General features: G+C 50.3%; 6 protein-coding genes and 3 long non-coding RNA genes across 20 annotated transcripts; 5 read left to right on the top strand and 4 right to left on the bottom strand.

Annotated features, from left to right (window-relative positions):
• The first annotated feature begins 59218 nt into the window (after positions 1–59218).
• On the top strand, positions 59219–60740 carry LOC127593111 (uncharacterized). Its single transcript, XR_007960328.1, has 2 exons — positions 59219–59258; positions 60524–60740. It is a non-coding gene; the product is annotated as an uncharacterized LOC127593111 (long non-coding RNA).
• Positions 60741–61686: 946 nt separating this feature from the next.
• gpn1 (GPN-loop GTPase 1) lies at positions 61687–67807 on the top strand. Of its 5 annotated transcripts, none has more exons than XM_052054273.1 (14): positions 61689–61873; positions 62786–62879; positions 62962–63068; positions 63252–63289; positions 63389–63467; positions 63547–63641; positions 63715–63760; positions 64194–64340; positions 64402–64484; positions 64638–64677; positions 64773–64863; positions 65579–65689; positions 65899–66049; positions 67633–67807. In XM_052054273.1, the coding sequence occupies exons 1-14, from the start codon at positions 61739–61741 to the stop codon at positions 67790–67792; spliced, it is 1377 nt and encodes a 458-aa protein (XP_051910233.1). In that variant the 5' UTR covers positions 61689–61738; the 3' UTR covers positions 67793–67807. The 5 variants fall into 5 exon arrangements, with proteins under 5 accessions (XP_051910232.1, XP_051910233.1, XP_051910230.1 ...); XM_052054270.1 differs by lacking the exon at positions 67633–67807 and adding an exon at positions 66365–67212; XM_052054275.1 differs by lacking the exons at positions 65899–66049; positions 67633–67807 and adding an exon at positions 66365–66499 and having other exon boundaries at positions 61690–61873.
• A 12803-nt stretch (positions 67808–80610) lies between these two features.
• LOC127593112 (uncharacterized) lies at positions 80611–92529 on the top strand. Its single transcript, XR_007960329.1, has 2 exons — positions 80611–80653; positions 92421–92529. It is a non-coding gene; the product is annotated as an uncharacterized LOC127593112 (long non-coding RNA).
• Positions 92530–99606: 7077 nt separating this feature from the next.
• Positions 99607–102192, top strand: LOC127593095 (cystatin-B-like). The gene is made up of 3 exons (XM_052054325.1): positions 99607–99723; positions 99822–99923; positions 102048–102192. Exons 1-3 carry the CDS (start codon positions 99658–99660, stop codon positions 102174–102176), a joined length of 297 nt encoding a protein of 98 aa, XP_051910285.1. The 5' UTR covers positions 99607–99657; the 3' UTR covers positions 102177–102192.
• A 7434-nt stretch (positions 102193–109626) lies between these two features.
• LOC127593086 (galectin-4-like) lies at positions 109627–111703 on the bottom strand. Its single transcript, XM_052054311.1, has 5 exons — positions 111685–111703; positions 110756–111060; positions 110508–110593; positions 110260–110419; positions 109627–109930 (listed from the first exon to the last, which is right to left on the bottom strand). Exons 1-5 carry the CDS (start codon positions 111686–111688, stop codon positions 109781–109783), a joined length of 705 nt encoding a protein of 234 aa, XP_051910271.1. The 5' UTR covers positions 111689–111703; the 3' UTR covers positions 109627–109780.
• On the top strand, positions 109844–181207 carry LOC127593070 (brevican core protein-like). Of its 3 annotated transcripts, XM_052054285.1 has the most exons (9): positions 109844–109950; positions 134248–134418; positions 135262–135414; positions 135545–135654; positions 136578–136692; positions 136770–137113; positions 137217–137302; positions 137716–137875; positions 138104–138395. In XM_052054285.1, the coding sequence occupies exons 2-9, from the start codon at positions 134361–134363 to the stop codon at positions 138251–138253; spliced, it is 1176 nt and encodes a 391-aa protein (XP_051910245.1). In that variant the 5' UTR covers positions 109844–109950; positions 134248–134360; the 3' UTR covers positions 138254–138395. The 3 variants fall into 3 exon arrangements, with proteins under 3 accessions (XP_051910245.1, XP_051910246.1, XP_051910247.1); XM_052054286.1 differs by lacking the exons at positions 109844–109950; positions 138104–138395 and adding an exon at positions 181029–181207 and having other exon boundaries at positions 134247–134418; XM_052054287.1 differs by lacking the exon at positions 109844–109950 and having other exon boundaries at positions 134253–134418; positions 136770–137095.
• LOC127593080 (snaclec 1-like) lies at positions 170071–181115 on the bottom strand. Of its 4 annotated transcripts, none has more exons than XM_052054302.1 (8): positions 173886–174051; positions 172902–173054; positions 172662–172771; positions 171624–171738; positions 171203–171546; positions 171014–171099; positions 170441–170600; positions 170071–170213 (listed from the first exon to the last, which is right to left on the bottom strand). In XM_052054302.1, exons 1-6 carry the CDS (start codon positions 173941–173943, stop codon positions 171037–171039), a joined length of 843 nt encoding a protein of 280 aa, XP_051910262.1. In that variant the 5' UTR covers positions 173944–174051; the 3' UTR covers positions 170071–170213; positions 170441–170600; positions 171014–171036. The 4 variants fall into 4 exon arrangements, with proteins under 4 accessions (XP_051910262.1, XP_051910263.1, XP_051910264.1 ...); XM_052054303.1 differs by having other exon boundaries at positions 171221–171546; XM_052054304.1 differs by lacking the exons at positions 171014–171099; positions 171203–171546 and having other exon boundaries at positions 173886–174055.
• A 7075-nt stretch (positions 181208–188282) lies between the features above and the next one.
• On the bottom strand, positions 188283–190611 carry LOC127593098 (cystatin-B-like). Its single transcript, XM_052054327.1, has 3 exons — positions 190428–190611; positions 190235–190336; positions 188283–188489 (listed from the first exon to the last, which is right to left on the bottom strand). Exons 1-3 carry the CDS (start codon positions 190491–190493, stop codon positions 188361–188363), a joined length of 297 nt encoding a protein of 98 aa, XP_051910287.1. The 5' UTR covers positions 190494–190611; the 3' UTR covers positions 188283–188360.
• Positions 190612–200772: 10161 nt separating this feature from the next.
• Positions 200773–210632, bottom strand: LOC127593105 (uncharacterized). Of its 3 annotated transcripts, XR_007960320.1 has the most exons (5): positions 210539–210632; positions 208993–209055; positions 206920–207003; positions 203096–203137; positions 200778–200839 (listed from the first exon to the last, which is right to left on the bottom strand). It is a non-coding gene; the product is annotated as an uncharacterized LOC127593105 (long non-coding RNA). The 3 variants fall into 3 exon arrangements; XR_007960321.1 differs by lacking the exon at positions 203096–203137 and having other exon boundaries at positions 200773–200839; positions 210539–210625; XR_007960319.1 differs by lacking the exon at positions 208993–209055.
• Between the last annotated feature and the right edge of the window lie 76620 nt (positions 210633–287252).

Here is a 287252-nt window from a genome sequence, read left to right as displayed (position 1 = left end):
TGGCAGCTTTTTCCTGGCAGTAGGCTGAACTGGTTGCCAGCCAGGGCACATATTGACAAACAACCATCCGCTCTCACACTGTGAACCCGAACATTAAAATTTCTTTTAAAAATTGAGTAAACAATTCTCAAATTTTCACAAAAAGTAGTATTGTCTTAACTATGTCAAGTTGGTTGAACATGACATTTTATGAGTAGTTTGTCCTTTTAATTTTTAATTGACTTGAACAATACTACTGTCACGTTGTGCCCGAAGCGATAGACAGATCGCTTCGTGCACAACAAAAATAAGGAAGTGGATCCCCGAGATAGCAGACAGAAAACGAGATCTTGTCAAAGAACAAAAAGAGTCTTTAATACGAAACACAAAATACCCGACAGGAAGAATAACAAAAAGCGTTGGTCAAATAAGGACCAGGGTAAAAATAAGGTAACAACAGAAAACGCTCGCGGAAAACAAAAGCGAGGAAGATCTGAATAGACTATAGGAATAATTTACATACAATCAATAACTTGTACGACAAGACAATTGCCAGAAGGCTAGGAAGCAACGAGTAAAATTAATTTAGGGTTTTCTTTCGCGAAGGAACAATGGCGCGGCGTGGAATTCTCCGGCAGTGAGATGACTGCTGGAGTCTCTTAATAAAGGGGGGTAATCAGCCCGAAATTAAGGGCAGGTGTGCAGATGGCGGAGGAGAAAACCCGCCACCTGCTGGCGGACACGCGACGTGACAGTACCCCCCCCTCAATGGACGCCTCCCGGCGGACTACCCGGTTTGGACGGATGTGCAGCGTGGAAGTCGCGCAAAAGGGACGGATCAAGGATCCAGGAGCGAGGCACCCATTGCCGCTCCTCAGGCCCGGAGCCCTCCCAGTCGACCAGATACTGGAACCCCTTTCCCCTGCGCCGAGAGTCCAGGATGGCACGAACCGTGTACACCGGGTCACCGTCGATGACCCGCGGAGGGGGCGGCGGCGTGGGAGGAGGAGCCAAGTCACTGGAAGACACGGGTTTGAGTAGGGAGACGTGGAAGACGGGGTGAACCTTCATGGTGGGTGGCAGCCGGAGCCTGACTGCAGCTGGACCGATGACGGCCTCGACCTCGAATGGTCCAGTAAATCGGGGTCACAGTTTCGCAGACGTGCCGGCCAGGCGAAGATCCCTCGTTGCCAGCCACACCTTCTGTCCCACCACGTATGAAGGAGCCGGGCGCCGGCGACGATCCGCGATCCGCTGGTTCCTGGTCGCCGTGCGGGACAACGCAGCCCGGGCCTCCTTCCACACGCGATGGGCCCGCTTAAGGTGGTGCAGCACAGAGGGGACCTCCACCTGCCCCTCCTGGGACGGGAACAGCGGCGGCTGGTACCCGTAGGCGGCCATAAAGGGGGACCTACCAGTGGCAGAAGAGACGAGGGTGTTGTGCGCGTACTCCACCCAGGGTAAGTGGTCGACCCAGGATGAGGGACGGTGAAGGCACACACAGCGGAGGGCCGCCCCCAGATCCTGGTTGGCACGCTCGGCTTGTCCATTGGACTGGGGGTGGTACCCCGAGGTCAGACTGGCCGTGGCCCCGAGGGACCGGCAGAACCGCTTCCAGACGCGGGATACGAACTGGGGCCCCCGGTCCGAGACAATGTCCAGTGGAATACCGTGGAGACGAAAGACGTGCTTGATAAGGAGGTCGGCGGTCTCCAGCGCCGAGGGCAACCTGGACAGAGGCACAAAATGGGCAGCCTTGGAGAACCTGTCCACGATCGTGAGGACGACGGTCCTCCCACGGGATGGAGGTAGACCCGTCACGAAGTCCAGGGCGATGTGGGACCAAGGTCGAGACGGAACGGGCAACGGCTGGAGCAACCCCGCCGGGGGCCGGCGTGAGGACTTGCCGCAGGCGCAGGAGGTGCAGGCACTGACGAAGTCCGTCACGTCCCTCCGGAGCTCCGGCCACCAGAACCGCTGGGCAACGAGTTGTATAGTCCGGTTCACCCCAGGATGACATGCGACCTTAGACCCGTGTCCCCACTGCAAGACTTCTGACCGCAGCGACGGAGGCACAAACAGCCTCCCCGTGGGGGATTCTGCCGGAGCCTGAACCCCCTCCAGAGCAGCTTGGATCCGCTGCTCAATCTCCCACTGCAAAGCCCCCACGATGCACTGGGTCGGGAGAATGGCCTCCGGAGACCGGTCCTTCTCAGCGGGGTCGTGGAGACGGGAAAGGGCGTCAGGTTTGGTATTTTTGGACCCTGGGGAGTAGGTAAGGATAAAATTGAATCGGGTGAAGAACAGGGCCCACCGGGCCTGACGGGCGTTCAGTCGTTTTGCGGAGCGGAGGTACTCGAGATTCTTGTGGTCCGTATAAACTGTGAAGGGCTCCTTCGCCCCCTCGAGCCAGTGCTGCCATTCCTGTAAGGCGGCTACCACGGCCAGCAGTTCTCGATTACCCACGTCGTAATTCGACTCGGCAGCACTGAGTCGACGGGAGAAAAAGGCGCAGGGGTGCAGCCTCTGGTCGACCAGAGAACGCTGGGACAGCACCGCCCCCACCCCCGAATCCGAGGCGTCCACCTCCACGACAAACGGGAGATCAGGGACAGGATGTTGTAATACCGGGGGACTGGTAAACGCCGCCTTCAGGTCTTTGAATGCCGCGTCCGCGGCCGGGTCCCATCTAAAGGGGGCCTTAATAGATGTAAGTCGGGTCAAGGGGAGCGCCTTCTGGCTGTAACCGCGGATAAAACGTCGGTAGAAGTTTGCGAACCCCAAAAAGCGTTGTAATTCCTTACGCCTCGTCGGAACTGGCCAGTTAGTGACTGCCTGCGTCTTGCTGGGGTCTGCCCGTAACTTGCCCTGTTCGACAATGAAACCCAGGAAAGAGATGACGGGTACATGGAATTCGCATTTCTCTGCCTTGACGAAGAGCCGATTTTCTAGTAACCGTTGTCACACCAGCCTGACATGTTGCTGGTGTTCCTGCAACGACCGGGAGAAAATTAAAATGTCATCGAGATATACAAAACAAAAAATGTTCAACATGTCTCTTAACACATCGTTGATAAGATTTTGGAAGACGGCGGGGGCGTTTGTCAGCCCGAAAGGCATGACTAAATATTCGAAATGACCTAACGGGGTCTTAAAAGCCGTCTTCCATTCATCACCCTCCCGGATGCGGACCAAATGATATGCACTGCGTAAATCAAGTTTGGAGAAAATAGTGGCCGTTTGTAAAGGGGCGAAGGCGGAGTCCAATAATGGTAGTGGGTACTTGTTCTTAATCGTGATCTCATTAAGACCACGATAATCCACGCACGGTCGCAGGGTCTTGTCCTTTTTCCCCACAAAGAAAAACCCCGCACCTAATGGTGATCGCGAGGGTCTAATGAGACCTGCAGCGAGCGAGCTGTTTATATACTCCGTCAGCGCCTCGCGCTCGGGTTGGGACACCTGATACAGCCGTGAGGTCGGCAACGGAGCGCCCGGCTGCAGGTCTATGGCGCAATCGTAGGGACGGTGCGGGGGCAAAGCGCGTGCGCGATCCTCGCTAAAAACCTCACGAAGGTCCCGATAGCAATCTGGCACTCCGTCAAGGCAGATAGCTTCGGAGGGTTCGACACTGGTCCGTTCATGTTCCCCGATGGCCGATCGTAGACAGTGTTTATAACAATATTTACTCCAACTGTCTATTGCTGGGCGCTCCCAGGAAATTACGGGGTTGTGGGTCTTGAGCCAGGGCAACCCAAGAATGACCGGAGCGTTACGGGACCGCATTAAATAAAAACGGGGATGCTCGACATGGTTACCGGAGAGGCGGAGTTTCAGTGGTTCCGTTCTACACGTAACTACCGCCAGGGGGCGCCCATCGAGATCACAAACCCGCTTCTTATTAACCAACTCCTCAATACAACAACCCAACTCGGACGCGAGATCTGTGTCCATAAAATACTCATCTGCCCCCGAGTCTACCAGGGCTCTAACCCGCAGCGACCGGGATTCCCCAAATATCTCCCCCTCGAGTTCTAGTCTGTTGGGATTTCCCGGCCGGGGGTCGATACGCCTAGACTCGGGAGGTACTACGCGGGGTCGCGACTCACAGTACTTGGTGTAAGGGGAGAACGGCGACTCCGGACGGCCGAGAGCAGCGTGCGGACCTTGTTGGGCGCTGTCAGACATGGCCCGATCGCTGAGTCGACGCCTTCTCTCCTCCAAACCAACGTCTTTGCCACCGATCTGCATCGGTTCCTCCGCGGTATGCCGGGACGGGAACCGATCACCTCCACGTTCCCGGTCTCTCTCCCTCAGGCGGTTGTCCAATCGTAGGGAGAGATCGATCAACTCCGCCAGGTCGGAACTGTGGTCACGGGTCGCCAGTTCATCCTTGAGCTGGGGGTTTAATCCATGACGAAACAGCCCACACAGCGCTCGGTCTCCGTAGCCACTCTGGGCGGCCAATATCTGGAACTCGATCGAGTAATCCGCCACCGATCGCCTTCCCTGGTGGAGTTCGAGTAGCCGGCCCTCCGCCTCTCTGCCCCGCACGGGATGGTGGAACACCCGGCGGAACGCCGTAACGAATTCGTGGAGCGAAGACCGGAGGCTCGGCTTCGCGTCGCTCGTCACCATCGCCCATGACGCCGCCGGACCTGTCAATAAGCTCATGATATATGCCACTTTAGCGGCGTCATTAGCATAGACGGAAGGCTGTTGGTCGAACACGAGCGAGCATTGGTGGAGAAACTGTCCACACTGCCCGTGCTCACCCCCGTAACGTGGGGGGTGTGGAAGCGAGGGCTCCCTCATCATTGTGGGGAATGATGCGGGAGCCTCAGTGGTGGTAGGACGAACCACGGGGGGAGGTGTTCCCCGTGTCTCCACCTGTACCAAACGGGGTTCGAGATCATCGAACCGATGAGCCAGCATGGAAACCGCGCTGCTGAGTTCCGTAAGGGCTTGGCCCTGCGGACTCATCTGTTGCTCTTGTCGGTACAGAGCGGACAAGATCTTTTCCATGTCTGCGGGATCCATGGCGGCCGGAGAATTCTGTCACGTTGTGCCCGAAGCGGTAGACAGATCGCTTCGTGCACAACAAAAATAAGGAAGTGGATCCCCGAGATAGCAGACAGAAAACGAGATCTTGTCAAAGAACAAAAAGAGTCTTTAATACGAAACACAAAATACCCGACAGGAAGAATAACAAAAAGCGCTGGTCAAATAAGGACCAGGGTAAAAATAAGGTAACAACAGAAAACGCTCGCGGAAAACAAAAGCGAGGAAGATCTGAATAGACTATAGGAATAATTTACATACAATCAATAACTTGTACGACAAGACAATTGCCAGAAGGCTAGGAAGCAACGAGTAATATTAATTTAGGGTTTTCTTTCGCGAAGGAACAATGGCGCGGCGTGGAATTCTCCGGCAGTGAGATGACTGCCGGAGTCTCTTAATAAAGGGGGGTAATCAGCCCGAAATTACGGGCAGGTGTGCAGATGGCGGAGGAGAAAACCCGCCACCTGCTGGCGGACACGCGACGTGACAACTACTTATTTTCACGACCATTCGCCGCACCGTATGGTTGGGCACAGTCTCATTAATGGGTGCTATTTCTGTATTTTACACATAGACAAAACGCACTGTATTATTGGCCGCAGTTTTAAAGTGGTAAAACATACGCCAGCTTAAACATACGGTATGCATGCGCGCACGCTAAAAACACGTTAGCTTGAAGCATACGGTAGCATGCCAAGACATACAGATACAAGCTAAAAACACGTTTTTAAGCAACGGAAGCAAAACTGAGTTCCGTTGTATTTTATTTAGCCATCGTACAATGTACTCACGTTTTTCGATCAATCATCACCCAGAAATCCATCAAAGTCATCATGATCTGTATCAGAATCGAACAATTGTGCAAGTACCGATAATCCATCAAACACGCCGTGTTCCCTCTCGTTGTCAGAGTCACTCTCATTTCCATGTGGCTCCACAGAAATGTGCCGGCTTTGCCAAAAACTTGAACAACAGTGCAAGCAGACACGTTCGTCCAAGCAGCCACAATCCATTCGCAAATTGTGGCGTAACTCGCCCAGCGCTGCCTCTCACTCTTTGTAAAGTTGTGTTTGCCATCGATCATTCATTGTTCCCATGCCGTTCGCAACTTTACTTTGAACGCCCGGTCGCAACTTTACTTTGAACACCCCATTGATGCCGATGTCCAGCGGTTGCAGCCACAATCCATTCGCAAATTGTGGCGTAACTCGCCCAGCGCTGCCTCTCACTCTTTGTAAAGTTGTGTTTGCCATCGATCATTCATTGTTCCCATGCCTTTCGCAACTTTACTTTGAACGCCCGGTCGCAATTTTACTTTGAACAACCGATTGATGCCGATGTCCAGCTGTTGGAGTTCTTTAGTCAAGCCTCCGGGAATAACGGCAAGCTCAGAGTTCATTTGCTTGACTTGGTTTTTCACCGCTGCTTTGAGATGGGCACACATGCCAAAAGCATAACCGATGGCTTGAAGTTTGAACTGAGCTTCGTAGGCGTGTCTCTTTGTAGAATTTATTTCCGGGGGTTCTTAGAAACCAAAACCGAAGTTGTTTTGCAACAATGCACATTGTCACACTCTATACAGGTGTTGGGCGTCCCTTTAGCGTCCACTTACATGCCCACCCTTCACTCATTGGCGGACTTCTCCCCCGTATGTTTGTCCTCTCTCACATCTACCTTCTCTCTCTCTCTCGCTCTCGCTCTCTCTCTCTCCATATATGTACATATACACGCCCACCCTTCACTGATTGGTCGACTTCTTTGCCGCTTGCCTGTCCACAGTCACTTCCGCGTTTTCTCTATATAAACAGCGTGTCGGCTCTCAGTCAGATTTTGGAATTCAGCGCGTACACAAGACGCTCTGCATCAAAATGCGTCCTGTCCATTTTGGAGAAAATTTAAGACTTTTAATGGCGCCTTATAGTCGTGAAAATACAGTAGTTTTGGGCTCTGCATTTCCTAAAAACATAAATACACTTTACCTTCAGAAATTTAAGTTATTTAACTCATTGAATACCACCCCTTTTCACTGGAGCAACCCCCTCAATCCCTCACATTTGACTGAATTTTGACTGATTTGCAAGGCCCACAGAATTTTCTGTTCTTCGGCTATATGTACATGCAACCTGTCAAAAGAAAGGCGAGACTCCCTTCTTTCATCAGAAAAAAAAGTTTGTTTCTATCTTTCTTCGTTCGTTGGCAATCAGCATTAGAAAATTGCTAAGTTTTATGGAAAAGGCCGATTTTTTCCAGAAACCAAGAGAAAACATGCTTTTGGTAAAAGCATGCATTTCAAGCATTATTTCAAGTTTGACACTATTTTTTGCTTTTGTGACAGCTCAAATACCTCAATAATGTGTTCTTCCTACAAAACTACATTGCAAAAAATCTTTTTATAGCAAAATAATTTATTTGCACATAACAAAACTATTGAATTGTAGATGAAAGTTCAAAATTGAACAATGAACTAAAGTGCAAATTGAACAATGAATAAAAGTGCAAATTGAACAATGAATGAAAGTGAATGAAGTTTTCAGTTAGTATGTGTGTGTGCATGCGTGTCCTCCACCCTACAAATTACATATATTTTTTTTGTGTGTGATAAACAATGAAACATTTTCTCTGATGCAAAGGCACACAACAAGTCTTACACCACATGGTTGTCTCGCTGCGTATCCCTTGGCGCATGCAAACCCGCCACCTTCTTTGAGGCCTCAATTTTGTGGTGGTGGGCGGCAAATATTCAAGCTTGTGCTTTTGTAATTTTCTGAGCCAAATCGGTGGGTCCGTCCTGTAGGGGCCTCGACGACTTTTTCTTACAGCCTGAATATCAAAATCTTGGCCTTCAACTGGTGGCTGTGAGGTCCAATTGTCTGCAGCTGCCATCATAACATCACTTCCCGTATTGACTACTGCAACTCACTTCTCTTCGGTGTCCATCAAAAATTCATCCATAAACTTCAACTTGTTCATAATTCAGCAGCCTGGATCATCACGAGAACCCCCTCCTTCCAACATATCACCCCCATCCTCCGACAGCTCCACTGGCTTCCTGTCAAACTTAGAATCAACTTCAAATTACTTCTCTATACATTCAAAGCCATCCATAACCTTGCACCCCCCTATCTGTCAGATCTTCAAATCTCCATTCCCTCTCGCTCACTCAGGTCCTCATCCCCCCTCCACCTTTTTCTACCCTCTGCCTGTCTCAGTACAATGGGGTGCAGAGCCTTCAGTCGCTCTGCCCCCAAACTCTGGAACTCACTTCCTCCCAACATTCGTAATATTGACTCTCTTTCCATATTCAAAACACAGATCAAAACCCACCTATTCAGACTTGCCTACCCGCCTTAAATCTTTCTTTCTTTAATTATTATTTTTTCTGTGTTTTACTATTGCTCTTGGTTGTACAGTGTCCTTGAGTGTTATGAAAGGCGCTTACAAATGTGATGTATTAAGATAAGATAAGATATGGTTTATTTGTCCTACACTGGGGAAATTTACAACCTCCAGCAGCAAGAATGTAGGTAGAAAGAAGACAGAAGAAAAAAAAACAACAAACACCGTTCAATTAAGTGCAATATAAACACAAAATGGATAAATCACAGTTCTATTTACAATTGTCTTTCACGTCATTTAATTATTCTTATTCTTATTCTTATTGTTGTTATTTTTATTCAGCAGCCTGATAGCAGTCGGTAGGAACGAGCGTCGCTATCTCTCCTTCTTGCAGCGCGGGTGTCATTATTATCATTGTTATTATAAAATCCAAAATAGAGAGCCCCTTACCTGGGTGTATGGCTTTGAAAATAAAAGCATTGAACAAACTCAACTGAAATAAATAAGTAATAAACTTTTTGGGCCAGTTCAGGGACCTCCGCATGAAGGGGTAGTAGGCAATGTTTTGATCTAAGCGGTCCACCCCGTTCGTGCGTGAATTGTAAACCACAACACACTCCGGCTTCATCATGCTGATTTTATTTCCTCTCCCCTTTCTTCCACACTTCTACCTCCTGCATGGTGTGCTTGTGGCAGTAGGTCACCATTTTCAGAGTTTTTTTATCCTGCCATATAAGCACCATCACGTTGCCATTATGGCATGCAAGTGTTCCCCCTGGCCCAAAGTTGCTCTTTGTGGCTTCCTGTATCATTTGAGCTTCTCCTTTGTGCTTTCTGAGTGTTCCACACACATGAGTTTTTGCTTCTAGCAGCTGGGTGCACAAGGTCACAGAATTGTAAAAATTGTCCATGTAGAGGGCATACCCTTGTCCAATGAGGCGGTCCAGAAGGCTGAAGACAATATTTTTTACTGTACAAGTTTCCCCTTTGTACGGCTGCAAATTGAAACAGTATCCCGTTTCAGAATCACACAATACATAAGCCATATTATACTGGCTTTTGTGGGATATAAACCCAAAAGGAAAGCCACCCCCGCCATATCATCATACCTTCATCTACGCAGATGTCTTTATTTGGCTCGTACAAGGTCTTAAACTTGTCCAGAAGGTAATGCAGTACCTGTTTGACCCTGTACATTCAATCATGTTCATCAAATGATGTGTCGGTGTTAAAATGGAGGAACCTCAAAATGTTTTGATACCTATTCCTTCCCATTGTTTGACCAAAAATTGGATTTGTGTGTCAATGGTGCATTGACCAGTACATTGATAGAGTTGGGGTTTTTTTTCACAAAACCTGTCACAAAACTTAGTCCATGGAATTTTTTTAGTTAATCAACAGAAACGGATCTCCACCGCAATTTCTTGCAATGAAGACGACCCCTCGGGTTTAAATCAAAAAACTTATCTGTGAAGCGATTGGTGGCATCCGAGATATGCTGGAGGAGCTCATCTGTTATGAACAGCTGGAGGAAGTCAACTGGCTCTTCAGACTCCAGTTGTGCAGCAACATCCAAAGGCCCACGGGTCGCCGTGAAGGGGATATTTTTTTTGGCTTCCATCCAGTTGGCCGCCACATTGACTCATCCCCACCACGTCCAGTTGCACAAACTATAAATTATAAGAGATAAGAAAACCTTTATTAGTCTCGCAATGGCGAAATTCCCGATTCACAGCAACAAAGTTATGAAAGGAAGAAGTAGAACAACAAAATATAGGAGCTACTGGAAAGGCAGCCAGTCTCACGGCACCATTTTTAAGTCAAAATAACAAAAATAACACAACACAACACAACAACATAGGACACAGACAGTTGTGCAATCTTCACCACTTTTCTGCATACACTTTGTTGTGTGAAGCAGTTATAGATGAAAGAGGAGAGGATCAAAGTGTCCTTTCGCCAGTGGATCAGAGACGTCATGCTGAAAATGTGCACACGTCTGCTACAAGCTAAGTTTTGAAAGCAAACACGAAGCTGTAGCGTCCATTGACGAAAAGAGATCAGTTCACTTCTCCTGTCCCACGTAATCCGCTTCAAACTCCAAGCCGCGACTCCCAGTTCCACATCCGCATCGGCGCTCTGCACTAACGCTCCTTTCTTCTCATCGTCGGCTCCTCAAGCCTTACATCCATCCAGCTGCAGACCGTTCAACAACACCGATCTCTCCGCTAAACAAAGTGGGGCTGTGAAAAATGCTGCCCATAACAGGCGCAAGACACAAGCGCCAAGGGAATGTCCAGAAAAACAGTCAAATGGCGCCGACATTCCTCCCAGGCAAAAACAGTGCTGGTATACCCATGCTGCCGAGAAGTCAAGTCAAGTCAACAGTATTTATAGAGCACTTTCAAACAGCCATCGCTGCATACAAAGTGCTGTACATGGAGCAATTTAACATGAACAATAAACAGTAAGACAAATCGGTAATAAAGGCGGTAGAAAGCACCAAACAGTAAAACCAAGAACAAATCTAAGTCATGCTGAGAAGGCGCAACCACCAAACACAGAGTTTCTTCCTTGATGAATGTCGTGATTTCAAGACAGAGAGAGGCTCGCATTACATGGCAGAACTGTGTTTCCTACAGGAGACTTGAAGAAGCCTACCGGGTGGCCAAGAGTGAAGCACGGAGAAAGATCCGGAGGATCCAAAATCAATGGTGGGTCAACTTTGCCCACCAAATGCAGAGTTTCGGTGACCGTCACGATACCAGATCCTTCTTCGATGCAACGAGAAAGATCATCGGTCCGGCTCACAGTTCTCCAATGGCTGTAAAGGCAAAGGACGGCACAATCCTGCAGGAAAAGGAGGCTACTCACCAGCGATGGAGGGAGCATTTCATGGAGCTCCTGAACCGTCCGACGTGCACAATAGACTCCCAGTGCAACAATGGATGACGGAGCTGCCGACCCTCCGGGAGATCTCCGGAGCGCTGAGGAGGATGAAGAAGAACAAAGCTGCTGGAGTCTACGACATCCCCGTAGAACTTTTACAAGCTGGGGGTGCACATCTCCTCACCCGCCTCCACACCTTCATCCTTCAATGCTGGGCCGAGGAGAAGGTGCCTGGGGAACTGAAGGACTCCGTCATCGTCACGATATTCAAGAAGGGCGACAAACTCGACTGTGGAAACTATTGTGGAATTTCCCTGCTGTCAACTGCTGGAAAACTCCTCTGTCGTATATTGGCCGACCGACTCACCTGTCTCGCTGAGCAGGTTCTTCCGGAGTCCCAGGTGGGCTTCCGTCCAGGAAGGGGAACCGCGGACATGGTGTTCTGCGCCAGACAGCTCCTGGAGAAGTGCCGGGAGCAGCGGAGGGAGTTCCACGCCATCTTTTCTGATCTGGCCAAAGCGTTTGATTCTGTGCCCCGAGCAGCACTCTGGAAAGTGCTGGAACGTCAAGGCTGCACCCCCAAATTCATATCCCTCATGCGGATGTTTCACGACGGCATGAAGGCTTGCGTCCTGACTCAGGGCGAAATGACTCCCCCATTCCCGGTTCGGACCGGAGTCAAACAGGGCTGCACGGTGGCGCCGACGTTGTTCAGCTTCTACATTGCCCTGCTCATCCACCACGTCACCCCTGTCCAGGAGCACGGAATCACTCTACGCTACCAAACTGAAGGGTCGCTCTTCAACCTCAGCTGTTTGAGGAGCAGGCGGGGGGCCATGGTCACGACCGTCAGCGAACTCCAGTACGCTGATGACAATGCTGCGGTCTCCAACTCTTCCAGGGGCCTCCAGCTCATCGCGGACGGCTTTGCCACGGCGTACAGAACCTTTGGCCTCTCCGTCAACACCAAAAAGACAAAGACCCTCCGCCTGAATCATCGTCCACCCCAAATCACCATCGACGACGAACCCATCGAGCAGGTCTCGGCGTTCCCTTACCTGGGCAGCATTATCCAGGAGGAGGCCTCACGGAGGACCTCACTTACCGTATCCAGGCATCCTACACAGCCTTTGGACGCCTCGGTCGCCTGGTCTTCTGGAATCACGCCATTTCCACCAACACGAAGATCATGGTGTACAAGTCTGTCGTCCTCCTGACCCTTCTCTATGACACGTAATGTTGGACCCTCTGTTGGACCAGCATCAAGAGGCTTGAGAGGTTCCACCAAGGATGACTCCGATCTCTCCTCAATGATTCCTGGGAGGAGAAAGTGACCAATAATGAGATCCTCACCCGGGCTGGCCTCAGCATCGAGGCCATGATCACACTGGCCCAACTGCGGTGGGCCGGCCACGTGCAGCGGATGAGCGACGACCGTCTCCCGAAGCAGCTCCTCTACGCGGAGTTGCTGGAGGGCACCCGTCCCCGCGGTGGCCCGAAAAGACGATTTAAAGACCAGCTAAAGGGTCATCTTCAGCGGTGCCGGATTCCCCCGGCACAGTGGGCTGACCTGGCCGCGGATCGAGCGGCCTGGCGTGGGGCTGTGCGGGGTGGAGTCCGGGTCCTCGAGACTCGACGCGTCGCTGCGGAGGAGGACTGGCGAGCGTGGAGGAAGGACAGGGCCCGGCAACCGCCCGGCCCCCCAACACACTTCTGTCAATCCTGCGGGCGGGGCTTCCGGGGAAGACTGGGCCTCCACAGTCATCGGAGACACAAGCACCAGGCGACGGCTCCTGGTGCTTGTGTCCTTGTCCTGGGGGGCCGCATTCCTCGATAACGAGAGCCTTCACAGACCGACCCATGCTGCCGAGTAGGCGCAACCGCCAACCACAGAGTTTCCTCCTTGATGAATGTCGTGGCCAAAAAATGCTGAAAAAAGTCCACATCAGGTCCACACGGTGTAACAACAAACACAAAGTGACAAAGCAAACCAAAACAAACAAACAAAAAAAAGCAAGGCTCATGAGAACACTTGCCGACGGCTGCCTACTCGGGCGCCATCTTGACTTCAAAGCTATAGAACCATAAAAAGTTGCAAATATATGTAGTATATTGCTGCAGAGTGAGGTACAATACACTTATTTACCTTTCCTTCCACCACCAAAACAAGGAGTCCTCGTCTTTTGTCTTCTGGTTGGACAATCTGTAATTTATAGAAGTGTGTACAATTACCGCACTTTTATATATTTATTTTTTTATTGTTGCTAGACACTTACATTTCACCATCGCTCACACATGCATACAAGCTCGCACACTGCTATTTACACCATTCATTCCACATTGTTCAGCATCCAATTTGAAATGAAATGGAATATGAATTGAACACGAGTGGTTTTAACATAGCTGACCAAATGTGTCCTGTATTTTTGTTTTCTTTTAAACCTAGAATGGCGACATGCAAGTCAGCACATTTACAGCGCATATTTTCATACACATCTACAAGACGCATCAACCGTACATAAATGATGGGTGCTACTGGCAACTTTATAGTATAGTGGGGAATGTAGCAGTGCATAAAACTGACTGATGAGAGCATAAGAACTTTTGAATGGGAACTTGCAAGCTAGTCAGCACTTACCTTCTCGTTCCAGCGGCGTGGTGATTTGGTTATCTTTAGCAGTACTTTTCAGTGCATACAAAGCAATGCTCGGTGAGGAGGTTGCACCAAAGAGGTGTACCGTCATTCTGGACTCTTCCAAGGGTTCGTTCAACTTGCCGTCAGGCCACCAAAGAAATGGTTGGAAGTCTGCTTCGTTTTCTTCACCTGATAAAACATTGATTCAATATCGGCCATCATCACAACTAGTTCCTCACAAAATCTCAAAAGGAGACTAACTATGGTAATGGTCATTTCAGGGCCTTGTTGCAGTCTACTATTCAGAGACTGGTCTTGAAAGATGCGGCACAATCAAAGACCACTCGTAATTTTTTAGGGTGATACACCTCATGGTGTGGTATGTGTAATAATCTGTCATCGTCTCTGTTCAGCTGATCAGTTGGAGCTCCAATGGCATATCCCTTTTGAATGACGGTATCCATGCAGGCCTTGTGGTCTTCATAGAACCTTGGATCCTTTTTGAGTCATTAAAAGTCTTTGAAGAGTGAAGACGACAGTGGCTCAGCAACTTCCAGCGGACAACAAAGAAATGCTAGCCATTTTCCGCATCTTCTTCAGTAAGAAGATTGTTGACAAACGCATCCAGTCTAACCACATAACCAACATGGACGAGGTCCCGCTGACTTTCGACATCCCAGAGTTCAAAGGCAGTGTGTAGACTCTACATGCTGCCTTTGAACTACCAACTAAATTGAAATGAGTCCAAATTTCACTGCGTTTCCACTTTCAACCATGTTGTTTTTTCTCTGTCGCGCTAACGAGCTCTCTCTCGTCTCCCTGTCTCTCCTGTTGTGTGCTGCTGTGAATGTCTCTAAAGGGCCGTTCACACGGCACACATTTGCTCCGGTGCTGCACCGAGATATTTTGTTGCGGGATATTTTGCACCGCAGCAAATTGTGTGGAACGTTCACACGTACAAAGCCGCTGAGCGGTGCAGCCCCGACACTGCCCCGACACAGTGTCGGGGCTGCCCCACTTGCATTCACACGGCAGTTTCTGCAGCGGAGCAAACAAACGAGCTGTCGTGTTGGTTATTTTTAAAACGTACTGTATATACACAACTTGAGCGACTACTGGACTGGCACGTCCTTCTCCTTCTCGGTCTCCGTGCCTTCTGCTCGAGAGTGACCGCCCAAGAAAACGTAAATCAACGATGACTTCAATGACACTCAGAAAAGCAAACACTAATGCGCCAAACAGAAAATCAAGAGAGGAAATCACAAAATAAATTCTATGCGGGGCGGGGGGTTGTGAACAAACAACAAAGGAACAAACAAATCCGAGACAGTCCAGTCTCCTACAAAAGGAAAGATGTTACTAGCCAAGTCTTGTGTCGTTATGAAACAAACACATTATGGAAGTCCGACAGAGCACGAAAGCAACGCATACTCGCCATACGTACTCTTCACAATCATTTGCTCTGGAGCAAATTTAACCCAGTTGCGTTCACACGTGCAAATTTACACCGGTGCTGCTTCGCAAATGAGCATTTGCCCCGGAGCAAATATTTAACCCACCTCCCTGAGGTGGGTCAAATTTGGTCCGGTATAAGCTCTTTTCCGGGGCTACGCCGGAGCTAATTTACACGTGTGAACGCTCTACTGGGGCAGCCCCGGCGCAGCACCGGACCAAATCTTGCCGTGTGAACAGCCCTTATCTCCTCCCCCTTCTCTTCACTGTGGCGTGTGTGTGTGTGTGTGTGTGTGTGTGTGTGTGCGTGCGTGCGTGCGTGCGTGCGTGCGTGCGTGTGTGTGTGTGTGTGTGTGTGTGTGTGTGTGTGTGTGTGTGTGTGTGTGTGTGTGTGTGTGTAAAACCTCCCCTTACGGCTCCCAATGAGGAACTGGCTCCCATCGTTGAGGAGCCGGCTCCCATCGTTCACTTCAAAGAGCTGGCTCTAAGAGCCGGCTCGTTCGAGAACGACACATCACTAGTCAACAGATCAAATTGTCCATTGAGCACTCGCCAGCTCGCAACAGGTCCATTTCCAGTATAAACAAATTAAACATGGATAACTCGAACATACCAAAGCCAATGCCTTTAAAATATGCCTTAACGAATGTTTAACAAAGAGTAATGCATAAAATGTGCTTTACAATTGGATTACACAGTTTTACAGGGTTTACTGCTGAATAAAAATAAGAATCATAAAACAACAGCTGTTGTAACTGGCGCCAAGACTGAGTTGTTGGTTCTCATGACAACAAAAATACAATTTATTTTAGGCTTGTTGTTTTGCAAAAGTATTTCATATTTCAATGTGAACTTTCATATTTGTTTTTTCTTTAAATCCTCTGAATATGTTATTTGGAATATTTTGTTAAAAATCACTTCCGGGTCACGTGCCGTGGATAGCGAGGAATGAAAGAAAGATCGAGAAGACAACTGGAGAGAGAGAGAGAGTCAGAGACAGAACTACGATACCGTGTGGTCTACGTGAATTACTGTAACTTGACCTACTTTCGGTTTACCAAGGTGCACACGGTATGTCATTTTGTGTTTATTTATTTAATGTCCTGTTCAAGATATTGTAATTTTGATCGTTGTTTGAAATGTTTTTTAGTTTTCACGGTGTTCCACGATTAAACGTTTTGGACATCAGTACGAGGCGTCATCCTTGACAACATGGTATCATTCATTTAATCTAGAATAGTTTTGTGTTTAATAACTAACGCAGCCAGATATTTTTCACAACACGGGACTTTTCACTATAGCAAATTTGATTCCAGAGACATTTCATAGAAAGAAAAAAAAGGGACAGAAATTGCGATATTTATGATCAGTATGAATTTACATCAATTTCTTGCATGTGTTTTACTTTACTTCTTCAATCTTCCCTCATTATTACTTTTATCCTGTCTTCAAGCGTTAATGAAGAGCCTTGGTTTTCAAAGGTCCGTTTTGTAGCCATTTTATTCCAAGCAATCTGACGCTCGTACCATGTCTGAGACTACGAGTGATGACGTTTTTAACCATGTGCTAACAATAACAAATACTTCCTGTACTACTGCACATGTGTAAACTAGTGTGGTGGTGGTTGTTGCCGTTTCCTAGTTAAGCAGTAGGAGTATCTTTGGCAGGCTGAGGTTGGATTATTTTGCAGAAAGCTTGTTTTCGTGAACCTCATTGCGAGGCGAGGGTAGAGAAAAGGATTTCGCATTATGCAACAGGGGGGCTTTTCGTTGTAGAGGGAAGCAGAAAGGAGGAAATGGCTTTCATGCATCAAGATTTTTCCACACTAGGGGGTATTTTCGCAAATGTAGGTTTTATTGAAGAGGGAGTTTTACTATATGCAGGGATGGCAATTTTCCCCGGATTCGTGGAAATCCGCTAGTTTATTTCTTAAATTGATTATTTTTGTGAATTGTATAAATCCGTCGAATATTTTAGGGCGGGTCAGATACCTTATCGTCGAGTTTTCACGAGCTCTCCCGATCGGTCTTTCCATCTTCCGATGGCAAACAGACCTGCCATTGGACGTGTATGAAAGCTTCAACTAATCAGATCACTGGAAGCATTATTTGTTGCGGAAGTCTTAGTTCGATTGTATACGGCCCAGCGATTGGTTTAACGACAAGCGATTGGACCAAATTGCATGTAACATGATCTCGCAAATTCATTGTTCTGGGATTGTTTTGAACGGAAGTCTGAGATTTTTGATGAAAGATCAGGAGTCTTCAATCCTAGAAATTGACTCAAATGTCAAGAATAAATTCCGATGGGACTGGCTTGAGAGAAAAGTCACTGTCAAGGTGAAAATTTGTTCCAAGTTCGACGAAGTTACAGAAGCTCTTGGCCAATTTTTGAAGAAACCAGACGTAGTGGGCAAAGCTTATTGTTTGTATTGTAGTGATGTCATTAAGTATGGCTCCATAGATGCGTGGCACTGACAGATCATGCAACAAAAGTGAAAAAACATGCCGACAAAATCGCCATTCGACGGAGCAATTATTCTTTGGGATCGGCATTTTCCAAACACACTTTGTCAGCGGATACAACGAAAGACGTTACGCAATGGGGTACCTTGGCTGAACCAAGCAACGAATTGGCTCCACTGACCCCCTTGCCGATAGACAGGTGTATGTACTTTTTTATTCAAATATACGAGGATGATATTTGCAATTTTATTTGGGATGCATTTGTAGCAACAGCATGAAAACATTTCTTTCTTTTTACTTACGTTTTATATTCATATTGATAATTCACGTTTTGTCTTGGATACTAAAGCATGGTTATGCATAATAAATTGGTCCTGAGAGCTAAGGAATGTTGTTAAAATGTTGATGTTTTTCCTGCATTTGAATACATGATATCATCAAAATGATTAACTGTATGTTTCAGGAACACAAAGTGAGTGTGATTGTAATATTTAAATGTAGTATTTTGTGTGACTGTATCATGTGTAGATGCTTTCCAATTTGTTGCCTGCCTGCACTAACTTCTAACTTGTTGTTGGATTTATTATTGTTTAGTAATCATACATTCACGTATTATTCGGTTGATTCTCGTGTCGTCATTTTATGCTCGCAATGAAGAATGCTTCTGCCTGTCAGTATAGTTTGATTTTGCTTGCAAAGAAGAACGCTTATGCTTGCAATCATTAGTTGGCTTTGCCTGCAATGAAGAACGCTTATGCTTTCAATAAAGATTTATCCTTTATTATTTACTCACATCTATAATCATTATATGTTCTTCATTATGTGCTCACTTTTGCTTGCTGTACTGTGTGAGAAGTTAGGGTCGCAACCACCTTTCCGAGGACGTGGCTGGGAAGAGATAACTGTTAAGACTAAACAGCGATCAAGGCTGAACCGTGAATGGAGACATCAACACCAGCTGCAACGGGATGTTTATGTCTATTTGCACACATGTACGTAAATTGCACTCACATACACACACATAGTCAAACAAGTTCAGTGTGTGTTCAACAGCCCCCACCCTTTAGGTTGGACACACCTATGTAGTAGCTTTTCCCAATAAATGAGGAGGTGAAGGGGGAGATCGTTAGGGTTACGTGTGGAGAACTGAAACCGAACGCTTCTCCTCGTTCCCTCCTGGTACCAGAATCGAGTCTCCTGTCTCCTCCTTTTGGTTATTCTTGAGTGTCAATTTGGACCAACCTGACATTTTTGGGGGCTCGTCCGGGATCGCAACATACCTGACGCCTCCAGACGCTGAGTCGACGGCCAGGAAGACCGTGGCCACGGCAAAGACACCCTTTCTGGGACTGGGTTTCGGCTCCTCGTCTGGGGGCTGAGGGTTGAAGCGAATCCCAGAGGAGAGAGGACTACTCTTGGTAAGTAGGGCGGCGGTGTCCTGTACGTACTTAAACTCCGCATCGACACTCGAGGAGTGTTTGCGCGCCGGGTTTGTAAAGACGGAGGTCGGGGTCTTTAAACCTGTTTTCAATTGAAACACTCTCAGGGCAGGTGTTGTAGTTTGGTTCGAACGCTTGGTTCGAGACCCTGTGTGAGCCTGAGAGGGGTTTGTTGAGAAGGAACTCTTTCAACGGTGATTGAGTGTTTGCGCGCCGCAAAGCCCTGAGCCATACTAGTCCCTATCAGGCATACAGACCGTGCAAGTCTCTAAACTGATGAGGGCGACGGTGTCCTGCACGTGCTTAAACTCCGTGTGTAAATAATGTGTGTTAAACCCCGGGTATAAATAAGATAAGATATCCTTTATTCGTCCCACAGTGGGGACATTTATAATAATAATGTCTATATAGTGCGTTACCTCTGGTCAAGGTAATAGGATAAAACCAAATTAAATGCGCATAAATGTATGACTGTGTAACTGTGTGAGTGGAGGTTCGCTACCTCATCTGAACAGGACATTTGTTGTGGCAACTGTCTGAGGAAGCAGAGGCAAGAATTTCCCGCCACCTTGGTGGTAGAAGGTTGGAAATTACCTCAGTCGGAGAAATTGCCACCCTGTTCAAGGGAATAGTCAGCCTAGTTACCCTAGGTAAATCGCTGACTCTAAACAAAAAATTCTAAAATTCTCAAAGTTCCACCCCCTAATTCGCAAATGGGGGTTCATAATAGTAAGACCGTGGAGAGAGGTGATCCCAAAAAGAAGTTAACATGTAAGGACTGGAGATTCGTAGAGAGCCAATGTCCTTCGAAGATAAAACATTTAGATACGTGGATAGAAAAATACACCACCGTTATATCCGACTCTTCCGACATCTCCTCCTTTTCCACCATCCTCTCCACCCTCTTACAGAGGGGGCCATCCGATGGCCACCAGGGGAAAAGGAGATTTGGGAGTGGAATTTTCAAAAAATTGGAGTAGTGTTTTTTCCCCTGCTGCGACGAAGGTTGACTCATCCGGGAGTGAGGTACGAGACGCTTTTCCCATGATTGAAGTTGCAAATCCAGACATAAAAGATGAGTCGCCTGTCATTCTTGTTTATAGAACATGGACACAAGAAGATGTAAAAAAAGCCGTAGATGGCATTACATCACATAAAATTGACGTGGTACAATTTGTCCAGAAAATGGAGGATCTGCGAAAATCATATCATCTAAATGGAGCTGAGGAGCAACAAGTTTGGATGGCGGCTTGTTTGACAGTAAATTGATGGTGTATACTGTATCGATATTTGGATGGAGTGAAGTCTTCTCGCGGATGACAAAATTAAAAGTTTGGATGTGCTTAACTTGGTTGTGAGCGGTAGTAAGGTGAATATTTTGGTTTGTCTGTACGGTTGTGTCTGCGAATATGTGTTGGATTAGTCTTTGCGTGTGGGTGTGTAGATATGCGTGACTCTTGGCGCGACTCATGGAGTCTTGTTTGTTTTGTTTTCTGGCTTTTGCAGTGTAGAAGGTTTGTATGGCATCTATTATAATTACCGGTACTTGTAATTGAAACTTTTTTATTATAATTCCTAACACCACTTCAGCTTCATAATTTCAACCGGCGCTACATGAAGTATGTGTAAATCAGGTAAAGAAATAAAATGGTTGAGTATGGGTGTGGTGACACAGAGAGTTTTGGATACTTATAGTGGGTGACAGGCAAGTGAAAATATTGATGGTGAGACGTAAGGTGATGATGGAAGTTGAGTATGTTGAGAATAAAGAAAGGCATGGGCAGGTGAGGTTTGACACAGTGATGCTACGAATGAGGAGGTCACCGTGTGTTTAGGTTGAAAAGGGCCGGAAGGTCACGAGATGCTTAGATGGTTGTTTGTAAGTCGTAAACAGTGGACGTGTATGGGACGTTGTTAACTTTCTGGGAGGAGTTAGAATGTGTAAGTATACAGTGAAGGCCTTGATCTGGATGATTTGTGAATGTTAATGTCTGTGGGTTTCAGTTATCTTATTTGTTTTATAAATGCTTCTGTTATGCTGCTAATTGCCAGGATGTTCCGATTATGTTCCAATGTTTTTTTAGATTACGTTCATAAGATGCACATTTCTCTTGAAACCTGAGAAGAGCCATCACGGCTCCTGATGTGGGAGGAATGATGGTCTTGTCTCATGAATTTGGAAAATTCTGTTACAACTTTGCTATCCGTGGATTGTGTTGTGCCTTCCGTCATTATGAAATTTAATGACTAGAGTTGAAGCTATCGTCGAACATACAAATTCTTGTTGGTTTGAGTCATTAAAAAAAACCGTCAGATTTTACGACACATCTCATTTGTGCATACACAGGCTGGATTTCTAATTTCGTTTGTCACAAGAGCAAAATCTTCCAGCTTTACTCAGCACGTTTCAGGGTCACGTAAGAATAATTTACAATTGGCTTCGTTAACTTAGTATGACTGCACGTTTTAAGGTCAGTGGCATTTTTGAGTATCACGCACCCTAGGTGGTGTTTACCAAAGACAGTTGTGGCATAGATAAGCCTTTTGGCAGCAGTGTATGGTGTGAACTCTGCATGCTGGAAGAGTGCTAGAAAAAAAAAAACAAAGATAAAGGGATGAGCTGTTGCACACTAGCATGACGTTTTTTGTTGCATGGTTGGCATTTATTTTGTGTGTCTATGTTGTTATGTCGATCCCCTTTAACGCTGGAAAAATGCACAGTGCTTAACCGTGCTGCTTTGTTGTGGCTTCCTGATGGGTGTTTGTTTGTTTGTTTGTTTGTTTGTTTGTTTGTTGGAATGTGAACAGGTAATAGTGATTTGAGAGGTTGTAGGAGGATGTACAACAAACTCATCTCATCTTATCTCCCGTTTTTGTGTGTGTTGATTTGTTTCATATTAATATTGAGATGACCTGCATGACTGCCTGATTGGAAACTCTAAATTGTCCCTAGGTGTGAGCATGGGCTTGGGTGTTTGTGCTTGTGTCTGTGTGCCCTGTAATTGGTTGTCGACCGGTTCGGGTTGTCCCCCTCCTACTGCCCGGAGATGGCTGGAATAAGCTCCACTCACCCCCGCGAACCTCGTGAGGATAAAAGCGGATCGGACATTGAATGACTGAATGTATTGCTTCATATAGTGATGGGTCGTTTTTTTGGGTACATCTCGGTTTAACGGGCGAAGGGAGGAATCTAGATATAAACAAGCGCGTTTTGTGGGCTATATTTAGGTAGGTTTGTGCGACTTTCAGTTTGTGCACGAACTGTTTGAGCATATACGGGAGCCTATTTATGCGTCGCTTTTCAAAATTGGTGCCCCGTTACATTACGGCATCTCATCAGTTTATTGGCTTAAAACTGATTTGTATAGTTATTTTGCGGTTTGCTTTTGGACCTCTTTTTGGACACAGCGGGTGGGTCGCACATTTTCTGGTCAGCATGGTGGCCAACGGCCATCTTGATGTCCAAGTCGTCAGGGTCCATACTGTCGAGCGACTCAAGATTTGACGTGCGATGCCTGCAGCAGGAGCTCATTTGGCTTTTCTTTCTAATGCTTGACGGTCTTTTTGACGAGGACATGGAAAATTTATTTTTACTTTCTTTGTTAAGGTCGCGGTTGTTGTGAATGTGCCTTGTTAAGTGGAGTATGTTGTATAACACGTGAAGTATTGTTAATTCAGTGTGACGAATGTTGTTCGTTTTTGTATCATGTTGTGATAGTTACGCGGCTCATACGGCAGCGATTTCTTTTTTTTTAGGGGGGACTTGCTGACTAACAGCAACATGATAACGTTTTGGGTTCAGTTCACTTCTGTGGCAACAAATTGGGCAGTGAACCCAAACTTCTTTTTTGTGTCATGGATTATTTCACACATTGGCAGGGGGAATGGTGTCTCTGGTTCGGAAACATGATACAACCTATGGTTTTAACCAATGTTGGAATACGGTACATTTTGAACTACATCTCCATTTCAGATAATGTAGATGGTTTTCGTTGAATTAATGAGGGGGTTTGGTTGAGGCTTTTCCAAAATGGGTCGAAAATTGATAAAATGGAATGCATGTTTCACATTTTATTTGAGACACTATTGCTCCTGCCATCCACAATCTGCAGGATTGGTAGCAAGTCTGAAAGTATATGGTTAAAATTCGATTAAAGAAATTGAATTGAAATTGAATTGACTTATATGTTAATATTACGAGAATGGTGTTTTCTTCTTTGTTCGAAATATTGTTTGGGAGACTATATATATTATTGATAATTTCTACAAAATTGTGAACTAGGAAATTAAGCTGATTCGGTTGACAATATGTGAGAATGTTTAGAAAAAAATGAATTGAGATTGCTGTAGGACGATTGTGCTTTTCCATAGCAGGTTCCAGCGGACATGGCTCTGATTCGAAACATGAAAAACAAACATTGTGTTTCTTTGAAGTGTTGATGACCACACCGTTTGATGGACATTGTAAAAGGTCATCTCGACAGAAACATCCACTGAGGAAGGTGAGCGAAGTCCGGTGACGCGATGGGCACAGTATTTTAGTTACTGGGAACATCAAACGACCGGCGGAAGAAGTTTCAAGACACCTTTGCACTCATTTAGGGTGTGTTTCTGTCGACATGCTAGAATATCAGTGGTGGCATGTCATTTCCTGTTATATGATCACACTAACACATGATCGACTGTTCTCCTTTTTTATATGGTATTTGTGCTCTCCTTTAGCACATGTGAATGGGGGTGTATTTTTTTAATAAACTACATTTTGCGAATAGATCTAGACCAGGGGTGTCAAACTCATCTTTGAGGCCGCTTTGGGGTTACACCTTCCTTCGATGGGCCGGTACGACGGAGAAATTTGATTAAATGGTTATATTTTATTAATTGTACAACTCAACTCAACTGTGTTTATAGAGCGACTTGAATCAACCATGTATACAAAGATATGTACATGGAGTGGATATATCAGAAATACAATGATGAAATTATTTGCTAACAACTACACATGGATGAATTGTGCCAATTCTGAAGCCAGTCATATTTTGTTCGATTATTGTTTGGTTGAGTGTTTTAACAGGTAACAAAATTATCACAAAATCTCGACATTATTCATATAGAATTTGGGCATTTCGGTACAGATTTTAGCAGGGTTTATGGCAGTTGATGCGCGTCAATTGCTTTCACGGGCCACATAAGTACATGGGGTTTCGACTTTGACACCTGTGATCTAGATGATCTAGGGGAGGGAAATGAAGAAACACATTGCGGCACAAATTGTTGTATACTTTTTTGTTTTGGTGGCAAAAGTATTTTATTTATAATCGATCTAGTCGATCTCATTATGAAAATAAAAAATAAAAATTGAGAAGTGAACACACCATGAGTGGTAGAAAAGAGCACAACTTTTTTATTTGGGTTTGTTTTGGAGATTGAAGTGATTTGTGTACTGTGCTCCTGTGGTGATGTTGCTCGGCTGAAATTGAATTTATAACCGTTTTTTGATTTATTTCTAGTTCAAATGGTGCATTGATTTGGTCGTAATGGTTCAGATATGGATTTTAAATACATTTCTTAGGTGATTTTATGCGTTTACGATCTTTTCTTTGGTGGTAAAAGGAAAAAGGGAAACGACCCGACGGTGATGTAGTTATTCTCTGCAGAATGTTGAGCTATTTTTCATTCTTTTGTTATTTTATTTTTACTTTATGTTACTGCGGATACGGTGTGATGAAGTAGTGTACTTCTAATGATTTTGAAGGCAAGTTATGGTTATCGCAGGCGAGTGTTTTTCATTTTCTGGTGTCTGCGCATTGGTATCACTGCTTTTGCCAGTAACTGTGTTTCCATCAACAGCGGAGGATATACAGGGGGCTGCGTTATCGTCGATGACGGAGAGAAGCCTTCTCCGGTTCCGGCGTGACGCCTCCTAGAGGGATGGCGATCCCGCCTATATAGACGCAATTGGGGTTCCTCGTGGCGTGCCAGATGAGTATAAGTTGGTTAACCAGATTGCTGCCGGTTGGGAATCCATTTTCATTTGGGTTACCCCTAATAAGAATGTTGACAGGATCAACTACCTCCACTACAACGTCCAGAGGCTCGGAAATTTTACTGAAGAAGCCGTCTTGGCTATAAAAGAGCAATTGGCGGCCACCTCCCTGATGGCGTTTCAGAACCGCATCGCGGTTGATATGCTCTTGGCAGAGACCAATGGAGTATGTGCGATGTTTGGTGACCAGTGTTGTACGTTCATACCTAACAACACCGCGCCTGATGGCGCCCTCGCCAAAGCCATTGGAGGCCTCCGCACCCTGACTCGCCAAATAAGGGCCCATTCCGGCGTGAATACGTCCTTCTGGGCGGAGTGGTGGCATAAGGCCTTCGGAGAGTACAAGGATTTGGTGTTTTATGTACTAATCTCTTTTGCTCTTTTTGCAGCTGTCTTGACGTTGTGTGGATGCTGTTGCATTCCCTGTATCAGAGTGCTGCTTATCCGGCTTATTACTACGGCTGTCTCGCCCGCGACGTCTAAAGTGAATGAGATGTATCCTCTGTTGTTGTTTGATGGCAGTGATTCTGGTGTTGATTATGCCTCTTCGGATGATGACGTGATTTCGCTTCGGCATCAGGGGGTCATAGATGGTTTTTAGTCGTTTTGCTCCCTGCCCCTGGGTGTAACTATGTTTGCGTGTGCGGCATTGACTCCACTGAATAAAGACCGTCGGGAAGGTTCTGTGTGATGATACGTGCAAATGTAGGATGAACAGGGGGGAATGTTGGATTTATTATTGTTTAGTAATCATACATTCACGTATTATTCGGTTGATTCTCGTGTCGTCATTTTATGCTCGCAATGAAGAATGCTTCTGCCTGTCAGTATAGTTTGATTTTGCTTGCAAAGAAGAACGCTTATGCTTGCAATCATTAGTTGGCTTTGCCTGCAATGAAGAACGCTTATGCTTTCAATAAAGATTTATCCTTTATTATTTACTCACATCTATAATCATTATATGTTCTTCATTATGTGCTCACTTTTGCTTGCTGTACTGTGTGAGAAGTTAGGGTCGCAACCACCTTTCCGAGGACGTGGCTGGGAAGAGATAACTGTTAAGACTAAACAGCGATCAAGGCTGAACCGTGAATGGAGACATCAACACCAGCTGCAACGGGATGTTTATGTCTATTTGCACACATGTACGTAAATTGCACTCACATACACACACATAGTCAAACAAGTTCAGTGTGTGTTCAACAGCCCCCACCCTTTAGGTTGGACACACCTATGTAGTAGCTTTTCCCAATAAATGAGGAGGTGAAGGGGGAGATCGTTAGGGTTACGTGTGGAGAACTGAAACCGAACGCTTCTCCTCGTTCCCTCCTGGTACCAGAATCGAGTCTCCTGTCTCCTCCTTTTGGTTATTCTTGAGTGTCAATTTGGACCAACCTGACACTTGTGTAGAAAATCTTGGCGATTTCAAGTTACATCTGGTTATGGTCTTGCTTCATAACTCACTGTAAAAATATTAACAAATCACCCCCTGTTTTTTTGTCACAAACTAATATCTTACTAATCATTTACTACATTTATTGTGATTAATTCTTGTCATCAACCCTGTCTATGTATCGCTCTTTAATATGTTAATTGGTTCAGTGTAAATTAAATCAGAATCAGAATCAGAATCAGAATCATCTTTATTGGCCAAGTATGTAGAACACACAAGGAATTTGTCTCCGGTATATATATGTTTAATACTAGCATCAATAAATAAATACAGTATGTAAATAAATATACACATATATAAAAGAGGATCAGTTCTGTCACGTTGTGCCCGAAGCGATGGAATTATTGCTTCGTGCACAACAAAATAACTGAAAGGTGAATCCCTGAAATAGCAGACACAAAAGAGATTTTGTCAGAGAACAAAAGGAGTCTTTAATGACGAACACAAAATACCCGACAGAGAGAATAACAAAAAACGCTGGTCAAAATAAGGACCAGGGATAGAATAAAGAGAACAACAGAAAACGCTTGCGGAAAACAAATGGCAAGGAAGGTCTGATTAGACGATTATATAAATTTTGTACGTAATAGGAATAATGGCGCGTAATAACAGCCACAAAGCTAAGAGGCAACAAATAATCCAAATAGTAATTTGAGCGAGAGAATATTGGCGCGGCGTGGAATTCTCCGGCAGTGAGTAGACTGCCAGAGCGTTCAAATAAAGGCTGAGCAATTACTGCCAAATGGGTGACAGGTGTGTAAACGGCGGGCAGAAAGCCCGCCCCCTGCTGGCAAACACGGGACGTGACAAGTTCAACGAATGCAATTTTTAAAATCTTTTCTAAAAATCTTACTGCATATTGTATTTCATTTTCCAATTTCTAATATATTAATGAATACATAAAGATTTATTTAAATTCTGAATGTTCAATAATATGCATTAATGAATTCTGTTGCAAAGACATTTCTTTAATGGAGTTAAAAACAATTTCAGGCACTGGTTCTTGGAGTTCTTGCTGAGCACAGCCTTCCCTTGTCATTGGCGCCTGTTATTATCCATACTGCAAAGGAGCTAGTGAAAGACCCAAGAGCACTCAGTACTGTGAAACTTGAAAGGAAAACAGCATCCTACAAAATGACACATGGACTGGGAAAAACCTTTACAGATGAGACAAATTAGAACATGCGTAGTGTGCCATTTTCTCTTCATGTTGCTGAAAGCACCAGCAATGCTGCCAAGAGGATATTGGCCATTCTGGTCAGTTATCTATCCATGAAGCAGGGCGGTATTGTGGTTGAGCACCTGTAGTCAGTTGAGCTCTATAAAGTGGACACGATTAGTGTGTTTTCTGCTATTGAGAAGATATTCGATGACAACAATATACCTTGGGAAAACCTTGTTTCCTTACTCTCAGATTCCTGTTTTGTGATGAGAGGTGCCAAGAATGGATTGGAAGTGAAGATTAGGAAGGAAAATGCTCTTCAGATTCCGGACATCAATGGAGATTCATCATGTCCGTTATGCTTGTCTGAAGTTTTGTGAACCATTCGATGGCTGGGTTGAGAGTTTTGCAACAGATCTTCACAATTCAGATCTTATTTATATTCTTCTGAACATACTGTTTTGTTAAGCGCTTTGTTACAGCTGCCGCTGTTGTGAAAGCGCTATATATTTTTTGTATTATCAGCATGTATTGTATTGTATACTCAACATGGAGTGCTACAAAAATAAAAACAAAGTACAAAGACCCATCTCAAAACAAGGTCGTCAAAAAGTTCCAATCTCTGAATGTGTATATTTATATGGTTTTAACTATTTACAGTAAAACAACATAAGTACGCGTTGAATACCACACAACAAATTATAAATTAAAATTTGTAAAACAAAAAGAAAAAAAGCAGCATCCAGGTAAAGGTTTTAGCTTGTCTTTAGCGAAGATTGGCATGAAGAAAAACCAAGTGCCTCAGCTTTGAGGGGTTGATCCTCTTTCTCCTCTCTGTTAATATTTGCCCTGTTTTGGAGAAGATTCTCTCTGAGGGGACAGATGTTGCGACAACACACAGCCAACACAAAATGGATGAAAATCCCTTGCAATCATTTTACCCAGTTCCTCATCAATTGGGTTCTGTTTTGCTGGTTTTATAGCTTTTTGGATAAAGTGGCTCATGTTGTGACATCGCAGTAGCAGCAACAGTTGCAGACACACTAGCACCTTCATTAATAGCTGGTTCCCTTGCTTGTCTTTTCTCATCAAATTGTACTGATGGGTGGATATTTCTGATGTGCCTGTCCAGGTTATTTGTGGAGCTTGATCTATGGGATATTTTAACCTTGCACAGTCTACACGATGCCTTTGAACTATCAATTAAATTGAAATGAATCCATATTTCACTGCGTTTCCTATCCATTTTCTCACCTTTCCACTTTCCACCGTGTTGTTTTTTTTTTCACTAACTAGCTCTCTCGTCTCCTCGTCTGTATTGTTCGCGTGCTGCTCAGTGTGCTGCTGTGTGTGTCTCTTCTCTAACCCCTCCCCCTTCTCTAAACTGCAGCGCGCGTGTGTGTGTGCGTGCGTGTGTAACCCTCCCCTTCCGGCTCCCCAATGAGGAGCCGGCTCCCAATGAGGTGGGAGCAGGCTCCCATCGTTCACTTCAAAGAGCCGGCTCTGGGAGCCGGCTCGTTCGCGAACGACACATCACTAGTCTACCGAAACATCTGTGCAGAGTACGGACTGGAAACCCCAAGGTCAAAATGGGAAACACCTCCGAAGGTGGTGGAGAATGACAGAGCGAAGATCCTGTGGGACTTCCAAATCCAGACTGACAAGATGGTAATGGCAAACCAACCGGATATCGTGATCATAGATAAAGGGCAGAGGAAAGCCATTGTAGTGTCACGTCCCGTGTTTGCTAAGCCAGCAGGGGGCAGGCTTTTCCTGCCTACCGCCGACACACCTGTCACCCATTAGGGACTGATTACACGGGCTTTATCTTTGCGCTCGGGCAGTTGACTTACTGCCGGAGTATTCTACGCCGTGCCAATTCTCTCGCTTACTGTTCATATCCATTCGTTGCCGTGTAGCCTTGTGGCTGTGATTGCGCGTTGTTATATCTACTCGTATGAATTCCTATTGTTGCCAACTATATTCCTTGCCATTTTCTCGCAAGCGTTTTCTGTTACTTCTTTTTATTCCTGGTCCTGATTTTGACCAGCGTTTTCTGTTTGTTGCTCCCGGACGGGTATTTTGTGTTTTTGTATTAAAACTCATTTGTTCTCAGACCATCTTTTTCTTTTGTCTGCTATTTCGGGGATCCACCTCCTTATCTTGTTGTGCACGAAGCGATCATTTTATCGCTTCGGGCACAACGTGACAGAATACTCCGGCCACCATGGATCCCGCAGACTTAGAAAAAAAATTTTCCGCTCTGTCCCGCCGAGAGCAACAGTTGAGTCAGCAGGGCCAAGCCATTGCGGAGATCAGCAGCGCGGTTTCCATGCTGGCTCACAGGGGCGATGATTTCGAACCCCGTTTATTACGGTTGGAGGAACGGAGAATACCTTCCCCCGTAGTTCGTCCTGCCACCACTAAGGCACCCGCATCATTTCCTACTATGATGAGGGAGCCGTCGCTTCCACAACCCCCACGTTACGGGGGTGAGCACGGGCAGTGTGGGTACTTCCTCCACCAGTGCTCGCTCGTCTTTGACCAGCAACCTTCCCTCTATGCTACTGACGCCGCGAAGGTGGCATATATTATGAGCCTGTTGACGGGTCCGGCGGCGTCATGGGCGATGGCGACAAGCGACGCGAAGCCGAGCCTCCGGTCTTCATTCCACGGCTTCGCGGCGGCGTTTCGCCGGGTGTTCCACCATCCCGTGCGGGGCAGAGAGGCTGAGGGCCGGCTACTTGAACTCCACCAGGGGAGGCGATCGGTGGCGGACTACTCCATCGAGTTCCAGATTCTGGCCGCCCAGAGTGGCTACGGTGACCGGGCGCTGTGCGGACTGTTTCGTCATGGATTAAACACCGAGCTCAAGGATGAACTGGCGACTCGCGACCACAGCTCCAACCTGGAGGAGTTAATCGAGCTCTCCCTGCGATTGGACAACCGCCTGAGAGAGAGAAACCGGGAGTGGGGAGGTGATCGTTCTCCGTCCCGGTGTGCCACGTACTGCGGGGAGGAGCCGATGCAGCTGGGTGGCGAAAACGTTGGACCAGAGCAGAGAAGGCGCCGGTTCAACGATCGGGCTCGGTCTGACAGCAGTCAACGAGGGCTTCATGCTGCTCCCATTCCCCATCCTCGCCCTCCAAAAACTGTGAGTCCCGACCCCGCGCAGAGTCCCCCACGCCTCGGCGAACTGACTCCCGGCCGGGACACACCGGAACTGGAACTCGAGGGCGAGATATTTGAGGGGTCCCGGTCGCGGCGGGTTAGGGCTCTGATAGACTCGGGGGCTGATGGTTGTTTTATGGATACCGACTTCGCCGCTGACCTGGGTTGTAATGTCGAGAAGTTGGCCGATAAAAAGCGGGTTTGTGATCTCGATGGACGCCTCCTGGGGGTCGTAACGCAAAGAACAGAACCACTAAAACTAAAATTATCCGGTAACCATGTTGAGCATCTACAGTTCTATTGCAGTCTCGTAACGCTCCGGTTATTCTCGGCTTGCCCTGGCTCAGGGCTCACAACCCCGTAATTTCCTGGGAGCGTCCGGCAATAGAGAGTTGGAGCCGGAACTGTTATGAACGTTGTTTAGGATCAGCCGTAGGGCAGCACGAACGTGCCGGTGACGACATCCCCGAAACTATCTGCCTTGACGGAGTGCCAGACTGCTATCATGACTTGCGACAAGTGTTCAGCGAGGATCGCGCACGCTCCTTGCCCCCGCACCGACCCTACGATTGCGCCATAGACCTGCAGGCGGGCGCTCCGTTGCCAACCTCACGGCTGTATCAGGTGTCTAAACCCGAGCGCGAGGCACTGACGGAATACATCAACAGCTCGCTCGCTGCAGGTCTAATTAGACCATCGCGATCGCCGTTAGGTGCGGGGTTTTTCTTTGTTGAAAAAAAGGACAAATCCCTGCGACCGTGTGTGGATTATCGAGGTCTGAACGACATCACGGTAAAAAATAAGTATCCGCTACCATTGCTGGACTCCGCCTTCGCCCCTTTACAGTCAGCCACAATCTTTTCAAAATTAGATTTACGCAGTGCCTACCACCTGGTTCGCATCCGGGAAGGTGACGAGTGGAAGACTGCTTTTAAGACCCCGCTCGGCCATTTTGAATATCTGGTTATGCCCTTCGGGCTGACAAATGCTCCCGCCGTTTTACCAAATCTCATCAACGACGTGTTGAGAGACATGCTGAACATTTCCTGTTTCGTCTATCTTGACGATATTTTAATTTTTTCCCAATCAATTCAAGAACACAAGCGACACGTCAGACTGGTATTACAGCGTTTATTAGAGAACAGGCTCTTCGTCAAGGCAGAGAAGTGTGAATTCCATGTACCTGTCATCTCCTTTCTGGGGTTTATTATTGAGCAGGGCAAGCTGAGAGCAGACCCCACCAAGACGGAGGCAGTGACGAACTGGCCAACACCGACTAACCGGAAGGAGTTGCAGCGCTTCTTGGGGTTCGCTAACTTCTACCGTCGTTTTATTCGCGGCTACAGCCAAAAGGTACCGTATTTTCACGACTATTCGACGCATCGTACTAATGGCCGCAGTCTCAGTAATGCGTGACATTTCTGTATTTTACACATACACAGGACGCATCGTACGAATGGGCGCAGTTTTACAGTGGTAAAACATACGTCAGCTTAAACATACGGCATGCATGCGCGCACTCTAACACGTTAGCTTGAAGCATAAGGTTGCATGCTAAGACATACAGATAAGATAAAAACACGTTTTTAAAAAGGCAACAAAAGCAGAACTGAGTTTGGGTGTATTTTATTTAGCCATCGTACAATGTTCTCACGTTTTTCGATCAATCATCACCCAGAAATCCATCAAAGTCCTCATCCTCTGTATCAGAAGCAGAGGACTGCACATCTCAGTTGTCATTGAATGCATCACATGCTAGTGTGAGTTGCTACGCATTGCCGAGCGGAAAGAAGGAGTAGCAACAGCAAAGTCAACATTTCTCTCGTGTGAAGCTTTCCCACATTTGAAAGTAAAGAACAGAGCGAAACATGGTGGCAGCGCGTGTGTGTGTAGAAAGAATTGAACAATTATGCAAGTACCGTAATCCATCAAAAACGCCGCGTTCCCTCTCGTTGTTGCGTATTGTGGCGTAACTCGCCAAGCGCTGCCTCTCACTCTTTGTAAAGTTGTGTTTGCCACCGATCATCCATTGTTCCCATGCCGTTTGCAACTTTACTTTGAACGCCCGGTTGATGCCAATGTCCAGCGGTTGGAGTTCTTTAGTCAAGCCTCCGGGAATAACGGCAAGCTCAGAGTTCATTTGCTTGACTTTTTTTTCACCGCTGCTGTGAGATGGGGACGCATGCCAAAAGCATAACCGGTGGCTTTAAGTTTGAACTGAGCTTCTTAGGCGTGTCTTTTTGTCGAATTTATTTTCAGGGGTTCTTAGAAACCAAAACCGGAGTTGTTTTGCAACAATGCACATTGCCACACTCTATACAAGTGTTGGTACTGGCTTGAGGCGTCCACTTACACGCCCACCCTTCACCATTGGCGGACTAGCTTGTCTGTCCTCTCTCTCCCTCTCTCGCTCTCTCTCCCTCTCCATATATGTATATATACACGCCCACCCTTCCCTGATTGGCCGACTTCTTTCATGCTGGCCACCGTAACTTCCGCCTTTTCTCTATATAAACAGCGTGTCGGCTGTCAGTCAGATTTTGGAACTCGGCGCATATAAAGGACGCTCCGCACCATAAGGCGTCCTGTCCATTTTGGAGAAAATTTAAGACTTTTAATGGCGCCTTATAGTCGTGAAAATACGGTACTCCCGTTGACCCGTCTGACGTCCACAAAAGTCCCATTCAAATGGGATTCGGCTGCGGGGTCGGCGTTTTCTAGCTTAAAGGCCGCATTCACAAATCCCCCGGTATTGCAACATCCTAACCCGGACTTCCCGTTCGTCGTAGAGGTGGACGCCTCGGATTCGGGGGTCGGGGCTGTTCTGTCCCAGCGTTCCCCGGTCGACCAGAAATTGCACCCCTGCGCCTTTTTCTCTCGTCGACTCAGTACAGCCGAGTCCAACTATGACGTGGGCAATCGCGAACTGCTAGCTGTAATCGTCGCCCTACAGGAATGGCGCCACTGGCTCGAGGGGGCTAAGGAACCGTTCCCGGTCTACACCGACCACAAGAACCTGGAATATCTCCGCTCCGCTAAAAGACTCAACCCCCGTCAGGCCCGGTGGGCACTATTCTTAACCCGGTTTAACTTCATCCTCACATACTCTCCTGGCTCTAAGAACACCAAGCCCGATGCCCTTTCCCGTCTCCACGACCCCGTGGAGAGGGACCGGTCACCGGAGACCATTCTCCCGACCCGGTGCATCGTGGGGGCGTTGAGGTGGGAGATCGAACAGAAGATCCAGGAAGCCCTGGATGGTGTCCAGGTCCCGGCTGGATGCCCCACAGGGAAGTTGTTTGTACCCCCACCTCTGCGCTCGGAGGTGTTGCAATGGGGGCACGGGTCCAAGGTGGCCTGCCATCCTGGGGTGAACCGGACTGTGCATCTCGTCACCCAGCGGTTCTGGTGGCCGGAGCTTCGGAGGGATGTGGTGGACTATATCAATGCCTGCTCCGCCTGCGCCTGCGGCAAGGTCTCACATAGGCCTCCGGCAGGACTGCTCCAGCCATTGCCCATCCCTCCTTGACCTTGGTCACACATCGCCCTGGATTTCGTCACGGGCCTTCCTCCATCCCGTGGGCGGTCGGTCGTCCTCACCATCGTGGACCGGTTCTCTAAGGCGGCTCATTTTGTTCCGTTGTCTAAGTTGCCGTCTGCACTGGAGACCGCCGACCTCCTAGTTCAACACGTCTTCCGTCTCCATGGGATCCCGATGGACATCGTCTCGGACCGGGGGCCCCAGTTCGTGTCCCGTGTATGGAAGCGGTTCTGCCGATCCCTCGGGGCCACGGTCAGTCTGACCTCGGGATACCATCCCCAGTCCAACGGACAAGCCGAGCGTGCCAACCAGGATCTGGGGGCGGCCCTCCGCTGTGTATGCCTGCGCAGTCCCTCCTCCTGGGTCGACCACCTACCGTGGGTGGAGTACGCACACAACACCCTCGTCTCTTCAGCCACTGGTAGGTCCCCCTTCATGTCGGCCTACGGGTATCAACCGCCGCTGTTCCCGTCCCAGGAGGGACAGGTGGAGGTCCCGTCTGTGCAGCATCACCTCAAGCGAGCCCACCGCGTATGGAAAGAGGCCCGAGCTGCATTGTCCCGCACGGCGACCCGGAACCAGCAGATCGCGGACCGTCGTCGGCGCCCAGCACCTACTTACGTGGTGGGGCAGGAGGTGTGGCTGGCTACGAGGGATCTCCGCCTGGCCGGCACGTCCGCGAAACTGGGGCCCCGATTCACCGGACCGTTCGTGGTCGAGTCCATCGTCAGCCCCGTCACGGTCAGGCTCCGGCTGCCGCCCGCCATGAAGGTTCACCCCGTGTTCCACGTTTCCCTGCTCAAACCAGTGGTTTCCAGTCCCTTGGCTCCGCCTCCCACTCCGCCCCCCCCTCCGCGGGTCGTCGACGGTGACCCGGTGTACACGGTTCGTGCCATCCTGGACTCTCGGCGCAGGGGAAAGGGGTTCCAGTATCTGGTCGACTGGGAGGGCTACGGGCCTGAGGATCGGCAGTGGGTGCCCCGCTCCTGGATCCTTGATCCGTCCCTTCTGCGCGACTTCCACGCAGCTCATCCGACCAAGCCGGGTAGGCCGCCGGGAGGCGTCCGTTGAGGGGGTGGGGGGGGGGGGTACTGTCACGTCCCGTGTTTGCCAGCAGGGGGCAGGCTTTTCCTGCCTACCGCCGACACACCTGTCACCCATTAGGGACTGATTACACTGGCTTTATCTTTGCGCTCGGGCAGTTGACTTACTGCCGGAGTATTCTACGCCGTACCAATTCTCTCGCTTACTCGTATGAATTCCTATTGTTGCCAACTATTTTCCTTGCCATTTTCTCGCAAGCGTTTTCTGTTACTTCTTTTTATTCCTGGTCCTGATTTTGACCAGCGTTTTCTGTTTGTTGCTCCAGGACGGGTATTTTGTGTTTTTGTATTAAAACTCATTTGTTCTCAGACCATCTTTTTCTTTTGTCTGCTATTTCGGGGATCCACCTCCTTATCTTGTTGTGCACGAAGCGATCATTTTATCGCTTCGGGCACAACGTGACATGTAGTGGATGTAGCGGTCCCAAGTGATGGAAACATCAGGAAGAAGGAACATGAGAAACTCGAGAAATACCAATCAGAATCAGAATCAGAATCATAATCATCTTTATTGGCCAAGTATGTAGAACACACAAGGAATTTGTCTCCGGTATAACACGCTGCACTAGTATCATCGTAAACAACAAAATCATTGAACCATTTTAGAGTAACCACTAGTTTTGAAGTACCATTTTGTGGTGCAAGAAGAGTGACTGTCAGTGACTGTTTAAGGAGTTAATGGCTAGAGGGAAGAAGCTGTTTAAGTGTCTACTGGATTTGGCGCGCATGGATCTGTAGCATCTGCCTGAGGGGAGTGGCTGAAAAAGGTGGTGGGCAGGGTGCGGGGGATCCAGGAGGATTTTCCGTGCCCTTGTCTTGATTCTTGCACTGTGCAAGTCCTCAAGAGTGGGTAGGGCGGTGCCAACGATTTTTTCTGCCGTCCTAACTGTCCGTTGAAGTCGGGTTTTGTCCTTTTTTGTGGCGGCCCCAAACCAAACCGTAATGGAAGAGCACAGGATTGATTCGATGACTGCAGTGTAGAACTGTCGTAGCACCTCCTGTGGCAGGCCATGCTTCCTCAGCAGCCTCAGGAAGTACATCCGCTGCCGGGCCCTTTTCAGGATGGAGATGGTGTTGACTTCCCACTTCATGTCCTGGGAGACTGTGATTCCCAGGAACTTGAAGGTCTCGACGGTTGACACAGGGCAGTTGGATAGTGTGAGGGGCAACTGAGGAGAAGAATGTTTCCTGAAGTCCACGATCATCTCTACAGTTTTGAGCGTGTTCAGCCCGAGGTTGTGTCGGCCGCACCAAAGCTCCAGCTGCTCCACTTGTTGGCGGTACGCAGACTCGTCGCCGTCTTTGATGAGACCGATGACCGTGGTGTCGTCTGCGAACTTTATGAGTTTGACAGCTGGATCTGTTGAGGTGCAATCGTTTGTGTAGAGAGAGAAGAGCAGTGGCGAGAGGACACATCCCTGTGGGGCACCAGTGCTGGTAGTGCGTATTGATGATGTTGTTGCTCCCAGTCTCACCTGTTGTGTCCGTCCCGTCAGGAAGCTGAGGATCCACTGGCAGATCGTAGGGGACACACCGAGGTGGAGTAGTTTGGGGGTGAGGAGTTGCGGGATGATGGTGTACCAAGGACTCATAGAGGAGCTGGAGAGAGCCTGGAAGGTAAAGGTGACAGTCGTGCCTGGTGGTCGGAGCACTCGGGGCAGTGACCACCAAACTTGATGAGTGGTTGCAACAGATCCCGGGAACAACATCGGACATCTCAGTCCAGAAATGTGCAGTGCTGGGAACAGCAAGGATACTGCGCAGAACCCTCAAGCTTCCTGGCCTCTGGTAGAGGACCCGAGCTGAATGCGGGACGGACACCACCCGAGGGGTGAGAAGAGGATTTTTTATATATCAGTATAAAATAACAAACCTGATGCTGCCAGCATTTCCAATCCAAGTCTTGTTCTTTCAATGGCCATTTCTTTCGTTGACGAATCAAATTTAACATGTGGAATCTTTGGAAAAGTTTTCATGAGCTCTGCGGCAATCTGAAACACAAAGAGCTTTTCTTGTATTGTGGAAGTAACAAAATTGTTTGGAGTGAACAATTTAAAAACACAGATTATACAAGGCCCCTGCGTGAGCCGTCACCTTTACGTGGTGGAGGGGTTTGTGTGTCCCAATGATCCTAGGAGCTAAGTTGAGCTTTATGCAAACAGGTCCTAGGTGAGGGACCAGAGAAAGCACGGCTCACAAACCCCTTATAAAGAACAAACTAAATGGAACGCAGCTTCCCTTGCCCGGACGTGGGTCACCGGGGCCCCCCTCTGGAGCCAGCCCTGGTGGTGGGGCTCGGTGGCGAGCGCCTGGTGGCCAGGCCTGCACCCATGGGGCCCAGCCGGGCTCAGCCCGAAGAGGCAACGTGGGTCCTCCTTCTATGGGCTCACCACCCATGGGAGGGGCTAAAGGGGTCGGGTGGAGTGTGAGCTGGGCGGCAGCCAAAGGCGTGGACCCTGACGGTCCGATCCTTGGCTGCAGAAGCTAGCTCGAGGGACATGGAATGTCACCTCTCTTGCAGGGAAGGAGCCCGAGCTGGTGTGTGACGTAGAAAAGCTCAGACTGGATATAGTCAGACTTACCTCCACACATAGCCTGGGTTCTGGAATCAGTTCTCACCGGGTGGTGAGTTGCCTCCGATGGTGGGGGAAGATGCCGGTCTGACCTGGCAGACCCAAATGTATTGTTGTGAGGGTTTGTTGGGAGCATCTACCGGAATCCCCTGTCAGAAAGAGTTTCAACTCCCACCTCCGGCAGACCTTTTCCCATGTTCCGGAGGAAGCGGGGGACTTGAGTCCAAGTGGGCCATGTTCCATGCCTCTATTGTTGAGGCGGCCAATCTGAGTTGTGGCCGTAAGGTCGTGGCGGCAACCCCCATACTCACTGGTGGACACAAGCAGTAAGGGATGCCATCAAGCTGAAGAAGGAGTCCTATCGGGCTTTTATGGCCTGTGGGACCCCAGAGGCAGATGACGGGTATCGACTGGCCAAGTGTAATGCAGCTACGGTGGTCACCGAGGCAAAAACACGTGGGAAGAATTCGGTGAGGCCATGGCAGCCGACTTACGGACACCTTCGAGGAAATTCTGGTCCACCATTCGACGTCTCAGGAGGGGGAAACAGTGCACCACTAACACTGTGTACAGTGGGGTTGGGGCGCTGTTGACCTCGACTCGGGACGTTGTGAGCCGGTGGGCGGAGTACTTCGAAGACCTCCTCAACTCCATCAGCACGCCTTCCTTGGAGGAAACAGAGTCTGGGGACTCTAAGGTGGGCTCTCTTTGGTCAAAGTCTCCTCGGTGGCAAGGCCCCAGGAGGGAGCCTGCTGTGATGCGGACGTTGTATCGGTCTGTCGTGGTAAAGAAGGAGCTGAGCCACAGGGTGAAGCTCTCAATTTACCGGTCGATCTGGTTTCCAACCCTGATCTAAGGTCACGAGCTATGGGTCATGACCAAAAGAATGAGATCACGGATACAAGCGGCCAAAATGAGTTTTCTCCGCAGCTTTCCCTTAGAAATAAGTTGAGAAGCTCGGTCATCCGGGAGGGGCTCAGAGTCGCTTCTCCTCCACATCGAGAGGAGCCAGATGAGGTGGCTTGGGCATCTGATTCGGATGCCTCCTGAACGCCTCCCTGATGAGGTGCATGTCCCACTGGGGAATGATCCCGAAAACAGTAGAAAAAAGTGGGCTCCTATTAAGAGCGGCTCTCTGTTAGGAGCCGGCTCCCGTCGTTCACTCTAAAAGCCGGTTCGTTTGCTAACGACACATCACTAGCGGATACTCGACAGAGACTAGAAGGAGTTCTTTGAATTGTCATTACAAGAGTTTAGTACAGTACGTGTTGTAATGAGGCAACTTCTGTTTTTTTGCGAACCACGGTGTCTCATGGCCCAAACTATTCACGACCTCGAAAAAAAAAAGTCAGTGAGAGAGAAGCCCTACCCGACCCAAACCCAAAGCAATGTTTGACATTTTAAGGCTCGACCCGAATTTCGGGTCAGGTTTGGGCTCGGGCTGCCCGATCTTTCCCGATCTCTCCTTGGGACCAGTTCGCTGGCTCCCGGTCGATTCTGATCGACGTATGAGGCAACTCTGCCTTAAAATCAGAGGTAATTCGCCGATGAGCTTAACGCTTAGTGCCGTTGTTTGCGCGTGAGCGCTGACACAGTCATCTTTTGATTTGATTGATGATAGGTTGATGTCGTATGTTTTTGTACTTAACACCTTGTTTGAATGGCATCGCCACTGCCGAGGCGTTTTCGAGCTTGTCGTGTGAAAGCCCGGGAGCCGCATTGAATCAGCCAAAGACCCGCGGGTTGGCCACTTTATTGGACTATAATATACTCCAATAATTATTTATTTTATTGGATTATAATATAGTGCAAATAGTAATGAAGGGCGTCCTGAGTTGATGAAAAATTGTGTTTATCTGTAATTCAAGAAGAAATGTTGCTTAATTTTTTTCCAAATGTATTTTATTATTATTTATTTTCCACTAAAACGGCATTGTCGTTTGGTGTGCAGAAGTGTGGCTGCAGCGATCGAACAACAATGTCCTCTCAGACAGGGGTTCCCAACCACCGGTCCGCGGACCGGTACCAGTCAGCAGGGCATTTGGTACCGGCACCACGGAAAGAACTTGCCTTAATTCCGTTTTATTTATTTCGGAATTCGAAAGATGTTTTATTTTGAAAAATAACCAGATTCTCCCTTACATCCGTCTGTGTCACGCTTGACTCACATCAAGCCACACTTCTCGTCCCGTGACCGATTACGCTAAAAACAAAATGCTGGAGCTTTTACAAAGAACATTACAGATATGTTTTTGTTATTTATTAATATTATATATTATAATAGTATATTCATGTTTCGTCCCACCAGGACTCATCAGTGCAGCTTGGCTTTCCAAACATTATGGAAAACTGCAGGCGTGTTTTTTTTTGGGGGGGGGGCGATGGGGTGGCATTGAGCGTTATGAAGCACACAACCCAAACAGATCAATAATCCAAAGTTATGGTAGAGTTCATCGCTTGCATTTCATGTTTTTAAGAAAGTTCCCTTGGATCTGATAACTTCTGAGAGTTCATAACTCTAGCTCTGACTATCCGATGTCCACAAGTCTTGCTGTAAACACGAACATCTCGTACCCATCCACAAACAAAACAGTCATAGCTCTCCAAACTCTTGTAATTCTGAAAGTCCTTCAGTTTGAAAAAAGAGCTTGGTTTATAGATTAAATAGTTCACAGACCGTAGGGATCCTCTACAAAACCAAGGAAGTGCTAAATAAGAGAATTTTGTACACATTATACACTTCATTATTATTACCATATATGACCTACTGTGTGGAAATATGGGGAAATGCCTGCAAAACAAACACACTCCCTATTCTCAAACTACAAAAAAAGCAATTTGAATTATTAATAGATCAAAATATACGGAACCCACAAATCCACCATTTATCAAATTAAATACGATGAAATTTTATGACCTTGGTTGACTTTAAAATCGCCCAATTAATGTACAAAGCACACAATAACCTGCTCTGCCAAAACATTCAGAAGTTTTTCGAAATTCGAGAAAGCAACTATGAATTAAGAAGTACCAACTTATTCAAAAATCTCAAAACAAGAACAAACATCAAGCAAAGAAGTGTATCTAGCAAAGGTGTTAATCTGTGGAATAATCTCGAAACGGACCTAAAAATGAGTGAATCGCTTGCTGAGTTGTAAAACAAATTCAAAAAAATAGTACAAACAACCTATCAGAGTTAAAATGATAAATTCTAAACATTAAATATAATGATAAATCAGAACTAAGTTGATAAATAGAGAAAGGTATTGAAATATCCATTATGAATACAAGAGAAAATTGACACAAGAGTGCCAGGGTGAGGATGTATATAATCCCGATACAAACCAAAGGTTGTAAAAATATCACGGTTAAGGGTAAAGTATGAGTCTTAATGGAGACCTCTTTTACTTTTTCTTTTCTGATTGATATAAAAATGATTTAGTAGATATAAACACATAACGGGGTAGGACTAGATACGTTTTTTACTTCATCCTACTCCCTTGAACATAATAACTGTGTTGAATGAAGACTGATTTCTTTCTTTTTACTTTTTTATCTACATTATTTTCTGTCAAATTATTACTGTGTATGTTTTATGTTCAATAAACAAACAAACAAGATCTGGATAGGTAATTTCGGGAAAAAAATGGTAATCTTCACTCTATTCAGATTTATTAATCTGATAAGGATCCTTGCCAATAACAGCATTTTTTTCTAAATACCGGCTATGTGCTTGCTTATCCAATGTTTCAACACACTTCTCCATGTTGTGTGCATTCACAAATCACCAAATTAGTCAGTAAACAACTCTTTTGTTTCGAAGTCTGCGTAGTGAAAAATGCTTGTGCGATCAGCAAGCCCCCCAATATGGTACGGAATTGTGGGATACTGTTACTATTTTTAGCAAAAATACAATATAATACAATACATGCTGATTTAAGATAAGATATCCTTTATTTGTCCCACACTGGGGAAATTTACAGCTTCCAGCAGCAAGAATGTATTTATATATGTAGCAAGAATTTATATAGCGCTTTGACAACAGCGGCAGCTGTAACAAGGATGGAACCCTCTTGTAACGGAAACTTACTATCCTTTTGTCGCTACGTCAGCAGGGCATGTAGGTTTTTGACCCGTGCTTTTCTTCGACGTGCTTTTCCTTTCCGCGACGACGACAAGGAATACACGAGGCCGCCATCGTTGATCAAAAAAAAAAGCGCTTTATTTTCTTGCACACAAATTAAGTACGGTCAAAAAAAGGTGTTGCTCCATGCCCTACTGTCTTCCTAATGATGCTTACATAACTCTAGCCTCTTAAAACAGTGGAGCCCAGATACTTCGATGTTCTTAATAAATTTGTTCTAAATAAAATATCAAATATAAACCAAACTCCTTGCATCTATTAAATTCATTCATTCATTCATTCATCTTCCGAGCCGCTCGATCCTCACTAGGGTCGCGGGGGGTGCTGGAGCCTATCCCAGCCGTCCTCGGGCAGTAGGCGGGGGACACCCTGAATCGGTTGCCAGCCAATCGCAGGGCATCTATTAAATTCTAATTCTTCAAAAAGCTACATCTATAATTTAATCAAATTTTCCTTATGGCTCTAACACCTCTATTTATCTGTCTAAATTTGGTGAATTTAGAAATTTTTTTTTGAAATTATTTTTCTAAAAAAGATTATTTTTTAGAAAAATATTTTTGCTTACAGGTGTATTTGGTTTTAGTTTAGAGTGCAGCTCACGTTCACAGAGTGGTTGTTTTATGTTATTGCGTATTTTTAGAACGTATTAAGAAATCATATGGTATTTTTGCAGAGTTTTGCAATGACCAACTGTTGGATTTATTATTGTTTAGTAATCATACATTCACGTATTATTCGGTTGATTCTCGTGTCATCATTTTATGCTCGCAATGAAGAATGCTTCTGCCTGTCAGTATAGTTTGATTTTGCTTGCAAAGAAGAACGCTTATGCTTGCAATCATTAGTTGGCTTTGCCTGCAATGAAGAACGCTTATGCTTTCAATAAAGATTTATCCTTTATTATTTACTCACATCTATAATCATTATATGTTCTTCATTATGTGCTCACTTTTGCTTGCTGTACTGTGTGAGAAGTTAGGGTCGCAACCACCTTTCCGAGGACGTGGCTGGGAAGAGATAACTGTTAAGACTAAACAGCGAGCAAGGCTGAACCGTGAATGGAGACATCAACACCAGCTGCAACGGGATGTTTATGTCTATTTGCACACATGTACGTAAATTGCACTCACATACACACACATAGTCAAACAAGTTCAGTGTGTGTTCAACAGCCCCCACCCTTTAGGTTGGACACACCTATGTAGTAGCTTTTCCCAATAAATGAGGAGGTGAAGGGGGAGATCGTTAGGGTTCCGTGTGGAGAACTGAAACCGAACGCTTCTCCTCGTTCCCTCCTGGTACCAGAATCGAGTCTCCTGTCTCCTCCTTTTGGTTATTCTTGAGTGTCAATTTGGACCAACCTGACACCAACTCTGACCAGCAGAGGAAAGCGCTTGGCGTGCGTGGCCAAATAGGTCTCTCACATTCCAGAGCAAACAAGAATGATACACAATGTGAAAGCAGCTCTGAACAGCGAACTTTATGGATGTTTTGTCATTTTTTTTCTGTGCCAATAAAAAAATTAAATTAAAAAATGTTTAAAAAAAACAGTAAAAAGTTGCAAGACTTTCGGAGTTCAAAAACAAATTCAAGAGCGTAGTACAAGAAAATTGCACAAATCAGAATTAAGTTGATAACATTTGATATATTTATAAAACATAGAAATACATCAGAATTACATTGATAAATGAATTAAAAAATACTATCTGTTAGGATTTTGAGAAAATCGACATATAAAGGTTTTAGAATGAGTATGTATAAATAAATCTAAAGTTGTATCATTAGATCAGTATAGTACTCAAATGGGTAAAAGCACTTGGTGATATGTAAACTTTTTCCTTTCACTGTATTGAAATATGATTCATTCACATAGTATATAAGGTGTAGGACTGGATAGGTTTTTTACTTCTACCTACTCCTTTGAACAAAAATTTGTGATGATGACTATTTTCTTTTCCTTTTTGTATCTTGCTTGCTTTCACTTGCTGCTATTTTTTTGCAGTATTGTATATTTTATATGTTCAATAAATAATAAACAGACAAACAAACAAAGATCAAGAAAATAAAAACACTCACGTGAGGTGTGTCTGTGCAAAAAAAAGTGTATGGAGGCCTGGCATTTATCTTCAAAGTTTGTCTTTTGAGTTTTGTTGCTTTCACGTGCAGATGGTTTCAGTTTTGAGAGGCAGCAATTAAAAACACATTCACGGTAGCTGTTGCAGTCCACAACTCACACCCATGCGGTCCACACATCAGACTACAGCTGTACCTCCTCAACCTGGCTCGTCCCCTCTCGATGGCGATTGTGTGAGTAATGGCACCCTCATGCTGTGCCGTGGGTTGTCAGAATAGAAATGCACACACAGAGATCTTGTCTTTTTAAGATTTCCTGCTGATAAACACCCCTTTCAGAAAAAAATGGCGAAAGTTATAGTGACAAGCTTTAAAACGTGAGAATTGGACTGAGGAGGCAATGCTCGTCTATGCAGTGCTCACTTCATATCTGGTAAGTACTTGGGAGTTAGATCTACCATTTCAAATTATATTCTATGTTCTGTGCGCGCATATATCTTTCTCACTGCATATGTATCATTTAAATCATTAAATGTAATTTTTAAATTTTACAGGAAAAGCATCCCTAGAACATGGTAGTCCAGATGTGGTTCAATCTGTATTTTCGCTGAACAATGAAATGAGAAGAATCTGCAAGGCGTGTCTCCTCATCAGCACAATCATCCAGAAAGGTGAACCCGCTTGCGAGATGATGCTTATGTTTCTTCGTCAGGATGACCCCTACAACGCAATGAAAGGTGAAAGGTATCTTTCATTTAGATTTACGTTTACCGGAGATGCAACAGCACCAATGTTCCCTTAAAGCGCAATGGTCGCACTCTCTCTCTCTGTCTCTCTCACTCTCTCTCTTTCTGTCTCTCTCTCTCACCCCTCTTTCTCACACTCTCTCACTCTTTCTCTCTCTGCTCGCCATGCACGAACCAAATAAAAGAGACAGTATTCCAGAGAATCAACAGCATGATGTGACACACACAATGGGCGGGGCTGCAAAGATACGCAGCCAATCAGCTCACAGGATAAATCCACTCGTGCTGTCATTGGTCGACATCGCACCGGAAACCAATCGTGCACCTTAAGGCAGTGCCTGTTGCTTAATAGTACAGGCATGGACAAAACCTCTGGATTGTTTGGCATTTTTTTCTGAATACACTCAGAAATGTGCAATGGCACAATTTGTGCAAGTCTTTTTCACAAATACCCAAGGATAAAAAAATGACTACCATGGATAAAAATAAAGAGAGAAAAATCCACGACGAATATGTGATGCTGTTCATGTCACATTTTGAATTGTAATCTGAACTAATCTAGCTCTCTGAGTAACCTTCATTGTCATTATAAATCAGAATTCTATGGGTGTTTTTGTCTTCTTGTGTCTTGCAGATATCAGCAAAAATGCTTGTCCTGAGCGGCTGGATGCAGAGCCCTTTCACTTGAAAGAAGAAGAGGAGAGCAAAGAGGAAGGGCAGCAGGTCCGATACATTAAAAGAGAGGAGGAGCCAGATTACCCTTGCAGGAAAGATGGTGAGAACCCATCATCAAATGATGATGATGAGGATGAAGAGTCTGATAGTGATCTTACTTGTCACAGTGCTTTCAAAAGACATTTGAGAATCCACACTATTGAGAAGCCTTTTGCCTTCACAGTTTGTGGCCAAAGATTCTCTTGTAGAGAAAACTTTAAATTATCAAGAAAGAAAACACACTGGTGAGAAACCTTTTTCCTTCTTAGTTTGTGGCCAAAGATTCTCTGAGCAGGGAACCTTAAAAATACACACCAGAACACACACTGGCGAGAAACCCTATTCATGCTCAGTTTGTGGTAAAAGATTCTCCCAGAAGGGAAACTTAAAAGTACACACAAGAAACCACACTGGTGAGAAACATTTTGCCTGTTCAGATTGTGGCCAAAGATGCTCTCAGAAGGGTCTCTTAAAAAATCACACAAGAACCCACACTGGTGAGAAACCGTTTGCCTGTTCCGATTGTGGCCAAACATTCTCTGACAAGAGAACCTTAAAAATTCCCACCAGAACACACTGGTGAGAAACGTTTTGCCTGTTCATATTGTCGCCAAAGATTCTCTCAGAAGGGAAACTTTTTTTAAAAATCACACAAGAACCCACACTGGTGAGAAACCTTTTGCTTGTTCAGATTGTGGCAAAAGATTGCGACAGAGGACACACCTAAGCGGACACACAGGAACCCACAAAGGTGAGAAACATTTTTCCTGCTCAGATTGTGGCCAAATATTCTCATGGGAGTCTCAGATTAAGAATCACGAGAGTGATGACGAGATGAACAGTTATCAATGAAATTTTCCGCTCCCATCTAATCAGGCTTCATCAGGCAAATTGAATTTCATCGACCTTATTTTTATGCTGAAGTTTTCTTTTCCTTGAGTGCTTTGAAAAGTGTTTTTGTGGGGGGGTGTTGTAAACCACCACCATGGATAAAAATAATCAAAGAAAAAAATGTAATGCTGGTCATGTCACATTTTGAGTTAAAATCTGATCTAATCTAGCTCTCTGAGTAACATGGTTCGTACGGGTCCTTAAAGTTCTTAAAAATCAATAAAACAAGAAATTGTAAAATTATCTTCTTAATTGTCCATAATTTTCAGGGAAATCTTTTAAAATCTATAAAAATCCATTAAAATTAACCTGCGGTGTTCATTTCATTTGTGTATGTCATTTTCCCCCACCCTACCAATTCATAGTTTTGTTGGATCATTACCCACCCGTTACCCGCTCTGCTTTTTCTGCCATCTCTGATTAGTTCAGACAATGATCAAGTTATCACTTAAGGTCATTCTGGGAAACAATAATAGATTGATACCATCCTGGGGCAGTGAATGGATGTTTTTTTGGATGGTCAATTACCGTGTTTTCTGGAAAAATCTATTCATCGAATTTATCAATCTCAACAAGTGACAGACAAATATGTAGCGATGCCACTCGAGCGAAGCGCACCTCAGCAGTCGATAGTCCGCTGCTCTCTGCTGTGTGTGCGTCAGTATTAGAGGAATCTATGAGAGGAATATATGAGCAAATTTGTATCATGTTTAAAGTTTCATTTATTTGGGCACATCGAAGCGTTTCGGTGCATATCCAGCACCCCAAAATGCCTGCACACAAAGGCGCCGGCCATCTGGCCGGAGGGCTATTGAAGTCCAAAATTAGCACGTCAATACAGGTGGGCGACCACAGGGGAGAAGGCGAAACTCGGTCACAAAAGGGGAATGAATAATTCGGGAACAGCTGTTGAGCAACAAAAGACGAGTTGAGAACATCCGTCGCGCCCAGGCGACATTGGCCATCCGCAAAGTCTGCAACATGTTAATTCGATGTAGACCAGACAGCAAAGGCGCCAATGTACTGATGGTTCAAGTTTGAAAAACAGGTAACCAATCACTACCGAGGGCCGGACCGGGTGTGCGGCATGCAAATGTTTTTGGGCAGTGTTTTTCTTGTATTTTGCATATGTTACAATAAAATGTCGAACTCGCGGAGAGTCAGCTAAGCTTAGCTGTTGTTTCGGCTAGGCTAGCATTGTCGTAGATTAAAGCGTATTTGAGTATTTGATTTGTGACATTGGTTGCTTCCAAAAGACGTGCGTGTGCGTACATGTTCGCGCGGACGCACACACAGCAGAGAGCAGCGGACTTTCGACTGCTGAGGCGCGCTTCGATCGAGTGGCGTCGCTACAAATAATCCGGGACAATGCTATTTTCAAGTGGCGTGGCTGGAGAAGCCGGAGTTCCGTGTTTGGGTCAGAAAAATTGCTGGCGATTATACGTCGGCCTACTGCCGAGTGTGCAAAAGGGCATCTCCGTGTGAGGTAACACTTGTCATAGCCTCCTGGTCAAGCAAATGCATTGAGGCATACAGCAAAACAGAAGACAATACATACCCAAGAACATGCAAAAGAGATTGAGGAGAAAACTAAGTCATTGTGTGCTATTCTCTAATTTTCATATCAATGTCATATTTGTCATTCTAAAACATGTCTGATCATTGAATGTGATATGAGGGAAAATAATCGGGTTGGACCATTAAAAATTTTCTATGTGTGTTTTATTTGAGAATTAATTAAAGCTTTTTTTTTCATTTTCCGACCTATGATACAGGTAGCAAAATGAAAACTTGACAGACGGTATGTCAAATAAAGGGTTAAGTGATTGCCACTAAAAATAAATATGGGCCCTTCCTTTGGCAGCAATGATTTGAACACCAGCTTAGTTATAAGTGGCTTTCTGTTCAGCCCGTGTATTGCTGAGCAGTTAGGAAATCCACAGTGAATTCCCCACTGAATGGAGAAAAAGTCCTTAAAAAATTGCTAAATTGGTCCAAGTCATTAAAAGGTCCATAAATAAAAAGCAAGTGGAAGAGTGGGAACCCTGAGTAACCTTCATTGTAATTATAAACCAGAATTCCATGAGTGTTTTTGTCTTCTTGTGTCTTGCAGATATCAGCAAAGATGCTTTTCCTGAGCGGCTGGATGCAAAACCCTCTCACATTAAAGAGAAAGAAGGGAAAAAAGAGGAAGAACAGCAGGTCCTATACATTAAAAGAGAGGAGGTGCCAGATTACCTTTACATGAAAGATGGTGATAAGACATCATCAAATGTTGATGATAATGAGGATGAAGAGTCTGATGGTGATCTGACATGTCACACTGACAACAAACCCTGGAAATGTCAGTGTGGGAAGATGTTTACTTGTCAGAATGCTTTGAAAAGACATGTGAGAATCCACACTGGTGAGAAGCCTTTTGCCTGCTTAGTTTGTGGCCAAAGATTCTCTAGGAAGGGAAGCTTAAAAATACACACAAAAACACACACTGGTGAGAATAATAATAATAATACATCACATTTGTAAGCGCCTTTCACAACACCCAAGGACACTGTACAGCCAAAACCAATAGTAAAACACAGATAAAATAATAAATAAATAAAGAAAGATTGAAGGCGGGTAGGCAAGTCTGAATAGGTGGGCTTTGAGCTGGGTTTTGAATAAGGAAAGAGAGTCAATATTACGAATGTTGGGAGGAAGTGAGTTCCAGAGTTTGGGGGCAGAGCGACTGAAGGCTCTGCACCCCATTGTACTGAGACGGGCAGAGGGTAGAAAAAGGTGGAGGGAGGATGAGGACCTGAGTGAGCGAGAGGGAATGGAGATTTGAAGAAGATCTGACAGATAGTGGGGCACAAGGTTATGGATGGCTTTGAATGTATAGAGAAGTATTTTGAAGTTGATTCTAAGTTTGACAGGAAGCCAGTGGAGCTGTCGGAGGATGGGGGTGATATGATGGAAGGAGGGGGTTCTCGTGATGATCCGGGCTGCTGAATTCTGAACAAGTTGAAGTTTATGGAGGAATTTTTGATGGACACCGAAGAGGAGTGAGTTGCAGTAGTCAATACGGGAAGTGACGAGACTGTGAACAAGGATAGCGGTGGTGTGCGGAGTGAGTGAGGGACGGAGGCGGTTTATATTGCGAAGGTGGAAATGAGCGGACCGGGTAATGTTATTGATGTGGGAGTGAAAGGATAGTGAACTGTCAAGGATGACACCCAAACTCTTCACCTGGGGGGAAGGAGATATAGTGGCATTATCAATTGTGAGGGAGAAACTGTCGGCTTTGTTTAGAGGGGATTTGGTACCGACGAGTAGGAGTTCAGTTTTATTGCTGTTTAGCTTGAGGAAATTGTGGGTGAACCAAGATTTGATTTCTGAGAGACAGTGAGAGAGGGACGAGGGTGGGAGAGAAGCGTCGGGTTTGCTGGAGAGATAGAGCTGGGTGTCATCCGCAAAGCAGTGAAAGTTTAAGCCAAATTTGCGGAAAATGTTTCAGAGTGGAAGGAGGTAGACAATGAAGAGGAGCGGACCGAGGACAGAACCCTGGGGAACACCAGAAGAAACGGGGAGGGATTGTGAAGTAAAAGAATCAACTTGAATGAACTGAGAGCGGCCAGTGAGATATGAGTGGAACCAATGTAGAGGGGTGTTGGTGATGCCTATGGTAGAGAGTCTATTGAGGAGGATGGGGTGAGAGATTGTGTCGAAGGCTGCACTCAGGTCAAGGAGGATGAGGATGGAAATAAGGCCAGAGTCTGCTGCCATGAGAAGATCGTTTGTGATTTTTATGAGGGCTGTTTCAGTACTGTGACGAGGACGGAAGCCGGACTGGAATTGTTCATAAAGACTATTGTCGGTGAGGTGGGAGTGGAGCTGAGAGGCGACAGTTTTCTCCAGAATTTTCGAGATGAAGGGATGATGGGAAATGGGGCGTAGGTTATTGAAGTCATTGGGATCTGAACCAGGTTTTTTTTCAGGATTGGGGTGACAGCTGCAGTTTTGAAGAGCACAGGAACAATTCCAGTCGACAGAGAGGAATGGATAATGGCTGAGATGAAGGGAAGCCGAGAGGGTAGGCAGGATTTGACCAGAACTGTGGGGAGGGGATCAAGCTGACAGGAGGAAGTCTTGGATTTAATGATGAGGTCTGAAATTAATGAGAGATGGGGGAGTTCAAAAGAAGAGAACAGTTTGCAAGGGGTGAGAGGGTCAGATGAGGGGAAAGGTGCAGAGGAGCCCAGATGCTGGTGGATTCTGTTGATTTTTTCATTGAAAAAGAGGAGAAGTGCATTGCAGGTGTCACGAGAGTAAAAGTGAGGTGGTAGGGAGTCAGGAGGTTGAGTGATTCTGTTCCAAAGGGAAAAGAGAGTCTTAGTATTTCCAGCATTGGAGCAGATGAGTCCGGAGTAGTAATGTGATTTTGCTTGAGAGATGGAATCCTTGTAGAGGGAAAGCTGAGCTGCATAGTGTCACGTCACGTGCCCGCCAGCAGGTGGCGGGCTTTTCCCTCCGCCAACTGCACACCTGTCCGTAATTTCGGGCTGATTATCCTCCTTTATTAAGAGGCTCCAGCAGTCCACTCACTGCCGGAGAATTCCACGCCGTGCCATTTTTCTCTCGTGCTAATTCCTCTATTGATGATTACTCGTTGCCTCGTTGCCTTTTTGCCTTACGGCCATCTCTCTTGTTATTCGCGTTGCCTCTAAATTGTATACATCTATATTGCCTAATCAGTTCTCCCTCGCACTTTGTTTTTCAGCGAGCGTTTTCGGTTGTTTCCTTATTTCTTCCCTGGTCCTTATTTGACCAGCGTTTTTTGTTACTGTTTCCCTGTCGGGCTCTTTCTGTTCGTTATTAAAAACTTTTTGTGTTCATACAAGATCTTTTCGTGTCTGCTTTACCTGGGATCCACCTCGTTATTTTGTTGTGCACGAGGCGATCTTTCATCGCCTCGGGCACAACGTGACACATAGATGTCCTTGTGAGCAGTGAGGCCGGTTTTCCTATAAAGTCTCTCAAGCTGCCGGGTTTGGGATTTCAAGGAACGTAGATGAGGGGTGAACCAAAGGGCAGACCGAGTAAAAAGGACAGAGCGGGACTTGACAGGGGCGAGCGTATTGAGGATGCTGGTGAGACCACAGTTATATTGGAAAACCAAATCATCAGGAGTGGAGTCAATGTCCGGAGTCAGGGTGGTCAGCCATGCAGTGAGAGAGTCAATGTTAATGTCTTTATTAATTTTGTTAATTTCTCCATTGCGAGACTAATAAAGGTTTTCTTAATCTTACTTAATCTTTAATATTACGGTAAACAATGGTCCGGGGTGATTTGGCAGTTGAGAGCTGGAGTGTAATGTTGAATGAGATAAGGAAGTGGTCCGTTATTGGAAGTTCATCAGCAGTACAGTTGGAGGGGGAAATACCAGAGCAGCAGATCAGATCCAGGGTGTGACCTTTGATGTGTGTGGGAAAATCTACAAATTGATCAAAACCAAGACTGTTAATTGAAGAAGTGAAGTCAATGGTGAGAGGGAGAGCAGTGTTGTCCATATGTATATTAAAATCTCCCAGGATTATTAAATTTGGTGACAGAGAGGAGGGATGGGTGAGGACAGTAGACACTTCATTTAAAAAGTCGCGGTGGGGTATGGGGGAGCGGTACACTGTGGCAATAATCGTGGGGATGGGTCCGGATATTTGACAGGCAAGGCATTCAAAGGAGGAAAGTGGCGGGAGAGAAACCGAAAGTACTTTCCACTTCTCGCGGTATACTATCGCGAGACCTCCTCCGCGACCAGAATCGCGGGGCTTGGAAATGTAAACAAATCCCGGGGGAGTGGAATCGTTCAACTGTGAGAAGTCCCCGGGAGTTTGCCAGGTTTCATTCAAGCAGAGAATGTCAAGCTTACGGTCCGTGAGGATATCTTGAATGAGATTACCCTTCCCAGTAAGCGAACGGATGTTAAGTAGCCCGAAGTTGACGGCGGCAGTCTCGCTGCTGCGGGGGCCGTTAGCCGACCTAGCTAAGCCGGCTAACGCACGATGGTCGATGGATCGGCCGGCGTTTCTGGATGGCCGACGGGAGGAAGACCAGAAGGAGACGATGGTGTTGGATCGGTTGAGGCAGAAGCCCCGACGAGACCCACGATGAATATATTTCCGGGAAGGAAAGCGAACGATGTCCGGGAGCCGGTGTAGAGCAGGAGGAGGGCCCAGTCATTGGAAGCGGAGCCGAAGGAGCTCGGCCAACGAGTACTGGAGCAGACCCTTGACAGGTCGATGGAGGAGCGACAGGTTGACAGGTAGGACGCTGAGACCCCGTGACGAAACAGTCGAAGATAGTTGAGAGTGCGAGATGATGACTGTGAGATGATGATCGTGATTCCATGCGAAACAATAAAACAATCGAGCGTAAAAACACCGTAAAACACAAAAGTTTGTGGGAGAGCAGCGGCAGCCAAAACGCGCCAGCGTTCACTCTCAAGAGAAACCTCTTGCCTGCTTAGTTTGTGGCCAAAGATTCTCTAAGACGGGAACCTTAAGAATACATACCAGAATACACACTGGCAAGAAACCCTATTCATGCTCAGTTTGTGGTAATAGGTTCCCCAAGAAGGAAAGCTTAAAAGTACACACAAGAACCCACACTTGCGAGAAACTTTTGAGAATTTTTGGCCACAATCTGAACAGGCAAACTGTTCAGATTGTGGCCAAAAATTCTCTGACAAGAGAAACTGAAAAAGGCACACCGAACACACACTGGTGAGAAACATTTTGCCTGTTCAGATTGTGGCCAAAGATTCTCTCAGAAGGGAAGCCGAATTAACCACACAAGAATCCACAGTGGTGAGAAACCTTTTCCTGCTCAGTTTGTGGCCAAAAATCCTCTAACAAGAGAACCTTAAAAACACACCAGAACACACACTGGACAGAAATCTTTTTGAGGGACGGACACCACCCAAGGGGTGAGACGAGGATTTGTTTTTTGTTTTTTTAGATAATCCTCGTCTCACCCCTCGGTAGTGTTGTGTCCAAGGACCGGCAACCCGAGGCCAAGGCCAAGGACTTGAGAAATCTTCAGAGGCCAAGGCCAAGGACCAAGGACTTGCCTTTCGAGGCCAAGGACCAAGGACTGATTTTGAAACTGAGGCCTAGCCGAGGACATGTATAAAACAATGCTATCATACCACTTGGCAGGTTCTCATGATTTGCAACACCCCTCCAACATAACCCTTTGCACTCCCTAATGCTTGAATGAAGTGTTTTTATTCAAAGAGTAGAACAGTCAGGGTACATGTTATTTATACTGAGAAAAAAAATCACATGGTATACATTTATGAATGAATGTTTTAGTGCAGTCGTTTCTTAATATGAAGTAAATCAACACTTAAAAGGTAAAAGGTTCAGTGCCACGTCAACAGGCATGACTTTGCATAGAAGTCAATCACTGACTGCAGAAAAAGTGGTAATCTCTCAGTGATAATTTTACAGTTTACCGGCAGCGAGTCCCAGGGACTCGCTGATCAGAAAAGTACGAGTGCCATTATGGATTGACAGAGTCCCAAATTTCGAATTCTGAAAGGGTCTACTTATTCAATTGCCTATGATAATAACACAAAACAACATATACATACAATTATAAACAAATGCTGGAAAAATTTAAATAATTCAGGAGCAGGCCTGAGGATTTCGGAAATTCATGGTAACCGTTTTTCGGTTCTGTCGGATTACCCAATGGGAAACCACAATAACAAATGTGGGGTTCCGTAAACGTTCATCATGGGAACCCATTTTTCTATTTTGACTGATATTGATAATCAAGAATTCCGAAACTCAAAAGTATAATGTTTCACGGGTCAATGTTTGAAAACGATGCATTAACAATGAACATTACATCAGCAGCTGTGTACTCCAGGTTTATTCCAAAAAATAAATGGATCAAAAACTGGTGTACTCATGTGGCATCATCAGAGTAGTTTTTCTTACCAATCCCGGGACGGCCTCGTTCGAGCCCGCTCCAACCAAAGTAATGATTTTTCACAAGATTCAATCCTAGACAGGTCTCCACCGCGAATATCCGAGTTCGGGATCATCGTGGTATATCCATCCATTTCCAAACCGCTTGATCCTCACTAGGCTCGCGGGAGGTGCTGGAGCCTATCCTAGCCGTCTTCGGGCAGTAGGCGGGGGACACCCTGAATCAGTTGCCAGCCAATCGCAGGGCACACAGAGACGAACAAACAACCACGCTCACACTTACACCTAGTGACAATTTAGAGTGTTCAATCAGCCTGCCACGCATGTTTTTGGAATGTGGGAGGAAACCGGAGTACCCGGAGAAAACCCACGCAGGCCCAGGGAGAACATGCAAACTCCACACAGGGAGGCCGGAGCTGGAATCGAACCCAGTACCTCTGTACTGTGAAGCCGACATGCTAACCACTGGACTACCGGGTCGCCCTCCTTTCTTATTAAATATCGTAATTAGTAGACCTTGGTGAGGTTTTTTCGCCGCCATCTCAAACTTTCATCCGCGCGATTCCTCAGTTTGCGGACTAAAATAACAACCCCCATACGCACATAACGTCATTGGTTGCACCCCCTTCCCCCTAACACTGAAAACAAAACAAAACGAAAGTAAATTAGAATAAACACACTCACACACCACACCACATCACAAACGCACATACAGGCGCAGTGAAATCGCGTTGATCATACAGTCAACTCGTGTGCGGTGACTTTTATAGTTCAACTATATTTCGGTACCGTGAAAATGACGCCACGGAAACAACACGCTACCGGTAACGATTGTTACTGCGAAGTCCTCAGGCTTGCCGTAGTTTTTTTTTGTATGTTTGTTTGTTTTGACTGAGAAATTTCCTTGCGTCCCAAAAACGCACATTGTTTGGAACTGCGTGTCCCGTGGGAAAATTATGCGCCTAGGACGCGGGACGCAGAGGTAACGAGATGACTGAATCTCTAATCGAAGATCTACTTTTAAATCAACTAACCTCACGGGATCTACCCTTACCGACGTGCACACGCAAACACACACGCACACACACACACACACACACGCCATGATGAGAAACAGCCTGAAGCTGAGGCATGCGACTTCTGCAGCCTGTTAACTATCGTAGCTCACAAGTACCATTTTAAAGTGCTTCCCTGAACCCTCCTAGATTCCTATTCTTTGCTCGTGCATTCGGTGAATTGTACACGAAGCAAACTCTGAATGAGAAGAATGACGATAAAAGATAGCACGCAACAGGTCTTATCACAAGCTGCAATTGCAGACGGCTGAGCGCAAACAACTTCCGGTGACGTAATCAGGCGCCACGGTAAATTCAAGATTTACCTGCTTTATTTTATTTTTTTAATATTTATTTTGTGAAAATGAAACTGATAGGATGATTAGGGTGCAGCGTAAATGACACAAAAAATATATTACTAACATGTACAAAGACACACAAATGGTTGTTTGTTTGTTTGTTTTTCTCCTCGACACTCTTCAGATCTACTCGGGACCTGTGTTAGATCTACCGGTAGATAAGGATCTACCTAATGGGCACCCCTGATCTAAACATTCTCTGAGTACTACTATTATTACCACTACCACTAATACTAGATTAATTAATTTAATACGTTCAAGTTTAAATTAGTAATAAATAATTAAAACAACCATTATTTTAAACTATGTACTATCAAAATTTATTACTCCAAACATGAGAAAGCATTCAGCAAACATAACTGGAATCGAGCAAAAGGACTCCAAATCCCAACAGCCAAACACGGAAGTGAAGTGCCGACATTATTGACTCGAGCTGTAACGCAAATGACTTGGTTCAAACAAACATTCTTGTGCAACTGCATAAACGTGACGACTGTGTAAAAATAACTAAATAAAAGACACCACTGTTACAGAAAGGCTTTACACGCTATTTGAACTGTCGATCGCGAACAGAACGAACCTTAATTAAAATAACTGTGATGCCGCTCTTTATACGTTGCGCTAGCTGGTACATGTCAGTGGCTGATCCGTCCCTCTTAAAGCGCCAGGATAAAGCCATCATTATGGGTTTCCTTGAATGGCATTTATTTGATTCCTTCATTATTTTTGCGGTCCTAGGACAAGGGGTTTGAAGCTCTAAAACCCTCTTCGTGTCCGAGGACCTGCAATCTGAGGCCAAGACCAAGGGTTTGACTCCGAGGCCGAGGACCTAGGTTCGCCCTTCGGTCCTCGAGCCGGTTCTCGAGGCCAAGGACCAACTCGAGGAACACATCTCTGCTACTGAGTGGATGTCGAGGATTGAGCACATTGCATGTCGAATATCGGACGTGAACGCAACATGCTCGAACGCTTTGATGGCTGAAGGCAGCGGCATTGATGGCTGAAAGCAGCGGCGTGCTTGAACGCATTGATGGCTGAAGGCAGCGGCGGGGGCACCGCAGGAAGTCATTCGCGCGCATCGAGCTGCAACGTGGGCGCAAACGAGCAGAAAATGTGATGAGAGCGCTCTTTGTGCGGTTTACAGTGAGTCACTCGAAATCAGGTCAGACTCTGCGACACTCGTAACTTCCTGTGCCGAGCGCCCACTCTCGCTCCGTCGCTCCACTCGCAATGGCCGGCCACACGGATGGCACAGTGATTCCAGCCACGTTATGCCAGCCATGGGCGCCAACTGGTAAACGTGGGGCACGCGGCCTCGTCTCGGGCTCCGCGCGTGCGCACGCTCATCTCTTCTCCCGTCCGACGGCCCGTCGCCGTTACCGACGGCCGACCCGATTGACTTTGTCGCCCGACGTATTGGAAAAGGCAAGGGCGACGCTAGATATCCCCCCCCCCCCCCGTTCGGCCCACCTCACCCGGCGGAACGTCAACAGGAAGTTGGCCGCCGCGAGAAGCCCCAGTCAGCAGCTTTTGCTCCGGGAGCCACCATCCTTTCATCCCAAAGTGGAACCCGACGAGATCAAACGCTGACCTAGAAGCTTTCATGTGTGCTAAAGTGGGTCGGGCGTCACGCTTCGTCACGCCGGCCGGTCGGCCTGTGCAGTTTACAGAGGAAGATCAAAGATGACATTGGCGCCGGCCAATCGGGATATAGGCGCCAAGGAAAAAGGGGTTTTTGGCAAGGAACCACGTTGGTAGCCTTTGTTTGTACAGAAGCTTACTTTAGTTTTGCCCTGATGTCAAGTGCAGGAGATTTGGAACTTGGGAAAGTTGAGAAATGACCGGCCCCATCAAATGCACAAATTGACTTTTTTGAGCTTTTAGCCATGTCAAAATGCTAATTCTGTCATCGATGAGTTAAATCCCCTTTTTCTCGAGGGGTCGGGGGCGTGTGGGGGCCTCTCCCGTCCGACTTCGGGCAGTAGGTGGCCTACACCCTGAATCTGCAATGACCTTAGGCGTCGAGGTGTTAAAAAAATAAGAAAGAAAGAGGGTGCGCGAAAGCAGATGGCGCAAGTCAGCAGATGCGTCGGGTGGGCAACGTATGCAAGGAACCAACAGAAGAGACCGGAGGTGGCAAAGTTGGCCAAGGTGGAAGAGGGAAGCCAGCTCGAAGTCAGGTTCGTGCTTTGGATTGAAGGGAAGACAGTAATATACAGTTGTGAAGAAAGATGGACGGAGAAGAGGTGAAGGTGGTGATTACATTTGCAAAGGGACAAGACTTAAGTCGGGTAGGTTGTTGTCATACCTGTCAACTTTTCGGAGCGCCAAGCTGTATAAATTACCCCAAAAATCCTTATAAAGAGCAAAAAATCCATATAACATACTAAAGCATTTTATATGTCAAAATAAAACCCATGAAATGTTCAATGATATTTATTGTATTCCTGCGTTACTTTTTTCACCAACTCCAAATGCTGACACATCGGCTCGAAGTTACAGCATCCATTCATATTTACTTTGGATATGAAAGCATTCGAGTAGAGTAGCACCATTATGGGCAAAAGCAAACGGAACTACCTGTTAGGGGAAAAAATAAAATAAAACAAAAGGGACATTTTCAGAATCCGTATGATTTGTGCGATACGACCATATGCGTAAGATTCACCACAAAATCCGTATGAACTATGGCTAAACCGTATGAGTTAACAGGTATGTGTTGTGCCACTGGTTTAGTCGTCTGACTTGGTTCGCACTTTGTATCAATTGGCGGGAATGCGAATTGTTTGCCGACCGCCGCCATGAAATTCAATCGGAAGAAGTAGAAAAAGAAGGAGCAGAAGAAGTAGAATAGTGATGGGAATTCCGGCTCCTCTTTTGGCCCGTTGCCCTAAAAAGAGCCGGCTCATTCGGCTCCCAAATGACTCCTCAGTTTTTTTTTTTCATTTCATTCATCTTCCGAACCGCTTGATCCTCACTAGGGTCGCGGGGGGTGCTGGAGCCTATCCCAGCTGTCTCTGGGCAGTAGGCGGGGGACATCCTGAATCGGTTGACAGCCAATCACAGGGCACACAGAGACGAACAACCATCAACGCTCACACTCACACTCGCGAGCCGACCACTGAGAGAGATTCGCCTAGGTTCTAACTGCCTTCGTTTATTACAGAACTGATTTTGCGCAGTCCACCCGATTCTTCCTTCGTTCTGTCTTTTCGTCCCCGATGAGTAACCAACACCAGAGTCGGAGAACTTTAACAGAGCGAATACTGCGCTTTTACGGCAGCTCACTCTCATCTTTTTTATGCTGTTGCAATTGGTATCACACCTAGGTAAAGTTTAATCACCGTTGTTACAGTCATTCGGGTTTGTTTCAAGTGTCATTCTTCATATTAGGTTTGGGCATAACCTAATCGCCAGAGTAAAAAGATATCTATATAAAATTTTAGTTCGATGGAAGTTTATACGAAGGTCCTCAGACATCGATCTTCGGAGCCTCCGAGCCGTTCACACTTTTTATTCATAGGAGGGTGTAATAGTAGGGTTTTCAATTATCGGGAGAGAATAATGACGAGGACACCTATATTTTATATATATGTGTATATATGCAATCAACGGGTTTATTAATGCGACGCCCTTCTTTTTTCTCACACGACGCGGACCAGCCGGCCGATCGGATAAAATAGAAAGAACACCTCCAACCTTTTAATGCTGATTACAATTTTTATTCCAACTCACTCATAAATAAATGAAAGTAGTAATATATGTTCGAGATGAATTATAAAAGAGATAGAAAGTTAAAAGATATCAAAGAGATTTATATATAAAAAAGCGTAAATGAGAAAGATTCATAAAACAAAAGGGTACATAATTTTCACGCAATGACATTATCCCGTAAGCGCATTTCTGAAGCTATTCTCTTTTTTAATGTCTATCATCGGATCGCCTTCCGCAGATTGATCAGGTCCCGAAATGCTCCCGAGGTTTGACTTGCCTGTTTAATAATTGAATATTTCATCGCATATATTTTATTCTTTCTGGTTTTAGATTAATATTTTGGGGAGAACACTAGGTGTCTAGTGGTTCAGGTTTTTCTTACCAATCCCGGGACGGCCTCGTTCGAGCCCGCTCCAACCAAAGTAATGATTTTTCACAAGATTCAATCCTAGACAGGTCTCCACCGCGAATATCCGAGTTCGGGATCATCGTGGTATATCCATCCATTTCCAAACCGCTTGATCCTCACTAGGCTCACGGGAGGTGCTGGAGCCTATCCTAGCCGTCTTCGGGCAGTAGGCGGGGGACACCCTGAATCAGTTGCCAGCCAATTGCAGGGCACACAGAGACGAACAACCATCCACGCCCACACTCACACCTAGGGACAATTTCGAGTGTTCAATCAGCCTGCCATGCATGTTTTTGGAATGTGGGAGGAAACCGGAGCACCCGGAGAAAACCCACGCAGCCCCGGGGAGAACATGCAAACTCCACACAGGGAGGCCGGAGCTGTAATCGAACCCGGTACCTCTGCACTGTGAATCCGACGTGCTAACCACTGGACCGCCGGGCCGCCTACTCCACAGTTTTTTTTGTTGCTTAAATTAATTTACTACCAAAAATAACGTAATATTATACAATACAATACAATACAATACATGCTGATTTATATAGCGCTTTCACAACAGCAGCAGCTGTAACAAAGCGCTTAACAAAACAGTTAACATAAAGTAAAATAATAAACACAACACATAACATAAAACACGGACAGTCAGGCAGTTCTAACCACTTTTCCATCACACGCTTTGTTGTTTGAAGGAGTTTGAGATGAAAGAGGAGAGAATCAAAGTTTCCTTTAACCAGTGGATCAGAGACGTCATGCTCAAAATGTGCACACGTCAGCTACAAGCTAAGTTTCAAAGTCAACAAGAAGCTGTAGCATCCATTGACGAAAAAAAGAGATTGGTTCACTTCTCCTGTCCCATGGAAATCCATTTAAATTCCAAGCGGCGACTCACGGTTCCAAATACGCATCGGCGCTCTGCGCCAACGCTCCTCTCTCCTCATCCTCAACTTCAGCAGGCATCCATTCAGCCGCACCAACACCGACTGTCCAACAGCGCAGACATAGCCACTGAACAAAACGGGGTTGTGAAAAATGCTGCCCATTACAGGCGCAAAAAACACAAGCGCCCCAGGTCTGTCCAGCACCGACAGTCAATGGCGCCGACGCGTGTGTAACCCTCCCCTTCCTGTTCTACCACTTGACCAATCACGTGCGGCTTTAACCAAAGGGGGGAAAAACAGGGGGAAAAAAGTCGGCTCCTATTCGGACCGGCTCCCATTGAGGAGCCGGCTCCTATCGTTCACTTCAAAGAGCCGGCTCGAAGAACCGGCTCATTCGCGAACGACACATCACTAAAGTAGAAGAAGAAGGAGCAGAAGAAGAAGAAGAAGAAGAAGCGGAAGCGGAGAACAATGGCGGCGCCCGGTGCTACGCGCGGCGTCTTGTCGGATGTTCAGAAGAATCTCGCGGAGGAGAACAATAAGAGGAAAGCCGTGTGTTTGCTCGTGCTTGGCATGGCGGGATCCGGAAAGACCACCTTCGTTCAGGTAGCGCTCCAAAGAAATTGAGCAAATCGCGATGCTAACAGCCCAGCTCGTCAACGTCGTCCGTCCAACAAGGTCTATCGAACAACCGAACCCGCCGAATCTGCCTCGCTGCGACCAACCGGGACGCTGTCCGAATAAGAGCGCGGAACGTTTTTGATTCGATTTCTTTCTTGATTCATTTGGCGAAATGTCCACTTTGCAACGTGACGTCACAGCCCGTGAATAGCCCCGCCAAACCTTGGCGGGGCGGCTGCGAGAGCTTGCTCACGACACCCTTCTTTCTCACGTGAAAACTTTGCCGTCAGTGCCTTTTTAGTCCACACTTTGAATTCGATCCACGGAAGTCGTCATTGATCTTTTTCTTGTGCAAACGTTTTCTCGCGCGTCGGCTCGAACACGATTCAAAAGCCCAAGAAAGACAAAATGTTCGTTTTGGCCTCCCAAAAAATGTTGGGACACAAAATGCTTCACCAGTACTGCAAGTGAATTTTCTGATATTGTGAATATACAGCAGGGCCAGAGCGCTTGCAGCGCACGGCTCGCGGTGGCGCTGGTCAGGGCCACCGGCCAGAAGAAGCCCGCTACTCGGCGTGAAAATAGGTCTGGCCTTTTCAAATAGGTTGGCCCGTCCGACATCAACTGAAATAGCTTTTCTTATCGCTTTTGGATCCAGTGAAAAGAAGCGATCTTTGTTTTTCCAAATGCCGTCAGCGATGTATCGCACGTACGCATCGGCGCGTGTCATTTCAGTCTGAACGACAGCAAAACGGAAGGCGCGCTCGACGACACCTTTTCCAAGTTTACCCCAGGGGCGAACGACTTTGTCTTGGACTGTCGCTATGGCAATATTGCCGAGTGGCGGCCCGCGTCGGGTTCCTCGTTCAATGCTGCCCCGTCTGGCGGATTCCGCAGAGGCTGGCGGCTCATCTTCACGGCCTCCAAAGCCCTCCTTACGTCATCAACCTGGACCCCGCCGTCCGCGACGTTCCCTTCCCTGCCAATATCGGTAAGGCAGGGCTCGTCGCCTCCTTTGCCCACGCGCCGCTCTCCGCTCGCTCAGCGCCTCCATTTGACGTGGGTCCCGGCAGACATTCGAGACACGGTCAACTACAAAGAGGTGATGAAGCAGTACGGCCTGGGACCCAACGGCGCCATCGTCACCTCGCTCAACCTGTTTGCCACGCGCTTTGATCAGGTGACTTGCACTCCTTGGGCACCGCATTGGCCTTTTGCCGAGGGGAACGCCTTTTGGAGCCAAAGCCCCACCCACCATTCGTTCCCTTTAGAAGTTCTAAGATAAGATTTATTTGTCCCGCACTGGGGAAATTTGCTTGGAAAAAGTCAACTTGTGGGGGTTTTCTATGTGCCTGCGTTTTAGGTGATGCATTTCATCGAGAAGAAGCAGCATGATCACAGGTCAGTCAATTGATTGGACGAGGAAATGCAATGTTGACGGCGGGAGGCGTCTTTGACCTTTCTCGGCTTGAACTCGAGCCCTGCGGCACACCTCCGCAGGTACGTCCTGATCGACACGCCCGGCCAGATCGAAGTGTTCACGTGGTCGGCGTCCGGCAGTATCATCACGGAAGCTCTGGTGCGTCCGTCGCCGGCCGCCCTCGGGCCGCTCGCTTCCCATCCTCGCCGGCGCTTGACGTGCCCTTTGTGCCCGGCAGGCGTCGTCCTTCCCCTGCGTGGTGGTCTACGTCATGGACACGTCTCGCAGCGTCAGCCCCGTCACCTTCATGTCCAACATGCTGTATGCCTGCAGGTCGGGAAAGCCGCCGCCGCCTGGCCCGGCCGCCGCTCGGGACGTTCTCCGATGTCCGTCCTTGTCTTTGCAGCATCCTCTACAAGACCAAGCTCCCCTTCATCGTGCTCATGAACAAAGTGAGTCGCGTCCCGGATCCTCCTTGCTTCCAGAGCTTTTCGGCGGGGCCCTCGGACCGCGTCCGGCTGACGGCAAAGCTCGCCGTCGGGGTCGATGAGCCCCGAAGGCGGAGACGAGCCGCGCCGTGGCCTTGGGTCGCCAGATATTCCACCCGTGGCGTTTGTCGGTTCACTTTTTCAGATTTCAAAGCGGGCGTTTCACTCTGCGCCGATGGCGCAGGCGTCGGCCAGCCCGCCCGTCCTGAAAAGTGATGCCGGACAGCGCGTAGTCCTTTTGCGTTTCCCCATTTCTCGGTCTTCTCAGCATGAGTTGCAAGAAATCAGTCATGAGAAAGGCGCGGTCGGAAAGTGCTTTTCGCCACGGCGGGTGTGTCTTTTGCCGACAAAGAGCCCGTCGCAATGGCGTCCTGACCGAGGCGTGTGTTTCTTGCAGACGGACATCATCAGGGAAAGCTTCGCTGTGGAGTGGATGAAGGACTTTGAGGCTTTCCAGGACGCCCTGAACCAGGAGAGGTCCTACGCCAGCAACTTGACGCGCTCCATGAGTCTGGTCCTGGACCAGTTCTACTCCAACCTGAGGGTAAGCTGGCCGGGCCTCCTTCGGTGGCGTCGACCGGGCTGACTCGGCGCTCGTCGCGCAGGTGGTGGGCGCGTCGTCGGTGACGGGCAGCGGCTTGGACGAGCTGCTGGTGATGGTGCGGGAGGCGGCCGACGAGTACGAGCGGTGAGAATCTTCTCCTCCAAAGCCTGGATTTTGCACGCGCACGTGCGCTTGACCCGGGGAGGCTTTCCTCCGTGACTTGCGTTGGCTCCCTCGACTTCTCCTTCCTCTGAGAAGAATTTCACATTTGCGCGGCGGCGCGCTTTTGCCATTCAGGGATTATCGGCCGGAATACGAGCGACTCCGCAAGCAGCTGGTGAGTGTTACCGCGCCCTACCGTCCGCCCCGGAGGCAGCCGGCCGCCCGGCAAAGAATCCCGTCTGTGTTTCTCGCCCCTCCCCTGTCCGGCAGCTGGAGGTCCAAAGCGGAAAACGCCAAGAGCAGCTGGAGCGACTCGGCAGGGACCTCGGCGCCGTCCGCATGACAACCGAATCGGGCGCAGGTGGGGGCGTGCGACGCTTCGGTCAACGCTTCGGCCGCTTCTCTCGTCGTTTTTCTTTTGGAGAAAGAAAAAGTCACTTGCCAAAGTCACTTGCGCCTTCCCCGTTGAAAGCTCCGGGTCGGACATCCCCAGGCGGGGCCTCCCAACGGCGACTTTCACCCATGCTTCTGAGCGGATGATGCAAGCGAGCGCAACGGCTTTCCCAAACTTCAGTGGCGCCAAATGCTCCAACCGGTGGCATTCGGCTCCAACGCCATCACATCATCCCACCAAATCTCGTCGCGCTCAACGCGGAACGGGACGAGTGAAAAAGGGGGCTTTTGCTCACGCCTCGGAATGTTTGCGGAAGTGCGTGCAGGTGCCCGTGTGGGTGAAAGATGTCAACGGTGATCGCACTTGACATATTTGAGACGGCCGTTCGCCGTGCCGCTATTTTCGGTGAAAGCCAATCACTCGCGCTTTTTACCCAAGCGACACTCATCCGAGTTACTTTTCAGAGAGGAGGCGGAATATGGGCTCGTTGCGCGCTTGCTGGGAAAGAAAGGGAGGCCCGATTCCCTGAAACTCGGGCCGCAGCGTTCCAACGGCCGGGACGCGAGAACAGCAGCGTTCCTTTTGAGTCCGCTTCAATTCGAGCCTTCGCAGATGGCGGTGCGATTTGCTCGCGTGATTGTGGCCGACCCCCGCCGATGGCGCCGCTTGTTTTTTTTCCCAGAAACGGCCAGCACTGGCGGGCCCAGTGACCTCATCATGACTCGCGGCGCCCGCGACTCCGAAGACGACGACGACGAGGCGGCGAGCGACGCGGATGACGTGGACCACGGCAGTAAGATGGCAGCCGGCCTCTGTATGCACGTGCGGTCGTTCCGATCTCCGAGGCGGTGGGCGTGTCAGGCCGTGAGGGTGCGGTGCGCTTTGTTCCGCCACCTGCGGGGGGGACGTTTCACTTCCCCGTCCCAGGTCCGGTTCCTCCTCGTGGACCCTGAAGTGCCCCCCCACTCCCCCGCTCTCGGCAGAAAACGGCTTCACCGACAGTCCGTGCGGCACTCGTGGCCGGCTCGCTGCGACTGAAGCGCTCCTCGCTGTCAGAGTTTGAACCCCCGGCTTCCCACGGCCTTTTTCCAAACGTGCCCATTCCCGTCCCTTTTGGGCACACGCGCACGAGCGGGGGCTCGAGACAAAGAAGGTCAGTCCCCTTTTCAGAGAGGTAAAGAAAAGCGTCGTCCTCCGGCAAAGCGATATGGGCTAAATCTTGCAATGGGCGCAGGCAATCAAACGATCGGCGCGCGTCGACCCGCTTGTTGCCTTTCCGCGCCCATCTTATCATTTTCCACAGCCCGACGCCTCCGAGGGCCGCAACAAAAGCCCCCGTGACGAAACACTCGCAGATAGGTCGGCGGTCTGCAACTGTAGAGAGAGAGAGAGAGAGACGCCCCTTTCGCATTTCTTCTCATTCCAAGCTAGCTTGATAGCGGCCTCTTGTCTGTCTGTTTGTATTCAGGGGTGGAGGAGAGCAAAGAGGAGGAGGCCTTTGGAAATTTCCTGCGGGAGAGGAGGGAGGTGGTGGAGGTGCGAAAAAACAAGTGCCGCTTCCCCTCAGGCCCTTGACTCGGAGCGCAATCAAGATGTCCTCAAAGCCCTGCCCCCTGTCCTTGCACGTCGGACTCGGCGCCCGTTGCGGGCTCTACCCGTCGAGTCGGCTTTATTTTCTGTCGCTCTCCCGACACACGCTTGCGCGTCGGGCTCACCGAAGCCTCGAAACGGGGCCCAGAGCCGGCGGCGCCCCTTTTCCGCCCGGTACTCACCCGATTCGAATCGTCGACTCCCGACGATTCGAATCGGCCGGGAGCGACGGGCGACGACCCGCGCCCGAAACGGTCCGCAGCGCGCATCAACCGAATCGGCGGACGGAGGCCGGCGAGAGCTCGATGCCGGCGACGGACGAGGTTTTCCCGCACGCTTCCAACTACTCGGCGGCCCTTTGAGCCGTCGGCGTGCCGCTCGTCCTTGGGGACGCGTGACGTCTCGTCAATGGAGCCGCTCGTTGGGCCCCGCGGCTGCTTCTTCTCCCGGTGACTCCGCGGTCCAAAATAGGCGGACGTGTACGCCACGCGATGAGGACGTCCCTTTCATATGCACTCTACGTCTTGAATTCGGGATGCAAACGACAATCTCCTCTGTGACAAGGGAACCGTTGGGGCTATTTTCATGTGCTTTACAAAATGCAATTCCAAAAAAAACAAACATGACAGTGTCATCTTGAGGGCGGGGGTGGGGGGGCATAAGACAAACCTACGGTTGAAGCCATTTTGCATGAGAGACTTCAATAAAGAACAAGCAGTAACTCAACTGACTGACTGAAGGACTGGTTTTTTTTTTCTTTTTTAAATCCCATTTCGGAGCCACCCATTTCTCGAGGAAAACGCTTCTTGGTGCGTTAGCCCGGCTTATTCAAGATGGTTGCTTGCTCCTGTGTGCATGCCAAGCTATTGGCTGGCAACCGATGCCACATTGCCGCTTCTTTGCGGACGTCATCCGAGAGGCAGCCTCGCTTGCTGTGGTCTGAGTCGGGGCCGAGATGGAAGCCCACCGAACGCTGACGGGCAACCAATCAACTCGCTGGGTGGCGCGGCGGGTCACTCATTCGAGAAAGGACGCGGGTAAGTTCGCAGCTCTTTTGTCTTGGGGTGGGTGGCGCCGCGTGGGATGCTGACTGTCGCGAGCTTCTCTGAGGCTTGTTTGCTTGTTGAGTAAATTGAGAGAAAGAAGGTCAGTCCCATTTTCAGAAAGGAAAAAAAGCATCGTCTGCCAGCAAAGCGACATGTTCAAAGGAGCGGGAAGAAGTTGGATCGAGTGGTGGAATCGGATATCACTGGATCATTTTTCCCTAGATGACGGATGCATCCGCGTGCTCCACAGATGCAGGTAATCTCCGTCGTTCCTGTTTTTTTTTTTCAATGATCAATCATCAGGTCATCCTCGTCGTTACTCATGAGTGTCCATCATTCCGCATTCAGTCGAGTCTCCAGCAATTTGAAAACAATGTCTCGGATCCAGACATCGATCGAGACTCTTGATCGCTGCGGGAATATTTGAGGTTGAACAATGCGGAGATTGAAGGGAGCTGAAAATGTTTGCGTGCACCTTGTTCCCTTGCAGCTGTCATGACACAGTGATGCCGAACGCGCTGACAAGATGCACGATTGTGCATGATACGGAATTGAGGCAAGTTAGTGTGCAGACAGTAGATAATGAGGAGGAGCCTCAGCAGTGGTACACATTCGATGAGGTCCGTTGATTTGCAATCTCCTGCATAGCATTATTCTGCTGACAGAACCTGAGTGTACTTTTTGTTGAGGTTGTCAGCATCCCACAGGGTGCTTGGAGCTTTCACCACCCAGATAGAAGTCTATAGCAGGCTTGTGTTTCACCATCTTGGATGATGTCCTCCGATGGTTGAAGTGTACCATAATTGCATCTGTACGCACACACACACACATACACAGAAAAGGCACCTGCCGATGGCCGCCTCCTCTGGCGCTAACATGGACTTGAATGATCACTGAAAATTGCAAACTCCTCCATAATTCGGTGAGGCGTCGAATTTTGGCCAGACATTGCAAATTCCCGGAGGGGCTGAACATTGTTCTTGGTGGATGCGTTGCAGCTACGGGCCGATGGGAACGGGAAAAACACACCATGGTGGGAGAACGGAACAGTATCAACACAGTGTGTTGACACGCCTCATGAGGCCTCATGGACCCATCACTAGTGATGTCGAATGCGTTGACAAGATACAGGATTGTGTACGATACGCAATTGAAGCGAGTTAGTGTGCCGATAGTAGGTGATGAGATGCCCCTTCAGCCTTACCTTCGTGCACTTTTTGTTGATGTTGTTGGCATCCCGCAGGTGTTAGCACCTGACACCACCCAGGTTGACGTCTATAACAGAGTTGTGCCTCCCATCTTGGAAGATGTCCTCCGAGAGTTCAAGTGCACCATAATTGTGCCTACTTGGGCTCCAACTTGGAGTTGAATGATCACTGGAAATTGCAAACTCCGCCATAATTCGGTGATGCGTCGAATTGTGGCCGGACATTGCAAATTCCCGGAGGGGCTGAACATTGTTCTTGGTGGATGTGTTGCAGCTACGGGCCGATGGGAGCGGGAAAGACACACACCATGATGGGAGAACGGCGGGGTCAGGATGCGGGCCGCAACTGGGGCCAGGCAAGTTCGACGCGCCTCTCATTGGGTGATGGCCCCCCACAAACGTTTCCCGACCTCTTGGCTCTCGTAACGTTGGCAGGACTCTCAGGCAGGCATCATCCCCAGGTTCATCCACAACATTTTTGTGCACCTCGGTGGCCATCAATCGCCCATGACGCTGTGCGAGATATACCGCGGGGATACCGTGGATCTGCTCCTCGAAAAGGTCACGTTGTGTCAAAACCAGGACGGCAGGCTGGTCGGAGGCCTCTGGGAACTGAAGGTGCGCTCAGCAGACATGGCCTGGCGGATCCTCAGGCGCGGGCTCACCAGGAGGAAGACGGCCCGCACGACCATCAACGCCTGCTCAGAGGTAGGACGTGCGCACCGCCCCGTCTTTGATTCTGAAAGCTTTTGACTTGCGGCTCTCACTTGTCTTGAATTTGGATGTCCTTGTCGGAAAATCATTCTGCCGTGCGGTCGAAAGTTCAATGGTGATTGATCAATTGAAGAGGATGACATAAAAAAAAAAGCCTTAGCGGTTAGCGCGTCGGCTTCATCGTGCTTCACCGACGTAAAGGGTTCGATTGCGCCTCCGGCCTCCCCGTGTGGCATTTGCGGGTGAAATCGACATTCATCTCGATGCATTGGTCGGTAAAATCCGATTCAAGCGCCGTTTTATTCATGTTAAACGTCACCTATCTGCCCTTTCCGAGGCGCAATGAATGCACCATCGTTTTGCGTTTTGTGTTGAATACAGATGGTACCCGTGCGTCACATACAGTCCAGTACACTACTAGGGAAACAATATGGAAGTTCGCGCAAGCAGCAGCGAGGAAACTACTGTATTTAATGCTTCCGCAACATTCAGATCTTATGTTTGGAAATACTACGGCGTTGAAAAGAAAGACGGAAAGATTGATAAAAGCTCCGTAATTTGCAAATAATGTTGCACTACGAAGCCATACAACGACAGCACCACAAATATGCAGACCACTTTAAACGATGGCCCCACATCACCGACAAGTTTCCCGCCCCCTTCCCCGCCTCCCTTCCAGTTCCTCGTTGGACACTGGAGAAACTCTTGGCAAACCAGGTCAGGATCAGAAAAAAATTGCCTCTTATTTTGGGGGTCCCCTTGCAGCTCACTGTGACTGCACAAGGAAAAACTATATATGGATGACTCTTTTGGACATTTCATTTTGACACTCAGTGAAGGTGGTCTGTGTACGCTACAATACACACAGCAGCTTTGAGGCTGTGACTGCCACATTGTTTCAATTGTATTTTTTTTCTGTCCTATGGAGATTGATATTTCATATAAGACACTCAGTGTGTAGTCTGTTTGTGTTTACACTACAGCAACAGCTGTGAGTCTAAGGTGCCAAATTGTTTACATTTTCTTTGCACAAAACCCAATTGTGAAAGGGCTTAAATAAGTTGTTTTACACGTTCTACTGTTTCTAAGGAATAAAGTGGTCTACTTTTTGCAATACCATACTGAATTCCATCTTTTTTTAACCGTTTTTTCTTTGCGTATTTGCATCATGTTTAATTGCACAATATCACAACAAATTGCACTGTATCGTATCGGATCGCATTGATTTGAACTAAATATGTATCGCGTCGTATCACATCGTGAAGACGGTGAAACGTATCGCATCGTGTCGCCAGAAAATTCCATGTATTGTTTAAGTATCGCATCGCTGGTAGTGCATCGAGATGTGTATCGAATCGTCCTCAGTGCTGAGATTCACATCCCTAGTCAACACGCATGCCCGAATCCTCAGACTCCCATTTTTTTTTCCTCGAATTTGTCAATGCTTTGCTATGCTTGCTGCTTGTATTGTACCTTGTGGGTTTGTGTCGGGTGCAGGTGGACCTGGCAAGCAGCCAGACCTTCAGGCACGACCGGGAGGCGGATGAGCGGGCACAGTAGACGGTAAGAATCTATGCGTCCCTCGTGCCGCTGGGCCGCATCATCGCGGCTCTTGCGGAGAGAGAGACACAGGTGCAGCACGCACACGCCCGATGACAGACGTTGATGGTCGAGCTGACCTGGCTGTTGACCAAATTCCTGTAGGGACTCCATCCTGACGCGCGTCCTGCAAGACTCGCTGGGGGGGCGCACCAAGATCATCATCATCGCCACCGTCCCGCGACTCTTCAGTGACCTTGAGGTGCGTTTGTCCCACCGTGGTAAAAAAAAAAAAAATTGAGATGGAGATGACATGTACTTGGACTCCAGTTCTTTGAGTCCACCATGAGGCAAAGGAACCGTCCATCCAGACAATTTTTTTGGCCTTCAACTGCACATAATCGCTCATCTGGTTTCAAATGACATCGTTACACGGATGAGGACCTCGAGGATGCAGTCAAACCTCGGTCTCGACCAAACCGTTTTTTGACCAAAAATCTTTGGGAGTTTTTGGGGTTTCGGATTACGACTGAAATTCGGTTCTGGAACAAACTGAACGCACTTAAATGCATAATTTGACTGCTCTCGCCTTCCTTACACGAGGACTGTCGCTTGTGTCGCTTTCCAATGTGAGTAGACATGTTCAATACACATTTTTTATCTAAAAACAGCGTGTGTACTGATATCGTTAAATACTATGAGTATGTTAACGCAGGTCAACAGCAAGCCAAACTCATTTATTCATGAGCCAGGAAACTGAGCGTCTTGCTCCTTTATTACGGTCTTCTTGACGGCATACAGTGAACAACTGACATCAGCTCAATGAATTGTAGAGTGAAACTAAAATGAACATCCATTAATATCATCCATCCATCCATCTTCTACCGCTTATCCGGCGCCAGGTCGCGGGGGCAACAACTTTAGCAGGGAAGCCCAGACTTCCCTCTCCCTAGCTACTTCTTCCAGCTCTCCCCGGGGGATCCCGAGGCGTTCCCAGGCCAGCTGGGTGACATAGTCTCTCCAGCGTGTCCTGGGTCTTCCTCGGGGTCTCCTCCCGGTGGGACATGTCCGGAACACCTCACCAGGGAGGCGTTCAGGAGGCATCCGAATCAGATGCCCAAGCCACCTCATCTGGCTCCTCTCGATGTGGAGGAGAAGCGGCTCGACTCGGAGCCCCTCCCGGATGACCGAGCTTCTCACCTTATCTCTAAGGGAGAGCCCGGACACCCTGCGGAGAAAACTCATTTCGGCCGCTTGTATCCGGGATCTCGTTCTTTCGGTCACGACCCATAGCTCGTGACCATAGGTGAGGGTTGGGACGTAGATCGACCGGTAAATTGAGAGCTTCGCCCTTTGGCTCAGCTCCTTCTTCACCACGACAGACCGATACAACGTCCGCATCACAGCAGACGCTGCACCGATCCGCCTGTCGATCTCTCGCTCCCTCCTGCCCTCACTCGTGAACAAGACCCCAAGATACTTAAACTCCTCCACTTGGGGCAGGATCTCCCCCCCGACCCGGAGGGGGCACTCCACCCTTTTCCGACTGAGGACCATGGTTTCAGATTTGGAGGTGCTGATTTTCATCCCAACCGCTTCACACTCGGCTCCGAAACGCTCCAGTGAGAGTTGGAGAGCCCTGTTTGAAGGAGCCAACAGCACCACATCATCTGCAAAAAGCAGGGATGCAATACAGTGCACTCCGCTTAATAGAACACCGGTTAATAGAGTAATCCGCTTAATAGAGCAAAAGGCTCTGTAACAGATTTGCCTAATGCAATTTCCTATAAAGATACTCCGCTTAGTAGAACAGATCTCCGCTTAATAGAACAGGCCGTAAGCAATGAACATTGTAAACTAGTGGTTTTCGAAGTGTAGCTATCGCGATACTGTACCACTATCGCGAGAAAACGCGGTAGTTCTAGCCGTATACAGTAACAGGTAGCACGCGTCACTCCACACATAGACACACGCACGTCACAATGGCTTCAACTTCATTCAAGAGACGAGAGAGAGACGAAGTGTAGCTATCGCGATACTGTACCACTATCGCGAGAAAACGCGGTAGTTCTAGCCGTATACAGTAACAGGTAGCACGCGTCACTCCACACATAGACACACGCACGTCACAATGGCTTCAACTTCATTCAAGAGACGAGGGCTATCACCTGCGGATAAGAAGGACATACTCAGACGATACGATGCATTGCCGGATTCTCAGAAGGTACGCCCGCGGTTTCCAGGACTTCCCTCTTATCCAGCGCATTGAGAGGGAAGTCAACCGCAAAATTACGGACTCCTGTTTCCAGACAAAAGTAACGACATTTTTCTCGTGATTTGAGATGTTTGACTGAAGTTGATTAAAGTTGTTGTTTGATTAAAGATATGGACGTCTACAGTCGAAATATCTCTTCTAACTCGTCAGCAGGGGGTTTTCTGTGTGCATAACTTGGTCGTCGACGTGTCTGAAGGTGTACCTAATAAAGTGTCTCCGGTTAATAGAGACCCCGCTTAGTAGAACAGAAGCGCTTCGGCCCAATGGTGTTCTATTAAGCGGAGTGCACTGTACTGAGGCCACCAAAACGGACCCCCTCAACGCTTCGGCTGCGCCTAGAGATTCTGTCCATGAAGGTTATGAACAGAATCGGTGACAAAGGGCAGCCTTGGCGGAGTCCTACCCTCACTGGAAACGATTCCGACTTACTGCCGACAATGCGAACCAAACTCTGACATCGGTGGTAGTGACCGAACAGCCCGTATCAGGGGGTTCGGTACTCCATACCCACGAAGCACCCCCCACAGAACTCCCCAAGGGACACGGTCAAACGCCTTCTTCAAGTCCACAAAACACATGTAGACTGGTTGGGCGAATTCCCACATACCCTCGAGGACCCTGCTAAGGGTGTAGAGCTGGTCCACTGTTCCATGGCCGGGACGAAAACCACACTGCTCCTCCTCAATCTGAGGCTCGACTTCCTGACGGACCCTCCTCTCCAGCACCCCTGAATAGACCTTACCAGGGAGACTGAGGAGTGTGATCCCTCTGTAGTTGGAACACACCCTCCGGTCCCCCTTTTTAAAAAGAGAGACTACCACCCCGGTCTGCCAATCCAGAGGCACTCTCCCTGTTGACCACGCGATGTTGCAGAGGCACGAAAGTAAATTAGAATAAACACACTCGCACACCGCACCACATCACAAACACATATACAGGAGCAGTGAAATCGCGTTGATCACACAGTCAACTCGTGTGCGGTGACTTTTATAGTTCAACTATATTTCGGTGAAAATGACGCCATGGAAACAACACGCTTCCGGTAACGATTGTTACTGCGAAGTCCTCAGGCTTGCCATAGTTTTTTTTTGTTTGTTTGTTTGTTTGTTTTGACTGAGAAATTTCCTTGCGTCCCAAAAATGCACATTGTTTGGAACTGTGTGTCCCGTGGGAAAATTATGCGCCTCGGACGCGGGACGCGGAGGTAACGAGATGACTGAATCTCTAAACATTCTCTGAGTACTACTATTATTACCACTAATACTAGATTAATTAATTTAATACGTTCAAGTTCACAATAATAATAAATAATTAAATCGACCATGATTTTAAACTATGTACTATCAATATTTATTACTCCAAACATGAGAAAGCATTCAGCAAACATAACTGGAATCGAGCAAAAGGACTCCAAATCCCAACAGCCAAACACGGAAGTGAAGTGCCGACATTATTGACTTGAGCTGTAACGCAAATTACTTGGTTCAAACAAACATCCTAGTGCAACCGCACAAACGTGACAACTGTGCAAAAATAAATAAAAGACACCACTGTTACAGAAAGGCTTACACGCTATTTAAACTGCCGATCGCGAACGCAACAAACCGTGATTGAAACTAACTGTGATGCCACTCTTTAAACGTTGCGCTAACTGTCACCTGTCCGTGGCAGACCCTCCCCTTTTAATGCGACAGAGTTAATCCATCTATATGGGTTTCCTTCGATGGAATTTATTCGATTCTTTCGTGATTTTTGCGGTCCTTATGCAAGGGATTCGAGGCTCTAATCCCTCATTGTGTCCGAGGACCGGCAATAAGAGGCCAAGGCCAAGGACATGACTCCTGAGGCCAAGGACTAAGGACTTGACTACGAGGCTAAGGCCAAGGATCAAGGACCGCCCCTCGGTCCTCGAGCCGGTCCTCGAGGCCAAGGACCGCCTCGTGGAACACATCTCCGCCTCATAACCCTCTGGTTGTTCTACATAGAGCTCACAATCTATAGGTGCATGAAGATAAGCTGTCTTTACATCCATTTGGTGGAGTAGCAAATTTTCCTGAACCGCTTTTTGCATTAGTACCCTCACGCTTGTCATATTTGCTGTTGGAGAAAATGTTTCCTTAAAATCGATGCCATGTTTTTGACTGCAGCCCTTAGCAACGAAACGAGCCTTATATTTGTCTGTGGCATCCTCATTTCTCTTTAATGCATAAACCCACTGCACACTTTCCTCGGGATAGCTCTGTTAGGGTAAAAGTGTTGTTTTCATTCAATGACTCCATCTCTTCGTCCATAGCTTTGGTCCAATTGTCAGCGTTAAGTGAACTTTTTGTCTCTTTGAAAGACTGGTACGTCACACGTCAGTCTATAACAGTAGTCAATCCGATCCGATCCTGGGCAATCGGCCCCCGTCAGGGACTTGCCCCCCCTCCCGGGTCCCACACCCGGCACGAATCCCGTTGGTGTCTCGCAAGGTTCCCCGCCAACATTTCCTTCCCACACCTCCCGCAAACTACCCTTCTCCCTCCGCGCCCACCCTCCCCATTCGCCCTTCGCCCCCCCCGCCCTGCCTCCACGCGCCACGTCCGCTCCCTCCCTTGTCCCTCCTTCCCTCTCCACCTCATACTCTCTGCAGACTCTTTCACAACCTCTCACGTGTCTGGCATAGTTTGCTTTCGTCACCCACCTTTCACACCCTCCACACTGTCTCCTTTCTCCCTTCTCCTCATACGCTCCTCCCGTGCAACTCCTTTGGTGACTCATTTTATTACCTTTCGACGCAAACCTCCTTCCACACTTCTCGCACTCAAACTCCACCTGTTCCTCGTTCCTGCGGTGTATGCGTTTCTCGTGCACGGTTAGACCAGCTCTACTCCTGCACACCTTTCCGCACCCGTCATACCGACATACCAACCCATCATTCACCCTCCTCACATTCCTTTCCAGTCTTTCCTCGTTCCTTCCCACCTCATATCTGTGACCTTTCTGATTTTCCCATTTATACAGGTGATCCATTCGCTCGCTCACTCTCCGCTTCCATCCTTCCCTGTCACTCGTCAATCTTTCCACCTCCGTCCAGTCCATTCCTGCATTCCTCATCACTCTATTCCAGTACAACACCGTTTTCCTTTTGCGCCCTATCCTCTTCCCTCTTCCTTCCAGTTCCTCCCACCATCCCAATACCATAGCTTTTGTTAGTCTTTCATTTCCCCTACGCATCACATGTCCAATTCTCTGCAACACTCGCCTCTCGATTTTCCACTCGATGGATATTACTCCCAACATTTTCCTTACATCATACATATTCACTCCTCTTTCTTGCATTTGCCTCAGTGGTTCTCCGTTCCTATCACTCCACACATACCTGTAGCACCTATCCATCCACTTCTGTAGTTTCCCCACATCCTTCTTCAACGATGTTCTTACCTGACAGTCATACAGCAAGCTGCTCGCCACACACGCCTCTACTACTCTCCCTTGCCACCTCTTAGATAGTCGTGTCCCTTTCAACCACCCTTTCACACTCCCCCATAGCTTTCCTGCCCTCTTGATCCTGTTTCTCACATCTGCCTGAGTCCCAATCCAGCTTCCCAACACTCTAATCTCCTCCCCCTCTAACGTTCCAAACTCCAGCACCTCCTCCTTCTCCTCATTGTTCCTCTCTTCCCACTGGGCCATTACACTTTTCAGTCTCCTTACACTCTCATGTATCTCTCCTTTCGTTCCCACTATAGTAGTGTCGTCCCCAAACAAGGCGCTCGATACCCTCACTTCCTTTGTTTCCGAGCTCCCTCTCTCCGAGCCATGTTCACCTGCGAATGACCCTCCTGGTATGCACTTCCACACCACCATTTTTTCCTCCCTGTTATCTTGATTCCTCGCCGCTAGTGCCTGCCTCATCACCGCCTGATGGTAGATGTTAAAGAGGATCGGTGATGTAGAGCATCCTTCTCGCAGCCCTCTCGCTGGCATCCATCCTCCACTCACTCCCTCCCTTCCCCTCACCTTATACTCTGTCGTCTCATGCAGGTCCATAATGGTGTCCAGACATCTGCCTTTCAACCCATACTTTTCAAGCAACATCCATAGCGCTGGTTTGCTCACTCTCGGATACGCCTTTTTCAAATCTAACTGTCTTGCACATGGCCAGTCGTTGTCATTCATTTCCCTTACCCCTTCCTGGGTCACTCTCTTCTTACAATCTTCTACATCCTCCTGTATGCGTACCATCATTTGCGTTACATCTGCTATGGACCTCCCTTTCCTATAGCCCGCTTCGTTTTCGTCAAGGAGCTCCAGGTGTTCAGCCCACCAACTCAGTCGCTTCGCTAACATTCTCCCTAACACCCTGCTGCCCATACTCAGCAGGCACACTCCTCTGTAGTTGTTTCTGTCATTCCTGTCCCCCTTCTTATGTATCGCTACCATCAGTCCCACTTTTACACTTCCCTCCCACTGGTCCGCCCTCTGCTCAAACATCTGCCTCACTATCTTAATCACTCTTTTTCTCACTTCCTCACACGCGCTCCGTATATATCCTATTCTCACCCCATCTTCTCCCGGTGCTGACTCCCGTATCTCCCCCATAGCCTTCATGATTTCTTCCCTCTCAGGCACCTCATTCATGATCTCGTTTGCTTCGCTCGCTCTACTATCGTCCCAGAGATCTACTGCTCCTTGAACTGCCTCTTCTATCACTCTTGGTTCTTCCTCGTACCTCTCCCTCGACATGCTTTCAAAATGCTCCCTGAACTCCTCCGTTGTCACCGTCGTGCTCCGAGCTTCCGGTTTATCCCTTTTTCCCAACTTCCTCAGACATTTGTACATGTCGCCAATCTTTCCTCTAGAACATGCTTCCTGACAGTCCTCAATCACTCCTTCCCACCAGTCTCTTTCTAGCCTCCTCAGCAACTTCTTCAATTCCTTTCGCGTTTCCTTCACTTCCGCTTTTAGTCTGGTGAGTTCTTCCATCTCCCCCACTCCTCTCCCTCCTCCCCTCACTCTCAACCTTCTCCTCGCATTCAGTGTCTCCAATTTCTTATTCCTTCTGTCTACCCTCTCCCCTATCCTCTTCTTCATCTCTTCTATCTCCTCCTCTCTCCCTACCGTCCAAGGATTGGATATTTCTCTTCTCTCCCTTCCACATACCTCCACTGCTGTTTCCACCATTATGTTCGCCAACTCCATCCACCCACTCTCCTTTCCCCGTCCTTCCTTGTTCAACTCCTCCAATTTCTCTCTTGTCCTCTCCTCATATTCTCTTTTCTTCTCCTCCACTTTCAACACCTCCCACTTCGCTTGCACCGTTCTCCTTTGGGTCCTCTCTTCTGTCCTCCATCTCTTCCACTCCCCATTCACCTTCATACACACCGGTCTATGGTCTGACAATTCATACTCACTCATAGTCCACATCCTTTTCACAATGCGGTGTCTCTCATTCCCTTTCACCAGAAATCCATCCAACTCATACCATTTCCCGCTTGCCATGTGTCGCCACCTCCCCCTCCTTCTAAACCTCCTTTAGCTGTTAACATATGCCAGATCGTGCTCCTGACACCATTCTATTAAATCCCTTCCGGCTTCATTCATCCTCCCCAACCCATGCCCCCCACACACACTTCCTATCTTCACATTCGTTCCCACACTTGCATTGAAGTCTCCTCCAATTATCAGTCTTTCCCTCCCTCCCATTTCCCACCTGACTCCCCATATCTCGTCGGCATGTCTCCATCTCTCGTTCGTCCGTTCCCCAGCTCGGTTGGTAGACCGATACCAACCGGAGCCCTCCCAGCACCACCGCCACCACTCTCTCTCCCAGCCACTTCTGCTGTCCTTCCTCTATCCACGTCCTCAATGCCGTTCCCCTCAGCATCACTCCGGCTTTCCTCCCATGAACAAGCACTACCTGTTCATCCTCCTCACCCAACCACACCACCCCAGCTTCTTCTGCCTTTAGTTCCGTCATCAGCACCACTTCCCAGTTTTCTTTGTTGACTCTTTCTGCTACTCTCCTCAACCGCTTTCTAAATGTTTCTCTCACACTCAATCTCCTCACATTCCATGTGACTATCACTCGTTCACCGTTCTTGTCCCGAGCTTCAGTTCTGTTTCCCCCTTCCCGTCCCGCCCTTCCTCTCCTCCTCTCTCCCCTTCTTTCATTTCTCTCTCTTCTTTCTTCTTTCTTCTTTTTTGGTCTGTGGACCAGTCTTTGCTAGACGTACCAAGAACTAAACTGAGGCTCAGGGGGGATCGAGCCTTTTCTGTTGCTGGTCCATCTCTCTGGAATGACCTCCCACTGAACATTCGGCAAGCCTCCTCGCTGCCCATCTTTAAAGCCCTCCTCAAAACTCACTTGTATTCTTTGGCGTTTGACTCAGCATGACTTAGATTTGCTATTGGTTTTACTGCTTGGTGCTTTCTACCGCCTTATTACTTATTACTTATTACTGATTCGTCTTACTGTTTATTGTATATGTTAAATCGCTCCATGTACAGCACTTTGTATGCAGCGATGGCTGTTTGAAAGTGCTCTATAAATACTGTTGACTTGACTTGACTTGACTTCTTTTATTGTTTCTGCTCCTTGCTCCCCTCTTGCTTTCAGGGCCTGGATGGGGGTGAATCCCCACCAGTCTGTCTTTCACCCACCCTCCCACATGTCTTTGGTCCATCCTGCCTTGCTTGCGCTTCCTTCTTACCATCCCCAACTTGCCCCCTGGGGAACCTTTTTCCCACCTCGTCGCGCCACGTGCGGGTCCTAAAAGGGCCCTCGCCTGACTTTTATTTAAGGAGGGTTGTGGGGTGGCTACTCCCAGTTCCCTCCGTTCCGACGGGGCGAGCATCAGGTGTCTCTCCTTCCGGTAAGGTCCCTCCTCCTTCCCCGTCAGCTGGTAGGTATTCAGCCGCAGCAGGGGCTCGAGTCCCCCGGCGTTCCCCCTCGCGCCACGTGGAGGCATCCCACCATGCGAGGAACAATAGTCAATGTTAGTAAACACTTGGTCATCATCATCATCATCAGTCACATACTCATTTAGGTAACTAGGCTTCTTTTTGGCTCTAGTTGATTTTCTCACACTGTCTGCACTGCTCGGTTGTGTTACCATGTCAGATACTGGGCTGCCCATTTCTGCATCATCCTGCACTGTTTCCACTGTATATGGCTTTCTCTCTGCTCTACCAGAGTCCAAATGATCATCACTATCATCCTGACCTAAGCTCATTTGTGTCTGGATTTGTTGCTGTGTAGATGGCTTTGTCACACTGTTTTTGTACTTTTTCACTGTTTGGACAATAAAGATAATAAATAAAGATAACAAAATAAGCTGGACTATTTTTGTCATCGGCGGCTCGGTAGTCCAGTGGTTAGCACGTCGGCTTCACAGTGCAGAGGTACTGGGTTCGATTCCAACTCCCTGTGTGGAGTTTGCATGTTCTCCCCGGGCCTGCGTGGGTTTTCTCCGGGTGCTCCGGTTTCCTCCCACATTCCAAAAACATGCGTGGCAGGCTGATTGAACACTCTAAATTGTCCCTAGGTGTGAGTGTGAGTGTGAATGGTTGTTCGTTTCTGTGTGCCCTGCGATTGGCTGGGAACCGATTCAGGGTTGTTTTGTCATATCCAATGAAAACTCCCTTTTCACTAGAGTCAAGTTTCTTCCTGTCATGCACAGCACCGAACTTTTGCATTTGTGAAACATTTGGTCTCTTTCCAGTCAACATAAAGTAAGCAGTCTGCTTTGTACAATTATTAAAGCATCTGTTCCTGACCACTGCTGCTGTCTGCACTGCACAAGTCCACAAAGTTTTGGGTAGGTCACTTTCAAGTTACATGCATCTAGCCATGTCAAATAAAGTCCCCCAGTTTCTTTCTGCTGTACCGTTTTGGTGTGGTGAGTATGGTGCTGAGGTTTTGTGTCTAATGCCATGTTTACGTAGTTCTTGGTACTCTTTGGACATGAACCCAGAACCATTGTCAGATCTAATACATTTAACCTTCCGAGGGGGGCACTGTCTGCTAAAAAGCTTTCTGTGGCAGTCACTGTATCACTCTTGTGTTTGAGAAATTACACAAAACCTGTTCTTGAGAAGTCATCAGTAAACGACACCGCAAATCTGTGTCCATCTATAGAAATGGGATCTATAGATCCTGCCAGATGTGTTTGGCTTAGTGCATACAGGTCTGTTGCTCTTGCATCCGGCTCTCTATTTCTGGTTTGCACAAACTTCCCTTGAATACACACTTCACATGCTGATACAGGTATTTCACATTTCCCTTTGATTACCATACCATCAACCACTTTTGTCAACTTTTGCACATCACTATAATTGCAATGGCCGAGAATCTCGTGCCACGTTTGCAAATCAAAACAACCTTTGCACTTGTCAATACCCTCGTCTGCAGTAGATAGGTAGTAAAGATTGTTCTGCACATTCATAGGGAATACAGTACCATCACTCATTTTCACCATGTCCTTTCCTTCGTTGAAAATCACTGTTGCTCCACTTGCCGTCGCAGCCATCACAGAGAAAATGTCTTGTGGATATGAAGGGATGAACAGTGTATTTCTCAATGTCGCTGTATGTGTCCTTTGCTGTCGATGAGGATCACCTCTGCTTCTTCCCGCCGTTTCGCCATGCCTTGGCACTTGGTTCCGTCTGCGAGCTCAAATTAGTGTGTGTCAGCCTTGAAGGTCTCATTTAAGCTCTTGAACTTTGTCTCTCATCTGTGATGATGTGGGATGTAGGACCCGTGTCCACCATTAGGCCTTTCGTCTTCACACCATGTCCTGGAACGATGTCCGCTTCCCGGTCCTTGGTCAAGAAAGCATACAACTTGTTGCCGTCTCCCTCTGCAGCTTGTTTAGCTTGTTCACTGTTTGGTCGACGTCTGCAGTTTGCATCTCTGTGCGTTGGACTTTTGCAATAACTGCACAACTGTCTTCTTTGGCATGCTCTTGCTTTGTGCCCTTTTACACCGCACATTGAAGCACACCATATCCGTCATTTTGTTTTTGTCATCATGGCGTGTTATCTTTTACGTTCACGTTCATCACATTATCTGACACCTGAGCTAAGAGTTTTTCTGTGTCTTCATATGATCGCAGTCAAGTTTTAAAGTCGGCAAATTTGAGCTTTCCTTCACTCTGTGTCACATGCACTGCAAAAGGTTTGAAGGATTCTGGAAGTCCTTTCAAACACCATTGCTATGAGTAGATCATAACTCATGACTTCCTCTGCGTTTCTGAGCGCCGTGATGATAGTCTCTGCCCTAATCACAAAATCTGTTAGCCTCTTTATCAACGTCAGCAAACTGCAGATTTTCACTCAAAATAGTCTCTTTGAGCCCCTGCAGCCGCAAGTAGGCCAAGAATTTTGTTTCCCAGAGCTCATAATGTTTCTCATCTCTATTAAAAGTTAAACGTGACCATCTGCGTGAGCCGTGGCTTGGCTGCTGGATAGCTTCTACGGTAGCCTAGGGTAGCACCACGATGTAGCACTTTTAACAGCTAAAAGCTAAGCTACGCTAACCTCTTCGCCGAATTCGCAGTTTGTCGCTCTTCTCAGCGACTTCAAACTTTCTTCAGTTGTCCTTGGGTGTTTCCTGGGCCCATAGCCAGTTGTCAGCGGCTTTATGCGGCATACCCATGTGTCACCCCTAAAGGCGGCTGGATAAACGGAGGAAAAATCTGCCTGACACGTCTCGTGTTGTATTAGAATTACCGTATTTTCACGACTATAAGGCGCCATTAAAAGTCTTAAATTTTCTCCAAAATGGACAGGACGCCTTATGGTGCGGAGCGTCCTTTATATGCGCCGAGTTCCAAAATCTGACTGACAGCCGACACGCCGTTTATATAGAGAAAAGGCGGAAGTGACTGTGAAAGAAGTCGGCCAATCAGGGAAGGGTGGGCGTGTATATATACATATATGGAGAGGGAGAGAGAGAGAGAGAGAGAGGGAGAGAGAGGACAGACAAGCTAGTCCGCCAATGGTGAAGGGTGGGCGTGTACATGGACGCCCCAAGCCAGTACCAACACTTGTATAGCGTGTGGCAATGTGCATTGTTGCAAAACAACTCCGGTTTTGGTTTCTAAGAACCCCTGAAAATAAATTCGACAAAGAGACATGCCTACGAAGCTCAGTTAAAACTTAAAGCCACCGGTTATGCTTTTGGCATGCGTGACCATCTCACAGCAGCGGTGAAAAATCAAGTCAAGCAAATGAACTCTGAGCTTGCCGTTATTCCCGGAGGCTTGACTAAAGAACTCCAACCGCTGGACATTGGCATCAACCGGGCGTTCAAAGTAAAGTTGCGAACAGCATGGGAACAATGATCGATGGCAAACACAACTTTACAAAGAGTGAGAGGCAGCGCTGGGCGAGTTACGCCACAATACGCAACAACGAGAGGGAACGCGGCGTTTTTGATGGATTACGGTACTTGCACAATTGTTCAATTCTTTCTACACACACACGCGCTGCCACCATGTTTCGCTCTGTTCTTTACTTTCAAATGTGGGGAAGCTTCACACGAGAGAAATGTTGACTTTGCTGTTGCTACTCCTTCTTTCCGCTCGGCAATGCGTAGCAACTCACACTAGCATGTGATGCATTCAATGACAACTGAGATGTGCAGTCCTCTGCTTCTGATACAGAGGATGAGGACTTTGATGGATTTCTGGGTGATGATTGATCGAAAACGTGAGAACATTGTACGATGGCTAAATAAAATACACCCGAACTCACTTCTGCTTTCGTTGCCTTTTTAAAAACGTGTTTTTTATCTTATCTGTATGTCTTGGCATGCTACCGTATGCTTCAAGCTAACGTGTTAGAGTGCGCGCATGCATGCCGTATGTTTAAGCTGGCGTATGTTTTACCACTGTAAAACTGCGGCTATTCGTACGATGCGTCCTGTGTATGTGTAAAATACAGAAATGTCACGCATTAATGAGACTGCGGCCATTAGTACGATGCGTCGAATAGTCGTGAAAATACGGTAGTATAAATCAAGTACAACACACTAAGCATATGAAGAGGACAAAGCGGAAGTTGGAACAGATCCTTCAAAGTAAAACAGAAAACAATCGAGCATGTTTGTCTGTTCACACCAACATTAAAGCGTCTTCGCTGTTTTATCCAAATTATTTATTTGAACTGGCCAAGCTGAGCACGTTCTCTGAGTTTGAATGTATCTTCATAGGAATGAGTTGTGTGATCAAATTCATGGTCATTTAGGCTTCAGGAGGACATCCTGAATTAAATACTTGTTGAAAAGACTGCATAGGTCCTTTAGTTTAGGCGTGGCAATCAATTGGAATTTTTATTGCTTTAAATGCATTTTCAGGCCAAGCTGAGCACGTTTTCTCAGTTTGAATGTATCTTCATAGGAATGAGTTGTGTGATCGAGTTAATAGTGATTTAGGCTTCGGGAGTTCATCCTGAACTAAATTCATGTTGAAATGTGTGCATAGGTCCTTTGGTTTAGGCGTGACGCTCAATTTGTGTTTTCATTGCTTTAAATACATTTTCAGGCCGAGCTGAGCAGGTTTTCTGATTTTGAATGTATCTTCATAGGAATGAGTTGTGTGGTCAAATTAATCCTCATGTAGGCTACAGGAGGTCATCCTGAACTAAATTCATGTTTAAATGTGTTCATAAGTCCATTGGTTTAGGCGTGACACTCAATTGGAATTTTTATTGCTTTAAATGTATTTTCAGGCCGAGTTGAGCACTTTTTCTGTGTTTGATTGTATCTTCATAGGAATGAGTTGTGTGGTCAAATTAATGCTCATGTAGGCTTCAGGAGGTCATCCTGAACTAAATACATGTTGAAATGTGTGCATAAGTCCTTTGGTTTAGGCGTGGCACTCAATTTGAGTTTTTATTGCTTTAAATGCATTTTCAGGCCGAGTTGAGCACGTTTTCTGAGTTTGATTGTATCTTCATAGGAATGAGTCGTGTGGTCAAATTAATGCTCATTTAGGGTTCAGGAGGTCATCCTGAACTAAATTCATGTTGAAATGTGTTCATAAGTCCATTGGTTTAGGCGTGACACTCAATTTGAGTTTTTATTCCTTTTAATGTATTATCAGGCCGAGTTGAGCACGTTTTCTGTGTTTGATTGTATCTTCATAGGAATGAGTTGTGTGGTCAAATTAATGCTCAGTTCGGCTTCAGGACATCATCCTGAACTAAATTTGTGTTGAAATGTGTGCATAAGCCCTTTGGTTTAGCCGTGACACTCAATTTGAGTTTTTATTGCTTTAAATGCATTTTTAGGCCGAGTTGAGCAAGTTTTATGAGTTTGAATGTATCTTCATAGGAATGAGTTGTGTGGTCAAATTAATGCTCATTTAGGCTTAAGGAGGTCGTCCTGAACTAAATGCATGTTGAAATGTGTCCATAAGTCTTTTGGTTTAGGCGTGACACTCAATTTGAGTTTTTATTGCTTCAAATGCATTTTTAGGCCGAGTTGAGCACGTTTTATGAGTTTGAATGTATCTTCATAGGAATGAGTTGTGTGGTCAAATTAATGCTCAGTTAGGATTCAGGACGTCATCCTGAACTAAATTCGTGTTGAAATGTGTGCATAAGTCCTTTGGTTTAGGCGTGACACTCAATTCGAGTTTTTATTGCTTTTAATGTATGATCAGGCCGAGTTGAGCACGTTTTCTGAGTTTGATTGTATCTTCATAGGAATGAGTTGTGTGGTCAAATTAATGCTCAGTCAGGCTTCGGGACGTCATCCGGAACTAAATTCGTGTTGAAATGTGTGCATAAGTCCTTTGGTATAGGCGTGACACTCAATTTGAGTTTCTATTGCTTTCAATGCATTTTCAGGCCGAGTTGAGCACGTTTTCTGAGTTTGAATGTATCTTCATAGGAATGAGTTGTGTGGTCAAATTAATGCTCATTTAGGCTTGAGGAGGTCATCCTGAACTAAATGCATGTTGAAATGTGTGCATAAGTCCTTTGGTTTAGGCGTGACACTCAATTTGAGTTTTTATTGCTTTTAAGGTATTATCAGGCCGAGTTGAGCACATTTTCTAGGTTTGAATGTATCTTCATAGGAATGAGTTGTGTGGTCAAATTAATGCTCATTTAGGCTTCAGGAGGTCATCCTGAACTAAATGCATGTTGAAATGTGTGCATAAGTCCTTTGGTTTAGGCGTGACACTCAATTTGAGTTTTTATTGCTTTAAATGCATTTTCAGGCTGAGTTAAGCACATTTTCTGAGTTTGAATGTATCTTCATAGGAATGAGTGGTGTGGTCAAAATAATGCTCATTTAGGCTTCGGGACGTCAACCTGAACTAAGTACATGTTGAAATGTGTCCATAAGTCCTTTGGTTTAGGCGTGACACTCAATTTGAGTTTTTATTGCTTTAAATGCATTTTCAGGCTGAGTTGAGCACGTTTTCTGAGTTTGGATGTATCATCATAGGAATGAGTTGTGTGGTCAAATTAATGCTCATTTATGCTTAAGGAGGTCATCCTGAACTAAATTTGTGTTGAAATGTGTGCATAAGTCCTTTGGTTTAGCCGTGACACTCAATTTGAGTTTTTATTGCTTTAAATGCACTTTCAGGCCTAGTTGAGCACGTTTTTTGACTTTGAATGTATCTTCACAGGAATGAGTTGTGTGGTCAAATTAATGCTCATGTAGGCTTCAGGAGGTCATCCTGAACTAAATTCATGTTGAAATGTGTGCATAAGTCCTTTGGTTTAGGCGTAACACTCAATTTGAGTTTTTATTGCTTTAAATGCATTTTCAGGCTGAGTTAAGCACATTTTCTGACTTTGAATGTATCTTCATAGGAATGGGTGGTGTGGTCAAAATAATGCTCATTTAGGCTTCGGGACGTCAACCTGAACTAAATACATGTTGAAATGTGTCCATAAGTCCTTTGGTATAGGCGTAACACTCAATTTGAGTTTTTATTGCTTTAAATGCATTTTCAGGCTGAGTTAAGCACGTTTTCTGAGTTTGGATGTATCTTCACAGGAATGAGTTGTGTGGTCAAATTAATGCTCATGTAGGCTTCAGGAGGTCATCCTGAACTAAATTCATGTTGAAATGTGTGCATAAGTCCTTTGGTTTAGGCGTGACACTCAATTTGAGTTTTTATTGCTTTAAATGCATTTTCAGGCCGAGTTGAGCACGTTTTCTGAGTTTGATTGTATCTTCGTAGGAATAAGTCGTGTGGTCAAATTAATGCTCATTTAGGGTTCAGGAGGTCATCCTGAACTAAATTCATGTTGAAATGTGTTCATAAGTCCTTTGGTTTAGGCGTGACACTCAATTCGAGTTTTTATTGCTTTTAATGTATTATCAGGCCGAGTTGAGCACGTTTTCTGAGTTTGATTGTATCTTCACAGGAATGAGTTGTGTGGTCAAATTAATGCTCAGTCAGGCTTCAGGACGTCATCCGGAACTAAATTCGTGTTGAAATGTGTGCATAAGTCCTTTGGTTTAGGCGTGTCACTCAATTTGAGTTTTTATTGCTTTAAATGTATTTTCAGGCCGAGTTGAGCACGTTTTCTGAGTTTGAATGTATCTTCATAGGAATGAGTGGTGTGGTCAAATTAATGCTCATTTAGGCTTAAGGAGGTCATCCTGAACTAAATACATGTTGAAATGTGTGCATAAGTCCTTTGGTTAAGGCGTAACACTCAATTTGAGTTTTTATTGCTTTAAATGCATTTTCAGGCCGAGTTGAGGACGTTTTCTGAGTTTGAATGTATCTTCATAGAAATGAGTCGTGTTGTCAAATTAATGCTCATTTAGGCTTAAGGAGGTCATCCTGAACTAAATTCATGTTGAAATGTGTGCATAAGTCCTTTGGTTTAGGTGTGACACTTAATTTGAGTTTTTATTGTTTGAAATGCATTTTTAGGCCGAGTTGAGCACATTTTCTGAGTTTGAATGTATCTTCATAGGAATGAGTCGTGTTGTCAAATTAATGCTCATTTAGGCTTCAGGACGTCAACCTGAACTAAATACATGTTGAAATGTGTGTATAAGTCCTGTGGTTAAGGCGTAACACTCAATTTGAGTTTTTATTGCTTTAAATGCATTTTCAGGCCGAGTTGAGCACGTTTTCTGAGTTTGAATGTATCTTCATAGGAATGATAGTGTTGTCAAATTAATGCTCATTTAGGCTTCAGGAGGCCACTCTGAACTAAATTCATGTTGAAATGTGTGCATCAGGCTGAGATATGATCGTATTCTCCTAATGGGGGATTTTAATATCCATGTATGTTGTCCGGAAAAAACGCTAGCAAAAGACTTCTTAAGACTTATCGACTCTTTTAATTTTGTGCAGTATGTGACCAGCCCGACACACGAACAAGGACATATTTTAGACCTTGTCCTTGCTCATGGTATAACGGTGTCAAATCTGGAAGTCGTTGAAAATGGAATTTCTGATCACATGGCAGTTTTATTTGACGTAGTCTTATCGCATGCTGCTGTGAAATCTGGCGCTCCTAGTTGTCAACGCCGAATTTTTAACCCTCACACTGCTAGTCATTTCTCTGATGCCTTTAATAACCTTTGCGTACCCTCGTCTAACACAGAGGAACTCACCTCTTGGTTCGACTCGTCATGCCAGGCCATCCTGGATTTGGTGGCTCCTTCAAAAATTGTGCTGCCAAAGCCTAAACCCGAGCCATGGTTTAACGACATTACCCGCGCAGCTAGGCAGGAGTGTCGCAAAGCTGAACGCAAGTGGAAAAGAGACAAATTGCATGTCTCTTCTCAAATTTGGAAAGACAGCTGGCGTATCTACCAGCTCACAGTAAAAGAGGCCAAAAGAGAATATCTGTCGGACCTTATTCTAGCCAACCGTCACAACCCTCGTGCACTATTTAAAACGATAGATTCTGTACTCAAACCCCCTCTGCCTACTTGCTCGGATTCTTCAGCCGAGATGTGCAACAGATTCCTTCAGTTCTTTATTGATAAGGTCTCTACAGCTAGGATTCCGGTCCCAAATACCGCATCTGACCCCTCTGTCCATGTTCCATGTTCAGCTGTCCTAAATTCTTTTGATACTGTGTCCTTGGTGCTTTTGGAGGATGTAGTTTGCCAGACGAAGCCATCTGGCTCCCCTTGCGACTCTCTTCCTCCACGCTTCTTTCAGGAGGTTCTCCCGAGTGTTGGTGCATCGGTCTTGGATATCATCAACAGCAGCCTTTCTTCTGGTGTAGTTCCCCAACAGTTTAAACATGCTGTGGTCCAACCCTTGATCAAGAAACCTGGTCTTGATCCAGATGAGCTGTCAAGTTACAGACCCATTTCCAAACTGCCTTTCATTTCCAAAATTCTGGAAAAAGTGGTGCACATGCAGTTGAAACTTTTCTTGGATGAACATAACATCTTGGAGGTCTTCCAGTCAGGTTTCAAGACGATGCATAGCACGGAGTCAGCCCTGTTACGCGTTTCTAATGACATCCTCCTAGCAAATGACTCTGGAGACCACGTGTGTCTGGTTTTATTGGACTTAACTGCAGCATTTGATACAGTGGATCACAGTATTCTGCTGACTCGTTTGCAGCACTTGGTGGGCATTGGCGGGAGTGCTCTTGATTGGTTTAGGTCCTATCTAGCTGACAGGACCTTTTGTGTCAGCCTTGGCTGCTCTGAATCACGCACTGCTCCCCTGTCATGTGGTGTTCCACAGGGCTCAATTCTGGGGCCTCTGCTGTTCTCGCTGTATCTGCTCCCATTGGGTTCCGTCTTAAGGAAACATGGTATTCCTTTCCACTGCTATGCAGATGACTGCCAGATCTATGTCCCACTGAGCAAGAAAGACACCTTCTCATTAAGGCCACTCCTATCCTGTCTGGAAGAAATCAAAACCTGGATGGCACAAAATTTCTTGAAGTTCAATGAAAAGAAGACAGAGGTGATATTGTTTGGCCCCAGTGGACCTTGTACATTCCATCCTGTAGCCTTGGGCCCCCTATCTCCTTATCTGAAATCAACGGTCTCAAACTTGGGACTTAAACTGGACAGTGATTTCAAACTCGATCGGCAAATTGGTGTCGTTGTTAAATCCAGCTTCTTTCACCTTAGACAGCTGGCCAAAATAAAACCTTTCCTCTCACATGAACACTTTGAGACAGTAATTCATGCCTTTGTCACATCCCGGCTCGATTACTGCAACGCCCTGTACTTTGGAGTCAGCCAGTCCTCCATCAAGCGCCTTCAGCTGGTACAGAATGCCGCTGCTCGCCTCTTGACTGGTACTCGTAAGAGGGAGCATATAACTCCTACTTTGGCATCCCTTCACTGGCTCCCCATTCATTTTAGAATTATTTTTAAGATCCTCCTCTTTGTTTTCAAATCTCTGAATAATCTCGCGCCACCTTACCTCTCTGAGCTCATACGCCCCTACACCCCTGCCCGGCGCCTTAGGTCTGTGGACCAGTCTTTGCTCGACGTACCAAGAACTAAACTGAGGCTCAGAGGGGATCGAGCCTTTTCTGTTGCTGGTCCATCTCTCTGGAATGACCTCCCACTGAACATTCGGCAAGCCTCCTCGCTGCCCATCTTTAAAGCCCTCCTCAAAACTCACTTGTATTCTTTGGCGTTTGACTCAGCATGACTTAGATTTGCTATTGGTTTTACTGCTTGGTGCTTTCTACCGCCTTATTACTTATTACCTATTACTGATTCGTCTTACTGTTTATTGTATATGTTAAATCGCTCCATGTACAGCACTTTGTATGCAGCGATGGCTGTTTGAAAGTGCTCTATAAATACTGCTGACTTGACTTGACTTGACATAAGCCCTTTGGTTTAGGCGTGACACTCAATTTGAGTTTTTATTGTTTGAAATGCATTTTCAGGCCGAGTTGAGCACATTTTCTGAGTTTGAATGTATCTTCATAGTGTGAAATGTGTGCATAAGTCCTGTGTGCAGAGAGATTTTTTAAATACCGTATTTTCACGACTATAAGGCGCCATTAAAAGTCTTAAATTTTCTCCAAAATGGACAGGACGCCTTATGGTGCGGAGCGTCCTTTATATGCGCTGAGTTCCAAAATCTGACTGACAGCCGACACGCCGTTTATATAGAGAAAAGGCGGAAGTGACTGTGAAAGAAGTCGGCCAATCAGGGAAGGGTGGGCGTGTATATATACATATATGGAGAGGGAGAGAGAGAGAGAGAGAGGGAGAGAGAGGACAGACAAGCTAGTCCGCCAATGGTGAAGGGTGGGCGTGTACGTGGACGCCCCAAGCCAGTACCAACACTTGTATAGCGTGTGGCAATGTGCATTGTTGCAAAACAACTCCGGTTTTGGTTTCTAAGAACCCCTGAAAATAAATTCGACAAAGAGACATGCCTACGAAGCTCAGTTAAAACTTAAAGCCACCGGTTATGCTTTTGGTATGCGTGACCATCTCACAGCAGCGGTGAAAAATCAAGTCAAGCAAATGAACTCTGAGCTTGCCGTTATTCCCGGAGGCTTGACTAAAGAACTCCAACCGCTGGACATTGGCATCAACCGGGCGTTCAAAGTAAAGTTGCGAACAGCATGGGAACAATGATCGATGGCAAACACAACTTTACAAAGAGAGAGAGGCAGCCCTGGGCGAGTTACGCCACAATACGCAACAACGAGAGGGAACGCGGCGTTTTTGATGGATTACGGTACTTGCACAATTGTTCAATTCTTTCGACACACACACGCGCTGCCACCATGTTTCGCTCTGTTCTTTACTTTCAAATGTGGGAAAGCTTCACACGAGAGAAATTTTGACTTTGCTGTTGCTACTCCTTCTTTCCGCTCGGCAATGCTTAGCAACTCACACTAGCATGTGATGCATTCAATGACAACTGAGATGTGCAGTCCTCTGCTTCTGATACAGAGGATGAGGACTTTGATGGATTTCTGGGTGATGATTGATCGAAAACGTGAGAACATTGTACGATGGCTAAATAAAATACACCCGAACTCAGTTCTGCTTTCGTTGCCTTTTTAAAAACGTGTTTTTATCTTATCTGTATGTCTTGGCATGCTACCGTATGCTTCAAGCTAACGTGTTAGAGTGCGCGCATGCATGCCGTATGTTTAAGCTGGCGTATGTTTTACCACTGGCGGCCCGGTAGTCCAGTGGTTAACACGTGGGCTTCACAGTGCAGAGGTACCGGGTTCGATTCCAGCTCCGGCCTCCCTGTGTGGAGTTTGCATGTTCTCCCCGGGCCTGCGTGGGTTTTCTCCGGGTTCTCCGGTTTACTCCCACATTCCAAAAATATGCATGGCAGGCTGATTGAACACTCTAAATTGTCCCTAGGTGTGAGTGTGAGTGCGAATGGTTGTTCGTCTCTGTGTGCCCTGCGATTGGTTGGCAACCGATTCAGGGTGTCCCCCGCCTACTGCCCGGAGGCAGCTGGGATAGGCTCCAGCACCCCCCGCGACCCTAGTGAGGATCAAGCGGTTAGGAAGATGAATGAATGAATGAATGAATGTTTTACCACTGTAAAACTGCGGCTATTCGTACGATGCGTCCTGTGTATGTGTAAAATACAGAAATGTCACGCATTAATGAGACTGCAGCCATTAGTACGATGCGTCGAATAGTCGTGAAAATACGGTAACTGTATTGTTGCCCAGAACTGTAACACTTTTTGGCCAAATGGCTTCTTAGTTTTATAAATGTCATCTCTGTTTCAGGAAATTAGCCAAACCATTGGAGAAAAACTGTGTAAGAAGTATCACCAATTTTCCATATCAGAACATTTCATGCTTGTGCTGTATATTAGTGCAGTGAATACTTTTGCTCCAACAAACAACTGAAGAGAATTGTTAAGAATGTTTTTTTCTCAAACAAGTCTTGCCATACATAAGTCATGTGTTTTGACACTCAATCAATGAGGTTTTATTGACATTTGAAGTGACATTTTTTTCCCCTGACAGTTGACAGGGCACTTGTGTAGTGGGCCTGCAATGTTGATCTTGCGTATTGTGCATAGGGGTGACGGAATGTAGTTTTGAAGGCGTTGATTGATGCTTGTGAATAAGAGAACGCCTGACACAATGGATGGATTTTGGGTGTGTGTATGGCAAGGGTGGGGCTGAGGAAAAGGAAGGTGGGGAAGAGTGACGATTATGTGTTCACGTACAGTAAAGTTCACATACATATAGATTCGCTTAAACAAAATGAAATGTCAAGTATGTTTTTATGTCTCCACTACAGCAAAAATAGTCCCCACATTCGACATTACTAACGGCAAGTATTTTGTTTTTTTTTTTGAATTTGTTTGGATGGGGTCGGAGTAAAATCCAATGAGCATATCAAACGTCATTACATTACATTATGCCTCAGTGTTTGTTGGCGTGCCAGGGATACAAATAACGGAGAACAAAACATAGCCTGGGGATTCCGATTCCAAACGATTCTTGATGTCAATTCTTTTCAGGTTGTCCATTTATTATTATAGCAGCCTGCAGGAGAGACTAAAATAGCATTTGACACAGCCCGTGTCATTTGCGTGCTTTGCACTATGGTACTACACTGAGTGACAAGAGAGGAAGTTTCTTCTCTTCTCTCAGTTCCTTATTTCAAACAAATCTGTCTTGTCAGAGCAGTTATTGAATAAGTCCTGTGTTCCTCCATCACAGTTTGGTTTGGGGCCGCTACAAAAAAAGGTCAAAATCCGTCGGCATCGGACAGTTGGTACTGCGGAAAAAAAATCATTGGCACCGCCCTACCCACTCTTGAGGACTTGCCCACCGCAAGAACCAAGACAAGGACGTGGAAAATCCTATAGGACCCCGCACACCCTGCTACTCCCCTTAGGCAAGTGCTACTGATCCATACGCAGCAAAAACAGCAGACACTCAAACAGCTTCTTCCCTCTCAACGCGGACTAAACCCACACAGGAAGGCCGCAGCCTGGAATCGAACCCAAGACCTCAGTACTGTCAGACTGACCTGCTAACCAGTGAACCACCATGCATTATGTCACTGTAGAGGACTTCAAAGACTTCCGCAGCGCGAACATCAGCGCTTCCTTGATTTTAGCTACCAGTAGTCTCTTGAACCTCTTCAATCCACGACCTTGCGCCTCGATGCATATTTAAGAAAACCAAGATGATTATTCATATATCGGAACAATTTTAAAGTTGTGGTCAAAAGATCGCTGAGCAAGGAACAAGGAACGTTGCAAAAAGAAAAGAGATCTAATCTATTTTATTTTGGGTAGTAGTTTGGGTAGAAAGAAAAGGCAAGAAAATAACATGTTTTAATTTGATTTAACATGAGATCAGACGATGAAACATTCATTCAAAATTGAAATGAAAAACTAGAATTTGAACGAAATTATTCATTCTTAATTCAGATTTTTTTTTTAAACTGCATTTGAAAATTCCTTTTCTTTGCACAAAAGTCACTTATTGGGTCATCTTTTAAACAAGAGCTTGTATTAATAATAATAATAATAATAATAATAATAATACATTTTATTTGCGGGCGCTTTTCTAGAAGGACACCTTACAACAAGCAGTTAAAATCACAAATACATACATAAAAACAACATCAAATAAAATAACAAAAAACTACAACAAAAATAAATAAATAAAAATAATGGCTTTATGGTCCGAGTGAATAGGCTTGTCTTGTTTCCTGAAGTCCACGATCATCTCTACAGTCTTGAGCGTGAGCGGTTGTGTCGGCTGCACCAGAGCTCTAGCTGCTCCACTTGTTGGCGGTACGCAGACTCGTCGCCGTCTTTGATGAGAAACTTTATGAGTTTGACAGCTGGATTTGTTGAGGTGCAATCGTTTGTGTCGAGAGAGAAGAGCAGTGGAGAGAGGACACATCCCTGTGGGGCTCCAGTGCTGGTGGTGCGTATTGATGATGTAGTTGCTCCCAGTCTCACCTGTTGTGTCCGTCCCGTCAGGAATCTGAGGATCCACTGGCAGATCGTAGGGGACACACCGAGGTGGAGAGGTTTGGGGGTGAGGAGTTCCGGGATGATGGTGTTGAACGCAGAGCTGAAATCCACAAACAGAATCCTTACGTAGGTCCCTGGGCTGTCGAGGTGCTCGAGGATGTAGTGCAGACCTATGTTGACTGCGTCTTCCACAGACCTGTTTGCCCGGTAGGCAAACTGGAGAGGGTCCAGCAGGGGTCCAGTGACGTTCTTTGGGTGGTTCAGCACAAGGCGTTCAAAGGACTTCATGACCAAAGACGTCAGGGCGACAGGGCTATAGTCGTTCAGTTCCGATGTTGCCGATTTCTTGGGAACTGGGATGATGGTAGACTGTTTGAAGCAGGATGGGACCTCACACAGCTCCAGGGATCTGTTGAAGATTTGTGTGAAGACCGGAGCCAGCTGGTCAGCGCAGACTTTCAGGCAGGACGGGGACACTTTGTCGGGCCCTGCAGCTTTCTTGATCTTTTGCTGCTTGAAGAGCCATCTCACGTCCTGTTCGTGGATCTGTAGTGGAGAAAAAGAGGGGGGGGGGGTAGGTAGAGTGGTTTCTGGTAGAGGTGGGTGTGTGTGGGAAATGGGGGTGTCCTTTTCAAATCGGCAGAAAAACATGCAGGCAGTTGGTTAGGGAGGATGGTGGAAGTATGGTATTAGGTTTGGTAGAGAATTAGAGCTGGGTGTCATCCGCGTAGCAATGAAAGTGAATGTGATGTTTCCTGAAGATATTACCAAGGGGAAGAAGATATACTAGAAACAGCAAGGGGCCAAGGACAGAATGCTGAGGAACACTTGAAGTGAGGGGAAAGGGGTGAGATCTAAAACATTTGAGCTGGATAAACTGGGTGCGGTCAGAAAGATAGGAGCGGAAGCAGGAGAGGGGGATGCTGGTGATGCCAATGGAGGAGAGTCTGTCGAGGAGGATGGAGTGAGAGATGGTGTCAAAGGCTGCACTGAGGTCAAGCAGGAGGAGGATGGCGAGTGAACCGAAGTCAACAGAGAGAAGAAGGTCATTGCATATTTTGAGGAGGGCAGTTTCGGTACTATGGAGGGGACAGAAGCCAGATTGAAATTGTTCGTAGAGGTTATTGGAGGAAAAATGGGTGTGAAATTGAGCAGCTACTGTTTTTTTCTAGAAGTTTGGAGATGAATGGAAGGTTTGATATGGGATGAAAGTTGTTCAAGTCGGAGGGATCAGAGCCAGGTTTCTTCAGTATGGGAGTGACAGCAGCAGTTTTGAGATGGGAGGGTACAATGCCAGTAGAGAGGGAAGTTTGAATAATGTTAGTGATGAGAGGGGAGAGGGCCGGGATAGAAGCTTTGACTAAAACAGTAGGGAGAGGGTCAAGTTGACAAGTAGAGAATTTGGACTTCTGGATTAAGATGGGGATTTGGTGGACAGATGGGAATGTGAATGCAGAGAACAGGTGGGTAGGAACCGGGGAGAATGGAGAAGGAGGGTTGTGAGCAGATGAAGGGGTGAGTTGCTGGTGGATAAGTTGGATTTTGGATGTAAAAAATGAGTCAGAGTATTACAAAAATCAGTGGAATAGAGATGTGAGGGAAGAGTGTCAGCAGGTTTAGTGAGTTTAGAAATGAGTGAAAAGAGTGATCTGGGGTTGCCTTCATTGGAACTGATTAAACCAGAGTAGAAGATTGATTTGGCTTTAGATTTTGAGTCCTTGTAATGGAGGAAGTGGGTAGTGTACATTTCTTTATGAATAGCGAGTCCAGTTTTTCTATATAATCTTTCAAGTTGACGGCCTTTTGATTTGAGTTGTCTGAGGGTAGGGGTAAACAAGGGTGCTGTTTGGTTGAAGGAGACAGTTTGGGTTTTGAGTGGGGCCAGGGTATTGAGAATGTTATGGAGGTTTGTATTGTAGTGTGTCAAAAACTCATCTGTTGTAGAAAGACAATCAGTACTGGGGAGGTTGTTGATAAGTGATTCTAAATTGTCTGGGTTAATGTCCTTGATTTTACGTAAATGTATAATGCGTTGTGGGTTGGATTTGAAAAAGTACAGGTTAACATTGAATGAAAGCAATAGATGATCTGTGTATGGGAGGAAATCGGTTCTACAGTTTGTTGGTGATAATCCTATACAGCAGATCAAGTCCAGAATATGTCCTTTACTGTGTGTGGGGAAAGTTGACAAACTGTTGAAAACCAGAACTGTCCAGACAGGAGGTAAAGTCTTTGGTGAGTGAGTTATTGATATTGTCCATTGTGTATATTAAAATCTAAGAGAATTACATTTGGTGATAGTGTGTACAGATGAGTGAAGAGTGTAGTTGTCACGTTGTACCCGAAGCGACAGAATAATCGCTTCGTGTACAACAAAAATAACTGGAAGTGGATCCCCGAAAAAGCAGACACAGAAAGATGTTTGTCAGAGAACAAAGGAGTTTTAATATAAACACAAAAATACCCGTCCGGGTGAATAGCATAAGGCGCTGGTCAAAATAAGGACCAGGAAAACATATAAGGAGACAAGAGAAAACGCTTGCGGAAAAAATAGCAAGAGGAACTCACTCGAAAGAGGAATAATGACGCGCAATAACAGCCACAAGGCTAAGAGGCAATGAATAATTCGAATAGGAATGGGCGAGAGAATTTGGCACGGCGTGGAATACTCCGGCTGTGAGTCGACTGCCAGAGCGCCCAAATAAAGCATGTGTAATTAGTCACCAATGGGTGACAGGTGCGCAGGCGGCAGGCAGGAAGCCTGCCCGCTGCTGGCAAACACGGGACGTGACAGTAGTAATGTCAGTGATCAAATTCTTGTTTGGTTTTGGTGGATGGTAAATAGTGGCAATCAGTGTGGGAGTTGATACAGAGAGCTGTATAACTGTAGCTTCAAAAGATAAAAAAGCATGCACATTTACAGGTGCAAATTTCCAATCCTCGCGCAGAATCATTGCAAGGCCACCTCCCCTCCCAGTCGTGGGAGGCACAGCGTGATAAACAAAGCCCGTGGAGTAGCTTCATTAAGAGTACCATAGTCATTTGGCTGCTGCCAGGTCTCAGTCAGGCACAGAATGTCAAACTCACGGTCTGTCTGGAGGTCGTGGACAAACTGGCCCTTGCTCGTAAGGGAGCGGATGTTCAGTAGGCCGACGTTGACAGCAGTGCAGCTGCGAGCGACCGCGATGCTATCCGACCTCGGGACGCGTGTCAACACAGACGCATCCGCACGGCGTCCGGTGGGCGGCGAGCGGTGGACCAGAACTACCTGATGGAGCTGGAGTTGTCGTATTGATAGTTTCGGCACCTTCGCCGGGGCACGTAGAGGATGTCCGGGTGTTGGAGCAGAGCAGGCAGTGGTGGACCATGTGGATTAGAAGTGAGTTTGAGCTCAGTGGCTGCATGCTGGTGAAGTGCTTCCAATGGGTGGACGAACAGACAGGACGAACCAACAGAAAGCAAGCCACTCACAGCTGATCGACATAGCTGGACTGGAGTAATGAAGTCGGGAAGCAGCAACAGGTAGCGAGTAAGCTAGCCGCTAGCCGCAACTCGACGACAACTCAATATTCGATGACAGGTAATGACAGTTTACGGAGCCCCTAAGGGGACATGTAAGGAAAAAAAAAACTTTGCGAGATCTCGCCAAGAAAGATTGCGAGATCTCGCAATCTTTGCAAGGGAACACAATCTTTCTTTGCGAGATCTCGCATTACTTTGCGAGATCTCGCAAAGTCTGCTGCCAATAACAGCCACAAGGCTAAGAGGCTCTCTTTCTCAAGTGCATTGCAATAGTTTTATCATAAATGCGTTATATCCGATCAGTTGTTTTCATCTAATTGCATTAACAAGTTAATCATAAACAGATTACTTGAATGAACCCCACAAAATCTAATTATGTTTTAGTTTAAGTGATTATTCTCAATCAGGCACTGTTGCAATATTGAAAAAAAACCCTCACAGACAGATGTTTTGTGTGCACATGAATCCTCGAGAAATAAACCCTTTTTTTGAATGAATTGGGTGGAAAGCTTAAGGTTTCACCTGCCCATCAACACCGCCTGCTACTGATATTTTATTACAGATATTTACAAGTCACAACTTAGTACAAACACGTATCACGGGGAGGCGTGGGAGGTTTCAAGACTTCAAGTTTGAAGCCAACCAACGTAGCAAAGCCCCACCTTGGAACCTTTCACTGTTTTACAAAAGAGAGCCGTATAGACGAAAATATGTTCAAAAACAAACATGTTTCGTCGAGGTAAAACGAAACAAAGATAATGTTAAAACATAATTAATCCTAAAACGTAAAAGTTACGGAATCGGCAGGGTGAATAATGTAACGGTTTACTCATCGAAGGTATCATTTAAGTTGTACTGTGAATGGAACTGACCATTAGTCATCGTCACATGATAAAGCTGGAATTTTTAGCCGGAAAAACGCACAGTAATTTAGTCTTCTGACAGTGTTTGATAGACATCAAAATGATATGCAGAGGACTTACAGATGGCACAAATGCCGACGAAGATATTCAGAAAATCTGCAACGAAGTAAGTATTGAAATTTGACACTACACTTTTATTGTTGCCTGCTTTGAAAGTAAACGTTGCACACGAAAAACATGAAAACTAAACCCAATAATTTCCAGGTAAAGTCTCAAGCTGAGCAAAAAACGCGGAAAAAGTACGACGTCTTCGTCGCCAAGGTTTACAAATCACAGGTTGTCGCTGGGACCAACTACTTCATCAAGGTAAGCACAACATCACACATTTTATTCCGATTTTATTTGTATTATTTGGGTCTGAGCAGCAATCTGCCAGGTACCTATTGTTTATGTAGAACTCATTCATCTTCCATACCGCTTGATCCTCACGAGGGTCGCGGGGGGGGGGGGGGGGGGGTGCTGGAGCCCATCCCAGCTGCCTCCGGGCAGTAGGCGGGGGACACCCTGAATCGGTTGCCAGCCAATCGCAGGGCACACAGAGACGAACAACCATCCGTGCTCACACTCACACCTAGGGACAATTAGAACAATTTAGAGTGTTCAATCAGCCTGCCACGCATGTTTTTGGAATGTGGGAGGAAACCGGAGCACCCGGGGAAAACCCACGCAGGGCCGGGGAGAACATGCAAGCTCCACACAGGGAGGCCGGAGCTGGAATCGAACCCGGTACCTCTGCACTGTGAAGCCGACGTGCTAACCACTGGGCTACCGGGCCGCCTTATGTAGAACTGTTTTTCCAGTGAATTCCAGTGAAATTGGGAGGTTGTGCTAAATTTAAGCTTTTGTTAAATTGTTAATTATGATCATTTTATATTTAATCATTATATCCTTTTAAGTTAGTTACCTTAATTATACTCTGTTTAATACGTCCTGAAATATTCTTATGAAGAAAAGCAGGAAGGTGGGTCGTTACCGGAAGGGGGAGTGTTCTTCGAGAGTTAGGATTCAGCCGTTGAAAAAAAAAAAAAAAAGAAAGAGCTGTGTCCAAACGAAGCCGTCCTCTCATTTTTGCCCATTCTAAACATAGAGCAATCCATCTAAAACCTACGAACCCCTCAACTTACACTAAACATGAATACTAGCAGAATACAATAATTCATCCATTTCCGAACCGCTTTATCCTAACTAGGGGGTGGGGGGTGGGGGGTGGGGGGGTGGCTGGACCCTATCCCAGCCGTCTTTGGGCATCAGGTGGGCCACACACTGAACTGGTTTCCAGCCAATCGCAGGGCACACAAAGACGGACAACCATCCATGCTCACACTCACACCTAGGGACAATTAGAACAATTTAGAGTGTTCAATCAGCTTGCTTGCTGTGCATGTTTTTGGAATGTGGGAGGGAACTGGAGTACCCAGAGAAAACCCACACAGGCCCGGGAGAACATGCAAACCCCACACAGGAAGACCGGAGCTGGAAGTGAACGCACTGTGAGGTCTATGTGCTGAGGTCATATTCTAACAAAGTCCTTCTTGAGGTTTTAAGATAAGAAAACCTTTATTAGTCTCACAATGGAGAAAAATTCCTAATTCACAGCAGCAAAGTTATTAAAGGAAGAAGTAGAACAACAAAATATAGGAGCTGCTGGAAAGGCAGCCACTCTCGCGGTGCCATTTTGAAGTCAATATAACATAACACAACACATAGGACAGACAGTCGTGCAATCTTCACCACTTTTCTGCATACACTTTGTTGTCTGAAGCAGTGATAGATGAAAGAGGAGAGGATCAAAGTGTCCTTTCACCAGTGGATCAGAGACGTCATGCTGAAAATGTGCACACGTCTGCTCCAAGCTAATTTTTGAAAGCAAACACGAAGCTGTAGTGTCCATTGACGAAAAGAGATGAGTTCACTTCTCCTGTCCCACGTAATCCGCTTCAAACTCCAAGCCGTGACTCCCAGTTCCAAATCCGCATCGGCGCCCCGCGCTCACGCTCCTTTCTTCTCATCGTCAGCTCCTCAAGCTATATCCATCCAGCCGCAGACCGTTCAACAGCACCGATCTCTCCGCTGAACAAAGCGGAGCTTCAAACTTTGGGTGTTTGATCTAAACATCACACCCTCGAATACACGAAAATGTTTCATTTGATACAGCGCATTGCCATGGCAACAGTGTCTGACGAAATAAAAAGATTTTGATATTTTCATCATAACCATCTTCGGACGAATCAGGCAAACTTTGACGACGATCGGATAAATTATCTCGGAGGACCTTGTTCAGATATGACCTCTATGAAAGACCCCATTAATTACGGATTTCATTCCAAACAGGACATCTTCATTACGATGAACCGCATAATGTATTTTCACATATATATTTACAGTTTCTACATGTGTCAAACCGTTGCCGTTCTCATACTTTGGTCGTAGGTGCACGTGGGAGGAGATGACCACATCCACATGCGCGTCTTCAAAAGTCTGCCACACGCCGGGTCAGTGCTGAAGCTGGCTGACGTCCAAGAGGACAAGACACATGCCGATGCCATTGAGTTCTTTTGAATGACAAAGGCTGACATTATTTTAAAGCACTCATGTCCTGTAATTGCCATGAAAGAGAACTCGCATCAAGAAAAAGACTTTGGTTTACCACGATGAAATTCCACGTCGCGATTGTCTAATCATCAGCAGGAATGTCAAGCAAAGCTAACTGGTGAGTGAGTCTGCCTTCATTTGAGGAATCTGAATGACACTACGAGAGATAAATCTACGAGAGTTAATTTTGGTGGAAATATATGCTGCCGATGAGTTTTTGCTCATATTGTTGGTTTATTGTTCAGCAAGTTTATGCCATCTTTGAATGGTACTGTATCAGGCACACTTTCAAAGAATGGAGCATTTTAAAACTTTTTTCATAGAGAGTGCGCACCACGTTATAAGCCGCATAGAATAGGAGCTACAATACTGGCTGAGGTTAGGTTATGCATCCGCTAGATGGAGCTATGCTAAGGGGAATACCATAAATTACAGCATTATATATATAAAGAGCCTTCACAACCGCTGCATCTGGAACAAAGCCCTTTCCAGAACATTTCAAAAACTATGTCCAAGAGAGCACAGGTGTCAAACTCACGGCCGGGGGCTTAGATCAAGCCAACCAAGACAATTTTATGTGGTCCGTGAAAGCATGTGTGTGACACACTTTTGCAATGCAGCGTGAATAGCCCTATAGCCATTATCGTGAGCTGCTATGAGCATTACTTATTCATCAATGATTCAAAACATCTCACGTGTTTAGAATCATCTAATCTGCTTATCCTCACAAGGGTTGTGGGCGTTCTGGAGCCTCTCCCAGCTGTCTTCCGGCAGTAAGTTGGGTACACCCTCAACTGGTTTCCAGCCAATCGCAGGGCACACGTAGACATATAACCACCATTGACCCTCACACTCACACCTAAGGACAATTTAGAGTGTTCCGTTAACCCTCAATCATGTTTTTGGAATGTGGGAGGAAACCGGAGTACCCGAAGAAAACCCACGCAGGCACGAGGAGAACATGCAAACCCCACACAGCAAGGCCAGAGACTGAATCAAACCCAGCACCGCGGGACTGTGAGGCCGGCGTGCTAACATCACATCGAAGAGTAATTCCACCTGACCAGAGTGTATCTCTTCTCCTTGTGAAGGGACGGCATTAGCAGTCACCATGTCGCCACTTATGCTGATGGCCTGCGTGATCAGCTTCTTCGCGTCTTCTCTCATTGTCATCAGTAAGAACTGTTTTGTTTTGAACGAACTGGCTACCCGCGATGATAGCACCAACTTGCAGGAGCTCATCGATCTGGCCCTCGTCGTGGACAACCGCATGCGGGAGCGTGATAGGGAACGCATGGACGAACGAGGAACTACCCGTTTTCCACCCCGATGTGCGGGTCGTCGGCCAGCTGAACACGAGTCTTGGCGACCATCCGGACCCGAGCGTCATTCGTGTTCCGGCCCAGCCGACGCAGAGGAGGAGCCCATGCAGCTGGGAGGCGGCGCCTGGGACCAGCGGAAAGAGAGCGTGGGATTCGGGATCGGGCCTGCTTCTACTGCGGTCAACCTGGACACCGTGTTGCCAACTGTTCCATTACACCGGCGTACCCGTCCCGGCGCCCCGAAAACTGTGAGTTTGTACCCGGTATTGCGTCGCGGGAGTCGAGACGGGAGGAGTCCCGTACGGGACATCCGCAAAGACTCGAGTTGGACGGGACTCTCTATGGTCCTTTATGGGTCATTACTATTCGGGCCTTGGTGGACTTTGTTTTTTGTTGTTTTTTAGACCCCAACTTAGCTAAGGAACTGGGTTGCCCAGTTGAGGTCTTAAGAGAAACAAAGAGGGTTCACGATCTTGACGGGCGACTCTTGGCGGAAGTAAACGAAATCACCGGGCCGGTAAAACTAAAATTATCGGGCAATCACATCGAGTACCGAAGATTCTATCTCATGCGGTCTCGATCCATTCCCTTAGTTTTGGGGTTGCCGTGGCTGCGTGAACATAACCCTGTCATTTCCTGGGAATGTCCTGCGATCGAGAATCGGAGCTCATTTTGCTATACCCACTGTTTGCGTTCGGCGGCAGAAAATAGAGGGCCGACCCGTAGCGCGCCACCAGAAGTCATTTGTTTGGCTAATGTGCCGAGTATTTACCATGATATGCGCCAAGTATTTAGTAAAGACCGTGCCCAGTCCTTGCCGGCCCTATGACTACGCAGTCAACCTGATAAACAACGCCCCGCTCCCGACTTCCCGATTATATCAGGTCTCACAGCCGAAACAAGAGGCTCTGAGGGAATATATCGATAACTCACTCTCGGCTGGCCTCATTCGGCCGTCTAAATCTCCACTGGGGGCCCGGTTGTTCTTCATCGAAAAGAAAGACAAGTCGCTACGCCCCTGTGTTGTTTATCGGGGCCTTAACGAAATCACAATCAAGAACAAGTATCCACTTCCGTTGATAGATTCGGCATTCGCCCCCCTCCAATCTGCCACCATATTCTCCAAACTCGATTTACGAAGCGCTTCCCATCTGGTTCGAATTCGGGAGGGGTATGAATGGAAGACAGCATTCAAGACGCCTTTAGGGAACTTCGAATGCATTAATGATCACTGCAGGAATGGCGACATTGGCTCCGAAGAGCCATTCATGGTGTACACCGATCACAAGAACCTTGCCTTCATCCGCTCTGCCAAGAGACTAAACTCCCACCAAGCATGGTGGGCGCTTCTACTCACTCGGTTTAATTTCACACTCACCTACTGCCCTGGCTCAAAGAACATTCGTCCTGATGCACTCTCCTGTATCCATGATCCCGCGGAGAGGAGCAACGAACCCCAAAGCATTGTTCCGGACCATTGTATTGTGGGGGCACTGAGGTGGGCCATCGAATGTAGGGTGAAGGAGGCCCAGAACGGAATTCAAGTCCCGGCTGGTTGTCCGGCAGGGAGACTTTTTGTACCCCCACCTCTGCGCGCGGAGGTGTTACAGTGGGGGCATACGTCTAAGGTGGCATGCCATCCAGGGGTGAACCGGACCTTGGACCTCGTGTCGCAGCGGTTTTGGTGGCCGGAGCTACGCAACGATACACAGGACTATATCAAGGCCTGTTCCACCTGCGCGTGCAGTAAGGCGGCCCACCAACCACCGGCTGGGTTGCTGCAACCGCTGCCTGCTCCGTCTCGACCATGGTCCCACATTTCCCTGGATTTTGTTACCGGCCTGCCTCCTTCCCGGGGAAAATCATACTGACCATAGTTGACCGCTTCTCTAAATCTGTCCATTTTGTTACGTTGTCCAAGCTGCCCTCTGCCCAGGAAACCTTCTCGTGAGACACGTCTTCCGCCTTCCTGGGATTCCGGTGGACATTGTGTCGGACCGGGGTCCCCAATTCGTCTGCAGGGTATGGAAACGTTTCTGTCAGGCCATGGGGGCGACGGCGAGTCTGTCTTCTGCTTACCACCCGCAGTCCAATGGCCAAACGGAGGGCATGAACCAGGACTTGGAGGCAGCTCTGCGCTGCGTTTGCCTCCATCGGCCCTCGTCGGCTCACCTGCCTTGGGTGGAGTACGCCCACAACACCCTCGTCTCATCAGCTACGGGTCGGTCTCTTTTCATGGCGGCTTATGGTTACCAACCTCCTCTGTTTCCTTCCCAGGAGGGTCAGGTGGAACTCCCATCCATACAGCTCTATCTGCGATGGGCCCATCGCGTATGGAGGGAGACCAGAGCAGCGCCGTCACGCACTGCTCAGCGGAACCGGTAGTTCGCTGACCGCCGCCGATGCCCAGCACCCGGCTATCAGGTGGGGCAGAAGGTGTGGCTGGAGACCAAGGATCTGCGACTAGCCGGTACATCTCGCAAGTTGGGGCCTCGATTCACTGGACCGTTCGTGGTGGAATCGGTCCTCAGCCCCGTCTCCGCCAAGCTCCGACTGCCGCCCACTATGAAGGTCCACCCCGTCTTCCATGTTTCCCTGTTGAAGCCAGTGGCCACCAGTCCCCTGGCTCCTCTGCCCACATCTCCTCCTCCTTCACGAGCCGTCGACGGTGACCCGGTGTACACCGTGCAAGAAATTTAGGACTCTCGGCGCAGGGGTAAGGGGTTCCAGTATTTGGTCGACTGGGAGGGCTACGGCCCAGAGGATCGGCAGTGGATCCCCCGCTCCTGGATCTTAGACCCGTCCCTGCTCCGGTCTTTCCACGCAGCGCACCCGTCAAAGCCGGGTGGTCTACCAGGAGGCCTCCGTTGAGGGGGGGGGGGGGGGGTACTGTCACGTTTCGGTTTTGCGGTCTGGCCAGCAGGTGGTATGAGCAGACTTTCTGGCACACCTGCTGCCAATCTGTAATCTTTAGACTCAGTATTTAAGGACTCCTCCGCCATTCACCTGTTGTGGGAGTATTGTTCTATGGCATTGCTGTCTTCGCTGTTCTTTGACTTATTGGCTTTTGACCTCGTCAAAATTTCGCGTTATAGTTCTCGGTACCCATTTTTGAGAAAGTTATGTTTTGTTTTGATGATCTGGCTTTTGTACGTGTACTGGTGTTACATTGTTTTTCGTTCGTATTTTGCGGTCTTTATTTCTCTTCCTTGCTCTTTTGTGCAAGCACTTTTTGTTACTCGTTTGAATTTGCCTCCTGGTCCTTATTGTGGACCAGCGCTTTATGTTCTCGCCTTATTTTCGGTACGATTGAGACATTAAATTGTCTTTTTCCCTACAGAGACCTTGTTTTTGTATCCCCCCCAAACTCGGTTTATCCGAAACTTAACAATGGATGGCACGGCGGGGATGTCCAACACTCTGACCCAAGCGGTGACTGAGCTTAACCGCAAAATGGATGCAGTTTTGGAGCGTCACTGCAAGATGGAGAACAACTTGGAGAAGGTGAGATCCGCGCTCAGAAAAGAAATTGTGGATTTGGCTGATCGACGCCATTGAAGAGACACAGGCCACGGATTCAAGGCTGTCTGGAATTGTTGGCAGCCGTTCCCAAAACATCTGCTATCTGGACCTTTCCTCTGGAAGAATGTACGCATGGAAGCTAGTGCCCTACCATCACCCCCTCCCCTCCTTCTCGGCCATTGACTGATAAGCCAGGACTGTCTCCATGAGAAGACCTTGAAGAAGCAGCTGCGGCCTGACACGCGCACACACAACCAGACAATCACACGCGCATACACACCCTTGTCATCACCGCCTTCGTTATTCCTGATTTGCTTCTGCTGAGCGCTCGAATGGACTGGGCAGCTCGCCGGTCGGGCCGCGGCGCACTCCCCCGCACTCCCATCCATCCGCCCCTCATTACATGTTATATCTTGTGACTTGTAATTGTCATACGCTTGTTTACGTGATGGGGTCTTTTTTCTCATAGACTTTAATTATCCTCAGAAGTGGATAGCATGTTTTTTTCCCCCTCTCGCTCCATAGTGGTTTCCTTTCTGAACTAAGATCTCGGGGAGCTGTGCACACAGCGAGTACCGAAAGGCCCTTTGCACTGTATCCCATGTTCGTCATTGTTTTTCACGTTTCTTGTGCAGAGCATGCCTGTTAAGTCCTAATTGCCCCATGGGGATAAATAAAGTTTCTGAACCGAACTGAACTGATTTTTGAAACACGCTCAAATCAGTCACGAAAGCAATTATATATTGTTTGCTGTGCCGACTTCATTTCATCAGCTTTCTGTTGAAGGTGCTAAGGAAAATGGTTGATGTTTTTGGTGTGGCCAACAGCCCTCTCTCTCACAGAACTGATCCAGCTCTGCATTTAACAGCAGCCAAATTCAATCACCCCAGTGATAAAAAAAAAGATAAACTGACAAATTTTCAGTGCCCTGAGGATCATTAATGCAATGTCTTTAAAAATCAGCCAGAGAGCACTGAGTGGAAGAAACAAATGTTGCCTCTTAAAATAGAATGATCTTTATTCACTGAAGTGTTTTGAAGATAAATTGTTATTCTCATCATCACTAATGGCTTAACTGTATCTTCTTACACATTTTTTTTGGTCACGTCACCGGCCACCAGGGGCCCTCAGGCCGCAGTTTGGACACCACTGATATACCAAAATAAAAAGACTGCCAAGTCACCTCCCGCTGACACAAAGAGCCCGCTGCATGAAAAGCACCTGTTAAACCAGCGCTCAAAATGTGTCTGATGTGATGTGGCGGGCCAGATCTGGCCCCCGGGCCTTGACTTTGACACCCGTGGTGGACATGAACACCCATGAAACACACCGGGCTCACTCGAGCCCGCTATTTTATTTTGTTTTTATTTATTTTAAACAAAGCAGCTTATGACATTTTGGTTGTCTTGAAATGTAAAATCGAACAAGAGGGCAACCATTTTGAATTTACTGTACGTTAAAAGTTGGTGTCTCCTTGACGACAAAAGCTGCTGTCACTTGATCCACGCGATCAAATCGTCGAAAGATGTCTCGCATTTGATTTTATTCCAGGGATGAAGAAATCCATGAACCTATTTTTCATCGTAGTGGTATCGCCACCTACTGGCTAAAGCATATATGTTTTCTTCTTTGACATTTTTCCTCCAAGCAGGTTGACCATATTTAGCTCCTATTTACTCAGGAGTGTTTAGGCCCTGATGATGTTGCAAGGCAATTTTATCACGGCGCTGTTGCTGTGGTATTGTGGAGTGTGTCAAGAAAACACTACTTTTTAGGGTCTAAACATAACACAAAAAACGAGGGGAAACCCTTCAGCTGTGGCTACAGAACCAATGTTTGATTTGTAATTTTAAAAATAAAAAATGGCCTTAGATCGTCTTACCTGAATCTATGAACACCTGGTGGTATATGTAACAGCACAAGAGAAGGCACGTGCTAAAACATGGAGTCCACCTTTTTTTTATAGCGAGGCAACACATTGAAGTCACCCTAGAATTTGTTTTCATAATAATGAAAAGCAAAGCCTTTATTTTCCCCACCGCTCACGTTTGCCTGGTCTTAACATTCGTGATAACTTATAAAACATGGCACACATCTCATGCTTGCCATCATGATCATTGTATTTGTTAATGGTGGGGGTTTTGTCTTCAAAATGGCTCAGTGGCCTTCCCTGGAAAATATGAGTCAGCTATGAGCCAGTGTCACATTTTCAAAAACACATTTTGAAAAACAAAAAACAATTCTAAACTGTATTTAAGAGGTTTATTTGGCCATTTCCTTCAAATTGCCAGTACCCCAGAGTGGCTCAGGCAACAAAGGCCCCTCATTTCTTGTAGCTCCAGTACAGCGACCCCCACGCCTACACACGCGCACGCACACACACACACACACACACACACACACACACACACACACACACACACACACACACACACACACACACACACAAACACACACACACGCACGCACACACACACACAGACGCACACACACACACACACACACACACACACACACACACACACCACTCCGAGTAAATACCTGAAGAAAAAACAATTTTTCATCCAAGCAAATATTCTTCAGCGGCTTTATTAGTCATCACTGATCACAGAGATTGGCAGCACTGAGCAGTCATGTTAGAATCGACTCAACTGCTGTTCACATCACGGCGAGCAGACAGGAAGCGTCCGTCAGCTGGGGGCTTCCGATCTGGTCACGGCGGAGACGTCACATCAACCTGACGTCCCTCAGCAACACGTCATGCCACATTCTTAGTGCTGTGATGCTTTGCAGGTTTGCATCCCTGTAGATGAACTCCAGCTGGTGGGTGCCATCGACGGTCACGTGGAAGCGGTCGATGTCACACTGGATGATCATCTGAATGACATGCCAGTAAGGTGAGCTACGCAGCTTGCCAAGAATGCTTGAACCAGTCAATGACTTTTTCCTGTACATCTCAACATCTCAACACCCAAAAAATGGTGAGCTGCAGTTGACTAAGAACTCATGAACCAGTCACACATTTTTCCGAGACAAAAAAAACCCCAACTGGTTGTCTGTCCGCGTCTGTGCACACGAAGAGCAAGGTTGTCGTGGTTATTGAAAATGGACAAACTCTCAAAAACCAAAATTGAAGACCATCAGATCACCAGGAACCAGATAGTGCGGTCATGGAGATTTCGTAGAACGATGCAATGATTTCTGACCTCAAAATCCTGGCCGGGTTGGAAGGGGAAGGAGGCCACCTCTTTCTCCTCAACGCTTTTAGTACCATGCAGGTCAGAGCTCATCATAATCGTTTTCTCGTTGATGCGAAAGCCCAAGTGCAGCGCCGTGTCGTCGGCCATGGCCAGCTTGAAGATTAGCCTGCAATATTCATCCATTCGCTGTCTTCAAGCCGCATAAACATGCTGTCACGGTAAAATCGTTCTTTGTCGGGCGTGTGGCCACATACCTCTCAGCCATCGGTTTGGCTCGTCCTCTGACGGCGAGGTTACTGCCAACGCTGAGCAGCCCCAAAAGGTCGACTCTGAATCCGAGCTGCGTAAATACAATTTTCAAGGGTAACCAAAGGAAATGCAAATGATGTGGAATCGTTTAAGACGCTGAAACCCGGATGCTTGTACTCAGTCTGAGCAAAAGTCCGTCATTCGTGATATGAAACGCGTTCTTCAGAAGTCACGCCAGAAATCCCCCACTCACCGGATGAGGCGCCACAAGAAGTTTGCCCAAGCCTTTGATGTCATCAGGCACATGCGTCAGAGAAGGGTTTTCACTCCAGTTACCTGGTCCGGATGTTGGCAGCTGGGGAGGAGGACAAGTAGGAAGACTGGGACAAGTGGTCATGGGAGGAAGAGGAGGACAGGTCATAGGAGGAAGAGGGGGACACGTCGTCGGAGGGGCACAAGTCGCACAACGACACTTAGGACAACGACAAGGGGGACACGAAGGGCATGGACACTTGTCACAGGGACACACAGGACATGAAGGACAAAGGTAGCCCATGGCTACGGGGAAGGATTTTGGGTCAGTGCACACATTCAAAGACATGCATTGTGCGTTGAGCGTTCATGACTCAAGGAACTTTTTTTTGTTTGTTTGTTTTTTTTTAGTTGAACAGATGAATGGCAGGTAAACGCTGTCATGTGTGCAAAGTTTGGACAATTCATTGTTTTTTTTAAAATGTGATTTTCATGGTGGGACAGCAGTAAAATCAATTGAGCTTTCGTCTTGCTCAAGAAGCTTGATCACATTTTTTTAACAGTTTATCCTCAACTTTTGCCCTTCCCTTTTTTTTGGAGCTCATAGATACATATGTCCATGAGGACAGAAGCATCCTTTCCCGAATGAAGACAATTCAATGGCAGTTGACTTGATAAACATTCACCTTTGCAGCTTGTACCACCATTCCATGTTGAGAAATTATGGTGCAACTTAAAGTGAAGGCAATACTGAGGGCTTCACGCTTTTATCTGTAAATGTTGACTACATTTTGAATGTAACCAACAATTACTGTATATATGTAATGCACACTTGCGGTATGACACAATCAAAGTGCCTGTTAATACAAAAATCCACTCGGAAACATACTCTTCGCAGGTATTAAGCATTTTTTTTTCATCCACACTCACACATTACGGGAAACGCCAACAAGCTGATGAAACACGCCCACAGCAAAAGTGGTGACATGGCGAATGGTACCGCGATCCTTCTCGTCAGGTGGAATTACTCTTTGATGTGATGAAGCCAACAGGTTTGTCTGCAGAATTTAAGCGCAGCTCGCCACTTATGTACACACGGACGCACCCCCAACATCAGAAGTTGAAAGGAAAAGAGCTGAACTTTTAAGGTTGGTGATTGGCCATCGTAAAGTCGGGCACGGGCGGTGCTTCCGGGGGGCCGGCGGGGGCGCTAGCTTTACGAGGACACATTTCAAAGTTGTACACCGAAAACAAAGCGGTCGTTGTCATCATGAAATCGAAGGCAAGACTCCAGGAAAACATAACGTACTGGCTTCCGTGCTGTACTTTAGCTGGCAACATCAAGGCAGGCATTGCGCAACAAAACATTTCAACTTTATTTTGGACTTACCCCTTGCGAAGAGTCATGCCATTTTCTAGGTGATCCAAAAGACAAAGTTAACAAAACACATTGAACACGTCACTGCAACCCACCCCCGACCAATCGCGTACGGCTTGACACAGTTCGGGGACAAACTGAATGGAGATTAGATCCCACAAACGCCGACACAAAGCCCGTACAAAAAATATTTCTGAGCAAAAGCGCACTGGCAAAGTAGAAACAGTAATCGATGGTCCAAAAGAACCAGAAAAATAGTACATTAACAAAAATCATGTGTGTGTGTGTGTGTGTGTGTGTGTGTGTGTGTGTGTGTGTGTGTAGGTGTGTGTGTGTGTGTGTGTTTGTACGGCTATACTTGTGAGGACCACTGTGATTATAAGACCAACGTAGTGAGGACATTTTTGACAAGTGAGGACATTTAGGCCAGTCCTCACAAGTTTTTCATTCTAAAGGCCTCTAGAGGGTTTATATAGGCATCTCTCAAAGTTTCAGAGAGGTCCTCACAAATATACCAAAAATGATTTTTTGTGTGTATTTTCATTTAAATTCAATACACACACTTTTTACTCACTACCGCCACCTATTGATTTCTGAAATATTTTTGTTCCAACAAAACTGAAACTATAGAAAACAGTCTCATGGGCTTATTAGAAAGTAAAACAATGATGTATTTTTTATTATATCTAATATTTGTCTAAGTTTAACTTTTTTAACAAACATCCTGTTATGAAATAGAACTTGTTATGCAAACCCAAATCTGGAATATGGCCTCAGACCCACACGAAATTACACCTTAAATCAAACCACTAAATAAAAAACCTAAAATAATTTAGTGAAGTACACACTTATTCCATTTGTGACATATTGAGGTTTTAGTTGTCATTTCATAGCTCCACATTTGTAATTTGAAGTGCACATTTCTAACATTAAGCAAAGCTCTCTGAGTATTTTTACTGAGTAATGTTTTATATTCTATTGTATACTACTGATGGAACTATTATTTACTATTATATTTAGGGCATCAGTCTCATCTTTTCCATAAGGACACAAGGACAGAGGTGGCAGAATAAATGTGCACTCAATTGTATTAGTGTTACTTTTGAAAAATATGACATGTAAAAAAAAAGAGTCCTTGAATAAGAGTAAATATGTACGTAGTGGGGCAGCCCGGTAGTCCAGTGGTTACCACGTCGGCTTCACAGTGCAGAGGTACCGGGTTCGATTCCAGCTCCAGCCTCCCTGTGTGGAGTTTGCATGTTCTCCCGGGCGTGGGTTTTCTCCGGGTGCTCCGGTTCCCTCCCACATTCCAAAAACATGCGTAGCAGGCTGATTGAACTCTAAATTGTCCCTAGGTGTGAGTGTGAGTGCGAATGGTTGAACGTTTCTGTGTGCCCTGCGATTGGCTGGCAACCGATTCAGGGTGTCCCCCGCCTACTGCCCGAAGACAGCTGGGATAGGCTCCAGCACCCCCGCGACCCTAGTGAGGATCAAGCGGCTCGAAAGATGAATGAATGTACGTAGTGAAAGAATCACAAGTACTGAGTAATTGGTGAGGAACTTCTTATTTATATTTTCAAACTACCACATTAAATAGAAATAGGAAAGTGCAATTAAATTAAAAAAGTTAAAGCTGTAAGCATATTTACGCCCTCAGGCATGTCGGAGTTCTCATTGTAACATACATTCAGTCATTTTCCGATCCGTTTTATCCTCACAAGGGTCACGGGGGGTGCTGGAGCCTATCCCAGCCGTCTTCGGTCAGTAGAGAGGGGACACCCTGAACCGGTTGCCAGCCAATCGCAGGGCACACACAGACAAACAACCATCCGCGCTCACACTCACCACCGAGGGACAATTTGGATTGTTCAATTAGCCTGCCATGCATGTTTTTGGAATGTGGGATCTGGAGAGAACCCACACAGACCTGGGGAGAACATGCAAACTTCACACAGGGTGGCCGGAGCTGAAATTGAACCTGGTACCTCTGCGCTGTGAGGTCAACACGCGGACCACTAGTTCACCAGGCCGCTCCCCAGAAAATCCATCCATCCATCCATCATCTACCGCTTATCCGGGGCCGGGTCGCGGGGGCAACAGCTTTAGCAGGGAAGCCCAGACTTCTCTCTCCCTAGCTACTTCTTCCAGCTCTCTCCGGGGGATCCCGAGCCGTTCCCAGGCAAGCTGGGTGACATAGTCTCTCCAGCGTGTCCTGGGTCTTCCTCTGGGTCTCCTCCCGGTGGGACATGACCGGAACACCTCACCGGTGAGGCGCTCAAGAGGCATCCGAATCAGATGCCCAAGCCACCTCATCTGGCTCCTCTCGATGTGGAGGAGAAGCGGCTCGACTCTGAACCCCTCCCGGATGACTGAGCTTCTCACCTTATCTCTAAGGGAGAGCCCGGACACCCTCCGGAGAAAACTCATTTCGGCTGCTTGTATCCGGGATCTCGTTCTTTCGGTCACGACCCATAGCTCGTGACCATAGGTGAGGGTTGGGACGTAGATCGACCGGTAAATTGAGAGCTTCGCCCTTTGGCTCAGCTCCTTCTTCACCACGACAGACCGATACAACGTCCGCATCACAGCAGACGCTGCACCGATCCGCCTGTCGATCTCCCGCTCCCTCCTACCCCCACTCGTGAACAAGACCCCAAGATACTTGAACTCCTCCACTTGGGGTAAGATCTCTTCCCCGACCCGGAGGGGGCACTCCACCCTTTTCCGACTGAGGACCATGGTTTCAGATTTGGAGGTGCTGATTCTCATCCCAACCGCTTCACACTCGGCTGCGAAACGCTCCAGTGAGAGTTGGAGAGCCCCGTTTGAAGGAGCCAACAGCACCACATCATCTGCAAAAAGCAGGGATGCAATACTGAGGCCCCCAAAACTGACCCCCTCAACGCTTCGGCTGCGCCTAGAAATTCTGTCCATAAAGGTTATGAACAGAATCAGCGACAAACGGCAGCCTTGGCGGAGTCCTACCCCCACTGGAAACGATTCCGACTTACTGCTGGCAATGCGAACCAAACTCTGACATCGGTGGTATAGTGACCGAACAGCCCGTATCAGGGGGTTCGGTACCCCATACCCACGAAGCACCCCCAACAGAACTCCCCGAAGGACACGGTCAAACGCCTTCTCCAAGTCCACAAAACACATGTAGACTGGTTGGGCGAATTCCCACATACCCTCAAGGACCCTGCTAAGGGTGTAGAGCTGGTCCACTGTTCCACGGCCGGGACGAAAACCACACTGCTCCTCCTCAATTGGCGGCTCGACTTCCTGACGGACCCTCCTCTCCAGCACCCCTGAATAGACCTTACCAGGGAGACTGAGGAGTGTGATCCCTCTATAGTTGGAACACACCCTCCGGTCCCCCTTTTTAAAAAGAGGGACTACCACCCCGGTTTGCCAATCCAGAGGCACTCTCCCTGTTGACCACGCGATGTTGCAGAGGCGTGTCAACCAGGACAGCCCAACAACATCCAGAGCCTTGAGGAACTCCGGGCGGATCTCATCCACCCCTGGGGCCCTACCACCGAGGAGCTTTTTAACCACATCGGTGACTTCAACCACAGAGATAGGAGAGCCCACCTCAGAGTCCCCAGGCTCTGCTTCCTCCAAGGAAGGCGTGTTGGTGGAGTTGAGGAGGTCTTCGAAGTACTCTGCCCACCGGTTCACAACGTCCCGAGTCGAAGTCAGCAGCGCCCCATCCCCGCTGTACACAGTGTTAGTGGTGCACTGCTTCCCCCTCCTGAGACGTCGGATGGTTGACCAGAATTTCCTCGAAGCCGTCCGGAAGTCGGCTTCCATGGCCTCGTCGAACTCTTCCCACGCTCTGGTTTTTGCCTCGGCGACCACCGAAGCCGCGGTCCGCTTGGCCAGTCGATACCCGTCAGCTGCCTCTGGGGTCCCACAGGCCATAAAGTATCGATAGGACTCCTTCTTCAGCTTGACGGCATCCCTTACTGCTGGTGTCCACCAGCGAGTACGGGGGTTGCCGCCACGACAGGCACCAACCACCTTACGGCCACAACTCAGATTGGCCGCCTCAACAATAGAGGCACGGAACATGGGACTCGGACTCAATGTCCCCCGTCTCCCCCGGAACATGGGAAAAGCTCTGTCGGAGGTGGGAGTTGAAACTCCTGACAGGGGATTCCGCCAGACGCTCCCAACAAACCCTCACTATACGCTTGGGTCTGCCAGGACGGACCGGCATCTTCCCCCACCATCGGAGCCTACTCACCACCAGGTGGTGATCAGTTGACAGCTCCGCTCCTCTCTTCACCCGAGTGTCCAGAACATGCGGCCGCAAATCCGATGATACAACTACAAAGTCGATCATCGAACTGCGGCCTAGGGTGTCCTGGTGCCAAGTGCACATATGGACACCCTTATGCTTTAACAAGGTGTTCGTTATGGACAATCCGTGACGAGCACAGAAGTCCAATAACAAAACACCACTCGGGTTCTGATCGGGGGGGCCGTTCCTCCCAATCACGCCCCTCCAGGTATCACTGTCATTCCCCACGTGAGCATTGAAGTCCCCCAGCAGAACAAGGGAGTCCCCAGCAGGAGTACTCTCCAGCACACCCTCCAAGGACTCCAAAAAGGGTGGGTATGCTGAGCTGCTGTTTGGTGCATATGCACAAACAACAGTCAGGACCCGTCCAGCCACCCGAAGGCGGAGGGAGGCGACCCTCTCGTCTACCGGTGTGAACCCCAATGTACAGGCACTGAGCCGGGGGGCAATGAGTATGCCCACACCTGCTCTGCGCCTCTCACCGTGAGCAACTCCAGAGTGGAAGAGAGTCCAACCCCTCTCGAGAGAACTGGCACCAGAACCCAGGCTGTGTGTGGAGGCAAGTCCGACTATATCCAGTCGGAAATTCTCTGCCTCACACACCAGCTCGGGCTCCTTCCCTGCCAGAGAGGTGACATTCCATGTCCCAAGAGCTAGCTTCTGCAGCCGAGGATCGGACCGCCAGGGTCCCCGCCTTTGGCTGCCGCCCAGCTCACATTGCACCCGACCCATTTGGCCCCTCTCATTGGCGGTGAGCCCATGGGAAGGGGGACCTACGTTGCCTCTTCGGGCTGTGCCCGGCCGGGCCCCATGGGTGTAGGCCCGGCCACCAGGCGCCTGCCAACGAGCCCCACCTCCAGGCCTGGCTCCAGAAGGGGGCCCCGGTGACCCGCGTCCGGGCAAGGGAAACCTAGATCCATTTATTGTATTCATCATTGGGGTCTTTGAGCCGTGCTTTGTCTGGCCCCTCACCTCGAACCTGTTTGCCATGGGTGACCCTGCCAGGGGCATAAAGCCCCAGACAACTTAGCTTCTAGGATCATTGGGACACACAAACCCCTCCACCACGGTAAGGTGACGACTCACGGAGGGCCCCAGAAAATCCAGTTCATTTTATTCTGCTTTGGACATTGAAACTGGAAAATATGACTTGCATTCAATAAGTAAAGAATTCCAATTCCAAGAAACCAAGAAACGATTAAATTCCATATTAGAGTTTGGAATTATGTTGCTTTAAAAACAATTGTAAATTTTTAAGTCAGTTTAAATATACTGTGTGTGCGGTTGTGTTTGTGAACATGTATCTAATTTTATTTGCTGTAATTATTTTAGGAGTATGTGACATTGGTGATCCTCGTTACTCAAATACTGTATGTAGATGTTGCTCAAAATTTATCATGCTCTCCTTCACATCAGACCTCAAAGTTCACAAAGGCTGTGGGAACTTTGATAATTGACTTAATCATTGGCCAAGAAGAGGAGCGGCTGTTACCTGCTCCAAAACGAAGTTTTTGCAGCACCCCTCCCCCCAGACATGAGTTTGTTTACATTTCATTTAGCAGAGCTGCGCAGAAGCCAGCCACAACGCTTTGCAAGAAAAAAATGAGTTAGGTACTGTATTGCAGAAGTGTCCCCAGCATATCCAATTTATTTCATTCAGCTTTGGACATTGAAACTGGAAAATATGACTTGCATTCAATAAGTAAATAATTGTTTCATCTAAATTCCATATTAGAGTTTGGAATTATGTTGCTTTAAAAACAATTGTAAAATTGTAAGTCAGTTTAAATATACTGTGTGTGCGCGGAGTATGTGACATTGGTGAGCCTAGTTACTCAAATACTGTATGTAGATGTTGCTCAAAATTTATCATGCTCGCCTTCACAGCAGACCTCAAAGTTCAAAAAGGCTATGGCAATTTTGATAATTGACTTAGTCATTGGCCATGAAGAGGAGCGGCTGTTACCTGCTCCAAAACGAAGTTTTTGCTGCACCCCTCCCCCCAGACATGAGTTTGTTTACATTTCAATTAGCAGAGCTGCGCAGAAGCCAGCCACAACGCTTTGCAAGAAAAAATGAATTAGGTACTGTATTGCAGAAGTGTCCCCAGCATATCCAATTTGTTTCATTCTGCTTTGGACATTTCAACTGGATCATTATGATTTGCATCCAATAAGTAACAACAGTAAGTATTCTTTAGTAAGAAATCATGTTTGCGTTGCTCAATCAGTCTTGATAACAGAATTTCCTTATGTGGGACATGACTACGGTACACGTCCTTTATGAACATGCAAGTGTGTTAACAAAATACATGTGTAAGAACACAAGCAGTAAAATGCAAAAATATATGCTCCAACAACACAAATAACACAAAAACGGCAGTATACAGTACAGGTATATGAACAAAATACATTATAACAAGAGTAGTCACAAAATGAGGGCTCTTTGCTCCAAAATGAGACCTATAACAGCTGGTGGCTTTTCTTTCCAATCACTCACTATCTCGAACTTGACCTCCCCTCGATCACCACCCAAGACAGCGTTGCTCAGCTGATGTTGTGCAACAAATGTCTGAAGGCATCCACGGGACCCTTCAAAGTCCTCCATGCCCATAGCGCGATGGAACTCGCCTTCTCTCTGATTAGCGCTCCAGTTAGCGCAAATTGTTTTCAAATCTCTAAATGACCTTTTCAAATCTCTAAATTACCTCGTGCCACCTTACCTCGCTGACCTCATCTGGTCTGCGGACCAGACATTATTAGAAGGACCAAGAACTAAACTGAGGCTCAGAGGGGATGGAGCCTTTTCTGTTGCTGGTCCCTCTCTCTGGAATGACCTCCCACTGAACATTCGGCAAGCCTCCTCGCTGCCCATCTTCAAAACGCGCCTCAAAACTCACTTGTATTCTTTGGCATTTGACTCACCATGACTTAGATTTGTTCTTGGTTTTGCTGTTCGGTGCTTTCTACCGTATTTATTACAGACTGCGTTACTGTTTGTTGTATATGTTAAATTGCTCCATGTAAAGCACTTTGTATGCAGCGATGGCTGTTTGAAAGTGCTCTATAAATAATGTTGAGTTGAGTTAGCATGATAGCAGGTCAAGCATTCCAGGAAACGTTCATTTACTCTACAGTCCGTCGAGCCACAAGCAACTTGCTTTGAGCATCTAATCGGATGCATTCCATGTTCCCTTCCACAGTCATTACCATTCCTTTGTTTGGATGCAACGATCGACAGGACGTAAATGTAAATGAATGGAATAGAAAGTCGTTCACGATTCCAGTAAACTCATGCTAATAGAGAGATTCTGCTGTTTTTGTGCCAAAGAGAGTAAAAAGTGGTGCAGACAGTTATTCCGCGGTATCGAACGGAACTTGCTTGAGTTTGCTCCAATTCGAGCTTCCGTATGGCTTCCAGGTTCCAGGTATCGGAACGTTCGTCCGTTGTTATGAATCGATCACTAATGTAATATCCATCCATCCATATTCCACCGCTTATCCAAGGTCGGGTAACAGGGGCAGCAGCTTTAGCAGGGAAGCCCAGACTTCCCTCTCCCCAGCCACTTCTCCTAGCTCTTCCCGGGGATTCTGAAACGTTCCCAGGCCAGCTGAGTGACACAGTCTCTCCAGCGTGTCTTGGGTTGTCCCCGGGGCCTCCTGCCGGTGGGACATGCCCGGAACACCTTTAAAACTCATTTCGGCCGCTTGTATCTGGGATCTCATTCTTTCGGTCACGACTCATTGCTCATGACAGTAGATGAGGGTTGGAACGTAGATCAACCGGTAAATTGAGAGCTTCGCCCTTTGGCTCAGCTCCTTCTTCACCACGACTGACCGATACAAAGCGCGCAGAGCAAGCAGCAGCCGCTTCACCGCTGCGCCTGTCGATCTCTCATTCCCTCCTGCCCTCACTTGCAAACAAGACCCCAAAATACTTAAACTCCTCCACTTGGGACAAGATCTCCTCCCCGACCCGGAGAGAGAACTCCACCCTTTTCCGACTGATTTTCATCCCAACCACTTCATACTCAGCTGCGAAACGCTCAAGTGAGAGTTGAAGGGCCCTGCTTGAAAGAGCCAATAAGCAGAGATGTAATACTGAGGCCACCAAAATGGACCCCCATCAACACTTACACTGCGCCTAGAAATTGCCAATGTCCGTAAAGTTTATGAACAGAATCGATGACAAAGGGCAGCCTTGGCGGAGTCCAACCCTCACTGGAAACGATTCTGACTTACTGCCGGTAATGTGAACCAAATTCTGACATCTGTGGTGGAGGGACCAAAGTGCCCGCATCAGGGGATTCGGTACCTCATACTCCTGAAGCAATCATATAATGTAATATCGTACTCAAATGTGTAATGCATAGATTTTTATTCTGGGTGAGGGAATTTTCGTTTGACAGAAGTCCATAGATGGCAATACTTACTGTAATTATGTTTCATTGAACAATTATAATATTTAAGTCTGGTTTAAAAAATATGAACAGGTATATACATTTGTGTTATTACAGTTGCTGAAACATATAGATGTTGCTTGAAATTTATCATGCTCCCCTCAAAACAGACCGCAGAGTAAAATAAAAGTTAAAGGCTGAGCAATTTTAGTTTATCGTTGGCCATGAAGGGGGGAGGGGCTGTTCCCAGCTCCAAACCCTCGCAGTTGCACTGTTTGAACCTAGTTTATTCAGCTCCCCTCCCCCACACTAGTTTGAGCACGTGATCAATTAGGAGCGCGGTTCATACAGCAGCAACAAAGCTTTGCAAGAAGAGTTGAGTGTTGCAGTCGTGTCCCCAGAAAATCTAATTCGTTTTATTCTGCTTTGGACATCGAAACTGTATAATACGAATTGCATCCAATAAGTAAATAATAATGATGTTTCATCACAATTCCATATTAGCATTTGGGAATAATGTTGCTTTCAGAACAATTACAATATTTTAAGTCGTTTTTAAAATATGTGTGTGTGTGTATATACTGTATATATATACAGTATGTATATACACACGCATGTATATATGCTGTGCTCATTTTAGGAGTACATGACATTGGTGTAAACAAGAGTTCATAAAATATGTTGATATTGCTTGACATTTACTATGCCCCACTTCAAAACGGACCTCAGAGGAAAACTGAAGGAGTTTTGGTTATGAAGGGGCGGGGCTGTTTTCACACCCCAAAACGTCACAGTTACGTTGCAGGAAACGAGTTTCTACAGCTACCCTCCCCCACATCACGCTCGCTGACCATCAATTAGGAAACGCGCGCTTTGCTACCTGCACAAAAGGAAGGCGTTGAGAAGAGTGAGCGTACGAGTCAGCATCATCGAGAAAACCCCAGAAAGTGACAAATACTTCAGAATTAAAGCAGGTAAGACACTCAAGTTTTGAATATTTTCTTACAAGTTAGTTATTCTAAGTAATTCGGGCAGGCTCAAAGGTTCGTGTTATATCAGCATTAGAGTGAAACCAACTATATGAATAACTCTACTATGCTGTACCTAAGGAGTTGTCACCAAGATAGAAAGTTTCCTCTCAAACAATAAACTTTCAATAGGCCGTCAGACACACAATACAGCGCCACAGAATAGGCCGTTGGTGTGGTAAAATCAAGTTTTAACACCCCCCCCCCCCGCCGCCGCCGCCGCCGCCGCTGTCGTCGTCGTCGCCATTTTAGTTGAGCAGAAAATTAGTTGCAAATGACCCAGCGTCTTTCGCCGCCGCCGCCATCTTAGTTGAGCAGAGAATTAGTTGCAAATGGAACCAGTGTCTTTCCATATACAGAAAGTAACTGCAAAAAGACGATGTAAAATACCAAGCAATTTACAGATAACAAAGTGGGTTGAACGAAATATTATACTGTGAACCATTATCAACACAAAAGTTAAAATAAAATTATAAATAAATAAAAAATAATAATAAAGGTTAAATGTGTGGATCACAAAAACCTATGCATTTTGGGCTGAAAAACCCCCCACTTATATGAGGAGAGATGCATATTTTCTGTTTGTTAAGCTTTCTACTATTTTATGGGGACATTTTGATGATTTTTTTTGTGGCAACATACATTGTCACTGTCATCAACCTTTGCGATTTGTAACCACACTCGCTCATCGTTTATTGATCCCAAATATCCTTATTGGCAAAGCCGAATTAGTGGTGATTGAAACTTTTACTTTTCAAACGTCAAACCAGTTATTGGCCCAGGCTTATAAAAACACACTAGTGATGCATTCTTAGCATGAATCTTAACCTTATCATACTCATATCAACTTAGTGATTAGACGTTAATCGGCAAATTAGTGGATGAATGTTGATGTAATTCAAGGAGAAAAAAAATGCTCTGGCGTGCAGAGATTTAGTGAATATGCGTTCATTTTAGTCGCCACATACTAAGAGAAATTTCCTCTTCTGGGAATATAATAGGATGAACGTGGAAGGAATTCAAACAAATTTGATTAGAAAGTACACATGATGCGTTCAAAGAATTAATGTAAATATTGTAATTATATACAGAAATTGCATCTTAATAGGTGTATGAAAAGATTGACCTGGGTACAGCTCACGTGGAAAATTGTTCTCTCCGCACTCTGTGTCGGCCATCATTGTTATTGGATTGCCAAATACTTGGAAATAAGCCTCTCTTTGTGACGCAGATGATTCGCCAAATGTGTAGTGGCAACTAGTACAGTATTAAATTTACATTTATTAAGTTTTCATTTTCTGAAATATCGATTGCTGGTATTGGCAGCCTCCACGATAACCTTAAAATAATGCCGGTATCAGCCTGATACCATTATTTGGTTTCGGCACTTACCTATCTTTGCCAAGCACTGGAAATGAGTGATATAGACATTTTTAAAAATTATAATAAGTCGACTTTTAATTGATTACCCGGTCAGTTTCAAATGCTTTATTTGCCCATATTAAACAAAATAAGTTATTTCTATAAGGTATTTCTGTTTTGCCATGTTAATGTGTTCGATTAATATTTTATCCCACAGAACTATCTTGTCATGTAAGCCTGAATTATCAGTACTATTCTCTAACATCATTAATTGCAATGGTATTTTCTGATTTTTTATTTTTTTTTAATAACAGATGGACAATCCCACTGAAGATGGTGATTATTCTGACTCAAGTCTTTTTGGATCAGATGAGGAATACAAACCAACTAAGACATCCTCTGAGTCGAGTGATGACGAGGAGATATTCCATCCAAAGGTAGAAAAATTGTTCTCTTATGATACATCCAGTGAAGACTCTACAAGTCATCAGACATATGAAGCAGAGGAGCACAGTCATGTCTGCAATTCGTAAAGAAGGTAACCCATTAACCTATGTAAAAACAAAAGATGAGCAAAGAAGATCCTTCTTTAACCATAAAAGCATTTACAAAAAGGGAAGGCAAACGAGTTTGGCACAGAAGTCATTATTGCTTCTACTGTGGCCAATCAAATTTAAAGATGGCAAGGCAATTGGAAAGGAAACATAAGGAATCACAAAATAAATTCTGTGGGGGGGTTTGTGAACACATAACAAAGGAACAAACTACACAATCAACTCTGAGACGGTCCAGTCTCCTACAAAAGGAAAGATGACAGAAGTACAAACGAGCACGAAAGCAACACATTCTACCCGTATGTAATCAACTCTTTTCACGCGTAGCAAGTCTACTCCTGTAGCGTTCACACGTCCCATTTTATATCGGTGCTGCCCCGCATACTAGCATTTACTCCAGAGTAAATGTTTAAACCACCTCCTGAGCAGGGTTACATTTGCTCCGTTTTAAGCTGTTTTCAGGGGCTACACTGGTGTAACTTTGTACGTGGCAACGCTCGACATGGGGGCAGTCGGCTTTTGGGGTGGGGGGGGGGCAGAACGGATGAATGGATGTGTCAAGAGTTTTAATTTCTCCATATTTTGTTCCGGTCAGTTGTCACGCAGTATGAGGAACATATATAAATTATATTTAATCCTTGTGTATTTTTAGCCGTTATAAATCAAATGTTTCTTGGGGGAAATAATGCGGCGTAAATTCACTCTAGCACCTAAAGCACTATGAAATGACATACAACAAAAATTTCTACTGTACAATATTACACGATCGATTACAGCATTGTTTTGGGTATTTTTGTATTTAGATTCATGTTCTTACCATTTCATTTATCAAATGCATTGCCCACACTGGACAATGTAATCTATCAATAATATAAAAGTTGTTTTTCGAAACCCCTGCTATTCGCGTTCAATAGAGACCAGGCTCGTTCACTGGCTGCCACTGGAATGCACTTGAAGGGGGAAGATAATTTATGGATGATGGTTATTTTGAATCAGGAATCAGTATTTTATTTCTGCCAAATATTTGCATTGGTCGAACAAAATTTAATTATGTCGGTTGGTTCACACTGACTAGCATGAAATCATACAAGATGTTCTTGTAACATACCTTTCAAATGTTATATGTTGCCCAGTAAATCTTCTCTATTCTTAATGGAAGCACGAACTTGTATTTAATACATAATACAATGATTTGCATGTCATGTTCAACCTCTATTTAATTGGCTACACTACTATGTTGGAATTGATGGCTGCAACACGTTCCAAACAAGCTGGGACAAGGTGGTTTTGGATGCAGTGCTCTCTGATAGGTCGAAGGTCATGGCCTTTGAATGTTATCTGTTTTTGGCCTTGCCGCTTACATGCACTGATTGGTCCAGATTCTCTGAACCTTTTGATATTATGGACCAAAGATGACGTAATCCCTCAATTCCTTGCAATTATACGTTGTGAAACTCTGTCCTTCAACGATTCAACTTGTGGTGACCCTCACCCAATCTTTGCTTGTGAATTCAGGATAGCTACTTTTTGACCCAATCATGGCACCCACCCATTCACAGTTAGCCTGTTCACCGGTGGGATGTGACAAACAGGGGTTTGATGAGCATTTCTCAACATTATTTTTTTTGCTAGCTGTTCCATCTTTTATGGAACGCATTACAGCCATTAAATTCTAAGTTAAATATTATTGGAAAAAATTAAATGTACATTGAACATTGAATGTTGTCTTGTCTTTGTAATGCTTCACTTAAGTATAGGTTGGACATGATTTGCAAATCATTGTATTCTGTTTTGGTTGATGAGCATAATGTCCCAATTTCACTGGAATTGGGATACTAAATGAATGCCTTGATAGCATATTTTTGTTCAACACTGATTTAGTAAAATGTGTCACTTTGTTCTCCTTTTCATGTGGTGGTATCGACCTTTAGCCCCAAAAAGGGAAAAGCATCTCTCCAAAAGAGGGAAGACTGAATTGGATGGTAAGCTTTGGATGAGGAACTATATCTCTTTTTTCATAATTTAACCAGTTAAAATGCATGCAATGTATTTGACAATGAGTGTCAAATCAGGGATGTCCCATTTCATTGCAGATTCGAGTCCAGGCGGGGACCCTGGCGGTCCGATCCTTGGCTGCAGAAGCTAGCTCTTGGGACATGGAATGTCACCTCTCTGGCAGGGAAGGAGCCCGAGCTGGTGTGTGAGGCAGAGAATTTCCGACTGGATATAGTCGGACTTGCCTACACACACAGCCTGGGTTCTGGTACCAGTTCTCTCGAGAGGGGTTGGACTCTCTTCCACTCTGGAGTTGCTCACGGTGAGAGGCGCAGAGCAGGTGTGGGCATACTCATTGCCCCCCGCCTCAGTGCCTGTACATTGGGGTTCACACCGGTAGACGAGAGGGTTGCCTCCCTCCGCCTTCGGGTGGGTGGACGGGTCCTGACTGTTGTTTGTGCATATGCACCAAACAGCAGCTCAGCATACCCACCCTTTTTGGAGTCCTTGGAGGGTGTGCTGGAGAGCACTCCTGCTGGGGACTCCATTGTTCTGCTGGGGGACTTCAATGCTCACGTGGGCAATGACAGTGATACCTGGAGGGGCGTGATTGGGAGGAACGGCCCCCCCGATCAAAACCCGAGTGGTGTTTTGTTATTGGACTTCTGTGCTCGTCACGGATTGTCCATAACGAACACCTTGTTCAAACATAAGGGTGTCCATATGTGCACTTGGCACCAGGACACCCTAGGCCGCAGTTCGATGATCGACTTTGTAGTTGTATCATCGGATTTGCGGCCGCATGTTCTGGACACTTGGGTGAAGAGAGGGGCGGAGCTGTCAACTGATCACCACCTGGTGGTGAGTAGGCTCCGATGGTGGGGGAAGATGCCGGTCCGTCCTGGCAGACCCAAACGTATAGTGAGGGTTTGTTGGGAGCGTCTGGCGGAATCCCCTGTCAGAAGGAGTTTCAACTCCCACCTCCGACAGAGCTTTTCCCATGTTCCGGAGGAGACGGGGGACATTGAGTCCGAGTGGACCATGTTCCGTGCCTCTATTGTTGAGGCGGCCAATCTGAGTTGTGGCCGTAAGGTGGTTGGTGCCTGTCGTGGCGGCAATCCCCGTACTCGCTGGTGGACACCAGCAGTAAGGGATGCCGTCAAGCTGAAGAAGGAGTCCTATCGAGCCTTTATGGCCTGTGGGACCCCAGAGGCAGCTGACGGGTATCGACTGGCCAAGCGGACCGCGGCTTCGGTGGTCGCCGAGGCAAAAACCAGAGCGTGGGAAGAGTTCGGTGAGGCCATGGAAGCGGACTTCCGGACGGCTTCGAGGAAATTCTGGTCCACCATCCGACGTCTCAGGAGGGGGAAGCAGTGCACCACTAACACTGTGTACAGTGGGGACGGGGCGCTGCTGACTTCGACTCGGGACGTTGTGAACCGGTGGGCAGAGTACTTCGAAGACCTCCTCAACTCCACCAACACGCCTTCCTTGGAGGAAGCAGAGCCTGGGGACTCTGAGGTGGGCTCTCCTATCTCTGTGGTTGAAGTCACCGATGTGGTTAAAAAGCTCCTCGGTGGCAAGGCCCCAGGGGTGGATGACATCCGCCCGGAGTTCCTCAAGGCTCTGGATGTTGTGGGGCTGTCCTGGTTGACACGCCTCTGCAACATCGCGTGGTCAACAGGGAGAGTGCCTCTGGATTGGCAGACCGGGGTGGTAGTGCCTCTTTTTAAAAAGGGGGACCGGAGGGTGTGTTCCAACTACAGAGGGATCACACTCCTCAGCCTCCCTGGTAAGGTCTATTCAGGGGTGCTGGAGAGGAGGGTCCGTCAGGAAGTCGAGCCTCCAATTGAGGAGGAGCAGTGTGGTTTTCGTCCCGGCCGTGGAACAGTGGACCAGCTCTACACCCTTAGCAGGGTCCTTGAGGGTATGTGGGAATTCGCCCAACCAGTCTACATGTGTTTTGTGGACTTGGAGAAGGCGTTTGACCGTGTCCCTCGGGGAGTTCTGTGGGGGGTGCTTCGTGGGTATGGGGTACCGAACCCCCTGATACGGGCTGTTCGGTCACTATACCACCGATGTCAGAGTTTGGTTCGCATTGCCAGCAGTAAGTCGGAATCGTTTCCAGTGGGGGTAGGACTCCGCCAAGGCTGCCCTTTGTCGCCGATTCTGTTCATAACCTTTATGGACAGAATTTCTAGGCGCAGCCGAAGCGTTGAGGGGGTCAGTTTTGGGGGCCTCAGTATTACATCCCTGCTTTTTGCAGATGATGTGGTGCTGTTGGCTCCTTCAAACGGGGCTCTCCAACTCTCACTGGAGCGTTTCGCAGCCGAGTGTGAAGCGGTTGGGATGGAAATCAGCACCTCCAAATCTGAAACCATGGTCCTCGGTCGGAAAAGGGTGGAGTGCCCCCTCCGGGTCGGGGAGGAGATCTTACCCCAAGTGGAGGAGTTCAAGTATCTTGGGGTCTTGTTCACGAGTGGGGGTAGGAGGGAGCGGGAGATCGACAGGCGGATCGGTGCAGCGTCTGCTGTGATGCGGACGTTGTATCGGTCTGTCGTGGTGAAGAAGGAGCTGAGCCAAAGGGCGAAGCTCTCAATTTACCGGTCGATCTACGTCCCAACCCTCACCTATGGTCACGGGCTATGGGTCGTGACCGAAAGAACGAGATCCCGGATACAAGCGGCTGAAATGAGTTTTCTCCGCAGGGTGTCCGGGCTCTCCCTTAGAGATAAGGTGAGAAGCTCAGTCATCCGGGAGGGGCTCAGAGTCGAGCCGCTTCTCCTCCACATCGAGAGGAGCCAGATGAGGTGGCTTGGGCATCTGATTCGGATGCCTCCTGAGCGCCTCCCCGGTGAGGTGTACCGGTCATGTCCCACCGGGAGGAGACCCAGGACACGCTGGAGAGACTATGTCACCCAGCTTGCCTGGGAACGACTCGGGATCCCCCGGGGAGAGCTGGAAGAAGTAGCTAGGGAGAGGGAAGTCTGGGCTTCCCTGCTAAAGCTGTTGCCCCCGCGACCCGGCCCCGGATAAGCGGTAGATGATGGATGGATGGAAAAAACCTTACACCCAAAGAGCAGGCAAAATCTAAATTGGAGAAAAAGACAAGTACTTTTATTTTTTTTACGTATAAAATCCACATTGTAAAGCTATCACAAGGTGGTCTTTGTGAGTATCATTAAATTGCAATTGTCATCATATTTAGGGTCTCCCAGAGCAAATTTGAGGAGACCATGGAATGAAGAAGAAAAGGCTGCTGTGGAAAAACACCTGGGGAGACTTATAAAAGGGTGTCAAGCAAGAACAATGCACTGACTGCAAAATGAAAGAGCCGCAGGCCTTGGCTCAAAGAACCTGTAAAGACGTAAAGAACTTCAAGAAAAGATCTGCTTCTCGAGTTCTTCATTTTTACATTTAAATTTTCTTGCTGGAGTATTTTTTTTCAATTCTTTTCTACTCTTCCTGAGCAGTGTTGTTAAAAATGTTCTACTTGAGGTGAGATTTAATGTTGACATGTACTTATAAAGTTTTACAATATATTTGATTTAGTTCCGTAAATTAATTGGCCAAAGCATGGGTCACTTTTATTGTAGTATTAATTGTACAGCAATCAATCGGTTCAAGTTGTGATTGATATATAATGTATAATTGAGGAACTCTGCTTATCTTAAGTTAACTATCAAATTATTCATAAAACAGACTACTCACACTTTTTAAAATTAAAATACAAAATGTCTGCTGTGTAATTGCAGGTTAATAAGAGAGGAAAAACTCTGAAGGCCATACCAAAAGTTGATTTGTATGCTTAACTGCAACAAAACCAAAAAAGATAAGATATTTTAACCAAAGTCACAACAGGAGTGAGGACTTTGAATGTGCCCATTCAGAGTCCTCACTCCTGCTATGATTTCAGTTTCAAGTCTACTTTTTATTGCTCTGTTTTTTAAAGAAGTTGAAGTGGGGAAAGTAGTTGGGGTGACATCTAGTGTACAAATCTAAGACTAGTTCCTCTCTAAACCTATCAGAAAGGGTGGTCCTCACTCCCTATCTGGAGTTACCCGGACCTCACAAATATAGTCTTACAGGAATGTGTGTGTGTGTGTGTGTGTGTGTGTGTGTGTGTGTGTGTGTGTGTGTGTGTGTGTGTGTGTGTGTGTGTGTGTGTGTGCGCGCGCGTGCGTGTGTGTGTGTGTGCGTGTGCGTGTTTTTATTTGTCCCTTTAATCGTATCTCACCTGTGAACTATGTTGCGTCCGAAGGTAAAATAACAAGGCCAGAGTGGAGCCAAACACTATTTTCTTCACAGGCAATTAACGGTAAAGCACGAGTTTGTATGACTCCCTTCGTTGCCTTTACAAAACCTTCCTTTTTCTATCTCAATGGTATGTTTCAAGCAAAACTGCCACCAGGTCAACAGTCAGAGAACAGAACGCTGTACCGACGACACCCATATCACGCATGATGAGTCCAGCTCTTAATAAGGCTGGCTGTGTTGTTGTTACTGATTTATTGCTTGATTGTATATGTTAGTTTCTCCATCTAAAGCAGTTTGAATGCAGCGATGGCTGTTTGAAAGCGCTCTATAAATACAGTTGAGTTGAGTCCCCCCTCCACCCCCATTTGAGGCTTGTATTTCTCAAAATAAAATTTGAATGATTCTTATTCTTATTCTCATGCCATCATCGTAGCTATTTCCACGTTGAGAAATACTGATGTTGAGTTGCAGACCACAAAGACGTGAAGAATCAGTGACATCATTTTTCTTTTATTAATGGCCAGTCTTATAATAGCGTGACTGAAAATAAGGTTCGGTCGGCAGCCATATATTTGCGATGAACACGTTTGCATGCAAGAGTCCTGCACATTTTTCTAAGTGAGGCATTGTGTCATGTGGCAAGACATGTCACGTGTTTTATGGACGACGTGTTTCTAGCGTTGAAGCGACATAAGCTTTGCTCTGAGCGCTTCGATGAAGACACCCTCAACTCCTTCATACTTGGGCAATCAATGGAATGTTTTCAGAGGTGGATGTGACAAAAAGTAAAGATGTCAACATGAATTTAGGTGACCATCGAACGCACGTTTTGCACAGAAGCGACGTTTCAATGGTGCGAGGGCCATTTTACCTTCGTGTCGGCAACGAAAGAGCCATTTGAACCGTTTTATACAAGATTCCAAACTCTTCAAATGAAGATGCATATTCTTTTTCTCTTCCTCGTCAGTTCTGTCGCAAACAATTGTTGAAACGGGGCAAAGCGGTATGTCAGCCCATCCGCCTTAACGTAACTGGCTTGCATATGAGCCATCAATTTAATGTCAAAGTTTGGGCCTCTGTGTTGTTTTGGTTTCAACGATATTGATGAAGATTGGATGTTGCCGTAATTGGATGTGAGATGGACAGTTTATTCCGACTTTTTTACAATCATATGAGTGAAATGCTTCTGAAGGCTATTTGTCATGCTAGTCAAAATCTGAACCGATATTCAACATCAAACTGATGTCAGGGTGCCCCCGCTGGGTTATTGGTTGTTGATGCCCATTTATAAAAATCATTTGTGAAGTGATGTTTGAGGTCAGCGGCCCGGTCGTCCAGTGGTTAGCACATCGGCTTCGCAGTGTAGAGTTCAATTCCAGCTCCGGCCTTTACCCCGCTGGGTTATTGGTTGTTGATGCCCATTTATAAAAATCATTTGTGAAGTGATGTTTGAGGTCAGCGGCCCGGTCGTCCAGTGGTTAGCACATCGGCTTCGCAGTGTAGAGTTCAATTCCAGCTCCGGCCTCCCTGTGTGGAGTTTGCTTGTTCTCCCCGGGCCTGCGTGAGTTTTCTCCGGGTACTCCGGTTTTCTCCCACATTCCAAAAACATGCATAGCAGGCTGATTGAGCACTCTAAATATTCCCTGGGTATGAGTGTGCGCGTGGATGCTTGTTCGTCTCTGTGCGCCCTGCGATTGGCTGGCAACCGATTCAGGGTGTCCCCTGCCTACTGCCCGAAGACAGCTGGGATAGGCTCCAGCACCCTCCGCGACCCTAGTGAGGATCAAGCGGTTCGGAAAATGGATGGATGGATGTTCGAGGTCATTTTTTGGCAGTCGTGTTCCTGAGACATGCGCTTGTCATTGTTGTTGTTGGATTGACATAAGACAGGAGATGTGAGCCAATCTCTTTTTTCGTCAATGGATGCTGCAGCATCTTGTTTGCTTTCAAACTTAGCTTGTAGCTGACATGCGCACATTTTCAGCATAACGTCTGTGAGGGGTGCAGGGGTGGCCAAACGTTTTGGACCAAAGATCGACATAGATCAACCAACATCCCGCGACCGCCCCCGTTGTAGCTCACACGTACCGTTTTAAAGTGCTTCCCTGGGCCCTCGAGATTCTTATTCTTTCCCCGCGCGCTCGGTGAATTGTACATGAAACAAACTCCGAATGATAACGAAAAAAGACAAGCTGCAATTGCAGACTGCTGAGGGCGAACAACTTCCTGTGATGCAGGTCACACGCCACCGTCGGTTAAAGATTTACCTGCTTTGTTTTATTTTATTTTTTGAATACTTTTTTCTGAAAATGAGACTGATAGGATGATTAGGGTGCAGTGTAAATTAACTTAAAAAATATAGTTCTAACACGCACAAAGACACACACCTTGTTGTTTGTTTTTTCCGCGATTCAGTCCGCGATGTCGAAGTAATGGGCACCCCCGCTGACTGGTGACAGGATACTTGAAATCTCTCCTCTTTCATCGATAACAGCTTCAAACAACAAAGTGTATGCAGAAAAAGTGGTGAAGACTGCGTGACTGTGTGTGTCTTTGTCACGTTGTACCCGAAGCGATAGGACAACAAAAAACAACCAGTAGTTGATCCCCGAAATAGCAGACACAGAAAAGGTTTGTCAGAGAACAAAAGAGGTTTAATACAAAACACAAAATACCCGTCCGGAAGAACAACAAAAAGCGCTGGTCAAAATAAGGACCAGGAAATAAATAAGGAGACAACAGAAAACGCTTGCGAAAAAATAGCAAGGATAATAATTTAGGTGAACGAATATGATCTCACACAAGAGGGTTTCAAGCCGCGCAATAACAGCTACAAGGCTTTAAGGTAAAGTCGAATAGTAAATGGGCGAGAGAATTGGCACGGCGTGGAATACTCCGGCAGTGAGTCGACTGCCAGAGCGCCCAAATAAAGCATGTGTCCCCAATGGGTGACAGGTGTGCAGGGGGCAAGCAGGGTTGAGCGGAAAGAAATTTCACCTGTGCTGTATGAAAAAAAAACTATATTTTGTGTTGTATTTGTTTTGTGAAGGCAATACTTTGTTTTTAGGCAATACCCTTCCCACCCACCCTCAATTCTGCTGCTGTAGATTGGAAATTTCCCCAGTGTGGGCAAATAAAGGTTTTATTATCTTATCTCATACGATATATGGGACACCATATCTCTCTCTCTCTTGATTCTTTGGGGAGGGGGGCTTGTACATACAGTGCATGTTCCCACTTACATATTTGACATACTTTGGAAAGTAGCCGCTCTAACGCGGTTCACTTTCCGCAGCTTCACTGTTTCACAGATTTTATTTAGTGCCGTTTACTTTTTAGTGCTTTTCACCCTTGAAATCAGAACGCATCGGCGGCGACGTGTCTCGATAGTACAGTATTTCCAAAAACTATGATATTTATTTAAAACGTTTGTTTTTTTTTGTAATAGGGCCTGAAAAGAAGATTTGGTCTTTGATTTCATTGTATATATAGTTAAATACTGTATAATGACTGCAAAAAAATAAAATTCACGACTTCACGGATTTCGTTTATCACTGGTTCTTTTTGGAACGTAACCCCCGCGATAAACGAGGGATTACTGTATCCATACACTCGACTCTGAATGCTTGGTAAGGGGTGTCGTTTGACCTCTACAGTTTTACATCTGTCTGTGATTGATTGGCAACGAGTGGGAGCGACGTGTTCAATGTGTTCTGTTATGGTCACTGGCTTTGTCTTTTGGACCCCCCTCCCTCTACTCAACTCAACTCAACTGTATTTATAGAGCACTTTAAAACAACCATTTCTGTATACAAAGTGCCGTATGTGGAGCAAATATCATATATCCAACAATAAAACAGCAAGTTCATAACAAAGACAGTAAAATGACGCAACTCACGACAAAGGGCAAATACAAAATCAAGTTGAAACGTTATGTTGCAAAACGCCTTCCTTGATGTTGCCAGTTAAAGTACAGCACAGATGCAAGCAGTACATTGCGCTTTACTGGGGTCATTTGCCTTTCTTTCGATTTCACGATGACAACAACCGCTTTGTTAGTGGTATACACCTTTGATATGTGTCCCCCGCTGAATCCCCTGTAGCACCGCCCGTTCCCATCTTTGTGATGGCTCATTGGCGAACTGAAAGGGCAGCCCTTTTTCTTTCAACTCTTCATGTTGTTCCGTGTGAACTGTGCTTAAATTCGGCAGCCAAGCCCGCTGGCTTCATCACATCGGAGAGTCATTCCACCTGACCAGAAAAGTAATTCCACCTGACCAGAGCGTATCTCTTCTCCTCGTGACGGACCACGGTAGCAGTCACCATGTCGCCATGTCTGCTGATGGCCTGCGTGCTCAGCTTGTTCGCGTCTTCGGTCATGTGTAAGTATGGAAGAGAAAAAAAATGCCTGGTCCCTTAGAAGAGTCATTTATTTTATTTACCAGTCGATATTTTGTATTAACTTTAATATGATTCATTCTGCAAGTCTGTCATGTATACAACAGGGATGTCCAAAGGTTTGATGCAAAAAAAAATGGAAGGATGAAAGGCCCCCTTAAAATTCATCAACTTTTTTAAGCTCAAGTCAGTCAAGAAAGAAATTATACATTGTTTGTACTGCTCGTTTCATCGGCTTTCTGTTCAAGGTGTTAAGGAAAGTAGCTGATTTTTTTGGGGGTGCCTAAGACCCCTCTTAACAACAGCCCAATCGCTTGGCCATAAACAGAACCAAAAAAGAAAAAAAAAAAAAAACGAAGGTGACCAGTTACCCGAGTATCATTAATGTAAGATATCCTTTATTTGTCCCACAATGGGGAATGTGACGTCTGGATCAATCAGCCATCAAGCACAAAGTGGAAGAAACTATTTTTGTCTCTTAAAATAGAATGATCTTTATTCACTGCAGTGTTTTGAAGATAAAAATGCTGTTCTTATCATGATAATGGCTTAATTGTATGTTTTTAGACGTTTTTTTGGGTCATGTGCCGGGCCACTAGGGGTCCTCGGACCACAGTTTGGACACCGCTTGTATAAGATAAGATAAGAAATACCTTTATTAGTCTCACAATGGAGAAATTCCCAATTCACCGCAGCAAAGTTATGAAAGGAAGAAGACTCAGGAGCGGTTGGCCAAAAGACTGCCAAGCCACCTCCTGCTGATACAAAGAGCACCCCCTGAATGAAAGCCCCTGTCAAACGACCGCTCAAAATGTGTCTGTCCTCAGACGTTGAGAGCGGCTTGTGGAAGAGATATGGCACGGGTTGCTTCCGCTTCTTCAGCATGCCCAGATGTTGGCATCAGGCCGAGGAGCACTGTGTCCAACAGGGTGGTCACCTGGCCAGCTTCCACGCACACCACGAGGTGGTGTTCTTGAATGGTGAGCATTAAGATTTGGGGAGTCCTGCCAATGGCAGGACACAATGCTTCACGACGTCCACCTATGTGAGTCGTGTTCTTGTGCTCAAACTAATTGCTGTGAGTGTTGTTGTTGTTCGCCTTTCCCAAAGGCCTGAGCGAGGGCTCCGCGAACACATGGGTGGGAATGCATATCGGGTGGTACCGCTATTGGCTTTTCTGGTGGAGGAAGTCCCTTTCTTTTACTGACGGAAGCTCTGTGGTAAGTGAATGATTTGGCATTCTTATTTATTTGGCAAAAAGTAAGATCTGGGGTGATAACAAGAAAAAGGTGGAAATATCAACATTGATGGAAGTGGATGGAAGTGAAGTGCTGACAGCGTACTGGCGTCCAAACATTTGAACAATAAAAATCAATTTTAAACTCTGGTGAAGCTTTATTGCAAGGACATTGTTGGAATTTGCCAATAAGATGAGAAAACCCGGACTAAAACCAAGGTCACAAGGCTAGAAAAGCACACAACAGGAAGATACATTTGATGGGAATGTGTGCGCTCAACCTAATGTTTTAGGCAGTCAAAGGATCCAAAAATAAAGGACATCATGCCGCACACACACTTGCTCTTGGTGTCAGTAATAAGCTTTAGCTGCAAAAATGTACTTTGAAAAAAAATTCAACCACCAGCAGCATGGAGTCTATTGACATGTACACTCAACTCAACTGTATTTCTCGAGCACTTTCAAACAGCCATCACTGCATACAAAGTGCTGTACATGGAGCAATTAACATATCCAACAAACAGTAAAGCAAATCGGTAACAAAGACGGTAGAAAGCACCGAACAGCAAAACCAAGAACAAATCTTAAGTCATGCTGAGTCAAATGCCAAAGAATACAAGTGACTATAGAACAGTGAAACAACTCGGGTCAAATGTACCCAAGAAATGGAGGGTAATCCTCTGCAGCCCCTTGAATTGGGTACGTGTTAAATCATCTATTTTTATCAAAAGAGTGTAAAAATCTTAATGAGCAAGTCATTCATTACATTTCTAGTCCAGGCTCCCCAAAAATCATTTGTTACTTTGGATAATTGTCGAGGTGGTTGTTTAGTGTCACAAGGGCTATGAGGAACATGTCCTGAAACCGACACATGCTCAAATCACATTCGTCCCTTGTAATGTACAGGACTTCCTCGACTGGGATCCTGAGCCATGGCACCATGAATGCGTTGTGGTGAGAGGGAACCGACGTCTCACCGACATGGATTGCGGCAAAGCCCTGCCATTCATTTGTCAAAAAGGTCCGAGAGTCATGAATGCGTCACGTACTTGGCCTCTTAGGGAATGTGTGCGCTCAACCTAAATTCCTTTCCTGCAGGCCATGGCTTCCCTTGTCCTACCTGTACATGTCCTGCGTGCACCTGTGATAAGTGTCCTTGTCCCAAGTTGGAGTGTCGTCCTTGTAGTTGTCCTGAGTGTCATTGTGCTACTTGTGCCCCTCCTACCACCTGTCCTCCTGTCCCCCGTCTGACCTGTCCGACTAATCCTCCTATGACTACCTGTCCCAGTCTTCCCACGTGTCCTCCTCCCCAGCTGCCAACATCAGGACCAGGTAATGTCACACACTGGAGTGAAAACTCTTCTCTGACGCACATGCCTGATGACGCGGAAGGTCCGGTTCTACTTCTTTTGGCGCCTCATCCGGTGAGTTTCGGACTTGTGGTGTGTATTATGCACGACAGCCCTTTTTCAGAGCGAGGAGTAGTTCTAACATTGGACTGTTATTGAATTTCATTTTTGACTGTAACAAATCGTGTGCGCGCAGGATGGATTCAGAGTTGACCTTTTGGGGCTGCTCGGTGTGGGCAGCAGCATCGCCATCAGAGGACAAGTCATACCGATGGCCGAAGAGTAAGTAGCCTCCCAACCTCCGTTCCCACAAGGAATTCAGTTCCCGCGACATGTTTGTGCGTCAAACAAATTGTTTTGAACCGGAAGATCCCGTGTTATCTTTTTAAAGATGCGAGTATGTTCTACTTTGGAATGTATCGAGATACCTATGCAATGACCTTTTAGTGGAGATAGATCAGAAGGAAATGGCACATTGCCAGGCCTGACAAGTTGATTTGAATGCACATCAAGTGACAACCTGAAAATCTGTTGCACTATTCTCTCTTGAACTGATGCCAAATGTAATCGCATCATTGGTCACTGTCACAACGAAGCGTCCTTGAATCGTTTCGCAACCCACACATCGAAAAGCCGACCGAATTGTCTTTTGTACATTCCTAGTTTGAAGACACCTGAATGAGTAAATATTGCAGGTTGATGTTCGAGCTGGTCGCGGCCAACGACACTGCACTGCTCCTGGTCTTTCGCGTGAAAGACGAAAAGATTCTTCTGACCGCCGACCTGAATGGGACCAAAAATATCGAGGAGAAAGAGATGGACTCTTTCCTCTTTGGACCTGGACACAACTTTGAGGTCAGCTCAATCACGACGTCGACGGTGTCATTTGGCATACATCTCCATGACTGCCGTAACTGTTTATTGGTGGACAGCAAGGTGGTCTGATGGTCATTTACATCAATTTCAGTGCACTATACGTATATACCAGAGACCTCTTGACAACCAGCCCATCGTTTTGTCTAGAATTGACAGTGAAAGAGCTCTTCGCCAGCACATTGCTCATACTGCTGTCGTGTCATTCAGGTGATCATCCGGTGCCACGTCGACCGCTTCCACCTGAGCGTCGACGGCGCCCAGCAGCTGGAGGTCGTGAACTGGGTTGGAGACCCGCAAAGCATTACGGCACTAACGATCGGGGATACCCTGTTGCTGAAGGACGTGAGGCTGAAATGATGTGACCGCCGCGGCCAGATCAGAAGCCCCACTTTCTTCAATCGACATATTGTCTATGGGGGGTTTCTTGACCGTTAATCTGCACGAGTCCATGTTTTGTTGCTGTGGAACAAATGCACTTCAAAAAAACCTGAGCATTGCATGTTTATGTCTCATTTAAGCAATGTTTTTCAAACCTTTTAGCCAAGGCACACTTTTTCCCATTGTTAAAATCTCGCGGCACACCACGAGCTAAAAATATGGGGGGAAAACCCCCAAAACGCTTATTAAACTCACCGGAGTTGATGGGTATTTAAAGCTTCTGGGGTGAGAGGATGCTGGCGTGTATGTCGCCGCTTCTCACTCCAAACTTTTCAAAGCTCAGATATTCCTTGATTGTGATTGATGTAACGAATCATCACGTCACCTGACCAATCAAACCCCAATTCATAACTTAGTCCACAGGCTAACGCCGGTAGCCTAAGCTTACCAGCTGTCACCACACCGGCCTTTCTCCCTCTTTATGGGGCGCCACAACTTCGTCGCCTTTGGATTATTCCTGATACTCCTGACGTTCTGCCATCATCCAGTGACAGGACTGCTCCACTATTCTGTCGCGGATCTTCTCCGTATCCGGAGGATTGCACCGGAGCCTCCGCCTCCGGAATTGCACCATCATCCTGACATCGCTGGCCTGCCTCGACGTCGCTACATTCACCACGGGTCGCGTAGACAGTATAAAAACCCTGGCTCAATCAACTCGACTTGGTCCACTTCTCGACACCCTCCCAGAAACTGCGGCCGCAAGTCCAACCACCATGCAGTAGCCCGTCTGGCTACGTCGCCTAACAGCACTGCCGCCGTCAAGCATGACACCTCCGCCGTCAACTTTGGACTGCTGAACATCCGCTCACTCACGAACAAGGGACACCTCATCCAAGACGTCCTCGCCGAACGCAAACTTGACTTCCTCGTTTTAACAGAAACCTAAACGACTTTGCTGCTCTGAACAACTCCACTCCTCCCGACTTTGTTTACATCTTCCGTCCCCGTGGCAACGGCCGTGGAGGACGCCTCGCGGTAATCCACAGCGAGAAGTGGAAAGTCTTGCCTGTCTCCGTCCCTGCATCAAGCTCTTTTGAATGCCTGGTGTTTAAACTCCCTGGACCCTCGCCAACCATCACTGCCACAGTTTATCGCCCCCCGAAGCCACATAGCAATTTTGTCAACGAATTTTCCAGCCTAATAAGATAAAATATCCTTTATTTGTCCCACACTGGGACAATCAATACACTTATCCACTCTCTCGGCAAATTAAATTTTGCTGAGAGATATCAATATTCACATGGACAACCCCGACCTGCCACTCACCAGAGACGTCACATCCTACCTGGAGAGCCTCGCGATACACCGTCTTATTGACTTCCCCACCCACATCAAAGGCCACACATTGGACTTGATTTGCTGCTCTGGCCTCTCCCCCTCCAAGCCCACTGCTGATGTTTTTCCTGAAACCGATCATTTCCTCCTCACTTTTAACACCGTACTCCGTCTCTCTACAATCAAAACCTCCCACCTAATTTCTTTTCGTAAAACCAAAAATATCAACATTGACACCTTCTGCTCCATTATCGACCGTTCCCCGGCCCCAGATTCCCTTTCAAACCCGGATGACCTCACCGCTCAGTACAACGCCTGCTCACAAATATTCTAAATTCTCTCGCCCCCTGAAGACCAGGACTGCTTCATTCTCTACATCTGCCCCCTGGTTTACACCCGCTCTTAGGTCATTGAAATAAAATAAGCGCCAACTTGAGCGACTCTATAAGAAAACCGGTCTCAGCATCCATAAGGACATGTACACTACCCATCTCACTTAATACAAGGACCAAATTGCACACACCAAATCCAGTTACTACTCCGACCTCATCCTCTCCAATGAAGGAAATTCAAGAACTCTCTTCTCCGTCATGAACAAAATCCTCCGGCCACCAAATTCTCTCCCCCCCCACCTGTACTCCACAGAAACCTGCAACTCCATAATGGAGCACTTCAATCACAAAATCCTTAAGATCCATCACCGTCTGAACCTTTTTCTTGTCATTTCTTCTCCAGTTTTGTTCCGCCCACGGCTGCTGAATTATCCAACCTCATACTCAAATCCAAGCCCACCACTTGCCAGCTCGATCCCCTCCCTTCATCACTTGTTAAATCCTGCCTTCCTTCCCTGTTTCCTCTCATATCTGCCATTATCCACTCCTCACTCTCTTCTGGTATTGTCCCATCACTCTTCAAAACCGCTGCTATCACCCCCAAACGGAAAAAACATGGCTCTGACCCCAACAACTTCGATAACCACCCCCCCATCTCCAACCTTTCATTCATCTCGAAAATCCTAGAAAAACACTGTTGCTGCTCAATTCCACTCCCACCTGTCCCTCCACTCTCTCTATGAACCCCTTCAGTCTGGTTTCCGCCCCCGCCACAGCACAGAGACTGCCGTAATCCGTATTGCAAATGATCTCCTCATAGCATCTGATTCCGGTTTAGTCTCCATCCTCATCCTCTTAGACTTGAGCGCCGCCTTTGACGCAATCTCTCACCCTATCCTCCTCAATAGACTCTCCTCCATTGGTCTCTCCCACACTCCTCTCAGTTGGTTCCACTCCTACCTCACCGGCCCCACTAAGTTTGTCCTCCTCAAATCCTTTACCTCAAAGCCCTCCCCAGTCAGCACAGGTGTACTACAGGGATCTGTCTTAGGTCCCCTTCTCTTCATCATCTACCTCCTGCCTCCTTACCGTATTCTCCGCAAATGTAATATCCACTTTCACTGCTTTGCTGATGACACCCAGCCCTACCTCTCCTGCAAGCCAAACTCTATACTCCCACCCCCCTCCCTCACCTCTTGCCTCTCCGAACTCAAAACTAGGTTCACAACAAACTTTCTTAAACTAAATGCTAATAAAACTGAAATCCTCCTTCTTGGCACTAAATCCGCTTTATCTAAAGTAAACAGTTTCTCCTTCAACATCGACAGCTCCTTAGTGTCCCACTGAACCCCAGGTCAAGAGTCTGGGTGTCATCCTGGATAGCATGCTCACCTTCCACTCACATATCAACACCATCACCCGCACTGCTTATTCCCACCTCCGCACTATTACCAAATTTCCAGAGAGATGGACCAGCAACAGAAAAGGCTCGATCCCCTCTGAGCCTCAGTTTAGTTCTTGGTACGTCCAGCAAAGACTGGTCCACAGACCTGAGGCGCCGGGCAGGGGTGTAGGGGCGTATGAGCTCTGAGAGGTAAGGTGGCGCGAGATTATTCAGAGATTTGAAAACGAAGAGGAGGATCTTAAAAATAATTCTAAAATGAATGGGGAGCCAGTGAAGGGATGCCAAAGTAGGAGTTATATGCTCCCTCTTACGAGTACCAGTCAAGAGGCGAGCAGCGGCATTCTGTACCAGCTGAAGGCGCTTGATGGAGGACTGGCTGACTCCAAAGTACAGGGCGTTGCAGTAATCGAGCCGGGATGTGACAAAGGCATGAATTACTGTCTCAAAGTGTTCATGTGAGAGGAAAGGTTTTATTTTGGCCAGCTGTCTAAGGTGAAAGAAGCTGGATTTAATAACTGCACCAATTTGCCGATCGATTTTGAAATCACTGTCCAGTTTAAGGCCCAAGTTTGAGACCGTTGATTTCAGATAAGGAGACAGGGGGCCCAGGTCTACAGGATGGAATGTACAAGGGCCACAGGGAACAAACAATATCACCTCTGTCTTCTTTTCGTTGAATTTCAAGAAATTTTGTGCCATCCAGGTTTTGGTTTCTTCCAGATAGGATAGGAGTGCCTTAATGAGAAGGGGTCTTTCTTGCTCACTGGGACATAGGGCTGGCAGTCATCTGCATAGCAGTGGAAGGGAATACCATGTTTCCTTAAGATGGAACCCAATGGGAGCAGATACAACGAGAACACCAGAGGCCCCAGAATTGAGCCCTGTGAAACACCACATGACAGGGGAGCAGTGCGTGACTCAGAGCAACCAAGGCTGACACAAAAGGTCCTGTCAGCTAGATAGGACCTAAACCACTCAAGAGCACTGCCGCCAATGCCCACCAAGTGCTGCAAACGAGTCAGCAGAATACTGTGATCCACTGTATCACATGCTGCAGTTAAGTCCAATAAAACCAGACACACGTGGGCTCCAGAGTCATTTGCCAGGAGGATGTCATTAGAAACGCGTAACAGGGCTGACTCCGTGCTATGCATCGTCTTGAAACCTGACTGGAAGACCTGTCAGAATTGTTAGACGTTTGACGACTATCACTGGTAGCTCTTCAAATGGAGGGCATTCCCCTGCAAAACTTGTTGTTACTCCAGCTTAGTTTTACGGTATTTGCCAAATTTTTGGGTCATATTAAAACCACATACAATACTGTATAGCAAATTGGGCTTACATTTTGCTGCAACCCGCTTCAACAATTGTCTGCTAAAGATCTGACAGGGAAAAGGAAAATAACGTGCATCTTTATATTCAATTTCCCAAGATTTTGAGGCTCCCTTGGAAATTTGTATAAAACAGTTCAAATAGCTCTTTAGTTGCCGTTTTTTGTTATTTGTGTCCCTCCTCACTTGTCGTAGAGTGACGCTCAATGTCTTAATCTGTAATGGAGGACTCTAAACGGAGCCTCATGTGCAAAAACTGCGATCAGTGGTCACCCAAATTTCTGTTGACATATAAAAATTGCTACGTTGATAAAAAAAAAATCTATTTATAAAATTAAAACCGTTGCTTTTCTAAATCCGTGCTTCCAAATGGGCTAGGGGGCGGGTGCATAAAGTCTTGGTGGGCAGGCACCAGGAGACAACACAGCCAGCCTTCTTCACCGGCTGGATTGATCATTCATGAAATGGATGTCCGTAGGAACTTTGTTCTCTGAGTGCCCACCTGGTGGCAGTGTTCCCATAAAAACATTTTCTGAACCGCTTTATCCTCACAAGGTTCGCCGGGTTTGCTTGAGCCTATCCCAGGCGTCTTCGGGCAGTAGGCGAGGGACACCCTGAACCCGTTGCCACAGAGACGAACAACTACACGAGGGACAATTTAGAGTGTTCAATAAGCCTGCCATGCATGCTTTTTGGAATGTGGCAGGAAACCAGAGTACCCGGAGAAAACCCACGCAGGCCTGGGGAGAACATGCGAACTCGACACAGAAAGGCCGGAGCCGGGATAGAAACACATGTCCTCTGCATTGTGAGGTCGACGTGCTAAACACTTGCCAGCGGGCTGCCCATATGTATATACACATACACATTTGTAGGTTAAATAAAAGGTAAAAAAAAAAAGTGAAAAGTCTATATTGCCCCGAACATAAAAGTGTCTTTTTTGCATGAAACAATACTGAAAAACTAGGGGTCGTTTTAGATTCGGGATCTATACATTATTCACAATGCTAGATGGAGCTAGGTATCATTGAAGCGAATGCTGAACGTGACTTCCCAGGCCAAAGTGAACCCCTGTCATCAAGAATAAAAAGAAAAATAGTGGTAGCATGAAGAACAAAAATAAAAAATGGCGGTAAGACAAAAAATAACAGAATAGATCACAGAAAATAGAGAAATGTAGCGACAACCTGGGGGAAAGTGGGTCAAAGATCGGCCAGGTTAACCGGCAGCTGAGGAGACGTTATGATGGAATTTACATTTCAAAAACCAGAAGCCATTCATTTTTGAATGTGATTGCACTTTAAGATTAAGATTAAGATATCCTTTATTTGTCCCTCAATAGGGAAATTTACTGTCAAAGTTCAGAAAGGAAACCACAAGGTAGGGAAAAGGGGGAAAAAACACGCTCGAACTATCCTCTTCTGAGGATTATTTAAGTTCAGGATAAAAAAAGACCCTAGCACAAAAATAAACATATGACAGTTACAACAAGTCACAGGACACAACATGTAATGAGAAGGGGGAGGTGAGGTGCGACCGCAACGCGGCCCGTCCGACCAGCTGCACAGTCCTCCGTGCGCTCTGCAGATCGTTCCACGTGGTGGGGGGAAAGAAGAGGAACGGTGAAGGCGGTGATGATAAGGATGTTTTTGCGCGTGTGATTGTCTGGTTGTGTAAGTGTATGCGTGAACAGGCGGCAGCTGCTTCGTCAAGGTCTGCTCATGAAGACAGTCCTGGCTTATCAGTCCTTGGCCGAGGAGGGGGTGATGGTGGGGGCACTGGCTTCCGTGCATACCTTCCATCCAGGGGAAAGGGGTCCAAATAGCGTTGTTTGTTTTGGAGGGACGGCCGCCAACAATTTCAGGTGGCCTTGAGTCCGTGGCTGTATCCCTTCACTGGCGCCGATCAGCCAAATCCTCAATTCCTTTTCGAAGCGAGAATTCCACTTCTCCCTGTTGTTGTCGATCGTACGGAGACGTTCCAGAACAGCAATTGCGGTTGAGCTCAGTCACCACTTGAGTCTGAGTGTTGGACATTTGCGCTAGACCAGGGGTGTCCAAACTTTTTGCCAAGGGGGCAGATTTTACGTGGTAAAATGTCGGGGGGCCGACCTTGGCTGACATTCTTTACATTGAACAACAATATTGTTCAACAAATCTTAGTAAGCCAGTCTGTTTCACATTTCCATTTTTATTTTAATTTCAACAATCTTAAGAATTTCTTTTGGTTCATTTGAAACAGGTGTATCACATGCAACTGCTTATTCACTTGACTTTTTCTTAAACAGAAGTCTCCTGAGTGCAAATGGATTGATTTGAAACATAAAATGTATCACCATGACTTTTCAATAGTCACAAAAACTTTGACTCGAACAACAGGGAAATGAACAAGCAATACACATATCCACAACTGCAAGGATCATTTGAAATGTGACATATCAGTCAATATAAACACGGAGTGATGTCTTGTTAACTCATGAGTGATGCCCTCTAGTGTCTAAATGCTATTACTCATTTAGTGAATGCTATTACTCATTTAGCCACTAGAGGGAAGCAATACTCAATGAAACATCACCCACCAGTCTACGAGACCTCAGTCAATGCAACACGTGTTCCATTGCGCCCAACCTGCGGGCCAGACGGCACTGATTTTATGACAGGGGCCGAGGGCCGGATGAAATTCGACCGGGCCGGATTTTGGACATGCATGCGCTAGACCATCGAGAATGACCGGCAGCTTCTTCACTTCCTATAAAGCCGCTCCCGTCGGTTGGATTTTGCGATAGAACAGGAAACACTTAACACCAAACTGCAGCATACCTGCTATCAGGAGGCCGATAATGTAGATGTCTTCCTCCTCCTCAACGGACAGTATTGACACCATTCTCCGCTTCCTCCATGGATCTAGGGTGTGCCCAGCAGCAAATGTCAGGGGCAAGCAACCTCCCCACTGACTGCTCTTCTCATCGAGAAAATCTTGTCAATTGCATCAAGAGATCAGCCAACCAATTCCATGGTTTGTTTTTTAGAATGAAAAATACGGCGGAGGCTAGGAGAAGACAGCACAAGGACAGCACATACACTGTGTGGTATATGGTTTTTGCTGCTTCGCTGGTCTTCAAAAAACACTCGGTGATCAATGGCTGTTTCCTGACGAATGAGCACTTCAGGGACCACGGCTGATTGGGAAAAGATTTTATTCTACCAATGTCAGAGTGAAGTCCTTCCAAAAAGTTGAGTGGCCATGTCAGGCCTAGATACCAGTCAATGAGATGAGATCCTCTGACAGGTCCACTCTGGCTGCCACACCCTTCAGGACCTACAATAATTGAGGGGGAGGGAACATTAAACAAATTGCCTTGTGTTTCACCCAACCAGGCCATGCGATAAAGTTCAATCTCTAGTTTGTCAAAAGCATTGTGCAGTGGGAAGGAACGATCAGCGGATGGTAAGGTCATATGGAGGAAGTCTAAGGAGACCAAAGCTGATACTGTTGGAAGACAGAGTTCAGTGGTGGGTCATCGGCTGACTTTAGCAACAGTCAGCCTTGTATCAGCAGGCATTGGGAGCAAGTGTGGTCCAGCATGTCCAAGTTCATGACAGTCTTTCAGTGAGGCCAGCAGTGATCCCTATTGTTGGGGATTCAGGTACCCATGGAGCAGATGGGTATTGTGCATGTGGGGGTGCCGTATCCTGTCATTGTTGTTGGTTTTGCGGAGGAGGAGTCAGAGCTTGTTGATCATAGCCTGATTGATGAAAAGGTGGGTGCCGGCGGTGCGGGCATTTCCGTGTCCAATGATTCACATCACCACAAATGAAACAGCCAGCTTGGCTCCCGTGACTTCCTCGTCCACGCCCACCTTCCCGTCTCAGACCTCCCCCCAGCCATGCGTCTCGGCCCTGCCTTGTGGGCAGGCCGTAATGTTGAGGTGTGGCTTGGAGCTGCGGTGTGGGTGTGATCAGCCGTGGTGGAGCCTGTTGAGAGACACTGATTGACATTTGATAAGATCTCCCAAGTTTCTCTTTTTTGCATGCATTACTGGAGGCTCTCTTAGCCTCTTGTACTTGTGAATTCAAAAAGTTGTTCTGTAGCTTGGATGTTTTCTCAGTCTCTTCCTCGGCTCTCATTTGAGATTGTTGCACATAATACAGGAAATGAGTTCGCCAATTCACGTCATCTGAAGTGGGGAGAGTGGGAGAGTTAGTCATCATTTTCTGCACATCAGACGGACAACCCCCCAGCACTGCTTGCCTGAACAAAGCCTGATTCAATGGATGACTATTGGGGTCCTGTCCTGTGACAGTCACCCAAGCATCCATACAATTAACCAAATAAGTCATTGGGTGTACCTCAGATAGCAATTCAAACGCCAATTGTTGTGAAGGACCCAATGTTGTTGGATAAATGGAACTCAGCGCGTCTGATTTTCTATCATTCAACCTAGTCAATTTGCAAGAGGCTATTCCCTCTAATAGGTCCATAATCTCTTTGGGTAAATACTTACTCTTAAGCCAGTCTATTGCCCACAACTGTATGTCATAGTCAATTTTAGGCAAATCCAGCAATATTTGCCTCGTCAATTCAGTCTCCTTAGTTACAAAAGTGGTCGCATCCCAAACACTCATGCTTTCATTATCCTGTTTAATTTGCATACATTTTTCTACTTTTACCAATTGTTTATGAACCACCCTGGGCAGATCAGGGGGAAGCTTGGCACACAAGGGATTCGGGTGGGGGCCAGTAAAACGGCTAGTATGTGTTATCCCCCTTCCTGTAGGTTTGTGCTTACAAACCTGCCTGTGGAGCCTACACAATGATTAAAGTGCCCCTCTGGTGTCTTGCTATGTGCGAGTTGATTCCGGTGGGCCATCTCTTGGAGCTTGTTTAATGTGACGTTCTGCCCCTCGATCAGCTGATACTAGTACACGTATAGTCTCAACTACTTCCCTGTTAAAAGTCCCTTCCACCGGCCAAGGCCTCTCGATGTCAGGCCATCTTTTATTCCATTTTTTGGATATTTCTTTAACCCCCTTAATGAGCGGGTAGTTTCTCCGCACTACCTCGATGGGGGTGGTCACCATTGGACTAGCATAGTTCCTTTCCCCCATTTTTTTTTTTTGATTGCAGATAACAATATCAATTAAACAATGCACATACGATTTTGCCAACCTCAGATGGACCCCTTAAGACCGGCTGTCTCAATTGATATTCGATCCGGTGTATTCCGTCCGCGCTATTTCTGTACCCGCACTCAACTTATGTTGGAGATGACACCTTGTTTGAAAAACAATTGTTCACAAGTTTATGATGATCAGTCTGTAGTCAGTCTGCTATGCAATCCCTGTTCTCAGGTCTTTTATGTAAACAGAAAATCAGAAGTATTGAGGAGAGCCCCAGAGAGCAATATCAATAATTGGTTTTTAATTTTATCATTCTGTCTTTAATTTAAATTAACAAGTCGGGCTTTTCTGCAACTCCAATTTCTCATTGCTCCCAGAGGGTCTAGGGGGCGCCAGCTGACCCTCGTATTATTTATGAGGGGCCACACTCTTTCTTGAGATGCATACATGCACATCTATATTAGTGTCGTTAGGTAGCATTCCCGTGCTTCTTGTTTCTTGTTAGACAGCTGTGGCACATTAATTCTCCTGGGTTTCAGTTACCTCAGGACCTCCACAGTTGGTCATGCATTCTTTTGCTCCTTCAGCATGCCGTCCCCCATCATCCTGTCGCATTTTCTCGCTACCAGCAAGGTAGGCCCCAAAATGGGCACAACTCTGGCCCCACGCCCCGCCCCCACGTCACCCACACGGGGAGTGCCTAGCCTTGAAACACGGTGGGCAGGTACAGGTTGGCCACTCCCTGTCCCGCCCCCGAAGCCAGATTCCCCTCCCCGAGCGGGCACCGCAGGCGGGCACGCGCCCCAGAGCACCGAGAAGCACACTATCCTATCCATTCCATTCGTTTCTTCTACAAGCACGCTCACTCACTCGCACTCAAGAGCACACACACACTTACTCACGATCGCGCACACGCGCACACACGCACGCTCACCTACACACACCCATGGGTACACTCACACACACACACACACACACACATACACACACATACACACACACACATACACACACATACACACACATACACACACACACACACAGGGATCCCACACGTCACAGACAGACACTCACGAACAAAGAAGACAGGGCAGGATTCGAATCCATTCCACGTTTTGCTGTTTGCCAACTGCGGCTATGCAGTTTGGTGTTTAACAGTGCAGATATGCAATGACAAATACGCACGTCTTACTTAACTTTCGTTTCGTTTCGTTTCTAATAGCGCTTTATATTTTCCCCTTTATTTTCTGCAGAATTTAACTTAAGTGTGCACACAAAATACTTTTTTCCCCAGGTATACCAATCCTTGCACTCCAGAGGCCTCATTGCCACGTTTTCCCTTTTTCACACAGAGGGATTTTCTCTACACACACAATGCCGTCCAGCACCTATTTCCCAAACGCGGTCTGTACAGGCTCAAATTTATCAAACTTTGACAGATGTGTATGCTATTATGACACGTCCCCATAGAGGAATCGAACCGCAAGCAGATCGTATCAGCTTAATCAATATTCAAAAACCGCCAGTCCTTCGTTTTACCTGGGGGCCTCTTACACCAGCATTTAAATTGACAAGCCTTATAACTCATATACACCTCTAATTCGATCAGTGCCCAAACGACGTGGCTTCGCGCGCATCATTCTCTTCGGCCCACAGGTCCGTGACCTGGCCGGATATTTCCTTCATCCACTCTCACACTTCACGGTACGGATGCCAAAGTTGCGCTCGTTCCTATTAGCCAAACGCGGTCGACGCAACCTCCCTTTTGCGCTGGACTTTGGCAGAGACTAGGCTCCCACCGGACATCTCGGCTATAGCCCCTGGCCCGTGTGGATTCACCCGTATCTTGTCGCAGCATAGTTCAATCGTACCCGTGTTTCCGCCACAATCACACAGCTAAAATTTCGATCCTCCGCGGGACCACTGAAACGACTAATTTCCACGTCCACGTTTTATGGGACTTCCTACTATTTTCTTCTCGTGACAGCCGAACAGCGTTGTTCTCGACAACCTGTCCTGTTTCACATTCGCCCTCCCTGGAGCGTTTATTTCTTCTCGTTTATCATTCTCACCAGACATGTCATGCATACAATTCCCAAAACGTTTTGTTACTGTTCCCTTTTTATTTATTGTTTATTTATTTTTCCTGTTTTTATTTTACTTTTCTTTCGCTGTCTCTATTTGGGGCCACTCCCCCTTCAAAAGTCGCATTATGACGGCTTTTGACTAGGTGAGACAACTTTCCCTGGAGCCCGCCGTGGCCCCATCAGATCCGTTTAACTGTCCTCCGTGCGGGGGACAACGCTCCCTCCCCCCCTTTCCAAGAGCGAGCATGTTGCGGCGACTTTGAGTGTAAGCAACTCACCTCAAAACAGGTCGTCGGCTGGCCGCTGGATGCTCGCGGAGAGAGCGGACGGGACGGTCCCCTGGAGAACACGAATCCTGTTCGTGACGCCAAAAATGTGGTATATGGTTTTTGCTGCTTCGCTGGTCTTCAAAAAACACTCGGTGATCGGTGGCTGTTTCCCGACGAATGAGCACTTCAGGGACCACGGCTGATTGGGAAAAGATTTTATTCTACCAATGTCAGAGTGAAGTCCTTCCAAAAAGTTGAGTGGCCCAAGGCATGGATGTAAAAAAGCCTCTCCCACCCCTGTCAGGCCCGTATCTTTTATACCTGGCAAGGAGCTGATGTCATGGCTTTGTGCACCAGCTGCGGTTTTCAATCTACTAGTTTACTTCAGTCCTAAAAAGGAGATCTTGACCAGCGCTGTTGGTGATGGACGGCAACAGCCACTTTACCTTATTATAGGATTGCACACATTGCTGAAACTGAGTTCTCCCTGACCAGCAAATATAGAATAGAATCGTGTTACTGACGCCAGGTGGACATTCTAAGGCCACCTACAGGAATAGAGAGGGAATTCCAAATTACACTTCAACTGAGTGGCAAGTAAGGAGGGGGGGAGGGTGAAAGGAGCAGGAGTAGGGCAAAAAAAGTGTCCGCCTTCGTCGAGAGCCAAGCAGAATGAGAATTCTTTAGTTTACATATTTAAATGTTCAGATATTAAGATTTGAATGAGGCAAAATAACATGTTTTTTTTCTCTCAAATATATTGTTATCATTTGTTTCAGATGTACTGTAATTCTTTTCTGTATAAAAATTTATTTGGTGTTCAAAAAGTCTTTTTTCAAACTTTTCAGTCTTGAAAAAGAGGGGGTTGTCTTATGATCAGGGCCGTCTTATACTCGGGCCAATACGGTATAATGCAATTTTGTTTCATTATGTTTTGAAAATTAAAGGAGTTCTGGCAGTGCGAGTTGAAGATCGTGTTTCGAGTTCGTACAAGATCATGTCTACGAAGATTGAAGTGCAAGCAGAACGCTCATTGTGTTGCAGAGACATATACGTTTGTTTTGATCAACGTTTTGTTGAGGAATGGGAACTGTCAATTTGCTCTTGGCCCTTCCTTGGTTACAGGTTCTTTTATCTCTCTATAAGGTGGAAGAAGACCCAACACCACGTAGTCTTTTCTTCAGTTTATCACAACGCAACACGAATCGATTCGGGCTCCTGTGAGTTTCAGATTTCATCAGGAAGCCCCGAGCAACTTCAGTCACACGTAAATATAGGCATAGTATGTAAATTATGTTAATTAGGGGCGGGCAGTCCTTCCCCTTATGTAAAAATCTGAAACAAAGAAAGTCAAGCAAAGTTCGATCTTGGCATTTTGACAAAGTGCAGACCATATCTGCTGGTTCACAAATCTTGAGACTAGGTTTACTCTTCGAAGGCACTTGACAGCCTTCAGGGACTTTTACGATGTGGGGGACGCAAAAGAAGACGGCCAGGGGACTGTTAATCATCAAGGGGCAATAGGACCCCAACTTCACCCTACACTCTTTGTTTTAACTGCTTCAGCAGATGTTCAGGGGAGAAACTAGTGTCAATAGTTCTCATAGCAAGATGAAATTCATTAACAATGTTCTACTACTACTTCTAGCGGAATAATTCCTTAACAGTTTCCACTATTAAGGGATGTCATCTGTGCTGTATGTTGCAGATCGAGCATATTTGACAATAAAGTTGACTTGACTTGAAAGCGCGATGCTCACCAGTCCAATTCATGGAAGCAACTGAAGAAGAAAAATAAATAAAAAACAAGGGCATTATAAACAAACAAAACAGAATGGCATTGCATGGTAAAAAAATGCACTATAAGTACTTTCTCTCTCTCTCTCTCTCTTGTGCACAGCCATGCGGTGGGACTTAATTTTCGCGGTGGTTTGAAGGGTTCTGCATGGCGACAACCTCTGACACGGCATTTCAGCGTTTTTATCTTCGGCCGTCAAGTGGGTGGTCATGTAAGTGCTGTGCATGCAACGGATGAACGCCCACCTTCCAGTCGCGGTTCTAGATCAATTTCACTGAGGGGGCCTGGCTGAGGCCAGGGGTTTTGATGGAGGGGCACATTCAACCCAGGGCTAAAAAGACAGATTTGAAATCTTATTTGACTTTTTATTTGATAAAACTTTGAAACCATTGCAGTCGTAACATTACAGTGATGAGAAAAAAACAGCATTAGGAGGGCTAAAATGTGTGCAAGCGTAACAAGAGGCAGAGTCCAACTGTTTTGAATATTCAAGCCAGTGGTGGATGTGGTACCAGCCTGCCTTGAAGCTCCTCCTGTCCCCCATTAGGGTCTTTAGATACAGTTTTCGGTCTGGCTGCTTTGGCGGGTCTTCTTTACATTTACTGATGTCTGTGGAGAAACACTAACCGAATACAGTGAAACTCCTCTACAACAAAATTATGTTTGCAACCAGCAATGTTTCCCAACAGGGTTTTTTTCACTGTAGCAAATATTGTTCTCAGATGTAAACACCCACACACGCGCACACACACAGCCACACACACACACACGCAGACACACGCACACACACTCACACACACGCGCACACACCCAGCCACACACACACACTCACACAAACGGATGTGCACATGCACACACAAACGTATGAGTACTCTTAACTTTTATTCCAATAGTGCATAAGTATGAGCATAAACCTATTTGACACTTCATATAGTCAGTGTAGAAAGAAAGAAAGGGAAATAAATTGCGAAACTTACGATCAGCATTCACTTTCACTTACATCAATTTCTTGGATAATGTCTTTCAGTGGCAGATGCTGGTCTGTTCTGGAGGGCAAGCTCAATTTCGGCCTACATCATAAAATGTGTCTGTTTATTCATACGTGAATTCAACTCTCCGTTCCTTTTCAAAAAAACGACATGGTTGCCTTCACCATTAGATGGGTGATTGGCTCATTTCGCTGTCAATCAAAAAGAGACAGCTCATCCAATCATCATGCAGAAAAACTGCGCTTCCTGGCCAGACGATAAACGCCCATAGACTCCCAGAGACGCTGAGCGTCCAATGTGCGGGACAAAACCAGCATTTATCCAATGACTCCTCTCGTTTCAATGCATTGGGTCAACCTACACATGGGGTGGCCAGCCAGTCAGAGACCAATACCGAAAGAGCCACATCGCACGCACTGCTGGCCCGCACGTGCGGGCACGCACAGACACAAAGATGAGCGAGAGCCGGAACTTCCCTGAACACGAACAAAATCGAAACACACAGACATACCCCACCCCCTCCCGCCGCCCAATGTCCTTCTCCCAACGCTCGCGCTTGACTTGGTACCAGTCCGCTGGCTACGGGTCGATCGCAATTGACGTATTGGGCACCCGTAACTTTAAAGCTGATGAGCTTAGCGTTTAGCACCGTAGTTTGCGCATGAGCAGTGACACAGTTGTTATTTGATTGGTTGCCCTGTTTGTCAATCATTAGCTCTAAGCACCGTTGTTTGCGCATGAGCGCTGATTCAATTGACATCCGATTGGTTGCCCTGTATGTCAATCAAGTAACGGGTTGATGATAGGCTGACGTAGTTAGTTCTGTGTTTGGCGCCGTTGTTTGAATGGCAGCGCCAACGACGAGGTGTTTTCGACACTTGTCATGTAAAAGCCCAAGAGCTGCCTTGAACTAGCCAAAGAGCCGCGGGTTGGCCAGCATTGATTTAGAGTCCAAAATTTCTCCGGAAACCGGAGTACCCAGAGAAAACCCACACAGGCAGGCCGGAGCTGGAATTGAACGCACTGTGAGGTCTATGTGCTGAGGTCATATTTTAACAAAGTCCTCCTTGAGGTTTTATCCAATCGTTTTCAAACTTTGGGTGTTTCATCGAAACATCACACCCTCAAATACACGAAAATGTTTCATTTGATACAGCGCATTGCCAAGGCAACAGTGTCAGACAAAATAAAAAGATTTTGAGACTTTCATCTTAAACATCTTCGGATGAAACAAGGCAAACTTTGACGACGATCGGATAAATTATCTCGGAGGACCTTGTTCAGATATGACCTCGATGAAAGACCCCATTATTTACGGATTTCATTCCAAACAGGACATCGTCATAACGATGAACCGCATAATGTATTTTCAACTACATATTTACAATTTCTACATGTGTCAAACCGTTGCCGTTCTTATACTTTGGCCGTAGGTGTACGTGGGAGGAGATGACCACCTCCACATGCGCGTCTTCAAAAGTCTGCCACACGCAGGGTCAAGAGCTGAAGCTGGCTGACGTCCGAGAGGACAAGACACATGCCGATGCCATTGAGTTCTTCTGAATGACAAAGGCTGACAGAAGCATCCCCATTTGTCTGTACAGTAACTAGTACATTGCAATTAAATACAAAATAATCCGCGCTGTACTCGAGTTAATGACCTTTTCTATAAGAGTTCATTTGTTTAAAAATGGTATGTAATTTCACGCATCCAATATACCATACATGGGCAATGCATGGGACACAGAGTGGCCCCTGAATTTTTGAATACACTTCCGCTGGCCATTTCAGTTTCAAGTTGTAATAACACTGTCCACTACTTGATAGCATACATTTATTTACAGCACTTGAGAGCAAACATTATTTTAAAGCACTCATGTCCTGTAGTTGCCATGAAAGAGAACTCTCATTAAGAAAAAGACTTTGGTTTACCACGATGAAATTCCACGTCGCGATTGTCTAATCGTCAGCAGGAATGTCAAGCAAAGCTAACTGGTGAGTGAGTCTGCCTACATTTGAGGAATCTGAATGATTTACCATGATATGCGCTAAGTATTTAGTAAAGACCGTGCCCAGTCCTTGCCGCCTCACCGGCCCTATGACTGCGCAGTCGACCTGATAGACAACGCCCCGCTCCCAACTTCCCGATTATATCGGGTCTCACAGCCGAAACAAGAGGCTCTGAAGGAATATATCGATAACTCACTCTCGGCTGGCCTCATTCGGCCGTCTAAATCTCCACTGGGGGCCGGGTTCTTCTTCATCGAAAAGAAAGACAAGTCGCTACGCCTGTGTGTTGTTTATCGGGGCCTTAACGAAATCACAATCAAGAACAAGTATCCACTTCCGTTGATAGATTCGGCGTTTGCCCCCCTCCACTCTGCCACCATATTCTCCAAACTCGATTTACGAAGCGCTTCCCATCTGGTTCGAATTCGGGAGGGGGATGAATGGAAACGCCTTTAGGGAACTTTGAATACTTTGTCATGCCATTTGGACTAACCAATGCGCCCGTGGTCTTTCAGTGCCTCATTAATGATGTCTTAAGGGATTTTCTGAACCTATTTTGTTTTGTGTATTTGGATGATATATTGATTTTTTCCTGGAATCTTACAGAACATCAGCACCATGGCAGGCTAGTTTTGCAGCGACTATTAGAAAACCGCTTATTCGTAAAAGCAGAGAAGTGCGAGTTTCACGTCGAGTCCATCTCATTTCTTGGTTTTATTATCGAGAGGGGTCAGCTGAGAGCTGACGTTGCCAAAGTTAAGGCCGTAGTAGTAGACTGGCCCACACCGACCAATAGAAAGCAGTTGCAACGTTTCCTGGGTTTCGCTAATTTTTACCGCTGTTTCATCCGCAACTACAGCCAGAGAGCCCTGCCTTTGACCCGGTTAACCTCTGTCAAGATCCCCTTTAGGTGGGACACTGATGCTGATAACGCGTTCTCAGATTTAAAAAAGGCTTTCACGAACCCTCCAGTATTGCAGCATCCTAACCCATCCTATCCATTTGTCGTAGAGGTGGACGCGTCGGAATCCGGCGTGGGGGCCGTATTATCCCAGCGATCCCCAGTCGACCAAAGACTCCACCCTTGCGCCTTTTTCTCTCGTCGTCTCAGCCCAGCCGAAGCCAACTTCGACCTGGGAAACCGCGAACTGCTAGCATTAGTTTTGGCACTGCAGGAATGGCGACATTGGCTCGAAGGGACCGAAGAGCCATTCACGGTGTAGACCGATCACAAGAACCTTGCCTTCATCCGCTCTGCCAAGAGACTAAACTCCCGCCAAGCACGGTGGGCGCTTCTCCTCACTCGGTTTAATTTCACACTCACCTACTGCCCTGGCTCAAAGAACATTCGTCCTGATGCACTCTCCTGTATCCATGATCCCGCGGAGAGGAGCAACGAACCCCAAAGCATTGTTCCGGACCATTGTATTGTGGGGGCACTGAGGTGGGCCGTCGAACGTAGGGTGAAGGAGGCCCAGAACGGAATTCAAGTCCCGGCTGGTTGTCCGGCAGGGAGACTTTTTGTACCCCCACCTCTGCGCGCGGAGGTGTTACAGTGGGGGCATACGTCTAAGGTGGCATGCCATCCAGGAGTGAACCGGACCTTGGACCTCGTGTCGCAGCGGTTTTGGTGGCCGGAGCTACGCAACGATACACAGGACTATATCAAGGCCTGTTCCACCTGCGCGTGCAGTAAGGCGGCCCACCAACCACCGGCTGGGTTGCTGCAACCGCTGCCTGCTCCGTCTCGACCATGGTCCCACATTTCCCTGGATTTTGTTACCGGCCTGCCTCCTTCCCGGGGAAAATCATACTCACCATAGTTGACCGCTTCTCTAAATCTGTCCATTTTGTTTCGTTGTCCAAGCTGCCCAGGAAACCTTCTCGTGAGAAACGTCTTCCGCCTTCCTGGGATTCCGGTGGACATTGTGTCGGTCCGGGGTCCTCAATTCGTCTCCAGGGTATGGAAACGTTTCTGTCTGGCCATGGAGGCCACGGCGAGTCTGTCTTCTGGTTACCACCCGCAGTCCAATGGCCAAACGGAGCGCATGAACCAGGACTTGGAGGCAGCTCTGCGCTGCGTTTGCTTCCATCGCCCCTCGTCGTGGTCGGCTCACCTGCCTTGGGCGGAGTAGGCCCACAACACCCTCGTCTCATCAGCTACCGGTCGGTCTGCTTTCATGGCGGCTTATGGTTACCAACCTCCTCTGTTTCCTTCCCAGGAGGGTCAGGTGGAACTCCCACCTGAGTATTGTTCTATGGTTTTGCTGTCTTCGGTGTTCTTTGACTTATTGGCTTTTGACCTCGTCGTGATTTCGCGTTATAGTTCTCGGTACCCATTTTTGAGTAAGTACTGTTTTGTTTTGATGATATGGCTTTTGTATGTGTACTGGTGTTACATTGTTTTTCGTTCGTATTTTGCGGTCTTTATTTCTCTTCCTTGCTCTTTTGTGCAAGCACTTTTTGTTACTCATTTGAATTTGCCTCTTGGTCCTTATTGTGGGCCAGCGCTTTATGTTCTCGCCTTATTTTCGGTGCGATTGAGACATTAAATTGTCTTTTTCCCTACGAAGACCTTGTTTTTGATCCCCCCAAACTCGGTTTATCCGAAACTTAACACTGGATGGCACGGCGGGGATGTCCAACACTCGGACCCAAGCGGTGACTGAGCTTAACCGCAAAATGGATGCAGTTTTGGAGCGTCACTGCAAGATGGAGAACAACTTGGAGAAGGTGAGATCCGCGCTCAGAAAAGAAATTGTGGATTTGGCTGATCGACGCCATTGAAGAGACACAGGCCATGGACTCAAGGCTGTCTGGAATTGTTGGCAGCCGTTCCCAAAACATCTGCTATCTGGACCTTTCCTCTGGAAGAATGTACGCATGGAAGCTAGTGCCCTACCATCACCCCCTCCCCTCCTTATCGGCCATTGACTGATAAGCCAGGACTGTCTCCATGAGAACACCTTGAAGAAGCAGCTGCGGCCAGACACGCGCACACACAACCAGACAATCACACGCGCATACACACCCTTGTCATCACCGCCTTCGTTATTCCTGGTTTGCTTCTGCTGAGCGCTCGAATGGCCTGGGCAGCTCGCCGGTCATACGCTTGTTTACGTGATGGGGTCTTTTTTCTCATAGACTTTAATTATCCTCAGAAGTGGATAGCATGTTTTTTCCCCCTCTCACTCCCTCGTGGTTTTCTTTCTCAACTAAGATCTCGGGGAGCTGTGCACACAGCGAGTACCGACAGGCCCTTTGCACTGTATCCCATGTTCGTCATTGTTTTTCATGTTTCATGTGCAGAGCGTGCCTGTTAAGTCCTACTTGCCCCATGGGGATAAATAAAGTTTCTGAACCGAACTGAACTGATTTTTGAAACACGCTCAAGTCAGTCACGAAAGCAATTATATATTGTTTGCTGTGCCGACTTCATTTCATCAGCTTTCTGTTGAAGGTGTTAAGGAAAATGGTTGATGATTTTTCCCAAGTTTTTGGGGTGGCCAAGAGCCCTCTCTCTCACAGAACTGATCCAGCTCTGCACTTAACAGCAGCCAAATTCAATCGCCCCAGTGAGAAAAAAAAATGATAAACTGACAAATTTTCAGTGCCCTGAGGATCATTAATGCAATGTCTTTATAAATTAGCCAGAGAGCACTGAGTGGAAGAAACAAATGTTGCCTCTTAAAATAGAATGATCTTTATTCACTGAAGTGTTTTGAAGATAAATTGTTATTCTCATCCTCATTAATGGCTTAACTGTATCTTCTTACACATTTTTTTGGTCATGTCGCCGGCCACCATGGGCCCTCAGGCCGCAGTTTGGACACCACTGATATCCATCCATCCATCCATCCATCATCTACTGCTTATGATGCGGCCGGGTCGCGGGGGCAACAGCTTTAGCAGGGAAGCCCAGACTTCCCTCTCCCTAGCTACTTCTTCCAGCTCTCCCCGGGGGATCCCGAGACGTTCCCAGGCAAGCTGGGTGACATAGTCTCTCCAGCGTGTCCTGGGTCTTCCTCGGGGTGTCCTACGAGTGGGACATGACCGGAACACCTCACCAGGGAGGCGCTCAGGAGGCATCCGAATCAGATGCCCAAGCCACCTCATCTGGCTCCTCTCGATGCGGAGGAGAAGCGGCTCGACTCTGAGCCCCTCCCGGATGACCGAGCTTCTCACCTTATCTCTAAGGGAGAGCCCGGACACCCTGCGGAGAAAACTCATTTCGGCCACTTGTATCCGGGATCGCGTTCTTTCGGTCACGACCCATAGCTCGCGACCATAGATGAGGGTTGGGACGTAGATCGACCGGTAAATTGAGAGCTTCTCCTCCCCGACCCAGAGGGGGCACTCCACCCTTTTCCGACTGTGGACCATGGTTTCAGATTTGGAAGTGCTGATTTTCATCCCAACTGCTTCACACTCCCCTCCGTGAGTCGTCACCTTACCGTGGTGGAGGGGTTTGTGTGTCCCAATGATCCTAGAAGCTAAGTTGTCTGGGGCTTTATGCCCCTGGCAGGGTCACCCATGGCAAACAGGTTCTAGGTGAGGGGCCAGACAAAGCACGGCTCAAAGACCCCAATGATGAAAACAATAAATGGATCTAGGTTTCCCTTGCCCGGACGCGGGTCACCGGGGCCCCCCTCTGGAGCCAGGCCTGGAGGTGGGGCTCGTTGGAAAGCGCCTGGTGGCCGGGCCTACACCCATGGGGCCCTGCCGGGCACAGCCCGAAGAGGCAACGTGGGTCCCCCTTCCCATGGGCTCACCACCCATGAGAGGGGCCAAAGGGGTCGGGTGCAATGTGAGCTGAGCGGCAGCCAAAGGCGGGGACCCTGGCGGTCCGATCCTCGGCTGCAGAAGCTAGCTCTTGGGACATGGAATGTCACCTCTCTGGCAGGGAAGGAGCCCGAGCTGGTGTGTGAGGCAGGGAATTACCGACTGGATATAGTCGGACTTGCCTCCACACACAGCCTGGGTTCTGGTACCAGTTCTCTCGAGAGGGGTTGGACTCTCTTCCACTCTGGAGTTGCTCACGGTGAGAGGCGCAGAGCAGGTGTGGGCATACTCATTGCCCCCCGGCTCAGTGCCTGTACATTGGGGTTCACACCGGTAGACGAGAGGGTCGCCTCCCTCCGCCTTCGGGTGGGTTGACGGGTCCTGACTGTTGTTTGTGCATATGCACCAAACAGCAGCTCAGCATACCCACCCTTTTTGGAGTCCTTGGAGGGTGTGCTGGAGAATACTCCTGCTGGGGACTCCCTTGTTCTGCTGGGGGACTTCAATGCTCACGTGGGCAATGACAGTGAGTCCTGGAGGGGCGTGATTGGGAGGAACGGCCCCCCCGATCAGAACCCGAGTGGTGTTTTGTTATTGGACTTCTGTGCTCGTCACGGATTGTCCATAACGAACACCTTGTTCAAGCATAAGGGTGTCCATATGTGCACTTGGCACCAGGACACCCTAGGCCGCAGTTCGATGATCGACTTTGTAGTTGTATCACCGGATTTGCGGCCGCATGTTCTGGACACTCGGGTGAAGAGAGGGGCGGAGTTGTCAACTGATCACCACCTGGTGGTGAGTAGGCTTCGATGGTGGGGGAAGATGCCGGTCCGTCCTGGCAGACCCAAACGTATAGTGAGGGTTTGTTGGGAACGTCTGGCGGAATCCCCTGTCAGAAGGAGTTTCAACTCCCACCTCCGACAGAGCTTTTCCCATGTTCCGTGGGAGACGGGGGACATAGAGTCCGAGTGGACCATGTTCCGTGCCTCTATTGTTGAGGCGGCCAATCTGAGTTGTGGCCGTAAGGTGGTTGGTGCCTGTCGTGGCGGCAACCCCCGTACTCGCTGGTGGACACCAGCAGTAAGGGATGCCGTTAAGCTGAAGGAGTCCTATCGAGCCTTTATGGCCTGTGGGACCCCAGAGGCAGCTGACGGGTATCGACTGGCCAAGCGGACCGCGGCTTCGGTGGTCGCCGAGGCAAGAACCCGAGCGTGGGAAGAGTTCGGTGAGGCCATGGAAGCCGACTTCCGGACGGCTTCGAGGAAATTCTGGTCCACCATCCGACGTCTCAGGAGGGGGAAGCAGTGCACCACTAACACTGTGTACAGTGGGAATGGGGCGCTGCTGACTTCGACTCGGGACGTTGTGAACCGGTGGGTAGAGTACTTCGAAGACCTCCTCAACTCCACCAACACGCCTTCCCTGGAGGAAGCAGAGCCTGGGGACTCTGAGGTGGGCTCTCCTATCTCTGTGGTTGAAGTCACCGATGTAGTGAAAAAGCTCCTCGGTGGCAAGGCCCCAGGGGTGGATGTGATCCGCCCGGAGTTCCTCAAGGCTCTGGATGTTGTGGGGCTCTGCACACTCTGCACGCCTCTGCAACATCGCGTGGTCAACAGGGAGAGTGCCTCTGGATTGGCAGATCGGGGTGGTAGTCCCTCTTTTTAAAAAGGGGGACCGGAGGGTGTGTTCCAACTACAGAGGGATCACACTCCTCAGCCTAAGCCTAAGGTCTATTCAGGAGTGCTGGAGAGGAGGGTCCGTCAGGAAGTCGAGCCTCAGATTGAGGAGGAGCAGTGTGGTTTTCGTCCCGGCCGTGGAACAGTGGACCAGCTCTACACCCTTAGCAGGGTCCTCGAGGGTATGTGGGAATTCGCCCAACCAGTCTACTGTGTTTTGTGGACTTGGAGAAGGCGTTTGACCGTGTCCCTCGGGGAGTTCTGTGGGGGGTGCTTCGTGGGTATGGGGTACCGAACCCCCTGATACGGGCTGTTCGGTCACTATACCACCGATGTCAGAGTTTGGTTCGCATTGCCGGCAGTAAGTCGGAAGCGTTTCCAGTGGGGGTAGGACTCCGCCAAGGTTGCCCTTTGTCGCCGATTCTGTTCATAACCTTTATGGAATGAATTTCTAGGCGCAGCCGAAGCGTTGAGGGGGTCTGTTTTGGGGGCCTCAGTATTGCATCCCTGCTTTTTGCAGATGATGTGGTGCTGTTGGCTCCTTCCCGGCCGGGCCCCATGGGTGTATGCCCGGCCACCAGGCGCTTGCCAACGAGCCCCACCTCCAGGCCTGGCTCCAGAGGGGGCCCCGGTGACCCGCGTCCGGGCAAGGGAAACTTAGATCCATTTATTGTAATCTTCATCAGGGGTCTTTGAGCCGTGCTTTGTCTGGCCCCTCACGTAGAACCTGTTTGCCATGGGTGACCCTGCCAGGGGCATAAAGCCCGAGACAACTTAGCTCCTAGGATCATTGGGACACACAAACCCCTCCACCACGGTAAGGTGACGACTCACGGAGGGGACCACTGATATACCAAAATAAAAAGACTGCCAAGTCACCTCCCGCTAACACAAGGAGCCCGCTGCACGAAAAGCACCTGTCAAACCAGCGCTCAAAATGTGTCTGATGTGATGTGGCAGGCCAGATCTGGCCCCCGGGCCTTGACTTTGACACCCGTGGTGGACATGAACACCCATGAAACACACCGGGCTCACTCGAGCCCGCTATTTTATTTTGTTTTTATTTATTTTAAACAAAGCAGCTTATGACATTTTGGTGGTCTTGAAATGTCAAATTGAACAAGAGGGCAACCATTTTGAATTTAGTTTAGTTGGTGTCTCCTTGACGACAAAAGCAGCTGTCACTTGATCCACGCGATCAAATCGTCGAAAGATGTCTCACATTTGATTTTATTCCAGGGATGAAGAAATCCATGAACCTATTTTTCATCGTAGTGGTATCGCCACCTACTGGCTAAAGCAAAAGTGGTGACATGGCAACTGGTACCGCGATCCTTCTCGTCAGGTGGAATTACTCTTTGATGTGATGAAGCCAGCAGGTTTGTCTGCTCGCCACTTATGTACACACGGACGCACCCCCAACATCAGAAGTTGAAAGGAAAAGAGCTTAACTTTTAAGGTTGTTGATTGGCCATCTTAAAGTCGGGCACGGGTGGTGCTACCGGGAGGCCGGCGGGGGCGCTAGCTTTACGAGGACACGTTTCAAAGTTGTACATCGAAAACAAAGCGGTCGTTGTCATCATGAAATCAAAGGCAAGACTCCGGGAAAACATAACGTACTGGCTTCTGTATTGTACTTTAGCTGGCAACATCAAGGCAGGCATTGCGCAACAAAACATTTCAACTTTATTTTGGACTTACCCCTTGCGAAGAGTCATGCCATTTTCTAGGTGATCCAACAGAAAAAGTTAACAGAACACATTGAACACGTCACTGTAACCCACCCCCGACCAATCGTGTACAGACTGACACAGTTCGGGGACAAACTGAATGGAGATTAGATCCCACAAACGCCGACACAAAGCCCGTACAAAAAATATTTCTGAGCAAAAGCGCACTGGCAAAGTAGAAACAGTAATCAAAGGTCCAAAAGAACCAGAAAAATAGTACATTAACAAAATTTTTGTTTGTTTGGGGGGATGGCGTTCTGTAGTTAGTGATTGCTTTCAGGCCATTCCATACAGATGCAGAGTCATTAGCAGAGAACTGTTTTTTCAGCCTCTCTGCATAGCTTCTCTTAGCGATGTTAATTTCCTTTGTCAATTGGTTTCGGGCGTGTTTGTACAGTGCCCGATCTCCACTTCTAAATGCGGCCTCTTTCTCTTTCCTGAGTTGCCTGAGTTTGGGAGTAAACGATGGCTTGTTATTGTTGAAGGAGCGTAAGGACTTCGTTGGTACACACACGTCCTCACAGAAACTGATGTATGATGTTACAGTGTCTGTGTATTCATCCAGTGTGCCCGTTGAAGTTTCAAAGACGCCCCAATTAGTGCAGTCTAAGCATTCTTGTAGAGCGAGCTTTGCTTCATCTGTCCATTTTTTCACAGTCTTAACAAGCGGTTTAACACATTTGTGTTTCTGGGCGAATTTTTGATTGTTGTATAGCAGTGGTCTAGAATGTTGCCTTCTCTGGTGGAACAGTCGATGCGCTGCTTATATCTGGGAAGTTCACGGTTAAGATGTGCTCTATTAAAATCGCCCAAAATGATCAGGGGTGACTCTGGGTATTTTAGTTCGAGTTTGTTTACTTGTTCGGCTAGCGTTTGTATCGCCGTGTTAGCGTTAGCTTGTGGCGCAATGTAAACACCGACTAAAAAAGGAGGTGAACTCACGTGGCGAGTAGAATGGCTTGCAGTTTAAAGACAGCGACTCCAGGTCCGGGCTGCAGTGTGCGTCGAGCTTCGTGACATCGGTGCACCATTCTTCGTTGATACAGAAGCAAATCTCACCACCTTTCGATTTCCCTGATAGCTCCGTGTCGCGGTCGGCTCGGAGATGTAGGTGTAGCGCGGAATCCGGGTGGCGGTCACTGAGCCAGGTTTCAGTGAAGCAGAGCGCAGCAGAACGTGCAAAGGTTTTGTTGGTCTTTGTGAGGAGAAGAAGTTCATCCATCTTGTTTGGCAGAGATTGTAGATTAGCAAATTGGATTGATGGGAGCGGGGTTCGAAATCCGCGCTGCCGGAGCTTGAGGAGCAAGCCGGCTCGCTTCCCCCTCCTCCGGCGGCGTTTCCATGCTCCGTACAGCGCAGCCGCTCCAAAAAACCTTGTGGATTTTCGTGTGCTGGTGAAAAAAGACCGAGTGTAGACTCCCCAATGAGCAGCAACTTTTCCCTCGTGTAAGTAAGCCGCTCAGGGTCACCAAAAACAAACGAAAATAACAAAAACAGGGATAATACTAGGGAGCGTGTGACCGAGGCTGCCATACCTGTCGGCGCCCTGATGACGTGTCATCGGGGGAATTCAAACTTAGAAAACGTGCTCAACTCGGCCTGAAAATGCATTTAAAGCAATAAAAACTCAAATTGAGTGTTACGCCTAAACCAAAAGACTTATGCACACATTCCAACATGTATTTAGTTCAGGTTGACGTCAGTGAAGCCAAAATGAGCATTAATTTGACCACACAACTCATTCCGATGAAGATACATTCAAAGTCAAAAACCGTGCTCAACTCGGCCTGAAAGTGCATTTCAAGCAATAAAAATTCAAATCGAGTGTGACGCCTAAACCAAAGAACTGATGCACACACTTCAACATGTTTTTAGTTCAGGATTACCTCCTGAAGCCTAAATGAGCATCAATTTGACCACACAACTCATTACTATGAAGATACATTCAAAGTCAGAAAACGTGCTCAGCTCGACCTGAAAATGCATTTAAAGCAATAAAAACTCAAATTGAGTGTCAAGACTAAACCAAAGAACTGATGCACACACTTCAACATGTATTTAGTTCAGGATTACCTCCTGAAGCCTAAATGAGCATCAATTTGATCACACAACTCATTCCTATGAAGATACATTCAAAGTCAGAAAACGTGCTCAGCTCGGCCTGAAAATGCATTTAAGGCAATAAAAACTCAAATTAAGTGTCACGCCTAAACCAAAGGGCTTATGCACACATTTCAACATTTACTTAGTTCAGGGTGGCCTCCTGAAGCCTAAATGAGCATTAATTTGATCCGTGCGCGTTCGGTGATTGGATTAGCGCCTGCTAGAGCTATCACTGCATTTTAACCTAAAATGGCCAAAGGAGAAGAAATGGTTGCAGAACTACTTTCCACACAATTTTCAAGACAGGCCTTCTGCGAAAAGCTGGATATTGTGCGAAGAGGTCGCCCAAGTCTTGCGCTAGCTAGCCTGTCCCAGCAAGCAAATGCACGGGCCGCCATTGTTATAATGTCATTCTTCAATGTTAAAAACGCAGTGGCAGGTCATGCATTTCAACCGTAGGCCTAACAGTGACGTCACATACATTAACGCAATATAGGCTCGTCAAGCAGCACTTAATTTCAGGAGCATTTAAAACCATCAAGTATGCAATTAAGAGCAGGAAACTAAATTTACAGATATTGTCAAAAATAAAAATAATTACAAATACTACATAAAATGTGTGCTGTGTGATCTTAAACAAGTCTGTCCAATAAATTGCGCAATGTCGCAATTTCATGTAAGACACCAACCACACAATAACAAAACAAACTATTCTTTGAAAATAAAGTGAACAGATCATTTGCAACAACACATGCAAGCTGAAATATGATTGGTTAAAAACTCTACCATAATAAATAAGTTATCGAGTGGCTTTCAATGTTATTTAAAATAACATTGATAGCCACTCGACAAAGTAGAAATAATATGATGTAAACAATACAGAGAATAATTTTGTTTACATATTTATGAAAATAAAATAACAAATCTATGTTATATTATATTCTCAGAAAAGTACATTTAGGTTTAGGCCAGCAGAGAAGGCCTTGCTGTCCCTGACGGAACGCCACTGTAAAAACGGTGATAGTAACAATATAACACGTTCATTATTCAAATAATAATAATAATAATAATGCATTTTATTTAAAAGCGCCTTTCATACCACCCAAGGACACTGTACAGACAATAAGAAAATACAATGTAAAAATTGGTAAGCAAGATATTATATAAAAACACAAACACTGAACAGGTGTGTTTTTAGACGGGACTTGAAAGTTGAAAAGAGGTGTGCAGTTTTGGAGGTTCCGAGGTAGGTTGTTCCAAAGCTTTGGAGCAGCGCGACTGAAGGCTCTGTCTCCCACGGTGCTCAGGCGGGCAGGGGGCACTGACAGGCGGAGGGAGGACGAGGATCTGAGGGAGCGAGTGGGGATATGCACCTGGAGAAGGTCGGACAGGTAAGGAGGGGCCAGGTTGTGGATGGCCATATATGTACTGTATATAGAAGCAGTTTGTAATTGATGCGATGTTGAACAGGGAGCCAGTGGAGCTGTTGGAGAACGGGGGTGATGTGCTGCTGGGAAGATGTTTTTGTGATGATGCAAGCAGAGGCGTTTTGAACCAGCTGGATTTTATGGAGGGACTTTTGAGGTAGGCCAAAGAGGAGAGCGTTGCGGTAATCAAGGCGGTATGTGACAAGACTGTGGACAAGAATAGCAGTGGTGGAGGGGGAAATTTGGAAATAGTGCGGAGGTGGGAATAAGCAGTGCGGGTGATGGTGTTGATATGTGAGTGGAAGGTGAGCATGCTATCCAGGATGACACCCAGACTCTTGACCTAGGGTTCAGCGGGACACTAAGGAGCTGTCGATGTTGAAGGAGAACTGCTTACTTTAGATAAAGCGGATTTAGTGCCAAGAAGGAGGATTTCAGTTTTATTAGCATTTAGTTTAAGAAAGTTTGTTGTGAACCTAGTTTTGAGTTCGGAGAGGCAAGAGGTGAGGGAGGGGGGTGGGAGTATAGAGTTTGGCTTGCAGGAGAGGTAGGGCTGGGTGTCATCAGCAAAGCAGTGAAAGTGGATATTACATTTGCGGAGAATACGGTAAGGAGGCAGGAGGTAGATGATGAAGAGAAGGGGACCTAAGACAGATCCCTGTAGTACACCTGTGCTGACTGGGGAGGGCTTTGAGGTAAAGGATTTGAGGAGGACAAACTTAGTGGGGCCGGTGAGGTAGGAGTGGAACCAACTGAGAGGAGTGTGGGAGAGACCAATGGAGGAGAGTCTATTGAGGAGGATAGGGTGAGAGATTGCGTCAAAGGCGGCGCTCAAGTCTAAGAGGATGAGGATGGAGACTAAACCGGAATCAGATGCTATGAGGAGATCATTTGCAATACGGATTACGGCAGTCTCTGTGCTGTGGCGGGGGCGGAAACCAGACTGAAGGGGTTCATAGAGAGAGTGGAGGGACAGGTGGGAGTGGAATTGAGCAGCAACAGTGTTTTTCTAGGATTTTCGAGATGAATGAAAGGTTGGAGATGGGGGGGTGGTTATCGAAGTTGTTGGGGTCAGAGCCATGTTTTTTCCGTTTGGGGGTGATAGCAGCGGTTTTGAAGAGTGATGGGACAATACCAGAAGAGAGTGAGGAGTGGATAATGGCAGATATGAGAGGAAACAGGGAAGGAAGGCAGGATTTAACAAGTGATGAAGGGAGGGGATCGAGCTGGCAAGTGGTGGGCTTGGATTTGAGTATGAGGTTGGATAATTCAGCAGCCGTGGGCGGAACAAAACTGGAGAAGAAATGACAAGAAAAAGGTTCAGACGGTGATGGATCATAAGGATTTTGTGATTGAAGTGCTCCATTATGGAGTTGCAGGTTGCTGTGGAGTACAGGTGGGGGGGGGGAGAATTTGGTGGCCGGAGGATTTTGTTCATGACGGAGAAGAGAGTTCTTGAATTTCCTTCATTGGAGAGGATGAGGTCGGAGTAGTAACTGGATTTGGTGTGTGCAATTTGGTCCTTGTATTAAGTGAGATGGGTAGTGTACATGTCCTTATGGATGCTGAGACCGGTTTTCTTATAGAGTCGCTCAAGTTGGCGCTTATTTTATTTCAATGACCTAAGAGCGGGTGTAAACCAGGGGGCAGATGTAGAGAATGAAGCAGTCCTGGTCTTCAGGGGGCGAGAGAATTTAGAATATTTGTGAGGCAGGCGTTGTACTGAGCGGTGAGGTCATCCGGGTTTGAAAGCGAATCTGGGGCCGGGGAACGGTCGATAATGGAGCAGAAGGTGTCAATGTTGATATTTTTGGTTTTACGAAAAGAAATTAGGTGGGAGGTTTTGATTGTAGAGAGACGGAGTACGGTGTTAAAAGTGAGGAGGAAATGATCGGTTTCAGGAAAAACATCAGCAGTGGGGTTGGAGGGGGAGAGGCCAGAGCAGCAAATCAAGTCCAATGTGTGGCCTTTGATGTGGGTGGGGAAGTCAATAAGACGGTGTATCGCGAGGCTCTCCAGGTAGGATGTGACGTCTCTGGTGAGTGGCAGGTCGGGGTTGTCCATGTGAATATTGATATCTCTCAGCAAAATTTAATTTGCCGAGAGAGTGGATAAGTGTATTGATTGTCCCAGTGTGGGACAAATAAAGGATATTTTATCTTATTAGGCTGGAAAATTCGTTGACAAAATTGCTATGTGGCTTCGGGGGGCGATAAACTGTGACAGTGATGGTTGGCGAGGGTCCAGGGAGTTTAAACACCAGGCATTCAAAAGAGCTTGTTGCAGGGACGGAGACAGGCAAGACTTTCCACTTCCTGCTGTGGATTACCGCGAGGCGTCCTCCACGGCCGTTGCCACGGGGATGGAAGATGTAAACAAAGTCGGGAGGAGTGGAGTTGTTCAGAGCAGCAAAGTCGTTTAGGTTTCTGTTAAAACGAGGAAGTCAAGTTTGCGTTCGGCGAGGACGTCTTGGATGAGGTGTCCCTTGTTCGTGAGTGAGCGGATGTTCAGCAGTCCAAAGTTGACGGCGGAGGTGTCATGCTTGACGGCGGCAGTGCTGTTAGGCGACGTAGCAAGACGGGCTACTGCATGGTGGTTGGACTTGCGGCCGCAGTTTCTGGGAGGATGTCGAGAAGTGGACCAAGTCGAGTTGATTGAGCCAGGGTTTTTATACTGTCTACGCGACCCGCGGTGAATGTAGCGACGTCGAGGCAGGCCAGCGATGTCAGGATGATGGTGCAATTCCGGAGGCGGAGGCTCCGGTGCAATCCTCCGGATACGGAGAAGATCCGCGACAGAATAGTGGAGCAGTCCTGTCACTGGATGATGGCAGAACGTCAGGAGTATCAGGAATAATCCAAAGGCGACGAAGTTGTGGCGCCCCATAAAGAGGGAGAAAGGCCGGTGTGGTGACAGCTGGTAAGCTTAGGCTACCGGCGTTAGCCTGTTGACTAAGTTATGAATTGGGGTTTGATTGGTCAGGTGAAGTGATGATTCGTTACATCAATCACAATCAGAAGGAATATCTGAGCTTTGAAAAGTTTGGAGTGAGAAGCGGCGACAACACGCCAGCATCCTCTCACCCCAGAAGCTTTAAATACCCATCAACTCTGGTGAGTTTAATAAGCGTTTTGGGGGTTTTCCCCCCATATTTTTAGCTCGTGGTGTGCCGCGAGATTTTAACAATGGGAAAAAGTGTGCCTTGGCTAAAAGGTTTGAAAAACATTGCTTAAATGAGACATAAACATGCAATGCTCAGGTTTTTTTGAAGTGCATTTGTTCCACAGCAACCAAACATGGACTCATGCAGATTAACGGTCAAGAAACCCCCCATAGACAATATGTCGATTGAAGAAAGTGGGGCTTCTGATCTGGCCACGGCGGTCACATCATTTCAGCCTCACGTCCTTCAGCGACAGGGTATCCCCGATCGTTAGTGCCGTAATGCTTTGCGGGTCTCCAACCCAGTTCACGACCTCCAGCTGCTGGGCGCCGTCGACGCTCAGGTGGAAGCGGTCGACGTGGCACCGGATGATCACCTGAATGACACTCAGCAGTATGAGCAATGTGCTGGCGAAGAGCTCTTTCACTGTCAATTCTAGACAAAACGATGGGCTGGTTGTCAAGAGGTCTCTGGTATATACGTATAGTGCACTGAAATTGATGTAAATGACCATCAGATCACCTTGCTGTCCACCAATAAACAGTTACGGCAGTCATGGAGATGTATGCCAAATGACACCGTCGACGTCGTGATTGAGCTGACCTCAAAGTTGTGTCCAGGTCCAAAGAGGAAAGAGTCCATCTCTTTCTCCTCGATATTTTTGGTCCCATTCAGGTCGGCGGTCAGAAGAATCTTTTCGTCTTTCACGCGAAAGACCAGGAGCAGTGCAGTGTCGTTGGCCGCGACCAGCTCGAACATCAACCTGCAATATTTACTCATTCAGGTGTCTTCAAACTAGGAATGTACAAAAGACAATTTGGTCGGCTTTTCGATGTGTGGGTTGCGAAACGATTCAAGGACGCTTCGTTGTGACAGTGACCAATGATGCGATTACATTTGGCATCAGTTCAAGAGAGAATAGTGCAACAGATTTTCAGGTTGTCACTTGATGTGCATTCAAATCAACTTGTCAGGCCTGGCAATGTGCCATTTCCTTCTGATCTATCTCCACTAAAAGGTCATTGCATAGGTATCTCGATACATTCCAAAGTAGAACATACTCGCATCTTTAAAAAGATAACACGGGATCTTCCGGTTCAAAACAATTTGTTTGACGCACAAACATGTCGCGGGAACTGATTTCCTTGTGGGAACGGAGGTTGGGAGGCTACGTACTCTTCGGCCATCGGTATGACTTGTCATCTGATGGCGATGCTGCTGCCCACACCGAGCAGCCCCAAAAGGTCAACTCTGAATCCATCCTGCGCGCACACGATTTGTTACAGTCAAAAATGAAATTCAATAACAGTCCAATGTTAGAACTACTCCTCGCTCTGAAAAAGGGCTGTCGTGCATAATACACACCACAAGTCCGAAACTCACCGGATGAGGCGCCAAAAGAAGTAGAACCGGACCTTCCGCGTCATCAGGCATGTGCGTCAGAGAAGAGTTTTCACTCCAGTGTGTGACATTACCTGGTCCTGATGTTGGCAGCTGGGGAGGAGGACACGTGGGAAGACTGGGACAGGTAGTCATAGGAGGATTAGTCGGACAGGTCAGACGGGGGACAGGAGGACAGGTGGTAGGAGGGGCACAAGTAGCACAATGACACTCAGGACAACTACAAGGACGACACTCCAACTTGGGACAAGGACACTTATCACAGGTGCACGCAGGACATGTACAGGTAGGACAAGGGAAGCCATGGCCTGCAGGAAAGGAATTTAGGTTGAGCGCACACATTCCCTAAGAGGCCAAGTACGTGACGCATTCATGACTCTCGGACCTTTTTGACAAATGAATGGCAGGGCTTTGCCGCAATCCATGTCGGTGAGACGTCGGTTCCCTCTCACCACAACGCATTCATGGTGCCATGGCTCAGGATCCCAGTCGAGGAAGTCCTGTACATTACAAGGGATGAATGTGATTTGAGCATGTGTCGGTTTCAGGACATGTTCCTCATAGCCCTTGTGACACTAAGCAACCACCTCGACAATTATCCAAAGTAACATGATTTTTGGGGAGCCTGGACTAGAAATGTAATGAATGACTTGCTCATTAAGATTTTTACACTCTTTTGATAAAAATAGATGATTTAACACGTACCCAATTCAAGGGGCTGCAAAGGATTACCCTCCATTTCTTGGGTACATTTGACCCGAGTTGTTTCACTGTTCTATAGTCACTTGTATTCTTTGGCATTTGACTCAGCATGACTTAAGATTTGTTCTTGGTTTTGCTGTTCGGTGCTTTCTACCGTCTTTGTTACCGATTTGCTTTACTGTTTGTTGGATATGTTAATTGCTCCATGTACAGCACTTTGTATGCAGTGATGGCTGTTTGAAAGTGCTCGAGAAATACAGTTGAGTTGAGTGTACATGTCAATAGACTCCATGCTGCTGGTGGTTGAATTTTTTTTCAAAGTACATTTTTGCAGCTAAAGCTTATTACTGACACCAAGAGCAAGTGTGTGTGCGGCATGATGTCCTTTATTTTTGGATCCTTTGACTGCCTAAAACATTAGGTTGAGCGCACACATTCCCATCAAATGTATCTTCCTGTTGTGTGCTTTTCTAGCCTTGTGACCTTGGTTTTAGTCCGGGTTTTCTCATCTTATTGGCAAATTCCAACAATGTCCTTGCAATAAAGCTTCACCAGAGTTTAAAATTGATTTTTATTGTTCAAATGTTTGGACGCCAGTACGCTGTCAGCACTTCACTTCCATCCACTTCCATCAATGTTGATATTTCCACCTTTTTCTTGTTATCACCCCAGATCTTACTTTTTGCCAAATAAATAAGAATGCGGCAAATCATTCACTTACCACAGAGCTTCCGTCAGTAAAAGAAAGGGACTTCCTCCACCAGAAAAGCCAATAGCGGTACCACCCGATATGCATTCCCACCCATGTGTTCGCGGAGCCCTCGCTCAGGCCTTTGGGAAAGGCGAACAACAACAACACTCACAGCAATTAGTTTGAGCACAAGAACACGACTCACATAGGTGGACGTCGTGAAGCATTGTGTCCTGCCATTGGCAGGACTCCCCAAATCTTAATGCTCACCATTCAAGAACACCACCTCGTGGTGTGCGTGGAAGCTGGCCAGGTGACCACCCTGTTGGACACAGTGCTCCTCGGCCTGATGCCAACATCTGGGCATGCTGAAGAAGCGGAAGCAACCCGTGCCATATCTCTTCCACAAGCCGCTCTCAACGTCTGAGGACAGACACATTTTGAGCGGTCGTTTGACAGGGGCTTTCATTCAGGGGGTGCTCTTTGTATCAGCAGGAGGTGGCTTGGCAGTCTTTTGGCCAACCGCTCCTGAGTCTTCTTCCTTTCATAACTTTGCTGCGGTGAATTGGGAATTTCTCCATTGTGAGACTAATAAAGGTATTTCTTATCTTATCTTATACAAGCGGTGTCCAAACTGTGGTCCGAGGACCCCTAGTGGCCCGGCACATGACCCAAAAAAACGTCTAAAAACATACAATTAAGCCATTATCATGATAAGAACAGCATTTTTATCTTCAAAACACTGCAGTGAATAAAGATCATTCTATTTTAAGAGACAAAAATAGTTTCTTCCACTTTGTGCTTGATGGCTGATTGATCCAGACGTCACATTCCCCATTGTGGGACAAATAAAGGATATCTTACATTAATGATACTCGGGTAACTGGTCACCTTCGTTTTTTTTTTTTTTCTTTTTTGGTTCTGTTTATGGCCAAGCGATTGGGCTGTTGTTAAGAGGGGTGTTAGGCACCCCCAAAAAAATCAGCTACTTTCCTTAACACCTTGAACAGAAAGCCGATGAAACGAGCAGTACAAACAATGTATAATTTCTTTCTTGACTGACTTGAGCTTAAAAAAGTTGATGAATTTTAAGGGGGCCTTTCATCCATTTTTTTTTGCATCAAACCTTTGGACATCCCTGTTGTATACATGACAGACTTGCAGAATGAATCATATTAAAGTTAATACAAAATATCGACTGGTAAATAAGACTCTTCTAAGGGACCAGGCATTTTTTTTCTCTTCCATACTTACACATGACCGAAGACGCGAACAAGCTGAGCACGCAGGCCATCAGCAGACATGGCGACATGGTGACTGCTACCGTGGTCCGTCACGAGGAGAAGAGATACGCTCTGGTCAGGTGGAATTACTTTTCTGGTCAGGTGGAATGACTCTCCGATGTGATGAAGCCAGCGGGCTTGGCTGCCGAATTTAAGCACAGTTCACACGGAACAACATGAAGAGTTGAAAGAAAAAGGGCTGCCCTTTCAGTTCGCCAATGAGCCATCACAAAGATGGGAACGGGCGGTGCTACAGGGGATTCAGCGGGGGACACATATCAAAGGTGTATACCACTAACAAAGCGGTTGTTGTCATCGTGAAATCGAAAGAAAGGCAAATGACCCCAGTAAAGCGCAATGTACTGCTTGCATCTGTGCTGTACTTTAACTGGCAACATCAAGGAAGGCGTTTTGCAACATAACGTTTCAACTTGATTTTGTATTTGCCCTTTGTCGTGAGTTGCGTCATTTTACTGTCTTTGTTATGAACTTGCTGTTTTATTGTTGGATATATGATATTTGCTCCACATACGGCACTTTGTATACAGAAATGGTTGTTTTAAAGTGCTCTATAAATACAGTTGAGTTGAGTTGAGTAGAGGGAGGGGGGTCCAAAAGACAAAGCCAGTGACCATAACAGAACACATTGAACACGTCGCTCCCACTCGTTGCCAATCAATCACAGACAGATGTAAAACTGTAGAGGTCAAACGACACCCCTTACCAAGCATTCAGAGTCGAGTGTATGGATACAGTAATCCCTCGTTTATCGCGGGGGTTACGTTCCAAAAAGAACCAGTGATAAACGAAATCCGTGAAGTCGTGAATTTTATTTTTTTACAGTCATTATACAGTATTTAACTATATATACAATGAAATCAAAGACCAAATCTTCTTTTCAGGCCCCATTACAAAAAAAACAAACGTTTTAAATAAATATCATAGTTTTTGGAAATACTGTACTATCGAGACACGTCGCCGCCGATGCGTTCTGATTTCAAGGGTGAAAAGCACTAAAAAGTAAACGGCACTAAATAAAATCTGTGAAACAGTGAAGCTGCGGAAAGTGAACCGCGTTAGAGCGGCTACTTTCCAAAGTATGTCAAATATGTAAGTGGGAACATGCACTGTATGTACAAGCCCCCCTCCCCAAAGAATCAAGAGAGAGAGAGAGATATGGTGTCCCATATATCGTATGAGATAAGATAATAAAACCTTTATTTGCCCACACTGGGGAAATTTCCAATCTACAGCAGCAGAATTGAGGGTGGGTGGGAAGGGTATTGCCTAAAAACAAAGTATTGCCTTCACAAAACAAATACAACACAAAATATAGTTTTTTTTTCATACAGCACAGGTGAAATTTCTTTCCGCTCAACCGCAAGAGAGAGAGGAGCCGCTGCGGGTACCCGCTCCGCCATCAACAGAACAGTAAACATAAAATGACAAAATAATACAACTCAACACAAAAGACTGTCACGTCCCGTGTTTGCCAGCAGGGGGCAGGCCCTGCTTGCCCCCTGCACACCTGTCACCCATTGGGGACACATGCTTTATTTGGGCGCTCTGGCAGTCGACTCACTGCCGGAGTATTCCACGCCGTGCCAATTCTCTCGCCCATTTACTATTCGACTTTACCTTAAAGCCTTGTAGCTGTTATTGCGCGGCTTGAAACCCTCTTGTGTGAGATCATATTCGTTCACCTAAATTATTATCCTTGCTATTTTTTCGCAAGCGTTTTCTGTTGTCTCCTTATTTATTTCCTGGTCCTTATTTTGACCAGCGCTTTTTGTTGTTCTTCCGGACGGGTATTTTGTGTTTTGTATTAAACCTCTTTTGTTCTCTGACAAACCTTTTCTGTGTCTGCTATTTCGGGGATCAACTACTGGTTGTTTTTTGTTGTCCTATCGCTTCGGGTACAACGTGACAAAGACACACACAGTCACGCAGTCTTCACCACTTTTTCTGCATACACTTTGTTGTTTGAAGCTGTTATCGATGAAAGAGGAGAGATTTCAAGTATCCTGTCACCAGTCAGCGGGGGTGCCCATTACTTCGACATCGCGGACTGAATCGCGGAAAAAACAAACAACAAGGTGTGTGTCTTTGTGCGTGTTAGAACTATATTTTTTAAGTTAATTTACACTGCACCCTAATCATCCTATCAGTCTCATTTTCAGAAAAAAGTATTCAAAAAATAAAATAAAACAAAGCAGGTAAATCTTTAACCGACGGTGGCGTGTGACCTGCATCACAGGAAGTTGTTCGCCCTCAGCAGTCTGCAATTGCAGCTTGTCTTTTTTCGTTATCATTCGGAGTTTGTTTCATGTACAATTCACCGAGCGCGCGGGGAAAGAATAAGAATCTCGAGGGCCCAGGGAAGCACTTTAAAACGGTACGTGTGAGCTACAACGGGGGCGGTCGCGGGATGTTGGTTGATCTATGTCGATCTTTGGTCCAAAACGTTTGGCCACCCCTGCACCCCTCACAGACGTTATGCTGAAAATGTGCGCATGTCAGCTACAAGCTAAGTTTGAAAGCAAACAAGATGCTGCAGCATCCATTGACGAAAAAAGAGATTGGCTCACATCTCCTGTCTTATGTCAATCCAACAACAACAATGACAAGCGCATGTCTCAGGAACACGACTGCCAAAAAATGACCTCGAACATCCATCCATCCATTTTCCGAACCGCTTGATCCTCACTAGGGTCGCGGAGGGTGCTGGAGCCTATCCCAGCTGTCTTCGGGCAGTAGGCAGGGGACACCCTGAATCGGTTGCCAGCCAATCGCAGGGCGCACAGAGACGAACAAGCATCCACGCGCACACTCATACCCAGGGAATATTTAGAGTGCTCAATCAGCCTGCTATGCATGTTTTTGGAATGTGGGAGAAAACCGGAGTACCCGGAGAAAACTCACGCAGGCCCGGGGAGAACAAGCAAACTCCACACAGGGAGGCCGGAGCTGGAATTGAACTCTACACTGCGAAGCCGATGTGCTAACCACTGGACGACCGGGCCGCTGACCTCAAACATCACTTCACAAATGATTTTTATAAATGGGCATCAACAACCAATAACCCAGCGGGGTAAAGGCCGGAGCTGGAATTGAACTCTACACTGCGAAGCCGATGTGCTAACCACTGGACGACCGGGCCGCTGACCTCAAACATCACTTCACAAATGATTTTTATAAATGGGCATCAACAACCAATAACCCAGCGGGGGCACCCTGACATCAGTTTGATGTTGAATATCGGTTCAGATTTTGACTAGCATGACAAATAGCCTTCAGAAGCATTTCACTCATATGATTGTAAAAAAGTCGGAATAAACTGTCCATCTCACATCCAATTACGGCAACATCCAATCTTCATCAATATCGTTGAAACCAAAACAACACAGAGGCCCAAACTTTGACATTAAATTGATGGCTCATATGCAAGCCAGTTACGTTAAGGCGGATGGGCTGACATACCGCTTTGCCCCGTTTCAACAATTGTTTGCGACAGAACTGACGAGGAAGAGAAAAAGAATATGCATCTTCATTTGAAGAGTTTGGAATCTTGTATAAAACGGTTCAAATGGCTCTTTCGTTGCCGACACGAAGGTAAAATGGCCCTCGCACCATTGAAACGTCGCTTCTGTGCAAAACGTGCGTTCGATGGTCACCTAAATTCATGTTGACATCTTTACTTTTTGTCACATCCACCTCTGAAAACATTCCATTGATTGCCCAAGTATGAAGGAGTTGAGGGTGTCTTCATCGAAGCGCTCAGAGCAAAGCTTATGTCGCTTCAACGCTAGAAACACGTCGTCCATAAAACACGTGACATGTCTTGCCACATGACACAATGCCTCACTTAGAAAAATGTGCAGGACTCTTGCATGCAAACGTGTTCATCGCAAATATATGGCTGCCGACCGAACCTTATTTTCAGTCACGCTATTATAAGACTGGCCATTAATAAAAGAAAAATGATGTCACTGATTCTTCACGTCTTTGTGGTCTGCAACTCAACATCAGTATTTCTCAACGTGGAAATAGCTACGATGATGGCATGAGAATAAGAATAAGAATCATTCAAATTTTATTTTGAGAAATACAAGCCTCAAATGGGGGTGGAGGGGGGACTCAACTCAACTGTATTTATAGAGCGCTTTCAAACAGCCATCGCTGCATTCAAACTGCTTTAGATGGAGAAACTAACATATACAATCAAGCAATAAATCAGTAACAACAACACAGCCAGCCTTATTAAGAGCTGGACTCATCATGCGTGATATGGGTGTCGTCGGTACAGCGTTCTGTTCTCTGACTGTTGACCTGGTGGCAGTTTTGCTTGAAACATACCATTGAGATAGAAAAAGGAAGGTTTTGTAAAGGCAACGAAGGGAGTCATACAAACTCGTGCTTTACCGTTAATTGCCTGTGAAGAAAATAGTGTTTGGCTCCACTCTGGCCTTGTTATTTTACCTTCGGACGCAACATAGTTCACAGGTGAGATACGATTAAAGGGACAAATAAAAACACGCACACGCACACACACACACACGCACGCGCGCGCACACACACACACACACACACACACACACACACACACACACACACACACACACACACACACACACAAACACACACACACACACACATGATTTTTGTTAATGTACTATTTTTCTGGTTCTTTTGGACCATTGATTACTGTTTCTACTTTGCCAGTGCGCTTTTGCTCAGAAATATTTTTTGTACGGGCTTTGTGTCGGCGTTTGTGGGATCTAATCTGTTCCCGAACTGTGTCAGTCTGTACGCGATTGGTCGGGGGTGGGTTGCAGTGACGTGTTCAATGTGTTCTGTTAACTTTGTCTTTTGGATCACCTAGAAAATGGCATGACTCTTCGCAAGGGGTAAGTCCAAAATAAAGTTGAAATGTTTTGTTGCGCAATGCCTGCCTTGATGTTGCCAGCTAAAGTACAGCACGGAAGCCAGTACGTTATGTTTTCCTGGAGTCTTGCCTTCGATTTCATGATGACAACGACCGCTTTGTTTTCGGTGTACAACTTTGAAATGTGTCCTCGTAAAGCTAGCGCCCCCGCCGGCCCCCCGGAAGCACCGCCCGTGCCCGACTTTACGATGGCCAATCACCAACCTTAAAAGTTCAGCTCTTTTCCTTTCAACTTCTGATGTTGGGGGTGCGTCCGTGTGTACATAAGTGGCGAGCTGCGCTTAAATTCTGCAGACAAACCTGTTGGCTTCATCACATCAAAGAGTAATTCCACCTGACGAAAAGGATCGCGGTACCAGTCGCCATGTCACCACTTTTGCTGTGGGCGTGTTTCATCAGCTTGTTGGCGTTTCCCGTCATGTGTGAGTGTGGATGAAAAAAAAAATGCTTAATACCTGCGAAGAGTATGTTTCCGAGTGGATTTTTGTATTAACAGGCACTTTGATTGTGTCATACCGCAAGTGTGCATTACATATATACAGTAATTGTTGGTTACATTCAAAATGTAGTCAACATTTACAGATAAAAGCGTGAAGCCCTCAGTATTGCCTTCACTTTAAGTTGCACCATAATTTCTCAACATGGAATGGTGGTACAAGCTGCAAAGGTGAATGTTTATCAAGTCAACTGCCATTGAATTGTCTTCATTCGGGAAAGGATGCTTCTGTCCTCATGGACATATGTATCTATGAGCTCCAAAAAAAAAGGGAAGGGCAAAAGTTGAGGATAAACTGTTAAAAAAATGTGATCAAGCTTCTTGAGCAAGACGAAAGCTCAATTGATTTTACTGCTGTCCCACCATGAAAATCACATTTTAAAAAAACAATGAATTGCCCAAACTTTGCACACATGACAGCGGTTACCTGCCATTCATCTGTTCAACTAAAAAAAAACAAACAAACAAAAAAAAGTTCCTTGAGTCATGAACGCTCAACGCACAATGCATGTCTTTGAATGTGTGCACTGACCCAAAATCCTTCCCCGTAGCCATGGGCTACCTTTGTCCTTCATGTCCCGTGTGTCCCTGTGACAAGTGTCCATGCCCTTCGTGTCCCCCTTGTCGTTGTCCTAAGTGTCGTTGTGCGACTTGTGCCCCTCCGACGACGTGTCCCCCTCTTCCTCCTATGACCTGTCCTCCTCTTCCTCCCATGACCACTTGTCCCAGTCTTCCTACTTGTCCTCCTCCCCAGCTGCCAACATCCGGACCAGGTAACTGGAGTGAAAACCCTTCTCTGACGCATGTGCCTGATGACATCAAAGGCTTGGGCAAACTTCTTGTGGCGCCTCATCCGGTGAGTGGGGGATTTCTGGCGTGACTTCTGAAGAACGCGTTTCATATCACGAATGACGGACTTTTGCTCAGACTGAGTACAAGCATCCGGGTTTCAGCGTCTTAAACGATTCCACATCATTTGCATTTCCTTTGGTTACCCTTGAAAATTGTATTTGCGCAGCTCGGATTCAGAGTCGACCTTTTGGGGCTGCTCAGCGTTGGCAGTAACCTCGCCGTCAGAGGACGAGCCAAACCGATGGCTGAGAGGTATGTGGCCACACGCCCGACAAAGAACGATTTTACCGTGACAACATGTTTATGCGGCTTGGAGACAGCGAATGGATGAATATTGCAGGCTAATCTTCAAGCTGGCCATGGCCGACGACACGGCGCTGCACTTGGGCTTTCGCATCAACGAGAAAACGATTATGATGAGCTCTGACCTGCATGGTACTAAAAGGGTTGAGGAGAAAGAGGTGGCCTCCTTCCCCTTCCAACCCGGCCAGGATTTTGAGGGTAGAAATCATTGCATCGTTCTACGAAATCTCCATGACCGCACTATCTGGTTCCTGGTGATCTGATGGTCTTCAATTTTGGTTTTTGAGAGTTTGTCCATTTTCAATAACCACGACAACCTTGCTCTTCGTGTGCACAGACGCGGACAGACAACCAGTTGGGGTTTTTTTTGTCTCGGAAAAATGTGTGACTGGTTCATGAGTTCTTAGTCAACTGCAGCTCACCATTTTTTGGGTGTTGAGATGTACAGGAAAAAGTCATTGACTGGTTCAAGCATTCTTGGCAAGCTGCGTAGCTCACCTTACTGGCATGTCATTCAGATGATCATCCAGTGTGACATCGACCGCTTCCACGTGACCGTCGATGGCACCCACCAGCTGGAGTTCATCTACAGGGATGCAAACCTGCAAAGCATCACAGCACTAAGAATGTGGCATGACGTGTTGCTGAGGGACGTCAGGCTGATGTGACGTCTCCGCCGTGACCAGATCGGAAGCCCCCAGCTCGCCGTGATGTGAACAGCAGTTGAGTCGATTCTAACATGACTGCTCAGTGCTGCCAATCTCTGTGATCAGTGATGACTAATAAAGCCGCTGAAGAATATTTGCTTGGATGAAAAATAGTTTTTTCTTCAGGTATTTACTCGGAGTGGTGTGTGTGTGTGTGTGTGTGCGTGTGTGTGTGTGTGTGTGTGTGTGTGTGTGTGTGTGTGTGTGTGTGTCCGTGCGCGTGTGTAGGCGTGGGGGTCGCTGTACTGGAGCTACAAGAAATGAGGGGCCTTTGTTGCCTGAGCCACTCTGGGGTACTGGCAATTTGAAGGAAATGGCCAAATAAACCTCTTAAATACAGTTTAGAATTGTTTTTTGTTTTTCAAAATGTGTTTTTTTTAAAATGTGACACTGGCTCATAGCTGACTCATATTTTCCAGGGAAGGCCACTGAGCCATTTTGAAGACAAAACCCCCACCATTAACAAATACAATGATCATGATGGCAAGCATGAGATGTGTGCCATGTTTTATAAGTTATCACGAATGTTAAGACCAGGCAAACGTGAGCGGCGGGGAAAATAAAGGCTTTGCTTTTCATTATTATGAAAACAAATTCTAGGGTGACTTCAATGTGTTGCCTCGCTATAAAAAAAAGGTGGACTCCATGTTTTAGCACGTGCCTTCTCTTGTGCTGTTACATATACCACCAGGTGTTCATAGATTCAGGTAAGACAATCTAAGGCCATTTTTTATTTTTAAAATTACAAATCAAACATTGGTTTTGTAGCCACAGCTGAAGGGTTTCCCCTCGTTTTTTGTGTTATGTTTAGACCCTAAAAAGTAGTGTTTTCTTGACACACTCCACAATACCACAGCAACAGCGCCGTGATAAAATTGCCTTGCAACATCATCAGGGCCTAAACACTCCTGAGTAAATAGGAGCTAAATCTGGTCAACCTGCTTGGAGGAAAAATGTCAAAGAAGAAAACATATATGCTTTAGCCAGTAGGTGGCGATACCACTACGATGAAAAATAGGTTCATGGATTTCTTCATCCCTGGAATAAAATCAAATGTGAGACATCTTTCGACGATTTGATCGCGTGGATCAAGTGACAGCAGCTTTTGTCGTCAAGGAGACACCAACTTTTAACGTACAGTAAATTCAAAATGGTTGCCCTGTTGTTCGATTTTACATTTCAAGACCACCAAAATGTCATAAGCTGCTTTGTTTAAAATAAATAAAAACAAAATAAAATAGCGGGCTCGAGTGAGCCCAGTGTGTTTCATGGGTGTTCATGTCCACCACGGGTGTCAAAGTCAAGGCCCGGGGGCCAGATCTGGCCCGCCACATCACATCAAACACATTTTGAGCGCTGGTTTGACAGGTGCTTTTCATGCAGCGGGCTCTTTGTGGCAGCAGGGTTGACTTGGCAGTCTTTTTATTTTGGTATATCAGTGGTGTCCAAACTGCGGCCTGAGGGCCCCTGGTGGCCGGCCACGTGACCAAAAAAAATGTGTAAGAAGATACAGTTAAGCCATTAGTGATGATGAGAATAACAATTTATCTTCAAAACACTTAGTGAATAAAGATCATTCTATTTTAAGAGGCAACATTTGTTTCTTCCACTCAGTGCTCTCTGGCTGATTTATATGATCCTCAGGGCACTGAAAATTTGTCAGTTTATCTTTTTTTTTCTCACTGGGGCGATTGAATTTGGCTGCTGTTAAATGCAGAGCTGGATCAGTTCTGTGAGAGAGAGGGCTGATGGCCACACCAAAAACATCAACGATTTTCCTTAGCACCTACAACAGAAAGCTGATGAAATTAAGTCGGCACAGCAAACAATATATAATTGCTTTCGTGACTGATTTGAGCGTGTTTCAAAAATCAGTTCAGTTCGGTTCAGAAACTTTATTTATCCCCATGGGGCAATTAGGACTTAACAGGCATGCTCTGCACAAGAAACGTGAAAAACAATGACGAACATGGGATACAGTGCAAAGGGCCTTTCGGTACTCGCTGTGTGCACAGCTCCCCGAGATCTTAGTTCAGAAAGGAAACCACTATGGAGCGAGAGGGGGAAAAAAAACATGCTATCCACTTCTGTGGATAATTAAAGTCTATGAGAAAAAAGACCCCATCACGTAAACAAGCGTATGACAATTACAAGTCACAAGATATAACATGTAATGAGGGGCGGATGGATGGGAGTGCGGGGGAGTGCGACGCGGCCCGACCGGCGAGCTGCCCAGTCCATTCGAGCGCTTAGCAGAAGCAAACCAGGAATAACGAAGGCAAGTGTGTGTATGCGCGTGTGATTGTCTGGTTGTGTGTGCGCGTGTCAGGCCGCAGCTGCAACTTCAAGGTCTTCTCATGGAGACAGTCCTGGCTTATCAGTCAATGGCCGAGAAGGAGGGGAGGGGGTGATGGTAGGGCACTAGCTTCCATGCGTACATTCTTCCAGAGGAAAGGTCCAGATAGCAGATGTTTTGGGAACGGCTGCCAACAATTCCAGACAGCCCTGAGTCCGTTGCCTGTGTCTCTTCAATTGCGTCGATCGGCCAAATCCACAATTTCTTTTCTGAGCGCAGATCTCACCTTCTCCCAGTTGTTTTCCATCTTGCAGTGACGCTCCAAAACTGCATCCATTTTGCGGTTAAGCTCAGTCACCGCTTGGGTCCGAGTGTTGGACATCCCCGCCGTGCCATCCATTGTTAAGTTTCGGATAAATCGAGTTTGGGGGGATACAAAAACGTAGACAAAAACAAGGTCTCCGTAGGGAAAAAGACAATTTAATGTCTCAATCGCACCAAAAATAAGGCGAGAACATAAAGCGCTGGTCCACAATAAGCACCAGGAGGCAAATTCAAACGAGTAACAAAAAGTGCTTGCACAAAAGAGCAAGGAAGAGAAATAAAGACCGCAAAATACGAACGAAAAACAATGTAACACCAGTACACGTACAAAAGCCAGATCATCAAAACAAAACAGTACTTTCTCAAAAATGGGTACTATAACGCGAAATCACGACGAGGTCAAAAGCCAATAAGTCAAAGAACAGCGAAGACAGCAATGCCATAGAACAATACTCCCACAACAGGTGAATGGCGGAGGAGTCCTTAAATACTGAGTCTAAAGATTACAGATTGGCAGCAGGTGTGCCAGAAAGTCTGCTCATACCACCTGCTGGCCAGACCGCAAAACCGAAACGTGACAGTACCCCCCCCCCCCCTCAACGGAGGCCTCCTGGTAGACCACCCGGCTTTGACGGGTGCGCTGCGTGGAAAGACCGGAGCAGGGACGGGTCTAAGATCCAGGAGCGGGGGATCCACTGCCGATCCTCTGGGCCGTAGCCCTCCCAGTCGACCAAATACTGGAACCCCTTACCCCTGCGCCGAGAGTCCTAAATTTCTTGCACGGTGTACACCGGGTCACCGTCGACGGCTCGTGAAGGAGGAGGAGATGTGGGCAGAGGAGCCAGGGGACTGGTGGCCACTGGCTTCAACAGGGAAACATGGAAGACGGGGTGGACCTTCATAGTGGGCGGCAGTCGGAGCTTGGCGGAGACTGGGCTGAGGACCGATTCCACCACGAACGGTCCAGTGAATCGAGGCCCCAACTTGCGAGATGTACCGGCTAGTCGCAGATCCTTGGTCTCCAGCCACACCTTCTGCCCCACCTGATAGCCGGGTGCTGGGCATCGGCGGCGGTCAGCGTTCTGCCGGTTCCGCTGAGCAGTGTGTGACGGCGCTGCTCTGGTCTCCCTCCATACGCGATGGGCCCGTCGCAGATGGAGCTGTATGGATGGGAGTTCCACCTGACCCTCCTGGGAAGGAAACAGAGGAGGTTGGTAACCATAAGCCGCCATGACAGGAGACCGACCGGTAGCTGATGAGACGAGGGTGTTGTGGGCGTACTCCACCCAAGGCAGGTGAGCCGACCACGACGAGGGCCGATGGAGGCAAACGCAGCGCAGAGCTGCCTCCAAGTCCTGGTTCATGTGCTCCGTTTGGCCATTGGACTGCGGGTGGTAAGCAGAAGACAGACTCGCCGTGGCCCCCATGGCCTGACAGAAACGTTTCCATACCCTGCAGACGAATTGGGGACCCCGGTCCGACACAATGTCCACCGGAATCCAAGGAAGGCGGAAGACGTGTCTCACGAGAAGGTTTCCTGGGCAGAGGGCAGCTTGGACAACGCCACAAAATGGACAGATTTAGAGAAGCGGTCAACTATGGTGAGTATGATTTTCCCCGGGAAGGAGGCAGGCCGGTAACAAAATCCAGGGAAATGTGGGACCATGGTCGAGACGGAGCAGGCAGCGGTTGCAGCAACCCAGCCGGTGGTTGGTGGGCCGCCTTACTGCACGCGCAGGTGGAACAGGCCTTGATATAGTCCTGTGTATCGTTGCGTAGCTCCGGCCACCAAAACCGCTGCGACACGAGGTCCAAGGTCCGGTTCACCCCTGGATGGCATGCCACCTTAGACGTATGCCCCCACTGTAACACCTCCGCGCGCAGAGATGGGGGTACAAAAAGTCTCCCTGCCGGACAACCAGCCGGGACTTGAATTCCGTTCTGGGCCTCCTTCACCCTACGTTCGACGGCCCACCTCAGTGCCCCCACAATACAATGGTCCGGAACAATGCTTTGGGGTTCGTTGCTCCTCTCCGCGGGATCATGGATACGGGAGAGTGCATCAGGACGAATGTTCTTTGAGCCAGGGCAGTCGGTGAGTGTGAAATTAAACCGAGTGAGTCGAAGCGCCCACCGTGCTTGGCGGAAGTTTAGTCTCTTGGCAGAGCGGATGAAGGCAAGGTTCTTGTGATCGGTGTACACAGTGAATGGCTCTTCGGTCCCTTCGAGCCAATGTCGCCATTCCTGCAGTGATCATTAATGCATTCGAAGTTCCCTAAAGGCGTCTTGAATGCTGTCTTCCATTCATCCCCCTCCCGAATTCGAACCAGATGGGAAGCGCTTCGTAAATCGAGTTTGGAGAATATGGTGGCAGATTGGAGGGGGGCGAACGCCGAATCTATCAATGGAAGTGGATACTTGTTCTTGATTGTGATTTCGTTAAGGCCCCGATAAACAACACACGGGCGTAGCGACTTGTCTTTCTTTTCGATGAAGAAGAACCGGGCCCCCAGTGGAGATTTAGACGGCCGAATGAGGCCAGCCGAGAGTGAGTTATCAATATATTCCCTCAGAGCCTCTTGTTTCGGCTGTGAGACCTGATATAATCGGGAAGTCGGGAGCGACGCAATACCGGGTACAAACTCACAGTTTTCGGGGCGCCGGGACGGGCACGCTGGTGTCATGGAACAGTTGGCAACACGGTGTCCAGGTTGACCGCAGTAGAAGCAGGCCCGATCCCGAATCCCACGCTCTCTCTGCGCTGGTCCCAGGCGTCCGCCTCCCAGCTGCATGGGCTCCTCCTCTGCGTCGGCTGGGCCGGAACACGAATGACGCTCGGGTCCGGATGGTCGCCAGGACTCGTGTTCAGCTGGCCGACGACCCACACATCGGGGTGGAAAACGGGTAGTTCCTCGTTCGTCCATGCGTTCCCTATCACGCTCCCGCATGCGGTTGTCCACGACGAGGGCCGGATCGATGAGCTCCTGCAAGTTGGTGCTATCAGCTCCAGCCAGTTCGTTCAAAACAAAACAGTTCTTACTGATGACAATGAGAGAAGACGCGAAGAAGCTGATCACGCAGGCCATCAGCATAAGTGGCGACATGGTGACTGCTAATGCCGTCCCTTCACGAGGAGAAGAGATACACTCTGGTCAGGTGGAATTACTCTTCGATGTGATGTTAGCACGCCGGCCTCACAGTCCCGCGGTGCTGGGTTGGATTCAGTCTCTGGCCTTGCTGTGTGGGGTTTGCATGTTCTCCTCGTGCCTGCGTGGGTTTTCTTCGGGTACTCCGGTTTCCTCCCACATTCCAAAAACATGATTGAGGGTTAACGGAACACTCTAAATTGTCCTTAGGTGTGAGTGTGAGGGTCAATGGTGGTTATATGTCTACGTGTGCCCTGCGATTGGCTGGAAACCAGTTGAGGGTGTACCCAACTTACTGCCGGAAGACAGCTGGGAGAGGCTCCAGAACGCCCACAACCCTTGTGAGGATAAGCAGATTAGATGATTCTAAACACGTGAGATGTTTTGAATCATTGATGAATAAGTAATGCTCATAGCAGCTCACGATAATGGCTATAGGGCTATTCACGCTGCATTGCAAAAGTGTGTCACACACATGCTTTCACATAAAATTGGCTTGGTTGGCTTGATCTAGGCCCCCGGCCGTGAGTTTGACACCTGTGCTCTCTTGGACATAGTGTTTGAAATGTTCTGGAAAGGGCTTTGTTCCAGATGCAGCGGTTGTGAAGGCTCTTTATATATAATGCTGTAATTTATGGTATTCCCCTTAGCATAGCTCCATCTAGCGGATGCATAACCTAACCTCAGCCAGTATTGTAGCTCCTATTCTATAATGTGGTGCGCACTCTCTATGAAAAAAGTTTTAAAATGCTCCATTCTTTGAAAGTGTGCCTGATACAGTACCATTCAAAGATGGCATAAACTTGCTGAACAATAAACCAACAATATGTGCAAAAACTCATCGTCAGCATATATTTCCACCAAAATTAACTCTCGTAGATTTATCTCTCGTAGTGTCATTCAGATTCCTCAAATGTAGGCAGACTCACTCACCAGTTAGCTTTGCTTGACATTCCTGCTGACAATTAGACAATCGCGCCGTGGAATTTCATCGTGGTAAACCAAAGTCTTTTTCTTGATGCGAGTTCTCTTTCATGGCAATTACAGGACATGAGTGCTTTAAAATAATGTTTGCTCTCAAGTGCTGCAAATTAATGTTTGCTATCAAGTAGTGGACAGTGTTATTACAACTTGAAACTGAAATGCCCAGCGGAAGTGTATTCAAAAATTCAGGGGCCACTCTGTGTCCCATGCATTGCCCATGTATGGTATATTGGATGCGTGAAATCACATACCAGAATCTTGATTTTTTTTTAACAAATGAACTCTTATAGAAAAGGTCATTAACTCGAGTACAGCGCGGATTATTTTGTATTTAATTGCAATGTACTAGTTACTGTACAGACAAATGGGGATGCTTCTGTCAGCCTTTGTCATTCAGAAGAACTCAATGGCATCGGCATGTGTCGTGTCCTCTTGGACGTCAGCCAGCTTCAGCACTGACCTGGCGTGTGGCAGACTTTTGAAGACGCGCATGTGGATGTGGTCATCTCCTCCCACGTGCACCTACGACCAAAGTATGAGAACGGCAACGGTTTGACACATGTAGAAACTGTAAATATATACGTGAAAATACATTATGCGGTTCATCGTAATGAAGATGTCCTGTCCTGGAATGAAATCCATAATTAATGGGGTCTTTCATAGAGGTCATATCTGCACAAGGTCCTCCGAGATAATTTATCCGATCGTCGTCAAAGTTTGCCTGATTCGTCCGAAGATGGTTATGATGAAAATATCAAAATCTTTTTATTTCGTCAGACACTGTTGCCATGGCAATGCGCTGTATCAAATGAAACATTTTCATGTATTCGAGGGTGTGATGTTTAGATCAAACACCCAAAGTTTGAAGCCCCGCTTTGTTCAGCGGAGAGATCGGTGCTGTTGAACGGTCTGCGGCTGGATGGATATAGCTTGAGGAGCTGACGATGAGAAGAAAGGAGCGTGAGCGCGGGGCGCCGATGCGGATTTGGAACTGGGAGTCACGGCTTGGAGTTTGAAGCGGATTACGTGGGACAGGAGAAGTGAACTCATCTCTTTTCGTCAATGGACACTACAGCTTCGTGTTTGCTTTCAAAACTTAGCTTGGAGCAGACGTGTGCACATTTTCAGCATGACGTCTCTGATCCACTGGTGAAAGGACACTTTGATCCTCTCCTCTTTCATCTATCACTGCTTCAGACAACAAAGTGTATGCAGAAAAGTGGTGAAGATTGCACGACTGTCTGTCCTATGTGTTGTGTTATGTTATTTTGACTTCAAAATGGCACCGCGAGAGTGGCTGCCTTTCCAGCAGCTCCTATATTTTGTTGTTCTACTTCTTCCTTTAATAACTTTGCTGCTGTGAATTAGGAATGTTTCTCCATTGTGAGACTAATAAAGGTTTTCTTATCTTAAAACCTCAAGGAGGACTTTGTTAGAATATGACCTCAGCACATAGACCTCACAGTGCGTTCACTTCCAGCTCCGGTCTTCCTGTGTGGGGTTTGCATGTTCTCCCGGGCCTGTGTGGGTTTTCTCTGGGTACTCCGGTTCCCTCCCACATTCCAAAAACATGCACAGCAAGCAAGCTGATTGAACACTCTAAATTGTTCTAATTGTCCCTAAGTGTGAGTGTGAGCATGGATGGTTGTCCGTCTTTGTGTGCCCTGCGATTGGCTGGAAACCAGTTCAGTGTGTGGCCCACCTGCTGCCCAAAGACGGCTGGGATAGGGTCCAGCCACCCCCCCACCCCCTAGTTAGGATAAAGCGGTTCGGAAATGGATGAATTATTGTATTCTGCTAGTATTCATGTTTAGTGTAAGTTGAGGGGTTCGTAGGTTTTAGATGGATTGCTCTATGTTTAGAATGGGCAAAAATGAGAGGACGGGTTCGTTTGGACACAGCTTTTTTTTTTTTTTTTTTTTCAACAGCTGAATCCTGAATCGAAGAACACTCCCCCTTCCGGTAACGACCCACCTTCCTGCTTTTCTTCATAAGAATATTTCAGGACGTATTAAACAGAGTATAATTAAGGTAACTAACTTAAAAGGATATAATGATTAAATATAAAATGATCATAATTAACAATTTAACAAAAGCTTAAATTTAGCACAACCTCCCAATTTCACTGGAATTGGGTTTGTAATAATAATAATAATAATAATAATAATAATAACAGTTCTACATAAACAATAGGTACCTGGCAGATTGCTGCTCAGACCCAAATAATACAAATAAAATCGGAATAAAATGTGTGATGTTGTGCTTACCTTGATGAAGTAGTTGCTCATAGCCACAACCTGTGATTTGTAAACCTTGGCGACGAAGACGTCGTACTTTTTCCGCGTTTTTTGCTCAGCTTGAGACTTTACCTGGAAATGATTGGGTTTAGTTTTCATGTTTTTCGTGTTTACTTTCAAAGCAGGCAACAATAAAAGTGTAGTGTCTAATTTCAATACTTACTTTGTTGCAGATTTTCTGAATATCTTCGTCGGCATTTGTGCCATCTGTAAGTCCTCCGCATATCATTTTGATGTCTATCAAACACTGTCAGAAGACAAAAGAGTAAGAACGACTAAATTACTGTTCGTTTTTCCGGCTAAAAATTCCAGCTTTATCATGTGACGATGACTAATGGTCAGTTCCATTCACAGTACAACTTAAATGATACCTTCGATGAGTAAACCGTTACATTATTCAGCCTGCCGATTCAGTAACTTTTACGTTTTAGGATTAATTATCCATCCATCCATCATCTACCGCTTATCCGGGGCCGGGTCGCGGGGGCAACAGCTTTAGCAGGGAAGCCCAGAGTTCCCTCTCCCTAGCTACTTCTGCCAGCTCTCCCCGGGGGATCCCGAGTCGTTCCCAGGCAAGCTGGGTGGCATAGTCTCTCCAGCGTGTCCTGGGTCTTCCTCGGGGTCTCCTCCCGGTGGGACATGACCGGAACACCTCACCGGGGAGGCGCTCAGGAGGCATTCGAATCAGATGCCCAAGCCACCTCATCTGGCTCCTCTCGATGTGGAGGAGAAGCGGCTCGACTCTGAGCCCCTCCCGGATGACCGAGCTTCTCACCTTATCTCTAAGGGAGAGCCCGGACATCCTGCGGAGAAAACTCATTTTGGCCGCTTGTATCCGGGATCTCGTTCTTTCGGTCACGACCCATAGTTCGTGACCATTGGTGAGGGTTGGGACGTAGATCGACCGGTAAATTGAGAGCTTCGCCCTTTGGCTCAGCTCCTTCTTCACCACGACAGACCGATACAACGTCCGCATCACAGCAGATGCTGCACCGATCCGCCTGTCGATCTCCCGCTCCCTCCTACCCCCACTCGTGAACAAGACCCTAAGCTACTTGAACTCCTCCACTTGGGGTAAGATCTCCTCCCCGACCCGGAGGGTGCACTCCCTGAGGACCATGGTTTCAGATTTGGAGGTGCTGATTTTCATTCCAACCGCTTCACACTCGGCTGCGAAACGCTCCAGTGAGAGTTGGAGAGCCCCGTTTGAAGGAGCCAACAGCACCACATCATCTGCAAAAAGCAGGGATGTAATACTGAGGCCCCCAAAACGGACCCCCTCAACGCTTCGGCTGCGCCTAGAAATTCTGTCCTTAAAGGTTATGAACAGAATCGGCGTCAAAGGGCAGCCTTGGCGGAGTCCTACCCCCACTGGAAACGATTCCGACTTACTGCCGGCAATGCGAACCAAACTCTGACATCGGTGGTATAGTGACCGAACAGCCCGTATCAGGGGGTTCGGTACCCCATACCCACGAAGGACCCCCCACAGAACTCCCCGAGGGACACGGTCAAACGCCTTCTCCAAGTCCACAAAACACATGTAGACTGGTTGGGCGAATTCCCACATACCCTCAAGGACCCTGCTAAGGGTACAGAGCTGGTCCACTGTTCCACGGCCGGGACGAAAACCACACTGCTCCTCCTCAATCTGAGGCTCGACTTCCTGACGGACCCTCCTCTCCAGCACCCCTGAATAGACCTTACCAGGGAGGCTGAGGAGTGTGATCCCTCTGTAGTTGGAACACACCCTCCGGTCCCCTTTTTTAAAAAGAGGGACTGCCACCCCGGTCTGCCAATCCAGAGGCGCTCTCCCTGTTGACCACGCGATGTTGCAGAGGCGTGTCAACCAGGACAGCCCCACAACATCCAGAGCCTTGAGGAACTCCGGGCGGATCTCATCCACCCCTGGGGCCTTGCCACCGAGGAGCTTTTTAACCACATCGGTGACTTCAACCACAGAGATAGGAGAGCCCACCTCAGAGTCCCCGGGCTCTGCTTCCTCCAAGGAAGGCGTGTTGGTGGAGTTGAGGAGGTCTTCGAAGTACTCTGCCCACCGGTTCACAACGTCCCGAGTCGAAGTCAGCAGCGCGCCATCCCCACTCTACACAGTGTTAGTGGTGCACTGCTTCCCCCTCCTGAGACGTCGGATGGTGGACCAGAATTTCCTCGAAGCCGTCCGGAAGTCGGCTTCCATGGCCTCACCGAACTCTTCCCACGCTCGGGTTCTTGCCTCGGCGACCACCGAAGCCGCGGTCCGCTTGGCCAGTCGATACCCGTCAGCTGCCTCTGGGGTCCCACAGGCCATAAAGGCTCGATAGGACTCCTTCAGCTTAACGGCATCCCTTACTGCTGGTGTCCACCAGCGAGTACGGGGGTTGCCGCCACGACAGGCACCAACCACCTTACGGCCACAACTCAGATTGGCCGCCTCAACAATAGAGGCACGGAACATGGTCCACTCGGACTCAATGTCCCCCGTCATCCCCCGGAACATGGGAAAAGCTCTGTCGGAGGTGGGAGTTGAAACTCCTTCTGACAGGGGATTCCGCCAGACGCTCCCAACAAACCCTCACTATACGTTTGGGTCTGCCAGGATGGACCGGCATCTTCCCCCACCATTGGAGCCTACTCACCACCAGGTGGTGATCAGTTGACAGCTCCGCCCCTCTCTTCACCCTAGTGTCCAGAACATGCGGCCGCAAATCCGATGATACAACTACAAAGTCGATCATCGAACTGCGGCCTAGGGTGTCCTGGTGCCAAGTGCACATATGGACACCCTTATGTTTGAACAAGGTGTTCGTTATGGACAATCCGTGACGAGCACAGAAGTCCAATTACAAAACACCACTCGGGTTTTGATCGGGGGGGCCGTTCCTCCCAATCACGCCCCTCCAGGTATCATTGTCATTGCCCACGTGAGCATTGAAGTCCCCCAGCAGAACAAGGGAGTCCCCAGCAGGAGTACTCTCCGGCACACCCTCCAAGGACTCCAAAAAGGGTGGGTATGCTGAGCTGCTGTTTGGTGCATATGCACAAACAACAGTCAGGACCCATCCACTCACCTGAAGGCGGAGGGAGGCAACCCTCTCGTCTACCGGTGTGAACCCCAATGTACAGGCACTGAGCCGGGGGGCAATGAGTATGCCCACACCTGCTCTGCGCCTCTCACCGTGAGCAACTCCAGAGTGGAAGAGAGTCCAACCCCTCTCGAGAGAACTGGTACCAGAACCCAGGCTGTGTGTGGAGGCAAGTCCGACTATATCCAGTCGGAAATTCTCTGCCTCACACACCAGCTCGGGCTCCTTCCCTGCCAGAGAGGTGACATTCCATGTCCCAAGAGCTAGCTTCTGCAGCCGAGGATCGGACCGCCAGGGTCCCCGCCTTTGGCTGCCGCCCAGCTCACATTGCACCCGACCCCTTTGGCCCCTCTCATGGGTGGTGAGCCCATGGGAAGGGGGACCCACGTTGCCTCGTCGGGCTGTGCCCGGCCGGGCCCCATGGGTGTAAGCCCGGCCACCAGGCGCCTGCCAACGAGCCCCACCTCCAGGTCTGGCTCCAGAGGGGGGCCCCGGTGACCCGCGTCCGGGCAAGGGAAACCTAGATCCATTTATTTTTATCATCATTGGGGTCTTTTGAGCCGTGCTTTGTCTGGCCCCTCACCTAGAACCTGTTTGCCATGGGTGACCCTGACAGGGGCATAAAGCCCCAGACAACTTAGCTTCTAGGATCATTGGGACACACAAACCCCTCCACCACGGTAAGGTGACGACTCACGGAGGGGCCATTGAGACTGCACGGGGATTATTATTTTTTTATCTCTCAACCTGTCCAAGAGGCCTGCTGCCCGCCGCACTCGGCGGCCGAGTGCAGCCTGCTCCCCGCCATTGAGACTGAACGGGGATTATTTTTTTTTTTTAACTCGGCCGCCGGGCCGGGGCGGGCTTCGCCCCCGGTACCTCCAGCAGCTACTATTTCCGCGGGCAGCGTTCCAACACTATTCACCCCGGTCAAGAGGCCTTTCCCCGGCCACACTCGGCCGCCGGGCCGGCCCGCACCCCGCCATTGAGACTGCACGGGGATTATTATTTTTTTATCTCTCAACCTGTCCAAGAGGCCTGCTGCACGCCGCACTCGGCGGCCGAGTGCAGCCTGCTCCCTGCCATTGAGATTGAACGGGGATTATTATTTTTTTTTAACTCGGCCGCCGGGCCGGGGCGGGCTTCGCCCCCGGTACCTCCAGCCGCTACTATTTCCGCGGGCCGCGTTCCAAAACTATTCACCCCGGCCAAGAGGCCTCTTACCCGGCCACACTCGGCCGCCGGGCCGGCCCGCACCCCGCCATTGAGACTGCACGGGGATTATTATTTTTTTATCTCTCAACCTGTCCAAGAGACCTGCTGCCCGCCGCACTCCGCCGCCGGGCCGGCCCGCACCGCGCCATTGAGACTGCACAGGGATTATTATTTTTTTTATCTCTCAACCTGTCCAAGAGGCCTGCTGCCCGCCGCACTCGGCGGCCGAGTGCAGCCTGCTCCCCGCCATTGAGACTGAACGGGGATTATTATTATTTTTAACTCGGCCGCCGGGCCGGGGCGGGCTTCGCCCCCGGTACCTCCAGCCGCTACTATTTCCGCGGGCCGCGCTCCAACACTATTCACCCCAGCTAAGAGGCCTCTTCCCCGGCCACACTCGGCCGCCGGGCTGGCCCGCACCCTGCCATTGAGACTGCACGGGGATTATTATTTTTTTATCTCTCAACCTGTCCAAGAGGCCTGCTACCCGCCGCACTCGGCGGCCGAGTGCAGCCTGCTCCCCGCCATTGAGACTGAACGGGGATTTTTTTTTTTTAACTCGGCCGCCGGGCCGGGGCGGGCTTCGCCCCCGGTACCTCCAGCAGCTACTATTTCCGCGGGCCGCGTTCCAACACTATTCACCCCGGCCAAGAGGCCTGTTCCCCGGCCACACTCGGCCGCCGGGCCGGCCCGCACCCCGCCATTGAGACTGCACGGGGATTATTATTTTTTTATCTCTCAACCTGTCCAAGAGGCCTGCTGCCCGCCGCACTCCGCCACCGGGCCGGCCCGCACCCCGCCATTGAGACTGCACGGGATTATTATTTTTTTATCTCTCAACCTGTCCAAGAGGCCTGCTGCCCGCCGCACTCCGCCGCCGGGCCGGCCCGCACCCCGCCATTGAGACTGCACGGGGATTATTATTTTTTTATCTCTCAACCTGTCCAAGAGGCCTGCTGCCCGCCGCACTCCGCCGCCGGGCCGGCCCGCACCCCGCCATAGAGACTGCACGGGGATTATTATTTTTTAATCTCTCAACCTGTCCAAGAGGCCTGCTGCCCGCCGCACTCGGCGGTCGAGTGCAGCCTGCTCCCCGCCATTGAGACTGAACGGGGATTTTTTTTAAAAAATTAGGCCGCCGGGACGGGGCGGGCTTCGCCCCCGGTACCTCACGCCGCTACTATTTACGCGGGCTGCGTTCCAACGCTATTAACCCCGGCCAAGAGGCCTCTTCCCCGGCCACACTCGGCCACCGGGCCGGCCTGCACACCGCCATTGAGACTGCACGGGGATTATTATTTTTTTATCTCTCAACCTGTCCAAGAGGCCTGCTGCCCGCTCCACTCGGCGGCCGAGTGCAGCCTGCTCCCTGCCATTGAGACTGAACGGGGATTATAATTTTTTTTAACTCGGCCGCCGGGCCGGGGCGGGCTTCGCCCCCGGTACCTCCAGCCGCTACTATTTCCGCGGGCCGCGTTCCAACACTATTCACCCCGGCCAAGATGCCTCTTCCCCGGCCACACTCCGCCGCCAGGCCGGCCCGCACCCCGCCATTGAGACTGCACGGGGATTATTATTTTTTTATCTCTCAACCTGTCCAAGAGGCCTGCTGCCCGCCGCACTCCGCCGCCGGGCCGGCCCGCACCCCGCCATTGAGACTGCACGGGGATTATTATTTTTTTATCTCTCAACCTGTCCAAGAGGCCAGCTGCCCGCCGCACTCCGCCGCCGGGCCGGCCCGCACCCCGCCATAGAGACTGCACGGGGATTATTATTTTTTAATCTCTCAACCTGTCCAAGAGGCCTGCTGCCCGCCGCACTCGGCGGCCGAGTGCAGCCTGCTCCCCGCCTTTGAGACTGAACGGGGATTTTTTTTTTTTTAATTCGGCCGCCGGGACGGGGCGGGCTTCGCCCCCGGTACCTCACGCCGCTACTATTTACGCGGGCTGCGTTCCAACACTATTCACCCCGGCCAAGAGGCCTCTTCCCCGGCCACACTCGGCCGCCGGGCCGGCCCGCACCCCGCCATTGAGACTGCACGGGGATTATTATTTTTTTATCTCTCAACCTGTCCAAGAGGCCTGCTGCACGCCGCACTCGGCGGCCGAGTGCAGCCTGCTCCCTGCCATTGAGACTGAACGGGGATTATAATTTTTTTTAACTCGGCCGCCGGGCCGGGGCGGGCTTCGCCCCCGGTACCTCCAACCGCTACTATTTCCGCGGGCCGCGTTCCAACACTATTCACCCCGGCCAAGATGCCTCTTCCCCGGCCACACTCCGCCGCCGGGCCGGCCCGCACCCCGCCATTGAGACTGCACGGGGATTATTATTATTTTATCTCTCAACCTGTCCAAGAGGCCTGCTGCCCGCCGCACTCCGCCACCGGGCCGGCCCGCACCCCGCCATTGAGACTGCACGGGATTATTATTTTTTTATCTCTCAACCTGTCCAAGAGGCATGCTGCCCGCCGCACTCGGCGGCCGAGTGCAGCCTGCTCCCTGCCATTGAGACTGAACGGGGATTTTCTTTTTTTTAACTCGGCCGCAGGGCCGGGGCGGGCTTCGCCCCCGGTACCTCCAGCCGCTACTATTTCAGCGGGCCGCGTTCCAACACTATTCACCCCGGCCAAGAGGCCTCTTCCCCGGCCACACTCGGCCGCCGGGCCGGCCTGCACCCCGCCATTGAGACTGCACGGGGATTATTATTTTTTTATCTCTCAACCTATCCAAGAGGCCTGCTGCCCGCCCCACTCGGCGGCCGAGTGCAGCCTGCTCCCTGCCATTGAGACTGAACGGGGATTATAATTTTTTTTAACTCGGCCACCGGGCCGGGCCGGGCTTCGCCCCCGGTACCTCCAGCCGCTACTATTTCCGCGGGCCGCGTTCCAACACTATTCACCCCGGCCAAGAGGCCTCTTACCCGGCCACACTCGGCCGCCGTACCCCCAGCCTTACCCCTGGTACCCCCAGCAGCACCCCTGGTACCCCCAGCCATACCCCTGGTACCTCCAACGGTCTTTTGCCTACGAAACCGCCGTCGGGCGGACACAAACGGTATGGCAGACCCGCTCAGCCATTGAGAATGAATGGGGGGATTTTCTCATTTTCCCAATCCGACCAAGACGCCTCCCCGCCGGCCACGCTCGGCGAGGCCGCCGGGCCTCTCCTCCGGTGCTCACGATGACTTCCGCGGGCCGCGTTCCAACACCTCTATTCCGACCAAGACGCCTCCCGGTCCGGCCGCACTCCGCCGCCGGGCCGGCCCGCACCCCGCCATTGAGACTGCACTGGGATTATTATTTTTTTATCTCTCAACCTGTCCAAGAGGCCTGCTGCCCGCCGCACTCGGCGGCCGAGTGCAGCCTGCTCCCTGCCATTGAGACTGAACGGGGATTATAATTTTTTTTAACTCGGCCGCCGGGCCGGGGCGGGCTTCGCCCCCGGTACCTCCAGCCGCTACTATTTCAGCGGGCCGCGTTCCAACACTATTCACCCCGGCCAAGAGGCCTCTTCCCCGGCCACACTCGGCCGCCGGGCCGGCCTGCACCCTGCCATTGAGACTGCACGGGGATTATTATTTTTTTATCTCTCAACCTGTCCAAGAGGCCTGCTGCCCGCTCAACTCGGCGGCCGAGTGCAGCCTGCTCCCTGCCATTGAGACTGAACGGGGATTATAATTTTTTTTAACTCGGCCGCCGGGCCGGGGCGGGCTTCGCCCCCGGTACCTCCAGCCGCTACTATTTCCGCGGGCCGCGTTCCAACACTATTCACCCCGGCCAAGATGCCTCTTCCCCGGCCACACTCCGCCGCCGGGCCGGCCCGCACCCCGCCATTGAGACTGCACGGGGATTATTATTTTTTTATCTCTCAACCTGTCCAAGAGGCCTGCTGCCCGCCGCACTCCGCCGCCGGGCCGGCCCGCACCCCGCCATTGAGACTGCACGGGGATTATTATTTTTTTATCTCTCAACCTGTCCAAGAGGCCTGCTGCCCGCCGCACTCCGCCCCTGGGCCGGCCCGCACCCCGCCATTGAGACTGCACGGGGATTATTATTTTTTTATCTCTCAACCTGTCCAAGAGGCCTGCTGCCCGCCGCACTCCGCCGCCGGGCCGGCCCGCACCCCGCCATAGAGACTGCACGGGGATTATTATTTTTTAATCTCTCAACCTGTCCAAGAGGCTTGCTGCCCGCTGCACTCGGCGGCCGAGTGCAGCCTGCTCCCCGCCATTGAGACTGAACGGGGATTTTCTTTTTTTTAACTCGGCCGCAGGGCCGGGGCGGGCTTCGCCCCCGGTACCTCCAGCCGCTACTATTTCAGCGGGCCGCGTTCCAACACTATTCACCCCGGCCAAGAGGCCTCTTCCCCGGCCACACTCGGCCGCCGGCCCGGCCTGCACCCCGCCATTGAGACTGCACGGGGATTATTATTTTTTTATCTCTCAACCTGTCCAAGAGGACTGCTGCCCGCCCCACTCGGCGGCCGAGTGCAGCCTGCTCCCTGCCATTGAGACTGAACGGGGATTATAATATTTTTTAACTCGGCCACCGGGCCGGGGCGGGCTTCGCCCCCGGTACCTCCAGCCGCTACTATTTCCGCGGGCCGCGTTCCAACACTATTCACCCCGGCCAAGAGGCCTCTTACCCGGCCACACTCGGCCGCCGTACCCCCAGCCTTACCCCTGGTACCCCCAGCAGCACCCCTGGAACCCCCAGCCATACCCCTGGTACCTCCAACGGTCTTTTGCCTACGAAACCGCCGTCGGGCGGACACAAACGGTATGGCAGACCCGCTCAGCCATTGAGAATGAATGGGGGGATTTTCTCATTTTCCCAATCCGACCAAGACGCCTCCCCGCCGGCCACGCTCGGCGACGCCGCCGGGCCTCTCCTCCGGTGCTCACGATGACTTCCGCGGGCCGCTTTCCAACACCTTTAATCCGAGCAAGACGCCTCCCCGCCGGCCACGCTCGGCGACGCCGCCGGGGCTTTCCTCCGGTGCTCGCGATGACTTCCGCGGGCCGCGTTCCAACACCTCTATTCCGACCAAGACGCCTCCCGGTCCGGCCGCACTCCGCCGCCGGGCCGGCCCGCACCCCGCCATTGAGACTGCACGGGGATTATTATTTTTTCATCTCTCAACCTTTCCAAGAGGCCTGCTGCCCGCCGCACTGCGCCGCCGGGCCGACCCGCAACCCGCCATTGAGACTGCACGGGGATTATTTTTTTTTATCTCTCAACCTGTCCAAGAGGCATGCTGCCCGCCGCACTCCGCCGCCGGGCCGGCCCGCACCCCGCCATTGAGACTGCACTGGGATTATTATTTTTTTTATCTCTCAACCTGTCCAAGAGGCCTGCTGCCCGCCGCACTCGGCGGCCGAGTGCAGCCTGCTCCCTGCCATTGAGACTGAACGGGGATTATAATTTTTTTTAACTCGGCCGCCGGGCCGGGGCGGGCTTCGCCCCCGGTACCTCCAGCCGCTACTATTTCCGCGGGCCGCGTTCCAACACTATTCACCCCGGCCAAGATGCCTCTTCCCCGGCCACACTCCGCCGCCGGGCCGGCCCGCACCCCGCCATTGAGACTGCACGGGGATTATTATTTTTTTATCTCTCAACTTGTCCAAGAGGCCTGCTACCCGCCGCACTCCGCCACCGGGCCGGCCCGCACCCCGCCATTGAGACTGCACGGGATTATTATTTTTTTATCTCTCAACCTGTCCAAGAGGCATGCTTCCCGCCGCACTCGGCGGCCGAGTGCAGCCTGCTCCCTGCCATTGAGACTGAACGGGGATTTTTTTTTTTTTTAACTCGGCCGCCGGGCCGGGGCGGGCTTCGCCCCCGGTACCTCCAGCCGCTACTATTTCAGCGGGCCGCGTTCCAACACTATTCACCCCGGCCAAGAGGCCTCTTCCCCGGCCACACTCGGCTGCCGGGCCGGCCTGCACCCCGCCATTGAGACTGCACGGGGATTATTATTTTTTTATCTCTCAACCTGTCCAAGAGGCCTGCTGCCCGCCGCACTCGGCGGCCGAGTGCAGCCTGCTCCCTGCCATTGAGACTGAACGGAGATTTTTTTTTTTTTTAACTCGGCCGCCGGGCCGGGGCGGGCTTTGCCCCCGGTACCTCCAGCCGCTACTATTTCCGCGGGCCGCGTTCCAACACTATTCACCCCGGCCAAGAGGCCTCTTACCCGGCCACACTCGGCCGCCGTACCCCCAGCCTTACCCCTGGTACCCCCAGCAGCACCCCTGGTACCCCCAGCCATACCCCTGGTACCTCCAACGGTCTTTTGCCTACGAAACCGCCGTCGGGCGGACACAAACGGTATGGCAGACCCGCTCAGCCATTGAGAATGAATGGGGGGATTTTCTCATTTTCCCAATCCGACCAAGACGCCTCCCCGCCGGCCACGCTCGGCGACGCCGCCGGGCCTCTCCTCCGGTGCTCACGATGACTTCCGCGGGCCGCGTTCCAACACCTTTAATCCGAGCAAGACGCCTCCCCGCCGGCCACGCTCGGCGACGCCGCCGGGGCTTTCCTCCGGTGCTCGCGATGACTTTCGCGGGCCGCGTTCCAACACCTTTATTCCGACCAAGACGCCTCCCGGTCCGGCCGCACTCCGCCGCCGGGCCGGCCCGCACCCCGCCATTGAGACTGCACGGGGATTATTATTTTTTCATCTCTCAACCTTTCCAAGAGGCCTGCTGCCCGCCGCACTGCGCCGCCGGGCCGACCCGCAACCCGCCATTGAGACTGCACGGGGATTATTTTTTTTATCTCTCAACCTGTCCAAGAGGCCTGCTGCCCGCTGCACTCCGCCGCCGGGCCGGCCCGCACCCCGCCATTGAGACTGCACGGGGATTATTATTTTTTTATCTCTCAACCTGTCCAAGAGGCCTGCTGCCCGCTCCACTCGGCGGCCGAGTGCAGCCTGCTCCCTGCCATTGAGACTGAACGAGGATTATAATTTTTTTTAACTCGGCCGCCGGGCCGGGGCGGGCTTCGCCCCCGGTACCTCCAGCCGCTACTATTTCCGCGTGCCGCGTTCCAACACTATTCACCCCGGCCAAGATGCCTCTTCCCCGGCCACACTCCGCCGCCGGGCCGGCCCGCACCCCGCCATTGAGACTGCACGGGGATTATTATTTTTTTATCTCTCAACCTGTCCAAGAGGCCTGCTGTCCGCCGCACTCCGCCGCCGGGCCGGCCCGCACCCCGCCATTGAGACTGCACGGGGATTATTATTTTTTTATCTCTCAACCTGTCCAAGAGGCCTGCTGCCCGCCGCACTCCGCCGCCGGGCCGGCCCGCACCCCGCCATAGAGACTGCACGGGGATTATTATTTTTTAATCTCTCAACCTGTCCAAGAGGCCTTCTGCCCGCCGCACTCGGCGGCCGAGTGCAGCCTGCTCCCCGCCATTGAGACTGAACGGGGATTTTTTTTTTTTTAATTCGGCCGCCGGGACGGGGCGGGCTTCGCCCCCGGTACCTCACGCCGCTACTATTTACGCGGGCTGCGTTCCAACACTATTCACCCCGGCCAAGAGGCCTCTTCCCCGGCCACACTCGGCCGCCGGGCCGGCCCGCACCCCGCCATTGAGACTGCACGGGGATTATTATTTTTTTATCTCTCAACCTGTCCAAGAGGCCTGCTGCACGCCGCACTCGGCGGCCGAGTGCAGCCTGCTCCCTGCCATTGAGACTGAACGGGGATTATAATTTTTTTTAACTCGGCCGCCGGGCTGGGGCGGGTTTCGCCCCGGTACCTCCAGCCGCTACTATTTCCGCGGGCCGCGTTCCAACACTATTCACCCCGGCCAAGATGCCTCTTCCCCGGCCACACTCCGCCGCCGGGCCGGCCCGCACCCCGCCATTGAGACTGCACGGGGATTATTATTTTTTTATCTCTCAACCTGTCCAAGAGGCCTGCTGCCCGCCGCACTCCGCCACCGGGCCGGCCCGCACCCCGCCATTGAGACTGCACGGGATTATTATTTTTTTATCTCTCAACCTGTCCAAGAGGCATGCTGCCCGCCGCACTCGGTGGCCGAGTGCAGCCTGCTCCCTGCCATTGAGACTGAACGGGGATTATAATTTTTTTTAACTCGGCCGCAGGGCCGGGGCGGGTTTCGCCCCCGGTACCTCCAGCCGCTACTATTTCAGCGGGCCGCGTTCCAACACTATTCACCCCGGCCAAGAGGCCTCTTCCCCGGCCACACTCGGCCGCCGGGCCGGCCTGCACCCCGCCATTGAGACTGCACGGGGATTATTATTTTTTTATCTCTCAACCTGTCCAAGAGGCCTGCTGCCCGCCCCACTCGGCGGCCGAGTGCAGCCTGCTCCCTGCCATTGAGACTGAACGGGGATTATAATTTTTTTTAACTCGGCCACCTGGCCGGGGCGGGCTTCGCCCCCGGTACCTCCAGCCGCTACTATTTCCGCGGGCCGCGTTCCAACACTATTCACCCCGGCCAAGAGGCCTCTTACCCGGCCACACTCGGCCGCCGGACCCCCAGCCTTACCCCTGGTACCCCCAGCAGCACCCCTGGTACCCCCAGCCATACCCCTGGTACCTCCAACGGTCTTTTGCCTACGAAACCGCCGTCGGGCGGACACAAACGGTATGGTAGACCCGCTCAGCCATTGAGAATGAATGGGGGGATTTTCTCATTTTCCCAATCCGACCAAGACGCCTCCCCGCCGGCCACGCTCGGCGACGCCGCCGGGCCTCTCCTCCGGTGCTCACGATGACTTCCGCGGGCCGCGTTCCAAAACCTTTAATCCGAGCAAGACGCATCCCCGCCGGCCACGCTCGGTGACGCCGCCGGGGCTTTCCTCCGGTGCTCGCGATGACTTTCGCGGGCCGCGTTCCAACACCTTTATTCCGACCAAGACGCCTCCCGGTCCGGCCGCACTCCGCCGCCGGGCCGGCCCGCACCCCGCCATTGAGACTGCACGGGGATTATTATTTTTTCATCTCTCAACCTTTCCAAGAGGCCTGCTGCCCGCCGCACTGCGCCGCCGGGCCGACCCGCAACCCGCCATTGAGACTGCACGGGGATTATTTTTTTTATCTCTCAACCTGTCCAAGAGGCCTGCTGCCCGCTGCACTCCGCCGCCGGGCCGGCCCGCACCCCGCCATTGAGACTGCACTGGGATTATTATTTTTTTATCTCTCAACCTGTCCAAGAGGCCTGCTGCCCGCCGCGCTCGGCGGCTGAGTGCAGCCTGCTCCCTGCCATTGAGACTGAACGGGGATGATTATTTTTTTTAACTCGGCCGCAGGGCCGGGGCGGGCTTCGCCGCCGGTACCTCCAGCCGCTACTATTTCAGCGGGCCGCGTTCCAACACTATTCACCCCGGCCAAGAGGCCTCTTCCCCGGCCACACTCGGCCGCCGGGCCGGCCTGCACCCCGCCATTGAGACTGCACGGGGATTATTATTTTTTTATCTCTCAACCTGTCCAAGAGGCCTGCTGCCCGCTCCACTCGGCGGCCGAGTGCAGCCTGCTCCCTGCCATTGAGACTGAACGAGGATTATAATTTTTTTTAACTCGGCCGCCGGGCCGGGGCGGGCTTCGCCCCCGGTACCTCCAGCCGCTACTATTTCCGCGGGCCGCGTTCCAACACTATTCACCCCGGCCAAGATGCCTCTTCCCCGGCCACACTCCGCCGCCGGGCCGGCCCGCACCCCGCCATTGAGACTGCACGGGGATTATTATTTTTTTATCTCTCAACCTGTCCAAGAGGCCTGCTGCCCGCCGCACTCCGCCGCCGGGCCGGCCCGCACCCCGCCATTGAGACTGCACGGGGATTATTAATTTTTTATCTCTCAACCTGTCCAAGAGGCCTGCTGCCCGCCGCACTCCGCCGCCGGGCCGGCCCGCACCCCGCCATTGAGACTGCACGGGGATTATTATTTTTTTATCTCTCAACTTGTCCAAGAGGCCTGCTGCCCGCCGCACTCCGCCGCCGGGCCGGCCCGCACCCCGCCATAGAGACTGCACGGGGATTATTATTTTTTAATCTCTCAACCTGTCCAAGAGGCCTGCTGCCCGCCGCACTCGGCGGCCGAGTGCAGCCTGCTCCCCGCCATTGAGACTGAACGGGGATTTTTTTTTTTTAATTCGGCCGCCGGGACGGGGCGGGCTTCGCCCCCGGTACCTCACGCCGCTACTATTTACGCGGGCTGCGTTCCAACACTATTCACCCCGGCCAAGAGGCCTCTTCCCCGGCCACACTCGGCCGCCGGGCCGGCCCGCACTCCGCCATTGAGACTGCACGGGGATTATTATTTTTTTATCTCTCAACCTGTCCAAGAGGCATGCTGCCCGCCGCACTCGGTGGCCGAGTGCAGCCTGCTCCCTGCCATTGAGACTGAACGGGGATCATAATTTTTTTTAACTCGGCCGCAGGGCCGGGGCGGGTTTCGCCCCCGGTACCTCCAGCCGCTACTATTTCAGCGGGCCGTGTTCCAACACTATTCACCCCGGCCAAGAGGCCTCTTCCCCGGCCACACTCGGCCGCCGGGCCGGCCTGCACCCCGCCATTGAGACTGCACGGGGATTATTATTTTTTTATCTCTCAACCTGTCCAAGAGGCCTGCTGCCCGCCCCACTCGGCGGCCGAGTGCAGCCTGCTCCCTGCCATTGAGACTGAACGGGGATTATAATTTTTTTTAACTCGGCCACCGGGCCGGGGCGGGCTTCGCCCCCGGTACCTCCAGCCGCTACTATTTCCGCGGGCCGCGTTCCAACACTATTCACCCCGGCCAAGAGGCCTCTTACCCGGCAACACTCGGCCGCCGGACCCCCAGCCTTACCCCTGGTACCCCCATCAGCACCCCTGGTACCCCCAGCCATACCCCTGGTACCTCCAACGGTCTTTTGCCTACGAAACCGCCGTCGGGCGGACACAAACGGTATGGCAGACCCGCTCAGCCATTGAGAATGAATGGGGGGATTTTCTCATTTTCCCAATCCGACCAAGACGCCTCCCCGCCGGCCACGCTCGGCGACGCCGCCGGGCCTCTCCTCCGGTGCTCACGATGACTTCCGCGGGCCGCGTTCCAACACCTTTAATCCGAGCAAGACGCCTCCCCGCCGGCCACGCTCGGCGACGCCGCCGGGGCTTTCCTCCGGTGCTCGCGATGACTTCCGCGGGCCGCGTTCCAACACCTCTATTCCGACCAAGACGCCTCCCGGTCCGGCCGCACTCCGCCGCCGGGCCGGCCCGCACCCCGCCATTGAGACTGCACGGGGATTATTATTTTTTCATCTCTCAACCTTTCCAAGAGGCCTGCTGCCCGCCGCACTGCGCCGCCGGACCGACCCGCAACCCGCCATTGAGACTGCACGGGGATTATTTTTTTTTATCTCTCAACCTGTCCAAGAGGCCTGCTGCCCGCCGCACTCCGCCGCCGGGCCGGCCCGCACCCCGCCATTGAGACTGCACTGGGATTATTATTTTTTTATCTCTCAACCTGTCCAAGAGGCCTGCTGCCCGCCGCACTCGGCGGCCGAGTGCAGCCTGCTCCCTGCCATTGAGACTGAACGGGCATTATAATTTTTTTTAACTCGGCCGCCGGGCCGGGGCGGGCTTCGCCCCCGGTACCTCCAGCCGCTACTATTTCCGCGGGCCGCGTTCCAACACTATTCACCCCGGCCAAGATGCCTCTTCCCCGGCCACACTCCGCCGCCGGGCCGGCCCGCACCCCGCCATTGAGACTGCACGGGGATTATTATTTTTTTATCTCTCAACCTGTCCAAGAGGCCTGCTGCCCGCCGCACTCCGCCACCGGGCCGGCCCGCACCCCGCCATTGAGACTGCACGGGATTATTATTTTTTTATCTCTCAACCTGTCCAAGAGGCATGCTTCCCGCCGCACTCGGCGGCCGAGTGCAGCCTGCTCCCTGCCATTGAGACTGAACGGGGATTATTTTTTTTTTTAACTCGGCCGCCGGGCCGGGGCGGGCTTCGCCCCCGGTACCTCCAGCCGCTACTATTTCAGCGGGCCGCGTTCCAACACTATTCACCCCGGCCAAGAGGCCTCTTCCCCGGCCACACTCGGCTGCCGGGCCGGCCTGCACCCCGCCATTGAGACTGCACGGGGATTATTTTTTTTTATCTCTCAACCTGTCCAAGAGGCCTGCTGCCCGCCGCACTCGGCGGCCGAGTGCAGCCTGCTCCCTGCCATTGAGACTGAACGGAGATTATTATTTTTTTTAACTCGGCCGCCGGGCCGGGGCGGGCTTTGCCCCCGGTACCTCCAGCCGCTACTATTTCCGCGGGCCGCGTTCCAACACTATTCACCCGGGCCAAGAGGCCTCTTACCCGGCCACACTCGACCGCCGTACCCCCAGCCTTACCCCTGGTACCCCCAGCAGCACCCCTGGTACCCCCAGCAGCACCCCTGGTACCCCCAGCCATACCCCTGGTACCTCCAACGGTCTTTTGCCTACGAAACCGCCGTCGGGCGGACACAAACGGTATGGCAGACCCGCTCAGCCATTGAGAATGAATGGGGGGATTTTCTCATTTTCCCAATCCGACCAAGACGCCTCCCCGCCGGCCACGCTCGGCGACGCCGCCGGGCCTCTCCTCCGGTGCTCGCGATGACTTTCGCGGGCCGCGTTCCAACACCTTTATTCCGACCAAGACGCCTCCCGGTCCGGCCGCACTCCGCCGCCGGGCCGGCCCGCACCCCGCCATTGAGACTGCACTGGGATTATTATTTTTTTATCTCTCAACCTGTCCAAGAGGCCTGCTGCCCGCCGCACTCGGCGGCCGAGTGCAGCCTGCTCCCTGCCATTTAGACTGAACGGGGATGATTATTTTTTTTAACTCGGCCGCAGGGCCGGGGCGGGCTTCGCCCCCGGTACCTCCAGCCGCTACTATTTCAGCGGGCCGCTTTCCAACACTATTCACCCCGGCCAAGAGGCCTCTTCCCCGGCCACACTCGGCCGCCGGGCCGGCCTGCACCCCGCCATTGAGACTGCACGGGGATTATTATTTTTTTATCTCTCAACCTGTCCAAGAGGCCTGCTGCCCGCTCCACTCGGCGGCCGAGTGCAGCCTGCTCCCTGCCATTGAGACTGAACGGGGATTATAATTTTTTTTAACTCGGCCGCCGGGCCGGGGCGGGCTTCGCCCCCGTTACCTCCAGCCGCTACTATTTCCGCGGGCCGCGTTCCAACACTATTCACCCCGGCCAAGAGGCCTATTCCCCGGCCCGCACCCCGCCATTGAGACTGCACGGGAATTATTATTTTTTTATCTCTCAACCTGTCCAAGAGGCCTGCTGCCCGCCGCACTCGCCGCCGGGCCGGCCCGCACCCCGCCATTGAGACTGCATGGGAATTATTATTTTTTTATCTCTCAACCTGTCCAAGAGGCCTGCTGCCCGTCGCAATCGCCGCCGGGCCGGCCTGCACCCTGCCATTGAGACTGAACGGGGATTATTTATTTTTTCAACTTGGCCGCCGGGCCGGGGCGGGCATCGCCCCCGGTACCTCCAGCCGCTACTATTTCAGCGGGCTGCGTTCCAACACTATTCACCCCGGCCAAGAGGCCTCTTCCCCGGCCACACTCGTCCGCCGGGCCGGCCCGCACCCCGCCATTGAGACTGCACGGGAATTATTATGTTTTTATCTCTCAACCTGTCCAAGAGGCCTGCAGCCCGCCGCAATCGCCGCCGGGCCGGCCCGCACCCCGCCATTGAGACTGAACGGGGATTATTATTTTTTTTAACTCGGCCGCCGGGCCGGGGCGGGCATCGCCCCCGGTACCTCCAGCCGCTACTATTTCCGCGGGCCGCGTTCCAACACTATTAACCCCGGCCAAGAGGCCTCTTCCCCGGCCACACTCTGCCACCGGGCCGGCCCGCACCCTGCCATTGAGACTGACCGGGGATTATTTATTTTTTTAACTTGGCCGCCGGGCCGGGGCGGGCATCGCCCCCGGTACCTCCAGCCGCTACTATTTCCGCGGGCCGCGTTCCAACACTATTCACCCCGGCCAAGAGGCCTCTTCACTGGCCACACTCGTCCGCCGGGCCGGCCCGCACCCCGCCATTGAGACTGCACGGGAATTATTATTTTTTTATCTCTCAACCTGTCCAAGAGGCCTGCTGCCCGCCGCACTCGCCGCCGGGCCGGCCCGCACCCCGCCATTGAGACTGCATGGGAATTATTATTTTTTTATCTCTCAACCTGTCCAAGAGGACTGCTGCCCGCTGCAATCGCCGCCGGGCCGGCCCGCACCCTGCCATTGAGACTGAACAGGGATTATTTATTTTTTTAACTTGGCCGCCGGGCCGGGGCGGGCATCGCCCCCGGTACCTCCAGCCGCTACTATTTCCGCGGGCCGCGTTCCAACACTATTCACCCCGGCCAAGAAGCCTCTTACCCGGCAACACTCGGCCGCCGGACCCCCAGCCTTACCCCTGGTACCCCCAGCAGCACCCCTGGTACCCCCAGCCATACCCCTGGTACCTCCAACGGTCTTTTGCCTACGAAACCGCCGTCGGGCGGACACAAACGGTATGGCAGACCCGCTCAGCCATTGAGAATGAATGGGGGGATTTTCTCATTTTCCCAATCCGACCAAGACGCCTCCCCGCCGGCCACGCTCGGCGACGCCGCCGGGCCTCTCCTCCGGTGCTCACGATGACTTCCGCGGGCCGCGTTCCAACACCTTTAATCCGAGCAAGACGCCTCCCCGCCGGCCACGCTCGGCGACGCCGCCGGGGCTTTCCTCCGGTGCTCGCGATGACTTCCGCGGGCCGCGTTCCAACACCTCTATTCCGACCAAGACGCCTCCCGGTCCGGCCGCACTCCGCCGCCGGGCCGGCCCGCACCCCGCCATTGAGACTGCACGGGGATTATTATTTTTTCATCTCTCAACCTTTCCAAGAGGCCTGCTGCCCGCCGCACTGCGCCGCCGGACCGACCCGCAACCCGCCATTGAGACTGCACGGGGATTATTTTTTTTTATCTCTCAACCTGTCCAAGAGGCCTGCTGCCCGCCGCACTCCGCCGCCGGGCCGGCCCGCACCCCGCCATTGAGACTGCACTGGGATTATTATTTTTTTATCTCTCAACCTGTCCAAGAGGCCTGCTGCCCGCCGCACTCGGCGGCCGAGTGCAGCCTGCTCCCTGCCATTGAGACTGAACGGGCATTATAATTTTTTTTAACTCGGCCGCCGGGCCGGGGCGGGCTTCGCCCCCGGTACCTCCAGCCGCTACTATTTCCGCGGGCCGCGTTCCAACACTATTCACCCCGGCCAAGATGCCTCTTCCCCGGCCACACTCCGCCGCCGGGCCGGCCCGCACCCCGCCATTGAGACTGCACGGGGATTATTATTTTTTTATCTCTCAACCTGTCCAAGAGGCCTGCTGCCCGCCGCACTCCGCCACCGGGCCGGCCCGCACCCCGCCATTGAGACTGCACGGGATTATTATTTTTTTATCTCTCAACCTGTCCAAGAGGCATGCTTCCCGCCGCACTCGGCGGCCGAGTGCAGCCTGCTCCCTGCCATTGAGACTGAACGGGGATTATTTTTTTTTTTAACTCGGCCGCCGGGCCGGGGCGGGCTTCGCCCCCGGTACCTCCAGCCGCTACTATTTCAGCGGGCCGCGTTCCAACACTATTCACCCCGGCCAAGAGGCCTCTTCCCCGGCCACACTCGGCTGCCGGGCCGGCCTGCACCCCGCCATTGAGACTGCACGGGGATTATTTTTTTTTATCTCTCAACCTGTCCAAGAGGCCTGCTGCCCGCCGCACTCGGCGGCCGAGTGCAGCCTGCTCCCTGCCATTGAGACTGAACGGAGATTATTATTTTTTTTAACTCGGCCGCCGGGCCGGGGCGGGCTTTGCCCCCGGTACCTCCAGCCGCTACTATTTCCGCGGGCCGCGTTCCAACACTATTCACCCGGGCCAAGAGGCCTCTTACCCGGCCACACTCGACCGCCGTACCCCCAGCCTTACCCCTGGTACCCCCAGCAGCACCCCTGGTACCCCCAGCAGCACCCCTGGTACCCCCAGCCATACCCCTGGTACCTCCAACGGTCTTTTGCCTACGAAACCGCCGTCGGGCGGACACAAACGGTATGGCAGACCCGCTCAGCCATTGAGAATGAATGGGGGGATTTTCTCATTTTCCCAATCCGACCAAGACGCCTCCCCGCCGGCCACGCTCGGCGACGCCGCCGGGCCTCTCCTCCGGTGCTCGCGATGACTTTCGCGGGCCGCGTTCCAACACCTTTATTCCGACCAAGACGCCTCCCGGTCCGGCCGCACTCCGCCGCCGGGCCGGCCCGCACCCCGCCATTGAGACTGCACTGGGATTATTATTTTTTTATCTCTCAACCTGTCCAAGAGGCCTGCTGCCCGCCGCACTCGGCGGTCGAGTGCAGCCTGCTCCCTGCCATTTAGACTGAACGGGGATGATTATTTTTTTTAACTCGGCCGCAGGGCCGGGGCGGGCTTCGCCCCCGGTACCTCCAGCCGCTACTATTTCAGCGGGCCGCTTTCCAACACTATTCACCCCGGCCAAGAGGCCTCTTCCCCGGCCACACTCGGCCGCCGGGCCGGCCTGCACCCCGCCATTGAGACTGCACGGGGATTATTATTTTTTTATCTCTCAACCTGTCCAAGAGGCCTGCTGCCCGCTCCACTCGGCGGCCGAGTGCAGCCTGCTCCCTGCCATTGAGACTGAACGGGGATTATAATTTTTTTTAACTCGGCCGCCGGGCCGGGGCGGGCTTCGCCCCCGTTACCTCCAGCCGCTACTATTTCCGCGGGCCGCGTTCCAACACTATTCACCCCGGCCAAGAGGCCTATTCCCCGGCCCGCACCCCGCCATTGAGACTGCACGGGAATTATTATTTTTTTATCTCTCAACCTGTCCAAGAGGCCTGCTGCCCGCCGCACTCGCCGCCGGGCCGGCCCGCACCCCGCCATTGAGACTGCATGGGAATTATTATTTTTTTATCTCTCAACCTGTCCAAGAGGCCTGCTGCCCGTCGCAATCGCCGCCGGGCCGGCCTGCACCCTGCCATTGAGACTGAACGGGGATTATTTATTTTTTCAACTTGGCCGCCGGGCCGGGGCGGGCATCGCCCCCGGTACCTCCAGCCGCTACTATTTCAGCGGGCTGCGTTCCAACACTATTCACCCCGGCCAAGAGGCCTCTTCCCCGGCCACACTCGTCCGCCGGGCCGGCCCGCACCCCGCCATTGAGACTGCACGGGAATTATTATGTTTTTATCTCTCAACCTGTCCAAGAGGCCTGCAGCCCGCCGCAATCGCCGCCGGGCCGGCCCGCACCCCGCCATTGAGACTGAACGGGGATTATTATTTTTTTTAACTCGGCCGCCGGGCCGGGGCGGGCATCGCCCCCGGTACCTCCAGCCGCTACTATTTCCGCGGGCCGCGTTCCAACACTATTAACCCCGGCCAAGAGGCCTCTTCCCCGGCCACACTCGGCCACCGGGCCGGCCCGCACCCTGCCATTGAGACTGACCGGGGATTATTTATTTTTTTAACTTGGCCGCCGGGCCGGGGCGGGCATCGCCCCCGGTACCTCCAGCCGCTACTATTTCCGCGGGCCGCGTTCCAACACTATTCACCCCGGCCAAGAGGCCTCTTCACTGGCCACACTCGTCCGCCGGGCCGGCCCGCACCCCGCCATTGAGACTGCACGGGAATTATTATTTTTTTATCTCTCAACCTGTCCAAGAGGCCTGCTGCCCGCCGCACTCGCCGCCGGGCCGGCCCGCACCCCGCCATTGAGACTGCATGGGAATTATTATTTTTTTATCTCTCAACCTGTCCAAGAGGACTGCTGCCCGCTGCAATCGCCGCCGGGCCGGCCCGCACCCTGCCATTGAGACTGAACAGGGATTATTTATTTTTTTAACTTGGCCGCCGGGCCGGGGCGGGCATCGCCCCCGGTACCTCCAGCCGCTACTATTTCCGCGGGCCGCGTTCCAACACTATTCACCCCGGCCAAGAAGCCTCTTCCCCGGCCACACTCGTCCGCCGGGCCGGCCCGCACCCCGCCATTGAGACTGCACGGGAATTATTATTTTTTTTATCTCTCAAACTGTCCAAGAGGCCTGCTGCCCGCCGCACTCGCCGCCGGGCCGTCCCGCACCCCGCCATTGAGACTGAACGGGGATTATTATTTTTTTTAACTCGGCCGCCGGGCCGGGGCGGGCTTCGCCCCCGGTACCTCCAGCCGCTACTATTTCCGCGGGCCGCGTTCCAACACTATTAACCCCGGCCAAGAGGCCTCTTCCCCGGCCACACTCGGCCACCGGGCCGGCCCGCACCCTGCCATTGAGACTGAACGGGGATTATTTATTTTTTTAACTTGGCCGCCGGGCCGGGGAGGGCATCGCCCCCGGTACCTCCAGCCGCTACTATTTCCGCGGGCCGTGTTCCAACACTATTAACCCCGGCCAAGAGGCCTCTTCCCCGGCCACACTCGTCCGCCGGGCCGGCCCGCACCCCGCCATTGAGACTGCACGGGAATTATTATTTTTTTTATCTCTCAAACTGTCCAAGAGGCCTGCTGCCCGCCGCACTCGCCGCCGGGCCGGCCCGCACCCCGCCATTGAGACTGCATGGGAATTATTATTTTTTTATTTCTCAACCTGTCCAAGAGGCCTGCTGCCCGCCGCAATCGCCGCCGGGCCGGCCCGCACCCTGCCATTGAGACTGAACGGGGATTATTTATTTTTTTAACTTGGCCGCCGGGCCGGGGCGGGCTTCGCCCCCGGTACCTCCAGCCGCTACTATTTCCGCGGGCCGTGTTCCAACACTATTCACCCCGGCCAAGAGGCCTATTCCCCGGCCCGCACCCCGCCATTGAGAATGCACGGGAATTATTATTTTTTTATCTCTCAACCTGTCCAAGAGGCCTGCTGCCCGCCGCACTCGCCGCCGGGCCGGCCCGCACCCCGCCATTGAGACTGAACGGGGATTATTTTTTTTTTTAACTCGGCCGCCGGGCCGGGGCGGGCTTCGCCCCCGGTACCTCCAGCCGCTTCTATTTACGCGCGCCGCGTTCCAACATATTCACCCCGGCCAAGAGGCCTCTTCCCCGGCCACACTCGGCCACCGGGCCGGCCCGCACCCTGCCATTGAGACTGAACGGGGATTATTATTTTTTTATCTCTCAACCTGTCCAAGAGGCCTGCTGCCCGTCGCAATCGCCGCCGGGCCGGCCTGCACCCTGCCATTGAGACTGAACGGGGATTATTTATTTTTTCAACTTGGCCGCCGGGCCGGGGCGGGCATCGCCCCCGGTACCTCCAGCCGCTACTATTTCAGCGGGCTGCGTTCCAACACTATTCACCCCGGCCAAGAGGCCTCTTCCCCGGCCACACTCGTCCGCCGGGCCGGCCCGCACCCCGCCATTGAGACTGCACGGGAATTATTATGTTTTTATCTCTCAACCTGTCCAAGAGGCCTGCAGCCCGCCGCAATCGCCGCCGGGCCGGCCCGCACCCCGCCATTGAGACTGAACGGGGATTATTATTTTTTTTAACTCGGCCGCCGGGCCGGGGCGGGCATCGCCCCCGGTACCTCCAGCCGCTACTATTTCCGCGGGCCGCGTTCCAACACTATTAACCCCGGCCAAGAGGCCTCTTCCCCGGCCACACTCGGCCACCGGGCCGGCCCGCACCCTGCCATTGAGACTGACCGGGGATTATTTATTTTTTTAACTTGGCCGCCGGGCCGGGGCGGGCATCGCCCCCGGTACCTCCAGCCGCTACTATTTCCGCGGGCCGCGTTCCAACACTATTCACCCCGGCCAAGAGGCCTCTTCACTGGCCACACTCGTCCGCCGGGCCGGCCCGCACCCCGCCATTGAGACTGCACGGGAATTATTATTTTTTTATCTCTCAACCTGTCCAAGAGGCCTGCTGCCCGCCGCACTCGCCGCCGGGCCGGCCCGCACCCCGCCATTGAGACTGCATGGGAATTATTATTTTTTTATCTCTCAACCTGTCCAAGAGGACTGCTGCCCGCTGCAATCGCCGCCGGGCCGGCCCGCACCCTGCCATTGAGACTGAACAGGGATTATTTATTTTTTTAACTTGGCCGCCGGGCCGGGGCGGGCATCGCCCCCGGTACCTCCAGCCGCTACTATTTCCGCGGGCCGCGTTCCAACACTATTCACCCCGGCCAAGAAGCCTCTTCCCCGGCCACACTCGTCCGCCGGGCCGGCCCGCACCCCGCCATTGAGACTGCACGGGAATTATTATTTTTTTTATCTCTCAAACTGTCCAAGAGGCCTGCTGCCCGCCGCACTCGCCGCCGGGCCGTCCCGCACCCCGCCATTGAGACTGAACGGGGATTATTATTTTTTTTAACTCGGCCGCCGGGCCGGGGCGGGCTTCGCCCCCGGTACCTCCAGCCGCTACTATTTCCGCGGGCCGCGTTCCAACACTATTAACCCCGGCCAAGAGGCCTCTTCCCCGGCCACACTCGGCCACCGGGCCGGCCCGCACCCTGCCATTGAGACTGAACGGGGATTATTTATTTTTTTAACTTGGCCGCCGGGCCGGGGAGGGCATCGCCCCCGGTACCTCCAGCCGCTACTATTTCCGCGGGCCGTGTTCCAACACTATTAACCCCGGCCAAGAGGCCTCTTCCCCGGCCACACTCGTCCGCCGGGCCGGCCCGCACCCCGCCATTGAGACTGCACGGGAATTATTATTTTTTTTATCTCTCAAACTGTCCAAGAGGCCTGCTGCCCGCCGCACTCGCCGCCGGGCCGGCCCGCACCCCGCCATTGAGACTGCATGGGAATTATTATTTTTTTATTTCTCAACCTGTCCAAGAGGCCTGCTGCCCGCCGCAATCGCCGCCGGGCCGGCCCGCACCCTGCCATTGAGACTGAACGGGGATTATTTATTTTTTTAACTTGGCCGCCGGGCCGGGGCGGGCTTCGCCCCCGGTACCTCCAGCCGCTACTATTTCCGCGGGCCGTGTTCCAACACTATTCACCCCGGCCAAGAGGCCTATTCCCCGGCCCGCACCCCGCCATTGAGAATGCACGGGAATTATTATTTTTTTATCTCTCAACCTGTCCAAGAGGCCTGCTGCCCGCCGCACTCGCCGCCGGGCCGGCCCGCACCCCGCCATTGAGACTGAACGGGGATTATTTTTTTTTTTAACTCGGCCGCCGGGCCGGGGCGGGCTTCGCCCCCGGTACCTCCAGCCGCTTCTATTTACGCGCGCCGCGTTCCAACATATTCACCCCGGCCAAGAGGCCTCTTCCCCGGCCACACTCGGCCACCGGGCCGGCCCGCACCCTGCCATTGAGACTGAACGGGGATTATTTTTTTTTTTAACTCGGCCGCCGGGCCGGGGCGGGCTTCGCCCCCGGTACCTCCAGCCGCTTCTATTTACGCGCGCCGCGTTCCAACATATTCACCCCGGCCAAGAGGCCTCTTCCCCGGCCACACTCGTCCGCCGGGCCGGCCCGCACCCCGCCATTGAGACTGCACGGGAATTATTATTTTTTTATCTCTCAACCTGTCCAAGAGAACTGCTGCCCGCCGCAATCGCCGCCGGGCCGGCCCGCACCCCGCCATTGAGACTGAACGGAATTATTATTTTTTTTAACTCGGCCGCCGGGCCGGGGCGGGCTTCGCCCCCGGTACCTCCAGACGCTACTATTTCCGCGGGCCGCGTTCCAACACTATTCACCCCGGCCAAGAGGCCTCTTCCCCGGCCACACTCGTCCGCCGGGCCGGCCCGCACCCCGCCATTGAGACTGCACGGGAATTATTTTTTTTTTATCTCTCAACCTGTCCAAGAGGCCGGCTGCCCGCCGCACTCGCCGCCGGGCAGGCCCGCACCCCGCCATTGAGACTGCATGGGAATTATTATTTTTTTATCTCTCAACCTGTCCAAGAGGCCTGCTGCCCGCCGCAATCGCCGCCGGGCCGGCCCGCACCCCGCCATTGAGACTGAACGGAATTATTTTTTTTTTTAACTCGGCCGCCGGGCCGGGGCGGGCTTCGCCCCCGGTACCTCCAGCCGCTACTATTTCCGCGGGCCGCGTTCCAACACTATTAACCCCGGCCAAGAGGCCTCTTCCCCGGCCACACTCGGCCACCGGGCCGGCCCGCACCCTGCCATTGAGACTGAACGGGGATTATTTATTTTTTTAACTTGGCCGCCGGGCCGGGGAGGGCATCGCCCCCGGTACCTCCAGCCGCTACTATTTCCGCGGGCCGTGTTCCAACACTATTAACCCCGGCCAAGAGGCCTCTTCCCCGGCCACACTCGTCCGCCGGGCCGGCCCGCACCCCGCCATTGAGACTGCACGGGAATTATTATTTTTTTTATCTCTCAAACTGTCCAAGAGGCCTGCTGCCCGCCGCACTCGCCGCCGGGCCGGCCCGCACCCCGCCATTGAGACTGCATGGGAATTATTATTTTTTTATTTCTCAACCTGTCCAAGAGGCCTGCTGCCCGCCGCAATCGCCGCCGGGCCGGCCCGCACCCTGCCATTGAGACTGAACGGGGATTATTTATTTTTTTAACTTGGCCGCCGGGCCGGGGCGGGCTTCGCCCCCGGTACCTCCAGCCGCTACTATTTCCGCGGGCCGTGTTCCAACACTATTCACCCCGGCCAAGAGGCCTATTCCCCGGCCCGCACCCCGCCATTGAGAATGCACGGGAATTATTATTTTTTTATCTCTCAACCTGTCCAAGAGGCCTGCTGCCCGCCGCACTCGCCGCCGGGCCGGCCCGCACCCCGCCATTGAGACTGAACGGGGATTATTTTTTTTTTTAACTCGGCCGCCGGGCCGGGGCGGGCTTCGCCCCCGGTACCTCCAGCCGCTTCTATTTACGCGCGCCGCGTTCCAACATATTCACCCCGGCCAAGAGGCCTCTTCCCCGGCCACACTCGGCCACCGGGCCGGCCCGCACCATGCCATTGAGACTGAACGGGGATTATTTTTTTTTTTAACTCGGCCGCCGGGCCGGGGCGGGCTTCGACCCCGGTACCTCCAGCCGCTTCTATTTACGCGCGCCGCGTTCCAACATATTCACCCCGGCCAAGAGGCCTCTTCCCCGGCCACACTCGTCCGCCGGGCCGGCCCGCACCCCGCCATTGAGACTGCACGGGAATTATTATTTTTTTATCTCTCAACCTGTCCAAGAGAACTGCTGCCCGCCGCAATCGCCGCCGGGCCGGCCCGCACCCCGCCATTGAGACTGAACGGAATTATTATTTTTTTTAACTCGGCCGCCGGGCCGGGGCGGGCTTCGCCCCCGGTACCTCCAGACGCTACTATTTCCGCGGGCCGCGTTCCAACACTATTCACCCCGGCCAAGAGGCCTCTTCCCCGGCCACACTCGTCCGCCGGGCCGGCCCGCACCCCGCCATTGAGACTGCACGGGAATTATTTTTTTTTTATCTCTCAACCTGTCCAAGAGGCCGGCTGCCCGCCGCACTCGCCGCCGGGCAGGCCCGCACCCCGCCATTGAGACTGCATGGGAATTATTATTTTTTTATCTCTCAACCTGTCCAAGAGGCCTGCTGCCCGCCGCAATCGCCGCCGGGCCGGCCCGCACCCCGCCATTGAGACTGAACGGAATTATTTTTTTTTTTAACTCGGCCGCCGGGCCGGGGCGGGCTTCGCCCCCGGTACCTCCAGACGCTACTATTTCCGCGGGCCGCGTTCCAACACTATTAACCCCGGCCAAGAGGCCTCTTCCCCGGCCACACTCGGCCACCGGGCCGGCCCGCACCCTGCCATTGAGACTGAAGGGATTATTTATTTTTTTAACTTGGCCGCCGGGCCGGGGCGGGCTTCGCCCCCGGTACCTCCATCCGCTACTATTTCCGCGGGCCGCGTTCCAACACTATTCACCCCGGCTAAGAGGCCTCTTCCCCGGCCACACTCGTCCGCCGGGCCTGCCCGCACCCCGCCATTGAGACTGCATGGGAATTATTATTTTTTTATCTCTCAACCTGTCCAAGAGAACTGCTGCCCGCCGCAATCGCCGCCGGGCCGGCCCGCACCCTGCCATTGAGACTGAACGGGGATTATTTATTTTTTTAACTTGGCCGCCGGCCCGGGGCGGGCATCGCCCCCGGTACCTCCAGCCGCTACTATTTCCGCGGGCCGTGTTCCAACACTATTCACCCCGGCCAAGAGGCCTATTCCCCGGCCCGCACCCCGCCATTGAGACTGCATGGGAATTATTGTTTTTTTATCTCTCAACCTGTCCAAGAGGCCTGCTGCCCGCCGCAATCGCCGCCGGGCCGGCCCGCACCCTGCCATTGAGACTGAACGGGGATTATTTATTTTTTTAACTTGGCCGCCGGCCCGGGGCGGGCATCGCCCCCGGTACCTCCAGCCGCTACTATTTCCGCGGGCCGTGTTCCAACACTATTCACCCCGGCCAAGAGGCCTATTCCCCGGCCCGCACCCCGCCATTGAGACTGCATGGGAATTATTATTTTTTTATCTCTCAACCTGTCCAAGAGGCCTGCTGCACGCCGCACTCGCCGCCGGGCCGGCCCGCACCCCGCCATTGAGACTACATGGGAATTATTATTTTTTTATCTCTCAACCTGTCCAAGAGAACTGCTGCCCGCCGCAATCGCCGCCGGGCCGGCCCGCACCCCGCCATTGAGACTGAACGGAATTATTATTTTTTTTAACTCGGCCGCCGGGCCGGGGCGGGCATCGCCCCCGGTACCTCCAGCCGCTACTATTTTCGCGGGCCGCGTTCCAACACTATTAACCCCGGCCAAGAGGCCTCTTCCCCGGCCACACTCGGCCACCGGGCCGGCCCGCACCCTGCCATTGAGACTGACCGGGGATTATTTATTTTTTTAACTTGGCCGCCGGGCCGGGGCGGGCATCGCCCCCGGTACCTCCAGCCGCTACTATTTCCGCGGGCCGCGTTCCAACACTATTCACCACGGCCAAGAGGCCTTTTCACTGGCCACACTCGTCCGCCGGGCCGGCCCGCACCCCGCCATTGAGACTGCACGGGAATTATTATTTTTTTATCTCTCAACCTGTCCAAGAGGCCTGCTGCCCGCCGCATTCGCCGCCGGGCCGGCCCGCACCCCGCCATTGAGACTGCATGGGAATTATTATTTTTTTATCTCTCAACCTGTCCAAGAGGACTGCTGCCCGCTGCAATCGCCGCCGGGCCGGCCCGCACCCTGCCATTGAGACTGAACAGGGATTATTTATTTTTTTAACTTGGCCGCCGGGCCGGGGCGGGCATCGCCCCCGGTACCTCCAGCCGCTACTATTTCCGCGGGCCGCGTTCCAACACTATTCACCCCGGCCAAGAAGCCTCTTCCCCGGCCACACTCGTCCGCCGGGCCGGCCCGCACCCCGCCATTGAGACTGCACGGGAATTATTTTTTTTTTTATCTCTCAAACTGTCCAAGAGGCCTGCTGCCCGCCGCACTCGCCGCCGGGCCGTCCCGCACCCCGCCATTGAGACTGAACGGGGATTATTTTTTTTTTTAACTCGGCCGCCGGGCCGGGGCGGGCTTCGCCCCCGGTACCTCCAGCCGCTACTATTTCCGCGGGCCGCGTTCCAACACTATTAACCCCGGCCAAGAGGCCTCTTCCCCGGCCACACTCGGCCACCGGGCCGGCCCGCACCCTGCCATTGAGACTGAACGGGGATTATTTATTTTTTTAACTTGGCCGCCGGGCCGGGGAGGGCATCGCCCCCGGTACCTCCAGCCGCTACTATTTCCGCGGGCCGTGTTCCAACACTATTAACCCCGGCCAAGAGGCCTCTTCCCCGGCCACACTCGTCCGCCGGGCCGGCCCGCACCCCGCCATTGAGACTGCACGGGAATTATTATTTTTTTTATCTCTCAAACTGTCCAAGAGGCCTGCTGCCCGCCGCACTCGCCGCCGGGCCGGCCCGCACCCCGCCATTGAGACTGCATGGGAATTATTATTTTTTTATTTCTCAACCTGTCCAAGAGGCCTGCTGCCCGCCGCAATCGCCGCCGGGCCGGCCCGCACCCTGCCATTGAGACTGAACGGGGATTATTTATTTTTTTAACTTGGCCTCCGGGCCGGGGCGGGCATCGCCCCCGGTACCTCCAGCCGCTACTATTTCCGCGGGCCGCGTTCCAACACTATTAACCCCGGCCAAGAGGCCTCTTCCCCGGCCACACTCGGCCACCGGGCCGGCCCGCACCCTGCCATTGAGACTGAACGGGGATTATTTATTTTTTTAACTTGGCCGCCGGGCCGGGGCGGGCTTCGCCCCCGGTACCTCCAGCCGCTACTATTTCCGCGGGCCGTGTTCCAACACTATTCACCCCGGCCAAGAGGCCTATTCCCCGGCCCGCACCCCGCCATTGAGAATGCACGGGAATTATTATTTTTTTATCTCTCAACCTGTCCAAGAGGCCTGCTGCCCGCCGCACTCGCCGCCGGGCCGGCCCGCACCCCGCCATTGAGACTGAACGGGGATTATTTTTTTTTTTAACTCGGCCGCCGGGCCGGGGCGGGCTTCGCCCCCGGTACCTCCAGCCGCTTCTATTTACGCGCGCCGCGTTCCAACATATTCACCCCGGCCAAGAGGCCTCTTCCCCGGCCACACTCGGCCACCGGGCCGGCCCGCACCCTGCCATTGAGACTGAACGGGGATTATTTTTTTTTTTAACTCGGCCGCCGGGCCGGGGCGGGCTTCGCCCCCGGTACCTCCAGCCGCTTCTATTTACGCGCGCCGCGTTCCAACATATTCACCCCGGCCAAGAGGCCTCTTCCCCGGCCACACTCGTCCGCCGGGCCAGCCCGCACCCCGCCATTGAGACTGCACGGGAATTATTATTTTTTTATCTCTCAACCTGTCCAAGAGAACTGCTGCCCGCCGCAATCGCCGCCGGGCCGGCCCGCACCCCGCCATTGAGACTGAACGGAATTATTATTTTTTTTAACTCGGCCGCCGGGCCGGGGCGGGCTTCGCCCCCGGTACCTCCAGACGCTACTATTTCCGCGGGCCGCGTTCCAACACTATTCACCCCGGCCAAGAGGCCTCTTCCCCAGCCACACTCGTCCGCCGGGCCGGCCCGCACCCCGCCATTGAGACTGCACGGGAATTATTTTTTTTTTATCTCTCAACCTGTCCAAGAGGCCGGCTACCCGCCGCACTCGCCGCCGGGCAGGCCCGCACCCCGCCATTGAGACTGCATGGGAATTATTATTTTTTTATCTCTCAACCTGTCCAAGAGGCCTGCTGCCCGCCGCAATCGCCGCCGGGCCGGCCCGCACCCCGCCATTGAGACTGAACGGAATTATTATTTTTTTTAACTCGGCCGCCGGGCCAGGGCGGGCTTCGCCCCCGGTACCTCCAGACGCTACTATTTCCGCGGGCCGCGTTCCAACACTATTAACCCCGGCCAAGAGGCCTCTTCCCCGGCCACACTCGGCCACCGGGCCGGCCCGCACCCTGCCATTGAGACTGAAGGGATTATTTATTTTTTTAACTTGGCCGCCGGGCCGGGGCGGGCTTCGCCCCCGGTACCTCCATCCGCTACTATTTCCGCGGGCCGCGTTCCAACACTATTCACCCCGGCTAAGAGGCCTCTTCCCCGGCCACACTCGTCCGCCGGGCCGGCCCGCACCCCGCCATTGAGACTGCATGGGAATTATTATTTTTTTATCTCTCAACCTGTCCAAGAGGCCTGCTGCCCGCCGCAATCGCCGCCGGGCCGGCCCGCACCCTGCCATTGAGACTGAACGGGGATTATTTATTTTTTTAACTTGGCCGCCGGCCCGGGGCGGGCATCGCCCCCGGTACCTCCAGCCGCTACTATTTCCGCGGGCCGTGTTCCAACACTATTCACCCCGGCCAAGAGGCCTATTCCCCGGCCCGCACCCCGCCATTGAGACTGCATGGGAATTATTGTTTTTTTATCTCTCAACCTGTCCAAGAGGCCTGCTGCCCGCCGCAATCGCCGCCGGGCCGGCCCGCACCCTGCCATTGAGACTGAACGGGGATTATTTATTTTTTTAACTTGGCCGCCGGCCCGGGGCGGGCATCGCCCCCGGTACCTCCAGCCGCTACTATTTCCGCGGGCCGTGTTCCAACACTATTCACCCCGGCCAAGAGGCCTATTCCCCGGCCCGCACCCCGCCATTGAGACTGCACGGGAATTATTATTTTTTTTATCTCTCAACCTGTCCAAGAGGCCTGCTGCCCGCCGCACTCGCCGCCGGGCCGGCCCGCACCCCGCCATTGAGACTGAACGGGGATTATTTATTTTTTTAACTTGGCCGCCGGCCCGGGGCGGGCATCGCCCCCGGTACCTCCGGCCGCTACTATTTCCGCAGGCCGTGTTCCAACACTATTCACCCCGGCCAAGAGGCCTATTCACCGGCCCGCACCCCGCCATTGAGACTGCATGGGAATTATTATTTTTTTATCTCTCAACCTGTCCAAGAGGCCTGCTGCACGCCGCACTCGCCGCCGGGCCGGCCCGCACCCCGCCATTGAGACTACATGGGAATTATTATTTTTTTATCTCTCAACCTGTCCAAGAGAACTGCTGCCCGCCGCAATCGCCGCCGGGCCGGCCCGCACCCCGCCATTGAGACTGAACGGAATTATTATTTTTTTTAACTCGGCCGCCGGGCCGGGGCGGGCATCGCCCCCAGTACCTCCAGCCGCTATTATTTCCGCGGGCCGCGTTCCAACACTATTAACCCCGGCCAAGAGGCCTCTTCCCCGGCCACACTCGGCCACCGGGCCGGCCCGCACCCTGCCATTGAGACTGACCGGGGATTATTTATTTTTTTAACTTGGCCGCCGGGCCGGGGCGGGCATCGCCCCCGGTACCTCCAGCCGCTACTATTTCCGCGGGCCGCGTTCCAACACTATTCACCCCGGCCAAGAGGCCTCTTCACTGGCCACACTCGTCCGCCGGGCCGGCCCGCACCCCGCCATTGAGACTGCACGGGAATTATTATTTTTTTATCTCTCAACCTGTCCAAGAGGCCTGCTGCCCGCCGCACTCGCCGCCGGGCCGGCCCGCACCCCGCCATTGAGACTGCATGGGAATTATTATTTTTTTATCTCTCAACCTGTCCAAGAGGACTGCTGCCTGCTGCAATCGCCGCCGGGCCGGCCCGCACCCTGCCATTGAGACTGAACAGGGATTATTTATTTTTTTAACTTGGCCGCCGGGCCGGGGCGGGCATCGCCCCCGGTACCTCCAGCCGCTACTATTTCCGCGGGCCGCGTTCCAACACTATTCACCCCGGCCAAGAAGCCTCTTCCCCGGCCACACTCGTCCGCCGGGCCGGCCCGCACCCTGCCATTGAGACTGCACGGGAATTATTATTTTTTTTATCTCTCAAACTGTCCAAGAGGCCTGCTGCCCGCCGCACTCGCCGCCGGGCCGTCCCGCACCCCGCCATTGAGACTGAACGGGGATTATTATTTTTTTTAACTCGGCCGCCGGGCCGGGGCGGGCTTCGCCCCCGGTACCTCCAGCCGCTACTATTTCCGCGGGCCGCGTTCCAACACTATTAACCCCGGCCAAGAGGCCTCTTCCCCGGCCACACTCGGCCACCGGGCCGGCCCGCACCCTGCCATTGAGACTGAACGGGGATTATTTATTTTTTTAACTTGGCCGCCGGGCCGGGGAGGGCATCGCCCCCGGTACCTCCAGCCGCTACTATTTCCGCGGGCCGCGTTCCAACACTATTAACCCCGGCCAAGAGGCCTCTTCCCCGGCCACACTCGTCCGCCGGGCCGGCCCGCACCCCGCCATTGAGACTGCACGGGAATTATTATTTTTTTTATCTCTCAAACTGTCCAAGAGGCCTGCTGCCCGCCGCACTCGCCGCCGGGCCGGCCCGCACCCCGCCATTGAGACTGAACGGAATTATTATTTTTTTTAACTCGGCCGCCGGGCCGGGGCGGGCATCGCCCCCGGTACCTCCAGCCGCTACTATTTCCGCGGGCCGCGTTCCAACACTATTAACCCCGGCCAAGAGGCCTCTTCCCCGGCCACACTCGGCCACCGGGCCGGCCCGCACCCTGCCATTGAGACCGACCGGGGATTATTTATTTTTTTAACTTGGCCGCCGGGCCGGGGCGGGCATCGCCCCCGGTACCTCCAGCCGCTACTATTTCCGCGGGCCGCGTTCCAACACTATTCACCCCGGCCAAGAGGCCTCTTCACTGGCCACACTCGTCCGCCGGGCCGGCCCGCACCCCGCCATTGAGACTGCACGGGAATTATTATTTTTTTATCTCTCAACCTGTCCAAGAGGCCTGCTGCCCGCCGCACTCGCCGCCGGGCCGGCCCGCACCCCGCCATTGAGACTGCATGGGAATTATTATTTTTTTATCTCTCAACCTGTCCAAGAGGACTGCTGCCCGCTGCAATCGCCGCCGGGCCGGCCCGCACCCTGCCATTGAGACTGAACAGGGATTATTTATTTTTTTAACTTGGCCGCCGGGCCGGGGCGGGCATCGCCCCCGGTACCTCCAGCCGCTACTATTTCCGCGGGCCGCGTTCCAACACTATTCACCCCGGCCAAGAAGCCTCTTCCCCGGCCACACTCGTCCGCCGGGCCGGCCCGCACCCTGCCATTGAGACTGCACGGGAATTATTATTTTTTTTATCTCTCAAACTGTCCAAGAGGCCTGCTGCCCGCCGCACTCGCCGCCGGGCCGTCCCGCACCCCGCCATTGAGACTGAACGGGGATTATTATTTTTTTTAACTCGGCCGCCGGGCCGGGGCGGGCTTCGCCCCCGGTACCTCCAGCCGCTACTATTTCCGCGGGCCGCGTTCCAACACTATTAACCCCGGCCAAGAGGCCTCTTCCCCGGCCACACTCGGCCACCGGGCCGGCCCGCACCCTGCCATTGAGACTGAACGGGGATTATTTATTTTTTTAACTTGGCCGCCGGGCCGGGGAGGGCATCGCCCCCGGTACCTCCAGCCGCTACTATTTCCGCGGGCCGCGTTCCAACACTATTAACCCCGGCCAAGAGGCCTCTTCCCCGGCCACACTCGTCCGCCGGGCCGGCCCGCACCCCGCCATTGAGACTGCACGGGAATTATTATTTTTTTTATCTCTCAAACTGTCCAAGAGGCCTGCTGCCCGCCGCACTCGCCGCCGGGCCGGCCCGCACCCCGCCATTGAGACTGAACGGAATTATTATTTTTTTTAACTCGGCCGCCGGGCCGGGGCGGGCTTCGCCCCCGGTACCTCCAGACGCTACTGTTTCCGCGGGCCGCGTTCCAACACTATTCACCCCGGCCAAGAAGCCTCTTCCCCGGCCACACTCGTCCGCCGGGCCGGCCCGCACCCTGCCATTGAGACTGCACGGGAATTATTATTTTTTTTATCTCTCAAACTGTCCAAGAGGCCTGCTGCCCGCCGCACTCGCCGCCGGGCCGTCCCGCACCCCGCCATTGAGACTGAACGGGGATTATTATTTTTTTTAACTCGGCCGCCGGGCCGGGGCGGGCTTCGCCCCCGGTACCTCCAGCCGCTACTATTTCCGCGGGCCGCGTTCCAACACTATTAACCCCGGCCAAGAGGCCTCTTCCCCGGCCACACTCGGCCACCGGGCCGGCCCGCACCCTGCCATTGAGACTGAACGGGGATTATTTATTTTTTTAACTTGGCCGCCGGGCCGGGGAGGGCATCGCCCCCGGTACCTCCAGCCGCTACTATTTCCGCGGGCCGCGTTCCAACACTATTAACCCCGGCCAAGAGGCCTCTTCCCCGGCCACACTCGTCCGCCGGGCCGGCCCGCACCCCGCCATTGAGACTGCACGGGAATTATTATTTTTTTTATCTCTCAAACTGTCCAAGAGGCCTGCTGCCCGCCGCACTCGCCGCCGGGCCGGCCCGCACCCCGCCATTGAGACTGAACGGAATTATTATTTTTTTTAACTCGGCCGCCGGGCCGGGGCGGGCATCGCCCCCGGTACCTCCAGCCGCTACTATTTCCGCGGGCCGCGTTCCAACACTATTAACCCCGGCCAAGAGGCCTCTTCCCCGGCCACACTCGGCCACCGGGCCGGCCCGCACCCTGCCATTGAGACCGACCGGGGATTATTTATTTTTTTAACTTGGCCGCCGGGCCGGGGCGGGCATCGCCCCCGGTACCTCCAGCCGCTACTATTTCCGCGGGCCGCGTTCCAACACTATTCACCCCGGCCAAGAGGCCTCTTCACTGGCCACACTCGTCCGCCGGGCCGGCCCGCACCCCGCCATTGAGACTGCACGGGAATTATTATTTTTTTATCTCTCAACCTGTCCAAGAGGCCTGCTGCCCGCCGCACTCGCCGCCGGGCCGGCCCGCACCCCGCCATTGAGACTGCATGGGAATTATTATTTTTTTATCTCTCAACCTGTCCAAGAGGACTGCTGCCCGCCGCACTCGCCGCCGGGCCGGCCCGCACCCCGCCATTGAGACTGAACGGAATTATTATTTTTTTTAACTCGGCCGCCGGGCCGGGGCGGGCTTCGCCCCCGGTACCTCCAGACGCTACTGTTTCCGCGGGCCGCGTTCCAACACTATTCACCCCGGCCAAGAAGCCTCTTCCCCGGCCACACTCGTCCGCCGGGCCGGCCCGCACCCTGCCATTGAGACTGCACGGGAATTATTATTTTTTTTATCTCTCAAACTGTCCAAGAGGCCTGCTGCCCGCCGCACTCGCCGCCGGGCCGTCCCGCACCCCGCCATTGAGACTGAACGGGGATTATTATTTTTTTTAACTCGGCCGCCGGGCCGGGGCGGGCTTCGCCCCCGGTACCTCCAGCCGCTACTATTTCCGCGGGCCGCGTTCCAACACTATTAACCCCGGCCAAGAGGCCTCTTCCCCGGCCACACTCGGCCACCGGGCCGGCCCGCACCCTGCCATTGAGACTGAACGGGGATTATTTATTTTTTTAACTTGGCCGCCGGGCCGGGGAGGGCATCGCCCCCGGTACCTCCAGCCGCTACTATTTCCGCGGGCCGCGTTCCAACACTATTAACCCCGGCCAAGAGGCCTCTTCCCCGGCCACACTCGTCCGCCGGGCCGGCCCGCACCCCGCCATTGAGACTGCACGGGAATTATTATTTTTTTTATCTCTCAAACTGTCCAAGAGGCCTGCTGCCCGCCGCACTCGCCGCCGGGCCGGCCCGCACCCCGCCATTGAGACTGAACGGAATTATTATTTTTTTTAACTCGGCCGCCGGGCCGGGGCGGGCATCGCCCCCGGTACCTCCAGCCGCTACTATTTCCGCGGGCCGCGTTCCAACACTATTAACCCCGGCCAAGAGGCCTCTTCCCCGGCCACACTCGGCCACCGGGCCGGCCCGCACCCTGCCATTGAGACCGACCGGGGATTATTTATTTTTTTAACTTGGCCGCCGGGCCGGGGCGGGCATCGCCCCCGGTACCTCCAGCCGCTACTATTTCCGCGGGCCGCGTTCCAACACTATTCACCCCGGCCAAGAGGCCTCTTCACTGGCCACACTCGTCCGCCGGGCCGGCACGCACCCCGCCATTGAGACTGCACGGGAATTATTATTTTTTTATCTCTCAACCTGTCCAAGAGGCCTGCTGCCCGCCGCACTCGCCGCCGGGCCGGCCCGCACCCCGCCATTGAGACTGCATGGGAATTATTATTTTTTTATCTCTCAACCTGTCCAAGAGGACTGCTGCCCGCTGCAATCGCCGCCGGGCCGGCCCGCACCCTGCCATTGAGACTGAACAGGGATTATTTATTTTTTTAACTTGGCCGCCGGGCCGGGGCGGGCATCGCCCCCGGTACCTCCAGCCGCTACTATTTCCGCGGGCCGCGTTCCAACACTATTCACCCCGGCCAAGAAGCCTCTTCCCCGGCCACACTCGTCCGCCGGGCCGGCCCGCACCCTGCCATTGAGACTGCACGGGAATTATTATTTTTTTTATCTCTCAAACTGTCCAAGAGGCCTGCTGCCCGCCGCACTCGCCGCCGGGCCGTCCCGCACCCCGCCATTGAGACTGAACGGGGATTATTATTTTTTTTAACTCGGCCGCCGGGCCGGGGCGGGCTTCGCCCCCGGTACCTCCAGCCGCTACTATTTCCGCGGGCCGCGTTCCAACACTATTAACCCCGGCCAAGAGGCCTCTTCCCCGGCCACACTCGGCCACCGGGCCGGCCCGCACCCTGCCATTGAGACTGAACGGGGATTATTTATTTTTTTAACTTGGCCGCCGGGCCGGGGAGGGCATCGCCCCCGGTACCTCCAGCCGCTACTATTTCCGCGGGCCGCGTTCCAACACTATTAACCCCGGCCAAGAGGCCTCTTCCCCGGCCACACTCGTCCGCCGGGCCGGCCCGCACCCCGCCATTGAGACTGCACGGGAATTATTATTTTTTTTATCTCTCAAACTGTCCAAGAGGCCTGCTGCCCGCCGCACTCGCCGCCGGGCCGGCCCGCACCCCGCCATTGAGACTGAACGGAATTATTATTTTTTTTAACTCGGCCGCCGGGCCGGGGCGGGCTTCGCCCCCGGTACCTCCAGACGCTACTGTTTCCGCGGGCCGCGTTCCAACACTATTCACCCCGGCCAAGAGGCCTCTTCCCCGGCCAAGAGGCCTCTTCCCCGGCCACACTCGTCCGCCGGGCCGGCCCGCACCCCGCCATTGAGACTGCATGGGAATTATTATTTTTTTATCTCTCAACCTGTCCAAGAGGCCTGCTGCCCGCCGCAATCGCCGCCGGGCCGGCCCGCACCCTGCCATTGAGACTGAACGGGGATTATTTATTTTTTTAACTTGGCCGCCGGCCCGGGGCGGGCATCGCCCCCGGTACCTCCAGCCGCTACTATTTCCGCGGGCCGTGTTCCAACACTATTCACCCCGGCCAAGAGGCCTATTCCCCGGCCCGCACCCCGCCATTGAGACTGCACGGGAATTATTATTTTTTTATCTCTCAACCTGTCCAAGAGGCCTGCTGCCCGCCGCACTCGCCGCCGGGCCGGCCCGCACCCCGCCATTGAGACTGAACGGGGATTATTATTTTTTTTAACTCGGCCGCCGGGCCGGGGCGGGCTTCGCCCCCGGTACCTCCAGCCGCTTCTATTTACGCGCGCCGCGTTCCAACATATTCACCCCGGCCAAGAGGCCTCTTCCCCGGCCACACTCGTCCGCCGGGCCGGCCCGCACCCCACCATTGAGACTGCACGGGAATTATTATTTTTTTATCTCTCAACCTGTCCAAGAGAACTGCTGCCCGCCGCAATCGCCGCCGGGCCGGCCCGCACCCCGCCATTGAGACTGAACGGAATTATTATTTTTTTTAACTCGGCCGCCGGGCCGGGGCGGGCTTCGCCCCCGGTACCTCCAGACGCTACTATTTCCGCGGGCCGCGTTCCAACACTATTCACCCCGGCCAAGAGGCCTCTTCCCCGGCCAAGAGGCCTCTTCCCCGGCCACACTCGTCCGCCGGGCCGGCCCGCACCCCGCCATTGAGACTGCATGGGAATTATTATTTTTTTATCTCTCAACCTGTCCAAGAGGCCTGCTGCCCGCCGCAATCGCCGCCGGGCCGGCCCGCACCCTGCCATTGAGACTGAACGGGGATTATTTATTTTTTTAACTTGGCCGCCGGCCCGGGGCGGGCATCGCCCCCGGTACCTCCAGCCGCTACTATTTCCGCGGGCCGTGTTCCAACACTATTCACCCCGGCCAAGAGGCCTATTCCCCGGCCCGCACCCCGCCATTGAGACTGCACGGGAATTATTATTTTTTTATCTCTCAACCTGTCCAAGAGGCCTGCTGCCCGCCGCACTCGCCGCCGGGCCGGCCCGCACCCCGCCATTGAGACTGAACGGGGATTATTATTTTTTTCAACTCGGCCGCCGGGCCGGGGCGGGCTTCGCCCCCGGTACCTCCAGCCGCTTCTATTTACGCGCGCCGCGTTCCAACATATTCACCCCGGCCAAGAGGCCTCTTCCCCGGCCACACTCGTCCGCCGGGCCGGCCCGCACCCCACCATTGAGACTGCACGGGAATTATTATTTTTTTATCTCTCAACCTGTCCAAGAGAACTGCTGCCCGCCGCAATCGCCGCCGGGCCGGCCCGCACCCCGCCATTGAGACTGAACGGAATTATTATTTTTTTTAACTCGGCCGCCGGGCCGGGGCGGGCTTCGCCCCTGGTACCTCCAGACGCTACTATTTCCGCGGGCCGCGTTCCAACACTATTCACCCCGGCCAAGAGGCCTCTTCCCCGGCCACACTCGTCCGCCGGGCCGGCCCGCACCCCGCCATTGAGACTGCACGGGAATTATTATTTTTTTATCTCTCAACCTGTCCAAGAGGCCGGCTGCCCGCCGCACTCGCCGCCGGGCAGGCCCGCACCCCGCCATTGAGACTGCATGGGAATTATTATTTTTTTATCTCTCAACCTGTCCAAGAGGCCTGCTGCCCGCCGCAATCGCGGCCGGGCCGGCCCGCACCCCGCCATTGAGACTGAACGGAATTATTATTTTTTTTAACTCGGCCGCCGGGCCGGGGCGGGCTTCGCCCCCGGTACCTCCAGACGCTACTATTTCCGCGGGCCGCGTTCCAACACTATTCACCCCGGCCAAGAGGCCTCTTCCCCGGCCACACTCGGCCACCGGGCCGGCCCGCACCCTGCCATTGAGACTGAAGGGATTATTTATTTTTTTAACTTGGCCGCCGGGCCGGGGCGGGCTTCGCCCCCGGTACCTCCATCCGCTACTATTTCCGCGGGCCGCGTTCCAACACTATTCACCCCGGCCAAGAGGCCTCTTCCCCGGCCACACTCGTCCGCCGGGCCGGCCCGCACCCCGCCATTGAGACTGCATGGGAATTATTATTTTTTTATCTCTCAACCTGTCCAAGAGGCCTGCTGCCCGCCGCAATCGCCGCCGGGCCGGCCCGCACCCCGCCATTGAGACTGAACGGAATTATTATTTTTTTTAACTCGGCCGCCGGGCCGGGGCGGGCTTCGCCCCCGGTACCTCCAGACGCTACTATTTCCGCGGGCCGCGTTCCAACACTATTAACCCCGGCCAAGAGGCCTCTTCCCCGGCCACACTCGGCCACCGGGCCGGCCCGCACCCTGCCATTGAGACTGAAGGGATTATTTTTTTTTTTAACTTGGCCGCCGGGCCGGGGCGGGCTTCGCCCCCGGTACCTCCATCCGCTACTATTTCCGCGGGCCGTGTTCCAACACTATTCACCCCGGCCAAGAGGCCTATTCCCCGGCCCGCACCCCGCCATTGAGACTGCATGGGAATTATTGTTTTTTTATCTCTCAACCTGTCCAAGAGGCCTGCTGCCCGCCGCAATCGCCGCCGGGCCGGCCCGCACCCTGCCATTGAGACTGAACGGGGATTATTTATTTTTTTAACTTGGCCGCCGGCCCGGGGCGGGCATCGCCCCCGGTACCTCCAGCCGCTACTATTTCCGCGGGCCGTGTTCCAACACTATTCACCCCGGCCAAGAGGCCTATTCCCCGGCCCGCACCCCGCCATTGAGACTGCACGGGAATTATTATTTTTTTTATCTCTCAACCTGTCCAAGAGGCCTGCTGCCCGCCGCACTCGCCGCCGGGCCGGCCCGCACCCCGCCATTGAGACTGAACGGGGATTATTTATTTTTTTAACTTGGCCGCCGGCCCGGGGCGGGCATCGCCCCCGGTACCTCCGGCCGCTACTATTTCCGCAGGCCGTGTTCCAACACTATTCACCCCGGCCAAGAGGCCTATTCCCCGGCCCGCACCCCGCCATTGAGACTGCATGGGAATTATTATTTTTTTATCTCTCAACCTGTCCAAGAGGCCTGCTGCACGCCGCACTCGCCGCCGGGCCGGCCCGCAACCCGCCATTGAGACTACATGGGAATTATTATTTTTTCATCTCTCAACCTGTCCAAGAGAACTGCTGCCCGCCGCAATCGCCGCCGGGCCGGCCCGCACCCCGCCATTGAGACTGAACGGAATTATTATTTTTTTTAACTCGGCCATCGGGCCGGGGCGGGCTTCGCCCCCGGTACCTCCAGACGCTACTATTTCCGCGGGCCGCGTTCCAACACTATTCACCCCGGCCAAGAGGCCTCTTCCCCGGCCACACTCTTCCGCCGGGCCGGCCCGCACCCCGCCATTGAGACTGCACGGGAATTATTATTTTTTTATCTCTCAACCTGTCCAAGAGGCCGGCTGCCCGCCGCACTCGCCGCCGGGCAGGCCCGCACCCCGCCATTGAGACTGCATGGGAATTATTATTTTTTTATCTCTCAACCTATCCAAGAGGCCTGCTGCCCGCCGCAATCGCCGCCGGGCCGGCCCGCACCCCGCCATTGAGACTGAACGGAATTATTATTTTTTTTTAACTCGGCCGCCGGGCCGGGGCGGGCTTCGCCCCCGGTACCTCCATCCGCTACTATTTCCGCGGCCCGCGTTCCAACACTATTCACCCCGGCCAAGAGGCCTCTTCCCCGGCCACACTCGGCCACCGGGCCGGCCCGCACCCTGCCATTGAGACTGAAGGGATTATTTATTTTTTTAACTTGGCCGCCGGGCCGGGGCGGGCTTCGCCCCCGGTACCTCCATCCGCTACTATTTCCGCGGCCCGCGTTCCAACACTATTCACCCCGGCCCAGAGGCCTCTTCCCCGGCCAAGAGGCCTCTTCCCCGGCCACACTCGTCCGCCGGGCCGGCCCGCACCCCGCCATTGAGACTGCATGGGAATTATTATTTTTTTATCTCTCAACCTGTCCAAGAGGCCTGCTGCCCGCCGCAATCGCCGCCGGGCCGGCCCGTACCCTGCCATTGAGACTGAACGGGGATTATTTATTTTTTTAACTTGGCCGCCGGCCCGGGGCGGGCATCGCCCCCGGTACCTCCAGCCGCTACTATTTCCGCGGGCCGTGTTCCAACACTATTCACCCCGGCCAAGAGGCCTATTCCCCGGCCCGCACCCCGCCATTGAGACTGCATGGGAATTATTGTTTTTTTATCTCTCAACCTGTCCAAGAGGCCTGCTGCCCGCCGCAATCGCCGCCGGGCCGGCCCGCACCCTGCCATTGAGACTGAACGGGGATTATTCATTTTTTTAACTTGGCCGCCGGCCCGGGGCGGGCATCGCCCCCGGTACCTCCAGCCGCTACTATTTCCGCGGGCCGTGTTCCAACACTATTCACCCCGGCCAAGAGGCCTATTCCCCGGCCCGCACCCCGCCATTGAGACTGCACGGGAATTATTATTTTTTTATCTCTCAACCTGCCCAAGAGGCCTGCTGCCCGCCGCACTCGCCGCCGGGCCGGCCCGCACCCCGCCATTGAGACTGAACGGGGATTATTATTTTTTTTAACTCGGCCGCCGGGCCGGGGCGGGCTTCGCCCCCGGTACCTCCAGCCGCTTCTATTTACGCGCGCCGCGTTCCAACATATTCACCCCGGCCAAGAGGCCTCTTCCCCGGCCACACTCGTCCGCCGGGCCGGCCCGCACCCCGCCATTGAGACTGCACGGGAATTATTATTTTTTTATCTCTCAACCTGTCCAAGAGGCCTGCTGCCCGCCGCACTCGCCGCCGGGCCGGCCCGCACCCCGCCATTGAGACTGCATGGGAATTATTATTTTTTTATCTCTCAACCTGTCCAAGAGGCCTGCTGCCCGCCGCAATCGCCGCCGGGCCGGCCCGCACCCCGCCATTGAGACTGAACGGAATTATTATTTTTTTTAACTCGGCCGCCGGGCCGGGGCGGGCTTCGCCCCCGGTACCTCCAGCCGCTACTATTTCCGCGGGCCGCGTTCCAACACTATTCACCCCGGCCAAGAGGCCTATTCCCCGGCCACACTCGGCCGCCGGGCCGGCCCGCACCACCCCATTGAGACTGCACGGGAATTATTATTTTTTTATCTCTCAACCTGTCCAAGAGGCCTGCTGCCCGCCGGACTCGCCGCCGGGCCGGCCCGCACCCCGCCATTGAGACTGCACGGGAATTATTATTTTTTTATCTCTCAACCTGTCCAAGAGGCCTGCTGCCCGCCGGACTCGCCGCCGGGCCGGCCCACACCCCGCCATTGAGACTGCACGGGGATTATTTATTTTTTTAACTTGGCCGCCGGGCCGGGGCGGGCATCGCCCCCGGTACCTCCAGCCGCGACTATTTCCGCGGGCCGTGTTCCAACACTATTCACCCCGGCCAAGAGGCCTATTCCACGGCCCGCACCCCGCCATTGAGACTGCACGGGAATTATTATTTTTTTATCTCTCAACCTGTCCAAGAGGCCTGCTGCCCGCCGCACTCGCCGCCGGGCCGGCCCGCACCCCGCCATTGAGACTGAACGGGGATTATTATTTTTTTTAACTCGGCCGCCGGGCCGGGGCGGGCTTCGCCCCCGGTACCTCCAGCCGCTACTATTTCCGCGGGCCGCGTTCCAACACTATTCACCCTGGCCAAAAGGCCTCTTCCACGGCCACACTCGGCCGCCGGGCCGGCCCGCACCCCGCCATTGAGACTGCACGGGGATTATTATTTTTTTATCTCTCAACCTGTCCAAGAGGCCTGCTGCCCGCTGCACTCGGAGGCCGAATGCAGCCTGCTCCCCGCCATTGAGACTGCACGGGAATTATTATTTTTTTATCTCTCAACCTGTCCAAGAGGCCTGCTGCCCGCCGCACTCGCCGCCGGGCCGGCCCGCACCCCGCCATTGAGACTGAACGGGGATTATTATTTTTTTTAACTCGGCCGCCGGTACCTCCAGCCGCTACTATTTCCGCGGGCCGCGTTCCAACACTATTCACCCCGGCCAAGAGGCCCGCACCCCGCCATTGGGACTGCACGGGAATTATTATTTTTTTATCTCTCAACCTGTCCAAGAGGCCTGCTGCCCGCCGCACTCGCCGCCGGGCCGGCCCGCACCCCGCCATTGAGACTGCACGGGAATTATTATTTTTTTATCTCTCAACCTGTCCAAGAGGCCTGCTGCCCGCCGCACTCGCCGCCGGGCCGGCCCGCACCCCGCCATTGAGACTGCACGGGAATTATTATTTTTTTATCTCTGAACCTGTCCAAGAGGCCTGCTGCCCGCCGCACTCGGAGGCCGAGTGCAGCCTGCTCCCTGCCATTGAGACTGAACGGGGATTATTATTTTTTTTAACACGGCCGCCGGGCCGGGGCGGGCTTCGCCCCCGGTACCTCCAGCCGCTACTATTTCCGCGGGCCGCGTTCCAACACTATTAACCCCGGCCAAGAGGCCTCTTCCCCGGCCACACTCGGCCACCGGGCCGGCCCGCAACCTGCCATTGAGACTGAACGGGGATTATTTATTTTTTTAACTTGGCCGCCGGGCCGGGGCGAGCTTCGCCCCCGGTACCTCCAGCCGCTACTATTTCCGCGGCCCGTGTTCCAACACACTTCACCCCGGCCAAGAGGCCTCTTCCCCGGCCACACTCGTCCGCCGGGCCGGCCCGCACCCCGCCATTGAGACTGAACGGGGATTCTTATTTTTTTTAACTCGGCCGCCGGGCCGGGGCGGGCATCGCCCCGGTACCTCCAGCTGCTACTATTTCCGCGGGCCGCTTTCCAACACTATTCACCCCGGCCAAGAGGCCTATTCCCCGGCCACACTCGGTCGCCGGGCCGGCCCGCACCCCGCCATTGAGACTGCACGGGAATTATTATTTTTTTATCTCTCAACCTGTCCAAGAGGCCTGCTGCCCGCCGCACTCGCCGCCGGGCCGGCCCGCACCCCGCCATTGAGACTGCATGGGAATTATTATTTTTTTATCTCTCAACCTGTCCAAGAGGCCAGCTGCCCGTCGCAATCGCCGCCGGGCCGGCCCGCACCCCGCCATTGAGACTGAACGGGGATTATTATTTTTTTTAACTCGGCCGCCGGCCCGGGGCGGGCTTCGCCCCCGGTACCTCCAGCCGCTACTATTTCCGCGGGCCGCGTTCCAACACCATTAACCCCGGCCAAGAGGCCTCTTCCCCGGCCACACTCGGCCACCGGGCCGGCCCGCAACCTGCCATTAACACTGAACGGGGATTATTTATTTTTTTAACTTGGCCGCCGGGCCGGGGCGGGCTTCGCCCCCGGTACCTCCAGCCGCTACTATTTCCGCGGGCCGCGTTCCAACACTATTCACCCCGGCCAAGAGGCCTATTCCCCGGCCACACTCGGCCGCTGGGCCGGCCCGCACCCTGCCATTGAGACTGCACGGGAATTATTATTTTTTTATCTCTCAACCTGTCCAAGAGGCCTGCTGCCCGCCGCAATCGCCGCTGGGCCGGCCCGCACCCCGCCATTGAGACTGAACGGGGATTTTTTTTTTTTTTAACTCGGCCGCCGGGCCGGGGCGGGCTTCGCCCCCGGTACCTCCAGCCGCTACTATTTCCGCGGGCCGCGTTCCAACACTATTCACCCCGGCCAAGAGGCCTATTCCCCGGCCACACTCGGCCGCTGGGCCGGCCCGCACCCCGCCATTGAGACTGCACGGGAATTATTATTTTTTTATCTCTCAACCTGTCCAAGAGGCCTGCTGCCCGCCGCAATCGCCGCTGGGCCGGCCCGCACCCCGCCATTGAGACTGAACGGGGATTTTTTTCTTTTTTAACTCGGCCGCCGGGCCGGGGCGGGCTTCGCCCCCGGTACCTCCAGCCGCTACTATTTCCGCGGGCCGCGTTCCAACACTATTCACCCCGGCCAAGAGGCCTATTCCCCGGCCACACTCGGCCGCCGGGCCGGCCCGCACCCCGCCATTGAGACTGCACGGGAATTATTATTTTTTTATCTCTCAACCTGTCCAAGAGGCCTGCTGCCCGCCGGACTCGCCGCCGGGCCGGCCCGCACCCCGCCATTGAGACTGCACGGGAATTATTATTTTTTTATCTCTCAACCTGTCCAAGAGGCCTGCTGCCCGCCGGACTCGCCGCCGGGCCGGCCCACACCCCGCCATTGAGACTGCACGGGGATTATTATTATTTTTAACTCGGCCGCCGGCCGCGGCGGGCTTCGCCCCCGGTAACTCCAGCCGCTACTATTTCCGCGGCCCGCGTTCCAACACTATTCACCCCGGCCAAGAGGCCTATTCCCCGGCCCGCACCCCGCCATTGAGACTGCACGGGAATTATTTTTTTTTTTTATCTCTCAACCTGTGCAAGAGGCCTGCTGCCCGCCGCACTCGCCGCCGGGCCGGCCCGCACCCCGCCATTGAGACTGCATGGGAATTATTATTTTTTTATCTCTCAACCTGTCCAAGAGAACTGCTGCCCGCCGCAATCGCCGCCGGGCCGGCCCGCACCCTGCCATTGAGACTGAACGGGGATTATTTATTTTTTTAACTTGGCCGCCGGGCCGGGGCGGGCATCGCCCCCGGTACCTCCAGCCGCTACTATTTCCGCGGGCCGTGTTCCAACACTATTCACCCCGGCCAAGAGGCCTATTCCACGGCCCGCACCCCGCCATTGAGACTGCACGGGAATTATTATTTTTTTATCTCTCAACCTGTCCAAGAGGCCTGCTGCCCGCCGCACTCGCCTCCGGGCCGGCCCGCACCCCGCCATTGAGACTGAACGGGGATTATTTATTTTTTTAACTTGGCCGCCGGGCCGGGGCGGGCATCGCCCCCGGTACCTCCAGCCGCTACTATTTCCGCGGGCCGTGTTCCAACACTATTCACCCCGGCCAAGAGGCCAATTCCCCGGCCCGCACCCCGCCATTGAGACTGCACGGGAATTATTATTTTTTTATCTCTCAACCTGTCCAAGAGGCCTGCTGCCCGCCGCACTCGCCGCCGGGCCGGCCCGCACCCCGCCATTGAGACTGAACGGGGATTATTATTTTTTTTAACTCGGCCGCCGGGCCGGGGCGGGCTTCGCCCCCGGTACCTCCAGCCGCTTCTATTTACGCGCGCCGCGTTCCAACATATTCACCCCGGCCAAGAGGCCTCTTCCCCGGCCACACTCGTCCGCCGGGCCGGCCCGCACCCCGCCATTGAGACTGCACGGGAATTATTATTTTTTTATCTCTCAACCTGTCCAAGAGGCCTGCTGCCCGCCGCACTCGCCGCCGGGCCGGCCCGCACCCCGCCATTGAGACTGCATGGGAATTATTATTTTTTTATCTCTCAACCTGTCCAAGAGGCCTGCTGCCCGCCGCAATCGCCGCCGGGCCGGCCCGCACCCCGCCATTGAGACTGAACGGAATAATTATTTTTTTAAACTCGGCCGCCGGGCCGGGGCGGGCTTCGCCCCCGGTACCTCCAGCCGCTACTATTTCCGCGGGCCGCGTTCCAACACTATTCACCCCGGCCAAGAGGCCTATTCCCCGGCCACACTCGGCCGCCGGGCCGGCCCGCACCCCGCCATTGAGACTGCACGGGAATTATTATTTTTTTATCTCTCAACCTGTCCAAGAGGCCTGCTGCCCGCCGGACTCGCCGCCGGGCCGGCCCGCACCCCGCCATTGAGACTGCACGGGAATTATTATTTTTTTATCTCTCAACCTGTCCAAGAGGCCTGCTGCCCGCCGGACTCGCCGCCGGGCCGGCCCACACCCCGCCATTGAGACTGCACGGGGATTATTTATTTTTTTAACTTGGCCGCCGGGCCGGGGCGGGCATCGCCCCCGGTACCTCCAGCCGCGACTATTTCCGCGGGCCGTGTTCCAACACTATTCACCCCGGCCAAGAGGCCTATTCCACGGCCCGCACCCCGCCATTGAGACTGCACGGGAATTATTATTTTTTTATCTCTCAACCTGTCCAAGAGGCCTGCTGCCCGCCGCACTCGCCGCCGGGCCGGCCCGCACCCCGCCATTGAGACTGAACGGGGATTATTATTTTTTTTAACTCGGCCGCCGGGCCGGGGCGGGCTTCGCCCCCGGTACCTCCAGCCGCTACTATTTCCGCGGGCCGCGTTCCAACACTATTCACCCTGGCCAAAAGGCCTCTTCCCCGGCCACACTCGGCCGCCGGGCCGGCCCGCACCCCGCCATTGAGACTGCACGGGGATTATTATTTTTTTATCTCTCAACCTGTCCAAGAGGCCTGCTGCCCGCTGCACTCGGAGGCCGAATGCAGCCTGCTCCCCGCCATTGAGACTGCACGGGAATTATTATTTTTTTATCTCTCAACCTGTCCAAGAGGCCTGCTGCCCGCCGCACTCGCCGCCGGGCCGGCCCGCACCCCGCCATTGAGACTGAACGGGGATTATTATTTTTTTTAACTCGGCCGCCGGTACCTCCAGCCGCTACTATTTCCGCGGGCCGCGTTCCAACACTGTTCACCCCGGCCAAGAGGCCCGCACCCCGCCATTGGGACTGCACGGGAATTATTATTTTTTTATCTCTCAACCTGTCCAAGAGGCCTTTTGCCCGCCGCACTCGCCGCCGGGCCGGCCCGCACCCCGCCATTGAGACTGCACGGGAATTATTATTTTTTTATCTCTCAACCTGTCCAAGAGGCCTGCTGCCCGCCGCACTCGCCGCCGGGCCGGCCCGCACCCCGCCATTGAGACTGAATGGGGATTATTTTATTTTTTAACTCGGCTGCCGGGCCGGGGCGGGCTTCGCCCCCGGTACCTCCAGCCGCTACTATTTCCGCGGGCCGCATTCCAAAACTATTAACCCCGGCCAAGAGGCCTCTTCTCCGGCCACACTCGGCCGCCGGGCCTGCCCGCACCCCGCCATTGAGACTGCACGGGGATTATTATTTTTTTTAACTCGGCCGCCGGGCCGGGGCGGGCTTCGCCCCCGGTACCTCCAGCCGCTACTATTTCCGCGGGCCGCGTTCCAACACTATTCACCCCGGCCAAGAGGCCTCTTCCCCGGCCACAGTCGGCCGCCGGGCCGGCCCGCAATCCCGCCATTGAGACTGAACGGGGATTATTATTTTTTTTAACTCGGCCGCCGGGCCGGGGCGGGCATCGACCCCGGTACCTCCAGCCGCTACTATTTCCGCGGGCCGCGTTCCAACACTATTCACCCCGGCCAAGAGGCCTATTCCCCGGCCACACTCGGCCGTCGGGCCGGCCCGCACCCCGCCATTGAGACTGAACGGGGATTATTATTTTTTTTAACTCGGCCGCCGGGCCGGGGCGGGCTTCGCCCCCGGTACCTCCAGCCGCTACTATTTCCGCGGGCCGCGTTCCAACACTATTCACCCTGGCCAAAAGGCCTCTTCCCCGGCCACACTCGGCCGCCGGGCCGGCCCGCACCCCGCCATTGAGACTGCACGGGGATTATTATTTTTTTACCTCTCAACCTGTCCAAGAGGCCTGCTGCCCGCCGCACTCGGAGGCCGAGTGCAGCCTGCTCCCGGCCATTGAGACTGCACGGGAATTATTATTTTTTTATCTCTCAACCTGTCCAAGAGGCCTGCTGTCCGCCGCACTCGCCGCCGGGCCGGCCCGCACCCCGCCATTGAGACTGAACGGGGATTATTATTTTTTTTAACTCGGCCGCCGGGCCGGGGCGGGCTTCGCCCCCGGTACCTCCAGCCGCTACTATTTCCGCGGGCCGCGTTCCAACACTATTCACCCCGGCCAAGAGGCCTCTTCCCCGGCCACACTCGGCCGCCGGGCCGGCCCGCACCCCGCCATTGAGACTGCACGGGGATTATTATTTTTTTATGTCTCAACCTGTCCAAGAGGCCTGCTGCCCGCCGCACTCGGAGGCCGAGTGCAGCCTGCTCCCTGCCATTGAGACTGAACGGGGATTATTATTTTTTTTAACTCGGCCGCCGGGCCGGGGCGGGCATCGCCCCCGGTACCTCCAGCCGCTACTATTTCCGCGGGCCGCGTTCCAACACTATTAACCCCAGCCAAGAGGCCTCTTCCCCGGCCACACTCGGCCACCGGGCCGGCCCGCACCCTGCCATTGAGACTGAACGGGGATTATTTATTTTTTTAACTTGGCCGCCGGGCCGGGGCGGGCTTCGCCCCCGGTACCTCCAGCCGCTACTATTTCCGCGGGCCGCGTTCCAACACTATTCACCCCGGCCAAGAGGCCTCTTCCCCAGCCACACTCGTCCGCCGGGCCGGCCCGCACCCCGCCATTGAGACTGAATGGGGATTATTATTTTTTTTAACTCGGCCGCCGGGCCGGGGCGGGCATCGCCCCCGGTACCTCCAGCCGCTACTATTTCCGCGGGCCGCGTTCCAACACTATTCACCCCGGCCAAGAGGCCTCTTCCCCGGCCACACTCGGCCGCCGGGCCGGCCCGCACCCCGCCATTGAGACTGCACGGGAATTATTATTTTTTTATCTCTCAACCTGTCCAAGAGGCCTGCTGCCCGCCGCACTCGCCGCCGGGCCGGCCCGCACCCCGCCATTGAGACTGCATGGGAATTATTATGTTTTTATCTCTCTACCTGTCCAAGAGGCCTGCTGCCCGCCGCAATCGCCGCCGGGCCGGCCCGCACCCCGCCATTGAGACTGAACGGGGATTATTATTATTTTTAACTCGGCCGCCGGACCGGGGTGGGCTTCGTCCCCGGTACCTCCAGCCACTACTATTTCCGCGGGCAGCGTTCCAACACTATTAACCCCGGCCAAGAGGCCTCTTCCCCGGCCACACTCGGCCGCCGGGCCGGCCCGCACCCCGTCATTGAGACTGAACGGGGATTTTTTTTTTTTTAACTCGGCCGCCGGGCCGGGGCGGGCATCGCCCCCGGTACCTCCAGCCGCTACTATTTCCGCGGGCCGCGTTCCAACACTATTCACCCCGGCCAAGAGGCCTATTCCCCGGCCACACTCGGCCGCCGGGCCGGCCCGCACCCCGCCATTGAGACTGCACGGGAATTATTATTTTTTTTATCTCTCAACCTGTCCAAGAGGCCTGCTGCCCGCCGCACTCGCCGCCGGGCCGGCCCGCACCCCGCCATTGAGACTGCACGGGAATTATTATTTTTTTATCTCTGAACCTGTCCAAGAGGCCTGCTGCCCGCCGCACTCGGAGGCCGAGTGCAGCCTGCTCCCTGCCATTGAGACTGAACGGGGATTATTATTTTTTTTAACACGGCCGCCGGGCCGGGGCGGGCTTCGCCCCCGGTACCTCCAGCCGCTACTATTTCCGCGGGCCGCGTTCCAACACTATTAACCCCGGCCAAGAGGCCTCTTCCCCGGCCACACTCGGCCACCGGGCCGGCCCGCAACCTGCCATTGAGACTGAACGGGGATTATTTATTTTTTTAACTTGGCCGCCGGGCCGGGGCGAGCTTCGCCCCCGGTACCTCCAGCCGCTACTATTTCCGCGGCCCGTGTTCCAACACACTTCACCCCGGCCAAGAGGCCTCTTCCCCGGCCACACTCGGCCACCGGGCCGGCCCGCACCCTGCCATTAACACTGAACGGGGATTATTTATTTTTTTAACTTGGCCGCCGGGCCGGGGCGGGCTTCGCCCCCGGTACCTCCAGCCGCTACTATTTCCGCGGGCCGCGTTCCAACACTATTCACCCCGGCCAAGAGGCCTATTCCCCGGCCACACTCGGCCGCTGGGCCGGCCCGCACCCCGCCATTGAGACTGCACGGGAATTATTATTTTTTTATCTCTCAACCTGTCCAAGAGGCCTGCTGCCCGCCGCAATCGCCGCTGGGCCGGCCCGCACCCCGCCATTGAGACTGAACGGGGATTTTTTTTTTTTTAACTCGGCCGCCGGGCCGGGGCGGGCTTCGCCCCCGGTACCTCCAGCCGCTACTATTTCCGCGGGCCGCGTTCCAACACTATTCACCCCGGCCAAGAGGCCTATTCCCCGGCCACACTCGGCCGCCGGGCCGGCCCGCACCCCGCCATTGAGACTGCACGGGAATTATTATTTTTTTATCTCTCAACCTGTCCAAGAGGCCTGCTGCCCGCCGCACTCGCCGCCGGGCCGGCCCGCACCCCGCCATTGAGACTGAACGGGGATTATTATTTTTTTATCTCTCAACCTGTCCAAGAGGCCTGCTGCCCGCCGCAATCGCCGCCGGGCCGGCCCGCACCCCGCCATTGAGACTGAACGGGGATTTTTTTTTTTTTTAACTCGGCCGCCGGGCCGGGGCAGGCTTCGCCCCCGGTACCTCCAGCCGCTACTATTTCCGCGGGCCGCGTTCCAACACTATTAACCCCGGCCAAGAGGCCTCTTCCCCGGCCACACTCGGCCACCGGGCCGGCCCGCACCCTGCCATTAACACTGAACGGGGATTATTTATTTTTTTAACTTGGCCGCCGGGCCGGGGCGGGCTTCGCCCCCGGTACCTCCAGCCGCTACTATTTCCGCGGGCCGCGTTCCAACACTATTCACCCCGGCCAAGAGGCCTATTCCCCGGCCACACTCGGCCGCCGGGCCGGCCCGCACCCCGCCATTGAGACTGCACGGGAATTATTATTTTTTTATCTCTCAACCTGTCCAAGAGGCCTGCTGCCCGCCGCACTCGCCGCCGGGCCGGCCCGCACCCCGCCATTGAGACTGAACGGGGATTATTATTTTTTTTTAACTTGGCCGCCGGGCTGGGGCGGGCTTCGCCCCCGGTACCTCCAGCCGCTACTATTTCCGCGGGCCGCGTTCCAAAACTATTAACCCCGGCCAAGAGGCCTCTTCTCCGGCCACACTCGGCCGCCGGGCCGGCCCGCACCCCGCCATTGAGACTGCACGGGGATTATTTATTTTTTTAACTCGGCCGCCGGGCCGGGGCGGGCTTCGCCCCCGGTACCTCCAGCCGCTACTATTTCCGCGGGCCGCGTTCCAACACTATTCACCCCGGCCAAGAGGCCTATTCCCCGGCCACACTCGGCCGCCGGGCCGGCCCGCACCCCGCCATTGAGACTGCACGGGAATTATTATTTTTTTATCTCTCAACCTGTCCAAGAGGCCTGCTGCCCGCCGGACTCGCCGCCGGGCCGGCCCGCACCCCGCCATTGAGACTGCACGGGAATTATTATTTTTTTATCTCTCAACCTGTCCAAGAGGCCTGCTGCCCGCCGGACTCGCCGCCGGGCCGGCCCACACCCCGCCATTGAGACTGCACGGGGATTATTTATTTTTTTAACTTGGCCGCCGGGCCGGGGCGGGCATCGCCCCCGGTACCTCCAGCCGCGACTATTTCCGCGGGCCGTGTTCCAACACTATTCACCCCGGCCAAGAGGCCTATTCCACGGCCCGCACCCCGCCATTGAGACTGCACGGGAATTATTATTTTTTTATCTCTCAACCTGTCCAAGAGGCCTGCTGCCCGCCGCACTCGCCGCCGGGCCGGCCCGCACCCCGCCATTGAGACTGAACGGGGATTATTATTTTTTTTAACTCGGCCGCCGGGCCGGGGCGGGCTTCGCCCCCGGTACCTCCAGCCGCTACTATTTCCGCGGGCCGCGTTCCAACACTATTCACCCTGGCCAAAAGGCCTCTTCCCCGGCCACACTCGGCCGCCGGGCCGGCCCGCACCCCGCCATTGAGACTGCACGGGGATTATTATTTTTTTATCTCTCAACCTGTCCAAGAGGCCTGCTGCCCGCTGCACTCGGAGGCCGAATGCAGCCTGCTCCCCGCCATTGAGACTGCACGGGAATTATTATTTTTTTATCTCTCAACCTGTCCAAGAGGCCTGCTGCCCGCCGCACTCGCCGCCGGGCCGGCCCGCACCCCGCCATTGAGACTGAACGGGGATTATTATTTTTTTTAACTCGGCCGCCGGTACCTCCAGCCGCTACTATTTCCGCGGGCCGCGTTCCAACACTGTTCACCCCGGCCAAGAGGCCCGCACCCCGCCATTGGGACTGCACGGGAATTATTATTTTTTTATCTCTCAACCTGTCCAAGAGGCCTTTTGCCCGCCGCACTCGCCGCCGGGCCGGCCCGCACCCCGCCATTGAGACTGCACGGGAATTATTATTTTTTTATCTCTCAACCTGTCCAAGAGGCCTGCTGCCCGCCGCACTCGCCGCCGGGCCGGCCCGCACCCCGCCATTGAGACTGAATGGGGATTATTTTATTTTTTAACTCGGCTGCCGGGCCGGGGCGGGCTTCGCCCCCGGTACCTCCAGCCGCTACTATTTCCGCGGGCCGCATTCCAAAACTATTAACCCCGGCCAAGAGGCCTCTTCTCCGGCCACACTCGGCCGCCGGGCCTGCCCGCACCCCGCCATTGAGACTGCACGGGGATTATTATTTTTTTTAACTCGGCCGCCGGGCCGGGGCGGGCTTCGCCCCCGGTACCTCCAGCCGCTACTATTTCCGCGGGCCGCGTTCCAACACTATTCACCCCGGCCAAGAGGCCTCTTCCCCGGCCACAGTCGGCCGCCGGGCCGGCCCGCAATCCCGCCATTGAGACTGAACGGGGATTATTATTTTTTTTAACTCGGCCGCCGGGCCGGGGCGGGCATCGACCCCGGTACCTCCAGCCGCTACTATTTCCGCGGGCCGCGTTCCAACACTATTCACCCCGGCCAAGAGGCCTATTCCCCGGCCACACTCGGCCGTCGGGCCGGCCCGCACCCCGCCATTGAGACTGAACGGGGATTATTATTTTTTTTAACTCGGCCGCCGGGCCGGGGCGGGCTTCGCCCCCGGTACCTCCAGCCGCTACTATTTCCGCGGGCCGCGTTCCAACACTATTCACCCTGGCCAAAAGGCCTCTTCCCCGGCCACACTCGGCCGCCGGGCCGGCCCGCACCCCGCCATTGAGACTGCACGGGGATTATTATTTTTTTACCTCTCAACCTGTCCAAGAGGCCTGCTGCCCGCCGCACTCGGAGGCCGAGTGCAGCCTGCTCCCGGCCATTGAGACTGCACGGGAATTATTATTTTTTTATCTCTCAACCTGTCCAAGAGGCCTGCTGTCCGCCGCACTCGCCGCCGGGCCGGCCCGCACCCCGCCATTGAGACTGAACGGGGATTATTATTTTTTTTAACTCGGCCGCCGGGCCGGGGCGGGCTTCGCCCCCGGTACCTCCAGCCGCTACTATTTCCGCGGGCCGCGTTCCAACACTATTCACCCCGGCCAAGAGGCCTCTTCCCCGGCCACACTCGGCCGCCGGGCCGGCCCGCACCCCGCCATTGAGACTGCACGGGGATTATTATTTTTTTATGTCTCAACCTGTCCAAGAGGCCTGCTGCCCGCCGCACTCGGAGGCCGAGTGCAGCCTGCTCCCTGCCATTGAGACTGAACGGGGATTATTATTTTTTTTAACTCGGCCGCCGGGCCGGGGCGGGCATCGCCCCCGGTACCTCCAGCCGCTACTATTTCCGCGGGCCGCGTTCCAACACTATTAACCCCAGCCAAGAGGCCTCTTCCCCGGCCACACTCGGCCACCGGGCCGGCCCGCACCCTGCCATTGAGACTGAACGGGGATTATTTATTTTTTTAACTTGGCCGCCGGGCCGGGGCGGGCTTCGCCCCCGGTACCTCCAGCCGCTACTATTTCCGCGGGCCGCGTTCCAACACTATTCACCCCGGCCAAGAGGCCTCTTCCCCAGCCACACTCGTCCGCCGGGCCGGCCCGCACCCCGCCATTGAGACTGAATGGGGATTATTATTTTTTTTAACTCGGCCGCCGGGCCGGGGCGGGCATCGCCCCCGGTACCTCCAGCCGCTACTATTTCCGCGGGCCGCGTTCCAACACTATTCACCCCGGCCAAGAGGCCTCTTCCCCGGCCACACTCGGCCGCCGGGCCGGCCCGCACCCCGCCATTGAGACTGCACGGGAATTATTATTTTTTTATCTCTCAACCTGTCCAAGAGGCCTGCTGCCCGCCGCACTCGCCGCCGGGCCGGCCCGCACCCCGCCATTGAGACTGCATGGGAATTATTATGTTTTTATCTCTCTACCTGTCCAAGAGGCCTGCTGCCCGCCGCAATCGCCGCCGGGCCGGCCCGCACCCCGCCATTGAGACTGAACGGGGATTATTATTATTTTTAACTCGGCCGCCGGACCGGGGTGGGCTTCGTCCCCGGTACCTCCAGCCACTACTATTTCCGCGGGCAGCGTTCCAACACTATTAACCCCGGCCAAGAGGCCTCTTCCCCGGCCACACTCGGCCGCCGGGCCGGCCCGCACCCCGTCATTGAGACTGAACGGGAATTATTATTTTTTTATCTCTCAACCTGTCCAAGAGGCCTGCTGCCCGCCGCACTCGCCGCCGGGCCGGCCCGCACCCCGCCATTGAGACTGCATGGGAATTATTATGTTTTTATCTCTCTACCTGTCCAAGAGGCCTGCTGCCCGCCGCAATCGCCGCCGGGCCGGCCCGCACCCCGCCATTGAGACTGAACGGGGATTATTATTATTTTTAACTCGGCCGCCGGGCCGGGGCGGGCATCGCCCCCGGTACCTCCAGCCGCTACTATTTCCGCGGGCCGCGTTCCAACACTATTCACCCCGGCCAAGAGGCCTATTCCCCGGCCACACTCGGCCGCCGGGCCGGCCCGCACCCCGCCATTGAGACTGCACGGGAATTATTATTTTTTTTATCTCTCAACCTGTCCAAGAGGCCTGCTGCCCGCCGCACTCGCCGCCGGGCCGGCCCGCACCCCGCCATTGAGACTGCACGGGAATTATTATTTTTTTATCTCTGAACCTGTCCAAGAGGCCTGCTGCCCGCCGCACTCGGAGGCCGAGTGCAGCCTGCTCCCTGCCATTGAGACTGAACGGGGATTATTATTTTTTTTAACACGGCCGCCGGGCCGGGGCGGGCTTCGCCCCCGGTACCTCCAGCCGCTACTATTTCCGCGGGCCGCGTTCCAACACTATTAACCCCGGCCAAGAGGCCTCTTCCCCGGCCACACTCGGCCACCGGGCCGGCCCGCAACCTGCCATTGAGACTGAACGGGGATTATTTATTTTTTTAACTTGGCTGCCGGGCCGGGGCGAGCTTCGCCCCCGGTACCTCCAGCCGCTACTATTTCCGCGGCCCGTGTTCCAACACACTTCACCCCGGCCAAGAGGCCTCTTCCCCGGCCACACTCGGCCACCGGGCCGGCCCGCACCCTGCCATTAACACTGAACGGGGATTATTTATTTTTTTAACTTGGCCGCCGGGCCGGGGCGGGCTTCGCCCCCGGTACCTCCAGCCGCTACTATTTCCGCGGGCCGCGTTCCAACACTATTCACCCCGGCCAAGAGGCCTATTCCCCGGCCACACTCGGCCGCTGGGCCGGCCCGCACCCCGCCATTGAGACTGCACGGGAATTATTATTTTTTTATCTCTCAACCTGTCCAAGAGGCCTGCTGCCCGCCGCAATCGCCGCTGGGCCGGCCCGCACCCCGCCATTGAGACTGAACGGGGATTTTTTTTTTTTAACTCGGCCGCCGGGCCGGGGCGGGCTTCGCCCCCGGTACCTCCAGCCGCTACTATTTCCGCGGGCCGCGTTCCAACACTATTCACCCCGGCCAAGAGGCCTATTCCCCGGCCACACTCGGCCGCCGGGCCGGCCCGCACCCCGCCATTGAGACTGCACGGGAATTATTATTTTTTTATCTCTCAACCTGTCCAAGAGGCCTGCTGCCCGCCGCACTCGCCGCCGGGCCGGCCCGCACCCCGCCATTGAGACTGAACGGGGATTATTATTTTTTTATCTCTCAACCTGTCCAAGAGGCCTGCTGCCCGCCGCAATCGCCGCCGGGCCGGCCCGCACCCCGCCATTGAGACTGAACGGGGATTTTTTTTTTTTTTAACTCGGCCGCCGGGCCGGGGCAGGCTTCGCCCCCGGTACCTCCAGCCGCTACTATTTCCGCGGGCCGCGTTCCAACACTATTAACCCCGGCCAAGAGGCCTCTTCCCCGGCCACACTCGGCCACCGGGCCGGCCCGCACCCTGCCATTAACACTGAACGGGGATTATTTATTTTTTTAACTTGGCCGCCGGGCCGGGGCGGGCTTCGCCCCCGGTACCTCCAGCCGCTACTATTTCCGCGGGCCGCGTTCCAACACTATTCACCCCGGCCAAGAGGCCTATTCCCCGGCCACACTCGGCCGCCGGGCCGGCCCGCACCCCGCCATTGAGACTGCACGGGAATTATTATTTTTTTATCTCTCAACCTGTCCAAGAGGCCTGCTGCCCGCCGCACTCGCCGCCGGGCCGGCCCGCACCCCGCCATTGAGACTGAACGGGGATTATTATTTTTTTTTAACTTGGCCGCCGGGCTGGGGCGGGCTTCGCCCCCGGTACCTCCAGCCGCTACTATTTCCGCGGGCCGCGTTCCAAAACTATTAACCCCGGCCAAGAGGCCTCTTCTCCGGCCACACTCGGCCGCCGGGCCGGCCCGCACCCCGCCATTGAGACTGCACGGGGATTATTTATTTTTTTAACTCGGCCGCCGGGCCGGGGCGGGCTTCGCCCCCGGTACCTCCAGCCGCTACTATTTCCGCGGGCCGCGTTCCAACACTATTCACCCCGGCCAAGAGGGCTCTTCCCCGGCCACAGTCGGCCGCCGGGCCGGCCCGCACCCCGCCATTGAGACTGAACGGGGATTATTATTTTTTTAACTCGGCCGCCGGGCCGGGGCGGGCTTCGCCCCCCGTACCTCCAGCCGCTACTATTTCCGCGGGCCGCGTTCCAACACTATTAACCCCGGCCAAGAGGCCTCTTCCCCGGCCACACTCGGCCACCGGGCCGGCCCGCACCCTGCCATTAACACTGAACGGGGATTATTTATTTTTTTAACTTGGCCGCCGGGCCGGGGCGGGCTTCGCCCCCGGTACCTCCAGCGGCTACTATTTCCGCGGGCCGCGTTCCAACACTATTCACCCCGGCCAAGAGGCCTATTCCCCGGCCACACTCGGCCGCCGGGCCGGCCCGCACCCCGCCATTGAGACTGCCCGGGAATTATTATTTTTTTTATCTCTCAACCTGTCCAAGAGGCCTGCTGCCCGCCGCACTCGCCGCCGGGCCGGCCCGCACCGCGCCATTGAGACTGCATGGGAATTATTATTTTTTTATCTCTCAACCTGTCCAAGAGGCCTGCTGCCCGCCGCAATCGCCGCCGGGCCGGCCCGCACCCCGCCATTGAGACTGAACGGGGATTATTATTTTTTTTAACTCGGCCGCCGGGCCGGGGCGGGCATCGCCCCCGGTACCTCCAGCCGCTACTATTTCCGCGGGCCGCGTTCCAACACTATTAACCCCGGCCAAGAGGCCTCTTCCCCGGCCACACTCGGCCACCGGGCCGGCCCGCACCCTGCCATTAACACTGAACGGGGTTTATTTATTTTTTTAACTCGGCCGCCGGGCCGGGGCGGGCATCGCCCCCGGTACCTCCAGCCGCTACTATTTCCGCGGGCCGCGTTCCAACACTATTAACCCAAGAGGCCTCTTCCCCGGCCACACTCGGCCACCGGGCCGGCCCGCACCCCGCCATTGAGACTGAACGGGGATTATTATTTTTTTTAACTCGGCCGCCGGGCCGGGGCGGGCTTCGCCCCCGGTACCTCCAGCCGCTACTATTTCCGCGGGCCGCGTTCCAACACTATTCACCCCGGCCAAGAGGCCTCTTCCCCGGCCACACTCGGCCTGCCGGGCTGGCCCGCACCCCGCCATTGAGACTGCACGGGGATTATTATTTTTTTATCTCTCAACCTGTCCAAGAGGCCTGCTGCCCGCCGCACTCGCCGCCGGGCCGGCCCGCACCCCGCCATTGAGACTGAACGGGGATTATTATTTTTTTTAACTCGGCCGCCGGGCCGGGGCGGGCATCGCCCCCGGTACCTCCAGCCGCTACTATTTCCGCGGGCCGCGTTCCAACACTATTAACCCAAGAGGCCTCTTCCCCGGCCACACTCGGCCACCGGGCCGGCCCGCACCCCGCCATTGAGACTGAACGGGGATTATTATTTTTTTTAACTCGGCCGCCGGGCCGGGGCGGGCTTCGCCCCCGGTACCTCCAGCCGCTACTATTTCCGCGGGCCGCGTTCCAACACTATTCACCCCGGCCAAGAGGCCTCTTCCCCGGCCACACTCGGCCTGCCGGGCTGGCCCGCACCCCGCCATTGAGACTGCACGGGGATTATTATTTTTTTATCTCTCAACCTGTCCAAGAGGCCTGCTGCCCGCCGCACTCGGAGGCCGAGTGCAGCCTGCTCCCTGCAATTGAGACTGAACGGGGATTATTATTTTTTTTAACTCGGCCGCCGGGCCGGGGCAGGCATCATCCCCGGTACCTCCAGCCGCTACTATTTCCGCGGGCCGCGTTCCAACACTATTCACCCCGGCCAAGAGGCCTATTCCCCGGCCACACTCGGCCGCCGGGCCGGCCCGCACCCCGCCATTGAGACTGCACGGGAATTATTATTTTTTTTATCTCTCAACCTGTCCAAGAGGCCTGCTGCCCGCCGCACTCGCCGCCGGGCCGGCCCGCACCCCGCCATTGAGACTGCACGGGAATTATTATTTTTTTATCTCTGAACCTGTCCAAGAGGCCTGCTGCCCGCCGCACTCGGAGGCCGAGTGCAGCCTGCTCCCTGCCATTGAGACTGAACGGGGATTATTATTTTTTTTAACACGGCCGCCGGGCCGGGGCGGGCTTCGCCCCCGGTACCTCCAGCCGCTACTATTTCCGCGGGCCGCGTTCCAACACTATTAACCCCGGCCAAGAGGCCTCTTCCCCGGCCACACTCGGCCACCGGGCCGGCCCGCAACCTGCCATTGAGACTGAACGGGGATTATTTATTTTTTTAACTTGGCCGCCGGGCCGGGGCGAGCTTCGCCCCCGGTACCTCCAGCCGCTACTATTTCCGCGGCCCGTGTTCCAACACACTTCACCCCGGCCAAGAGGCCTCTTCCCCGGCCACACTCGTCCGCCGGGCCGGCCCGCACCCCGCCATTGAGACTGAACGGGGATTCTTATTTTTTTTAACTCGGCCGCCGGGCCGGGGCGGGCATCGCCCCCGGTACCTCCAGCCGCTACTATTTCCGCGGGCCGCGTTCCAACACTATTCACCCCGGCCAAGAGGCCTATTCCCCGGCCACACTCGGCCGCCGGGCCGGCCCGCACCCCGCCATTGAGACTGCACGGGAATTATTATTTTTTTATCTCTCAACCTGTCCAAGAGGCCTGCTGCCCGCCGCACTCGCCGCCGGGCCGGCCCGCACCCCGCCATTGAGACTGAACGGAGATTATTATTTTTTTTAAGTCGGCCGCCGGGCCGGGGCGGGCTTCGCCCCCGGTACCTCCAGCCGCTGCTATTTCCGCGGGCCGCGTTCCAACACTATTCACCCCGGCCAAGAGGCCTCTTCCCCGGCCACACTCGGCCGCCGGGCCGGCCCGCACCCCGCCATTTAGACTGCACGGGGATTATTATTTTTTTATCTCTCAACCTGTCCAAGAGGCCTGCTGCCCGCCGCACTCGGAGGCCGAGTGCAGCCTGCTCCCTGCCATTGAGACTGAACGGGGATTATTATTTTTTTTAACTCGGCCGCCGGGCCGGGGCGGGCATCATCCCCGGTACCTCCAGCCGCTACTATTTCCGCGGGCCGCGTTCCAACACTATTAACCCCGGCCAAGAGGCCTCTTCCCCGGCCACACTCGGCCACCGGGCCAGCCCGCACCCTGCCATTGAGACTGAACGGGGATTATTTATTTTTTTAACTTGGCCGCCGGGGCGGGCTTCGCCCCCGGTACCTCCAGCCGCTACTATTTCTGCGGGCCGCGTTCCAACACTATTCACCCCGGCCAAGAGGCCTATTCCCCGGCCACACTCGGCCGCCGGGCCGGCCCGCACCCCGCCATTGAGACTGCCCGGGAATTATTATTTTTTTATCTCTCAACCTGTCCAAGAGGCCTGCTGCCCTCCGCACTCGCCGCCGGGCCGGCCCGCACCCCGCCATTGAGACTGCATGGGAATTATTATTTTTTTATCTCTCAACCTGTCCAAGAGGCCTGCTGCCCGCCGCAATCGCCGCCGGGCCGGCCCTCACCCCGCCATTGAGACTGAACGGGGATTATTATTTTTTTTAACTCGGCCGCCGGGCCGGGGCGGGCTTCGCCCCCGGTACCTCCAGCCGCTACTATTTCCTTGGGCCGCGTTCCAACACTATTAACCCCGGCCAAGAGGCCTCTTCCCCGGCCACACTCGGCCACCGGGCCGGCCCGCACCCTGCCATTAACACTGAACGGGGATTATTTATTTTTTTAACTTGGCCGCCGGGCCGGGGCGGGCTTCGCCCCCGGTACCTCCAGCCGCTACTATTTCCGCGGGCCGCGTTCCAACACTATTCACCCCGGCCAAGAGGCCTATTCCCCGGCCACACTCGGCCGCTGGGCCGGCCCGCACCCCGCCATTGAGACTGCACGGGAATTATTATTTTTTTATCTCTCAACCTGTCCAAGAGGCCTGCTGCCCGCCGCAATCGCCGCTGGGCCGGCCCGCACCCCGCCATTGAGACTGAACGGGGATTATTTTTTTTTTTAACTCGGCCGCCGGGCCGGGGCGGGCTTCGCCCCCGGTACCTCCAGCCGCTACTATTTCCGCGGGCCGCGTTCCAACACTATTCACCCCGGCCAAGAGGCCTCTTCCCCGGCCACACTCGCCGCCGGGCCGGCCCGCACCCCGCCATTGAGACTGCACGGGAATTATTATTTTTTTATCTCTCAACCTGTCCAAGAGGCATGCTGCCCGCCGCACTCGCCGCCGGGCCGGCCCGCACCCCGCCATTGAGACTGAACGGAGATTTTTTTTTTTTTTAAGTCGGCCGCCGGGCCGGGGCGGGCTTCGCCCCCGGTACCTCCAGCCGCTGCTATTTCCGCGGGCCGCGTTCCAACACTATTCACCCCGGCCAAGAGGCCTCTTCCCCGGCCACACTCGGCCGCCGGGCCGGCCCGCACCCCGCCATTTAGACTGCACGGGGATTATTATTTTTTTATCTCTCAACCTGTCCAAGAGGCCTGCTGCCCGCCGCACTCGGAGGCCGAGTGCAGCCTGCTCCCTGCCATTGAGACTGAACGGGGATTATTATTTTTTTTAACTCGGCCGCCGGGCCGGGGCGGGCATCATCCCCGGTACGTCCAGCCGCTACTATTTCCGCGGGCCGCGTTCCAACACTATTAACCCCGGCCAAGAGGCCTCTTCCCCGGCCACACTCGGCCACCGGGCCGGCCCGCAACCTGCCATTGAGACTGAACGGGGATTATTTATTTTTTTAACTTGGCCGCCGGGCCGGGGCGAGCTTCGCCCCCGGTACCTCCAGCCGCTACTATTTCCGCGGCCCGTGTTCCAACACACTTCACCCCGGCCAAGAGGCCTCTTCCCCGGCCACACTCGTCCGCCGGGCCGGCCCGCACCCCGCCATTGAGACTGAACGGGGATTATTATTTTTTTTAAGTCGGCCGCCGGGCCGGGGCGGGCTTCGCCCCCGGTACCTCCAGCCGCTGCTATTTCCGCGGGCCGCGTTCCAACACTATTCACCCCGGCCAAGAGGCCTCTTCCCCGGCCACACTCGGCCGCCGGGCCGGCCCGCACCCCGCCATTTAGACTGCACGGGGATTATTATTTTTTTATCTCTCAACCTGTCCAAGAGGCCTGCTGCCCGCCGCACTCGGAGGCCGAGTGCAGCCTGCTCCCTGCCATTGAGACTGAACGGGGATTATTATTTTTTTTAACTCGGCCGCCGGGCCGGGGCGGGCATCATCCCCGGTACCTCCAGCCGCTACTATTTCCGCGGGCCGCGTTCCAACACTATTAACCCCGGCCAAGAGGCCTCTTCCCCGGCCACACTCGGCCACCGGGCCAGCCCGCACCCTGCCATTGAGACTGAACGGGGATTATTTATTTTTTTAACTTGGCCGCCGGGGCGGGCTTCGCCCCCGGTACCTCCAGCCGCTACTATTTCTGCGGGCCGCGTTCCAACACTATTCACCCCGGCCAAGAGGCCTATTCCCCGGCCACACTCGGCCGCCGGGCCGGCCCGCACCCCGCCATTGAGACTGCCCGGGAATTATTATTTTTTTATCTCTCAACCTGTCCAAGAGGCCTGCTGCCCGCCGCACTCGCCGCCGGGCCGGCCCGCACCCCGCCATTGAGACTGCATGGGAATTATTATTTTTTTATCTCTCAACCTGTCCAAGAGGCCTGCTGCCCGCCGCAATCGCCGCCGGGCCGGCCCTCACCCCGCCATTGAGACTGAACGGGGATTATTATTTTTTTTAACTCGGCCGCCGGGCCGGGGCGGGCTTCGCCCCCGGTACCTCCAGCCGCTACTATTTCCTTGGGCCGCGTTCCAACACTATTAACCCCGGCCAAGAGGCCTCTTCCCCGGCCACACTCGGCCACCGGGCCGGCCCGCACCCTGCCATTAACACTGAACGGGGATTATTTATTTTTTTAACTTGGCCGCCGGGCCGGGGCGGGCTTCGCCCCCGGTACCTCCAGCCGCTACTATTTCCGCGGGCCGCGTTCCAACACTATTCACCCCGGCCAAGAGGCCTATTCCCCGGCCACACTCGGCCGCTGGGCCGGCCCGCACCCCGCCATTGAGACTGCACGGGAATTATTATTTTTTTATCTCTCAACCTGTCCAAGAGGCCTGCTGCCCGCCGCAATCGCCGCTGGGCCGGCCCGCACCCCGCCATTGAGACTGAACGGGGATTATTTTTTTTTTTAACTCGGCCGCCGGGCCGGGGCGGGCTTCGCCCCCGGTACCTCCAGCCGCTACTATTTCCGCGGGCCGCGTTCCAACACTATTCACCCCGGCCAAGAGGCCTCTTCCCCGGCCACACTCGCCGCCGGGCCGGCCCGCACCCCGCCATTGAGACTGCACGGGAATTATTATTTTTTTATCTCTCAACCTGTCCAAGAGGCATGCTGCCCGCCGCACTCGCCGCCGGGCCGGCCCGCACCCCGCCATTGAGACTGAACGGAGATTTTTTTTTTTTTTAAGTCGGCCGCCGGGCCGGGGCGGGCTTCGCCCCCGGTACCTCCAGCCGCTGCTATTTCCGCGGGCCGCGTTCCAACACTATTCACCCCGGCCAAGAGGCCTCTTCCCCGGCCACACTCGGCCGCCGGGCCGGCCCGCACCCCGCCATTTAGACTGCACGGGGATTATTATTTTTTTATCTCTCAACCTGTCCAAGAGGCCTGCTGCCCGCCGCACTCGGAGGCCGAGTGCAGCCTGCTCCCTGCCATTGAGACTGAACGGGGATTATTATTTTTTTTAACTCGGCCGCCGGGCCGGGGCGGGCATCATCCCCGGTACGTCCAGCCGCTACTATTTCCGCGGGCCGCGTTCCAACACTATTAACCCCGGCCAAGAGGCCTCTTCCCCGGCCACACTCGGCCACCGGGCCGGCCCGCACCCTGCCATTGAGACTGAACGGGGATTATTTATTTTTTTAACTTGGCCGCCGGGGCGGGCTTCGCCCCCGGTACCTCCAGCCGCTACTATTTCTGCGGGCCGCGTTCCAACACTATTCACCCCGGCCAAGAGGCCTATTCCCCGGCCACACTCGGCCGCCGGGCCGGCCCGCACCCCGCCATTGAGACTGCCCGGGAATTATTATTTTTTTATCTCTCAACCTGTCCAAGAGGCCTGCTGCCCGCCGCACTCGCCGCCGGGCCGGCCCGCACCCCGCCATTGAGACTGCATGGGAATTATTATTTTTTTATCTCTCAACCTGTCCAAGAGGCCTGCTGCCCGCCGCAATCGCCGCCGGGCCGGCCCTCACCCCGCCATTGAGACTGAACGGGGATTATTATTTTTTTTAACTCGGCCGCCGGGCCGGGGCGGGCTTCGCCCCCGGTACCTCCAGCCGCTACTATTTCCTTGGGCCGCGTTCCAACACTATTAACCCCGGCCAAGAGGCCTCTTCCCCGGCCACACTCGGCCACCGGGCCGGCCCGCACCCTGCCATTAACACTGAACGGGGATTATTTATTTTTTTAACTTGGCCGCCGGGCCGGGGCGGGCTTCGCCCCCGGTACCTCCAGCCGCTACTATTTCCGCGGGCCGCGTTCCAACACTATTCACCCCGGCCAAGAGGCCTATTCCCCGGCCACACTCGGCCGCTGGGCCGGCCCGCACCCCGCCATTGAGACTGCACGGGAATTATTATTTTTTTATCTCTCAACCTGTCCAAGAGGCCTGCTGCCCGCCGCAATCGCCGCTGGGCCGGCCCGCACCCCGCCATTGAGACTGAACGGGGATTTTTTTTTTTTTTTAACTCGGCCGCCGGGCCGGGGCGGGCTTCGCCCCCGGTACCTCCAGCGGCTACTATTTCCGCGGGCCGCGTTCCAACACTATTCACCCCGGCCAAGAGGCCTATTCCCCGGCCACACTCGGCCGCCGGGCCGGCCCGCACCCCGCCATTGAGACTGCCCGGGAATTATTATTTTTTTATCTCTCAACCTGTCCAAGAGGCCTGCTGCCCGCCGCACTCGCCGCCGGGCCGGCCCGCACCGCGCCATTGAGACTGCATGGGAATTACTATTTTTTTATCTCTCAACCTGTCCAAGAGGCCTGCTGCCCGCCGCAATCGCCGCCGGGCCGGCCCGCACCCCGCCATTGAGAATGAACGGGGATTATTATTTTTTTTAACTCGGCCGCCGGGCCGGGGCGGGCATCGCCCCCGGTACCTCCAGCCGCTACTATTTCCGCGGGCCGCGTTCCAACACTATTAACCCCGGCCAAGAGGCCTCTTCCCCGGCCACACTAGGCCACCGGGCCGGCCCGCACCCTGCCATTAACACTGAACGGGGTTTATTTATTTTTTTAACTTGGCCGCCGGGCCGGGGCGGGCTTCGCCCCCGGTACCTCCAGCCGCTACTATTTCCGCGGGCCGCGTTCCAACACTATTCACCCCGGCCAAGAGGCCTCTTCCGCGGCCACACTCGGCCTGCCGGGCTGGCCCGCACCCCGCCATTGAGACTGCACGGGGATTATTATTTTTTTATCTCTCAACCTGTCCAAGAGGCCTGCTGCCCGCCGCACTCGCCGCCGGGCCGGCCCGCACCCCGCCATTGAGACTGAACGGGGATTATTATTTTTTTTAACTCGGCCGCCGGGCCGGGGCGGGCTTCGCCCCCGGTACCTCCAGCCGCTACTATTTCCGCGGGCCGCGTTCCAACACTATTCACCCCGGCCAAGAGGCCTCTTCCCCGGCCACACTCGGCCTGCCGGGCTGGCCCGCACCCCGCCATTGAGACTGCACGGGGATTATTATTTTTTTATCTCTCAACCTGTCCAAGAGGCCTGCTGCCCGCCGCACTCGGAGGCCGAGTGCAGCCTGCTCCCTGCAATTGAGACTGAACGGGGATTATTATTTTTTTTAACTCGGCCGCCGGGCCGGGGCGGGCATCATCCCCGGTACCTCCAGCCGCTACTATTTCCGCGGACCGCGTTCCAACACTATTAACCCCGGCCAAGAGGCCTCTTCCCCGGCCACACTCGGCAACCGGGCCGGCCCGCACCCCGCCATTGAGACTGAACGGGGATTATTATTTTTTTAACTCGGCCGCCGGGCCGGGGCGGGCTTCGCCCCCGGTACCTCCAGCCGCTACTATTTCCGCGGGCCGCGTTCCAACACTATTCACCCCGGCCAAGAGGCCTCTTCCCCGGCCACACTCGGCCTGCCGGGCTGGCCCGCACCCCGCCATTGAGACTGCACGGGGATTATTATTTTTTTATCTCTCAACCTGTCCAAGAGGCCTGCTGCCCGCCGCACTCGGAGGCCGAGTGCAGCCTGCTCCCTGCAATTGAGACTGAACGGGGATTATTATTTTTTTTAACTCGGCCGCCGGGCCGGGGCGGGCATCATCCCCGGTACCTCCAGCCGCTACTATTTCCGCGGGCCGCGTTCCAACAATATTAACCCCGGCCAAGAGGCCTCTTCCCCGGCCACACTCGGCAACCGGGCCGGCCCGCACCCTGCCATTGAGACTGAACGGGGATTATTTATTTTTTTAACTCGGCCGCCGGGCCGGGGCGGGCTTCGCCCCCGGTACCTCCAGCCGCTACTATTTCCGCGGGCCGCGTTCCAACACTATTCACCCCGGCCAAGAGGCCTCTTCCCCGGCCACACTCGGCCTGCCGGGCTGGCCCGCACCCCGCCATTGAGACTGCACGGGGATTATTATTTTTTTATCTCTCAACCTGTCCAAGAGGCCTGCTGCCCGCCGCACTCGGAGGCCGAGTGCAGCCTGCTCCCTGCAATTGAGACTGAACGGGGATTATTATTTTTTTTAACTCGGCCGCCGGGCCGGGGCGGGCATCATCCCCGGTACCTCCAGCCGCTACTATTTCCGCGGGCCGCGTTCCAACAATATTAACCCCGGCCAAGAGGCCTCTTCCCCGGCCACACTCGGCAACCGGGCCGGCCCGCACCCTGCCATTGAGACTGAACGGGGATTATTTATTTTTTTAACTTGGCCGCCGGGCCGGGGCGGGCTTCGCCCCCGGTACCTCCAGCCGCTACTATTTCCGCGGGCCGCGTTCCAACACTATTCACCCCGGCCAAGAGGGCTCTTCCCCGGCCACAGTCGGCCGCCGGGCCGGCCCGCATCCCGCCATTGAGACTGAACGGGGATTTTTTTTTTTTTTAACTCGGCCGCCGGTCCGGGGCGGGCATCGCCCCCGGTACCTCCAGCCGCTACTATTTCCGCGGGCCGCGTTCCAACACTATTCACCCCGGCCAATAGGCCAATTCCCCGGCCACACTCGCCGCCGGGCCGGCCCGCACCCCGCCATTGAGACTGCACGGGAATTATTATTTTTTTATCTCTCAACCTGTCCAAGAGGCATGCTGCCCGCCGCACTCGCCGCCGGGCCGGCCCGCACCCCGCCATTGAGACTGAACGGAGATTATTATTTTTTTTAAGTCGGCCGCCGGGCCGGGGCGGGCTTCGCCCCCGGTACCTCCAGCCGCTGCTATTTCCGCGGGCCGCGTTCCAACACTATTCACCCCGGCCAAGAGGCCTCTTCCCCGGCCACACTCGGCCGCCGGGCCGGCCCGCACCCCGCCATTTAGACTGCACGGGGATTATTATTTTTTTATCTCTCAACCTGTCCAAGAGGCCTGCTGCCCGCCGCACTCGGAGGCCGAGTGCAGCCTGCTCCCTGCCATTGAGACTGAACGGGGATTATTATTTTTTTTAACTCGGCCGCCGGGCCGGGGCGGGCATCATCCCCGGTACCTCCAGCCGCTACTATTTCCGCGGGCCGCGTTCCAACACTATTAACCCCGGCCAAGAGGCCTCTTCCCCGGCCACACTCGGCCACCGGGCCAGCCCGCACCCTGCCATTGAGACTGAACGGGGATTATTTATTTTTTTAACTTGGCCGCCGGGGCGGGCTTCGCCCCCGGTACCTCCAGCCGCTACTATTTCTGCGGGCCGCGTTCCAACACTATTCACCCCGGCCAAGAGGCCTATTCCCCGGCCACACTCGGCCGCCGGGCCGGCCCGCACCCCGCCATTGAGACTGCCCGGGAATTATTATTTTTTTATCTCTCAACCTGTCCAAGAGGCCTGCTGCCCGCCGCACTCGCCGCCGGGCCGGCCCGCACCCCGCCATTGAGACTGCATGGGAATTATTATTTTTTTATCTCTCAACCTGTCCAAGAGGCCTGCTGCCCGCCGCAATCGCCGCCGGGCCGGCCCTCACCCCGCCATTGAGACTGAACGGGGATTATTATTTTTTTTATCTCGGCCGCCGGGCCGGGGCGGGCTTCGCCCCCGGTACCTCCAGCCGCTACTATTTCCGCGGGCAGCGTTCCAACACTATTAACCCCGGCCAAGAGGCCTCTTCCCCGGCCACACTCGGCCACCGGGCCGGCCCGCACCCCGCCATTGAGACTGCATGGGAATTATTATTTTTTTATCTCTCAACCTGTCCAAGAGGCCTGCTGCCCGCCGCAATCGCCGCCGGGCCGGCCCGCACCCCGCCATTGAGACTGAACGGGGATTATTTTTTTTTTTAACTCGGCCGCCGGGCCGGGGCGGGCTTCGCCCCCGGTACCTCCAGCCGCTACTATTTCCGCGGGCCGCGTTCCAACACTATTCACCCCGGCCAAGAGGCCTCTTCCCCGGCCACACTCGGCCTGCCGGGCTGGCCCGCACCCCGCCATTGAGACTGAACGGGGATTATTTATTTTTTTAACTTGGCCGCCGGGCCGGGGCGGGCTTCGCCCCCGGTACCTCCAGCCGCTACTATTTCCGCGGGCCGCGTTCCAACACTATTCACCCCGGCCAAGAGGCCTCTTCCCCGGCCACACTCGTCCGCCGGGCCGGCCCGCACGCCGCCATTGAGACTGAACGGGGATTATTATTTTTTTTAACTCGGCTGCCGTGCCGGGGCGGGCATCGCCCCCGGTACCTCCAGCCGCTACTATTTCCGCGGGTCGCGTTCCAACAGTATTCACCCCGGCCAAGAGGCCTATTCCCCGGCCACACTCGGCCGCCGGGCCGGCCCGCACCCCGCCATTGAGACTCCACGGGAATTATTATTTTTTTATGTCTCAACCTGTCCAAGAGGCCTGCTGCCCGCCGCACTCGCCGCCGGGCCGGCCCGCACCCCGCCATTGAGACTGAACGGGGATTATTATTTTTTTTAACTCGGCCGCCGGGCCGGGGCGGGCATCGCCCCCGGTACCTCCCGCCGCTACTATTTCCGCGGGCCGCGTTCCAACACTATTCACCCCGGCCAAGAGGCCTATTCCCTGGCCCGCACCCCGCCATTGAGACTGCACGGGAATTATTATTTTTTTATCTCTCAACCTGTCCAAGAGGCTTGCTGCCCGCCGCACTCGGAGGCCGAGTGCAGCCTGCTCCCTGCCATTGAGACTGAACGGGGATTATTTTTTTTTTTAACTCGCCCGCCGGGCCGGGGCGGGCTTCGCCCCCGGTACCTCCAGCCGCTACTATTTCCGCGGGCCGCGTTCCAACACTATTAACCCCGGCCAAGAGGCCTCTTCCCCGGCCACACTCGGCCACCGGGCCGGCCCGCACCCTGCCATTGAGACTGAACGGGGATAATTTATTTTTTTAACTTGGCCGCCGGGCCGGGGCGGGCTTCGCCCCCGGTACCTCCAGCCGCTACTATTTCCGCGGGCCGCGTTCCAACACTATTCACCCCGGCCAAGAGGCCTCTTCCCCGGCGACACTCGTCCGCCGGGCCGGCCCGCACCCCGCCATTGAGACTGAACAGGGCCTTACATGTTCACTAGTAAGCCTCAAAATGATCTTACTAGTGAACTAGTGGGCATTTTGTGGCTTACATGTTCACGCGTAAGCGTCAAAATGATCTTACTAGTGAACTAGTGGCCGTTTTGTGGCTTACATGTTCACTAGTAAGCCTCAAAATGATCTTACTAGTGAACTAGTGGGCGTTTTGTGGCTTACATGTTAACTAGTAAGCGTCAAAATGACCTTACTAGTGAACTAGTGACAATTTGTGGCTTACATGTTCACGAGTAAGCGTCAAAATGACCTTACTAGTGAACTAGTGGGAACAGTTATGGCCTTACATGTTCACGAGTAAGCGTCAAAATGACCTTACTAGTGAACTAGTGGGCACATTTATGGCCTTACATGTTCACTATTAAGAGTCAAAATGATCTTACTAGTGAACTAGTGGGAACAGTTATGGCCTTACATGTTCACTAGTAAGCGTCAAAATGATTTTACTAGTGAACTCGTGGGCGTTTTGTGGCTTACATCTTCACTAGTAAGCCTCAAAATGATCTTACTAGAGAACTAGTGGGCATTTTGTGGCTTACATGTCAACTAGTAAGCCTCAAAATGATCTTACTAGTGAACTAGTGGGCACATTTATGGCCTTACATGTTCACTAGTAAGCGTCAAAATGATCTTACCAGTGAACTAGTGGGGATTTTGTGGCTTACATGTCAACTAGTAAGCCTCAAAATGATCTTACCAGTGAACTAGTGGGCACGTTTATGGCCTTACATGTTCACTAGTAAGCGTGAAAATGATCTTACTAGTGAACTAGTGGGTGTTTTGCGGCTTACATGTCAACTAGTAAGCTTCAAAATGATCTTATGAGTGAGCTAGTGGGCGTTTTGTTGCTTACATGTTCACTAGTAGGCGTCAAAATGATCTTACTAGTGAACTAGTGGGCACATTTATGGCCTTACATGTTCACAAGTAAGCGTCAAAATGATCTTACTAGTGAACTAGTGGGTACATTTATGGCCTTACATGTTCACTAGTAAGCCTCAAAATGATCTTACTAGTGAACTAGTGGCTTCTTTTGTGGCTTACATGTTCACTAGTAAGCGTCACAATGACCTTACTTGTGAACTAGTGAGCGTTTTGTGGCTTACATGTTCACTAGTAAGCGTCAAAATTATCTTACTAGTGAACTAGTGGGCGTTTTGTGGCTTACAAGTTCACTAGTAAGCCTCAAAATGATCTTACTAGTGAACTAGTGGGCGTTTTGTGGCTTACATGTCAAATAGCAAGCCTCAAAATGATCTTACTAGTGAACTAATGGGCAGATTTATGGCCTTACGTGTTCACTAGTAAGCATCAAAATGATCTTACTAGTAAACTAGTGGGCGTTTTGTGGCTTACATCTTCACTCGTAAGCCTCAAAATGATCTTACTAGTGAACTAGTGGGCGTTTTGTGGCTTACATGTCAACTAGTAAGCCTCAAAATGATCTTACTAGTGAACTAGTGGGCACATTTATGGCCTTACATGTTCACAAGTAAGCGTCAAAAATATCTTACTAGTGAACTAGTGGGTACATTTATGGCCTTACATGTTCACTAGTAAGCCTCAAAATGATCTTACTAGTGAACTAGTGGCTTCTTTTGTGGCTTACATGTTCACTAGTAAGCGTCACAATGACCTTACTTGTGAACTAGTGAGCGTTTTGTGGCTTACATGTCAACTAGTAAGCCTCAAAATGATCTTACTAGTGAACTAGTGGGCGTTTTGTGGCTTACATGTTGACTAGTAAGCCTCAAAATGATCTTACTAGTGAACTAGTTGGCGTTTTGTGGCTTACATGTCAAATAGTAAGCCTCAAAATGATCTTACTAGTGAACTAGTGGGCACATTTATGGCCTTACGTGTTCACTAGTAAGCCTCAAAATGATCTTACTAGTGAACTAGTGTGCGTTTTGTGGCTTACATGTCAAATTGTAAGCCTCAAAATGATCTTACTAGTGAACTAGTGGGCACATTTATGGCCTTACGTGTTCAGTAGTAAGCGTCAAAATGATCTTACTAGTAAACTAGTGGGCGTTTTGTGGCTTACATCTTCACTCGTAAGCCTCGAAAATGATCTTACTAGTGAACTAGTGGGCATTTTGTGGCTTACATGTCAACTAGTGAGTCTCAAAATGATCTTACTAGTGAACTAGTGGGCACATTTATGGCCTTACATGTTCACGAGTAAGCGTCAAAATGACCTTACTAGTGAACTAGTGAGCGTTTTGTGGCTTACATGTTCACTAGTAAGCCTCAAAATGACCTTAGTAGTGAACTAGTGAGCGTTTTATGGCTTACAAGTTCACTAGTAAGCGTCAAAATGATCTTACTAGTGAACTAGTGGGCGTTTTGTGGCTTACATCTTCACTAGTAAGCCTCAAAATGAACTTACTAGTGAACTAGTGGGCATTTTGTGGCTTACATATCAACTAGTAAGCCTCAAAATGATCTTACTAGTGAACTAGTAGGCACATTTATAGCCTTACATGTTCACTAGTAAGCGTCAAAATGATTTTACTAGTGAACTAGTACTAGTAACACGCCTCCGCAACATCTGGTCATCGAAAGCCATCACTACTACCACCATGCTACGCCTCTATATGTCAGTGGTTATAGCAACAGCGATTTACGCCTGTGAGACATGGATGAAGACAGCCAACATAACCAACAAGTTAGATGTCTTCCATTAGCGTTGCCTGAGATCCATCCTGAGGATCTCATGGAGAGACCACGTCGCCAACGGGGAGGTGATGAAGAAGGCAGGACTGGCTGAACTGTCAGACATTGTCTCTGAAAGGAAAAGGAAAATGATCGGCCACACACTCGACTTCCAAGAGAGAGACCGGCAAGTGTGGCCATGGACTGGATGCCAGAGGGTGGAAAGAGGAAGAGAGGTAGGCCAAAGAAGACGTGGAGACAGACTGCCAAAGAAGACCTCAGTGAGATGGGTGTCAGCTGGCATGGAGCAAGAAGGGTCGCCAGTGACCGGACCAAATGGAAGAAACTCGTCGCCCAATGTTCCAAATAGGAACTGGCGGAACTAACTAATTAACTAACCAACTAACTAACTAACTAACTAGTGAACTAGTGGGCGTTTTGCGGCTTACAAGTCAACTAGTAAGCCTCAAAATGATCTTACTAGTGAACTAGTGGGCGTTTTGCAGCTTACATGTCAACTAGTAAGCCTCAAAATGATCTTACTAGTGAACTAGTGGCCGTTTTTCAGCTTACATGTCAACTAGTAAGCGTGAAAATTACCTTACTAGTGAACTAGTGGGCGTTTTGCGGCTTACATGTCAACTAGTAAGCCTCAAAATGATCTTACTAGTGAACTAGTAGGCGTTTTGCGGCTTACATGTCAACTAGTAAGCCTCAAAATGATCTTACTAGTGAACTAGTCGGCGTTTGGCGGCTTACATGTCAACTAGTAAGCCTCAAAATGATCTTACTAGTGAACTAGTGGGCGTTTTGTGGCTTACATGTCAACTAGTAAGCCTCAAAATGATCTTACTAGTGAACTAATGGGCACATTTATGGCCTTGTATGTTCACTAGTAAGCGTCAAAATGATCTTACTAGTGAACTAGTGGGCACATTTATGGCCTTACATGTTCACTAGTAAGCGTCAAAATGACCTTACTAGTGAATTAGTGAGCGGTTTGCGGCTTACATGTCAACAAGTAAGCCTCAAAATGATCTTACTAGTGAACTAGTGGATCGTTTTGTGGCTTACATGTTCACTAGTAAGTGTCAAAATGACCTTACTAGTTAACTAGTGAGTGTTTTGTGGCTTACATGTTCACTAGTAGGCGTCAAAATGATCTTACTAGTGAACTAGTGAGCGTTTTGTGGCTTACATGTTCACTAGTAAGCGTCAAAATGATCTTACCAGTGAACTAGTGGGCGTTTTGCGGCATACATGTCAACTAGTAAGCCTCAAAATGATTTTACTAGTGAACTAGTGGGCATTTTGTGGCTTACATGTCAACCAGTAAGCCTCAAAATGATCTTACTAGTGAACTAGTGGGCACATTTATGGCCTTACATGTTCACTAGTAAGCGTCAAAATGATCTTACTAGTGAACTAGTGGGCGTTTTGTGGCTTACATGTCAACTCGTAAGCCTCAAAATGATCTTACGAGTGAGCTAGTGGGCGTTTTGCGGCTTACATGTCAACTACTAAGCCTCAAAATGATCTTACTAGTGAACTAGTGAGCGTTTTGTGGCTTACATGTTCACTAGTAAGCCTCAAAATCATCTTACCAGTGAACTAGTGGGCGTTTTGCGGCTTACATGTCAACTAGTAAGCCTCACAATGATCTTACTAGTGAACTAGTGGGCATTTTGTGGCTTACATGTCAACTACTAAGCCTCAAAATGATCTTACTAGTGAACTAGTGGGCACATTTATGGCCTTACATGTTCACTAGTAAGCCTCAAAATGATCTTACTAGTGAACTAGTGAGTGTTTTGTGGCTTACATGTTCACTAGTAGGCGTCAAAATGATCTTACTAGTGAACTAGTGAGTGTTTTGTTGCTTACATGTTCACTAGTAGGCGTCAAAATGATCTTACTAGTGAACTAGTGGGCACATTTATGGCCTTACATGTTCACTAGTAAGCCTCAAAATGATCTTACCAGTGAGCTAGTGGGCGTTTTGTGGCTTACATGTTCACGGGTAAGCGTCAAAATGACCTTACTAGTGAAGTAGTGGGCATTTTTTGGCTTACATGTCAACTACTAAGCCTCAAAATGATCTTACTAGTGAACTAGTGGGCACATTTATGGCCTTACATGTTCACTAGTAAGCAGCAAAATGATCTTACTAGTGAACTAGTGGGCGTTTTGTGGCTTACATGTACACGAGTAAGCGTCAAAATGATCTTACTAGTGAACTAGTGGGCGTTTTGCGGCTTAAATGTCAACAAGTAGGCCTCAAAATGATCTTACTAATGAACTAGTGGGCGTTTTGTGGCTTACATGTTCACTAGTAAGCATCAAAATGACCTTACTAGTGAATTAGTGAGCGTTTTGTGGCTTACATGTCATTTAGTAAGCCTCAAAATGATCTTACGAGTGAACTAGTGGGCGTTTTGCGGCTTACATGTCAACAAATAAGCCTCAAAATGATCTTACTAGTGAACTAGTGGGCGTTTTGTGGCTTACATGTTCACTAGTAAGCGTCAAAATGACCTTACTAGTGAATTAGTGAGCGTTTTGTGGCTTACATGTCAACTAGTAAGCCTCAAAATTATCTTACTAGTGAACTAGTGGGCGTTTTGCGGCTTACATGTCAACTAGTAAGCCTCAAAATGATCTTACGAGTGAGCTAGTGGGCGTTTTGCGGCTTACATGTCAACTAGTAAGCCTCAAAATGATCTTACCAGTGAACTAGTGGCCGTTTTTCAGCTTACATGTCAACTAGTAAGCGTGAAAATTACCTTACTAGTGAACTAGTGGGCGTTTTGCGGCTTACATGTCAACTAGTAAGCCTCAAAATGATCTTACTAGTGAACTAGTAGGCGTTTTGCGGCTTACATGTCAACTAGTAAGCCTCAAAATGATCTTACTAGTGAACTAGTCGGCGTTTGGCGGCTTACTAGTTGACATGTAAGCCTCAAAATGATCTTACTAGTGAACTAGTGGGCGTTTTGTGGCTTACATGTCAACTAGTAAGCCTCAAAATGATCTTACTAGTGAACTAATGGGCACATTTATGGCCTTGTATGTTCACTAGTAAGCGTCAAAATGATCTTACTAGTGAACTAGTGGGCACATTTATGGCCTTACATGTTCACTAGTAAGCGTCAAAATGACCTTACTAGTGAATTAGTGAGCGGTTTGCGGCTTACATGTCAACAAGTAAGCCTCAAAATGATCTTACTAGTGAACTAGTGGATCGTTTTGTGGCTTACATGTTCACTAGTAAGTGTCAAAATGACCTTACTAGTTAACTAGTGAGTGTTTTGTGGCTTACATGTTCACTAGTAGGCGTCAAAATGATCTTACTAGTGAACTAGTGAGCGTTTTGTGGCTTACATGTTCACTAGTAAGCGTCAAAATGATCTTACCAGTGAACTAGTGGGCGTTTTGCGGCATACATGTCAACTAGTAAGCCTCAAAATGATTTTACTAGTGAACTAGTGGGCATTTTGTGGCTTACATGTCAACCAGTAAGCCTCAAATGATCTTACTAGTGAACTAGTGGGCACATTTATGGCCTTACATGTTCACTAGTAAGCGTCAAAATGATCTTACTAGTGAACTAGTGGGCGTTTTGTGGCTTACATGTCAACTCGTAAGCCTCAAAATGATCTTACGAGTGAGCTAGTGGGCGTTTTGCGGCTTACATGTCAACTACTAAGCCTCAAAATGATCTTACTAGTGAACTAGTGAGCGTTTTGTGGCTTACATGTTCACTAGTAAGCCTCAAAATCATCTTACCAGTGAACTAGTGGGCGTTTTGCGGCTTACATGTCAACTAGTAAGCCTCACAATGATCTTACTAGTGAACTAGTGGGCATTTTGTGGCTTACATGTCAACTACTAAGCCTCAAAATGATCTTACTAGTGAACTAGTGGGCACATTTATGGCCTTACATGTTCACTAGTAAGCCTCAAAATGATCTTACTAGTGAACTAGTGAGTGTTTTGTGGCTTACATGTTCACTAGTAGGCGTCAAAATGATCTTACTAGTGAACTAGTGAGTGTTTTGTTGCTTACATGTTCATTAGTAGGCGTCAAAATGATCTTACTAGTGAACTAGTGGGCACATTTATGGCCTTACATGTTCACTAGTAAGCCTCAAAATGATCTTACCAGTGAGCTAGTGGGCGTTTTGTGGCTTACATGTTCACGGGTAAGCGTCAAAATGACCTTACTAGTGAAGTAGTGGGCATTTTTTGGCTTACATGTCAACTACTAAGCCTCAAAATGATCTTACTAGTGAACTAGTGGGCACATTTATGGCCTTACATGTTCACTAGTAAGCAGCAAAATGATCTTACTAGTGAACTAGTGGGCGTTTTGTGGCTTACATGTACACGAGTAAGCGTCAAAATGATCTTACTAGTGAACTAGTGGGCGTTTTGCGGCTTAAATGTCAACAAGTAGGCCTCAAAATGATCTTACTAATGAACTAGTGGGCGTTTTGTGGCTTACATGTTCACTAGTAAGCATCAAAATGACCTTACTAGTGAATTAGTGAGCGTTTTGTGGCTTACATGTCATTTAGTAAGCCTCAAAATGATCTTACGAGTGAACTAGTGGGCGTTTTGCGGCTTACATGTCAACAAATAAGCCTCAAAATGATCTTACTAGTGAACTAGTGGGCGTTTTGTGGCTTACATGTTCACTAGTAAGCGTCAAAATGACCTTACTAGTGAATTAGTGAGCGTTTTGTGGCTTACATGTCAACTAGTAAGCCTCAAAATTATCTTACTAGTGAACTAGTGGGCGTTTTGCGGCTTACATGTCAACTAGTAAGCCTCAAAATGATCTTACGAGTGAGCTAGTGGGCGTTTTGCGGCTTACATGTCAACTAGTAAGCCTCAAAATGATCTTACCAGTGAACTAGTGGGTTCTTTTGTGGCTTACATGTTCACTAGTAAGCGTCACAATGACCTTCCTTGTGAACTAGTGAGCGTTTTGTGGCTTACATGTTCACTAATAAGCGTCAAAATGATCTTACTAGTGAACTAGTGGGCGTTTTGTGGCTTACATCTTCATTAGTAAGCCTCAAAATGATCTTACTAGTGAACTAGTGGTCGTTTTGTGGCTTACATGTCAAATAGTAAGCCTCAAAATGATCTTACTAGTGAACTAGTGGGCACATTTATGGCCTTACGTGTTCACTAGTAAGCGTCAAAATGATCTTGCTAGTAAACTAGTGGGCGTTTTGTGGCTTACATCTTCACTCGTAAGCCTCAAAATGATCTTACTAGTGAACTAGTGGGCGTTTTGTGGCTTACATGTCAACTAGTAAGCCTCAAAATGATCTTACTAGTGAACTAGTGAGCGTTTTGTGGCTTACATGTTCACTAGTAAGCCTCAAAATCATCTTACCAGTGAACTAGTGGGCGTTTTGCGGCTTACATGTCAACTAGTAAGCCTCACAATGATCTTACTAGTGAACTAGTGGGCATTTTGTGGCTTACATGTCAACCAGTAAGACTCAAAATGATCTTACTAGTGAACTAGTGGGCACATTTATGGCCTTACGTGTTCACTAGTAAGCGTCAAAATGATCTTGCTTGTAAACTAGTGGGCGTTTTGTGGCTTACATCTTCACTCGTAAGCCTCAAAATGATCTTACTAGTGAACTAGTGGGCGTTTTGTGGCTTACATGTCAACTAGTAAGCCTCAAAATGATCTTACTAGTGAACTAGTGGGCACATTTATGGCCTTACATGTTCACGAGTAAGCGTCAAAATGATCTTACTAGTGAACTAGTGGGGATTTTGTGGCTTACATGTTCACTAGTAAGCCTCAAAATGATCTTACTAGTGAACTAGTGGGCGTTTTGCGGCTTACATGTTCACTAGTAAGCGTCAAAATGACCTTACTAGTGAATTGTTGAGCGTTTTGTGGCTTACATGTCAACTAGTAAGCCTCAAAATGATCTTACGAGTGAACTAGTGGGCGTTTTGCGGCTTACATGTCAACAAGTAAGCCTCAAAATGATCTTACTAGTGAATTAGTGGGCACATTTATGGCCTTACATGTTCACTAGTAAGCGTCAAAATGATCTTACTAGTGAACTAGTGGGCACATTTATGGCCTTACATGTTCACGAGTAAGCGTCAAAATGATCTTACTAGTGAACTAGTGAGTGTTTTGTGGCTTACATGTTCACTAGTAGGCGTCAAAATGACCTTACTAGTGAACTAGTGAGTGTTTTGTGGCTTACATGTTCACTAGTAAGCGTCAAAATGATCTTACCAGTGAACTAGTGGGCGTTTTGCGGATTACATGTCAACCAGTAAGCCTGAAAATGATCTTACTAGTGAATTAGTGGGCACATTTATGGCCTTACATGTTCACTAGTAAGCGTCAAAATGATCTTACTAGTGATCTAGTGGGCACATTTATGGCCTTACATGTTCACGAGTAAGCGTCAAAATGATCTTACTAGTGAACTAGTGGGCGTTTTGCGGCTTACATGTCAACTAGTAAGGCTCAAAATGATCTTACTAGTGAACTAGTGAGCCTTTTGTGGATTACATGTTCACTAGTAAGCCTCAAAATGATCTTACCAGTGAACTAGTGGGCACATTTATGGCCTTACGTGTTCACTATTAAGCGTCAAAATGATCTTGCTAGTAAACTAGTGGGCGTTTTGTGGCTTACATCTTCACTCGTAAGCCTCAAAATGATCTTACTAGTGAACTAGTGGGCGTTTTGTGGCTTACATGTCAACTAGTAAGCCTCAAAATGATCTTACTAGTGAACTAGTGAGCGTTTTGTGGCTTACATGTTCACTAGTAAGCCTCAAAATCATCTTACCAGTGAACTAGTGGGCGTTTTGCGGCTTACATGTCAACTAGTAAGCCTCACAATGATCTTACTAGTGAACTAGTGGGCATTTTGTGGCTTACATGTCAACCAGTAAGACTCAAAATGATCTTACTAGTGAACTAGTGGGCACATTTATGGCCTTACGTGTTCACTAGTAAGCGTCAAAATGATCTTGCTAGTAAACTAGTGGGCGTTTTGTGGCTTACATCTTCACTCGTAAGCCTCAAAATGATCTTACTAGTGAACTAGTGGGCGTTTTGTGGCTTACATGTCAACTAGTAAGCCTCAAAATGATCTTACTAGTGAACTAGTGGGCACATTTATGGCCTTACATGTTCACGAGTAAGCGTCAAAATGATCTTACTAGTGAACTAGTGGGGAGTTTGTGGCTTACATGTTCACTAGTAAGCCTCAAAATGATCTTACTAGTGAACTAGTGGGCGTTTTGTGGCTTACATGTTCACTAGTAAGCGTCAAAATGATCTTACCAGTGAACTAGTGGGCGTTTTGCGGCTTACATGTCAACTAGTAAGCCTCACAATGATCTTACTAGTGAACTAGTGGGCATTTTGTGGCTTACATGTCAACTACTAAGCCTCAAAATGACCTTACTAGTGAACTAGTGGGCACATTTATGGCCTTACATGTTCACTAGTAAGCGTCAAAATGATCTTACTAGTGAACTAGTGGGCACATTTATGGCCTTACATGTTCACGAGTAAGCGTCAAAATGATCTTACTAGTGAACTAGTGGGCACATTTATGGCCTTACATGTTCACGAGTAAGCGTCAAAATGATCTTACTAGTGAACTAGTGAGTGTTTTGTGGCTTACATGTTCACTAGTAGGCGTCAAAATGACCTTACTAGTGAACTAGTGAGTGTTTTGTGGCTTACATGTTCACTAGTAAGCGTCAAAATGATCTTACCAGTGAACTAGTGGGCGTTTTGCGGCTTACATGTCAACTAGTAAGCCTCAAAATGATCTTACTAGTGAACTAGTGGGCATTTTGTGGCTTACATGTCAACCAGTAAGCCTGAAAATGATCTTACTAGTGAATTAGTGGGCACATTTATGGCCTTACATGTTCACTAGTAAGCGTCAAAATGATCTTACTAGTGATCTAGTGGGCACATTTATGGCCTTACATGTTCACGAGTAAGCGTCAAAATGATCTTAGTAGTGAACTAGTGGGCGTTTTGCGGCTTACATGTCAACTAGTAAGGCTCAAAATGATCTTACTAGTGAACTAGTGAGCCTTTTGTGGATTACATGTTCACTAGTAAGCCTCAAAATGATCTTACCAGTGAACTAGTGGGCACATTTATGGCCTTACGTGTTCACTAGTAAGCGTCAAAATGATCTTGCTAGTAAACTAGTGGGCGTTTTGTGGCTTACATCTTCACTCGTAAGCCTCAAAATGATCTTACTAGTGAACTAGTGGGCGTTTTGTGGCTTACATGTCAACTAGTAAGCCTCAAAATGATCTTACTAGTGAACTAGTGAGCGTTTTGTGGCTTACATGTTCACTAGTAAGCCTCAAAATCATCTTACCAGTGAACTAGTGGGCGTTTTGCGGCTTACATGTCAACTAGTAAGCCTCACAATGATCTTACTAGTGAACTAGTGGGCATTTTGTGGCTTACATGTCAACCAGTAAGACTCAAAATGATCTTACTAGTGAACTAGTGGGCACATTTATGGCCTTACGTGTTCACGAGTAAGCGTCAAAATGATCTTACTAGTGAACTAGTGGGGAGTTTGTGGCTTACATGTTCACTAGTAAGCCTCAAAATGATCTTACTAGTGAACTAGTGGGCGTTTTGTGGCTTACATGTTCACTAGTAAGCGTCAAAATGATCTTACCAGTGAACTAGTGGGCGTTTTGCGGCTTACATGTCAACTAGTAAGCCTCACAATGATCTTACTAGTGAACTAGTGGGCATTTTGTGGCTTACATGTCAACTACTAAGCCTCAAAATGACCTTACTAGTGAACTAGTGGGCACATTTATGGCCTTACATGTTCACTAGTAAGCCTCAAAATGATCTTACTAGTGAACTAGTGGCTTCTTTTGAGGCTTACATGTTCACTAGTAAGCGTCACAATGACCTTACTTGTGAACTAGTGAGCGTTTTGTGGCTTACATGTCAACTAGTAAGCCTCAAAATGATCTTACTAGTGAACTAGTGGGCGTTTTGTGGCTTACATGTTGACTAGTAAGCCTCAAAATGATCTTACTTGTGAACTAGTTGGCGTTTTGTGGCTTACATGTCAAATAGTAAGCCTCAAAATGATCTTACTAGTGAACTAGTGGGCACATTTATGGCCTTACGTGTTCACTAGTAAGCGTCAAAATGATCTTACTAGTGAACTAGTGGGCGTTTTATGGCTTACATCTTCACTCGTAAGCCTCAAAATGATCTTACTAGTGAACTAGTGGGCGTTTTGTGGCTTACATGTCAACTAGTAAGCCTCAAAATGATCTTACTAGTGAACTAGTGGGCGTTTTGTGGCTTACATGTTCACTAGTAAGCCTCAAAATCATCTTACCAGTGAACTAGTGGGCGTTTTGCGGCTTACATGTCAACTAGTAAGCCTCACAATGATCTTACTAGTGAACTAGTGGGCATTTTGTGGCTTACATGTCAACCAGTAAGACTCAAAATGATCTTACTAGTGAACTAGTGGGCACATTTATGGCCTTAGGTGTTCACTAGTAAGCGTCAAAATGATCTTGATAGTAAACTAGTGGGCGTTTTGTGGCTTACATCTTCACTCGTAAGCCTCAAAATGATCTTACTTGTGAACTAGTGGGCGTTTTGTGGCTTACATGTCAACTAGTAAGCCTCAAAATGATCTTACTAGTGAACTAGTGGGCACATTTATGGCCTTACATGTTCACGAGTAAGCGTCAAAATGATCTTACTAGTGAACTAGTGGGGATTTTGTGGCTTACATGTTCACTAGTAATCCTCAAAATGATCTTACTAGTGAACTAGTGGGCGTTTTGTGGCTTACATGTTCACTAGTAAGCGTCAAAATGACCTTACTAGTGAATTGTTGAGCGTTTTGTGGCTTACATGTCAACTAGTAAGCCTCAAAATGATCTTACGAGTGAACTAGTGGGCGTTTTGCGGCTTACATGTCAACAAGTAAGCCTCAAAATGATCTTATTAGTGAATTAGTGGGCACATTTATGGCCTTACATGTTCACTAGTAAGCGTCAAAATGATCTTACTAGTGAACTAGTGGGCACATTTATGGCCTTACATGTTCACGAGTAAGCGTCAAAATGATCTTACTAGTGAACTAGTGAGTGTTTTGTGGCTTACATGTCAACTAGTAAGCCTCACAATGATCTTACTAGTGAACTAGTGGGCATTTTGTGGCTTACATGTCAACTACTAAGCCTCAAAATGATCTTACTAGTGAACTAGTGGGCACATTTATGGCCTTACATGTTCACTAGTAAGCCTCAAAATGATCTTACTAGTGAACTAGTGGCTTCTTTTGAGGCTTACATGTTCACTAGTAAGCGTCACAATGACCTTACTTGTGAACTAGTGAGCGTTTTGTGGCTTACATGTCAACTAGTAAGCCTCAAAATGATCTTACTAGTGAACTAGTGGGCGTTTTGTGGCTTACATGTTGACTAGTAAGCCTCAAAATGATCTTACTTGTGAACTAGTTGGCGTTTTGTGGCTTACATGTCAAATAGTAAGCCTCAAAATGATCTTACTAGTGAACTAGTGGGCACATTTATGGCCTTACGTGTTCACTAGTAAGCGTCAAAATGATCTTACTAGTGAACTAGTGGGCGTTTTGTGGCTTACATCTTCACTCGTAAGCCTCAAAATGATCTTACTAGTGAACTAGTGGGCGTTTTGTGGCTTACATGTCAACTAGTAAGCCTCAAAATGATCTTACTAGTGAACTAGTGAGCGTTTTGTGGCTTACATGTTCACTAGTAAGCCTCAAAATCATCTTACCAGTGAACTAGTGGGCGTTTTGCGGCTTACATGTCAACTAGTAAGCCTCACAATGATCTTACTAGTGAACTAGTGGGCATTTTGTGGCTTACATGTCAACCAGTAAGACTCAAAATGATCTTACTAGTGAACTAGTGGGCACATTTATGGCCTTACGTGTTCACTAGTAAGCGTCAAAATGATCTTACTAGTGAACTAGTGGGCGTTTTGTGGCTTACATCTTCACTCGTAAGCCTCAAAATGATCTTACTAGTGAACTAGTGGGCGTTTTGTGGCTTACATGTCAACTAGTAAGCCTCAAAATGATCTTACTAGTGAACTAGTGAGCGATTTGTGGCTTACATGTTCACTAGTAAGCCTCAAAATCATCTTACCAGTGAACTAGTGGGCGTTTTGCGGCTTACATGTCAACTAGTAAGCCTCACAATGATCTTACTAGTGAACTAGTGGGCATTTTGTGGCTTACATGTCAACCAGTAAGACTCAAAATGATCTTACTAGTGAACTAGTGGGCACATTTATGGCCTTACGTGTTCACTAGTAAGCGTCAAAATGATCTTGCTAGTAAACTAGTGGGCGTTTTGTGGCTTACATCTTCACTCGTAAGCCTCAAAATAATCTTACTAGTGAACTAGTGGGCGTTTTGTGGCTTACATGTCAACTAGTAAGCCTCAAAATGATCTTACTAGTGAACTAGTGGGCACATTTATGGCCTTACATGTTCACGAGTAAGCGTCAAAATGATGTTACTAGTGAACTAGTGGGCGTTTTGCGGCTTGCATGTCAACTAGTAAGCCTCAAAAAACTAGTGGGCGTTTTGCGGCTTACATGTCAACAAATAAGCCTCAAAATGATCTTACTAGTGAACTAGTGGGCGTTTTGTGGCTTACATGTTCACTAGTAAGCGTCAAAATGACCTTACTAGTGAACTAGTGGGCGTTTTGTGGCTTACATGTTCACTAATAAGCGTCAAAATGACCTTACTAGTGAATTAGTGAGCGTTTTGTGGCTTACATGTTCACTAGTAGGCGTCAAAATGATCTTACTAGTGAACTAGTGAGTGTTTTGTGGCTTACATGTTCACTAGTAGGCGTCAAAATGATCTTACTAGTGAACTAGTGGGCACATTTATGGCCTTACATGTTCACTAGTAAGCCTCAAAATGATCTTACCAGTGAACTAGTGGGCGTTTTGTGGCTTATATGTTCACGGGTAAGCGTCAAAATGATCTTACTAGTGAACTAGTGGGCGTTTTGTGGCTTACATGTTCACTGGTAAGCGTCAAAATGACCTTACTAGTGAACTAGTGGGCATTTTTTGGCTTACATGTCAACTACTAAGCCTCAAAATGATCTTACTAGTGAACTAGTGGGCACATTTATGGCCTTACATGTTCACTCGTAAGCCTCAAAATGATCTTACCAGTGAACTAGTGGGCGTTTTGCGGCTTACATGTCAAATAGTAAGCCTCAAAATGATCTTACGAGTGAACTAGTGGGCGTTTTGCGGCTTACATGTCAACAAATAAGCCTCATAATGATCTTACTAGTGAACTAGTGGGCATTTTGTGGCTTACATGTCAACTAGTAAGCCTCAAAATGATCTTACTAGTGAACTAGTGGGCACATTTATGGCCTTACATGTTCACTAGTAAGCCTCAAAATGACCTTACTAGTGAACTAGTGGGCATTTTTTGGCTTACATGTCAACTACTAAGCCTCAAAATGATCTTACTAGTGAACTAGTGGTCACATTTATGGCCTTACATGTTCACTAGTAAGCGTCAAAATGACCTTACTAGTGAATTAGTGAGCGTTTTGTGGCTTACATGTTCACTAGTAGGCGTCAAAATGATCTTACTAGTGAACTAGTGAGTGTTTTGTGGCTTACATGTTCACTAGTAGGCGTCAAAATGATCTTACTAGTGAACTAGTGGGCACATTTATGGCCTTACATGTTCACTAGTAAGCCTCAAAATGATCTTACCAGTGAACTAGTGGGCGTTTTGTGGCTTATATGTTCACGGGTAAGCGTCAAAATGATCTTACTAGTGAACTAGTGGGCGTTTTGTGGCTTACATGTTCACTGGTAAGCGTCAAAATGACCTTACTAGTGAACTAGTGGGCATTTTTTGGCTTACATGTCAACTACTAAGCCTCAAAATGATCTTACTAGTGAACTAGTGGGCACATTTATGGCCTTACATGTTCACTCGTAAGCCTCAAAATGATCTTACCAGTGAACTAGTGGGCGTTTTGCGGCTTACATGTCAAATAGTAAGCCTCAAAATGATCTTACGAGTGAACTAGTGGGCGTTTTGCGGCTTACATGTCAACAAATAAGCCTCAAAATGATCTTACTAGTGAACTAGTGGGCATTTTGTGGCTTACATGTCAACTAGTAAGCCTCAAAATGATCTTACTAGTGAACTAGTGGGCACATTTATGGCCTTACATGTTCACTAGTAAGCCTCAAAATGACCTTACTAGTGAACTAGTGGGCATTTTTTGGCTTACATGTCAACTACTAAGCCTCAAAATGATCTTACTAGTGAACTAGTGGGCACATTTATGGCCTTACATGTTCACTCGTAAGCCTCAAAATGATCTTACCAGTGAACTAGTGGGCGTTTTGCGGCTTACATGTCAAATAGTAAGCCTCAAAATGATCTTACGAGTGAACTAGTGGGCGTTTTGGGGCTTACATGTCAACAAATAAGCCTCAAAATGATCTTACTAGTGAACTAGTGGGCCTTTTGTGGCTTACATGTCAACTAGTAAGCCTCAAAATGATCTTACTAGTGAACTAGTGGGCACATTTATGGCCTTACATGTTCACTAGTAAGCCTCAAAATGATCTTACTAGTGAACTAGTGGGCGTTTTGTGGCTTACATGTTCACGAGTACGCGTCAAAATGATCTTACTAGTGAACTAATGGGCGTTTTGCGGCTTGCATGTCAACTAGTAAGCCTCAAAATGATCTTACTAATGAACTAGTGGGCGTTTTGTGGCTTACATGTTCACTAGTAAGCGTCAAAATGACCTTACTAGTGAATTAGTGAGCCTTTTGTGGTTTACATGTCATTTAGTAAGCCTCAAAATGATCTTACTAGTGAGGTAGTGGGCGTTTTGTGGCTTACATGTTAACTAGTAAGCGTCAAAATGACCTTACTAGTGAATTAGTGAGCGTTTTGTGGCTTACATGTCATTTAGTAAGCCTCAAAATGATCTTACTAGTGAAGTAGTGGGCGTTTTGAGTCTTACATGTTCACTAGTAAGCGTCAAAATGACCTTACTAGTGAACTAGTGAGAGTTTTGTGGATTACATGTTCACTAGTAGGCGTCAAAATGATCTTACTAGTGAACTAGTGGGCGTTTTGCGGCTTACAAGTCAACTAGTAAGCCTCAAAATGATCTTACTAGTGAACTAGTGGGGGTTTTGCAGCTTACATGTCAACTAGTAAGCCTCAAAATGATCTTACTAGTGAACTAGTGGGCGTTTTTCAGCTTACATGTCAACTAGTAAGCGTCAAAATTACCTTACTAGTGAACTAGTGGGCGTTTTGCGGCTTACATGTCAACTAGTAAGCCTCAAAATGATCTTACTAGTGAACTAGTAGGCGTTTTGCGGCTTACATGTCAACTAGTAAGCCTCAAAATGATCTTACTAGTGAACTAGTCGGCGTTTGGCGGCTTACATGTCAACTAGTAAGCCTCAAAATGATCTTACTAGTGAACTAGTGGGCGTTTTGTGGCTTACATGTCAACTAGTAAGCCTCAAAATGATCTTACTAGTGAACTAGTCGGCGTTTGGCGGCTTACATGTCAACTAGTAATCCTCAAAATGATCTTACTAGTGAACTAGTGGGCGTTTTGTGGCTTACATGTCAATTAGTAAGCCTCAAAATGATCTTACTAGTGAACTAATGGGCACATTTATGGCCTTGTATGTTCACTAGTAAGCGTCAAAATGATCTTACTAGTGAACTAGTGGGCACATTTATGGCCTTGTATGTTCACTAGTAAGCGTCAAAATGACCTTACTAGTGAATTAGTGAGCGGTTTGCGGCTTACATGTCAACAAGTAAGCCTCAAAATGATCTTACTAGTGAACTAATGGTCACATTTATGGCCTTGTATGTTCACTAGTAAGCGTCAAAATGACCTTACTAGTGAATTAGTGAGCGGTTTGCGGCTTACATGTCAACAAGTAAGCCTCAAAATGATCTTACTAGTACACTAGTGGATCGTTTTGTGGCTTACATGTTCACTAGTAAGTGTCAAAATGACCTTACTAGTTAACTAGTGAGTGTTTTGTGGCTTACATGTTCACTAGTAGGCGTCAAAATGATCTTACTAGTGAACTAGTGAGCGTTTTGTGGCTTACATGTTCACTAGTAAGCGTCAAAATGACCTTACTAGTGAACTAGTGAGTGTTTCGTGGCTTACATGTTCACTAGTAAGCGTCAAAATGATCTTACCAGTGAACTAGTGGGCGTTTTGCGGCATACATGTCAACTAGTAAGCCTCAAAATGATCTTACTAGTGAACTAGTGGGCATTTTGTGGCTTACATGTCAACCAGTAAGCCTCAAAATGATCTTACTAGTGAACTAGTGGGCACATTTATGGCCTTACATGTTCACTAGTAAGCGTCAAAATGATCTTACTAGTGAACTAGTGGGCGTTTTGTGGCTTACATGTCAACTCGTAAGCCTCAAAATGATCTTACGAGTGAGCTAGTGGGCGTTTTGCGGCTTACATGTCAACTACTAAGCCTCAAAATGATCTTACTAGTGAACTAGTTAGCGTTTTGTGGCTTACATGTTCACTAGTAAGCCTCAAAATCATCTTACCAGTGAACTAGTGGGCGTTTTGCGGCTTACATGTCAACTAGTAAGCCTCACAATGATCTTACTAGTGAACTAGTGGGCATTTTGTGGCTTACATGTCAACTACTAAGCCTCAAAATGATCTTACTAGTGAACTAGTGGGCACATTTATGGCCTTACATGTTCACTAGTAAGCCTCAAAATGATCTTACTAGTGAACTAGTGAGTGTTTTGTGGCTTACATGTTCACTAGTAGGCGTCAAAATGATCTTACTAGTGAACTAGTGAGTGTTTTGTGGCTTACATGTTCACTAGTAGGCGTCAAAACGATCTTACTAGTGAACTAGTGGGCACATTTATGGCCTTACATGTTCACTAGTAAGCCTCAAAATGATCTTACCAGTGAAGTAGTGGGTGTTTTGTGGCTTACATGTTCACGGGTAAGCGTCAAAATGATCTTACTAGTGAACTAGTGGGCGTTTTGTGGCTTACATGTTCACTGGTAAGCGTCAAAATGACCTTACTAGTGAACTAGTGGGCATTTTTTGGCTTACATGTCAACTACTAAGCCTCAAAATGATCTTACTAGTGAACTAGTGGGCACATTTATGGCCTTACATGTTCACTCGTAAGCCTCAAAATCATCTTACCAGTGAACTAGTGGGGTTTTTGCGGCTTACATGTCAAATATTAAGCCTCAAAATGATCTTACGAGTGAACTAGTGGGCGTTTTGCGGCTTACATGTCAACAAATAAGCCTCAAAATGATCTTACTAGTGAACTAGTGGGCGTTTTGTGGCTTACATGTTAACTAGTAAGCGTCAAAATGATCTTACTAGTGAACTAGTGGGCATTTTGTGGCTTACATGTCAACTAGTAAGCCTCAAAATGATCTTACTAGTGAACTAGTGGGCACATTTATGGCCTTACATGTTCACTAGTAAGCCTCAAAATGATCTTACTAGTAAACTAGTGGGCGTTTTGTGGCTTACATGTTCACGAGTAAGCGTCAAAATGATCTTACTAGTGAACTAGTGGGCGTTTTGCGGCTTGCATGTCAACTAGTAAGCCTCAAAATGATCTTACGAGTGAACTAGTGGGCGTTTTGCGGCTTAAATGTCAACAAGTAAGCCTCAAAATGATCTTACTAATGAACTAGTGGGCGTTTTGTGGCTTACATGTTCACTATTAAGCGTCAAAATGACCTTACTAGTGAACTAGTGGGCGTTTTGCGGCTTACATGTCAACAAATAAGCCTCAAAATGATCTTACTAGTGAACTAGTGGGCTTTTTGTGGCTTACATGTTAACTAGTAAGCGTCAAAATGACCTTACTAGTGAACTAGTGGGCGTTTTGTGGCTTACATGTTCACTAGTAAGCGTCAAAATGACCTTACTAGTGAATTAGTGAGCGTTTTGTGGCTTACATGTCAACTAGTAAGCCTCAAAATTATCTTACTAGTGAACTAGTGGGCGTTTTGCGGCTTACATGTCAACAAGTAAGCCTCAAAATGATCTTACGAGTGAGCTAGTGGGCGTTTTGCGGCTTACATGTCAACTAGTAAGCCTCAAAATGATCTTACCAGTGAACTAGTGGGTTCTTTTGTGGCTTCCATGTTCACTAGTAAGCGTCACAATGACCTTACTTGTGAACTAGTGAGCGTTTTGTGGCTTACATGTTCACTAGTAAGCGTCAAAATGATCTTACAAGTGAACTAGTGGGCGTTTTGTGGCTTACATCTTCATTAGTAAGCCTCAAAATGATCTTACTAGTGAACTAGTGGTCGTTTTGTGGCTTACATGTCAAATAGTAAGCCTCAAAATGATCTTACTAGTGAACTAGTGGGATCATTTATGGCCTTACGTGTTCACTAGTAAGCGTCAAAATGATCTTACTATTAAACTAGTGGGCGTTTTTTGGCTTACATCTTCACTCGTAAGCCTCAAAATGATCTTACTAGTGAACTAGTGGGCACATTTATGGCCTTACATGTTCACGAGTAAGCGTCAAAATGATCTTACTAGTGAACTAGTGGGGATTTTGTGGCTTACATGTCAACTAGTAAGCCTCAAAATGATCTTACTAGTGAACTAGTGGGCACATTTATGGCCTTACATGTTCACTAGTAAGCCTCAAAATGATCTTACTAGTGAACTAGTGGGCGTTTTGTGGCTTACATGTTCACTAGTAAGCATCAAAATGACCTTACTAGTGAATTGTTGAGCGTTTTGCGGCTTACATGTCAACAAGTAAGCCTCAAAATAATCTTACTAATGAACTAGTGGGCGTTTTGTGCCTTACATGTTCACTAGTAAGCGTCAAAATGATCTTACTAGTGAACTAGTGGGCACATTTATGGCCTTACATGTTCACTAGTAAGCGTCAAAATGATCTTACTAGTGAACTAGTGGGCGTTTTGCGGCTTGCATGTTAACTAGTAAGCCTCAAAATGATCTTACGAGTGAACTAGTGGGCGTTTTGCGGCTTACATGTCAACAAATAAGCCTCAAAATGACCTTACTAGTGAACTAGTGGGCATTTTGTGGCTTACATGTTCACTAGTAAGCGTCAAAATGACCTTACTAGTGAATTAGTGAGCGGTTTGCGGCTTACATGTCAACAAGTAAGCCTCAAAATGATCTTACTAGTTAATTAGTGGGCGTTTTGTGGCTTACATGTTCACTAGTAAGCATCAAAATGACCTTACTAGTGAACTAGTGGGCACGTTTATGGCCTTACATGTTCACTAGTAAGCGTGAAAATGATCTTACTAGTGAACTAGTGGGCGTTTTGCGGCTTACATGTCAACGAGTAAGCCTCAAAATGATCTTACTAGTGAACTAGTGGGTTCTTTTGTGGCTTACATGTTTACTAGTAAGCGTCACAATGACCTTACTTGTGAACTAGTGAGCGTTTTGTGGCTTACATTGTCACTAGTAAGCGTCAAATGATCTTACTAGTGAACTAGTGGGCGTTTTGTGGCTTACATGTCAAATAGTAAGCCTCAAAATGATCTTACTAGTGAACTAGTGGGCGTTTTGTGGCTTACATGTTCGCTAGTAAGCGTCAAAATGACCTTACTAGTGAACGAGTGAGCGTTTTGTGGCTTACATGTTCACTAGTAAGCGTCAAAATGATCTTACTAGTGAACTAGTGGGCGTTTTGTGGCTTACATCTTCACTCGTAAGCCTCAAAATGATCTTACGAGTGAACTAGTGGGCGTTTTGCGGCTTAAATGTCAACAAGTAAGCCTCAAAAAGATCTTACTAATGAACTAGTGGGCGTTTTGTGGCTTACATGTTCACTAGTAAGCGTCAAAATGACCTTACTAGTGAATTAGTGGGCGTTTTGTGGCTTACATGTCATTTAGTAAGCCTCAAAATGATCTTACTAGTGAAGTAGTGGGCGTTTTGTGGCTTACATGTTCACTAGTAAGCGTCAAAATGACCTTACTAGTGAATTAGTGAGCGTTTTGTGGCTTACATGTCATTTAGTAAGCCTCAAAATGATCTTACTAGTGAAGTAGTGGGCGTTTTGTGGCTTACATGTTCACTAGTAAGCGTCAAAATGACCTTACTAGTGAACTAGTGAGAGTTTTGTGGATTACATGTTCACTAGTAGGCGTCAAAATGATCTTACTAGTGAACTAGTGGGCGTTTTGCGGCTTACAAGTCAACTAGTAAGCCTCAAAATGATCTTACTAGTGAACTAGTGGGGGTTTTGCAGCTTACATGTCGACTAGTAAGCCTCAAAATGATCTTACTAGTGAACTAGTGGGCGTTTTTCAGCTTACATGTCAACTAGTAAGCGTCAAAATTACCTTACTAGTGAACTAGTGGGCGTTTTGCGGCTTACATGTCAACTAGTAAGCCTCAAAATGATCTTACTAGTGAACTAGTGGCCGTTTTGCGGCTTACATGTCAACAAGTAAGCCTCAAAATGATCTTACTAATGAACTAGTGGGCGTTTTGTGGCTTACATGTTCACTAGTAAGTGTCAAAATGACCTTACTAGTGAATTAGTGAGCGTTTTGTGGCTTACATGTCAACCAGTAAGCCTCAAAATGATCTTACTAGTGAACTAGTGGGCACATTTATGGCCTTACATGTTCACTAGTAAGCGTCAAAATGATCTTACTAGTGAACTAGTGGGCGTTTTGTGGCTTACATGTCAACTCGTAAGCCTCAAAATGATCTTACGAGTGAGCTAGTGGGCGTTTTGCGGCTTACATGTCAACTACTAAGCCTCAAAATGATCTTACTAGTGAACTAGTGAGCGTTTTGTGGCTTACATGTTCACTAGTAAGCCTCAAAATCATCTTACCAGTGAACTAGTGGGCGTTTTGCGGCTTACATGTCAACTAGTAAGCCTCACAATGATCTTACTAGTGAACTAGTGGGCATTTTGTGGCTTACATGTCAACTACTAAGCCTCAAAATGATCTTACGAGTGAACTAGTGGGCGTTTTGCGGCTTACATGTAAACAAATAAGCCTCAAAATGATCTTACTAGTGAACTAGTGGGCATTTTGTGGCTTACATGTCAACTAGTAAGCCTCAAAATGATCTTACTAGTGAACTAGTGGGCACATTTATGGCCTTACATGTTCACTCGTAAGCCTCAAAATGATCTTACCAGTGAACTAGTGGGCGTTTTGCGGCTTACATGTCAAACAGTAAGCCTCAAAATGATCTTACGAGTGAACTAGTGGGCGTTTTGCGGCTTACATGTCAACAAATAAGCCTCAAAATGATCTTACTAGTGAACTAGTGGGCATTTTGTGGCTTACATGTCAACTAGTAAGCCTCAAAATGATCTTACTAGTGAACTAGCGGGCGTTTTGCGGCTTACATGTCAACAAATAAGCCTCAAAATGATCTTACTAGTGAACTAGTGGGCATTTTGTGGCTTACATGTCAACTAGTAAGCCTCAAAATGATCTTACTAGTGAACTAGTGGGCACATTTATGGCCTTACATGTTCACTAGTAAGCCTCAAAATGATCTTACTAGTGAACTAGTGGGCGTTTTGTGGCTTACATGTTCACGAGTAAGCGTCAAAATGATCTTACTAGTGAACTAGTGGGCGTTTTGCGGCTTGCATGTCAACTAGTAAGCCTCAAAATGATCTTACGAGTGAACTAGTGGGCGTTTTGCGGCTTAAATGTCAACAAGTAAGCCTCAAAATGATCTTACTAATGAACTAGTGGGCGTTTTGTGGCTTACATGTTCACTAGTAAGCGTCAAAATGACCTTACTAGTGAATTAGTGAGCGTTTTGTGGCTTACATGTCATTTAGTAAGCCTCAAAATGATCTTACTAGTGAAGGAGTGGGCGTTTTGTGGCTTACATGTTCACTAGTAAGCGTCAAAATGATCTTACTAGTGAACTAGTGAGAGTTTTGTGGATTACATGTTCACTAGCAGGCATCAAAATGATCTTACTAGTGAACTAGTGGGCCTTTTGCGGCTTACATGTCAACTAGTAAGCCTCAAAATGATCTTACGAGTGAGCTAGTGGGCGTTTTGCGGCTTACATGTCAACTAGTAAGCCTCAAAATGATCTTACTAGTGAACTAGTGGGTTCTTTTGTGGCTTACATGTTCACTAGTAAGCCTCAAAATGATCTTACTAGTGAACTAGTGGGCACATTTATGGCCTTACATGTTCACTAGTAAGCGTCAAAATGATCTTACTAGTGAACTAGTGGGTGTTTTGCGGCTCGCATGTCAACTAGTAAGCCTCAAAATGATCTTACGAGTGAACTAGTGGGCGTTTTGCGGCTTACATGTCAACAAATAAGCCTCAAAATGATCTTACTAGTGAACTAGTGGGCGTTTTGTGGCTTACATGTTAACTAGTAAGCGGGCGGCCCGGTAGTCCAGTGGTTAGCACATGGGCTTCACAGTGCAGAGGTACCGGGTTCGATTCCAGCTCCGGCCTCCCTGTGTGGAGTTTGCATGTTCTCCCCGGGCCTGCGTGGGTTTTCTCCGGGTGCTCCGGTTTCCTCCCACATTCCAAAAATATGCATGGCAGGCTGGTGGAACACTCTAAATTGTCCCTAGGTGTGAGTGTGAGTGCGAATGGTTGTTCGTCTCTGTGTGCCCTGCGATTGGCTGGCAACCGATTCAGGGTGTCCCCCGCCTACTGCCCGGAGACAGCTGGGATAGGCTCCAGCACACCCCGTGACCCTAAGTGAGGAT

This window comes from Hippocampus zosterae, chromosome 20 (assembly GCF_025434085.1).
Source record: "Hippocampus zosterae strain Florida chromosome 20, ASM2543408v3, whole genome shotgun sequence".
Classification (NCBI taxonomy): domain Eukaryota; kingdom Metazoa; phylum Chordata; class Actinopteri; order Syngnathiformes; family Syngnathidae; genus Hippocampus; species Hippocampus zosterae.
This window is presented reverse-complemented; position numbering and strand designations above follow the sequence as displayed.

What these genes read in the sequence shown, in the direction of transcription:
- gpn1 (XM_052054270.1), top strand. Translation starts at nt 61,739, where the DNA reads ATGGCGGCGCCCGGTGCTACGCGCGGCGTCTTGTCGGATGTTCAGAAG. An exon ending in AGTTCTACTCCAACCTGAGG is followed by an intron (nt 64,341 to 64,401) that starts GTAAGCTGGCCG and finishes CTCGTCGCGCAG; the next exon opens with GTGGTGGGCGCGTCGTCGGT. An exon ending in GACAACCGAATCGGGCGCAG is followed by an intron (nt 64,864 to 65,578) that starts GTGGGGGCGTGC and finishes TTTTTTTCCCAG; the next exon opens with AAACGGCCAGCACTGGCGGG.
- LOC127593095 (XM_052054325.1), top strand. Translation starts at nt 99,658, where the DNA reads ATGATATGCAGAGGACTTACAGATGGCACAAATGCCGACGAAGATATT. An exon ending in TTCAGAAAATCTGCAACGAA is followed by an intron (nt 99,724 to 99,821) that starts GTAAGTATTGAA and finishes AATAATTTCCAG; the next exon opens with GTAAAGTCTCAAGCTGAGCA. An exon ending in GGACCAACTACTTCATCAAG is followed by an intron (nt 99,924 to 102,047) that starts GTAAGCACAACA and finishes CTTTGGTCGTAG; the next exon opens with GTGCACGTGGGAGGAGATGA.
- LOC127593086 (XM_052054311.1), bottom strand. An exon ending in TTCTTGTGGCGCCTCATCCG is followed by an intron (nt 110,594 to 110,755) that starts GTGAGTGGGGGA and finishes GTATTTACGCAG; the next exon opens with CTCGGATTCAGAGTCGACCT. An exon ending in GCCAAACCGATGGCTGAGAG is followed by an intron (nt 110,420 to 110,507) that starts GTATGTGGCCAC and finishes TGAATATTGCAG; the next exon opens with GCTAATCTTCAAGCTGGCCA.
- LOC127593070 (XM_052054286.1), top strand. Translation starts at nt 134,361, where the DNA reads ATGTCGCCATGTCTGCTGATGGCCTGCGTGCTCAGCTTGTTCGCGTCT. An exon ending in GTTCGCGTCTTCGGTCATGT is followed by an intron (nt 134,419 to 135,261) that starts GTAAGTATGGAA and finishes GTCTGTCCTCAG; the next exon opens with ACGTTGAGAGCGGCTTGTGG. An exon ending in TTACTGACGGAAGCTCTGTG is followed by an intron (nt 135,655 to 136,577) that starts GTAAGTGAATGA and finishes TGTAATGTACAG; the next exon opens with GACTTCCTCGACTGGGATCC.
- LOC127593080 (XM_052054301.1), bottom strand. Translation starts at nt 173,943, where the DNA reads ATGTCGCCATGTCTGCTGATGGCCTGCGTGCTCAGCTTGTTCGCGTCT. An exon ending in GTTCGCGTCTTCGGTCATGT is followed by an intron (nt 173,055 to 173,885) that starts GTAAGTATGGAA and finishes GTCTGTCCTCAG; the next exon opens with ACGTTGAGAGCGGCTTGTGG. An exon ending in GCCATTCATTTGTCAAAAAG is followed by an intron (nt 171,547 to 171,623) that starts GTCCGAGAGTCA and finishes CCTTTCCTGCAG; the next exon opens with GCCATGGCTTCCCTTGTCCT.
- LOC127593098 (XM_052054327.1), bottom strand. Translation starts at nt 190,493, where the DNA reads ATGATATGCGGAGGACTTACAGATGGCACAAATGCCGACGAAGATATT. An exon ending in TTCAGAAAATCTGCAACAAA is followed by an intron (nt 190,337 to 190,427) that starts GTAAGTATTGAA and finishes AATCATTTCCAG; the next exon opens with GTAAAGTCTCAAGCTGAGCA. An exon ending in TGAGCAACTACTTCATCAAG is followed by an intron (nt 188,490 to 190,234) that starts GTAAGCACAACA and finishes CTTTGGTCGTAG; the next exon opens with GTGCACGTGGGAGGAGATGA.